The sequence below is a fragment of the Dromaius novaehollandiae genome, chromosome 10, assembly GCF_036370855.1.
Source record: "Dromaius novaehollandiae isolate bDroNov1 chromosome 10, bDroNov1.hap1, whole genome shotgun sequence".
In the NCBI taxonomy this organism is placed as follows: domain Eukaryota; kingdom Metazoa; phylum Chordata; class Aves; order Casuariiformes; family Dromaiidae; genus Dromaius; species Dromaius novaehollandiae.
This window is the reverse complement of record NC_088107.1, coordinates 21122160-21374241: the sequence shown is the minus strand read 5'-3', so window position 1 is coordinate 21374241 and position 252082 is coordinate 21122160. Positions and strand designations below refer to the sequence as shown.

The window sequence follows — 252082 nt, the reverse complement described above, 5'->3', positions numbered from 1 at the left end:
AAAGCGACGCGGGCGACCGTTTCCCCGTGAGAGAAAGCCCACCTCAGGCAGGGCCGCGCTTCCCTTGAGCCAGGCGCCGGGGAGGGGCCGCCTTCCCGCGGACTGAACGCGCCTCTAAACTAATCGTAACTTGCATCTCCTTACTCCATTTTTCAGTTTCTGAATCAGAGTGGGAACTTTTCATTGAAATTAAATAAACTAAACGCAAGCTAAAAAGACCTAGGATATTTACTTCTGTATGCACATTATATATATACAATGAATGATCAATACAAAAAAGACTTTTTCTCTGTATCAGGTAAGTTTTAGGAAGGAAACTTTGAAGTACACCAACTGTGAAATATAATTAGTGATTTTTCCGAAACCATCCTAACGTAAATGTACATGTTGTCACAGAAAACAGGAGCACCTGCCATTAAGCGATGCGTTATTTTACATTTAAGGTGCTGTTTGATAACATTTTTACACTTAGAGAAGAGTGCGTAAGGATGGGTTAAATGGCTTTATAGAAAGTTTGTCAGCTGCTACATAAAAAGCGCTAGATACCAGATTCCCCGGAAATAATGAACCTTATTCAGCTCGGATCATTTTTAACAACTTTGTACCTTCCTAAAATTAGCTTTATGCAAAGTAGTAATTTCATTATGTATACTGTCAGTTATCAAAATTATTTGATACCAAGTATTTTATAGACTAGAAAAATAATGCATCTATTTGTATACAGCATGAATCTTTTTAATAATCACAAGAGTACTCAAGCATTTTAATCCCCCTTTACATTTTTAATTTCTCTTCATTGCCTTATCTTCTTGCAGCCATATTTAGGTTGTACGTGTCTGTGCAAGGCATAATACAGGCAGCACACACCATCTAAAAAAAGGTTGCTTACAGAGTCATTTCTTCCAGCGCACTATTGTCACGTATTGATTAGGAGGCTCTGCAGCAAACGCGGTCATTTTATGTATTGAGAACCCATTTGTGTACTGCACGCCCTCCACAGTCAAAACATGTATTAAAGGATGCGGTGTTTGACTCCTATTTTGAAATTCTCGGTGCACATGCAGTGGTCAAACCAAGATTCTGGAGTAAAAAAAGCCTGTATTTTAGCCCAAAACATGGCACAAAAAAACGCATTATATTCCTTTGTGATACACTGGAGATTTGTTATTTTCTGACTACCCCCAAAATTACAGGGCAATGTTTTTAGTCAAACTTCCAAAGCTGTACTTTTTGCAACTGGTCTACCATTGCACTGCACCTGGTATTCCTAACTTCAGGCTGTCATGAAAAATCTGTATTTCTATTAACATATGTGCATTACACTGAATGCATTTTCCAGCCATAATGCCTTGTTAACAGCATTAAACATAGTTGCCACACAAATGTGCAGGACATAGCGAACTGGTTTTATTACATAACCATGAATTTCTTTGCAGATGGGTCCTAGCTGGGCAAAACAGATGCTGCAAGACATAAAAGCATTAAACTGTCTAGGTTACATGCCCAACATAAAATATTTATCACTATGTAGTGTCATCTGGCACACATTATGTTGTATTATCATCATTATAGAAAACAACAGTTATAAGAAAGAAACCATTTTTTCCTGCAGCTTTGAACTTGGAGCAGAGTGTGAATGCTAACAGCAGCATGCTAAGCTTAATACTTATCATTACGTGAAATCCAAAACAATTACAAGAGTAATTTCTGCTATCTTTCACTGGGTCCTTCTCAGAGGTTGACATCAGAAGGCCTCACTCAAGGATCCTCTGTGAATCTCGAGTAAATTGGCTGATGGCAGCTTTTACTGTGAAGAGTACTTTAACTTGAAAGCCAACTGCCAGATTAATCACAGATAAAAATAGCGAGCTGCTCAGTTCTATTTGTAAAATCAGAAATGCTTTGAAAAATTTCGGTGAAACCGAGTTTTCTCCTAATTAAAGCCAAGAGCTATATAACTAGTGAATGGTATTCTCAGTTCTTTCAGAAAAGTTATTTTAGCATCTTTCATATTGTAATAGAAATAACTGCAATTAAAACTTGAAAAGGAGGACATCTTTTACTACAAAAATAATGGAGACTATTAATATGTTTTAAAGCATATGCAAGACAATTTTTAAAATCGCAGCAGGGACAGTCTAGTCTGAAGCTACAGCATCTTCTCTTGTATGAATTATGAATGCATTAATTGTTTGGACTTAGATGTCTTGTTATTCACTTAACTGTATATCATCTGTATATCGTGTACTTCTGTGGTCTCTAAAACCATTGCATTTGAACAATTTGTAATCATTACTTTATTTATTCTCACAGCACAGGGAAAGAGGACTATTGTCCCTATTTCAAGATTGTTAACAGAAAGAATAAATAATTACATTGGGAATCCAGAACAAAACAGAAGTCTGAAATTTAACATATACAACTCCTTGGCTTATCATCTTAATTTGCATGCTTTTACAACTTCATGCCAAGTAAAACTATTTTGGTGAACCAAGAAGTGCATCTAAAGGAATCTTTTGTCTTTCAGTGCACAATACAGTAAGTCATATATGAAGTAGCCTTAAAAGTTAATTTGACTTTATTTGAACAGAGTATAATCATCTAGAGAACAAGCTGACTTTTTTAACAATGACAGATGCAAGAGACAACACAGATATTACTGGAGAAGCATTAGTTTCATTATATCTCTTAAACTACTTAGAATAACAAAATACATTACAGTTTATTAGGACAATTTATTTGTGAATACTTGTCCTAACAAGTTCTATCATGCACTCAAATGAGATATAAACTATCCAGTCTTTAAATTTACTAACAACTTATTATGCAAGCAGTTTCAAGTAAATACTTTTACCTAATTTGAAAAATCTGTCACCTTCCACAGCACCACATGAAGTTCTGGTGTTAAAATAACATTTAATCCACAGCAACAGCTAAATAGTTGAAATACTTATGTAACATATTATAAACTCTTCCCACTACATACACCAAAAATAAACATACAAAGAATAGGAAGATCATTTTGATTAGCAAAGACAACTCAAACATATCGCCAAAATCATTTTTCTGTTCTTACGACTTATCCCCAAGTTACTCCCAGAAAAGGCACAGGCAGTATGGTGGTGTGTTTTTTTTTTGGTTTTTTTTCTTTTTTTTTTTTTTTTTTTTACACAAAGCTAGAAACTACACAAGAGGCCTACGCAGTCAAACACTGCTCTATTCCTAGGAAAAACAGGTAAGAAACTTGAATTAGTGTAAGGATATCCCCAGAAGATTCTAGTCAATAAAAGATCTCCAGCATCTGTTTACTGTCCTAGGTTCAAATACAGCCAAGAATCAGAAATTAAATCTAGTTTAGAACATTACTGTACATCTTAGATGAGTGCCTACTGTACAGCATATTGGAAATGTTACAGTTACTTGTCTATTCCAAGGCAGTAGTGAGACTCTTCTCACAATAAGCTAGTAATGGCACTCAGTGGAGTCAGCACTTTTTGAATTAAACTGATAATTACTGTTCAGAGATTACACTTAAAATATTTCACAATATTCTTATTTTTTGTAAATAAAACATTTACATAAAAATGTTTTAAAATGTAGTGTAACTACACAGCTTTTCACTATGTTTCCATACATAACCGAGTACAGATTAGAAATATATTTAAATCATTCGCCGGTTAGGTTATTACAGTATCTGAAAAGCTCTCCTTTACCAGCAAATGATGCTGTGTTTGGCAAAGAATACTATTGGTAATTCTTTAAACAAAACCCCAAACGTATTTGTTTTCCCCTCTTTAATTGTTAGAAACAGAATTATTTAAGAAAAAAGTTTAGTAAATACATATCCTAAACTATTAATAATACTTCTACTAGTACACTAAATGGATTGCCTTGTGTGATTTATATACATTGATGAACCCAGACTTAACTGCTCTAATGGATTGCCAGAAGACAAGTATACAAAGCACTGCTGAAGTTTACCACATTTTCTTTCAAGTGATCTCTGACAAAGTTAAAAAAGTCCGTTTTGGCATTGCTGCTTTTAGGACATATTCCAAGTACTTTACATAACAACCATCATGAATCATCTAGAAATCGGCAAGGGTGCTGATATATTGCATTCATAGTATCAAAAACCAAAAGGAAATTGAGCACTTTTTTTTTTAAATATATATAAAAACAGAGCTTGAGGTATTTAACAACACTTTATAATGGAAATTAAAACTTCCTCACTGCATGTTGACTGCAACTGTTCAGGACTTGTTACATGAAATATCACTCCTATGTTACTATTTGAAAATAAAGATCTACCTTTGCACAAGGCACAAATAAAACTCAGTCTAACCTGTATTGACTACAAATTTGGTTATGTACAGTCTAAGTACAGTACAAAGACTAAAGCAATTGTCCTGCACTGAGACTTACAAAGTTAACAAGCAGGCGCTGCAGCCTGCACAGAACCCATGTCACCGCACACCACTGTCCGCCCAGAGGCTACCAAAGTGAGCATGCTGTAACTATGCAAGCTGCAGCACAGACACCTCAAGTCAGATTCTTCTTCTCAACAGTGAATCTTACAGCAATGAGATCAAAACCAGGTTTTGTTGAGACTAAGGATAATTCCTGGCCATTTGGGCAAAGCACGTTTTATCAGACAAAAGTGGCTGGGGTAATTATAATAAAATACGGTATGCATTTACTCAATTTCTTTAAGTGGTCATATGAAATCCTGTAAACACCAGATTCCTTTAGAGTAAAAAAAAAATCCTACAGTATAGACATAATCAGGCTCAGTCACAAGGAGTGTGTCCCAATCACCATTTACCACAATTTGAAGTTCAGCAGATAAAGCCTCTCTCAATTAAGAATGTCACCGAGGTGAGATTTTCAGTCTGCTTTTGCTAACTCAAAGGGAGCAAGATAAGGTTCCGTAAATTGTTTACATCACCTTAACTAATTCTAGATCCATTTTCCTCAGAACTAGAAGAGATTTTACTTCATCTCAAAATCATAGTATGAATTATTTTGCATTCAGCAGAGGGACAGGGACAAAATGAACAAAAAAATATTCAAATTTCTAGTTTATGCACAAATACTATGATTTCCCAAGTCATTAAATGTTTGATTCTCTGACAGACAACAGTTTAGAAAAGGGAATTAAATTCCTTAGGGAAATAGCAGCAACATTAAACTAAAGAATATAAAACATTCCTTTTTCCTTTCAAGATAAAATGCAAAATAGTCAACATGGCCTAAAAACATGCCAAAACATTTCATTTAACTTTTTGTATGTTGACAAGAGTACTATACAGATAGCGAAACATTTTCATGTGGCCTTTGTAAAATGTCTTTCTAACTTGTGTGAATATAGCTAGTGTGATATGACTAATTTCTTAGAAAACACATACACTCGTGAAAGGCTATGTTAAACTGAACATGTTTGTTACAGGACATGTTCAAAACACTACTGCTTTTAAGAACATCAGCTTGACATAGCCTGTTAGAGAACAAAATTGGCCAAAATTAAAACTAGGCATGCCAGCACACTTTAATTCTGCATTTGTGAAAACACCTCACAAATGATTTTCAGAACTTAGGAGCCCTTTTCACTACTTTAAAAGAAAAGCTCACACATACACATAAAATTCTAACAATTATAACACCATATTTCTTCTTTACCAACTAGCATATACCTTGTTTTAATACCTGAAAGCAACTAATTCTTTCAAAGTTGTACATATCCAGGTATTACTGAGGAAATAAAGACACCCATCACTCTTCTTCTTAATTTTATTCCATAATAAAAAATAAAGACAAAAGAAATAGAGTGTTCAAGAATTAAAGCAATTATTGTTCAGTGTAAGGAGTGGTAAACTAATTATCTGAATGATGATTAAGGACCTGGCTCATCAAGAGTACTTCTGGGTCCTCCATGGCATATTTGTAGGCTTCTACGAAACAGAAATCCGGATTATCTTTTACTGAAGCAGGTCCTATACTATCTACAGAACACTTGATTTCATATGCTATTTATCCTTTTCTTTTTGTTCTTTTTCCTTCTTTTCACGTTCAGCTTTTGCTTCTTCCTCCTCATGTTGTTTTATCAACTGTTCCACCTCCTTTTGCTTCAGAACCCTTATTACCGTCTTTCCGTTCTCTCTTGTCAGTGTTGCAATTTCAACTGAAATATATGGAACACACAGCAGCATTATGTTTTTTCCTTTTGACGGAATGACCATCAGAAGGGTAAGATTTGTTGTTACAACTGACAATGAAGCAGAAGGTTCTTGTCCTGACTCTGCTTAAATAAAAAAGCTTGACTGGCGAGCCAGATGGCAGCAGTTCTCTTCTGCAGCAGCATGCACAAGCAGCACATTAATACCTCTCCAGTGATTCTTCTACCAGGCACTTTGCCATTTCCGCTACCACACCAACGTGGCCTAACTGTGACTCCTAAGCTGTGGTCTAGCCTCTGCAGCTAACCAAGGCAGATCATCTTCAGCTAAGTCATCTGTATGCCCATTTGCAAGGTTAAGGCTGAGAGCTGCTGCATCTTCAAGAACCACTCAAGTAGCTGATTTTTACGTATCATTCTTCTAAGGACATGCCAACACTAGCTGTCACTTGGCGGTGGGGGTAGGAGCAGGGGGAACCACACAAAATCCAGTAAGCCACATGCAGTATGTATGCATTCAGCGCATTTTCTTTTTTTAAGCAAAGGACATTACCTCCTCTGATACTAAAGAAATGCTTACCTTTCTCTGCAGAGAGTTTGCTAACATCCATGGTTTTGTTTAGAACCTTAATGGCTAATGCAAGTGCAGTCTTTAAGGTCATTTCTCCTTCTTTGTAGTCTTGTTTTAGCATTGACACAGCTGCCTATGAACGTCACAGAAAATTAAAACGGTATCTTTGTGCAACCAACCAATAACTTGCTTTTCTGTCAGATAATATCAAAGCCATTAAGATGAGTAATACTAGTATTGCTATGGTTATCTATGAATCAACAATTGAGCTCAGTTAGTACAGTGCAATTTGCATATTTTTGTTCTGCTTTACTTTTTGAGAGGAAAGAACAGAACTTACAGCACTATTATTCCCAATGCATGTAGCTTTCCACCCTCCGTAATTTCCACTAGGATCACTTTGGTACAGCTGAAATCCATAATGCTTATCCCAGCCAATGTACAGCAATGAAACACCAAAAGGACGTTTTCCTGTTGAAAAGAATACTATTAGCGATCTAAATTTAGCAACAAGATTGGTCATGAGTGACAATTATTTTCTTTGATTTCATTTTTCAAATCCATTCCTGTGAACTAGGATTTAATACTGTTCTGCACTTCTGTTACTTGCGATAAGCACTACTGCAAGTACTTCTAGTGTATTTCTGAGTCACAAGGAAAAAAAAAAATCTAGCAGAGGTTTATTTCATTTAACCCTAATAGCAGCTCATTTCTAACTCTACAAATGGAATTTATCATCTCAGGATCTTAATTCAAAACTTAGTTTTTAAAGCACATGACTTTGAAAGCATGTAACTTGACAGCTTCAAAAGCCAGGTACATTAAAAGGTCGTTCCTTCACACTACAGATGCATAAAATACCAGAATGACCATTTTGTTAGAAATCTGTGTTGTAACACTTTGCTATTACCAGGAAAAAACACAATTAAGGAACACTACTTATCATCTCCTAAGATGTTGATAACACACTTCTGTGGATTCTTTTTTTAAAGAATTATGATATTGACACACTCATACCTGTAGCAGGAAGCCTTACTTGTGATTCATTTTCCTATTATGATGGATGGGCCCAAAATTTTAAAATATTTTGTATTAAACTATTTTCTGCCAGTCTTTTTGAAGGCATTCACTATATCCAAGAGCATTCAAAGCAGCCTATGCCATTGGCCTGAATCTTAGCCATCAACTTCTCAGTGACTGAAAACCATCTTCACTAGCAAAACAGAAGTTTATAACTAATCACCACTGTGACCTCATGACTTAAATTTTCCTACTGTTCTTCCAGGTATAACATGTTACCAAAGAATTTTGTTGAACTGTCCAGAGACTCGAATGTTTCAGATTATATAACAGAATAATTCTTTAGACATTTAGAATCACAGTGTCTCATTACACTTCATTACCTCCAAACTGTGTATAAGCCTGCTTGATATCACACAGTGCTGTTACCAGTTGTTCGCAAGGAATAGGCTCCTGGTATTGTAACAGATACCTAGTGTGGAAAAGAAACCATCTTCCATAACTTCTCTCATTGACTTCATAATCCCAGTAAATAACAGAAATAGAACCAATAATAGCTCCATTCAATTTCTTTTAGAATTAAAATGCAAATTCCAGAATGCGAAGTTGGTGCACGCTTAAGTTGCCAGTATACTGTGATTCTAGTAAGCAGTCTCTATCTTCAGAAGAAGCTGTACTTTTACTCCAAGAAAGCAAGGGATCTAACAGTAGCTCAGCTGACTGGCAAATAGAAACTTGCTAAAATGCATTTGAGTGTATGTTCATAGTCTTCACGACAAGAGAAACAACTACCAGTTAGGTGGGAAAGAACAAGTCCCTAGCCACTGTTGCAAGACAAATCAATTGCAAAATATATGCCAATATTATTTTGAAAGACTCAATGAAAAGCAGTCACTTAAAGTCTTCATTTTATCATTTCACTTATAAATGTAAGAAATCAGGTGCAAATTCCTATTTTAGTACAGCTAGCAAATAGTAATCTGCAAAAACAGCCATAGAGCACGATAAAGATACAAAAGAACAGCAAGAGACCCTTCTGCTTAAAAGCAAGATGTTTTGCTTAAAAAACAAGAGCATTTAAAGTAGTATTATAACAGAGAAACAGACAGTAGTCAGCTGTGAGAGACAAAAGGATGTATTTTGAACATTAAGAAGTAGTTAAGAACAGCTGCTTATAACTTTGAATTTAGAGTGACAAGACAGCTGTAAGTTTGTAAGAGTAATGAACCATCTTGTGCACAGCCAAGCATGCACTGAACAAGAGGGAAACATACAGAAGTGGACTCCACAGCCTTACATTCCATAAGGCAATCAGAAGAAGAAATGGTTATATACAAACATTTCCACAATGGAAACCTGCTTATTTTAGAATCAGTCTTTGGCAATCCTATTTCATCCCAATGCAGGTGTTAAAGGTGTTCCTATGAAGAGGCACATTTCTAAATCAAAGCATCTCATTTAACATATTAACAATAACTATATTGAAATTTCAGCAGCATAAAGCTTCTATGTAAGGCTTCAATTGATGTAAACCAGATTAAGTTACTTACTATGTCTGATAAATGTACAGAGGAAAATGATACTGTCTACTACTAGATGAATCAAAACACATGGAAACTCAGAAATAAACTGCAGCCATCTAGACTGAGATTTAGCAGTGTAAAATGCAGATCAACCATTCTTTCCTGCTCTCCATTTTCTTCAAAAACCCTCTAAATATATTTGCCTATTAACATTGTTCCAACATTTCATAACCTTTTCCCCATAAGACTAGTATATAAAAAGCCTTATTCTATTCTCATTATGCGCAATGTTATAAGAATTATAAAATAGTAAGATTCTGCAGTTCAATTTGCTAACAAATATCGTGATACTTCATTTAGCAAAAAAAACAAGTTCCCAAGTTTAAACTTCTTCAATCTAGCTGTTTTATTTCAAATAACATCTAACTCTACTAAGTGCATACTCATTTTGATTTAATACGTATAAAGAACTACATCTGACATCCCAGTCAAGTAAAATGACATGATTATCAGCAAACTTACCTCTGTGCAATCAGTCTCAGTTCATTTGTTAGAACATTGGCATCTGAAGTTATCCCAGCAACGCTACAAGCCATATCCCTGTAGTATAAGCATACAGATTAATTGGACTCCTATCAATCTCTGAGAAATAGTCATGTCTTCATGCAGTGTTTTAAGCAGAATAACTACTGCTGGGCTTTTCACATCAAAACTACTCAGCTGCCATACAAGACAGGTTCATAAGCTCTTGCCTCTAGGTTACACCAAAAACATTATGTAACCATTTCGTAAGAGCACAGGTGGACAGCAAAGTGAGCCTGTCAGTGCGTTAGTTACACGCATGGTTCTGAGAGAAGGATTATGCCAGAGACAACTGAGTTCTAGATACCAACAAGATCCTGAACATCTTCACAAGAGCCACTGGCTACACACAGAACCTATCTGGAGGCCAGCCGACACACACAGCACATCTGATTACTAAAGCAGCCATACAGTGTGTGATGGACCTTCAGTGGAAGTTGCTGATTGACACATCTCGTTCTTGTAACTCAAACTTAGTGATCTTGATTTGATGGTAAAAATAATAAGTGCTTTAGCTGAAAATGAATCAAACACCTGGCTCTTAATTTTCAGCAGAATGTCCTTGTTTCGCTAGCTTTTAATTTTACATCTCTTTTGCTGAATCTGAAGTTACTATAAAATATTCACTATTCAGAAAGGATTCAAGAAAAATAACCCAGGCTTAAGTTTTAGGAGAGGTAACAGCTGGCCTAGGCAACCATTCCAGTGCACTGTTATTCAACCTCCTTGAAAATCCAGTGCTTCCTACAGTTCTAGCTGCTTTCAAGACCAACACAGAAGAGGGAGGCTGACAGGATGAAAAGCTATTTATGTTCCACATATAGCAGGGCTGAAGCTCTACCTCTCCTATATACAAAAGGACATAACCTACAATGCTGTTTGCTCTGACATCACAAATCTAACTTCTAGAGCACTAAAAAGAGGTTAAAAACAGGGAGATGCATCACCTCTGCTACAGTTGTAGGAAGAAAGCTAAGGTGTGCTTTACCTAATTCATTTTACCTTTGGGGTGGGGGGGAAAGGGAAGACTTAGAAAAGGATGCTGAGCCAATACAGTATAGGATTTTTTGTGTATCCTTCAGTTCCCCTCCCATGGTATTTTGCAAAACTGGGAATTCCCAATTTAACAGTAATACAATAACACAGCCTAGATTATTCCACCTGGAAAATTCTCTTTTAAAGAAAAAATGTGGTGTTTCCATTTTAGGAGGAGAACTATTAAAATGAACAGTGACAAATAATCACACTTGTCAAAAACACAGAACAAAATAAATGCTGAGCACTTAAAACCCGGTTCAATGCTAAAATGTTGGAATGACAACAGTATTTTACTACCGATAACATCAGCGGATCCCGATCATCATTTCAACTTACTCATTAAGTTTGTATATTTTCTCAGAGAAAAAGACTTCATCAAGAAGCTTGTGAATGTTGCGCCTCTCTGCTGCTAGCAAAACACCATCGTTTGCTAGAATTCCCAAGCAAGTACCTGCATGTCCAATTGCTTCCATGGCATATTCAACCTGATACAAGCGACCTAGAAGAGGATTTCTATCAGTAACAAAGTAATACTGAACAGGACCAATCAAACAAAGCAACTTAAATTAGTAAGAGTTTGACAGATGCTCATTGTGCAACCCAGGATTAGTTCTTCAGTCTGTTACTGGTTGCTAGTGAATTAACTTGTTGAAAAGGAGAAAGGAATTGGGAAAGAAAATCTACAATTTTGATGAAGTAGTACACGGGGTACCGTCGATGTAGAAAAAAGCCTTCCTCCTACAGAAAACAATACTTAATCTAATAATAATCTGCAAAATTCTGCTCCAGTAGAATAAGATGAGACGGATTTTCAATAACTGAAGACAGTATTTTGTGTGCTCTGCCCTTAACAAGAGATAATGCAAATAACTAGTCATTCCTGTTCCGTTCCAAGAGCACCATTATGCTGAGCCCACAATAACAACCAAATTAATATTGTTGCTCCCTTTATCTCCATATAAACAAGCTCTTGGAGCATCACTGTTTTTCAATACTACATAAAATGCTACTGAATGGAATATTAACTCCATATCAATTAAGGGCCCAGTCAGTATTTAAGAGAACAAGTCATTACTTCACTCACCTTCTAAGAAGTACTAAACAAGTGTGTGCCCTACAGAAGTTTTATGCTATTCTCCAATTCATTCACACCTTTGACCACTGTTCACAAAATAAATATATATATACTAGAATTTTTGAGTCAAACTCCATCTGTGAAATAGGAAAGAATGGCTTGGAAGCACTCATTTCAGTGTACGCATATATATAACACGAATAAGTGTGATCGTATCAGCAGGACACTGTAAGTTTTCTAAGGTGAGCACAAAAAGCAGTAACATCACTCCACACTCAAAATATGAATGGGAAAGATTTCAAAAAAAGGGGGGAGGGGGGAGAGAGATGGGATCTGAGTATAACTGTATACTCACTACGTCATTGTTTGAATTAGTACAAACAAATTTGAAAGTCTCCACTTTGACTCTTGGCTGCCATACAGAACACGGTGCCACTCCTAGGGGGTAAGTGTGATTTATGTAACTCACACAGGGACTGAAACATGTTTTAAACAGCCAACCTTCTTGTAAATGGTTTGTTATTTAGTTTTGGGGAGTAGGCTAGAACATTCAGAGTATTTGAATGGCAAGGTTTAAAGATACCTTCCGGAGAAAATATGGTAGTTCTGGAGTCATATCTTCGAGACTGTAAAAAGCAAAAGGCCGTTAATTGTTGTCGTTCTCTGGCGAGAAAACAAGGTTTTGAACCACATACAGCAATCATTTAATGACTTCAGCTTAGGGCCTACGATGAGAAGGTAACGCTGCTGCCGCTACACATCTGGGTTTGGCCGAAAAGCGGACATACAGCGCACACCTCCACGGACGCCCTTCTGCCACCCTTCCTCCGAGCCTCCGCCCGCACCGGCCGACCAGGGCCCACCCGAAACGCCCGCCGCCTCCGCGGCCCGCCGCCTCGGGCCGCCCCGCGAAGCGCTCCCGCGGCCAGCACCGCCCCGCCACTCACCATGGTGCCCGAGGCGCGCGGCGGGACCGCAGGGGAGCGGGCCTGCAAGACACGACAGCGCACGTTACCCCCGCCGCGCGCCCAGCCCCGCCGCCCCCGCCCGCAGCCCCGCCGAGCCCGGCAGCGCCACCCGCCGCGCAGCTCCGGGCGCGGCCCGGCTCTCCCCCCCGCCGCCGCAGTGCAGAGTCATCCCCGCCCCGGCCCAGCCCGGCCTGGCGGCAGGCGAAGGCCTCGCCGCCCCCGCCGCGCGAAGCAGCGCGCCCCGCCGCCCCGGGCCCCCTCCCCACGTCCGCACTCACGGCGGGCCGGGCCGGGCCGGCGAGGGCAGGTGGGGCCCGTCGGGCGGGGAAGAGCCGGGCGCCGCCGCCGCTCCCAGACCCTCGCCGCCGAGCCGGAAATGGCCGCCGCGCCTGCGCAGTGCCGCGCGCCGGCCAGGGCGGGGCCGCGCGGCCGCTTCCCCGCGCGCCGCGGGGGGGGAGGGGCCCGCGCGCGTGCCCGCCCCTGCCGCTGCGGCAACGGCTGCCCGCGCGACGCAGGGGCGGGGCCCGGCCGCGGCAACGGCTGCCCGCGCGACGCAGGGGCGGGGCCGCGGCAACGGCTGCCCCCCGCGCCCGCAGCCCCTGAGGGAGCAGGGAAAAAAGGCACCACAGTGGTTCGAGATCGGACGTGCTGCGATGTCATCACCGTCCTGCAGTTACACAGTGAAACACCTCGGTGGTACAAGTTGCAGTACAGGCAGCGTAGTGTTTAATACATAGGTACAGTCGGGCGTTACCGAGCAGCTCCTCCTCTACTCTGCAGGCCCAGGGCTCCTATACGCCTTTGCAGTCTCAAACCACATCTTCTCCACAGCCTCCTGGCCCACCTCGAACATTTTCATCAAGTGTTTCCATCCAGTTTTTGCTGTGACCATGAGGTATTCCTCATTCTGTGGGTACAGGAGGGCCGTGTGGGCTGCTATGACAAGTGACTGCGAAAACCTGCCGCTCACCAAGAGAAAGAGAGCAGCTCTCTCCTCCTCTGTCAGTGGCAGGACGCTTTCAAACCCTGCCAGAACATGCCCTCCAACGCTCAGAGGATCCGTGCTCTCAATCATCATGTACATGATAGTTATTGCAACTTCAAATACGTAATAACCGTAACTCATGTCACTAAAATCCAGAATGCCGGACACTCTGTACTGAGGAGTCTCGAGGGAAGCAGAGCTGGAGTCTACTAAAATATTGTGGTCATTAAGATCTCCATGATTGATACCTAAACACAGAAGAAACCAAAATGGTACTGAACAATAATTAAACAGCAGAATCTTTAACTTGTTTTCAATTTCTCAGTGAAATAGCACTGAAAATGTGCGTAGAGGCTCAAATTAACACTGGAGTACAAAACCATACTAGTCTCCCTCAACATCAAGCATGGCAGTGTTGCTGTAACGACGCATGTCTTTCACAGCCTTCCTGCTTCCTAGGAACCTCAATTCCATTAACGCTGACAGGTGACCACATAGCAATTGATAAAAGGAATGTTAAAAGATCTTACTTTGTTCTGGGGGAACCTATGATATGCTACATGTTTTCCAAACCCAGAGCTTTCCACTGTCAAATCATTGTCATCATTTAATGCAAGTCGTATTCAAAAAAAATTATGATTTAACAGTTATTTGGACCTTCGTGAAAAGGAGGAGTGTGCTCCATATATTCTCATTAAGCTGATACAACAGCATGAAAATTATCAACTTAACTGTAGGCAATCTCAGCAGAAAGATCAAGAACTGAACGTGGCTCTACCAGTACTGGGCAGTGCATTCTTCCTGGCATGTTCTGCACTGTGTTTATTCAGCACAGCCTGTGCTATGGATAAAGGGAACAATTTTTTGCTTATAGTGCCTCTCCTATGGACACAAACTCCTGTAAAAAATTTCAGTGTCTCAGTTCAACATAATTTTAATAAGAATAAAATACTCACAGGCTCGAAAACTGGTTAGCTTTGGTATTACTTTCTCTTTAAATTGCTGAATAATTTGCTCCACAACTTCACGATATTTGTTCTGGCCCAAGGCATAAACATACTGGTCTAGAAGAGGGACATTTGCCAGGTTCCAAATGAATTGCCCTCGATGCAGACTTTTTGCTGATGGATGATGGAATTTCTTTGGAAAAAAAACACAAGAGAAAATAGGCCATAAATAAAATACCCCCGTCCTATGATTAAAGGCCTTGATTCAAAGCCCTCATTAACTGTAACAGGTTCCTGATGAAAAGCTGCATGACTTTGACTTATTTTCTGTCAACATGTAAAAGAATAATTTGAAAGCTGATTAAGGTGAGTCCCTTAATATCTACATCCAAACTGCTTTTTTCCCCATTTTTCAGTTACAAAGATTATCCTTAATCACTCATCACTGAAATCATTTCACATCAGTATTAACCCACAACATTTCTGCAATGTGACATGTATGTAGCGGCTTTGAGGCGTTGCCAGTGCTAGAGTCGCACCCTTGGCCGTGCCGGGGTCGTGCAGCCGGCACTACAGAAAGCTGCCGAAGCAGGAGAGACCCTGAACCTGCCAGCGAGCCTGCCACAGATACACTCTCTGCATTTAAAAGTGGCAGCTTCTGGGGTCAAGCCTTAGGATCAGGTAGTAAATCAAAAATGCTGAGGACAGAAGTACTTTATAGACATACAGGACAAAGTGTTATTTTTATGAAAAGTTACTACAGGGTCTCAAATGTCCATGCAGTACACACAGGCCCCAGACCCACATCCAGTAAGCTACATGCATCTCATTTTATTTGTCTCGACAGTAGAGCCAAATCAGCTCTGTTTGCTTTGCCTTTGTACATTCAGGTAGCCTAAATATTTTAAACAAACAAGGCCCTAAACCTCTCTTTGGACAACTACACCCTGGGAGGAAAAGCCTCTCTCTCACCGCATACCACTCTTATCCGGGAACACTCTAATGCTCATTAAGGCAGCTTTCAGGCCAGATAATACCAGTGTGTAGGGCAAATATAAGATTTTCCTACTAGAGAAGCGGTCTTCCTCCTAAAAGGAAACCCATACTTAAAATTAAGAGTCTTACTTATAGATAGCTTAAAGATGGTGAAAACTAGAACTGTGTATGAGAAAGTAAAGAACAGAATCAAGATTAAAACAAAAATCATGTGACAAGATCTCAAATGCTGCAAAAAGCACCACATTGTTGGGAAGAATGTCCTCTGGCGAGCAACCACTGCAGTTTTCCCTTTCAACCCCTGGCAAAATCAGATATTCCAGCAAGATATTAATGGGATGCCACATGTGTGAAAGGTAATAAAAAGTCAGATCTCAACATTCTCACAAGCCCTTGTCACCATAAAGCCATAAACTCATTTCCATTTAAAAGATGAGACATATTCAAGCAAAAGGAGAAACCAACCAGTAAAGCGGTGGCAGTGACTGTTCTGTGCACAGAAAGCATGGTGCATTGCTTTGCTGTCACGTGGACAAAGTAAATTAACTGGCAGAAAAAAAAGAGAGGCTGTATTTTCTGATCAGTCATTTGTAGTTCCCCTAGGTATTACTTTTGGTGTCAATATTTTAAAATTTTAACAATAACAATGGTATTTTTATTTCTTTAAAATTACAAACCTTGGTTGTTGACGTTTCATAAGCTAAGGGCATGCAGAGCCTTTCTCATAAAAATTTGCTCTCTCATCTAATACTTCCTCCTTGGCAGGACAAGTCACAGGCGTACTTTGAGACTAGCTGGTCTATATAAATGGTTTCAATCACGTTCTAAGAGCATGACCACAGTGGTTAAAAAGCAACAGTAAATTATCTTTCCCAATTGAAAAGTGCTCTTATAATTTAAGGACGTGGTTAGTAAAGCCGGCAATTCACATTTCGTAATTGTCTGAAGCCAGTAGCCAGAACATGAGAAGGAAAGGTTAATGAAAGGCAATAAATAATGCAAGAGTTCTTTTATGCGTCAAACTTAATTACTGGCTGATTTATCAGCTTTATAACCCTGTATAATTACAGAGTAAAGGAAGAACTTACTTTGCATTAAAATTACTTGACTAGAAACAGTGCAACTGAGAAGTGTCACAAGTCTCTGTTCATCAGGACAGCTGGCATTATAGAAAGGGAACTAACTGCCACTGCTGTTAAATGGTCACAGTCCTGATGAGCAGGAGAAAGGGAGTAAGTCAAAATGAGTTCAAAATAATACATGAGCCAGTTGTGCCTCTCTGACTTGTGCATTATACAACAATGCTTTACATTCTTCTATGTAAAGAAGCTTTATGTACTTCTGATTTGGGCAGCCTAGAGTTTACTCTCCTTATGCACCAGGCTTGAAACACCAAACAGATGAGCTTTGCTTATTTAAAAAAATCCTTATCTCCCTCTTCTTGATACAACATCACATTGCAGAAGGATTTCCAAGACCCTGTCACAAGCACCAATTGGTCATGCTACCTGAGGAAATGCTTTAATAGCAATCAGCTTTCACAGTTACAGCATGGAGCTTGTCACCTGGAAAATGAGTTGAACTCGGACATCTAGATTCACCAGCTTGAATTTTGCAGATCAGGAAAGCAGACTGCAAGCACAGGAAGAAATAATGAATGGGAAGTTAATTGAGAATGGACTTTGGGAGGCTGGAGCAACAGAAACTCACCTCTGAGAGAGCTTTATCCAAACTGGCAGCTAGCTTACCAACCTCATACAAAATCTGTGCATTTGTAGCAATTTTTGCCACAGGTGTACCTGGCAGGTAGGTCAGCAGTCTGACCATGAACTTTTTGTTCCCAGATCCAGTACCTAAAAAGCAGAGAGAGAGGTAGTCAGTCACTTCAATATGTGCTACCGAGTATTAGTCAATACAAGATGCAAAAAAGGTTTCTCCTACTGCAGAAAAAAGAAGTCACATGTAGCTGACAAAACAGATTTCATACAAAGATTTGATTTACCAGTGCTATACAAGGATATGCAAATCTTAACATTTGTGTAATTTCTGGCAGACTCCGAGCCCTTATGCTTGGGATGGCGTCTGCATACAACAGGTATCGCCCAGTGCCCACAGACGTCCGCTTACACGGTTTTGTAGCGGAGCGGCCTCAGGGATCCCAACTTTTGCACGGAAGTTATAGTGAAAATGAACGCAAAAGGTCAACACCATTTTTATTTTAAGCACTATTAAAGCAATTTATTCTGGCATCATAGATAGGCTAGAACTGTATTTTACACCATTCCATGGTCTAATAATTTGTAACATGATTTCGTCAATGAACTTTTTTCCTTGTGTGGGGTCAGATCCAGCTGAATCATCATTTTCTCAGATTAATTATTCTGAAGTTATTTTCTGAGTATTGTCATAATTAATGCTTACTCTTTTCAATTTGCTTGGCTTCTAGTATTTTAAGTTTGGACTACTATGGCTAGGCGTATAGGTCATATGATACATATACCTTAATGGATAAAAATAAATGAAGGGTTTCTACTTTAGATAATCACATTTTGAATCCCATTTTGGAGATTCTTTCTGTGCAATTTTGCTACAACTACAACCAGTCCAGCCAGTAAATTCCCAAGCCAAAATAGCTGGTAATGAATAAATCAAGAAAACCAGTCGATACAAATTAACTGGAAAAACAGCCAAGGTATACTTTGACCTTTTTGCGTTTTCCACCTTCCCTACCAGCTGCAGCCCGGTCTCTGCTAGAAACCGCCAGGAATGTGAGCAGTCTTGCACTGTGCTTCAAGCCTGCACCTAGGGATGCTTCCAGCAGTGCTCAGATCTCACCAGCGCTGCTGCTCTTGATCAGCAGTGATCAGGGCTGCCCAGAGTCTCTCGGGGGTTTCTTGTATTCCTTATATTTTTTCCCCAGAGAGGAAGCACAGCTCTGGTGTTCTCAGCAGGATATCTCTGCTCTCCAAAGCGGCTATTTCATCAGGGAAGCTCTATTTTAAAACCTGAAAGCGATGTGGGATGTGGGTCAGGATCTATACTTAGACTTGAGAAAGTCCCAGACTGCTGCTGCCGGGAACAGCGAACGTTGTGTGAGGAAGCCGAGCACCCGCGCGGCTGCGAGGAACCTCCTGCTCTGCTGCAGCTCGCTCTCGCTCACTCAAGTATTACAGCTTTCCGCAGCGTCAATCTACATCAGTGCCACACAGCAGAACACGGCTGGTGGCTATAACTGATTCAAACACCTTGTTGTACCACGACGAACACGTCACGTAGCAAAGCTGCTGCCAAGCTAGAGGTGATAATAGGGCAGAAAAGTTCTCGCAGTGCTCACCTGACACCAGAGACATGACGTTACCGTCTTTTGTAAGACGAGGCGTAGCTGAAGGGAAGCCTTCAGCGCTGAGAAACATCATGGCCTGGGTCTGTGTTTCAATGAGGTCGGGCTCCTGGCTGTCCTCCGAATTGGTGATTTTGAGGACGTACTCGTCGGTGCCTCCAGGCGCCCCCGCGCTCCCCGAGACGCGCACGTGGAAGTTCTGGTCGTCGTAGCTGGGCAGCGGCCGGATCCAGGACACCTTTAACCCAAATACTCTGTCCACCAGCTCAGTCGCTTCCTTTTCACCAAATGCTGGTTTGGTGAACGCTTGGCAGCCATCTCCAGATGACATTGTGTCTCTAGGAAAAAAGAAACACCCTGGAAGATCTGTTTTCTGACACTAGGAGCACGAATTCCTGCAACAAAATGCGTTCAGACGCAGGAGAGGTTTGCTGTGCTTCGTAAGTGGGGAAAAACACTTGAGCCAAACCTGATTTCACACACCTGGAGAGATGTGCTCAATCCTTCCTGAGCAAGAAGCGATCAGCTTATTAACCAGCATTATTTTATTAGTTAATAGTAGCACAACCAGGCACGTTGGTGACCAGGAATGATTTCCTAAGGGACAGACTTACCAAATTCCTATTCAAAAACTTCCAGGCCGAAACCTGCAAAAAAAGAGAAGTATTTCAGTGGGCGCTTAATGCTAAAACAGGCATAATCTTTCTGCCAGGTCACAACCTTCATAATTCCCATACTAGAAATGCTCGACAAACCTAACAACCGCGTCCCGACGCTGCGGCTCTCACCGGCTCCGGGGCTCCGGCTGCTGCACGCACCGGCAAACCTTGGACCCTCGGCAGGCAGCGCCGACCTTCGTCCTGCCCCGGACACACAGAGCGGCCGCCTTGCCCGCTTGGGAGACGGGCCCTCCTCCCCGGCGGCCGGGCAGCCCCAGCCTCGCTGCAGCGGGGGCCGCGGCCTGCCCGCCACGGTGCCGGGCCTGCGCCAGCTTTCCTGCTGCCGCTCGTGCTGCCGCCTGCGACGGGCCCGCGTCCCGACAGCGGCAGGGGCAGCCGTGAGCTGTGCCGGGGCGAGGAGCCACCACCAGCCGCAGGCCCCGCGGCGGCCCCGGCCCCCGGCAGTGCTCGCCTACGCGCCTGCCAACAGCTCGCCCGCAGCGGGAGAGAAAAGGATTTGATCCTAGAGCTAATGCTTCATATCCTCTTACAGTCTATCTTCACTTAATTTATAACGAGCAATCTAAATCTTAGCTGAAAGATATATGCAGAGGCTCATTAAAACATGTGCTATAAGTAACGGGTTAAAAAAAATTAACAAATGCACCATTTTCAGCAAAGAAGCACATGCCTGCCCTGTAAGAAAGGGAAGCAACACTCAAAAAAGTGCTCCCACTGATAGCTGTAGAAAGAGAAATAAAACTTGCATCTGATTATTAAAAAAAAAAATCCTTTTATCAGCATGCAAGATGAAAAACTCTAGAGAATGTTTTGATTGCAAGTCATTTACCTACAACAAACTTGAGGCACCTTCTCGGGACGTCCTTTGGAGCGTACCGGAGTTCACATCCAGAACGCTTGTGCAGTCCACGAGAGCGTCACCTCATTAAAACATTGCTACAACAATCCTCCCTGCTCCAAACTCTGTACTCTTCTTCTAGACCAATACAAATCTCCTTCTTGAATTCCTAACGGAAACATTAGCAAAACTCCACAGTATTTAAGGTCCCAATATCACAGAACTACAATCTGAGAAAAAGGAAGTAGAAAAGGCTTGAAGTAAAACCCAGATTTCTTTTTTAAGGTGGACCAGCTATTAAGACTCCTCAGTCAGTCCCACTATGTCAATGTTAATTGTATTGTTAAGGACATTAATTTGAAAATACTATTTTAATCCAATAGGGAAGTTACAAAAGGGAATCAGTTTCTTTAAGAAAAAAAAGACAAATTCCCTGGATGTGTTGTGGGTTTTTGTTTTGTTTTGGCCTGTTTCAGAGCAGAAGTTGCTACATAATGACTGACCAACTATTAAGAAATATTTTTACCTACCTGCGCCTTCTCCCCCTTTCCCCCAATAGACCACACAGGGAAGTTTTTCAAGCACAAGAGCACTCCAGAAAAATTTCAGGGTCTTCTCCCAGTCTGAGGCTGGCCCAAGATTTAGGTCACTGCATCAGGAGTGGCACAGTAGGAAGGCATTTTCTTGCTATGCTCGTGCCCGAGACCCACCTCAGGATACAGAAAAATCAGAATACACTAATTCTCTCACTAATTAAGCAAATTATGATGTGTTTTGCAGATCTATAACTTGTCTAGACAAGTTAGTCTTGCATTTAGTTTCCAGACAGTGGCAGCAACACTAGACCTCTGGACTCCTGGGCTTCGCCCCCCTGCACTGCACATTTGTGAAGACTGACGCACTCTGGCCTCTTACTGTTGCCTCTAGGAAAGAAAAGGCTTGAATAATTGAGCATCTCAGGGTTGAATGTCAGTCCAACAACACAGCTGCTGAAAGTGAGTCTCCAAAATGGGTCAGTGACAGATACTCCCAAATTACTCCCGAAAATCTTGTGATATTTGTAAGCTTTACATGCCACAGCTGTAACTTTGGTTCACAGCCTGCTTTAATATATGATTTGATTTAGATTATACATGAAAGTAGATATTTTCCTGAAGAAAAAAATTTAAGTTGTTCAGAAGGCATTTGATATAATTAGTTCTATGAAAATTGGTTTGCTCTCCAGACCACTAGCTGGAGGGCACCATCCATCTTTGCACAGACGGAGCTAAACTTAGCCCAGCGAGCACAGGAAACCTCCTTCCAGACCGATCAGAACTTGCTTTGGAACCCGGATGCGAGGCGCTCCTAAGGGGAAAGCCGAGCTGCTGCCTGATGATACCCTCTCCTCATTTACCCTGCCCTTTTTACACATACAATTATGGTGCCATTTTAAATTTATTCCATACAATCTGTTCAAAATAGATGGTAGCATACAGGAGCTGTGATACAATTTTCTTTATTAAAAATAATTTACAACATCAGTAACATTTTATGCACAGTTGTCAGCAATTGAACTCTTAAGATATATCTATACAATACTTATTGAACTTAAAACTTACACTGTTTTGTTGGCTTTAAACAGCAGACATTGATTTGCAGTTTCTTAAATATGATTAATATACATTGTTTCATGTCCTTATACTTAGGTGTAAAATTTATAAACATCAACACTACCCCAAACCTTTGTAGCCTGGGGGGGGGGGGGTAGGGTGGGGGAAGGAGGGGTGAAAGGAGAGAAAACATTTAGAAAAATTGGGATAGATTCTTCTCCAAATCAAACTGGAGAGAGAATACTAGGTTAAATACATCTAACACACCGAGTCACTTCTCAAAAAGGAGCACTTCCTCCTATGCTTTAAGATACTAGAAAGAGGTCTAATTGCACAACGGGTTGTGTGATCACAGCAGTCCTCCAAGTGTTTTGCGTCCTGCCACCGCTGGGAAGCAGACTTCACTCTTTTTGATCTTAAGCTAGTAGGATCCTAGCAGTGTGTTCAAAGTTACGCGTCTCTCTGCCACCACCGCGTTACTGAGCTGGGCTTGCAGCGCTCGCTGCAGCACGAGGGGAGAGGGGCAGGCACGTCACCCACGGAGCATCAGGCAAGGGTTAGCTTCATCGGCAGCTCGCTGCCGTGTGAAAAGCAAGAGATGGGGACATCAGCAGTGCTGTTTCTCTCAGCATCCGCCACCCTTCAGCCTTGGGGATCTGGCGGGTTTGAGCCAGCCTACGCAAGCCAGGGAGCTCCAGCTCACTCCCGCAGGCTTAGGGGTGGACCCGCTGCAGCGCAATAGGAGGAATCGAGCTTTAACGCAGCAGCTGCGCTTCGAGCTGTCTTTCATGGATTTTAAGGCATAGGAGTGCAGCAGAAAGTCACTATGGTAATGAAACTGTCACGCCTCTTAACGGAGCTGACTAGCTTTAATTATTGGCAATAACTTGTGGATAAGTCATGTCCTTTTAAATTGCACTTAATTTCACAATACTGGTTTACCTTGACATGGCTTGGATCACTATCTCCTTCTGAAGCAACAAATGTGTTATTGCACGAGAGAGGGGGGAGGCTGTGTTCCACTCAAGCGTTAGCAGTTACACAAAAGTTTTAAATAGCCATGTAGCAGTATTTTAATTTATCATCTGTATGAAGCATCATAATGCGTCAGCACTAAGAAATCCTATTTGCTCCCCAATAACAAACATGCATTTTCTTGAACTATGTCAAGAATATATACTTTCAAGCTGGAAAAAGTATTAGACACTTATGCTAGAAAAAAATCTGCTCATCAGTAACTCAAAAAAATAAGCAAAAGTGTACCACAGAACAGAAACTCAATCAGTTGAATATAATACTAAAAAAATGCATTAATTTATTACCCATATCAGTGTTATGAGTCACTGGAATGGCTTGTATCTTGACTAAAAGAAAAGCACAGCAAAACTAGTGAAATACAGGAACAGATTATACAGAATTTGAAACTAAGGAGGTTTCCCCCCCCCCAGTAAAGATTAAAGATAAACCACAAAGCTATGCCAATGAAATCAAATTCATATGACATTTGAACTGTCCCCCAAATTAATATTTTAGAATATACTTATGTCAGTTTTAAGAAACATCAGAAACATACTACTTAAAAGATCTGAATGGTATTCCGCTATGTTAGTTTGCAAACCAACTGCTTAGTATCTGGTGTAAGTTTAAAGCATATGTAGCAAAGACAATAGAGTCCTCTTGAAAGCTGCGATATTTAAGTTAACGCTTATCAAGAACAAAAATACTAAAGCAAAATCTTGTCAATTTATAGGTGAGTTATTGCAGTTTTCTCCTCCAAAAGAAATTAATCTCTACGTAACCGCAAGCCGTATTTTAAAATGAAGCTGTTCAAGTTATAGCAGCACAGAAATAGTGACCTGAAGCTATCAGTCAAGAGTCACTTGAACAGATTAGAAGCTATAAATGTTTAGTTAAGTTGTAAAACAGCTCTTTTCTTTCAGAAACTGTGCATCTTCCATTAATATTAAATAGGAAATAGTGTTTTTTCTTGTGAATGTGCCGACAGTTGAATTTATAGCAATTGCAATGGCATAAGAACGAGATTTGTTCAGATTTCTGGGAACTTAACAGGGGAATCTGTCACTTCTGCAGACGAGCTGTAAATAACAGCACATTAAAAAGTATTAAAAGGCAATATGGCTACCTCAGCTATTTAACATTTTACAAGTAAAGTAGATACAGGCCATATTTAAAGCAGAGGAATTAAAACAGTTCAAATATGCGTTTTTAAAGATTGTATAAGATTAAAATACTAAGGGAAGTACTTCAGTTAACAATACTACAACCAGTTCAGCAAAAGCTGATGTCATAAAAAGGACAAACTGCACCCCTTAAATTAGCTGCAAGCTTTTCAATTGAAGCACACTAGCTTGCCAAAAAGCTGGGGAGCCACACTTAATCTGCATGAAAAAGTTTATTGCAGGTTTTTTTGTTTTTTTTTTTGTTTTTTTTTTAAAAGATTCAGAGATGTTGCCCATGAAAACTTCATACTTCTAGCACACAATATCTCATAATGTGAGCAGTGTTAAATCTGCACCCAGATGGAACATATAACCCCATAATATAGGTAAGTCAGTCATGGTCTATGATACATGACACCATTGGCCTCACATGGATCCCCTTTCGTTCAGCCCACAATTTAAAGAACAATAAATTCAAAACTGAAGATCTCTTAAGCTCTGGATGCCAAAAAATGTTAGTTTGGCCTTTAACATTCCATACCATCTGCTACCCTTAAACCAACAAACAGCAGTACACAGATTTACAGGTGCAAAAACTAAGTGGAAACAACTGCAGAAAATCTTCTTACATAATAATCTTCAGCACAATCAGTTTCAAATTTCGCATAATTTATTTACAAAATGGTCTGATAAAACATCCCCTCCATACTTACAGCTCTCTGCCACAACACACATGTTGATTTTAGCAATGTTTAATAGCACCATTAGAATATTATTTAAAATCAGGAAGGATCTTGTTGCAGTTACAAGGATTCACAATCTTTTACATCCATGGACGAAGTAACTTTGAGCACACTAGGACTGTTCGCAGTTCCACAGTACAGATTCCTGGGTTCACACAAGGCATTTTCAGAATCACCAGTTATGCAAGGTACCCACAGAGTCAGTAGCTACTATAAGAATCTTCGAGCCACAAAGTTTAGACTTCCACCATATTTGTATAAAGTTATCTCCATATCATTTTCAAACAAGGCAATCGCGCTGAATACTTTTCCAGTGCTTGTCTTCAAAATAAAAGCAAAAAGAGACCAATTAAGAGTTTTACCTTCACTTTCCCTTGCTTACGGTCTGCTAGCACTATAACCACAAACTGCGTCTAAGGCAAGCAAGTTCAATCCGCTTATCTGCCACTGCAGAACAAAGACATAGCTGGGGACAGGATGACAGCTTATTTTTCTGCACACAATTTGGGTCCACTGGGAGCGTGCTATGCACCTACTGGAGGTTGAAGGACAGAACTATTTCCCTAGTATACTACTACAGGCATACAGTTCATTCAAAAAGGATGGGAAGCTGAAGCCTCTCTTGAACAGTTGCATTCTTGCTTTTAAGAGCCTGAATGAGCAGAGATTCAATTCTACCCTAACACAGTGCGTGTGTATGGGGGTGGGGGGTGCACACAGAAAATACAGTCAAGAATTGCAGGTTGCATAAAAGGCTGTGTAGCAAGAAGGCACATTAACTAAGATGTTAATATATTCTCTTGGAAGCTTCAATACCCATGACAAACTTGAGACAAGACTGAGCTTCCTTTCAAAGGCTATTAACATTTTTCTGCTTTCAACTGTCAGCACGTTCAATAGAGAAGTTTAAAAAAATATTACAAAGATACCTTTACATCCAAAGTCATTCCTGGTGACAGCTCTTGAGGGAACAATATAGAAAACTGCTCTCTGCCAGTGAGACCCAAAGTAGTAGGATTTTCCCCAGGAAGAAACTGAAGTGGAGCTATGCCAATTCCAATCAATTGACTTTTATGAACCTTCTCATAGCTTTCAGCCAGAACAGCTTTAACACCCTGCAGAAACAAGTAATTTTCATATTTCAGTACAGTAAGTTTAAAAAGTGAAACAAAAGCTTCAAACACTATATTTTATGCCCAAACTCCTCCAATTCAAGCTGAAGAATAAAACAGGTACTTTGTATGAGCCCTGTAAGTAAGCAGGGAACATCGTTTACAGAAAGCAGATAAGCCAGAGTAGGACCATACAGTATGAAACAAAAGTTTAGAAGGCAGAGGGACAAGGCTGTAATTAGCAGGCAGAAAATCCCAGATGGAATCTAGTCACTCCTATTACTCCCAAACTGTAGGAGAGTAATTGGTTGACTCTGAATATATTTTCAACAGTAGTGGAATCTGGATATATAGTCTCCAATACTAGATGCTCAACACCCTACAGAGACTAAACAGAAACCAGCGCTAGATAAATATCTAATTTCTCTCAAAGTCTGGAATTCCTGTTTGAGAGTCAAAGTTAAGTTACACATTTCTGAAACTCAGGTTTATTCTTCTGACCAGTCATTGACTTTATGAAGATTCTAGCAAAGAAACTACAGGTACATCTTTAAAAAACATAGTATTCTATTCAAAATTGAGGACAGTTTCTAAACACATTTATGCCCAAACTAAACACTGAAGTATTTCCAGAAGACAAAAAACAAACTAGCAGTACCAGTAAAAAAGGCCCTTTTGCAGCCCAGTCTCTTGAGCTACCAAGTCCATACTTCTTTCCTGCCAAAATAATTACAGGGATGCCTTCTTTCTGGTACAACTCCGCTGCTTCAAACACATCTAGCTGTGGAATAACAAAGCAAAATAGTTTGAGCAAGTTCTAAATTCATATCACAATTTTGGAGCAGCCACACAAATAAGCGTATTTTTACCGTTTGTCCTGATGGAAAGTGAATTGTTTTAGGAGCTGGTTTTCCTATAAATTTATTCAGAAGCTTGATATTTGCAAAGGTACCTCTTGTCATCACAGCATCATTACCTCTTCGAGCTCCATAAGAGTTGAATTCACGAGGCGTGAGTCTACAATGGGGACAAAAGGGAAGAAGCAGTTTTAAAGAATCTCCAATTTTAAAACAATATTTTGATTGTTAGATAATTATTGCAGTATCTCTCAAAATAACTAGATTTTCACTGCATGATGTAGAGAACTAATCTTCCAACAAATGTAATTATATTAAACCATGAAAAAAAAAAAAAACTTTAAATCATTGCTAGATCATTCATCAGCAAAGCTGCAATTTTAAATTCATTTTCTGTGACTTCTTTATAAAGTATTATCATTGAAAGGGTATGGCATTTGCAGGAGAATTATGGGATGACAGCTCTTTTGACCTCGAACAGTCTAGGAAGAGAAGCACGTTTACTAATCCTCTCACCTCTACCAGGGTATTTATTAATAAGCATTGCACCAAAGTGATAGCTTTACTCATACATCAAGCATCTGTCTTGGGAGTAGAGGCCCATGAATTCTTGCTTCCCTGTAACACTACTCACTCTGACTGAATGCAATCCTTATAAGCAGAGCCCACACCAGAGGCTGCTATTCTGTCACGCTCCACTGATACTGTAATAATACACACCCCTTTTACAGTATAACACAACAATGTAATTTCTAAAATGTTCAGAGATATGACACTGAGGAACTCAGCAGCTTGTCATGTTGTGCGTCCTCAGAACTTGAGCAGAGGTAAGAGGTACCCATTACCACTGGGGGATGCTGACTGATACAGAGGTAAGCCAGAGCACCAAATTCATATTTATAAAACACCTGTTTTTCAAGTGATACATATTTCTGGAACTTCTCATCTGTTCTGTTCATCTACCTGATTGTTCTCGAGGCCAATAACAGTGACTAACTTCATATTAACAGAAAAATCACTCATTTGCTTTGTAATTAAGTTATTTTTGCTTTGGCATATATTTGGCAGCAGACATTACTATAACATCAGAATGAGCTCTTTAAGAGGTCTCAGTTGCTTGTTGTAACCTTAGACAGAGACTTCAAGATACATTCTTACTTATATATCCCAGTAAGTTATTATTCTGTTTTAACCATGTATGCCCGTTGATGCAGACAGGCATTTATAAAGAAAAGCAACAGTGATGATCAGTTATTTGACATGCAAAACAATCCTCTGATATAATTAGAGGTATTTAACACGAGTGTTAAATACCCAAAAAAATCCTTACCCTTTGTTGGTCAGATACTTAGCAGCAGCACTGCTCCTTGCAATGCTTCCAGCAGGGGATATGTGATCTGTAGTTACAGAATCTCCCAAATAGAGCAAGACATGGGCATTTTCGATTGGGTGTGGTGAAACTGGTTCTTTGGCCTAAAAGGAAGGAGAAAGAAAACCCACACACTTCCTCCAGGATTCGTAGAGATATAAAACGTATCTGTAATATATTAAGGCATATTGCTGTACAGGCTCCACTCATTCCAGTGATACAAACTGTATGTAAAAGATTGAGAAATATTAATGCTAAGCAAATTTATTGAACAACCCATCTTTACTGGAATAGCTTTTCCTTTGCTTAAATGTAGTGTATCTTGTGTGGTGGGTAGATCCAAAATACTTACAAGTTTATCAAAAAAGGAAGGACATCTGATGTAAGTAGATTTTAAATCCCAGGGGAATAAAGTTGACTCAGGTGCTTCCAGTAAATTCCATCGTTTGTTTCCTTTCTACAAAAATAAAAAAACCCACAGAATAATTTATGATCTTTTCACATTCTGAAAGCAGACTTACCATTGATTTTCCTCTGAATTTCTATTATATGCTACAAGATACCTTACTGGTGATTTTTTTGTTGTTGTTTTTGTTTTTTAAAATAAGAGTCCCTATTTAACACAAGTGTCCATCTCAGTTAAATCCTCCTTTACAGTACTGGAAATAAATGACTATCCAATCACGTTCAACTAGAAAAATATTAGGAAGCTAAAATGAAACTGAATCTTTAAATTATTTAAAACAAAAGACCTTTCTTACCTCCATTTTTTCTTTCAATTCTTTAAACATGGATGATATTACACACTCTTCCTCCACTGTATGAAGTTCTTTTCGGGTTGGCCAAATATCTCGTAAGTAGATACTTTTGCCGTTAATGCCAACACCTGAATAAAATTTGTAAACATAATGGTAATTTGGAAGAAAAACATTTATATTGGACTTCATATATTCAAACTCCTCACAGATGGTACCAGATATGCCAAACACCTCATTAAGTGGAGTTAAGTGGATGTTGTTTCATCTGCTAGAAATACCAAATATGACGAGACTTTCTCTTCAAATATACTGTTCTTTTATGCGTAAGTGCACATGAAGAAACGTGTTCTAGGTCTGCCCTAGATGCAGAAGGCAGTAGATATTGCAAGCCAAACATGTCAGCCCACTTCTGAAACGTGAGATATAAAGAAATAATTACCTAAAGGCTCAGTCTCGAAGTCTATTCTAACAGTGCCTGCTATAGCATACGCAACTACTAACGGTGGAGAAGCAAGGTAGTTGGCACGGACACAGTCACAGAGACGCCCTTCAAAGTTCTTGGTTCCAGACAATATTCCACAGGCAACGATATCACCCTGAAAGGCAGAGCCACATATATTTTCCAAAGATTAATATTTGTTGGTACCTCAACAGGTTGGGCTATTTTTTGTTGACTAAAGTCAGATGTGCTTTTAATGTTCCACTTCAAATATTTACTCTCTTCAATTTAAAGGGTTTCCTGCTCTCTCCCACTACCCTTTCTCCTCCTCACATCTCCTTTTCACTCTTGAACAACCACTGACGTGTTGCCCTCTAGTTACTTCAGCGAACTCCTTATTTCTTACATGTTGCTTCTACCTCGCAGAAGAAAGTGCTGTAGCTATTTATACACTGCTCATTAAAAGCAGTCAAGCACATAGATCTTTAAAACCTGTTCCTCGTTTATAATACAAAATCTACTCATTTCATCCTTCATATGATTAGTTTTACATTTATCTTACAATATTTGTATGCTACAAAGACTGTTTATTACATTTATTCAACACAGCAACGAATTACTATGACCTCCATCTGATATGCAGCAGATGTGTAAAAACATCACGCGAAGTCCAAACCGAAAATACAGCATCTTCTGCACAGATTCCTGTATCTATTGATCACGTAACCGGGTAAGAATCTGCTTTAATATTATATCTAAATATTCACCAAGCCTTAGAGCTATACCTGTTTTATTGCATTCCTGATGGCTTCTGGCAAGGGAGCAGTGTTTCCAACACAGGTTGAACATCCATAACCAACCACCTCAAACCTACATTGAAAAATCCAATTAAGTAGCATATTAGATAATTAAGAACAACTTGTTAACAGAACTTTTTGAAGATTTTCTTCATTAATAATCACTAAGAAGTGTTTTATTTGGTAATTAGGCATTTTAGGAAGCTAATGACAGGGCATATCACTGACGCAAGCAGGATGTTACAAGATAAATTTTGAAATTAATCAAGATAAGTCAAATAAAATATCTCAAGATACTATAGTTTCCAAAGTAAGGCAAAGCAAAGACAGTAACATTCTTCATGGAACTGGGCACAGCTGGGCACTGTTACAGAATTATGAACTTAATCTAACTATTGTTACTGAGAACCCAAAAACATGTTACACACCCCATGAGGGCAGTAATGGCAAGAGACTAATACGGATTGTCCTGAAGAATTTATATTCAGCTTCCACTTTGAAATATATAAACATGCGCATCATGTGAAGGTTTTTACCCATGAACAGACCACTACTGAAAACCAGAGCTCAAAGGTAGTGATCTACACAATGTAAATTGTAAGCTGGAAGCAAACCTCAGTAAAAGAAAAATCAAGATAACAAGTAGTCAAAATTACAAACTAATAAGTTTAAGAAACAGACAAACTCTCATGAACAGTAACCATATTTATGAGCCTGTATAAAACCCACATATACTGGGTTTTTTTTCCCCCTTAAACAACAAATGAAGGAGTCAAAACTTACCCAAGTTTACTGAGGTATGGTAATACTCCACTTGAACTGAGGTAATGTGTAACCATTCCACTACCTGGTGATAAACTTGTTCTTATGTAGGGCTTAACCGCTAGGCCAGCTTCAACAGCTTTTTTGGCCAGAAGTCCTGTAAAAAGTAAGACAGGTTATGTTTTGGATCTCCCTTAGAAGAATATCTGTATGATGCCACCTTAGTAAATTTAAGCTTGAAATTTTACTTGTCCTCTACTTCTATTATTAATTATTAAAGCAACTACCTGTCTGAATAAAGTTACCTAACTCGTAACAGTATGAGTCAGGTCTATGTTACCATTCTTACCACACAGATGCCCGTTTTCTTTTCCATAAGAAAAGTTTATTTTCCACTTTCTAACCGACAAGTCAGTGCAGCATCATTTATTCTTATACTGATGGAAACCACAGCCTTAGAGGGAAGCTTATGTGGGCCACAGGGGACCTCTAAAGAAGAGAGCAAGGTCTGAGAGAGGATTAACTCTTCCAGGAAAATTGTATGCAGCCTGCGAAGGGCACACAGAACTAGCAGTTAAAGCTGAGAGCAGTCAATCGCAATCTGGGCTTGATTTCCAAATTCCGCTGCTGACTGTCCAGTTCAAGCTGCCATCCAGAGGTCATTTAGGACTGAGTCAAAGCTAAAGTCCATCTCCTGCAACAAGTGTGTCAATATGTGCATTCATCTGAAAGTAGTCCCAATCAGGTTACCTTTTGAAATACTACCAAATATAAATATTTTGGAACTACTGTCATTAATTCTGCCTTATGACACAAGCTCTGAGATTACATTATCAAGTTACTTTGGCACAGTACATTCTGCAGAACATGTAACAAGATTAGCGTTAAAATACATTCACAGTTAACTTTCAGCTCAAGTCAATACAGAGAACCTACAAGGCTGGAGGTAAAGGCTGTGTAAATACAGGAGCAATATTAAGATCAAGTTGGTTCTCATCAGTCACAACATACCTGCAGCAAGCATGACAGATGGGTTACAGTTGTTTGTACAGCTGATTACTGCAGCAATGACAATACAGCCATGAGATAGCTTGTACTCATTTCCTTCATACTGAACAGGCACAACGTCATTCTGTTTCTCAGCTGCAATCTGAAACCCTTTAACACCAGACTAGATGATAAAAATACATGTTAGCAGTTATTATGCTGTACAGAATATGACATCACAGCAAGACCAAGTAAGCCCTTATTTTAGGATACAATCAGCTGTTCCATTATCAAACCATAAACAGATTTAGAAAAAGCCTTCAGTTCAGGCCTCACTCCCCACAGATGCAGAATGATCTCACCCTCTCTCCTTCATAATTACATTAACAACTCTGCAATAATTGTGAACAATTGCCAGTCGGAGCATGATCAGTCCCCGCTCTTGTTTCCTACTATACATGAAAAAATAATTCCATATCAGCACACGTCTAATTTTATACAATACTTGCGTCTGAATTAGAAGCATACTCAAGATTTTAATTGGAAGAGGATTATAACTAAAAGCAGACCTGGTCCGTTAAGATTTCACATCCTCCAGCTCTTCAGCACTCAATCATCCATGATCAATTATGGTTTCTAACTCCTCCACAACTGATCATTCTGTATTATATACCTCATTAAAGCCAGAAGTGCTAAACCCAGCAGACAGACTTACACAGAATAGTGTCTATGCTGAAACTGTTTCTGCTAATATTGTTGCCAGTCCCCAACCTTAAAGGATGAAGATGTATTCCTATATAGCAAACAATAGAAACACGGGCTTCTGAGTGAAAGCATTTCCTCTATGAAGTCAAGCCAAGCTGCAAGCAATTAACTTGCTAAGACTGATGAAAGAAGAGTGAAGAAGCCAGAACACTGATCAGTTTCAAATCTCAAGTCTTTCTAGATCTCCCTTAACATACAGCAAGTTGAGGGTTTTTTTGTTTTTAATTCTAATTCTGTTTGGGAAATTAAGCAAAATTCAGCTGGTTTAAAAATTCTGAATATGATAAACCTTTCCCCAAGCTTACACTATTTACTACTCAAATTTAAGATTTTCCTCTCTAGAACATTTTTGATCTAAACTATGAAATTAAGTATTTTTGAAGTTCACGTTCATAACAAATATCTACAACTTACCAGCTACTATTCTAGGGACACTTGTCAAGCAAGACAAGAATACCTTCAGATTATCTGTTCATAAAATAATAATGAGGGCTCAGCAGGTATGCAAAGAGTAAGTAACAGTACATTCATCCATGCAAATTACAGGAAGTACCTTTTGAAGAGTACTTTAGTTGTACAAACCTTTTCATTTAAGCAGGCTTCGAAATCACTTTTCATGTTATTAACAGCCACTCTGTCTTGGGACCTCTTGGGGCCACTGACATACGGAATTATAGAACTTAGACTAATTTGCACTATCTACAAAAAAAGAAAGATACATTATGAATCACAGCCTAACTATATTTAATATGCTCTTTTGAGACATCTACACCCTGTTTTGTGTAAAAACTAGATATTGCAAGACATTAGAACTCAGGGCTTACATTTTAAGATTGCTCATTATAGAGGGCTATTGATCTCGCTCAAGTGTTTTAACATTATCTGCCATCCACATAAGACTTACCTGGACATCTGCAAGGACTAGGAAGTCAGTATTTGTTAACAGATATGAGCATTTCCTTCCACCCCCACACTATGGTTTGCAGGCATACTCTGCTTCTCAAAACCGTGAGTTAATAAATGTAAGCTTATTAAGGCAACGAAAAGTACAGTGGGATACCAAATTGTTAATCCACAGCAGTTACTTGTTAAAAGATTCAAATATATGCAAAAACAAGTCATTCCAAACATACCTGGGAATACTCAGGTTCTCCGGAAGAACTTTCATCATTTCTAAATAACTTCACAGCTTTAAGATATGCTTCCATGACCTCAAGCTTGACCTTGTCGAAACCTAAAGACGACATTTTCAAACATGAGAATAGTCATGCTAGAAAACAAACACACACACCCCTCCCCTGCCAAACTCTCAGAAGTTAGGACTGTTTCAAGCATATAAAATTATCCTTGAATATCCAGAGTCCTTGTTTTTCAAGGCAAACCATTTCCATGCCAAATACTCCAGGAGCTATTCAGGAAGGATACGTGAATTACAACATGTGACTCATGTTTTTGTTCATTTGTTTAAACAAAAAAATCAACTTAAGTTTCCTTCTTATATTAAGGAACAAAGTAAGCTGCTTCAACTCTAGCATAATTAAATTAGCAGATTTGTCCTTCAAGTTCATTAAGTTTTTCCTCTATTAAGACTCACTCAGTTAATACCGATCATGTTTAGTTGACAATAGTCAATACTACTGACTACCACTAGAAAAATCGGTTTTGCTTGCTCTGCACTGACCGGAGCAAACATGTTTGTTATCAAAAGCGTTTAACACGCATTTAAAATGACCGACGTTAGTTCCAGACTGGCTTACTAATACATATGGACTTTTTTGGAGTCTTTGTTTGTTACCTTGTGGTTTTCTGTATTTGTTCTAGTTTGATAAGAACGAATATCTTTCTACCTTAGCTTAACACGTCAGTGAATTAATCTTCTTTCAAGGAAAAAAATCACGGGGGGGGGGCAGTGGAATCAGAAACATGTTGTACTTTATTTTGCAGTTTCACTTATTTCTCATAAACACTCTAGAAGATTGGTTTTTATTTTTGTAGGGAGCTTGCAGGTGACCAAGACAACAAAAGTGGGGGTTCATTTTGTATCCAGAAGACTGCTATTGCATATACTTCTCAAAATAGGAGAATTTTCTTGCACTTCTCTTCTAGAGCTTCATATATATTTTTCAACATCCGGAGTCCTTGTTTTTGAAAGTATAAATTGGGCAAAAATAATATAATGTTAATACACTAGGAATCAGACAAACGAACCAGACTGGATGCAGACTTAAGGGCAAGTCAGCTCTTCACATGTCAGCGTCCATGTATAAAAATTATGGCCTAAGTTAAATACATGGAATACATGGAAACAAAACAAGGAATTATCCATGCTAATAAATCAGGTAAACAACTCTGACCCAAACACCACATATTAAGTGTCCCACAACATTAGCCAACAGTAAATAGGTATTGTACAATTTCTGTGGTGGGTATTACTCAGGTGCCTGAGATTCTACAAGGTAAAAACTGTAGCAAAGTAGATCCCATGATATAGCTTATTATTGTACAGTGGATTTTACACATTAGTCCCAAGTCAGCACTCTGCAGAAAAAAAATCACCATTTAAGATGCATCATTAGGTTTTACGCAAACATATATTGCACCTAAGCCACTAACATAACGAAACATTGTTTTAATTCCACCCTTACCTGTATGCTTTAAGTGCTTCAATGTCACATTATCAACAGGGAAAAAGCTCAGAATAGCACCATATTCAGGACACATATTTGCTATTGTGGTTCGGTCTGCTACAGACAGCTGGGAAACTCCACTACCAAAAAACTCAACAAATTTTCCAGCGACATCAGCTTGCCTAAGTTGCTGTTTAAAAGAACACATGACATTAACATCTGGAACGTAAAGAGGTACAATGCAAGCAGTGTTTGCTGCAACTTTAAGTCATGAAAGTTTAAGATAAAAAGCTGAAACCTTAAGGCACATGTTTGCAAAAAACAAACCCCTAAAGGTTCATGGTTCTAAAATCTAGGCTGGAAGTTGATATAAAGAACACCACTATGATAGATGCTTCTTAAAACAGCATGTCAGAAAGAACTAGAATAATATATTTTCAAAGCAATCAAAGCTCTTAAATGCTTTAACACTAGCTCTTCACCTACTGAAACAGAGATCGTTTCTGCAGCTCTGTGGCAAAACCCTGGCTTCAGAAAAGATATGCTAGAGTTATTCAAGTGTATAACCATAGCCAGGCCCAGGGTCTTACAGAAATTTTTTTTTTTTTTTTTTTTTTTTAGGAAAAAAAGTATCCAGAAGAAGTTCTGGAGCTAGAGAAAAAGCCCACATGCTGTCAGTAAGTGGGAGAAGGGAAAACACAGGACAGGAAGAGGTGTTGTGAGTTTTTTTTTTTTTTTTTTTTTTTTTTTTTTTTTTAAAGTGAAGAGACTATGAATATACCATATAGGGTAAAAACCCTTAGAGGACTTTTAAATAAAAAGGGTTTAGAGCTTATTAATATCTTTCTGTATAACTGCGATTAAAGGAATACCCCAGATACTCTCAGTATTTAGTTCAGCTCTCAAACATCCCTAGTAGAACTTGTAACAAAACTACAGAACTGGCGTTGCCTGGCAAGGCGCTGAGCTCTCACCTTCGTAATGCTGAGAACGATGTCTATGGACGTGGCGAGCGGGCTGGCTGTGCCGTTCAGTTCACACCCAACGACCTCAGGCAGCGTGAGAGTAACCGGCATCCCCAGCATCACTGCTTCTGTTTCAATCCCTCCAACACCTGAAGGAAGAATATTCGGCTGTTTGTCATCAATTTAAGTATCTGACACTTAGTATTTTGAAATCCCCATTAAAACCTAACAGAATCCTTCCTATTAAGCTTAAAGGCTACAGCAAGGAATGCAGATATTTTCTATTAAACATATGTACCCAGAAAATAAAATCAAGCAAGACTACCACTCAAGTAGTTACACTTCAAACTTAACCTGAAAATACTTTATATCTAGTATTGACTTTTCGTAAAGAAAGAAACTTTAATGTGAATTTTACACACCATGTACAAACAGTGCCCATTTAAATATGAATTGCTTTTTGGCTGTTTTCTCTTTAAATTATAAAAAGCAGTTTCTTGATGGCAAGAAGCGTTAGTTGAGGTTACATTTAGAGGAAAAAACATTCTGAAGAATAATTCAAGACAGAATTTGTTATGCTTGATAGAAATATCCTGTGGGAAGAAAGTATTTCTCAATAATTTTAACATGCCTTTCAAAGTGTTATTATCAAGTTACACTTAGTATACTTACCCCAGCCCAAGATACCCAAGCCATTTACCATGGTTGTATGAGAATCTGTGCCAACCACACTATCTGGATATAGGAAATCTTTAACTTCAAAAACAACTCTTGACAAATATTCCAAGTTAACTTGGTGTGCCATTCCAGTTTCAGGTGGAATTATAGAAATATTCTTGAAAACCTTTGAACTCCACTGTAGTTTTTCCAAAATGAGAAAAAAATAATAATTATAATAGGTTGGATTTCTTCAAAGATGTATTTTTTTTTAGAACATAACAAATATGCAACACAACAATACTTAAGTGGCTTTCATTCATTTGTGAAACAGAGCTACATGATACACTTGGAGTCTATACATTTTTGATCATTAACAAAACCATTTACTCAATTCCTCTTGAAGGCTGAATCAATAATTCATATCTACCTTTCAAAAGCAGGTCTGCACAAATGTGTTACCTTCCAATCCAAACAACTTATATTTGAGGAACAAAGACGAGTATTTAGACAACAGCAACTAAGCATACATAACAAAATTCACAATACATTTTACATCTCTGGATGAGGCTGAAGATGCAATTTAGAAAAATGTCTTGCCGAATGCAAACTCAAATGTTAGATTTGAGAAAAGTTCACATGGAAAGTGGTAACAAAATGTTTAGTTTAGCGGTTTCCCTCTTGAATAATGCAAAACCTAATTTGCATCTTACAGAAAGATCTCCTAGTCTACCTGTACACAGATACACGGTTCATTGCACTGGATTCCTGAACTGTGCTACCTCTGCGGATCAGGATCAGACACCAGTGTCGCAAGTCTCTGGCTAGCAACAAAAGAAACTGACCTTCACCACACAAGACTTGCACTAAAAACAACTCTACCAGCCCTGTCACCTAGTTTGAGAGCAGCAGTGTCTTAATGCTGGCTTCTGTTCAACACTAACTTCAGTAAGATTTGTAACAAAAGTATGGATAAACAGACCTTTTACCCAGAAACTCACTGAAAAGACCTCCTAAGTACTAACGCTTCTTAAGTATCTACTTTGTCCCCTGGTCTTTACACTGACAAGAACTGAATCAAATAGTATATATATTTTTTTTAAATTAGAGTTACAAAAGGTATTCTCTCCCCCTTAAGCAACATCCAGGTTTAGGCCCTCTGCTTGCCTAACAACATAATATCCTATTCTTAAATTTAAAGCCAAAACCCATGTTATTAGCCAATTTTCTGTTCACATAGGAAATTCAGATTTGAAAGTCTGACACTTCCAGAATGATTACATTTAATTTAAACACATGAACACTGGCAGACAAACAGAACATAATATTAAACAACCAAAAACACAATACAAAGCCCACAGGTACACAGACATACCTTAAAAAACTGAAGCCTCTCTCTATTTCTGCCAAATTCCATCTCTTGATTTTTCAATACTGTCTCAGGCCTAGGAAGATACCAAGTTTACAAACAACGCCAAAACTTGTTTCAAATTACACAAGAACAAGTTATTTTTGGTTGTTTGATGAAAGACTCATTTAAGCCTGCCATTTGCCAAGTCTGAAGTTAGTTATTGTTGTTAGAGCAAAGATAATTCCTCCCTTGCAGGAAACTTTCTCTAAACAATGGAAAAATAACTGATTTTGTCTGGGCTGTGCATGATGAACAGGTTTATTCTAGGTATAGCTCACCTAAAACAAATCATCTCAAATACACCCACTACAAAAGAACTATTCCCAGCCAGTACTACAACACAGGGAAGTTATCTTTTCAATCAGTATGCTTACAGGTTGCACACCTTGAAATTCAGTCCTTGCAAAGAACCAACATGTCCAGTATTTATAAAATATATATAAAATATATAAGTATATATAAAGTATATATAAAAAAAATCCTTCCATGTTCAATTGTAGTCCTTTAGTAGCTGAGTAGAACATTAAGACAATTGTAACTATCCTCCACTCCTGTATTTTTTCCTCCAAGCCTCATTTTTTATTCACAAGTACTCATCAGTAGTCTCTTAAAACAAATCTTTTATAAGCATTATTTATTGAAATACTGATTTTCATTATGAAGGAGTAATCCCCTGATCATTTAAAATGAATAACCTCTGCTTTGAGAGGGTGGACAAGGAAGGGGACACACTTATTTTATAATAGGAAGGGAAAAGGTCCTTCTCAGGGTCCTAGAGGTGTGTTTTTACAGAAGGACTGAGACACTACCTAGAACCTGGCAGACTATGCATAGGCTATTTCCTAGATCATCTGGAAAAGTTGGAAACTTCTGCAAAGCTCCCACATGAAGACTAAGATTTACTTTTAGCCCTAAACCAATGCTTCACTGAGGTTTACTTTGTAATTGACAGAGGATTACTCCCAAGCTTTGTTGTCCTTGTAAGGAAGTGAGGGAAATCTCCAAATTCAATTTGAAATGACAGCCATGAGTCAGACCAATGACCATCTGCACTGTGTTTACTGAAGTACTTCTTTTCAAAAAATATTTAGCGTAGACTAATTCAAATCTACTGCATCAGACATCCTTCTAGATGCTAAAACCTGTCTCCGGCATATGTGAAGACAAGTACAGAGGGATGTTTAGAAGAGTTGCATCTGAAAACTGTCACAGGTAGTGCTTAACAAGAGAAAAGGGAGCACATAATTAATAAAAATGAAACACTCATACTCAGGCACCGGCTGAAGATGAAAAGGACACAGGATAGGCGTGTTCTCAATCTGTGCAGAAAATTGTCCTGAGTTGCGACTCGAGTCTCCAGCGCTACACGGCCCCTTGCAACCTGTTTGACCCCTGCAGGGTAACTTCCGAGGCTGTGCTTTAAGTGGAGACAGCTTTGCCATTGGCTTCTGTGAATCACCACCTCCCGGATTTGGAGCATTCTGTATTGCACTGTAACATTAACAGAAGAATAATTCAGACATCAGTTTTATTTTTGCAATCCCTTTAATGGACTATTAAATATTACCTAAAAAATAAGCCATTTTATTACAATCTTGAAGCAAAGTAAACTCTCACTGGATATGCTTAATTAACTAATGTATCATGGAAATCTAAGATATTTAAATGAACTGTCCTGAGTTGTCTAAGAGATTAACATGACAAATAATTCCTTCAATTTGTTCACAATAGACTGGAGCTCTTTATAAGCAATATGGCTAGGGCTGAACTCAGGGCTTTAACTTTTAAGCTGTACGAAGAGCCTCATCCAAGTGATAAACTGGCCAAACATGTTGTTTCTTCTTCTCTAAGGCAGTGCTGTGCACGTTTTGTTCAATCCATGGAGGAATGACTACAAATGAAGCTTCCTCGAGGAAAGCAGCACAACTCTGACATTTAATTAGGCTTTTGATAAAATTCTTAAAGGCTCAGATAAATTTTATATGCTATTCAAACCACACAGACATACGATAGATAATAAAAAAAGCCTTTTTTCAAGTCCATATAACATGCTACTCTCTATTCATGCTATATTTGGTCTTCCCATGAGAAGAAAGCAAGCTTGTTGTGAAAAATGCGCGACTTCTAACCTCTTAATATTTACTAAATCATTGATTTGTCATTAAAGGCACTGCTTTCTTCTGCTTTAGTAAAAAGTAAAGATAGTTGTATGATTGCAGGATACTGCACAGGTTCAGAGGATACCTTGCCTAAATCCAAATTCAGTCCGTGAGCCTCTGATCAGCAGGAGATGGAAGCTATATAAAAGCAGCACAAACCATCCTGTAGTGAAGGTGTTCTTATCATATGCCAGCAGCTGCTGAGATGCTATAGGCTTTCCAAATGCAAAACTACAGGAACCGGATTTATCATTTAAAAGCAGCATGTTGAGACCTCTTGCCAGCAGTTGGTCTTTCTGATAATATTAGGCTAGCCTAATTGCAATTGAATCAGCTGTCCCTCCAAACACAAGAACGGACAGTTCACAGAACTGAAACAACACAGATCAATCCAACGAATTTCGACCTTCTTGCTTTTCATTCTTCTAAGCTAACAAAACTGAAATAATGTGCATATTTGGAAGGTCTATAGAAATAGAATTCATACCCATGCCTGTTTTACCACAGGCTTTTTCTCTGAACTTCTAAAATTCCTAGAGAATTCAAGCAATTTACACAATTCTGCACCATTTTGGAAGTCTCCATGGTGCGAAGCAGGGGGAAGGAGTTGCATTATTTACTTAGACAAATTAGGCAAACATTGAATCAAATGCAAGTTTTTCCTCTCCTGAAGGCTGTGTTACATGTGTCTGGCACCAGGCAACCCCAGGCTGCTTTCGCCACACCACTGCCTCTCAGAAAAGGAGAGCTAGGCTGTCAGTTTTCCAACCCCTGACACTTCCAGACTCCTACAAGTACACTGCCCTCTCCACATATCTACACAGTCTCTTTCATCGGTAGCAAAATCCAGGTCTACACCAAATCACAGCCATAAGCTATGGGCTGAAATTACAGTCTTTCCACAGGTCCGATAGGATTGCCAGCCACTTCCTCCAGAGCTCTGACAAGGCAGTTATATTTACAATAAAAATTTGCTGAACATTAACAGTAAAAACAGGGCAAGGCAAAATTAAAAACCAACTACCTTCTGCCTCATTCTCTTAAGACACACTATTTTCTGGAAACCATGCCAGATTCAGTTATTTCAGTAGTCTTTGCCCAGAACCTGTGTTGTCAGTCAGCTTGATCCATAGCCCCTGACAAGCATTCCTGCCCTCCTCCAAGAGGGGCAATTTTATCCAGAAGACCTCTTTCAGGCACACGCTCATTTACAGCGTGCAGCTCCCTTTAACGGATTGGTATACTGACTGCACGAAGAGGTTAAGAGGACCTTAGACCATCAGGTCTAGTTTCAGGTATTATTGAGCATGGGTGGTACTAAGGCTGGACTGAATTCATACTTCAGAATCAAACCCCTTGCATCAGCCAAAAACATACAGCTCAAAAATAAGGTACATCACCATTTGCTGAAATCAATCTGCAGAGAATGGTCAACAGTGAGATCAGTTGGGCAGGCAGGATTGACTTTCACAGGATCTCCTCCAGCATTTCTCACCGCTTCCCTCATGGCAGCAAAATCCACCATCGCAGGAATTCCACTAACAGGGAAAAAAAACAAATAGTACAGTACCATAAGACATTAACTTGCTAAAATAAAGCTAAATATACAAGCTTATTTTTAAATCTAAACCTAGATCTACCTATCTGAGTTCTATTTCAGAAAATAAAACCCTAATATTTTATTCTGTAAATTTTAAAGAGCTTGAAATATATTTTTTAAAAGTTAATGGAGTAGGTATTCATTCATAACAGGCCACAGCATGCTTTAAGGTAATGTACCAAGCAAAATACAGGAACACCCTGAAGAACAGAATTACGCTGCTCTTTCGTCTTGCTATGCTTCTGACATGTGACAATACTTTATTATAACACTAATTTCTAGATACTTATTACCTTTATGATACAAACTTGCTATGTGAACAAACATTTGTGCTATACATTTTAATACCTTGCAATATATCATGACTCTTACAGAACCAGTCATTTCAGAAGCACAAAGCATTTTTACAGAATTAAATACTCTTACAGTTATAAGTGTACCTAAAGTACAAAACTGAGGTGAGAATAACGCTCTCATAACTCAAATACTATATAAAATTTTCCTGATTTTGTTTGCAGAGCAGAAGTTACTGTTTTGCTATCTTAATTCCTTTTTTTACTTCTCCAGCTTCTTGATAAACATATAGTCAATGAGTCAGCAAGACATCCTAAATTTAAAATCGCAAGTTGCTGAAGGTTTGCCCTTTTAGCTATTCCATATTCAAATAAAAAAAATAATATCCTAAAAGCTTTCTTTTTAATAAATGCATTATTCACAGTTTCAATGGCAGTATGTATACTTTTGGAGCACGCAATATTTAATCTTCAGTTATCTCAAGTAGGAACTCCATATATTTCAATGAACCACCAGCCATTTGGCTACAATCAAAATGTCACCACTTCCATTTGTGTTTTGGCTCTTATCCCGTAAAACATTCCTTGTAGGCTGACACCTTCACCCTCACCAACCTGCACTAAAGCCAGGGTACTCTGTGGAGCAACTCCTATTCTTGCAGGACATGCAAGTATCACAATACTTTTACTGGATAGCAGAAGCAGTGCACAAGTCTGTATTAAGAAAAAGAGATACTTCCATATCAAAAGGCTAGGTCCTATTTATTCTCAGGCCAAAGTATCATTCATACTCCTCAGTGAGTTTACACAGATTATTTCAGAACTTTTGGCAGACACGCACACCACTTACGTAAAATCTTGAAGAACAACTCTGGCAGGACAGAAGGGCACTTCAACATTATTCTGCTTTGTTTTCCAGTCTAAAATGTTCATAGCATCTGTTTCTTTCACTAAGAAGCCATCGCAGTTACGGACGCTGGATTCAAACAACACTCGTATGGAATAAGGCAGAGTATCTAGGGCAAGGCAAAGTAACTGACTTAATTAGTGCAACACCTCCAGCCTACATACTTAAAATTTTACAGTCTCACATTTCTAAAGAGTTCTACTCCAGCAATTTTCAGAGCTTTCAGCAAACAAATCTATTTGTGTGGGTACAATTTAGTCATAAATAGCAGAGAGGAAGTGAAGGGGCAAACGGTAAACAAGTGTGAACTGGGGATGGGAAGAATCAGAGCTACAGGAGCCTGCTTGTTCAGTTGCTTCTGGTTTTGATCTTCATTATACCGTACGGAAGAGCGAGCTGCATAATGTACACACTGCAGAAGATGAGTTTTCATATGGGGTTTGAATGGAAGAAGCCAATGGCTTGACTGTGTTCTATCAAGACGGTGACATTTAGGAAGGCATGCTATGCTGGCAGGACAGAGAGGCAAGGAATCCAGAGCTGGGATTACTGACCAGATGGAATAGGTGAAATGCAGTAACAATTGGTATATTCCAAAAGTATTCTTCGCAGTGCAGATTTTACCATGCAATCACTTGAGACACTAAACCAAAAGCAATTAATAACAGAATATCTTTTTCTACTTTCATATGAACAGTGATATGAAGACCAGGAACTATTTGACTTGTGCTCTAAACTTAAAATATATTTCATAAAATATAAACAAGAGCATTTCACTAAATGCAACTTCAGTTACTTTGTTATTGATCTGGGTTAAGGTACAGACTAAAGACAGCTTTCACAGATGGGAAAATTTAGGGACGTAGAAACAACAGTGAAAAAAGAAGAAAGAGAAAGAACAAGTCATTATTGACTGAAAATAACATCAAGATTAATTCACATTCTCCCCATATATCATTCTTTTCTGCATAATTCAAGTAGGCAAATGACATTACAACAACAGTGAGAAATGTTAGCTAGATGAAGAGGTTTAAACAATTAAGCAACTTGTTTTTGCGAGGGGAAAGAAAAAAAGCAAAGAAAAAAGATTTGCTGGTTTTAACCTAGCCCACAAGTTTGTCTACACACTATTAATGCAGAATTTTCTGACTCTGTTCTCATCAGGCATTTTTGCCAGATATTATCAATTACTGTGTAGCTGGACAAGTCACTCAAAATATAGAGGTATCATTAAAAACAGGTCCAAATTTGCTGTAATGTGACAACTCACTTTATTTAACATCTAAATTACCAGAACAAAACTGTTTTGTTTTCTTGGATTAGCAATACCATGGCAGGGCACCCTTGCAGTGATGAAGGCTGACTGCACAGTGGGCTGCTTGGCAGCCATCGGGTATGGGAAGGGATTATTCCCCTCTGTTAGGGGCTCACAAGGTTGCATCTGCAATCCCGTGTGTGCAGTTTTGGCCCCCCACGATACGGAAGATCTCAAAAGGCAGGGAGCCCTTCGCTGGGCACTCTCCAGAGACGGTTATAGGGCTGCAGCACCCAACATACTGGCACGGCTGAGGGAACTGGGTGTGCTCATCCGAAGCTGAGTGGGGGAGGACGAACTCTAGTCTTCCTCAGCCTAAGAGATCTGCGGAGAAGGTGAAGCCAGACTGTTCTCAGAAGTGCGCAGAGGAAGGACAGAAGACAGCCACCAGTTGCAGCAAGGGACACCGCGGCAGGGCATAAGGAAGACGCTCACCACGCAGGCGCTTACGCACTGGAGCGGGGGCCCAGGGGCGCTGTGGAATCTCAAGGGGAAAGGCCTCACTAGCCTTGAGGGCAGCCTGGACCAGACCTCCGGAGGTCCCTTCCACCCTAAGTGATCCTGACATTTCTGAGGTCCTTCTAGCTACGATTTTCCCCATCACTGAAGATAATTTTAAACACTAGAAAACCAGATTCTCCCTAGCAAATTGGCAAATAAGTCAATTAACATTTACATTAGAATTGTGATTATCCTAAACAGGCACTTATTGTCAGAGTACAGTCAGAAGCCCCCAGATAGAGGGCAAACAGGCAAGACCCCAAATTAATGTTCTAGCAACAATGCAATGAGCAACTCCAGATGCTGGGTTTCTTACCAATGTTGTCCTACACTCCGCTTCAATTTTATTTCATATTAATATCTTGCTAATATGTGGACAATGAGGCTACAAACTTTTGTACAGAAGTTTGCTGAGACTCCTAGGCTATTCTATTTTCATAGTCCTTCTTTGAATATCTTTAGCACTTTCTGCTGCTGCCTGAAGCTTTACAGCACATCTGGACAGAAAAATACTGTATTCCATTTCAATTTCTACTACTGTCAACAAGACCCCCCCAAAGCTGCAGCAGGACTGAGTGGTTTTGTTACTGCCACTCTGCTGCTTCTTCCTGGAAATAGCCAGGAAGGATACACAGAGATTAAGCAATGGTCCGTACACCAGAAAAACTCATCCTTCTGCAGCAGCTGCAGTAGCAACAGAAGCTACGCTCCAGTGCATACAGCTATCCACTCTCTGAAGTTACTAATAAGGTGAAACTTGGATACCAAGAAGCAATAAAAAATGATAGTAAGATCTATATTTAAAGTGCCATTTAGCAGTTTTCTGTGAGTTCATTGTTTCCAAAAGAGATTACCCTGATTTGGAGCATTGCCTAGAACTCCAGTAACACCTCCCCGAATCTCCCTCTAACAAGCTACAAGAAATACTCTTTTCATCCCCCACCTCCCAAATTGAAGCTGATATTATTCAACTTCATACAGCAATAACAGATTGGAAAATCATATGCATTCAAATGCACCTATTAAGAATTCTTGCACTCATGACTGTACCCCCTTATATGTTACAGGAATAAGGGGTACATGTTCACTAATGGTACCAAGCTAATTACCAACTGGTAAGAAGTTTCATTACCATATTTGGTGCCTCCAAGCTTTGAGACATTGTAGAACTTCTTTTGCGGATAGTTTCCTAATGCTTCAATTATGGACTGGTAAGGGATTCCTGGGGGGAAAAAATAAATAAGTTATTGATACAAAAGAACAGAAGGTTCCAGCACTGATAAAGGACTCATAAGACCAGATTTTAATTTCTGATTTTACCAAAAATAATTTTCTTATAGGACTACAACTAAATCGAATACAGAAAGGTTCCTAAGTGGATTAAGGCACCTCATGATACAGATGTGTGCCTTCCATGATTTTTTAAAAGTATAATAGCAGACACATCTATTTGCACAGCTAGAAGCCTAAATACAAATTTGACCTTTACTGTTTCACTTTACCATCTACAAAACAGGACAAATGGTGCGTTACCAACCCAGATGAGGAACACAGGTTGTAATGTAGTATAAAAATAAAGCATTAAATGCCAGGATAACGACAAGCAAGCAAGAGACAAAAATAAGCCTGGTAACAGGGATTAGGAGGGGAGGGCAGTTAACTTTCTGTAAGGCAGAAGGAGTTCACAAAAAGGGGATTTTCGTGTAAACGCTAGCGGATTGAACGGACGCTGCCAATAACATCAGTAACACGAGGCCCGAAGACCACCGCGCCCGGGAAGTTACAGGACCTACGGCCGGGGCTACGAGCCGGGGCAGAGGCGGCAGCGCTCGCGCCGCCCCCGCGGGGCCCTCCGGCCCCCGCCGCGGCCCTTTGTGCGCCGCGCACCGAGCGCCGCCCCAAGCGGCGGGGCCGCTCGCCCCAGGCCGGCGCCGCGCGGGGACGGCGGCAGGGCCGCCCGCGGCCGCCAGGAATAACGGGCGGGCCGGGCCCGGCGCGGCGGCCGCCCCGGAACAAAGCGGGGCCGGGCCGGGGCCGGTAACGGGCCGCGGCCGCCCCGCTCTGCCCTTCCCCCCGCCGCGGGCGGCCCCCGGGGGCGGGGGGGGGGGGGGGGGCGCCGTCGCGCTCGGGCCGGGCCCGCTCCGCGCTCCGCCGCCCACCCCGGCTGAGGGGCGAGGCCGGGCCCAGCGCCGCGCGGTCCCGCTAGCCGGGCGGCGGCGGCCCCGGAGCGCGAGCGCCGCGGCCGGAGCCCCGCGGCGGCGGCGGGCCGCGCTGCCACTGACCTGGCCTGGCAGGGTCCATCGCCGGCGACCATATTAGCTCCACTGGGGAGGGGGAGCGGGGGGCGCGGGCGGAGCCGCCGCCACCTCTCGCGAGACCCGCGCCCGGCGCCCCGCCCCGCCCCCGCGGCCCCCGCGAGAGGCGGCGCGAGGAGCGGACGGGAAGGCGCCTGTGCTCTCGCGAGACCCGGCGGAGGGAGGGGCGCGGAAGTGAGTGAGCGGGGAGGCGGGGAGGCCCGGCCGCTCTCGCGATACTCCCGGGCCCGATGACGAGCGCGGCGGGGGCGGAGCCGCCCTTCGGGGGAGCCCTTGGGCCCCGGCGCGAGCGTGGCCGTGGGCGCCGCCTATTGGCGGGTGCCGCGGGGTGCGTTTGCCCCACGTGACGCGGGGGCGGGGCGAAGGGCCGGATGGTGGCGCCGGGCGGCCGTTGGGGCCGTTAGCGGCCGCGCTGCCGCCTCGCGCCGTGCCCGGGCACCGGTGGTAGGCTGCGTGTGCCCTGCCGCACTGCCCGGCCTGGCCCTGCGCCGGCCGGAGTCGCGGACCTGCTGTTAGGTTTTCTCCGGGAGTCCATTTTCATTCCGCGCTTTATTCGCTTTTCTTGCTTTCGAATTGTGGTTTCTTCTTTCCCTGGCTGGAAGCTGGGAAGGGCTCCCGAAAGGGTGGCTGCGAGCAGCCGGCCCCCAGCCGCCTCACGGCCCCCTTGCCCGCCTCCAGCCTGCCCTGCGCTGGCCCCTGCGTCCCGGCGTTGTGGCTGAGTGACTTGACGTACTGATGGCAGAAGCGCACCCCGAGGGAGCGAGGCCGGCAGAGAACGTGGCCACGACCCGGGCTAGGGGAGGTCGCTTGTATGAAGCACGCTCAGGGTGCCAAGAGCTGTCCATTCCTCTGAGCGGCTCCTTTGTGTGTGGCATCGCTCGTGGCTTTTGCCCTCATTGGATCGTTTCTCATTACAAAGCCCTAACAAGCAGCGAGGGCTGCAGCCAAGCGCCTTGGCGCAGCGGGCGGCTTGCTCGGCGCACGCGGCCGGTGCCATGTGCTGGCCGTGCGCTGGCCCCCGGTGCTCCCCACGGGAGCTGCCGCTGTCGGGGCCGGGAGGAGCGCTGACGGGTAGGTGGCGAGTTGGCAGACAAGTGGTGGCAGATCCAGATAAGATGCATCTCCAGGGACGTTCTGCACCGCCACTGACCCACTCGTTTTCCTTTTTGAAAGAAACCTCTAGTCTCACAGGGCCGAGTCCACGGGATACCGGCGGCAGAATGACTTCTGGTTATCTTCCACCGTTGGCTGAGGGCTAACTTTGGTGGATCAGGTACACCCAGGGAAAGGGATTTTAGGGAGTACGGACTATTGTACACGTGCTAAATCCTTTATCACCAGATGTTTATCTTTTCTGTGCCCTTCTTACACATAAGACAGATTTTTGCAAAGCAAATCCCATATTTATCTTTGTTTTTAACACAATGTTTGGCCATTTGGAGTTTGGCTTTTTGATACTAATTTACACTGAAAATTTTCTTTCCATTTACTTAGTAGCAGCTGGTCATCCCACTGTTCTGCCTACTATTTTTTTGTGATTCTTTTTGAATCTGAAAGAAACATCAAAATCATGGAGTGCTTTCAGGTGTTGTGTCACCATCTAAGAAGAGACATGTTCTTGCTGCTTGCAGCATGCTTTCTCAGTTTCCCAGCTGGAGTTCAACAGCCTGAAAGGAGTCAAACTGAAGGGGGGGCTTACCCAGAAGAAAAACAGGGATAGATATTGCTGGTTTGTAATTGGAGCTGACAGAAGCAGGCTAAATGCAAGTGTCTTAGTGAAGAAGAGAATGCAAAGGGAAGGAAGTCGTTTGTGCTACTTCTGCAAAAGGCAGTTGCTCTGCAGAGAGAATTTCTGTATTGTTCACCGTGCTTCTGCCTTCAAACACAGAAAGCTGGGAAAAGGCTGGGCTAGATAATGCCCTCAGCTGTCTGTCCCAGAACAGTGTGATCTAAAAGAGAAAACCCAATATAATGCAAGGCTGCTTTTCTAGTTGTCCCTTTCTTTTGTCTTCCTCCCTTTTCCATACGGCTAGATGAAAGACAGCAGCGGGAGCAAAGTGGGGAGCACCCACGCCGTTTCCATACGTTCCTCTATAGGAGAAGCAGGTTGGTCCAGCAGTTTGAAGTACAGGCCTTTGAATCAAATCTCTCTTAATCCTGGCTACACACAGACTTCCATGTGACTGCTGTATGTAGGGCTCTAATGCAGCAAATTTTATACAGTTCTCCTGTCTAAGGCAGTGAGAGATCTTTCAAGGAGGAGAGTAAAGCTTAATTTTTGTACTTAGCTGTAGTAGATTAAAAAAAAAACAACAAAGCAACTGAAGGGTTTTTTCTTTTCTTTTTTTTTACCCATGAGTGAATTTTGGAGATTAAGAATAAAGACTTGGGAAATGGCTGTAGAATATTTATTTAAGGAATTAAGGTCAGTCCAATCTAGCAACAGTCTAAGATGCACAAGCGAATCTACAGCGATGGATAGGAAAAGTAATGATCTGTGGATGGACTATGTCAAAGCTGTAGCTTGGGGCAGCTAATTAGAAGGAACACAAAGCAGATTTGACATTGGCGTATTCTCAGCAACAAAATGAAAAAAAGAGTTTGTAACATTTATGTTGGACAATTTGTAAGAAAAAACCAGTCAAATTTCTCCATTCCTTGTGCCACTGCAGAAAAGCCCCTGGTATTAGGTGAGCTGTGAATTAACTGAGAGCACAACTTCCTGATACACGGGCAGGTTGGGTATTTCAGTAAGAATATGACTGAACATTTTGTTTTGATACTGCATGGTTTGAGACACAGTGCAAGCTTAGCTTCTACACATCTAATTAAAGTGATTTTTAAATTGATTTTTGTAATATGTCCTCATTGCCACCGGGTAGTCTTTAAGCCTCACTTTTGACTGTATAGTGTTGGTAATCACTACACAAAATATCTAATATCAAAAAAAGTAGATTAATAAATGCCAGAGGAAAAAAAACGTGGAAGGGAATGCGTCTGGCTCTCTCAGGCTGCTAACACCAACCGCGGGGCGGCTAGCCTGCGCTGCGCGAGCCAGCCTCGCCGGGGGTGCTGAGAGGCAGGTTCCCCACCCGTGCGGAGGCTTCGCTGAGAAATGACATTCCTTAGATTTCTCATCCTCCCAGACATTAATTACCTCAGACTGATGTTTATTACTTGATTCACTGATAGCAACTCAAGTTGCCTTGATAATTTTTCCCTCAGGAGGTAAAAACTTTTGTTTTAATCTGTTCCAAGAGCTGCCACTTACACAGATGTGCACAGCCCTGAAGCCCCTCTAAGAGCCCCTCCCCAGCATTCGGCAGACTCTCAGTAAATCATACGATAACGCTGTCTTACAAATATCTGGCGATAGCACTTGAACTGCTCTGGAGTTCAGGCTGGGTGTGCGGAGAGGTTCAAGTATCACGGAAACTGCTTTGCAAAACCTCATTCGGGGGCCCAGTGCATTTTAGTTTTCCTCCAGACAAAGACAAGAGGCTCCGAGGGGTTTAAGATGATCTTGAATTGTGAGGGAAGTGCTGGCATATGGGATCCTGCCCAAACTCTGTTTGGGAGAACAGCCTTGCTCTGAGGAGTTTATTAGTACCAGAGGAAGGGGAAATTCAGTACAGCAAACATGCTTACTTGCAAATACGTCATGCAGTAAAAGAATAGCTGCTGGACTTTTAATATTCTGAAAATAGGCATCTCTTTTCAGGTTACAGGACTGTTGGTTCTGCTCTATTGTTAAGCAGCCTGAAAATTGCCCTTCCCGGCTACTCAGAGTGTACGCGACGTTTCCCCCAGAGACGTCAGGAGAAAGAAGGACCGTTTTGTGCTGCTGGCGGAGTAGCTGGGTTTTGACGTGCGAGCATGAGGTCTTCACTCCAGGAAGTACAACCAGCAACTGGGGAACCTCAAGCTACGCTGTGCAGCGCTCACGGCAGTCTGGGAAATATCAGCCTTCACAGCCATAGCCATGACATCTGTTTCGGTTCAGGCTGTGGCTGTTACTGACTGCTTCTTTTAAATGGACGGCATCTGCTGCCTTCTCTCCTGTGCGCTGCTGAAAACTGCAGAGGGAGGCACAGTTCAGCTTTCTTACCTCGGGAGCTTGGCAAGCCAAACTGCCAGCCCTAAACCTCCGGGAACGAGTGCTTTCTCTCTCAGGAAGGCAGAGCTCACCTGCCCTCTGCTCACACTTGCCAAATCGCTTCCTCTCCTCATTCACTGCAGGAGAACGTGCGATTTGGCAGTACCACTACGCACATTTCTCACATCTGGAGGGAAAAAAGCTGCGAGGGCTGAGCACTGGGCACCGCTCTTGGGCACGTCCCAGCCACGGAGAGCTCCGTGCCGGCAGACAGGAGTGGCAGCAGGGAACATGTTCCAGAGAAATTTGGGCTCTTTAGTGAAATGGCGAGAATGACTGTAGCTACACCTTTCAGCACCAGGCACTGCGATTCCCTAGCGTGCGAGGGGAGTATGGACAATATTAAAGCTCTTTTTAACTGCTGATTGCTATTAAATGCTTCTAAAATGAAAACGGCTTATGCCCACCTGGCAGTCCTCAGTCATCCACGGAAACCTCTCTCCACAGCAGGACAAGCCACTCAAGGTTTCATTTGCTGGTGAGTTGGGACCTGGCTCACAGCAAGTTGTGTTTTCAGCTCAGTCTTAATACTTCATTATCTGCACTGTGATCCAAAGGACAGAGGAAGATTTTGGGGCTGTGCTCAGCAGCTCATTAAAGTATTGCGCTGAATAAGGCTTTTAGCAAAATAAAACCCAATTCTTGAAGCTAACGACCACTGAAAACTGTATCCATCCTCCTTAGAGACCAGTAACTCGCTGAGACATGAACGCCACGTCTTCTGTCTTAGAAAATGGTCTTTGGGTCAGGACTAGTAAGAGTCCCGCAGAGCTGCATGTTCAGGAGGACCTAAGTGGCACATCATGGGAGCACGTCAGCGGTGGGAGCAGATGACTCCAGCCTTCCTGTCTAAATACTGTCAGAGATGCATTTGCTGGAGGGGGAAGCCGCCAGCCCTACCGGGAGAGACCCTCACTCTACAGCCTGAGACAGAGGGGATGCCGGAGCCAACCCGTCACCACCACGGACCCTGGCAGCGGGAGCCAGTTCTGCTGCCATCTGCCAAGGCAGTCCGTGCCGCAAGCGCGGGCTGCGCTTCCCTCGCGGGCTGCAGGCAGGGATGCAGGCGGAGAGTCTCCTCTCCGAGACTTCCGCCGCTGGAACGAGGTCTTCCCTTCACAGCTCTCGTAGCCTCCAGGAAGCCAGAGCGAGCGGCTCCTGCACATGGCAGCTGCATCCCAGGGCCGCGTGAAACGCAGGCTAGAGCACAGCAAGGGTCTCAGCGCAGGCCGTAGTCAGAGAGCAACTGAAGGAGCCGAGGCAGATGCTGAAGCCCGTCTGTGCGACTCTGCTGCTTGGCTTCCCCCTCGGGTCGCCTGCCCGAAGCTCGGCAGCAAAAGAGCAGCTGCTGCAGCCCTGCTGCGCTGGCTCCTTCAGCACAGGGTCTCTCGCATCTTTCCTTTTAAACACACATGCTCTATTGCCCACCTCCAAGTGCCGTGAGAGGCCCGACTCCGCAGCCCCGCCCGGCCCCGCGCTGCTGCTGCTGCTGAAGGTTTCTGCACCCCATGAACCACAGCAGAGGCAGAAGGAATTCATCGTCATTGCTGGAGGTGTAGTCCTCACCCTCGGAAAGGGATGACTCACCCACCCAGAGGCCTCCTGCAAGCAAAGACACCCGTCCTGCCCCCTCTGCTGAGCAGCCCCGAGGCAGAGGAGGGCTCAGCTGGCTACAGCAGAGGCCCCTTGGACCGTCCCCCTAGGAAGGCCCAGTCAGAGCCACGCTCTCCTGTGTACCCAGGCCCACACCAAGGGGACAGCAGAGCAACAGGAGCCTGACAGCTCCCACACTCACATTTCCTCTGTGCAATTTTATTTCTTTTATTAGAACCCCCCCCCGCCCACCCCATTCCCCTGAGCTCTCTTGTGCTGACAGTTGTTGCTGGAAAGGGCAGAGAGGATGCAGGGATGGGGACTGCTAGGTCTGAACCTGAACACGCAGGGCGGGAGGAGGAAGAGGAGGAAGAGCAAGCGTGTGAGCTGAGCAGAGCAGGGTGGCGAGGCTTCCAGGAGAGGGACAGCAACTGCAGGAAGTGGCGCTTGCTGGAAGCGCTCTTAAAACCAGTTGGGGAACAGCTGTGCTGATTTTAATCCAACTGGACTGAACTGCCTCCAGAAGAGCCATAAGGCCCTTTGATACCTACCGCCAAGCAATAAAACGGTAATCGCAGCTGAAAGTCTTTGTTCCCGCAGTAGTGGTATTTTTCTATTTAGCGGTAATGTACTGCTGCCTCCAACGAGAGGCCCCACTGTAGCGCGGGCCATGCCTGTGTAACGGAGGCGGCTCCAGAGAGCCGGAGAGCGGCGAGTACCGTGGCTGCGGGGGCAGCGGTCACAGCCCTTCTGCCGACCAACCGTTGCCCTGCGGGTCAGAGGCTCCCTGGCACAGACCTTTTTTTTTTTTCTTTTTGAGGAAGGATAATATTGCAGCTCTGGGGATTTTTACAACTGGGTGGTAGAAAGACTCAGAGAGCTTCCAGGGCAAATTTAAAAAGGAGCAGGCTGAGGCGTCAGCAGCTGTTGAGTGCAGGTGTAAGATACCTCAATAGAATATGAGACGATCAATCAGTGGAGGAGAGGCTGCGAAGGGCTTGAAGAGCTTTGGTAGACCATCCTAGTCAAATTAGTAGTCAGCTTCCCTCTGGGAGGTCACAGACTCTTCCATGATGTATGTATGGTCTCCTCGGATAACAGATTAACCCTATTAATCTAAGCCACCAGCTGTGTTTTCAGCACCAATCTGTAAGTACAACTGCTCTAGTGGCATGCATGTCCCTTACACTTGCAGCCTTGTTCTCAACCGACCTCAGTGGCAACTTGGTATCTTGTGGTACATGAAAAAGGCCTGCCCTGAAGGCACTCGGGCACCGGCACAAGCATGGGCCAAGATGCTCAGGGCCCGGGAGGACCACATGGTACCTGCATTAGCATCCAGGAAGCCTTTCCTCAATATGACAGAAATGAAGCAGACTTTCTGCTTCTCATCTGCTTTGGCCCATCCCTGAATCTTCTCAGTCCCCTCTACAGAGCTTCTAGTTCAATATACATTCTTTCTATCCCTTTCTGTTTAATTTTTGTCCCAAGGTTTCTTCAAAAGTGAAGAAAGTGACACAGAAGAACATTTTCTTACCTTGCTGCACTGTCGGATACTGTAGGTGTGGAGTGACAGGGTGACTGGTGTTCCATTTTAGAAATGTAGAGAGTTTAGACCTCCTTCTCTTGGATCGCTTCATTTCCAGGGATTAGGAGAATCTCTAGGCTGCCAAAGAGCTCTTACTGTAAGCAGACATCTTCCGTATCATCATACTAAAGCTCACAGCATCATCTAATATAGGAAGAGTAACTTAAAGCTAGTTTTTCCATGCCCATCGTAATACAGTTGAGTGCCAAAATTACTGGAATGTTTTCTATAACTGGCTTTTTCAGTAGAAATCCTGCCATAAACCTACAGAATTTTCCTACTAATGTTCCATCTCTCTGTCAGGGGAGGGTTGGAGCTTGACGGTTTGATGTTCCTTGCGAAAAAGGACTGTTTCTGAAAACATTCTGACCAGCTGTTTTTTGCCTAATGTGTTTGCCAAGATCTCTCATTCTGGAGCGGGCACTAGAGGTGCTGCTCAAGCTGTCTGCAAGTGAAGGAAGTGAGGCCATAACGCGCTTCTGTTACTCGGTGTGTACTATTCATGTTTTCATGATCGCAGCAATGATTTGCTGCCTCAGACTCATTTATATACTATACTTGGTGATTTTAAATAACTCTTTACCCTTCTAGCTGTTGTATATCTCTGCCTCCTACTGCAGTAATAGGCTCCATTATGCTGTTATCTTTGTTGCCATCAGTTTGTAAAGCTGAGGTGAATGCCAGGCATAGTTTATTTCCATTATCTTTATAGGCATTTTCAGGGAACCATTTGTCTTCATTATCTGCAGCTGCATCCTGAAGGATTTTGAAAAGGTACATGCAATATTTCCCTCTCTTGAGAGCTTGCTTTTTGTGCAGGGCTTCCCCACCACCGCCACCTATTTAAAAAAAGTTTCCACTCCACTGCTGGCTTGACAGTGTAAAAAGCATCTCGCAGATGGGCTGATTCTCAAAGAGGCAAGAATCTTGAAATCCAGCAAATCCTAGTCTAAACCTCACTCTTTCCCTGCTGCAGTATGAATCAGCGTACCCTGATGTAGTTTCTTTCCCACTGCAGTTTGCAGCATACTCCATTCATTTCCTCTGCAGCTCTGTCTACAGCTGGCAAACTAATCACTGCCTGAGTAATGCACCTCAAAGCATTTGTTTATGCTGAGTGATTCTACCTGGATATTGTTTCTCATCATCTGCTGGTCACGTGAATCTGTATCAGTGTTTGGTTAACAGTATTGGGAGAACAATTATTTTGTTCAAGGGAAGGAAGTGAAATCGTAAAAGAAAGAGCACACCCACCCACCCAATCTGTGCAAATTAATGCTCAGCATACCTTTAACAGGAGCAGAGATCTTTTGCAATAGCACAGGTAAGTGGGATGCAAGGTCACTGCACTGACTTGTATAATTCAGTTTCTCATTGCATAGACTTGTATAATTCAGTTTCCCCCCACTACATGGGGATCGAAGGGCTGAATTAGCTCTACATGGGTATAGACCTCTGTTCCCACAGAGTATTTAACATTTGCAAACATCTGGCTTGGACTTAGAAAGCTGTTCAGCATGAGTAATTTCAGCTTCACTCCTTTTGCCTTAGTCACTCCCTCCAACAGCCTTCCTTGCTGTGACCTAAATTGTATTCCCATATTATCATGAGCAAATGCTTTCTAATGGCATTTCAGAGGAAACTAATCTTGAACCTAAACTGAATCATGACCCGGTTCCTCACCCCTCATTACTCTGCGTGTAAGTTTATTTCTGCCTCCATCCTTGAGCAACAAATCGTTAGTGACCTGTTCTTACAGACTCACCTGCGAAAGCAGAAACTATGGAAAGAAGCCTTACAGAGCTTTTTTTTCTCAAACAAACCATAGCTGCTGCTGGCTGCAAGGACAAGAGATGTATAAATACTGTTCAAAGCTTTTCAGAATTTTAACATGCAAAATAAGTACAGGAAAATAAAAGCCTCAATTAACAACTGCAAAACCATGCCAGAAGACTGATAATGACACCCCAGCAATTACCCCATACCCCAGTTTCACTGTGCTAACCAAATTCCCAATCCATTTGGGCTGCCTGGGTGGAGTGACATACAGTCAATAACACACCATGTGGACAGCAAGAAACTGGTATTGGTGTTTTCCTTGGAATGAGGAGTCCCCTCTGCCCCCGAGCTCAGGGATCAATAATGACACGGGACAAAAGAAAAATGCCAGTAGGAAGGCCAGCTGCTCAGGGAACCCTTTTAAGCTGATGTATGTGCTATTGGATTTCTGCACGAAAACAGCAACATTGAAACAGCCCTTTGAGAATGATGTATCAGCATTAGCACTGCTAAATGTTCAGCTAACATACATCTTGCACGTTAGGCAACTTTTGCTTCGTTCATTAATTTCTCCAAACTATACTGCCCCTTCCCTTCCTGTTAAAGGTTCTGATGCATCTGCCGTTGCAAACCACAAACCCGTCCTTAGTGCTTTCCCACAGACACCACACTTGTCCTGTTCACGGCTTATTACATCCTTGCTTTCAGGAGGGGACAGTCCAATTCAAGCCTTGCTGGTACTATCGCATTTATGCAGCCACTCATTCCATAAGACGGACTGCTCCAGAGAAAGTCCTGGATATAGGGATGCGCTCCTCTACTGCCGCGTATGGAAGAGTTTGAGCGGCAACCCTGATGCTCCCGCCTCACTGCTTAAGAGTGCCTGCCCTCCGTACAACAGCAACGAAAACCACCACGCTCTTTCCAGCCCCCTCCCAGGAGACCACGGGGGTCACTCCTGCACACACGTACTTGCGTGCTCCGTGCTGCCACCGATGCTAACGCAGGGATGGAAACGGGAATGAAATCAGCTGCAGTAATTCCTGGCTGCAAGGGCCAGGGCTGATGGGGCTTCCTTCCAGGGACATCTGGTCATTAACCCGCACAGAATACAGGCTCTTAGGTCCTTTCATTCAGGACAATGGGCTGTGTGGTAGGAAATGGTAACTTCAGGCAGTGGGGGCTTAATCACACCTTTTGGGACTTTAAAAGCTGGTAGCTATTGATTGAGGCAAGGGTGGTGAAGCGAGGTCACAGCTGCCTTCATCTTTCGCATGGGGGTCCATGGAGACCACACATAGTAGCATGCTGAGTTCCCTATTGATTCCGGTGGCGTGGCAATTAAAAAAGCCCCATTTTCATCCTTTCAGCCATTTACTCTTCCCTGGATGAAGCAGAGTGGGCTCGGCCAGCTAGCATGGCTGCACAAACCAAGCTGGATGCGCTCAGTCGTAACTCCAGATTAAAGCTGAGTACAGCTTCATTTCACACACATGAGGCTTGTCCTCAGACCCCCCCAGCTGCACAGCTGGGGCAGTGGTTCCCTGCCACCACCTCCTCCTCCTCCTCCAGGCCCCGGTGGAGCAGAGAACCCAGTGAAGTAGAAGTGGTGTGGCTCTGGGGAAGGCCTCGCTGTGGAGAGGGGAGGCACTGAAGCAAGGCTGCGTGAAAGATCTCTTTTCCAGGTTGCTCTTGCCCTCCTCCCATCCCTCCAGCTTGCCACTGAAATACAGGTGTTGACAACCGGCATGCTGCCAGGCTGGGTCTGATCCTTAGCCGGGAGGATAGTACTGATCAGCTGAAGCCTGTAGGGAGCAGAGCTTGTCCCCACCCCTGGAATTATTGCCCTGGGGCACCTACAGAGACTGAAGCTTGGGAGCTCCTCAGGCAGCCTTGGTACAGCACCTAATGCCCAGCACAGGGGAGTCTGGGGCATTAAAGGGGCTTAGTCCTCCTCTACGTTCTCATGATATAAATTATGAATAACAAAGGCAAAGGCACACACTCAGCCCACAGTCAGTTCTGAGGCTAAAAAAGCATATGAACTTCCCAGCAGGGAAATGGATGTGTCTTAATACATCACTCTGTTGCCCAAATAAAATAAAAGGCAGTTTCATTTTCATAGCTACAGTTTTACAGAACAAGTCAGAAGCACAGCACTTATCATACACACAGATGATCAGACAGCTGAATGATGTATTCAGACTACAAAGATTCCCAGAAACAATAGTGGACTTTACCACATGTTATGGAGAACACATCTCTGATGCAGGCTTCATGCAGACCAACTGCCTCCTGGCTATTCTTGCAACACTAAGAATGAGAAGACAATAGTTAGTGTACTAATATAAGACAAATGTTGCCCTTAAAATCACATATACAAAGGGAACTATTGCTATTTTTATAGTCAGAAATACATTTGGCACTTTACAGATGAACCTTAAGAGAAGTCCCTTATGTCCATACCAGTAGCTGACCTCAACAGTCTTGTACCAAGATCTCCTAGCACACGAGTATGTGCACGCACACGGCTGACACATGCTAAGCCACCTTTGAGCAAGTTACCATGTTGCTTTCAAGCAAGTAGTAGTCAACATACCGATTGCAGAGCCAAGGTCTTAACTAGGTGGAGTGAAAGCACTGTGTAAGACATCCTTCAATAGAAGGAGATTCCTGCATCTGTTTTCAGAGGATAAGTACGTCCTACACAAACTTCTTCCAGTCTAGCAGCTGCAACCCCAGACCACCCACCTTCCTGCCATTTCCCACATTCCTGTGCTTATTCCCAGGCTCACCTGGAAATGCATGGCCCAACTCTGGCCTAGCAGGGACAAAGCAGGAGCAAGAGCTGCTGCCTCGCCCAAGGGCAAGTTATTTTGGGCTGCCGATTGGGACTGGCTGCATGTGCAGCATTCCCTGCCCTGTTGCTCTGCGATGTCTCACACCTGTGTAAGACATAGGTGTCCTCACATTTTATTTCCACAAATAACCCTCTAGAGCCAGCCAGCTCCTTCCATCTTCTGGGCAAGCGACACTAAGCTCTGGGCAGCAGCGACGCGATGGACACATCCACTGGGAACACAGGACACAGCTACAGAGTGAGGATGTTTCCAGGAAGACTTTATTTTAAAAAGCTCCTTTATATTTCTGTGGGTAACTATGGCGGTAAAATCCTTGCAGGGCAATAATGCAATTTAGTAGGAATCAGCTAAAAATTGCTGCCCAGATCTCAGCATTTCAGGATAACTATAAAGCTCCCAGGACTGGGTAAATGCGAGGGATTCGTGCCATTCCCAGCCAGTGAACGCCGGGATGTTTGTAGGTTCTCATCACTTCCTTGAGACTGATCTCATCTGTTTACGACCCGCTCACGTGAGCCGCTGGCTTTACCAGACGCGTGTTAGGGGCTGCCGTTGGCTTCTTCTGCGCTGCTCGACACCAAGGGCAGCTGCTCCCGCCGGCCCCGCGTCACCCGCCTGTGACGACTGCGAGCTGCCCCAGGAACTCTTTAACCGTGTCGCTATTGAACCAGCTCCAAAAGCTTATTTAATTCCTGTTGTCCTTATTGAGACATGTCTGTCCAATTCTTATCCCAGCATCTTCCTCGTCTCTAAGATAGAACTGTACTCGCGCCACCTCGCAGTTTCCTTCTCTACTTGCTTTGTGTTATGGGATGATAAAATCCGGCTAATGGGCACCCTAATTATTGCAGCATCTGAACGACAGGCTTCAGGCAAAATTATCATAATTACTTATTCAAAAATATTCATAAAATTAACATATCCTGAATGAATTCAAGCTTAATTTAACAGGCTGCTGCACTTATTACAAGCATTTAACACATGCAATTGTTTAAACTTAGTAGAGAGCAACTTACTTTTTCATAAGATATCAGGGTCGAAAGTAGATGAAGCCACAACTCGCCCTAACCGGAGGACATGTCAAACAGTTTAGGGAGCTACACAGGACGTTGCTGAAATGCAGGTAATTTAAAAGGCATACAGAGAAGCTCTTCCCGGGCTTTTAATTATGACAGGGATTTCAACTGTTCCTGAAATTCTGCTTCTCAGCCAAAATTTATGAACAAGAAAAAAAATTGATGGAAAAAGTCATAAATTCCCTCTCTCTGCTGGAACAGACTCAGGGCTTTATTCCGCGACCCTCCGCTGGTCCCGAGCAGTATTCGTCAGATTTTTTTTTCACTTTTATCTACAATACCTAATACAGAGCATTCCCCACTGACACACTTGTAACAGAGAGAGAAGTATCTGTGGCGAGAGGGGAAAGAGCTGTTAGAGTTTTGTGCGGAAATCGTGCGTGCCACAGTACCAACCCTCGCAGTGCAACCAGAACGCTGCGGGGACGCGGTGCGATGGCCCACCTCAGCGGCGCTCTCTGGCCTGCGTGCAGCAGCGTACCGTCCTCGCTGCTGTCGCTCAGGCTGCGTCAGCCGCCCGGCTCGCCTTGTGCTTACGCCACTTTCCCCACGGCTGGAGCGAGCTCTGTGCAGCCACACCATCTGTCTGCCTGTCAGTCGGATAGAAGTGAACAACTTTTGAGCAAATTTGGTCACTTTCTAATGCACCGAGAGAAAGGCAAGAAAGTGCTGTGTTCATCTTTGGCTGTGACCACGAGAGCTGTATGAGAACTAGCTATTCTGGCATGCTGGCTATTTCGCAGACACACAAACACGCAGTAAGCCTCCCTCGCCTCCCCTTTCCCTCCCCTGAAAAGCGTGATTTTGTGTCCCTGCTGCTTGGGACCCTGGCTATGGGGAGAGCAGTAAAGCTGCAACATGTCCCCCACCACGAATGCCAGAGTATAAAGAGATTCTTGGATACTTTTCCAGCAGGGATAAATCACTGAATTAATTCATCCTGCTGTTGTTTAAACAATAGCAAGACAGCAAACCATGTCCCTGGAAATGGTCCTTTTCCAGTATTTTGGCCATTCCCATAGCGGCCTTAGTTTCATGACCTGTTTTAAAGATTCTCTCTGCTGCTGCACAGAGCCAACAGCCGTAACGTTTCCGTACAACCTGTGCGAATGGACCCGTTATAGGTTCTTACTGTTCTTCACGTTCTCCACAAAGTGTTGATATCAAATTCATTAAAGGAATTAGGAAAAAAATCGCACTTGAGAGAACATGATGCCCGTCAGGTCCAGATGATTCCAATTTACTTCCCCAGAATACTTTTGATTAAAACACATTGCTGGTGACGTGTCTAAAAAGGAACTTGGACTTCAGGCTCCGTAATAACTGCAATATGTTCTCAGTCTCCAGCCTTGCCACAGACTGCATAAGCTCGGTGTTAAAAACTCCCGCAAAAGAGTTATTAGGTGCCTGCTTCAGACACAGACTTCACACCGCAGACATTGCTGATGTCCTGGCACATCCTGTGGAGGATCACATGCAAATTAATTAGATGTTTCAGACTCACTATGCATCATTATGGCACACAGGCTATTTTACATCAACTTCCACATGTGGAACATTTTAAAAATCTCCCAACTGCAGGAAGAGAAATGGAAAGAAACGGCTCCAGCAATTGCTAACCTCTTAATAACATGAGAATCTCAGCATTGACATGGACAATAAATTAGTGCTCAGAAGGTCTCTCTGAGTAACAGTCATAAAACTGCTTTCCATTAAGTTCACTTTAAATCACTAACCTTTCTCCAGAGATGCTAAGCTAAACTCTCCCCCCAGAAGTGCATGTTCTGGGTCTTCATCATAGGGCAGATTAGAAGTTAAAGACCAAAAAAAAAAAAAAATCAGAGTTTTAATTTTACTCACAGTGGGTAGAATCTGTAATTCCTTGGTCCTCAAAACTGCTGTAAATTTCCAGGATGCTGCCTGCGTCAGCGCAGCCGGCGAGAGCTGCCGCGCGGAGATTAGGGACGATCTCGAGCAGCTCGGGAGCCCACCACGCGCCGCTCTTCTGCAGCTGCAAGGGTCACCCGGGTGCTCAGTCCGCAAAGCCGGGGGGGACCTGAGAGCAGCCCGGGAAGGAAAGACAACTGCTGTCGAGCAAAGCGTTTGTGGACATCCGTGGTATTAGGCATATTCCACACAGAGGGCCGCCAATAAAATAGGGGATTTATTTTCTGATTTCAGACACATTATCACAAGATACCACAGGTATCAAGACTCTTGGTGCATTCGAAAAGGCGTTTTCAAGGGCAGGTCCCTTGGTCTCTTTAATGGGGGCAAAAAGGTCCTGCTGGTTCGTGTGCGGCTGGGACACACAGGGGAGGAAACGGCACGAATGGGACAAGCACACAGGTGTTTCCGAGGCATGGCCTGGAGGCAGCCGGCCTGTGTGCCGTGCTGCCTGCTAAACTGATCTGCAGGCTGGCAGGCGTCTCAGGGAAGGGTCTCAGGCCCCTGGAATAGAGGGAGGGAGGATCTTTGCTCTGACCCGCTAGAGCTATTCCTACATGCAGCTTCCATAACGCATGGAGGCTTCAGCCCTGTGAAAATTTGGTGTGAACTCATCGGATCTGTCATGAAATCAGTTGGCTAGCTCCACACGAACATCTTGTCAAGGTTAACCTTGAGATACAAATCTACAAGGCTTTCCAGACATTTGGACTCCAACCAGTCACTTAGGTTGTCACATCTTCTCTGCTCAAGCAACGGAATGGCCTCTCCTGGTGAGCAGCTGGCTTGTGCGGGAGACAGCAATGTCCAGCACCAGCGAGCGGCACTGCCTGCTGCAGAAACCATTTCGAGCCTCACGACCTTCCGCTCCGGTTGCAAGGCGTGACCGTACAGGAACCTCTAACGGCAAGTCGTACTCAGCTTGTACAATGCCAATTCCTCTTTGTCCACGTTGGCGGAGCCTCACTAGGAGGCCCTCAGATGGAAATGGCATGCGAGATACAGGACAAGATTCCCAGGTTCAGAACTTCCTTCTGGTTTAGCAGAGGGTGGCAAAGTCAAGTGAGTTTTGCCAAAGCAAAAGTCAAGTAAGTGTGAACTAAAATTTAAAGAATCCTGTCATTTTTTTTCTATTTCTAATCCAAACTAGCCTCATGGTCTGCAAGGCAATTTGGGGAATGTTCAAAACAAAGGGGCTAGCAGAAAGGACTATTCCTCCACCACTGATAACAGCCTTTTTTTCACTGTTCTCAGCCAGCCAGCCATCTGTAATAGCAAAGAGAAAACTAGGTTGTTCCACTTCTGACATGGCAGTATTCAGACAGCACATATTTTAACACCATTTGAAGACTCTTTGGATTCTGCAGCCCTGTGGCACTTGGAGCAACCTTTCAGCAGAAACAGATCTCTCCGCACCAAGAGCGCAAACACCGATCCCTCGAGCCAAAGCAGCCCTCGCCCTCCAGGACATGCCGCGTGCAGTGGCACAGATCTCTTCCATACAATAGTAGCTGGTGGTACATTGACGTGAATGCTGAACAACTCTGTGCAACATCACATTTCTGGCTGAGATTTTTTCCCTATTTTGGGTTTCTCACAGTGGATTATTTTGAATACAGCTTCACTGCCTGATCTGTTTACTTGTTAGGATTTCTTTTTTCCTGGAGAAAAGAAAAACAATAAATGTTTTATGAGAGCAGTATAAGAACAAAGTATGGAAAATCAAAGGAAAATCCTAAAATGAACTGTTCTTGCCCTGGGGCAGAGAACATGGCTGTAGCATCCTGGTGTTCCACTCATGGGGGAAAGTTTTGTTGTGCTCTTGTGAAATGTTACACAAGATCCAAACAGCTGCAGATATCTGTGTAACCCCTTCCTTGTCCTGCTGCAGCAGGTAGTTATCACGAGCCCTGTGTGCCGTGCACAGCACCGTCCCAAGCCTGCAGCCACATAGGGTGGGATTCAGCTGCCTAATTGCAGGCATCAATCCTGTGACGCCCTCAGGTTTTGTGCCTGGTGCAGCTGCCTCTCCAAAAGGACACAGGTCTCATGCAGAACCTGCGTTATACATTAGCCTTGTGCAGATGTCTTGGATACAGTAGTATGTCTAAAATAGCTCTAGACACCTATATTTAGGCAACTGGATATTTTACTCTCTTGTGCTGTATCAATGAAATCAGCAGGAGCTGCTCAGGCAACTGCAGGGCAAGGCCTTTAGATTTCTAAGTCTTTCAGGGAGGAAGGCTTCTCACCTTCTTAGACATTTGTACTCTGCTAGCCTTGTGTGGACAAATATTCTTAAATGTGTTTAATCGTATGTGATAGTCTGCGATAATCTCACAGGGAAGTGTTCCCTAACGCACTCACTTGCACGGTCAGAAAGTGCTCAGCGGCACAGCCAGGTCATTTGGCCATCACCACTGGCCACGAGCCGGTCCCAGAAGTCTAGCTGCCCTGGGCAGAGAGACTCGCAAGACAGCAGACTTGCAGTGCGTGCTGATGCATACGAGAGCCGACCAGCTACCCACCGGGCAGCGGTGAGCTGTATTTGTCACCTCACTATGTCACTACTGAGTGCTCCCAGGTGCTATCTCGAACACCGCACCGCGAGGGGAAGGAAGTTCCTGTGTGGCTGGAGGAGCATCAGCCAGTCTTGCTGGCTGATGCAAGAGCTGCAAAACAGGCTCTGTCCCTGGCTCTGCTGCCTGCTCCATCGCAGACCTGACCCAAAGCCCCTAGGGACACAGAGAGAGTCTTTGATTTGGATCTGGAATGCAATATCCATGAAAGTACCAGGGCCTTTTTCAGGTGCTCAGACGCTATCAAGTAGTTAACAAACCACCTACATAATCCTTAGGTGCTCCACTGTCCTGGCACTTTTGCCAATAAAAGTCCCTCCCTCCTATGTGCACCGAATGGCTGCCTGAAACTTTGAGGAACCGACCCTGCTAAGCAGCTGCTTAACACTCAGACATTGCGGCACTAAGCTTTTGTGAGCGTCAGCTACAGTAACTCTACTCTGCTTCCATCACCTTATCTGGGGAGGGCTGAATTCACAGATGTTTACACAAAAAGTGGGCAAAATTGTCTCTGTTCGCCACCCTGGAATTCCTCAACTTCCACGTTCCCAAAGGGGCCTAATTTCAGCAAAGGAAAGAAAGGCCAGGAGACAACTGAAAGGCTTCTGGCCAGTAAATTCATTCCAAATCCTTGTGTGCCTGTATTTGCAGAGGTTTTAAATCCAGGAGGACTCACAAAATGCAATTTGGCCTTTTCAGTGTTTCAAAAATGAGCCATAAAACTAACACTCTGGACCAATTCCGGTCTCTCTTCATATGAGTTTACCCATGCACCAGTGACTAGTGCAACTCCATGAAAGTCAATCAAGTGGTGAAGTTTCCACACTGAAATTACTGAAGAGAAGAACTTCTGTCATGCCAGACTGCACACAAAGCTTGGGGGAGCAGTTTCAAACCTGGAAGCAGAAAGTTCCCAGTTATGCAGAGCAGTTCATATCCCAGGAGCCTGTTTTTAATCATAAGCTCTACAACCCAGTTTCACAGCTCATGCTTTACTGCTTGAACAGCAGTTGCCAACTGGACAGAAACCTAGCTTGGTGTTTTCCAGTTGATGGGAAAGCTTTCCAAAGGATATTTGCTGGAGCAGCACAACAGCTTAGCATGATCCTTCCTAGAAATGAAACATGCACATCACTGCTTCCACTAAATGCACTCACTTGCTCTGGACAATGTGAGATTTCTAGCAGTACCTTGCTGAGTCCTCACAGACCGTACACCAGGGCTGCTTTAGACATAGGCAGAGCAGCAGTCTGCTGGAGTGGCAAAACAGCACTGCTACCCACCAGCCGTGGCTCTGCTAGCTGCCCCCTCCGCCCGTGCCAGCCACACCACCACCGTCGTACCCACGCTAGAGCCAGGAGGTGGGTAAAGCACAACCACAACGGGGCAGAGCGGCACTCTATGGTCTTGGCGGGCTCTGGCTGCTGTAGGAAGATGGCACTTGCCAGCCAAAGTCCTATGACACTAAGCTATTTTCTCTTCAACCTTCCTGTGGCAATATGCAGTTCATCTGTACTGCTGAGAAGCCTTGAGCCAGCTCTGCCTGGCACGTTTATAGAGCTTTTTGGGCACAACTGATTGCAGAAGCAGGTCCAGGTATTCCCAAAATTGAATTTGCTTGGCAAAATCTATTTTGATTTGAATCTTAAAAGAGGATAGAAAATAGAGACAGGTCACTGACACTTCCCCCATGGTTTTATTCTTGCCAGGGGCTGGTGGTGTAGCTTCAGCTGCATCCAAAACCGAGTGAACTTTTCAGCCCTTACTTCAGTGCAAGCTGACGTGCAATGTATTTTATCGGCACCAACTAGCCCAAGACCTCACGAACAGGGTAAGATGGCTTAAAGATAGTGTATGGAAGGAAAAGATTGTCCTTTTCAACTGTAACATTGTATCTATCTTGAGCGCTAACCACAGAGAAAGAAGTGCGACCTGTCAGAGCCCAGGAGCTAGAAAACACCCTACGTTTCTCTCCTGTTGTGATGCTGTAACTCACACTGTGATACATAGAAGTGCTTGCTGATTTCTCCACAGCAGTTTGAGAATCCTGCAACGAGTATTCCTCTGCATAGCTATGTGAGTAATGAAGAAAGTTTCCCATGGATATGCCAAAACCATCAAGATTTGGACCTATTTTTCCATTAGGAATATTGAGATCAGTCCAGTGAACAGGGCGAAAGTTCTGCTAACTCTGAACATCTTCAAAATCTGCTGTAACTGAGTGGCATGAAGCAGACATGATTTTTGCAAAGCTGAAACCTGGTCAGTTAAGCTTGGAGACTGCGCTTAACTAGGTAGTACTCCTAGTCTCTGTCTTTGGATATTTCAGTCTGAAGAGCAGGAGAGTTCCTGGTTCATCAGAAGAACGTCTGTTCAACGTGAATCTAATATTTGACAGTGCTATGGGCCAAACTCTAAGCCAGAATAAATGCATTAAATTTGGCACTTCTTTCATTCTTGAGCTATGACCTTGGTTTGTGAACTTACTTTGTTTTTCAAAGAATGAAATATTGAGTCACTAAAAGTGACAGTTGTAACACTGAGAGGGGGAGTGAAGCCACCAGAAGTTCTCTCTACTGCAGATGAGAAGATAGAAAAAAGCAGCTTCTTTCCTCAGCTTTATCGTTTTATGGCCAAAGCAAGTGAAGTCTGTTGGATTCTGCTGGCTCTCTCTGAGATGCCTGGGTGTGATGACAGTAAACATTAGTCATGATCACAGTGTTGTTTGTCCTGTAGGTACAGCTGGGTTTTGTACTCGGGTAATGAGTGTCTCTACAGGGAAGGTGAACCTATGCCAGTTCAAAAGAAAAACGCTTGCTCCGTTTGGCCTTTCTTCAGAGACGCAGCGGGAAAGAGTGTAAAGAGCTTTCCTTGTCTTGTCTGGCTCTGCTGAATCACAGTCCCAGCACTCACAGCACACGGGGATTGTTCCCCAATGATTAACCCAGGAGACAGGTCAAAAAGAAGGAGAGAGGCTGAGCTCTGGTTTTGAGGGAGCGGCCTGCAGCTCTGAGAAAGGTCTTGCCATTCGCTTGCTCTCCTGCACTTTGGGTTGCTCTGGGAGGTGTTCACTGACACCTTAGTGCTAGCCAGCAGCAGTGAAACTCCACCCTGACTTCAAAAGAGAGTGAAAGTGGTTCGATCCTAACCCAATCATTGCTGGGTTTTCTATTAAAGACACCCCAAAACGGTTGTGAGTTATGCCCAATAAATTTAATAATTGATGAAACCATACCAAGGGACAACTACAAAATACAAGGCAGATGTGAAAAACGATGGCATAAAAGTGAGAAGGAACATTGTCTGCGATGAAAAATAAAAGCAAAATACACTTAACAGAGGATATGGATTCAGATATAGCACGCACGGTCACATACAACACCGCATTAGTAACAGTACACACAGATACTCATTATTCTGGGGCTTTTCACAATGGCTGCCTCTTAATCCTCCACTTCATCCCAGATGACGAGCAAATTGATGTTCTTACTCTCTTACATAAATTCTTGTGCACACAACATCATCAGCACCAAAGGTCTGGAAAAGAAATAGAAATCAATCAGAAGAGATGAAAACAGCCAACAGCGAATACATTTTTTTAATGTTATTTTTACTATAGTAGCTAGTTCTATAGCAGAAATACAATTTCCTACATCCTGTGACAGATGAGAGTAAAGAAATGAGTCATTTTGGAAGAGGAATGCTTTATAGGTGACCTACTCTTCCAAGCACGATGAATTCTGTCAGAATGATAAATGGCCCAGAAATTCCCTTTTTTCTATAGTTTCTTGGCATGCATTTATAAATAAACATGAGAAAAGAATGAGAATTTGGAATGTACTGTTTTTATATTTAGAAACAGTTGTAGCACTTTGAACTGGAAATGCTGAGGACAGAATTCAGAATAGATGCCATTTTCAAAAGGTATTCTTTGATATTTGCAGGTCTAAATCAGGGTAGTTCGAATGAAGTCAGTGGAGCAACATTGAAGATCTGGTGGATGTCTACCTATAACCTGTGAATGTAATGCTGCTGTAAGATGTTGATCAGCATACTAGCAGACTCGGATCTGTTCTTCCAGAACTGTAATGTGAGTAGCGTCAATCACAGCCTTCTTTCAGGATACTTTGGCCTTAACCAGTGAATCTGTTGGCTATTGGTCTGAAATGAGGGCACATAATGAAGACTTAATCTAGTGGAGACCAAACTCATTTCACACAACTGAAAACAATGAGGTCTCACAGATGTTTGATCACTACACATCTGAGAGTCACTGACTTACTAGAGGCTATATCCCATTATTATCTTATTTCTCATACCAAATTCAGTACTTCAGAGTACATTGACTGTCCCTAGACAGTCCTAGAGCTGCTTTTATATATTATACCATTGACTAAAACAGAGTTTCAGCTATGCATCTGGAAGTCTGCTGTTTTTTTAAATCACCCTGTAGTACCGCACTGCACTTTAAAAGGCAATTCTACCATGGCAAAATTGCAGTATTGATTACCAGGACATTCAGGCAGAACTGTGGTTGTGGGAGCTGTCTGAGAAGGCCACCTAAGCTCCAGAGTGTTTGTATGTAATTTCAGGTCAGGAAGGCTAAAATCTAAGTAATCAGTTAAACATGAAGGAAATAAATAACTGTGCAAAAGTGAGGAAACCCTGACTGCAAAAAACTTCACGTGCAGCAGCCGTTCAGCTACACCAACAGACAGTTTCAAGCTCACAGCTACCTCTGTGAGCACCTCACAGTTGCGAGGTGGGATGCTTGGCTGTGCTAACTGCCAAGGTCTCACGGGAAAAAATAATTAAGACCTACTTCAGTGTGCCATGAAAATTCAGCTGGACTTTATTTGCTTTAATGCTTCTCACACTTGATTTGACCAACACTTTTTTGAAAGGACTTGGCTTTAAAACCACCTGTGGCTTACATTTTGTTGACTTTGCTGAGGAGAAAAGCTTGTTAGTATTTTGGCTGGTGAGAAATTACAAGGATAAAGGCTTTGCTTTTATGTCTATGAAGAGTTTATCTTATCAATCTTTATATAATTTTTTAAATTACACATGAAAATGTCTGAAAATTAACATTAAAGGATGCAGTTAGTTCTCTGCTGCCCACAGCACCAGCCACAAACACCCTTACTATGGCTCCTTTGAATATTCCCAAAATTATACACAGAGGCAAAATCCAGACTGTGAAGATATCAAACCCATGCAAAGCCCCATTACTAATAATCAGCTCCTGAGTACCATATAGTCACTTGGCTCTTTTCAAACAGCCAGGCATCCTTTCCTTGAAGACCCAGCTTAGGTTTATGTGGCCTCTGACCTGTTACAGGAATGAGCTGCATTTTTTAGCACTTAGATTTTATACCTTACAGGCATTCAGTTGGTTAGCCACCTAATTCCTTACTTAAGCACACAAAGAAATGGCTGCAGTTGTCATTGTATGCATGGTTTAAATGTTAATTTACAAAAGTAAGGTGTGTTCCTATCTTATTGTAGCTTACTGGCATTGTTGATAAAACGCCATTACATGTCGCTAAAAAAAAGCAGAGAGGAGCATGTTCAAACCAGGTACTTTCCTTTCTTTGTGGATATGCATGGGACCTTGCTTTTCAGGCATGTTGAACTCATTTGCGCAACCCATATTTTGAAAGTGAGAAGCCCTATTAAAACTGAGGAAACCAAATGCAAATAAAGTATTCCCCAGCCTCAGAGTTGTTTAATCAAACTTCAAAATGAACCTAACACTTCACTCTGCTAACAGAGGGCAGAGCCCGAAGCCCTTCTGTGGCTGCAAACCTACATCTGGCCAGGCTGCAAGAGTGGGCCCACACAGGGGCAACAAACATGGCCTGAGACTAGGACGAGCTTACAGTGCCTTGTAGCACAGTAAAGATCCAGATCTGCAGCATCTTCTGGAGTAGGCACTTGGTGGGAATTTTGGCTATGTAGAGAAGTCAAGAATAGACCTAAGTTCCAGCATATTATCTGATATGAGAACTAAATGATGTATCCAGGTATGGACCAGAATAAACAAGATAACATATGAAATCAACTAAATACGTTAGAACAAACTGGTATTTCCCTTGGCAGCTGGCAGCACCCCTGGAGAGTTTGTGTCACTGTCTCACACTTTCAGGTTGAAATAATATCAGTCGGATCTGTGTCACTTTGCTGAATGGTTGGAAATCCTTGCAACATCAAGGCTTTCAAGCTCTCGGTACTTCTGAACAACAGCTGCTGACTGTAAACTCATGGAATGCCATTCTCCAGTACCAGATGTATATAAATAATGACACATAAAAAAGTATGAATACACAAAGTTGTTTGGAATAGTCTTTATCAAATACAGTTATGCAGTGAAAAAATAAAAGGAAATAAACCTTCTTAAACAGAGCAAATTCCTTCATCTGAACTGAAACATCTAATGTACGGCTGGGCCAAAGCTCAGGGGAAGATCCAAATGAAATGTTTGTTATTCCTCTAGCCTTCACATTCAAATCCTTGTATTTAGGGGTAGGATGGAGCAGCTTAATATCTATGGTTCTAATTCTAGATTGGAAAGAAGTGACAGCTCCTGCTAGAAGAAGCAGACTTTCAGGTTTTCTACAATTCAAAGAAGCAGAACTTTCTAAGAAAAAGAGAGAGAACTTGGCTATTTGGTGGTGAAATCCAACCAGAGCAGCTCAAAAGAGTGCAGCACTACGAAATCTCAATTGATACCTAATGAGAAGACGCAGGATTTTCAAACACCACCTGCCCATCAGCTTGCAAAGCACCCACTCACCTTACAAAACGCTGCAAGGCAAGGCTTCTGTCTAAATCTAAAACAGGTTTTTAGGTGTACAATCACTGCAAATTACAGATCAGTTTTCTTTAGTTGGCTTGTCACAATCTGTAGCTAAAAGAGTCCAAAAACACACCGCAAACAAAGCTTTGCAAGGGAGTAATGCAGTAAGTTGACCTCTCTCAGTTCACTCAAGATCTGATGACCACTGACATCAGTAGAAATTAAACAGGAACCACAGAGCAATTATATATTATTGTACGGGTAAATCAGCTTTTTAAAGGTCTTCTTTATAAACATTTTCTGAGGAGCCTTTGTGATATGTGGAAAACACAGTATAATTAGGAAAACTGTCATTGAAACAATCACCTGGAAAAGATCACTTCTGCTAGTGTATGCAAAAATCCCGTTATCTGATCACGACTGACCAACCTACAGAGGCAGCTTACAAAAGGAAGAGAGAGTACATAAGTAAATAAATGGAGAAGAGAAGATACTGCTTAAATGAACAGCACTTTCCATTATCAGGAAAAGTTTTGCATGTATCCACTTGCGATGGCCTCCATGTGTACACATGCATCCTGTAAAACAGAAGCAACACTCCCTCCAACAGGATAAAATCAAGTATCTCTTTAAATCTTTAAACTGATGACACTTAATCCATCATGATGAATTAATCTTGTCCGGATACAGATTTTCACAATAAAGACATACCGTTTATTCCCTTCCTCCCCGTGACTCTCAGAATGGAGTCTGATCATTATTGGGGACATAGTCACAAAAGGTACAGCCCCCACTTTCAAACTTGGATACCAATAGCCAGTCGCCCAATATATGATCTTACTTTCTGTGGGACATCAATGGACAGGACTGTGCAAAAACAGGTCATTTATCAAGGTATCTAAATGTTCGATATCTGTGTTGGAGAACTGCAGCATTATACAGTTTCCTCAGAGTGAAGCAGCAAGTGAATGGCAGAAATAAGAACACTAGTCAGTAGTACCTCCCAATACTAATACTGAAATCCTGTACCCAGCAACCCTCTAAGCTGCAATTGATACTATAACAGGCTGTACACAGGATCAGATCCATCCAGGATACAAAGGCTTTGGCTTCTTTCTTTGTTTTTGTGTTTGGGAACGTGCCCCAGACCAGGCATTGCTATAGAGCAGGGACTGCAGATCTCTAAGCCCCCTAGTAAATCCCCTCGTGATAAATATTAAATTAAAGCTTTAGGACCATGCAATACATACGTATGCATGATTATAGGCTTCTGGACTTTTATCAGGGCTGCTTTTATTGAGGTCAGCAGCAAAACCTCCACTGACCTCAGTAAAAGCAGACCCTCCTTTTGATAGCTGATTTCATTTAAGATCACACTTCAGAAACTAAAGAAAAGTTAAACCTTGAAGTAGTTTAATGTTGTTCAATACAAGGCTTAGGCACATCACACATCTCAGCATTCAGCTGCAAAGTATCCTTCCAAATCTGCGTCGACCTTTCTCACCCACTATGTTTAATTTCAGAAGCCAGTAATATCATTTAAAAAATGTTCACCCACTCATCTAGGCTCCACAGTTCACCAGTTTTAATCTACTATGACATGATTTTTCTGGGGAGAGAAAGGAGGATGAAAACCATGCTTGAAACCCCACAATGTCCTGATCTTTGACCCTTGCTATAATTGATTCTGAGAACCCCTGTGTGATATGTGAACTGTGTAAAATGTGGTTTGAGGCTGTTTTTAAAGCTCCTCTTCAGTAATCACCCATTTTAAAATGTTGTGTTATAGATTAGACTAAAATCTATAGAGGCACGAGCAGCTATGAAAGCAGCAATGCAGATAAAGACAGATCATAAATGTTTCTCATTTGAAAAGCCAACATTTGGAAGCAGCATCCTTTAACTTTGTAAGAGCAGACCTTTTGTTCTTTTGACTTACAGGAATGATTGACAGCTCATTAATGTCCCTGACAAAAACACACAGCAACAGCAAAAACATTACAGATCATAAAAGAAAGTTAAAGAAGGAAAAAGCATTATAATAGCCTGAATCCCAGATCTTAATTTTCAGACATGTAAATAAAATATATATTTTGGGGGATCAAGACTGATCTTGATTGCACGAGTGCTAATCCAGAGTAACTCCTGAGTGTGGTGTGGTAAATAAGGATATTCTGTCTCTGTCATTACAATTTTAAAGTATAATACAGTATAGTCTGAAGATACATTCAAGACAAAAACAAAGTGAACTCTGATGGTGATCTATCCTTTTTGCCTCCTTTGCTTGCATATTTCATGTAATTTTTGTATCTAGATTATTCAGTACTTCTAAAACTGCAGCACAGAAATCCCAGCAAGGGCATCAAGTGAGATTAGAATAAACAGCACCAAATAAAGGAGTTGCAATATTCTAGTGTGTTAGCAGCACCTTTTTTAGACAGTGGAGCTTGATCTTGCTGCCCTGATTCAGGTGAAAGAAAATCATTTTAGTGGCAGAATTTATGGTAATGTAACAAGTGACCTGTAACTCTTTCTAACAGCACTGGATACCTATATCTGCCATAGCATGAGCCAAATATTATTCACGCTACTGATAAGAGTAATCTCATTCACCATGCTAAAAGGACCTAACGAGAACTAAGAGACAGACTAACTGGTACCTGCAGATAAAGAAAACCTTTGCTAACTGAATAATTTGTTCCCAGCATCTGTGTACCAGAGGACATGATGTGACATGAAAGACCATCTTATTGCTCCAAGGGAATATCTTTGAATAACATAAGGAACTTCTTCTGCCAGGATGCAAAAAAGATTGATAATTATACTGTAATATGGTTTCTATTTTAGCTCTGTGGCAGTCATGACAATTCAACACTGATTTCCTTTTTTAATGTGTGATAATAAATGCATTTTATTTAACATGCTGTGTTAGAGAGAAAAATACATCCTTCTACTAGGGGAATGTCATAATCTAATAGACCCCCTAAGCAATGCGACACATTAGGTCAAAATTACATGGCAAAGCTCCAAGATCTATGCAGCCAGTATTAGCAGAGCAAAACTCATTCCTCACCCCCCGCCTGTTGCCCCAAACCTATTTCCCATTCCTGCCTCAGTCTAGGACAATTTAGATTCCTTCTTGCAACTTTTTCCACACGGTATATGAGTTTTTTTGATTTGTTCTGCAAATGCATGGTAATAGCTAGGAAGGAGACTCAAGATGTCTTGAAAGATTTCTTGGATGGTGAAACAGGAGCAGAGAGTTTGAGAAGAAACATCAGACTTATAGACTCGATAAGCTGCTATATCGCAGGCTCTACCCCATGAAAGACATTTTCCCAACTGCAGAGATCCAAAAGTTCACAGGAATGTGGTTTCCTCCTGCATATTTAAGGAGTCTTGCCAGAATGGAAAAAGGGCAAGCTCCCCAAAGAACCTCAGGAAGGGTTTAAGAAGAGAAAATATTCTTAAGTAAGTAGGGAGGTTTGAGCGGTTTGATAATGGGAATTGCTACATTTAAACTGATATGTGGAGGAAAAATGCATGAGAGTGAATTTCAGCTCATAAAGAAACCTAACCAAGTTGGGAAGATCGAAGGAGAAAGACAGGAGAAGACAAAGAAAGATCCCTTCTTCTCACTATGATCCTAGTCTTGCAGAAGTAAGATATAAATGGGGTTTGCAGACTCAAGTCCAAGGAATATTTCCAAGCATAAGAAAAAATAATCTAATTAGGATCTTTCTTCACTGGAGGGATGAAAAATCCCAAAACAACTGAGAGGCAAGAGATCAAAAGAGATCTCAAAGTCTTCCCACTAATTGCTCCTATTCCTACCCTTGCCCCATGTCATAGTTGAGGGATACGCACCAGTCAACCCCTTTGGGGTAGTTCAGCTTGTAAAGCCCGAATAACGGCCTGGAGGGAATATCCTGAGGTTCTAAAAGTATGGGCTAGACACAAGAAAATGTAGCTTTGCTTACCCTCTTCTGTCTTCTCCCAAACAGCAGGACCCTTCCCGGCCTCCCAGAAGAGTTAATTTTGGGCCATCTCAACTTCTCCAAAGAAACTAGAGACCTCACATTCACCATCATTACCCCTAGAAAGGCCTCCTCATTAACTAAACTTCAGGCTTTCAGAGGATTTTGAACATGTTGACCCAAGTGTTTAAAAGAGTTGGACGTTCAATCCCATCAAATATCATGAGGATCTTGAAAATCTCTGTCTTGAGGACAAAGTAATGTCCTAATATCTAATAAAGCAAAAGAGGCCATTATGCTTCAGAAAAGGGGTAAAAGGATAGAACTGAGTATCATATTAAATAGTGAAATAAAGAGAGAGCAGTTAATATCAGAATAGTTAATACATCACTACATACAGTTTATATATATATATATGTACACACAGTTGTATATATCAGTTAATATACAGAATGATCTGGATCACTTGGAAGCAAACACTACATTTTGATACAGGCCATGGTAAAAGTCATACATTGCAAAGAACAAACATAGTCCCAACTTGCAGGAGAGGGGAAGGGGATCTGTCTAGAGAATCAGAAACCAGGAAAATTACTTGCGATCATAGTCAGCTGAACATGAGGTCCCAGAGCAAGGATTGACACAGTCATCGTGAATAAAACAGAAGAATTTCCAATAAGAGTAAGAAGATCAAGTCACCACTGCATCAGGTGCTACTGTGGTTGCTAGCGAAATAGCGTGTGCAGTTCTGGTGTCCATTGTTCAAAAAGGAAATGGATAAATTGGAGCAGGTTCATAGAAGCACTGGAAGAATGACTCAAGCAAATCTTGCTTTATACTGAAGGACTCGAGGTTTTCCAATAGTTTAGCTAAACAAACAGAAAGTTCTTCTAAGAGGTGGCTTGATCAGTGATGTTAAGAGAGGTATTTGCAATAATGAAATTTAGGCATCTTATTTAAGTCCTCATATACACAATATGCCATGGCTGGAAGTTTGTTCTAGACAGATACAGATTAGAAGTAAGGTTTTGTCATTTTAATGACAAGGGACACTAACCAGTGAAACAACTTATCAAAAGTTAGGATCAAGTTTCTATGACTGGAAATATTTTAACCAGAAGGAGGTTTCTAATTTTCTAATAACTTTTCTAATTTATACCCTAATTTGAAAAATAATTAATTCAGAAAAGCCCAATAGACTGTATTATGCAAAGAATCAGAGACTGTATTATACAAAACATCAGACTAGATGGCTTTATAATCTTTGAATCTCTCTGGTTTCTTAACCAATCTCATTCTTCTTCCCCAGCTGGGTAAGTTCATGTTGCTGATTGCAGGAGACAACTGTATTATGATTACCTCTCCTGCTTTGCCTGGAAGAGTTCACTTTGTTCAGCAGCTGCCTCACTAGTTTTTTTGCTTAAATAATAAACTACAAAAATATATTGTTAGAGAGCTGGGAAAATGATATTGGAGAATGAATTGTGTTCACTCCATTATATATAAAAATATAAAGCAGAGATCAAAGTACTTTGCTCCTAAACTATTTGGATAATACAAAGAATTTCAGTGGTGGAGCCAAAAGAAATTATCAAGAATTTGAATATTCATTCTATAGAAACCAGTGTGATTTCATTAACAGCACGCACCTCCTCCTAAGAGAGGGCTGAACTGTTCCAAGATGTCTGGAATAGCATTAACACTTTAAAAGCTTTTTGTTTATACTGGTTAGGTTAGGTGTGGGTCTTTTTTGTTTCAGATGTGATCTTAAAAACATAGCTCCAACTGCTTTAGAGAAACATTGAAGAGGCTGTTTGTTTTTTAAAGTGCAAGGGTTTAGTTAGTCCGATAGCTTGAAATAAAAACTCCCTGCTTTGATGTTTTCTTACCCCTCACTCCAGCAGCACGTCTCCTAAGCCCAAACTGATGAGGCATAACAGTCCAGTCAACTGAATTATCCAGAACTCCCTAGTAGGAGCATGCACAATGCAACGATTCTGGACTCGAGCTGAACTGTTTCTTGTTACCCAGGCAAATTGTGCCCACACCCAGTTGTGAGTAATTGTTTCATTACTGTAAATGAGCGAGTGAGGAAAGACTGAGTGAAAAGAACTCAACTCTAACACAAATAAGTACAGTATAAATAAATAAACTGCGTGTGATTTATGGCATAGATGGGGAGGCAGTTGCAGTGGTGTGGTACAAAACGGCTGAAGTAACCCTGCTGCTTTGTGGAGGGTCACACAGGAATGGGGGGATGCTGGCCAACAGCAAATGGGCAAATCAGTGGATTTCTCACAAACTCGTGAAAGCAGTTCTGAACTCGGTTCAGAGATGACCAGGAACCTGGGGAAGGTGGCAGAGGTGGGTGCGAATTATGTGTTCTTCATGAACAGAATGAGATTTGAGCATGCTAACATGCCACATTCCTCCTGCTGTACACCATGGGATTGTGTATAAGAAGCAATACATTATGCACAGGCCTAAAAAAAGAAGGTTCTCCAGAAATGAGGTCAAATGCTTTGATCTCAGTTTCACCAGAGAAAATCTGCAATAAATCAAATAATGAATTCTTTGGTATTATTATGGATTTACAGAGCAGAAGTGGCCCATGTGTGACTACTATTCTACCAACAGAAGTACAGAGAAAGCTATAGCATCAATGAAATGCAAGTAAGAACCTGCAAATATCTTCATTCATTCTTCAAAAACATTTAAAAAAATGAAAAAAATGTGATGTGTGAATTCTACTGTAAAGGATTATGAAAATGGTGGTTTTCCAGACAGATTTAAGTAAGGAAAAATAGTAATAATCATATTACATAGCAACAAAAAACTATAAATACGTTGTTTGACTTGGGCAGAATCACTCACCAAAATCAGCTCATCATTAGCTAATTCTCGAGTCCAGTATGTTTTAGGGCCATCCCCCTCAATGAGAGTTTGTTTGCAGTAGATCTTGTTTTCATTCTCCCAAGTGGCCAAACTCTGCAGGCAAGAAAACCATTAGGAATAACATTAATTATATTCCCTGGCAGCATGAGGCAGAGAGACAACAATGAGCAGCAGTGAGAATAATTGCTGCAGTAAAGGAGCAACACATAGACAGGTAAAGTGAAGAGGCATCAGTGGAAAGTGGTGAGATCAAAATTAAGGTGTCAGTGGGTGTTTTGGAGATATTTATATATTAATGAAGTAATTGTAAATATGTCTTTTCAATTTAAATCTGCATTTGTTTCCAAATTAAAAAGCCATTCTGTTTTCAGAAAATGCTTAATGTTCGAAAGTATCATTTAGAAACGTGTAATGAAGTGGTGTCAACATTCCCAGGCATCTCTGTACACATGTGGTTTGATCTGACATGTTATTTATCACTGCAGAGTCCCCTCAGTGTAAAAGCATCAAGAATCGTATGTATCATTTTGTGGTCATAAATAATACAGTACTTGCCACTTCTAACCTTTCATTCTACATGGCACTGTGCCAAGTTAACTGTATGTTAAACACATATTGTCCTAACAAACCAGAACAAATCAAAACTAAATTAAAGAAACTTTGTTAGAATTCTAGTGTTTGTGATACTTCTTTTTTAAGGTGGGTTTGGAGATTGAAATAGCCAAAGGCATTTTTCAAAGCATTTGAATAATGACTATAAAACTACTGAAAAATGAAAAATCATAGGATTTTGCTCAGCTTTCTCAAGCAGGCAAGCCGTGGCTTTCTGTTGCTTTTCATTCTAGCATTGAACTATTGTTCTACAATGCAAGAGAACAGCTGTGCAGAAGGGTCCCCTGTAATGAATGTGCAAGTAATCGCTTTACAACTAGCACATGGGGACATTCATTAGTCTGTCATTATGTATGTGTGTGTGTGTGTATGTCTGTACGTGCATGTATGTTTATGTTTGCATAAACTCAAGTTAACACCTCCCAGACTTTCCAAAGGAAAAACTTTTCCTTGATTTAAAAGTAGCTGCTCCTCTTATAAATGATTTTTTTTCAAAACAATAGTTTTTAAAAGCCAACAAACCATCTCAAACGGCAGTCGTAGAAGCTCTGCCTTTCTCTGCAACTACACGGAACCCCTCTTTGTCTGTGTGAACAATAGATCAAGTTAGCTGGCAGAAAAAACCCCTCCACCTCATAAAGTGTATCAAAATCTACCATCGGTCAGCTATTTTGCCAGGTATTGCAAATTACATTCTGAAGTACTCTTTTATTATCTGTCGGTTTCTGCTCTGTAGCCACATCTCGGTTTTATACACGCAGCAGTACAACTCATTCTCAGACTGGCCTATAAATAATTTCACAGCACATGGAAAAAATTTACCACTTCACAAAACACATTTCGTTCAGATTTTTCCAACTTTCAAAGCCTACAGCCGTAATTATCTTTTCCATCTGCAGCAATAAATCCTTTTCTAGAAAAAGTCACATTTATTGTATATGTATTATGCACGAAGACATTAAAATACTACTTTTGCCGAGCAATATAAATTAACAAAGCCAGCAACATTTCCTGAACAAACTGTTAAATAGATGGTAACTCATGCTAGAAGAAGTGGATGTTCTGAATGTTCACTCTTTCCCAGAATCTGCCCCCTTTCTTCATCAATTTTAATTCAGAGCAATTGCACTGAAGACAGTGAGTTCACCCCGAATTTTTTGTGATGCAAATAGTGCCAGGAACAGGTTCGAGAACTAGCAGAGATTATATTCTGGAGAATAGGTTATTTCACCATCATAGGATCCTTTTAAAACTGTATTCTTTATTTGGGACTACCCTCTGACACGCTTTACTCCTATGTCAAATAACCTTATAAATGTCAGCAAGCGTGCTCTTCGAGGAAAGCTCGAGCAAAGGGTAACAAATCCAGGGTAACAAATCCAGGCCTTTGTTAACTCTTTTCACCTACGGCAGGGGCCCAGCTCTCCAGTACCCTGGATCACATGTATCCACACCAGTGAGAAGTGGGTGTAGGATGCTGCTGCCGTAGAGCAGCAATACACCCCCACCGCTGCCATCTACAATTCCTGGGGGTGCGTGTGTGTGTGCGTGTGTGCGTAGAGGAGCAGGCGGCTCACACGCAGAAACAACCCCGAAACACTCCAGTGACTGACTCCCTAATGCACTTCTGCACAAGGAGCTGGCGCAAGACCGCCTGCAAAGGCCGCTGGCTGAAAGTCCATCTTACACTGTTGCAGACATATCTGAACAGCGAAGATGCACCTTTGAAAGGGAGTCAAGAGGATTTCAGCCCAAAACTACCAACAGCCTGTGATCCTACTTGTGAACTCGGCTGATTCCTTTTAGGACAAAAGTTATGTCAATTTGTGCTCTAAATCCTGACTCCTGAGGTCTCTCTCGCTCCACCGTTCCCCACGCTGCTGTCAGGGGCAGAGGCTGGGGAGGGTCTCCCCTGCGGCTGAGGTCTCACAGGGGAGAGGGAGGCAAAGCAAGCGGGACACAACCCTGCCCACCAAGGAGCGGGCAAGCAGACGCTCGAGCTGTGCTTTCAGACCTGCTGCGCTCTGCTGCCTTCAGATTTCAGTTTTACCCTGTCCTGCAAGGGGGGGAACGGCAGATGAGGGATAAGGCGAGCTGCAGCCCCCAAGAAGCGTTTCTGGGAGGCAGCGGGCGGAGGGTGGCGATGGGAGAGCGGCAGCACAAGCGTTTGCCCCACGTAAGAAGAGCCGGGAAGGTGGCCGGAGGGGCAGAGCCGCTCCCACGGCTCCCAGCGCACCCACGGACGTGCACCCACGGACTTGCACCCACGGACGCGCACGGAGCTCTCCTCCTACCCTGCACTTTCGCCCGTCCACCGTCTCCTCCTCGAAGCTCTCGCCGATTTTGAAGTTGATCTCGGTGGTGCGGACTGTGGTGGAAGTCTTGATGTAGAACTGGTCCCCGTCCTGGCGGATCTCCACGTGGGGCTTGGAGGCGGCGGCCACCGCCACCTTCCTCAGCATGGCATTGACACCTGCGCGACACGGCGGCGGGCAGGGCGTGAGCCCGCCGGCCGCGCCGGGGCTCCGCGGCCGGGCCGCGCGGGTCTCCCCCACCCCACCCCACCCCACCCCGCCGGGGCGCCGCGCCGCCGCTCAGGGCCCCCGCTGCCGCCCCTCCGCGGGGCTGCCCCTCCGCGGGGCTGCCCTTCCGCGGGGCTGCCCTTCCGCGGGGCTGCCCTTCCGCGGGGCTGCTCCTCCGCGGGGCTGCGCGGCCGCGGGGCTGCCCTTCCGCGGGGCTGCTCCTCCGCGGGGCTGCGCGGCCGCGGGGCTGCCCTTCCGCGGGGCTGCCCTTCCGCGGGGCTGCCCCTCCGCGGGGCTGCGCGGCCGCGCTCGCCGCGCCTTACCCAGCGCCTTGAGGAGCTCGTCGAAGTTCTCGCTGCTGCGCATCTTCCAAGTGCCGGCGAAGTTGGGCATGGCGGGGCGGGGACGCGGCGCTGCTGCTCGCTCTGCGGCTCGGGCACCTTGTGAGCGGGGCGGACCGCGGCGGCGAGAGCGGTCACACCCCCGCGCCCACCCCCTCCCGCGGGACCCGGCCCCCGCCGCCGGGCAGCCGCCGCCCCCGCTCCCGCCGCCCCTCGGCCCGCCGCCGCGGGGGCGGGCTGGCCGCGGCGGGAGGCGCCGGCCCCGGCGGGGGGGCCGCAGCAGCCCCGGGGCTCCCGGCGCGGCGCCCTCCCGGCGGGCCCCCGCACAGCGCCGCCGCGCCTGCCCCGCGCGGGCGCCCGCACCCCGCGGGCCGCAGCGGGGGCTGCAGTGTCGCTGCCCCCGGCCCCAGGCTGCCGCTCTGGGAGGGGGCACGGGGGGAGCCCCGGCGCTCGCCGCTCTCCCAGCGCCCTGCGGTGCTTTCGCCAGCCAGAGGACAGAGCCGCAGGCCTGGCAGGTCCTCCTGCCGCATGGCCGGCAGCGTGCCCACCGCACGCGCAAGCCTTCGCAGGGGAGCACATCAGGCTGTTCCCCACTTACTCAGCTCGACCCCAGCGCGCTAGGGATTTGAGCACCTATCTGTGCCTCTCACAGTCTCTACACCGCTTCCATGTCTCTGCTTTGAACCTCTCAATTTCAGGTCAAAGATGCTGCAGGTTGAAGCTCATGTATGTATCCACACGACTAAGTGGCACAGGATTTGACTGGTAAGGGCACATGGAGCTTTCCTGCTGCTGTTGTGCATAAGGAAATACTCAAAACGTACAGAGGTCTGTGACTTCCCACTCAGAACAGAGCCAGACGCATTTTAATTGCAGGAAACCCTTTGCTGAGCCAGCTTCACGGCACATTCACAGCCGCTCTTCACTTGTTAGACTCACTCTGTACAACGAACAAGCTGGTTACTTGAGGTCTGTATAAAATGCGTTCACTCCTGGAAAAAGAGCGGATCTCGGAGTTATTTCAGGTGTATGTCAGGCAGCATCCTCCAGCTCCTCTTTGGTGCAATTTGCTGTCATCTCTCATGCCAGGAAGAGTTTTACCCAAGTAAGAACTGTAGAGCAAGTATTTGTCTATTGATGGTCACTCTTTCTTTTTCTTTTTCTTTTTCTTTTTTTATTTTTTTGCTTTTGCCTTCTGTTCAGAAGGACGTCCTGGAGACCTGGTATAGTTCTTAGTCTGAAATATTTTGATGGAAAGTGTGTTTTTTCCAGGAAATGAAATTTTCAGTGGGGAATATCTGTTTTCAATAATATAGTTCCTCTAGAAAAAAAACTGAGCATGAAACATTCTTCAGTTTTTAGATAACGACAAAAAATTAACTCCAATCTAAAATATGTTGTTTAAAGACCTCCAGTCACCTCAGAGAAACTGGGCTGACCACCACCACCACCACCCGCAGGCACACAGATCATTTCCCTGTTGCAGGCTGGTTCAAATCCTACGAATCAAAGGCTGCTGGCCCCACAAACCAGTCCCAAGTCTGCCTATCACCATGAAACAGTGAAGAAAAACCCCATTCCCTTCCGCAGTCGCAGCTCCCCAGTTGGAGCACGGAAAACACGTGGTCGTGATCCAGGCTTCCTTCTAGATTCCCACTGAACACATGTACCTGGGCCCAGTGGACGTGACAGCGTTTGCCCTTCGCAGCACAAAGGCTGCCTCAGAGGGTATGTGCAGCATAAAACAGATAGGAGCCACCAATCTCTATCAGAGTCAATAAACTGGCCCAGAAGATTTTAAGAGGAGAGGCTTTAAAGGATCATTTTGGCTCCACAAGTGTCCTTTCATTTGCTGCTCTGCTGATAGGAGCGAGAAGTATTCCAACAGCGGCGAGCTGTGAGAGCGCTCCCGAGACGCAGGGCTTGTTTCCTAGGCGGTGTCCTGGGGCCACCGACCTACTTCACGAAGACCAGGAAAGAGCCGTCATAATGCCCTTCGCACAGAAAGTCCAGCAGGCCAGAAGGGACAAACGTCTCGGAGGGATAACGGCTCTCTTCTGCAATGGCAGTACCTTGAGCTATTCATCCTGGATACGTATATATCAAATTACAGTTTTATTTAGATGATAATCTTGCCCAAAGGCTGCAAGGTACTCCTCCGCTTATACAGAACAGTTCATAAAACTAAAAGCCGGATACGCTCTTTGGTGTCTAATTGGCTTTGCCTGGCAACGTGTACATATTCACACCGCATTTATACACAGAGGCAGTTTCCTTCAAGCGTTGCATATCGTGGGCTCACCGGCCCCTTAGAATTAGACCTCGAAGTTCAACTGCACAAGGAATTGTCCAGCTCTGAGACCGAGGAGACCCTGCTTATAGCCCAGGGCTGGAGATGGGCAGATGTGTTTCTAGGGAAAATGTCCTTCTTCTTACCAAAAATTCTTCTTATACACATAGTACTCCAGCTGAACACCAACAGCCATTTCCCTTTAAGTGACATTTTTGTTTTTATCTTTCGTATATGCTTTTTCCCTTTCCTTTTAAATCATTTATGTTTTCTCTTTCTGTCTCAAACAATATTCCCTCATGTTCCTCTGGCTTTAACAATTAATTTAAAAGTCAGCTTGAGTTTAACTCCAATCTCATAAGGAACCTAGGTTCACTGCAACAAAAGTTTAAACGCAAAGGGTCTCTCACATTCCAAAGCCCTTCAGACAGTTAAAGTTCAGTGAGAAAAATGGTCTTTTTCCTTCTCCATTTCCTGTCTTATGAAAATATTGTGGACTGTAATCCCACTGCATTGTGAAATACAAGCCCCCACTTTGACTGATAAGGCAACGAGGTGAGATATAACTTAAACTGTAACAAATTTCACATGGCTTATGTACTAGTTACACCAATTAGTTATGCATATAATAACAATAATAATAAGGCTCTAAAAGTCTATGAGAACTGAGTTGCTATTTTACAAGCCCTGATCATATCGATTAGCTCTATGCTGCTAGATTAACTTGTACACTGTACTTAATTACTTAACTTGCACTTTTCAGAGAAAAGGGAAGAAAATATGGAAGGAAATTTAAAGAAAGGTAAGGGAAAGAAAAAGAAGACAGAGGTGGGATATAAGAGCCATAAAAATATAGCACCGCTCTAATAAAAACTATTAAAAGGGGACAGAATGTGAATCAGGATCAGTTTACTTCATGTCTTGAATCACTCAAATGATGGACAGAATAATACCACTGTGACAGATATGGCTCGAGTCTCTCCTGTTATAAAGTGAGGGTAGCTCCACTGAGATCAGAAAGCTATATTGATTTATACTAGCTGAGAATATTGCCCATGGACTTTAACCCTCTGCAGAGATCCTTATCTTAGCACGGCAGCCATAGGGGATGTTTATCAGGTTATACTGAAATAACCCAGACTAAAAGGCAGTTTTACTTTGCCTTCAGTCTCCTTCTGTATATAATTTCCCCGTTACTGTTATGGAAAACAGTTTGATTTCCAAAACATCCCCTTCAGCAGTTTTTTCCCCTTGGCATTTATTTTATTTACCTGAATCCCCTAAGGCTGATCTTTCCCTGCAGATGGACCTAATCAATCTTTCCAACAGTGCCCCTAAGACAAAAGAAAGTAATATATGTACAGATGGGACCAAGGTACTCCATCATCCATCCAAATAAGTGACCAGTAATGTGACCAAAACTATCCCCTTGAGGCTTCTGACTGACCACTGTAAAGTCACACAAGGCTCAGTATAAACAATAAATTTTATTTGCTAGGGTGGTATCTCCCCCCCCTCCCCCCAAAAAAAAGATTGGTTTAAGGGAGAATATAATAAATTATTTCTGACATGAATAAATTATACATCTGGAAGGCAAATTGCCATCGTAAATTTATCTGCCAAATTAATTTACAATGGGCCTCTAGCATGACAATAGGTGAAATGTAATATGCATGTATGCAGAATAAAAAGCATTTCTGCAGTGTTGTGTTGTATCTTCTACTGCATTCTCATTAAAATGTCACCGCATCATTAGTTCTGTGTTTAGCTTCAGCTGAAAGGAATACCTGCTATTCTCAAGCTAAAATGCTGGAGTGATTTCCAATCCCAAGCTATTCTTTTCATTTTTGTAAGATCTAACTCATGTGAAAGTAAATGAATCCTTGCATTGTTAGGGGTGAACACTAAAGTGTCTGCCAATTCTATATAGTATAAGAAAACTGTACTTAAAAAGGAAAAATAAATATTATCATCTTAATTCCTTCCCTATAATATTCCCTTTCAAAGAGAATTAATTGATCCGTGTTATCTCCCAAAGCCAGGCTTTCGGCTTGCCACCTGCTCTTTCTCTCTTCGTTTCTGAACTGCTACAGGAATAAAACAAAATAAAATTGTAAATGTTTTCTTAACTAAAGTATAATTTGCTGCCCTTACTGTGAAAACAAAGGGAGTTTGACTCTCTTTTCACTTGGGCATTAATTCTGCAGACTGCTGAGCAATTTGATCCTGATCCATCAATGCGCAGTAGCAATGCTAGTAACGTAATAACTATCAACTGCATTTTCGAGGTGCTCATGGGTGTGTGTTTTCCTGGGTCAGTACCAGAATAAACCAACAAATATCACTGGAGAGGAAAATCAAGATCACTCAGTCTCAGACTAATATTCTGTAGGAGTCTGTCTGTAATATAAATTAGTTTAGATCACTGCTTTGGAAAATCACTTATAAATTGTCAAATTCTTGTGGAGAAGGGTCATCCTGAATGACCAACATCCAATATAAATTTTTACTAGTTGGGCCTTTTCGCCTACATTCACAGAAAACCACTGGTATCCTGGAATTTGAGCACTGTCTGAGAGTGTTAGGAACATAAGGGGTATTACCTTCTGTCCAAACTGCCTAGCTGTCACCAGCTGCCTTGAACAGGAGACCTCAGTTCCTGTCTCCCAAAAGCCGGATTCCAGCTGCAAAGGAGCTATCAATCCCCAAGCCCCTTCGGTTCAGATAAAATAACATGGCAGAAAGTAATAGTTTTGAGGGAGCAATAACAATCTGCTGAGTTTAAAATACAGTCTTGTATGAACAGGAAAAAATCTATTCACATGATTAAACAGCTTTTATGTTGTGCTGGGTAAAATAATGTGCTTCAGAAAGAAAAATAAAGGCATTTATTGAACCCAGTTCAGAACCCATGACAGTTTAGGACTGATATCACTGGCTACAACCAGGTGCAGGTGTTGTGCAAGCTTTCTAAGCTAGCTCTCTCTGTCTGCAAGCTACGGCTGAGAAATTTTGTTCCCTTGAAGAGCTGATGCAGCATTTGTTTTGTGCCCATCATCCAGGACAGATTTTGAATAGCCTTTCTTTTTTGCACAGGTGTGCACCTGAGACCTCAGGTCCAGCGAGAGCAAAAGAGTCTATCTGGTAACTTGTCCTTTATATCAAGGAAGCTGACTTTTGAGTCTGTCATCAGATTAAACCAGATGTCTGTTCTTTTTTTTCTCCTATTTGAGAATGGCCTGGGAATGAAAGTCACCCTCTCTGAAGAGTCCTGCTTGCCCAGGCCCAGGTACGGGAGTGTTCCAAAGCCTGGCTCTGCCTCCTGGGCTCCCACGGTTGCCTCACAGTGGTCTACATAAATCCCTAGGAAATAAAATCAAACCATCTCCAAGCTAAGTAAGTTTATGCAAGTATGCCCAACAGGCAGGAACCAAGTTACTGTTCCCTTATCAAAAGCTTTTAAATAAATATCTAAGATGATGTTTTAAATAGAAGCTTTTGAATGTGCACTTGAGTGAGGCAAGAGGTAGAGATGTTGACAAAGTAGCTCTCAAAATTCAACGTTTCCTTTGAACTATGTCTGGTAATTTCCCTGTGTGGGCACAAAGAGTAACCGAACAATGCTAGAGAAGTGAGAGCGGTGCTCTGCGTGTTACACAGCCTCGATTTGATGCTTCAGGTTGTGACATTGCTGAAGTTTGTTGTGAAAATTAGAACACTCCCCATAATCACTAATGCAGACAAGTTATTTCTTTTTCATGAAGAGGTTATCAATACATCAGAGATCAGTGATTTTCACAAAGGCTTTCAGGAATGCTGCACTGCTCATTTGCTTGAACAAAAGGCATTAATAAAGCTGTAGCTGTCAATATAAAAGTAATCAAACTGTGTCAGCTCCTCTCTGAAGATGATGACCTAGGTCTATTAAGATTTACTTACTCAGGCAGATGGATGAAGCTGATGCATGGATTACCTTAGTTACTGGAGACTCTTAAAGGATTTTGGTCTCCAGGGACAGAGGACCATGTTATTTTTTCCAAATGTCCAAAAGAAGAATGAGTGAATTCAAAGGAATATATTCTCATTTAGGTCTGACTGAACTCCCAACAGAGCCATGTCCTGAAGCTATAGAGGCCACACCATTTGCACAATCCTAGCCTTTACTCTGGTGCCCTGACCTTTGTGTATATGCTAAATGCAAAAGCTTCCCACTACATCTGGCAGACAAGGAGAAGATGAAGAAAATTCATTTTCCCTTTCCTGAAAAAACAGAGTATTTAGCATTCCATGTAAATTAGAACCAGGAAATTGGAATCCCATCTGTTAATTCAATTTGGAATTCCAAGAGAGTTTTGAGAGGTTTTTCATAGGTCTGTTTCAAAGCAGTAATAAGACTAAAGGTTTGGAGCTAGTCCTTACCAGTATAAATTACTGTAATTCTACCAGTTCCAATGAAGAAATACCAGTTTGTTCTGTCAGAGGATCAGGTCCAGACATATGCAAGTTGTAGGTGTTCTGACTCTCATCCATCCTTCTCCTATCTTTGTTTTGTCTTGCTAAGCTTTGCTCAGAAAATGACCTTGCGAACAACTACTCCTTCCACTGTTAACCCTCTGACCTTCTAAACTAACATCCTTTGCTCTTTCTCATTCAGAAGGTTTCTGGGTCTTATTAACTAAACAGTCCAAGTGACCATTCCCAACTGAAACCAGAGTCTCTGACAAGGAGCTTATTGTTTTTCAGGCTTCCTCCCTACTACTAGATCTGCAGATTTCAGACTGAAAAAGAATAATGCAGACATTCTTTGTCTAAACATTATCTGGAAAGCATCAAGATAACTTGAGCCACTTCCTCATCATTTAAGATTTGAGGGGTCACCTCTAGGGATCTAAGTGATTATGGTCACAGTTTCCAAACTTGGATGCTGAAAATTGTAGCAAACCGTAAGATGAGTTACCTAAATAAAAGAATGTCAGTCTTCAGGATTAATAATCATCTAAGCTTCCACTGATGTTAATGGAAAGAGAGGGTGCTCAGCACCTGTATGGACATGCCTTGCTATGCACTTAGATGATGAGCTGAAAGCAGTCCCATTTGCACAGTATGAGCAAAATTTTGAATAGGAAAAGGCTGTATTTGGGCTTCTAAATTTATAGCTTAGAATCTGCATGATTTTCAGAAGTGCTTATGAGCAGCTCTAAGTACCTATTTCTGAAAATTCTTTCCTTCATCTTCAGGCAAGATGCAACAAGTTTGACGTTCTGAATGGTTGTACAGGATGAGGAATCTTTGTATAATACACCGTGGAAGAGCAGAAATTCTGGCCAAAAATGGGGGCATGCTGCTAGTCCCTTAGGAACAGCACACACATTTTAACATTCATGCAACCCTTTAGTGCAAAGGAGGCACCTTCCACAGAATTAGTCTCATTTTTCTCAAGTCTCTTCCTCAAGAGAGCCCATTCAAAATCTAACAATCTCCAGTTTGTATGTCTCAAAATTTCTTTGAACTTCTCTTATTTTAAGGATAATGGTAGTTCGCCAGCGTAGTAAGGAGGCTGTAGTCTCTCCCATCAGCACCACCTAGTGCAGAGCATGTTTCACATCACTGCACCCACGTGCAGCTCTTCCATCTGCGTCATAGATGCATTCGTGCTTGGGCAGCCCCCTATATGCATCTTACAGCAGTAAAGTTAAGAGGTGAAATATGAGGGAAAGGCATGTTATGTCAAGGGGAGCAAAATGGAGCCCCTATGTCAGAGACATGACCTCAGATGATCACAGCTGCAAATGAGGAAATTGTAGTAGATTGAGTAATTCTGATTTTGCCTAAGGAGTTTTGACAGAAAGTCATTAGACTGAATGTATCTTCCTTTCTGGAGCAAGAGGGGTTCTGCCCATACTGCCATTGACTTTGGACTCCTATGCTTTGTTTTGTTTCTGAAGTCCCATAGTCCAAATTTATCGCTGCTAGAGCAGTAGTAATGAAAAAGAAAAAACTTAGCTTGACCAGCTGAGAGAGAAAGTTTATTAATGGATGCTGCTTTCCTGAACAGAGACATATTTCACCATCAGAAGCAAGATGACTGGGAAGGCTTTCTAAGATTTAAAGCAAGAGGGAAAGGTTTGTAAATATCAAGGCCACTTGACCATATTCAGGAGTTTATTGTGCTCGCGAAATCTGAACTCTCTGCCTTGCAAGAATAAAGCAACTGTGGTTCAGAAATTCCTTTTCAAAGACTCTGTGGCCAGTTTATTGCCACCGTGCAGCAGAAGGTAAAACTGTGCGATCAGTGATCTCCCAGGAGGAAAGGTTCTGGAAGAAATATGTCTGATGACTTGATATACTAAGGACTTGAGAAGACTGTGGCTTAGGCATCAGTGTCTAGCTATTTGACTATGGGATACCAGACGCCGCTGCATCCAGACACGGGAGCTACCCCTGTAAGTGAGACAGTGAGAGGCAGGAACATTGACCAAGAGAGGGAGCCAAGAACTGTGTGGGATTCAGCACATCGGTTCCGTCATGAGGCACTGGTGCTCTCGAAGCAAGAGGCACAAGGCCAGATACTGACACCAGCTACAAATATTTTTGTCCACCGTTATTCATGTGAGAGCTTTGCTGGTGCAAAAGAACACCTCGCTGCTTGTGGTTTTAAGGTATCACAGTTCCAGAAACAATATTTGCCTTTGGGAAATGGATTAAGCATAACTGCCTAACAATGAAACATTTACTTTAACTCATTACAACAACTGCAGATACTAAAAATATGAGATCCACCATGCCTTTTAGGGCAGACAGCATAAAAGCTCCTCTTGGCTTGCTGCTGCAAACTCAGACCTGCGTTCTACTGATTTATTTCTTGCTTCAGAAAGATACTGCCTGTAGCTGTGATTAGACAGAATACACTTTCACAATAATCCCTAATGCACTTCCCATGTTTTTACTCTAATGACTGTGACAGCCTGGTTTGCCACTGGCTAAAGGTTTCAAAATCTGTTTTATCTGACAGTTCTGAAGGGCCTGGTTTACCGTATTCACATGCCCTAAACAGCATGTCACACACTATATAGAGCGTAATACAGAGCAAAGTGCTAGTCACCGGTGGGACTAGTTGGGAGAAACTCCATAAATATATGTCACATCTTACTGGCTTCAGCCATTCTCTCACACATCCAAAACAACTCCCATGGCCAGTGCAGCCGGCACACATTTCAGACAGAGTTCCTGACCTTGCAAAAGGCTGGGACAGGGCAAAAAAGACCGTGAACTATCTGAGCAGTCACACCGTACATCCCAGCTGGGGGAACCAGTCGGCATAGCCAGCTCTCAGATGCTATTCCTTCCTATGGACACTCTGGCATTAACTGTACCCAACAGGAGAGCAGGGGTCTACCATGTTAAACATAAAACAGACTCACAGCAATGAGGGAAAGGGAGACAGGAGTGGAAAGGTTAAGTGACACTCAAAAGACAAACAGACAGCTGACTGCCTCTGTGAAGCTAATGCTGGACCAGCACCGGGCAAATGCTTTCTGAAGGCAGTGACAGTGCTTAGCAAGAATCAGAAGTCCTCAGTACCCTGCAGGATCTGCAACTTTATTTTTGGCTCAGACCTAGCTTTTCCCAATACACTCATTAGCAAGCTGGGAATAAAGATCTGCACTGTGGTCCCATTTCTGAATGTGTATCCAAGTGGAATGTAAGCAGTGTGTGTGGCCAGCTGGAGCTCACGTGGCCCTAACTAAGTGTACGACAGCCCTGACTATCGTATCCAGAAGACTGCTTACCGCTGTTTGCCGCGGCCCAGCAGCAGCACATCAACACACTGGTTTCAGAATAGATTAAAACCTTTCATCTCCTGGCCTTGGGCATTGACAGCAACAGAAAGGAGGAGGTCATTTATCCATGATATCACTGCCTGCTTTGGAGTTACTCTGCTCGATTGACTCTTCGCAGTCCCTAGACACCATGTGGTGGTGCAGCAGATGAGAATGTTAGGATAAGCACTGTGCAGGGATGGGAGTACTGCAAACATTTATTTCACAAAACAATGAGGCATACAAACCAACACATTGGAACGGTTTTTAAATTCTTGGCATTTCCCCCACTGTAGTTGCTTCATTCTTGGGAAAGAAAGAAATAATCAATATTTGGAATTTTATCACTATAAAGAAAAAAAACACTCTTCCTAGCCTACAACATGAAGAGAAAGATACTATAGGAGTCTGCTGTTTTACTGCCACCCTGTTCATGTCTCAGGCCAGGAGAAGTGATTTTTGTCTATATTCTTTTGATAAAATATTGCTTTTCCTTTTATACCTTTACCAAAGCTACCAGATAGGAAAAAAAAATTCTAAACAGAAAAAGAGAAATGTTTGCAAAGCCACAGACCTGCAGGAGGACTCAGGGACAGGTGCACCTACCTCTGTTTTAAACTAATTGCTTTAAATTAATTTGGTTTTCTACCAGCTGTATCTTACCAAGGTGCATATTTACATGACAGTATTTGTTAAAGAAAGAAGGGTTACACTCTTAAATGAGATGCCAGACTTGGAATTTAATAAAAAATAGGAATTTGGAAATCAAGTCTACAAAATCCTTGTGATAGCCCTATCTTTACAGAAAGCATATTGACAGAATGAGCCTCTGTGTCAGGCGAGAAGAGAAAATAAAAAAGAGACTGCCGCCCTTTGAGAGGAACCCCAGCAGCGCAGAGCACTGCGCGGGCAATGTGGCAGAAACAAAGACTTCCACTGCAGATGCTAATGGGTTCTGCTGCTCCAGGAAATTGGTATTTCTTTGTCACTTGGGCCAGTTCTGTGAAGATTAGCTCCTAGCAGAACAGACATACCACTGTAGTGATATCTAATAACTTTCCCGTCAAAAACCACAAAAGAATGCTTCTCACACGTATATACATGCTTTTGCATGCAGCGCTTCCTCACTGTTTTTCCCTAATAAAGAGAACTGTGCAGTCCTACAGCTGGAATAATAATACTTTATCTATGAGACTGTGATTTCAGTGTTAAGCAAGCTTTTATGAAAACCAGTGTTTTATCTGGAACATTGTGAAAATTGATCAATTTGACATCATTTTCATTAAATGAATGTCACTATCATATACAAAAAATATTTTTCCACCAGCTTAGAAAAGTACCCTTTAGTGAATGAACTCTTAATGCAATTGAAAATGGGGGACTATACTAAAAGAGAAAGAATAAAAACAAGCAGCTGATTAGTTAATTGTACCACTTTCAGAGTTTAAGAAGTCTTTTTACATCATGGATTCTACAAACACCATTTTTTCACCTTATCCCCTCTTCAAAACACACTTTACTTATTTCCAAGTTTTGATTTATTATCTACTCCCAATTAGTGCTAACTTCCTAATTCAGCGCAGTACAGGCAGAAACGGAGCTTTACCCACTGTACAGTTAAAGAGCAATCACACAAAGGAGCACCATTCTTCCTCACGCATGGACTCACAACAGTGAATTTCAACCTCCCTCCTAGGAGAGCCTACATCCTGGTCTCGAAAGGAGTCCTTCTCTTCAGTGAAGCTGTTAACTCCAGTCATCTCTCAATGACTGTATGATTCTCTGTGGCCACCAAAGCTACTTCTAATTTATTTAATGACACTTAATTAAGTGCTCATTAATGCTCATTCTTATAGAGTTTTATCATTACCAAGAATGACTACTCTTGGCTGCCAAGAGGGTAGCCCTGGGCACAGGGAGATCAAAGATTAATAAATCAGCTTATTGGTCCAGCAATACTATTTACAGTTCTACCTATATCTGTCTCTGAAAGCCTTCTAAAAAGCTAATGGTGCAAAACTGCAGTTCTCACTATATCTGAGCTATTATTTAATTATGTTAGTTACCCATAATTTTCTTACTCCAGTTATTACAAACCAGGAGCTGATGGATGTTACAGCAGTCAAAGCATTTATCCACTGGCATCTATTTCCTTTGTTTGTAATGCATGTTAACATGTTAATACATCTGTTCTTGCTACTTTACTGTTTCAGAGGAGACTGATTTTGAAACTAGTCCAATGATTTTATCTGGAGATTATTTTTTGTATAATAATAACTCAGAACAGATTTTCCTACCCTTACTCAGAGGAGTTGTATGTAATCTCTCAGGGACGCCCACTGAAACCAAATAGGCTACTCCAAGAGTAATATACTACTGCATACGGAAAAGAGAAGCAAACTGCAGCCCAGAATTGCTATTGTTCTTATTGCAGCACCTATTACACCAAGTGACAGATGGTAAGAGGGCCTGAGCTCTTAGCTGTGAGTGGTCTTGAGAGTGAAGACAAGTAGCTTACGTTTAACGTGATAAAGAGAGGAGAACAAGTGAGACTGTGCAGACGAGCCTGGAGAATGGTTACAGCAGCAGCGTTCTGGAGGGAGCAATCTGAGCCTTCGAGGCTGAGTATTTTAAGGATATTGTGACAGCAGAGACTCATGACCTAGGATGAAAGTTTTAGTCCTGTGGCTATCATACCTTAGAGATGTTATGGCGAGAGAACCTACAGTCTCTAGAGACAGGTGTTGTGTAATAATGTAGAAAAGGGGCAAGTCAAAAGCGAAGCTCAGGTCTGAGAAAGGGACCCGAGTGGTTCACTGAACAATGGGGTTTTCCTCAGCGACCGGGAAAGAATACCAAGAAATGTACATATGGCAGAAGGAAGGGGGACAGGGTATAGGGAAGAGAGTAAGTTCTTTTTAGGTAGGTTGAACTTCAGCCAACTGTGAGGCCTTCATGAAGGAAGGCAGACCTAGGAGATACTAGAGCACAGTGACTCCAAATGAAATCACATGAGGAAATGACATTACTCAGAAATAAGGTAAGATGAGTGAGAATGAGAGGAGAAGGATTTACCACAACAAGTATATTTTAATAATTATAAGCTGTTACTCTTTTTATAAGGTCCAGGTAGAACTGAACAACAACTATATCTATATGCAGAATGCATTTTCTCTGAAACAACAGGGAGTCAGAAACACCAAAGTGACATTTGCTGCTACCACACACAAAGAGATGGAGAGTCTTTTCTCTGGTTCTCAGCAGAGGAATATGCAGCTGTCTGCTAGGACAGAGTCCTTGGGTTAGTGCCGAATCCTCAAGTTTGTTCTTTCTTCTGTAGCTCAGCTATGTGTTTACAGCCTCATTTTCTGCAATGCTTATTCTTGTGGTGTAGATATTTTATACTCCACATGAATTAATTATCACACATAAAGCAATAGGGACCTCTTACAGCATGCAACTGGATGCGAATATTGCATTTCTGTGCTTCTGATATTTGTGTTTTTAATTATAACAATTTTGCAAGGAAAGAGGCATCTAAACCCACAAGTATTATGCCTACAGCATTCAATTATCAAGGCTCATGTGTTTCTATTTGAATGAGCTGCAAAGATATTAACACTCTAAACATCTTAATCCTGAGACAAACATGTCTCTGATCATAAGTCATTATGCGGTGTCCATGCCAGAATATGGGACAAAGATTTTGTTTTCATCAGAGACGGGGACTATATCAACTCCAGAAAGAAAGGTTATAACTGTTTTAGCAAGGATTTGGGCATGATGTCAAAAAGATTTGTTGTCTTGACTGGACTGCCTTGAAACAGGACCATCTAGCAAATCCTAGGATTTTCCACCTTGTTTTTAGGCAGTTACCTAAAAGGGTGCTGGTGGAGACGCCAGAAAGAGGGGCGGTCAGGATCCCCAGCCGCAGTGCATGGAGCAGCATCAGTTCATGAAAAGCAAGCTGCAGCAGTGTAATGGGTAGCAGGCAGCACACACACTGCCTCTCCCCTCCATCCCTCCTCTCCCGTTGAACACGCTGAAGCTCTGGTTCCCTGGGGTCCCGTGTCTGCCCACACTGCTCAGCCTGTCTCCCCTTGCCTCAGCAAAGGGGTCGGTGTGAACTGCACCAGCTAGACCTGACCACAGAGAAGCAGCTAAAAGAAAGGGGCAGTAGCCTGGGGCTGTTATATCTTCTTCTTTCACAGTGTGGCAGTTTGAGAAAGTTTAGATCAGCCTGCAAGGAAGGTAGTTTCCACGCTCACTCAGTGTGTATCTCAGATTTCCCTGCCCATCTTCCCCTGTGCTTGTGGACTGCCTCCCAGATCTGCTCTACCAAACAAAACATAGCCCAATTAGGTTTTCGGCAGTTTGCTGAAAAGTCGGTCACTGAAGCACTTGGAAGGATCTGAGACTATGTTTTCCAAGAGATTTCATTCCTTCAAGGGCAGAGCCTCTTTCTGCTGCTTCGCACCTCCCTCGTGGAAACAGCACACACTTGGGGAACTGTCACATTTGATTTTGTTACCATGGCCTAATGCAGTGCAACTTGAAAGTGACCCAATTCATATTAAAAAAAAAATCTGCAACAACAAAAACAGTCTGGGCAGACACCAATGCAGAGATGGCGAAGCAAAGATTTCCTTTACTCAACAAGATGAGATTTTCTTTAAGGAGCTAAGCACTGTCAAATCCTCACAGTCAAGTTCACTCTGTTAACAATAGGATATTATCCATTTGCTCTGGGAGGAATCTAGGTCTCAAACGCAAGATATTGCTCACTGAAGACAATCCAAAACCTTTTGCTTTTAATCAATCCTTCTAAGGCAAAACCATCCACTGGCACCCATGACTTAAGATCTGCATCATTTTAAATTAGCACCTTATCATCAGTTGCTATAATATATTTCAATTAACAATGTAATGAATCCAGAAACTCCACATCTCTGGAAAAGGAGTGATTCTTGCTATCAGGGACAATTCAGAGAAACTTTCTGTGATTTACATAGGAGTCTTTGGTAGAACTGCAGCACAGGAGAGGTGGGTACACATGCGACATGCGCTGCCCTGAGGAAAAATAGCCAGCCAGATTCATCACTCTTCCGCTTACAGCATCGGGAGGAAGATGACTACAGTCTGGCTCTCCAGGACTGGAAGCTCCAAAATCTGTCAGATTGCAGCTCACATTGCTAAGCTCCCTGTAGCTTTTGTGCATTACTCTCCCAGCAAACGCTTTCTCTTGGGCATTACTCTGTTCCTCAGAAGCTGAAACCTGGCACAGGAAGCAGTGTATGGAAACAAGAGGAGACTGGCCCTTGATTCTTACACTAGAAATCTGTCAATTGTTTTCCTTCGCATTGTAAATTATTCCAATTCTAAACACGTGTTGGAAAAGCTGCTTTTCAAAATCTAAAACTGCTGCAGAGGATCATGTGCCAACATTCAGACCACCGGCTATGAAGCCGAATTTCCCATTCTCTCTTCTGATGTTTGATAGAGCACCTTGTATACTGAAAAGTGACATTTGCCACAGTGGGCCCCCAAAGCCCTAGCATCTTCTGCCAAAATGCATGGAGACTCCACTAGGAGCATCCCCAATTCAGGAACCAAAAAATCTGGCCTAGGTAAAACATCAGACTTTGAAGCAATCTCCTTAAAACTGATTCTTCAGGCTTTGGACAACCACTTTCACTAAGGAGATGGGACATGGCTTTTATTACCTTCAACTCTTGCCACTAAGGCTCAGAGTGAGCAAATTACTTAAGCATCATGCTTTGAAATGCTTTTACTTCAGTGCTTACATACTTAGCGCACGCTTAAATTCTCTGCTGGATCAGGACCTGAGCACACTTGAATGTACTTCCTCCACTTGTGCAAAAAGCAAAATAAAACCCTCTACTTTTTGAGCATTCTCATAAAATCCCCATTTATAATGGCAGCCCAAACAGGACCACTTCTGTCCCTGCTCTTATTCAATACTGAGCTACTGAGTCAAAACTGTAGTTCTCTGCTTTCTAAGACTGTATGCATGTGGGCAAGAACTGGACCTGTATTTGTCTGTTTGTGCTAGACTGGGGAATGCTGTGCTGGCCAACGCTCAAACATTTTTACTACCACCTTGTTTGGCGGTAAAATTTCTACAATACAGCTCTTACTGTAAACCTACCACTCATGGAGTTGTACCACTCCCATACTCTATCGCTTGGTTTTCCCCAGTTATATCCAGCAATACAACTCAAATCTGAAACATCCTAGTCATTTGTATGGTGACTGTGGCACTTCAAACATTGAGCTGCTAAATCCCTGCCAGAAACCAGCCTATGAATTAAGACCAGTAAATGAGACCTACTGCCTTACCATACTTCACTAAATTTCATGGTATATTGCAAGGGCCTTAAAGCTCCCTCTTCATTCCTGACCTCAGAAGTTTCTGGGTCAGTGGGCAATGGTTTTCATGCAGGATCAGCTCCAGCCTGATGGTTCTGACGACTTGCTCTTTGGTCTCCTCAGGTGTCATTACAGAAATGGTGTGCATGATTTCCCTCCATCAGCAAGCATCAAGAGCTGTAGCTAACTAGGTGACAAATGCAAATACAGCTCAGTACAGCTGCATAAACTCATCATTCTCTCTTCCAGATAAATGCAGAAGGCACAGACTCCTGTGCAGTGCACAGGCTGCTTCACTAACACTTGTCAAACGCGTGATGAGCACATTTAGGGGCTCCTCACCGCTAGTCACCTCTAAGTCTACTCTTCAAATAGCAGATGCAATGGGGCCAAGATACCACAGGGGAAATTGCACAATTAGCATTTTCCACCCATCATTCTCTGCAAGAAAGCTTTTCCTCAGGAAATTCCACCAGTTTTGGTAACTTCCAAGTCTCATTTGGGAGGAATACTAACATTTTAGAGGGCATTTCCAAGCTATCAGACTTCAAGAATCTCTTCTCTAAAGTTCAGGGTTCCTGGCGTCATCTCACAAATTAATTCAAATGTTACAATTCCTAAAGGATAGGTTTTCCTACCAGGGAAAACTCAGAAAACTGAAGCTTGCCTTGGGATCCGAGAGTTCAAATTTCAGCGCAGTGCTTTGTACTGTTGGCAACGATCCCCCAGTCAAGAGGTCGATCTGAAGTTCACTGAAAAAGGAGAGTTTTACCTCTGCTTTTTTTTGGTTCTGTATCTCACCTAGAAAGCTTGGGACCTGGATGATGATCACCTCATGTGCAATATCTATGATTTCTTCACAGCATGCTTCTGCTTATCTCACCAACACATCACTAACCACAGGCGGTCCAAAACAGGCAAACAATCACCTCATTAGAAGTCAGGAATTCTTTTCACTGTATGAAACACACATCACTGGTATAATGTCAAATGTGACTGAAACAGTCATGATGGGAAATCACAACAGCAGGGGAAAGTGTACGGCATGTAATATGAGGTATTTGTGGAAGTGATTCAGTAGAGTACTTGAACACATGCTCAGGACCTAGTAAAATCAGTGAGACATGAGCATATGCTTTTGCTGTGCAGGAACAGTACACTGAATCACCACCGTAAAATGGGCTTCCACAGCTAGCAAATGACACAAGATTTAATAAACTTATTATATGGTTTGATTCAAGCATCTCATTCAGAGGTAACTGAATGTAATGCTTGATGATGTGCCATGCTTAGTCCTCCTCCCTCTGACTTCCACGGGAGCCAGAACATGCAGAGCAGTGGTATTTATCCTCCAGCATAGCTCCCCCGTGTAAGATTAATACTGTCAATTTGATTCACAAGGATTTGTGAGCCAGACAAGCAAGCTGCAGAAGAATAAGCCCCTCTCACAAGGAGACAAGGACACGAAAGAGGTTGCCCAGCAAAGTCATCAAAGCAAATAGCATGAATGAGACAGTGTTGATGGAGACAGAAGTGGCATTGAAGGCTGCAATAACAAAGGAGGGCAGTGACATGAAGATAAGTGGCAAAGCAACTGGCTGGTTGACCCAAATGTGTGTCCATACAGTTGGCGTGCTAGCAACCCATACAAATGGATACTAGGCATTGAAGCATTCAAGTGTCTATTTATGTAAATATATTCTAGATGGTGACACAAAAATACATAAGAACAAACACTTACTAAATACAACTGGAGGCTTCTGATAGGGTCTGAGCTAATTATCACAAACTTTCTTTGCACCTACTGCCAATGAATGAAGGGTACTAATGGAGTTTCCTCACTGTTTAATCTCAAAAGCTGGAGTTGCACCCTGTAAAAGTTGATCCTGTAAAAGTTGTACAAAAAAGCCCCTTAGAGTTACAAAGATGCCATACTATCAGGTCAGTTTCTGGTCACCTACTCTAGCAAAAAGTAGGCTAAGAGCCAATTTAAGCAGCTAACCAGGTTGTCACTTTACAAAGAGAATCCCTAAGTAGCATAAAACTAGTAACACGCTTACACTGGGGCAAATAACATTTCCAGAAACTGGAACCATTTTGCCTTCATTCCACCATTAGTGAATTGTAAGCAGCTTGGTCAGGCAGAGAGTGTCCCACAGTAGCTGGAGGAAACTCCTTCTCTTCTCCCTGGCCCCCAGCCCAGTGTCCTGTTCAAACATCTGTCTGCAGAGATCAGAAAAAAGGTGTTTTCTCTTGTTTTCCTTGCCACTGTCCCTCATAACTTCACATGACCCAGATGCAAGCAGAAGAACCAGCATGCTGGGTTAAAAAAAAGCATAAGATCCCTGATGCCTTCGTACTCTACCATGGTGAGAATTGTAACTTACTTTACACTGCTGTGGACTGCAGACATTCATTGACACTTGTGAATTAACTAGCTACTTGGCGGATGTTTGGCATAGAAAAGCCTACCAATATGTATGTGTTAGAGCATGCACACATGAAAATCTGCAGAATCAGACACAGATACCAAACTAAAAAGGACACAGTCAGGCCTGAAATAGTTGCTTAGAATATGTGATTGTTATTTGGTTGCTCAGAACTAAACAGTCTACTATTAACTGACTGCCAAAGGTGTTTTCCTAGAACTCAGATATTACAGGACTTCAGTTTTGGTGTGTAAGGTCATAAACTAGGTCCTCACCGATTGTCATATATATCTGAAACCACAACAGCAAAGGACATATATGAATTCTGGTAAAACATGTGAGATTCATCACACTGGAGAGAAAAGTTTTACTGCTAGTTTTGATGTATGAGTTGAAACTTTGTGCCTTCTAAAAGCAAGTCCCAACCACATGCATGACATTTTAAAGTGCCTTATTCCAATCCCAACAAATGAGCACCAGATGTTTTCTTTATCGTACTTGCATTTTATACAGTCATTCAACATTCTAGGCTCATAAGAAAGTCTAGGAAACTCTCTCTGACCCACCTCTCTCCACGTAAAAAAGAGAAACCACAAGAGAAAACAAAATCAACAATAAAAAATAATAATTCTGATTAAATGAAGCAAGTAATTGAGGGAAGAGAAGAACTGAAATCTTTTTCAAGGAGAAAGAGAAGACAGGGTGAGAACAATGCCTGGGTTCAGTTATCACCAAGCACAGACCACTTGTTGGAAAGTATCCCACAAAGAACAACAACGTTCTTTGCTTTGTTTTGATTCCTTCCAAAGCAATTGTGCTCTAAAAGGTTCCCCTTGGTCTATAAATGCCATAAACAGAAGATTAAAAGGTCTGTAACTATGCCTGACCATTTTGGCTTCTCTGCAGGCTACGGTGGGGACAAGGTTGCTTCCACAGAGGAGGGAGTCTAGTTTTTAGGATTTATTTGTTTAATTAAGTGTTTTATTTTCTTCTTTTCTTTGGAGAAGAGGCTGTTCATTCACTCCGATCTCACTGCCCACTTCATCCACTCTGATGAAAAGGGCTCTTCAGGCCAAACTCTCCTCTGACCAGTACCCCACAAAGACACCTTGGAGTGGGCCTGCAGAGTGCCAAAGAAAGCTTTATTCCTGAAAGTGCTAAGTATTATTTTCATTCCCATTAGGCTCAGTCTCTGGCAGTTTTGATTTTCTTTTCCATTTCTGTCTGTCCCAAGAATTTTTCGCTGCTTGTTAATTGAATACATAGAAGGACTTGCTTCCTGCCTAGAGAAGCAATTCAATATTTAAGTGTAAGCTTAAAGCAATGCCAATGCTTACGCACCCCACTGAATGAGAGCATAGCCCAAAAGGATGAGAAACAGGTTCCATCCCTTGACCTGCCACTGACTAAATTGGTCACCTTTCCTCCTTAAGCTTCAGATTTCACCCATCTGTGAAAAGGGATGATGATCCTTCCTTAACTCACAGGGCAAGTAGGTGTCATTAGTATTTGGACTTGGTTTCAGATTCTTGAAGAACAGCTTTTCTACTATATCGTTTTCCTGTTTCAGGCAGCACTTGGACTAAAGATGTGAGAACAGTTTCAATTCTATATCCTATGAAGTCTGTGATGGCTGGGTGTGGTGCCATCACCTGGAATATGCACTGCTTTTAGCCTTTAGAGTGGATGTTGTGAAAAATAAGACAAGAGATTGGTTCAAAGCAAAAGCCTGGGTTTGAACCTCTGTGAACTTCAGGAAAGTTTATACTTGACTCTACATCCAAACTTATCTGCTTGAGAGCATCAAAGACAAACCTTCCAGTGTAAGAGCCTCTGAAACTGAATGGAAAAGGAAGAAAGGGAAAGACTGCAAATGAAAAAGATGTAACAAAGAAATAAGTGAGCAGAGAAAAACAAACAGGAACAAAGAGAAGCAGAAAGCTTATCAAATCTGCATGTGAGCAACTGGACTCATTTCAGAAGTGGAACTGTAGAGGCTGTACTAGGCTCTGGTTTTCTGAGGCTCTTGCTTTTGTCTCTACTACAAACATGATACAAATACGATACAGTGCTCATGGCTGCCTTATACATGCCTAAACACTTTCAAAGAAAACACACGTGTTCTCCGTACAACTCTCTTACAGGAACTTGATGAATGGGACAGATACCCCTGAAATGAATGAGAAAACAGCGTAACTGTCATTCCAATTCATTCCCAGGATCACAGTCCCTTAACAGCTTCCTAGGGGCACTAGGAAATGCACCAGGCAGTTGCATCAGGCTGCTTCAGCAGAGGATCTTTCCTGACACAACTGTTCAGAGTCTCCGACCAGAGAAGGACTCACAATGAGTAATGTTTCACTGTGAAGGCCGAGCCTTTGCTGCTAGAGAGAGGTGGAGATTATCTTGATGCTGCTGCCCCACAACGGCAGATGGTATAAATCCGCACGCTGACGCCAGGCTCTGTGTTCAGTAACCCTTTGTTGTTGCAGCACCTGCACATGCTACAGTTTCTGTGACGGATCCTATATAGACCCCAAAGACGAAAAATCAAACCTGAAATTGATAGAGCAGCCCTGGAAGGGACCTGTCACTGAATCCAGTTCAGTCTCTGCAGTTACAGGCATGTCATAGTCCCTTTCCTTAACTGACCATGTTGTTCCATCTTGATGACCGCAGGATCATGTGTACATGTCTTCTCTGTACACATACCCACTTCTACACACACCTCACACAAATTCAAATTACATTGTCATGTTCCTCAAACCCAGCTAATAGATTATTATTTAATACGGAGGAGAGAAAGGAGCTGACATGTGTGACAACATTTGAATACTGTCATGTTCACTTAACTGAAGCTCCTAATTATTTAGCCTTACTGTTTTATGGAGGCCTCAGGTGTCTTCAAGGCCTTAATAAATCAAGGCTTTTGCTTCTGCTTTGCATTTGCTTCTGAGACAGGCTGAGCAGGTGTTGAATTGTGAATGCTGATCCTGAATTGTGATTGCAAAGGCTGGGTACAATGGCGCTTATCCTATTATTCTGTTCTTTGCTCTCTATTTGCCCTCTGCAACTGAGCTCTTGGCTGGGGATTGCCTTTTGTGATGTCTGTATGGCACAGCAAAGAAAAGTCTTGACCTAGATCACTTCTGTATGCTACCACAATATCAGTGTCATTGCAATACTTTCAAATACATCAGGTTTTTCCCTTGTAACATCATTTTAAAAACTGACATTGAAACACATGTACATTCATAAAGTATTATTCTGATTGGAGTTGAAATATCCATGTAGATACAAAGAATGTAGTGCTCCAGAACAAGGACAGACACACAGAAACATGCTCTCAATACCCATTCCAAGGAGACAGTTTATCTACAAAGCAGAGACATGGCATGCTTTGCTCCAGAGTATCCCCCTTGATGCACCAAAGCAGCATCTAATCAGCTTGCACTCTAAAAAACACAGATTTGTGTCACCAAAGATGTAGGAAATAACCCATGTCTCACCCTGCACGTACAGGAGAACAGTAACAATTATCTTCCATGAAGAGCTCAGGTGACCTGTGTGCAAAGTAAATACCAGTGCATGGGAGAACTTTGCATGATGTGAAAACTCTGGAAGGATTAGAAACAGTTGTGACTGTCCAAGATTATATTACAATTCTGTATACACAATTGCAAAACCCAGTCCTGGTGATTTGAAAGTAGTATATTTTAAATGGAGATTAAGAGAAATTATTCATAGGAGAATCCTGCTACAAAATAGAAATACAGTAATTTCTCTGAGTTTCGTAATAATGCTTACCCTTCATCACTGGGCAGAAAATGAGCATTTCTGAAATTCAGTATATTAAAGCAGTATGCCTTAAAAGCCTCTCAAAGCTCAATCAAAATAATCACAGAACTACGGATTCTGTAATTACATGCCAGAGTTTTACCCAGATTTACATTCTTTACTGCAGCATTGTGTTAAGACACATTCAGAATTCCTGGGTTTTTGTTACTTTGCTTACTCAGACAAACTCTATTGATTTCAATGAGCTTTGTGTACACATAAAGGCTGATGAAAAGCTGTGAAAGGCCACTGATCTTCAATTTAAATTAATTTAGCAAATCTGATTTGTTTTCCTGAGCTTCAGTTCTGAAAAATTTTCCAGTTCTAACTCAAGCAGAGGCAGTGAATGCAACTTGGGAAAACTAAGCTTCCTAGAAAAACAAGTCATACCTTTTTTTTAAACAGATGATTAGTAGGGTTTTGCTTCCTTTCACTGCAGTGAAGTTAAAGAAGCCTTCGGCGCTCTGGCTGGAGAAATGGGCAGTAACTCTCAGCCTCCACTGCAACTCCAGGGTCCTTGAGAGTTGGCTGTTTACAGAGAGCGACCCAACGGCCTGGGGTGAGAAGTGGCCTCAGCGCTCAGTCCTCCCTGCCTGGTTGCCATCCCTTGCCGCACCTTTGACAAGAGGCAGCCGGCTGCGGTGTGAGGTCAGTGACTGGAATACCTTCCTGAGTCCTTCGGGCTTTCTGCAGTCTAAATTATTTCTGCCCTCATGACATCAAAGGCTATTATCATCATGGATGCTAATAGAAGGATGCTAACTGCTTTTGGACAACTGCAACTGCAGTCACTGGCCCTTGGCCCCAAGGAGATCACTAAGATGAAGGTCTGGGAACAGATACAACTGGAAAGCAGCAGCTGAACGGGGCGTCTCCAGCAGCCCGGCTCGCCCTGGTGGGCCGTGCAGAGACGGCAGGCCCCGGCAGGCCCGGCCGTGAGCGCCTGGCCCTCGGGCGGCCGGGCGGGAGCGGGGTGCACCAGGCAGCCCGGGCCCGCGGCCAGAGGGCCTGCCGCCGCCACAGCGGCCTGCGAGGGCGACGGGGGGCGGCGGGAGGGAGGGAGCCAGCCCGGGGCCTTAACCCGGCTGCCTTCGCCCGTCTCCACCGGAGGAGCCGGCGTCGCTGGCGGCCCGCGGATGCCGGTGCCCGCGCTGCCGCCGCGGCCGTTAGGACCGTTATGGCCGTTAGGACGGAGGGAGCCGCCTTCGCCACACGGCGGCGGTAGGGAGCGCTGCGCCGGCGGCGCTCTCTCTATGGTTGCGGCGGAGGGACGGGCTGGGAGCGAGGCGCTCTTGCGGTGCTCTCGGTGGTAGAAGCCGTCATCACAGCGCGACGGCGGCGAGGCGGAAGGCGCCGCGGGCGGTACGGGCGGGCGGGCGGCGGCGGGCCGCGGGCTTTGCGGGCAGCTCTCGCAGAGCGAGCGGGGCGGGAGGGGGCTTTTTTCCTCCAGGCCTCCTTTCTGAGCCTGCCGGGCTTTCTCCTTCCAGGGCGTTCCCGTGAAGGCAGCTCCCGTACCGACATGACCACGCAGGTAATTGAAAACGTGGCGCTGATTAAGCCAGACACCAGTTCGATGAATTTTAGGCTACTCATGCATAATACTAATTATTTTTTCTTTCCAGTACGGTATTCTCTTCAAGCAAGAGCAAGGTGAGAAGACACATGTTGTAAATAATCCTGGCTTCCTTGGATGGTGTGAAATTGATAATGACAGATATATTTGTGACGCCTCCTGGGTTATGTTTCTGTTAAGTGTCAATCTGAATAACTTCAGAGTATGCGTGCTGGTTTTCAGTAACAACCTTGGTGAAGAGGTTGAAATGAAATAGGTGACAAGGCTCCCAGAGCACGGGTAGGCCCGAAGAGCAAGGGGTCTATTGCCAACATTGCAATCTGCAATGTTAACATTACCAAAACCCAAGTGACCTTTTTGGAGATTAGATTCTCACATATACCTAATTTTTTTTTCCTGGGAAAAGTCAGGTTCAGTCTTCTGTTTCATTATGCTAGGTACTGTGACAAGGGTAACATGTTCTTGCTGTTGCATGTGCTATGGACTTAGGTGAAAAAGCTGTATGTTTTTCTGACTGGTAAGTCCAGCTGCGGATGCTCTAAAGCTTGCTTCCTTAAAAGTGTATAACTATAGATACAGTGCAGATGTTTGCACTAGCGATTTTAAGATGGTAAAATGACACAAATAAGTAACTTCCTAGTATAATTTAAATTTTGTGCTCTTAATCTTCTCTTTTTCTGGGGAAAAGGGTATGTTTTTATTTTTTAATGAAGTACTTCAAGATGTGATGGAGCTTTCTGTTGGGAGTAAATGTCATAAAAACCTGAGCTCTAAAAGTGTTTAAAGTCTGTTGTGCAGGATGATTCTGGTGTCCTCATCAGCTGCGTCATTGTATTTGCAGACTTACAGTTTAATCTCAGCTCTTTTAGTAGGCCTGAGGGCCACTGAACTACTTATAAGACACAGCTACTTAACAAGACAGCATATGAAGTAGCAGTATAGAACAGCTGTAAGAGAGAGAATAAGGTGATAGTATGAGTAAAAGATTAGTCAATATGAGTGATAGCTGTAGGTTAGCCTATGTTTAGGCTGGCTTTATTTAGGGTATGAAGAAATAAAATGATCAGAAGACGCCTAAGACTGCAAGACAGAATTGAGCTGGGACCTGCCATAGGCAAAGTTACAACTAAGCTGGCTTTCTGAAACTGGGCAGTGAAGATGTATTACGATTGTTTATTACCTTGTTGGTTAGGTTAAAATACTTGTGTAAGACTGTTAATAAAAAAGCGTTCTGCATTGGAATGGTGTTTCTATGGCATTTCTATGTTCATTTGAGGTTTCCATTTGCAGAATGTTGCTACTGTATGTGCTTAGCAATTCTAGTCACAGCCCCTATATGTCTTTGCTTTAGGCCTATAGCTCTGTCTTGTCAAGATATCATTGTTCTATCTGCTTTGACTATTACATAGGTCTTCTACCTATAGCAGGAATTAAAAACTGGTAGTTGTCTCCCATCAGAGGAAACTACTTAACTCTTAACTTCAGTGCTTACGCTCTCTTTTAGCTCATGATGATGCCATCTGGTCAGTTGCCTGGGGAAAGAATAAAAAAGATGGTTCTGAAACGGTGATCTCTGGTTCTTTGGATGATCTAGTGAAGGTCTGGAAGTGGTAAGTGCAGTGTTCAGTATTGAACAGATAAACCAGTTTTAACCCTTGGAAATAGTCAGTATTGGAGACAGAGCAGTCTTGAATTTCCATGGACCACAAGGACATTAGTAGTTGTGTATTGGGAAAGGGGTAGCGTGACACACAGAACCATTCTCTTAAGCAAACTTGTTTTCGCTAGTGCGTGCTTGCTGTTGGAGTGGCCGCATTCTGATGTGCTTTAATTTTCAAGGAGCACAAACACTTTTGAAAATACATATCAAGTCTTGTATGTCTTTTGCCAGAGAACGGTACAACTTGATTTGTTTCTAAGTCAAAGAATTAGAAATGCAACTTCTTACGAGACTCACGTTGAGGCTGTGTGTACTGTAAAAGGAATAGTGAGAACAGTGTGAAACAGGAAATGTGACTTTAGCCAAAAGGAGAGAAGAAAAAAAAAGATCCTCATACAAGTAACACTGAGGTGTGCTGTTGCAGAGAAATTGTTCCTTCTCTTTACGGAAGCAGTATTAAACACGTACTTCACTTTAAGTACATGACTAGCTCTGGTGTGATATTATAGAAATGTTAGTCACTGTATTTCATGCTGTGCTGGCAAATTAAGTCTGTTATGTGAGTATCCATTACTGCTGTGTAATGGAGATTTCAGTGGGACTATTCCCAAACTTAAAATGAAGCACATGATTTATGGAAATATGGTAAACAATTGATTTGTGTTTCATTTCCTTAAGTATACAGACAGTTTGTGTATAGCTGTCTTCACTTGTCATGGCTAGTTAGATTCCCCTCTTGCTGAGCAAAATGGAGAATTGCAGGTTATCGTGTTTGTTTTGTCTGAGTTTGCAGGTAATTTAAGTACCCCCAGCTATTCCTAACTAGGCTTTTATTTCCCTTCATCAAAAGGAATGATGAAAAGTTGGATCTACAATGGACTTTAGAGGGTCACCAGCTGGGTGTGGTGTCTGTGGATATCAGCCATACGGGTTCCATTGCAGCATCCAGCTCCCTAGATGCTCATATTCGCCTTTGGGATTTAGAAACTGGCAAACAGATCAAATCAATAGATGCTGGTCCTGGTAAGATACCAGTGTTAAGCTGTCTCTGTGTAACAAGTACACCTTAATTATATACTATACTGTATTTACTATTGCGGGTAAGCGCATGAGATGACTAGGACTTTTTTTAATATTATAATCTTTATCCCGAGTTTGCAATTTTAATGTTGGTGACTTTATCCACTAAAGATAAAGTAGTATCAGCCACTTTTACATCTATTTGTTTGTACTATTTGCACGTTCTTAGATACACTTAGATTTACATTTTCCTAGATACATAAAGCAGATTTGAAACCAGCTTGCTATTACAGATGTATTGATATAATGATATTTTTAAAAATGACTCGAGCACATGCTTAGATTTACAAAGAAAGTCTGAGCTCACTAATTCTTTCTAACTGTATTTGCACTGAACTGGAGCCATGTATGCGATACCATTTATGCAGTACATCCAAGCATGAGGGAGCAAGTCAAAGTAAAGCTGAAGTCTAGATCAACATTGCATCTTCCAAGCTGGAATTCAGGGCCTAAAATCTTTCTCAAAACACTTTATTGGTCCACTGACAATCCTCAGTTTTAAGAACAGTCTTGCAGTCTTCTAGATAATTAATGCTAAGCATATAGAAAAATCTGTAAATTCCATAGTGCTAGATAAATCCATTACACTATTCTAAAAAGGTTTTTTCTGTAATTAAATTGCAAGGAATGTTGATCCATGTTGCAACCCTGTGTCTGCATGTTCTTCCTGCATCTTTTGTGCTTTGCTAGCTGTTAGTGTTGCCATAAATATCTGAACAGATACATACAGAACTGCCGTTACTGGCTGAGAACTAGTGAAAATATTCAACTAACTGAGTTTTTCTTTTTAATATAGTTGATGCTTGGTCTCTCGCTTTTTCACCTGATTCACAGTACCTTGCAACAGGAAGTCATGTGGGAAAAGTAAATATTTTTGGCGTTGAAACTGGAAAAAAAGAATATTCTCTGGACACTAGAGGAAAGTTCATCCTTAGCATTGCATATGTAAGAAGCGCAACTGATGATCTCTTATGTGGAATTGCTATTGTCATAATATGTTGTAAATCAGTTTTTTTTCTTCCCATCCATCACTTTGTTTCTACATGCTTTGACAGTTGCACATTCAAATTGCATGACATTCCCCAGTGAATATTTGGAAAATATACTTTGATCTTGCTTATTCATGTATTGTGAATAAGCAAACCTAAATGTACAAGATTTTTGGAGCCCAAGTATCTTACATAGATCATATTTCTGACAAGTTGCCAAGAAAGTGTGTGCGTGTGTGTTTGTGTGGGGTGGTACCTAGCATAAATCAGAAATTCAGACAGTTGCTAAATGTGTATTTTGTGTGTTTTATTACAGAGTCCAGATGGAAAATATTTAGCCAGTGGAGCAATAGATGGCATTATAAATATTTTTGATATTGCAACTGGAAAACTTCTGCATACGCTAGAAGGTAATGGTTTGCATATTTGCAATGCTCAACTTCTGACTTCGTTCCTGAACAAAATTAAAGTGCATAAGTCAGAATAAGATGTAACAGCCATGGCATAAATGAGTTGATGTTTCTGTCCACTAGACAATATTCAGTTATTTACTTAGTATGCTCTAATACTCAAAATATTAGAGGCAAACTGTAAACTCAGGCTTGTATCATGAATGCCTACCTTAAAAGATATAGCCAGTAATGCTGCACTAAATCCTTAAATTGCAATTCCCTCTTGCATTGTAGTGCAGTACAAGTGAATGAAGCTAAGCTGAATCTGTGCTGCCACATCTTATTTTTCTTTTCACTGTGGTATCAGATTTATAGGAACTTATTCCTGTTATTAGAAAAGAACTGAACATTTTATGTCGTAAAAGACTTGCATTTTTCTAATGGATAAGTATGCTTTTAATGTTTATGCAGTTTCTCTCCAGTCCTGTAATGTAATTACAAGACCCCTGCAACTTAAAAAGTTATGAAATCATACTACAAAATATAATGTTGATCATATTGGAAAGCACTATGATATCAGAAAATTGTCATGTATTTCCCTACATGAGTTCCAATTAGGACACACGGCTGAAAAAATAGGATACTCTTGTACTGCAGTCAACACGCCTTAACATCAGAAGTTCCAGGTTACTGTACGCTTGGGTTGTATGTTGTGTGAAGAAGCCTGTAGAGGCACAGAGAGAAAGACTCTTTCACTAGATTGCTTTCTTTCAACAGGGAATGCAATTTTGATGCAACTTTTTAGCACTGTCATTAGTAGTAGAAATGGCTGCATTCTAAGCCATATATAATTTTGATTTTCAGGTCATGCAATGCCTATTCGTTCACTGACGTTTTCTCCAGATTCTCAGTTACTTGTAACTGCTTCAGATGACGGCTATATCAAAATCTATGATGTGTAAGTTGTCATTTTGGAAGACGTGCTGACAGGAAAACTAACTATTCAAAGAGGCTGTTACTGTAACAAACATTGAAACTGCTCTCTGTAATTCCCTTCAGCTTTCGTAGTTCTAGCTAATAAATCATCTTAGTTTAAATGATAAAACTTGAAATCCTATAGATTTTCTTTTTTAAAGTGTGTATGTGCTTTAACAGCCTTAACTTGAAAACTGATGACTTTCCTCATAATTGGCTCTGTAGGCAACAGGCTAATTATTTCGTGTACCTGCCTGAGTGTTTGTGTTTACCCATCTTAAACATCTGTTACGTACCCAAGAAGTGTTTTTGTTCACAACCTGTTTCTCTTGCACTGTGCCGAAACTCAGATGACCAAGGGGGAAAAAAGCACTGCTTCAGTGATCTTCACTGCCTTAAACCTGCATTACTGTCCCTTCTTCATGAAAGTCTTCAGGTCAAACTGCTTTGCGCATCTGTGTATCTCTTTAGTCACCTCTTTTTATGTTAACTATTTGAAGCAGAAAGATAGAATCTACTGCAAAAACACCAGTCAGCTTGGATGAACAAAGGTCCAGAAGTCACCTTCTGTGACCTTCCAGCCATTCTTGACTGCACTAACCACAGTTTATTTCTGTTACTTTTTCCCTGGGATTCACAAACCAAATGTTAATGTTAGAACTCTGTTTTCTAAACTTTTCCACAGACAACATGCAAACTTGGCTGGCACACTAAGTGGTCATGGATCCTGGGTATTAAATGTAGCATTTTGTCCTGATGATACCCATTTTGTTTCCAGGTACTGAGGATTTTAACTTCTTTGTTTACATATACTTAAAAAAGAAATTTAATTTCCTATTTATAATGGGAGGTGGATAAGGAAATGTGTACAAATTGTGATGGAATCTGTAACAGAATAGCATATATTACACTATGCTGAAAGACAAAAGCCAACCTGTGATGTGATACAATTTGTAGTGAATAGTATTTTATAGCGTAAGTCATCCCACTGCAGTGTAGTTCCTACAAGTGGAGGACATCTTAACCTAAGAGGAGGGTAATTTTGATTCTAAGTATCTGAAAAAGTGCTGTTAATTTAACAAATACAACCTAATGTAGTAGTATATGTGAATCTAGAAAAACTTTACCGTTGTTAACTCCTAAAATAGCACAGGCAGTTGGGGGACCTACTGTATGTAACAAGAGAACTCACATCAGAGAATTTTTTGGCTAAAACTGGAGTCCTCATTTATTTTCATGTTGCAGATATTGAAATAGTAAGTGTATTTTAAGTGTAACTGGAACCTAGTTAAAGATGTACTCCTTTGCTGCTTCATGCCTATATTTGATTGGTGAAAGAGGGTTTCCTGTGTGCTGTATGGGATCTTTAACCTCTGAACTGTAGTTAATCTATTAATTTAGATATTGATCAATAATATTTTTTTCAGTTCATCTGATAAAAGTGTAAAAGTTTGGGATGCTGGAACAAGAACCTGTGTTCACACTTTCTTTGACCATCAAGATCAGGTATATCACCAACTTAAAATTATCATGTCTGCTGTTGCATTACCTGTATCACTATTAGCATGAAAACTTAAGTTGTTCAGCTGTGCACATTTGTGCTTAAAATCCATGCTATAGCTTTGGGGTTGGACTTCAGCTTGCTACAATAACATCCTAGAATTTGTTAGTAATTATTAGGCACTTAATATTGAATTAATATTCCAAGAGTGCATGCTGATTTCTTCCAAGTAATCCATTTCCACAGGTCCAAACAAGCGCTGATCCTGAGTGGCCAAAGGGATTCTTACTAGCCAGTATTCCTAATTTTTGTCTATAGTCTTGTTTACTCTTGTCACGTGGAGAGTGTGTGCATGTGTAAGGGAGAAAAATATATTTTTTTAAAGGATTGAGCTATTTAAAAAGATACTTGAAAGTCTCTTTCAAACTTGGGACATTTTATTCTTTAAATGTCTGCACTACCCTATTTTATTTTTGCTGAATGGTAGCAACCTTTGAGGAAAGAGAAAATTGGTTACCTCCCCTGTTAATTGTTTTCCAAATTTTAGGTGTTAAATAGTCTTGTCCTCTTTTTTTTTTAATGGACTGAAGGGAAAGACTTAGCAAATTATTTCAGATTTTATTCAGGTTCTTCCCTGGTTTTTGTGTGCTGGTAACCTTCTTCTCAGTTATCTATAGCTATGGGGGTTTTGATGCTGAAGTATCAAGCAGAATTGGATTTCCAGTGTTGTTTTAGGAGTTGTCTGTAGTCTTATGAATTTGTGGAAGGTAGAGGTGTGTCACCCGTTGTAAGGCTGGTCTTTAAGAGTACTAATGCAAAACAGTCCGTGAGATTCCCCCAAACACGCTCTTATAAATATAGCTGTTTTGCAATCTCATGTTAATACAGCCTTTATTCCTCTTGATTGTCCTGGTGATGGGGGTCATTTAAGGGTTTATATAACTGTCATATATTTAAGTCACAGGACTGATCTGAACTTTATCAGAGCCATCTACGTATCAGTGCAAAACCTAATTAGCCCAAGGATGACCACAGGCATCCTTCAGTCTGTCGTGATATGCCTTTTTTCAGTCTACAAGAAAACTGTTTTTCCTCTTTCACTTTCCTAAAAGCATTGTGAGACACTGTTTTTCAGAAATGAAGACAGGGTGGGTAAGAGTGAAAATGGTTGATATATGCAAACCTGGGCAAGTACATTTCAGATAATGCAATCTAAGAATACTTGAGCAATGCTATTGTCCATAGAAGTCAAATGCACAAACTTGTCTGGCAACTAGATGGCAGTTTTACTGTGGTTCATCAGTCTCATCTGCTGTTGAAGCAGGAGCCTTTAATCTGGAACCAACTGTAATAGTGTAACTTCAAGTAATCTTCCCTCTTCTGCTTGTTGCTGTTAATAAATATGACTTACTGCTTTTTCTTCTCAATATCTCTCCTCCATAACCTTTTGCCTATTCTATTTGCAGGTTTGGGGAGTGAAATACAATGGAAGCGGTTCCAAAATTGTATCTGTTGGAGATGACCAAGAAATCCATATTTATGACTGTCCAGTTTAAGCAGCCTTAGACCTTTGTTAAATTCTGTGGCAGTTCTTAGAAATATTAGTCCTTCTATGTTATTGTTTATAAATGTTATTTTTTAATATGATAAAAGCATTTTAGTAATGCTGATTGAACTCTGAACTGAAAAATCAGATATGTTTATATGTACTCTTGGTTTTGTTCAGCATGAGAAAGCTTTTTCTAAATAAAAGTATGGATGCAAGAAACTTGTGTTTAAACTTTGTAAAAATCTATTTTTGGAAATATGTACTCATGGGTGAAGTAACTGTCCAGTTAAGTCTACCACTGGTATTACATAAATAGATGTGAGTTGGAAATTGTTGAGCAAGTCTAACAAGTTTGTTTAGGAAAAGTGACTGAGGCTATCTCTATGCACTGGAAGTGATAGCCCTCACTCATCCTGATGGCAGGGATAGGGTCATTTAAGTTGAACACCTGTTCTAGCAATTGTATAGTAAAATATAGCTTATTAATCATGCTTTAATTTAATGGTGGCTAGCTGGCTTCAGTTGGGGGGGGGTCAGGGGGAAACTGTTTCCAACTATGACTTAAGAGAAAAAAAAGGAAAAAGACTTCAGTATAATCATTCTACTACAGTGTGGCATGATAATGTAGCAGTGGACATGCTACAATGTGTTGTTGTATTATAAAGGCCTGAATATACAACACCAAGAGGGACAGAAGAAGAGTTTCTAGCAAAAGGACAAATAGAGTTTGAGTTTGTGAAAGCTCAAGATTTTACTTGAGGTATTACTGTGTATGTAATTTAAGAGTAATGAAGTAGTGTTTTGTGGTGGATATACAAATAAGAAGGATACTGTCTGACCCAGGTTACAGAGAACTGAACTGTTGAACAGGTACACTACACTGTTCAGGTCCTGATGAAGGAATGCTATTCTAGTACAATGGAAGAGGGGAGTAGGAATAGTGTAATTAAGCAAATAATGGAGCATCACAAACTTCTTTCTCTGAAGAACAAAATAGCAAAGACAGGCTTTTCACATTCAATGTGAAAAACAGTGGTGAAGTCTAAAGGTAAAGGAACTAGGCAACTTATGCCAGCTAAATGTGGTTCTAGAGTAGATAAGAAAGCATGATAAAGTGTGAAGAATGCAGTTTATTAGAAGTAATTTCTGCTATCTTTTATTCTATGAAATTAATTTTCCAGTATGAAACTATTTACATAAGACATTCCACTTAGCCTTTTTGAATATTGCAAGTCTTATAAATAGCATAGGTGAAATAGAGAACCTTTACAGCAAAGGAAGATGTATACCAACTCAGTTGGTTCTCAGCTGTGTAACATTTGCTTATATATAAAGACTACAAGAACACAATATAAATTAGTTACAAAAAAAAGTGATACTGACAGCGCAGCAACTCAATTTGCTGAACACAAAACCCACAAGCAGTGGCTATTACAGCCATGCAGTTTTCATTGTGAAAATTTACATTTTAGATGACATACATTCCACCTTGCTTTAAGATGTTTGACACTGTACCCCTGTTCTTGGACCCTCCTCATCTTCTTCATATGCTTCTCCCCCACTGTTACGGTAGGTTTGCTCACTTGGATCAAAGTCTTCCAGGTCTACCTGGTCCATCTCATCTGTAATCATTACATCTTCTCGTGGAGGAAGCAGAGCCTCCAATAGACACAGTTTCTCCCTCGGAAGCCAGTAATGCTCTGGGAACTGGACCTACAATGATTTTTTTCCAAAATGAATAGGTACTCTTTATCATAAAAGATTTCCCTTGCTAGAGAAGGGCAAACAATCAACTTACCAAAAACTGTATAATTAGATTGCCTTTGTCCATTGGAGATTTGTAGATAGGCATCCCTTCATTGTGGATGCACTTCAAGTCACCATGTTTTATCACTTCACCTAGACAGAGGGAAGAACTTTAGGTAGTCTTGTGACAGATGTTTCGTAACACAAGATTTTCAATAGCAGCATTCCTACAGCATCTAAGGGATACTCCTAAGCAACCAGAAGAAATCAGAGATTGGGGGAAAACCCTAGAAACATGCTATAAAGACAGAATTAAGACTATACAAAAGTCATCCCATTTAGGATTTAAGCTTCCTCTATTGTAAAAGAGCTAGTCTCTCTTGACACAGCCTTCCGTCTGAATTAATGATCTAGTATAGCTCAAGTTTGTCATCTTGAGTTTTTCCCCTCCCCCGGTCACTCCATCAACTGAGGTAGGTTTATTAAGACCCACATAAAGCTCTATACATGTGAAGCTCACATATAGCTTAAGCTATAATTCTGCATGTAAAGTGTTTCAGAAGCAGTGACAAGACAAAGAGTCAAGTGAATTAACTGACCTTAAGTACAGTTTGAATTTTTTACATTAACTGGTTAAAAAAAAGCATCCAGGCACAGTGAAACAACAGGCAAGCAGTCTGTATAGCATCAGAACTCAGAAGACCTACCTGGTCTAGATGTTACTACAAGGACTCTGTTATCAAGTGTTTCAATGGTCTTTTTGAAGCCACATAAAGCCTCTGAAAGTTGAATTCTCATTTTTGTAATTAAGTCATGCCCTCGCCTCTGAAAGACACTGTGATCCTTCTGATCAAGCACAATTATAACATCACCAGGCTCCAGATCAGGCTCCTGATCACCTTCCCCATGAAATACTATCTTCTGACCATCTTTCATGCCTGGGAAGAAAAAAGAAATCTTACTTTTTATAGAATTACTGGACTACAAATATAGACACATAAGTATACAGTTCTTACCTTTATCAATATGAACTTCTATAATCTTTTTCTCTCTTACAACCTTACAGCCATTGCAGTTGTCACACCTGTCCTTTGGATTTATTCTTTCACCTTGGCCTTTGCATTCTGGACACACAGTTTGGATTTGTTGTACCATACCAGGTCCAATCTGCTGAACTATAACTTGCATTCCTCTTCCTTTACACAAAGGGCACTTTTCTATAGCCCCTTTCTTTCCACCATAACCTTCAACAAAAAGTTAAATCTGATCTCAGTCTCAGGGGAGAAAAGCAAAACAAAAGCATTTATTGAACAATAGTCAGGCTAGAACTCATTGGAAAGCCACAGTTCTTAGCTTCAAAGGAACCTTTAGGGTGGCTTTTACAGAAATTGTTGTACACTTCCAATGTAATTGTGATTTATTTTCCACCACAAAACATGCCCCACAATTTAGAAAGTTTCTACAGGCAAAAAAGTTTTTATTTATGCACCGTATTGTATTTGCTTCCCCCACCCTCACCTAGTGCATCTTTGTTTTCAAGGAACTATCAGCATACTGACTTTACTTCTTCAAAAGCCAGTCGTTCCACTAACACTTTGGAAAGAATGTGCTCGCTAAAAATTTAAAAAGTACTAAGACACAAGATCTCATTAAAATTTACTGCAACAAGACTTGTCATTAGAGAACCTTAACAGTTGTAAAGTAAGTTGCATAACACAAGCAAGACTTCTGCCCACAGCAATTCAAGAAGAAGGCTGTAACAAAACAGCAGTTACTAAACCTACAAATTAAGATACTGTTAATTAAGGTGCCCTTAATTATCATTCCCAGGGAGTGCAAATCTACTACTAGAATAGCTTTGCACTATGATGTTAAGAAGATATAGCCTTATTCTTGCATAAGTACTGTCATAAAGCAGCCCAAAGGATAACTAGATACCCTGACAGACATTCAGAAAGCCACACTGTTTCCTCCCTCCACTATATACATATATATATTTATGGGGTGAAGAGCATAAGACCACTGCTTATTTTACCTTCGCATTTGGAACAAATTACATTCTTTTGCAGTGCCAGTTTCCTTGTAATACCATTATATAAGTCTTCAAGAGATACACCTAACTGGTGCACAACATTCTTGCCTTAAAGAAAAAAAGAGAAATTAATTCTAGTTCAGCTATTATGAGCACTAACGTTTATTTAAAAGTTTCTACACTTGTTCATACATGCACAGTCTCACTGAAGAAATGTAAAGTTCATTCCAAACTTTGAGCAGAGCTCAGCCCCTTAAAAGCATGTGCAGTTCCATCAGCTTCCACAGAGCTACACCCACTAATGTCAGAACATAAAGTTTAGCTGTAATTAAGGCAAAGCATCATTAAAGCCACCTGAGCCCTCCTGGCCCTAATTTTATAAGCTTAACTGGAAATAGCAAGATATAAGGACACTACCAGCTTCAGTTCCAGTCAATGTATAAGTTGCTATTATGCCTACCTATGTATTTCCATGCCACTCTGTAGCATGACTTCAGAAGATTTTACAGCAATTTACCACTTGCTCTTTTAACAAATATGGAGGATGGAAAAAGAAATCACATGTGCTTTTGACAGCACTTTGCACTTAGTTTCACTTTTTTACATGGTAACATCTCCCAAGTGTTTTCATGAGATAATGTTACTTAAGTTGATGGTGTCCTTTGAAGCAAGTTGCCCAAAGCATATGAGCAAGTGAGGCACAGATCTGGAAAGAAAGAAACTTAAAACATGGCTAGTTCAACCGCTCTAGCCATCTCTTGACCAATAGCCTTCCCCCTCCCCTCCAGATTACCCATACCCATTTTAACAAAAAACAAAAGAGCTGATCATAAAGACTGCTACAGCTATATCACGTTATCTATTTTATTAGAATCTTATTACTATAACAACTACAATCATAGCTTACTTGATCTATTGTTGCAACTAATATCCACACTATGTGCACTTAGCAGAACAGCAGTACCATAGCACATGCGTTTTATGCTTAAGTGCATGGTTAGAGTTTCTAGAACTTGTTTAGAACTGTGTACCTCTTCTCTCTCTATTCATTCGGCCTCCACCACCAAAGAACATGTCAAAGATGTCCATGGGTGAAGAGAAGCTGCCGCCACTCAGGCCTCCTTCTTTAATAGCCTGCTCCCCACCCTGGTCATAGAGGTCCCTTTTCTTTGGGTCCGACAGAACTTCATATGCCTGGGATATGAGTTTAAACTAAAAAGAAAAAAGAAGCTCTGAACAACTATGACCAAGAGGAAAAATAACCCTCTTATATGCAATTGGATCTTCAGATTGAGCTGCTACAAGATGTTCTTGTAGTATTTGTACTTTTTCCAAGAGGAAGCTCCCTAAACATATATGTAACAGACTAATAGCATACTTTTGTCCAGGAAGACCACCCCTTCTCTCCCTCCACCCCTACCCACACATTTTAAGTGAACCAAGTTCAGAGTCACATCTAACTTACAAGCATGTGCAAACTATAGCTCTTTGATCATTGTGTTAGTTACAGCCACTACACAGCTCTAACAAGTCCCTCCAGGAAGGGATACAATACTACCCCTGAAGTCTTGGGGGTCCCCAGCTGCCCACTGGCCACAGCAGTACTAGTCACTCTAGGGCTACACAGGATCCTTCACGGCAGCTCAGCTGCTATATCCAGCTAGAACTAGAAGGAGATTTAACCTTAAGTGGCCAGACACTAGTGTTGACTACTCATTGCAAATGGAGTATTAAAACACAAGTTAAAAATATCAGCTTTATCCAAAAATTTACAGAATTTTTTTTTAATAGCTATCAAGGATTTCCTCCTATTACTAAAATGAGTAATTCCATTTTGAATGTGAATTGCTTAACTGGGAAAACTGACAAATAAGCCAAAAACAAAAGCTGCAAAAGTTACTTTACACTATTTTACTATCTAACTAGCTTACATTCTGTAAATTAGTGTACCAGAAACACAAATGCTGAGTTTCTGTTCCTATATTAAGGTATTTTCAGAGAAGTTACTTGGTAAAGGAGCCCCTCATTTAAGTTTGATTAGTTTTCTCTAGCTCTCTAATTATGGTGCTCCTTTATCCTCTTGGGCAACATGTGGAGACAAGTGGCTCTTCTAATCATGCAGAAGATGTTTTTCACTGTGAACAGTTTACCTACATACTGTCCAGTGGTTCCCTCTGGACTGTTACCTTGTACAGCTGCATTACCAATTTCCCTAAAAGCTTCATCCTGTTCAGGAGCACAACTCCACCCACTGCAACCCCAACACACACAACAGCACAGGCAGCTGGTTCCAGCATTGACCTTCACAGCATCCGATACAGCACAAGGGCCATCAGGACACTGGTAATCATTTCATCTTTGCCCGTTTTAACAAGCATCACTACTAAGAATGAACATCCATTAGGACTGTAAGCAATGAAGAGGCAAGTTGAAGCTGTGTTTAAAAAAATAAAGGAACTAACGCATCCACTTCTCCTTTAGGCCATCATGCCCTCCTGCCACAGCTGAGCCACCAGGCCAACCGCCAAGCTCAGATGGTTATTACAGACTTTAAAGAGCTGGAATCTTCGCTTAATGACACTATGTTGCAATAAGAGCGTCCCATCCACCCTTTAGACAGAAGGCAAAATTAAAAGACAAATGAAGTAAGATAGAAGTAAGCGCTTTTGTAGGCGAGCACAGCCCAGGTGTGTACAACGCGCCCCCCCCCCCCCCGCCCCGGGAGCGGCCGCCCATCTGGAGGCCCGGGGCCCGCTCAGCGCCGGCAGGTGCCGCCGCCCGGGCCGGGCCCTGCCCGCCGCCTACCCGCTCGCCCTCGCTGGGGTTCTTGTCGGGGTGGTACTTCAGCGCCAGCTTGCGGTAGGCGCGCTTGATCTCCTCCGAGGAGGCGCTGGGCTTCACCTGCAGGATGTCGTAGTACTCGGTCTCCTTCACCATGGTGCCTGCGGGAGGACCGCACCGCGTTACCGGCCGCCGCGGCGCAAGCCCCGGCTCGACCCCCCCCCCCCCGCCCGCCCCCAAGGGCCGGGGCGGCCTCTGCCCTCCCCCCAACGGTCGGGGGCGGCCTCTGCCCCCGCCCCACAACGGGCAGGGGCGGCCCGCTACCCCCTTACCGGCGCCGCCGCCCGCTCCCGCAGCGCTGCTCCCTTGGAAATGGGCCTCGCCCCGCCTCTTCCACGGCTTTTATACCGGCTCCGGCCGAATCTTCTGGAATGACGCTGCCCTACGTCACCGCTCTGGAACGGTCTAGAATTCCCGCGCGTGACGTCACCGCCCGGTAAGCGGCGGGAGGGGGCGGTGCCTCCCCGCGCGGCCGCGGCGCTTCAGGAAGGCGGCGACTGCGGCGAGCGGCGGCCGCCGCGGCGCTGACGTTGGAGGCGCCCCCCCTTCCCCCCCCCCCCCGCCTTCCCTCAGCGGCGGCGGCGGGAGCTGCCACCCGCCGGGGCGGCGTCCCCGGGCCTGCCCCTGTCAGGTGTCGCGGCTTGTCGTCACTGACGGCTCAGTTTTAGGTACGTAGGTAGGTTTTCAGGCAGAATTTCCGCCCTTCTCTCCCGTGAAAGTCATTTCTTTGCACGTGGCTTTGCGGGAGTCTCCTGGGCCCCCTCACACAAGCTGTCTGAGCAGCCGCTTCTCCCTGCGCCTGGGGACCCGCCGTAGCTGTTACTTCGCATTTCTGATGCAGGCGTCCTCAGCGTTTTGGGCGCTTTTAACTTAACTCAGCCTGTGGTGTGACCTCCACTTCGTGTTTGTTCGTTACTCGGTCTTCCCTTGAGCTGCTCGGAAGCCTGGGTTAGTTTTCATCTCTCTCCAGGCAACCGGAGACCTGCGTTAATTATTCACTACCCAGATGAAAGGAGGATATAACTGCTGCTGGTGTGGGAGTCGAGCAAAGGCTCGTTTTAGTGGAGAAAGACAAAGAATCAATGCACACTATCACAGCTGAAAAATGCAGCGTACAAAAGATGTATGGAGTAAGAACAGATTTTGTTCGAATCTACGATTAATAGAAATGCTTGCAAGCTTTTTGATTTCGGTGGAAGAAAGGACATCCTGTGATTTTTGCAACCCAAAGGTTGCAGTGTCCTGTCAGTCACAGCAGAACTCGAAAGTTAAAATAACCATGAAAAAACTTTTCATTTCCAGTGTGGACTATGAATGTGAAATTCTTACAGTTTAAATATCTAGAGACATAATGTAACTTTTTACTGTATTTCAAATAAGTACTATCAAAAGCCCTAATTCATGCAATCTGGTCTTTTGTACTCTGTCTGTCCTTTATGTACTCCTGCTTATATTATGATTGTAGACTTACTAAAGAAAGCAGATCCACAGAAAAATCAAAATATCAATGAAAGGAACACTTCAAATCACATAAAAACAGTGTTGGTAATTACATTTTTTTGCAAGCCTAACTATCAGCAGCAAAATATATAAATATGTATTTTGCAATTACAAAGTTACATTGACAAGTAAGTGTAGAAATTGTTTTGTAAAGTAATGCCAGAATGTAACTTGTTAATTTGTAGATTCAGAAGTATATACTTTTTTGAGGAAATATCAGTTTATTCTAGTGATGATCTTCACCTCAAAAACAAATAAGCTATAATACTACAGTCCTAGAGATAATATTCCTATTTAAGAATAAATGATAAATCTGCTAATAGCTTTACGGCAGCTGAATGTTTTAGCAGGTAAGAGAGTTTGTAAGTGCAATGAAATTCACTGAGAGCTGAATTTCAAAGGTCAATTTAAAATTATTGTAAAGAGCCAACATATCATTTCTGTGAGTAGAGACCCTCGTATAAGTATACATACATATTGGTAAGTATAAACTTAGAGTTGTGGGTGGTTTCTTACTAGCAACAGCTGTCGGTAAGTACTCTGCCAAAAAATTCCCTGGTACGTGTCTTTGCTGGAGAGGATTGGGTCTCTTGCTTTGTTTACTTCCCTTTCATTTTATCGGAGTGAGCTATCAGGTTGTATTCACCTACAACTTTGTCTTTGGTATCAGGTATTTATTTTCTCAGTCTTGGGTTCCGGCTGGAACATCCAACTCCTTACTTATTTAAAGAATTAGTGTAAAAAAAAAAGTGTTAAGGTAATAGTGTTTTGGATTAGAGTAAATACAGGAGTTACCAGTCCATCGGTCTCATTTTCATCATCATCTGCACCTCCTGCATCCTTCTAGTCTGAGAGCTACCGCCATGCTGACACCTGAGGGGAACAGGACACTTCTCTAGCTCCCCAAAGCAAAATGTCTCCTATTTACCAGTGCTGTACAACAGAGAGGATTCCTCAATAGCTGATTTAACTACGTGCAAATTCTCAGTTAGTGATAAATGTAATACTTTCCTTAAATGTGCAGACATACTATTCAGCAATTACAGCACTGGTTGCTTGCTTTATCTACTTGGCTAACCCAGCGATAGGCTGTGTACATGCCCAATTTGTGTTTCTTTTGCTCCGCACCTTGCCTCCTAAAGCCTGTGGTTGTTCCTAATCTGCAGTTGCTTACCTGTTTCCCAGATGACCAGCTGATCTTTACTCTTCTTTCTCTCCTGCTGCCTCGTAATATTCTCAATCACCTCCTCACTTTTTACTCACCAGGTACCGAATTTGCATGTAGGTGTAAACATGAAAACAAGCGGAGAAGTTCTGTTCTTTGCAAGTAGGCAGGGCCGGGCCGGGCTGGGAGTGGGGAATCCTTAGCTCCTACCGCCTGTTTCATTTAACCACCAGAGGACTCTGCCTTCGGCTCTGACATGGGTGTTCTCACTGCTAGCGCAGAACAAACACTGCCTCCCACCTGGCCTGTGCCACATACAGCATCTTTGTGTGCCGCAGCCCATACGTGTGTATCTTTTAATCCTTGCTGCCTGATATGCTCTTAAATAAATCTCCTTGCCTGTATTTTCTTCTTTGATCTGACCATATACCATCTCTCATAAATTATGGCTTCTAAACTGCAAGGCTGTTGCTGCAAGCAGCAGCTCAGAGACCCAGAGGCAGGAGTACAGTCTGCTGAATTGCTGCTACAGCTTCTTGCAGCACCCCTGGGTTTTTTTGGAAAGAAGTTCAAAATCGAGGATGCTTTTGTTGTTGGCACTCAGATCCAAGGAGCTCTGGGCAAAATTTTCCGTTTTTTCTTTTCTGATTTGATAGAATTGATCTGGTTTTTTTCTATATATTGTTGTGAAACAATTCCCTGGAAAGCAGAGTTCACTTTCTTGAAAGCAAAATGAAATTCCTGTTGCTGTGGCATGACCAATGAGAGAAAACATTTTTAAAGAGAGTTTGCTACTGAAAATTTGCTTGAAATGTTAATACATGCAGCTGGTTATGCTTGTGGATAGGAAAGTGAGTTTTGTTGCATAAACTGTGTTCCTCCTGACAAATATATGTGAAGTAGTCTTTCTTTTTTAGCCTGGATTTGTTGATTGAGTAAGGACAGAGATTCTCTTTGGTTCTGTAAGTACAGGGTGACACAGCTGGGGTAAAAGTTACACTTTTTCAATCTGAATTCCTTCATAAAGAGTGTGTGCATGTGAGTTTAAATAGGCGTAGCTTGGCTGGGGCTTTTCCTTTTGGAATGTGCTCTCATCATCTGCTGCTTGGCCCAAGTTAGCATAAATTTGTTGATCTTTAAGATATGTTTTGAGACTCACTTGCTTAGTAAGATTTAATGGAGGCACAACCAAAATGATCTTTGAAGAAATATTTTGGCTTGTCATTAGTTGATTTTATTGTTTAGAATTTCGCTTGAACTCTGAAACCTACTCTAGTTCAAGGATAAATGCTGAGTTAGTAATATTTTTATTTTAGTTTAAATATTTTAGAGACCAAAATTTAGTATTTAATTTTATAAGAAACTTAAAAAAAAAAGGAAGTATTTTGTGTAAAAGTTATATGTAATCACAGTAAATGCAATTAATTCAGGAACATAGCAGATAGAGAGTTGGTATTAGTAGCAAGCTGAAGAACTGCCAGGCTCTAAGAGGACTGATTTGAAATACCTAAAAAAGTGGTGACGTTTTTATGAAGAAGTGTCATAAAGTCTTTGAAGTAAAAGCTGTAAAGGTAGTAGACCTTTTGCTTGGTTTTTTTAGGCTGGCTGCTGGAAGTCCGGAATAACAGTAGGACAGACAGTTTAACATCACCCTTATGACAGAAAACACTGTTTTACACTAATATGTTTGTTACCAGTTAAAGGATTTAAAAATATGGGCCAGTGCCTGAGTTATTGGATACAGTTTTGTTTTGTGATGCAAATCAACAACCTGCCTGTGAGTTTCATGGCAAAGCATAAACACTCTTGCCTTACAGGTGCAGAAATGAGGGAGCGCACAGCTTTGTGTAGTTTCATGTTGCCACAGCAGCAATGTGATTTAAACCCCAGATGTCCTGGCCTGAACATGCAGGGGTGCCATACGCTCCGCCCACGCTGAGACCGATCTCTGCATTGCAGTTCAGTTGGTTACTGGCCATAGTAACAACATGGCTTTGTTTAGGCATCTGTAATATTTCTGTCTGGGATCTTGTGACAGTGCAAGTTTGCAGTGACAGTGTCTTTAACACAAAGCGTCAGTCACTAATTCCTCAAAGGTACCAATCATAATTGTACAGCAAAGGACATAAACAGTACATGGGCTTTATTCATCTCTTAAAATTACTGTCCTAGATTTGTGAGTTTGTCACAGCCCAGAAATCTTCACTTGTAACTGGAAAGAGCAGCCTGTCCCACTGCAAAAATTCAGTCCCTGTCTAATGCAGTCCCATGCGAGTTGCATACAGATAGATATAGGCGTGAAAGAAAGTGACTGTGCTAGTGGCATCATGTAAACTGCAACTTGTAAAATCATTTGAAGGTGCAGATTGTTCCTTACTGAACGCTGCATGTTAGCCTCACTTGCTAGGATTTATTATTTAAAACTCAAAGAGTAGCTAGAAGTGTTGCACCAAAGCTGTGCGGGCAAATTCAGTGCAGAACTTTGTTTATTACAGTATCACATTCATTCATATCTTTCTTATTTCAATGTGTATTGTATAGAATCAAGCAATTGAATATGGTGCAATATACTCTGGAATACAATACAAATCTTTATAGAAAATTAGACTAAACTGGTGTTTACTAATCTTACATGAATCTATTCACTATGGCTGTGTTTATAGCAGTAAAACAGTCTAGAGCATGTTCTCTGGCCCTAAGGCCAAGTGGCATGGTACAGCTTGTATCCCTCTCTTCCCCCTTCAAACAGGGTAGTGATTAACTTAGTCTCCCGGGGCAGCCCCTGGCCTGGGTTATCCCCCGTAGCCCCGGGCATTGTGCAGGGAAATGCTAGTTGGCACAGACCAAAGCTGCTCCAGGGAAAGTGCTCGCAGTGGGTGGCCTGAGCCAGTGCTTGAGACACTCCCTGGATCTGTTTCATTTGCTAGTATAGGAGTAGCCTAAGTGGCCAAATTAGGTTTTCTTACGTGCCCAGAAGTTTTAGTCATCTGTAGAAACTCAATATATGATCGGCCAGGTTTGGTGAGCAGAAGTTAATGAAGTGCTGGTAGTTGGGACACTGGCAAAGTGAGTGCTTGGCCGTTACAGTACTGGGTTGCATAGGTATCACTGACTTGAAGGCATTTCCTAATGTAATTAATCTGCATTTTCTTTAAGAAAATAACTGCTTAATGCTCTCTTTTGAAACTAGAGTTAAGAAAGCAGAATAGCTTCAACTTCTGTGAACTAATTCGCTAAAAATCTTGGCAAAAGGGAAGATTTGCATCTTAAAGCATTGTAAACTCATTAAAATTCTTCTCATGGATAATTAAAGAAAACTGAATTAAAAAGAAAGTTTAACAGTAAGCAGCTCATGGGCACTGCGACATTTCAAGCATGTTAAAATCGGAGAGAAGTAGCTTTTGTAGCAGTAGTCTCCTCCTCTTGTATTATGTCTTTTTTTTTTTTTGAACAAATAACCACTTATTGTTGGTTTCTTCAGTTGCCTAAGTCGCTTATTTATGCCTGACCCGCACAGCTCTTCAGCATATTCGTGACCAGCTTTAGAGGGTTTGTCAGCATGCCTAACAGTGAAGAGATCCTCACGAAAAAATTACAAGATGAAAATGCAATGAACATTACAGAAAGCTATGAAACCAGGTAAAGTAGCTTAAGTATTTATATTAACAAACTAATTTACCAATTTTTCACAACTTAAGTTCTTCTTCTACCACCACTCAGTTCCACAAGAACCTTATCTGTCTGATCATAACTTTACTATCTAATACAGCATAAGAAGTGCACTTTATTGAGCCTAGAATGAAAGAAAACTGTAACAAAGAGTCTGAATTGATTCATTTTATTCTAACTTCTAGTATAGCTGTAATCCTAATAGCATTGTTCCGTATGGACTGTGTTGTTTGCATCCTACTTGCATGTATCTAACTGCATGGTGTTCATTTTATAGCACAGAGATTCATAGTCCCAGAAATGGGTTCTGCGGAAGTTTGTGCATAGCAGTTTTGATAACAGAGGTATGTTTAGCTCCTATGGTTTAGCTGCTTACAGCTTAGCAAATATGTGGAATTCTAGCTGAAAATCTCCAGCTGAAAACACTGGTAAGCTACTAGACTCTTCTACTTCAGTAAATTCAATGATTAATGGCTTTTCAAGCATGCAGTGAGATTGCAAGCACTCTCAAACATCTGAAAATAACAAAGTTCAGGTAGTCCAGAAAAAGAGAGTCGCATTTTTGTATCATCCATTCATGTGTCTCCGGTGCTAAAAGCAATATTTAAGACTCCAAAGTTCAGTATCAGTTGCTCTGCATGTATTACCTGTCATAGAATCCACTTTGAATGTGGACTTTCAAAATTATCCTAGCTGCAGCTACAGAATTGGATCTCTCTTCCTTGGTCAGTTTTAAAGAATAAGCCTTAGCTGATGATTTGCTTAGTCAAGTGTCTTAGTCAAGTGGTTGAGCATCTTCTTCCCATCAAAGGCAACAAAATTTAAACAAGCACTTGACCATCTTTTACAGCAGAGGGTGGGAAAGAAAGGTAAATGCCTTCCTCAGACTTCTAACACAGGTCTCTTTTCTAGAATGATTTCAGGGAAAAAAAAACCCTTAATTTTAGAAGAGTTTATCTTAGAGGAGTTTTGTTACCTTTCCAAGGGTAAGATAAACCTTACTGGCTGCTCTCTCTGTCTTAGGCAGCACAGAAGGGAAAAAAACTTCCTTTCTCCTGTTACTCCATCACTGGAATGGTTTCTTCTGTTGCAGAAAGCTCTCCTCTCTTTCTAGAGTCTTTGGAAAGATGTATTTTAAGACTAGAAGAGCAAATCTCATGGGAAGCACTTTAGTTTGCCAATATTGTTGAGTACTAATTATCCATCCACACAGATTGAATTACCAAAGCAGGTAGACACTTACTTTTCTGTTAAATTAAATCTAACTTCATATTTGTTTAGGTAACGACTTGCATGTTGTGTCACTTGGAAGTTTTGCTTGACTCTCAGGTAAACAGTTGGTTGGGTCCATTTTCATCATTATGGTTTCTACTCTGGACTTTGTTACCGTGGAGAAGCTCGCACTGTCCTTAGGAGCTAACTATAGATTAACATTTTATGGAAAAGAAAAGTTTTAAAAATCTTCAGAAGTCTTTGGTTGGAATTTTGCTTCTGGAGTCTTTAAGTAGCTAAAACTACAATTGTCATTTTTGTTTCATTTGCCACAAAATAATAAAATGTGGTTTGTAACTTTGATCAGTATAGATATATATGTATATTGACTCATGAAAGTTATGATTTTGGTAAATTAGTGATCATGCCTTTATTTTAGTCAATGCATTGTTCTACTTAAGACGTACTTGAGCAGAAAAAGGTTTCCAGGTTTTCATTATAAAAAAAATTGCTGAAAGAGAATTTTAAAAAAGATAGTTGTTTGCAATGACATTAAGCTACTGCTGTAGTTGAAGCTTCCTGTATTTTGTTTTTATAAGGTGTTTAGCATATGCTTTGTTTCTGGTTTTCTATTGGAAGGATATGACAAAGACTTGAACTTCAAATACTGTTGATGCATTCAAAGCCTTTGGAATAAATGCTTCTTTGTTATTATTTTTGAGTCAATTTGTATTTGTTTTCCTGTCAAACACTTGTCCACCTGGAGTGGTTTGAGGTTAGGTAGCAAATTTTATATATTTACTTTGTATGCTGGAAGCAGGGTTTCAGGTGGAACGACAAAGAACATAAGATTCTAGCAAAATGGACAGAGGAAAAAAGATCTTTTATAAGATTGAAATTGAATCAGTGTGACCTCAGAAATGAGGAAGAGAGGAAATAATGAGTTCTGTATGACCTAACTTTATTGCATTTCCTACAAATAGGCATATAGAGGCGGTTACTAGAATATTTCAGCTTCAGGGCTGGATTTTTGCTGTGTAGGTCAGAACAGAGCAAGAAAATCTGTACCAAGGTCAGCGAAGGGTTGTTAGTACACTCCAACTGCTGAATAGAGCCTTTTTGCCTAAAAACGCGGATATATTGTTCATTTCTTCCCATTCACCCACATAATTCTCAGCTCTCTGTAAAACTTATTTGCTCACCAAACAAAATGGCCTAATTCTTGAAGGTATTTAATCATAACAAAAGGAAAGGGAAAGAAAAAGATTGGGGTTTTACTCTTTGCAAATAAAGATAGGCTTTACTGGAAGTAGTGTGCCAACAATAACATATACTGAAATAGGTCTCAGCTGTTAACTTTAGTACTTTGTTCTTTATTAAGCTTTTGCGTTACTTCTAAGTATGTATGTTTGTATGGGGAAAAGTTACGTTAGTAATTTGAGAAACTGGTTTAGTGTACTCTCTGAAAGCAAATTGCTTGTCAGATCAGCTGACTCTTTTTGTGAGAGTAGGCACATATCTCGGCTGATGTGTGGCCCCCTTTTTAAGTCTCGTAAGGACATGAAAACTAATTAAAGACTGAATCTAACCTGTTCTTTCAGGACAATGAACAGGGAAATTTTAAATAGAACCAATAAGGAATATGTTATAATATTGCCCCAAATTAAAAAGGGGAGTAATTAGTAAATAAGGAGACTGGTTAGAGTAGACAGAAATGCCCCTGTAAAGTACGAAGTACTAAGAGGTGAGGACCTCTTTGGGACTCTCTTTACCTTGCCAGTAGGAGGTAAGAAGAAGAAAGCAGGAAAGTAGGAAGAATTTTGCACATAATACAGAATTAGGATTTTAATGGCGTGTCTCATTATCTTCTTTTTTTCCTTATATAGTGGAAAAGGAGAAAGCATCATTAAAATGTCCTATGTAACAATTCCCAGCTTCTCACAGTCTGGAGATGTCATGTTTGCTACTGATCTATTTCGTGAGCTATTTGGTCACAGGTTTCTATTTAGCTGATGAGCTGTCGAAGCTTTAGTACTATGATGTTCTTATGTTGATTTAAGTCAGAGTGACTTCACTGTCTAGAATTCTAGGACAGAGTTGTGATTCTAAATTTATTCTGTTGCCCTCTCTCTTCATCCTCTCCCCAGACTTCTCTTCTAAAATACCAGGTTCAGTACTTGCAAGATGCATGGGGAATTGGGAAAGAAGAATTACTCAGGAATGGGATCCAGATGATGAAGTTTAGTTTCCAAAGTTTCTGGGCAGAGTGTCAAGATCATTAAAGTTTTCAGAGGTGCCCATAGGTAATTTAACCCCCCTCTTTTTGCTGCCAAAAGAATTGTCAAATGATTACTTAAGGATTCCATCGTGTTTCAAAATGCCACGGTGAGCTGTTGAAAATGCTTACCACCCAATGAAAAGTACTTTGGAATGTGCAGATGTAGACCCAAATCGTACTACCAAAAGCAACCGCAATGTGGATTAACATTGGTGGAATGTATATTGCTAAGGTGTCCTGGAGAATATGTAACAAAAGCTTAGGGAAAAAAACCAGCGTTGCCATTGATAGAAGACAGAAATAATTATTTATGACACTGGCTTCCTCATTCTTTGTGACCAAAGATACACATTGATTGGAAGAAGGATTTTTTTTCACCTGCTTTATTATTGAGTATTTAAATAAGCAAACAAGCAAGTCTTATGAGTTAAGAGGTAAAATTCATCAAGTTGTCCTCAGAAGAAGCAAGCAATGAAGAATGAAAATAAAATTAAGAAGTTCTGCCTTGACAAAAAACTGCATGTTTTCCAGTTTAGCCTCATTTTTGTGAGTTAAGTAAGATTCATATTTAATCATTGGGAAAGCCTAAGGTGACAGAAATATTTGTTTGACAAAGAAGTACTTGTGTGAATATGGGTTTGCACAAGTTGCTTGCTAAGATAAATACATGCATATTACAAAATATTTCTTTGGGCAAGGCAACCAGAGAGAGAATTTAATTATAAGGTGGAGACTCTGTTACAAGAAATATGTAGTAACATGCTTACTGCCATTTGAAAGTAGCCCAGTGGGTGAGCTTGTAAATGAGATGTAGAGAAACAGTTGAGTAGATGAAGGCGCTACGCTGCTTTGGATCACAGTGTGGGCAAAATACAAGTGAGCCTTCCTAGGAGCCACTGAGTCTGCAAGCAGTGCTACAAGAGCGTTCCCAGGAGGAGCTGCACGGATCACTTTTGGAAAAAAGCATGTAAGTGACAGAGGAATTGTGTGCACTCAGAAGACACTGTAACTGAGAGATCCCTCATTATTGGCTTATGTTTTTTGTCTTAGCCAATCTGCAGAATAGTTTAGTTTGACAGAAAGAACAAAAATCCTGCAATAGCTTATAATAAGGCTTGAGAAGATAAGCAGGCAGAAACTGCAATATTATGGTTGAACATCTAGCCTCAACTCTGCACCTTAAACATACTGATGATTTGTTTAAAATTAAGCATTACATTAATCTTTATTTCTTTTATAACATATGAATGCAGTGTCTTTGACAGAGAACATTTCCCATAAGCTAAAACAGAATAAAATTAATTTCTGCACACAGAGCCTGTATAGTAAAACATTACCCAGGAATGAGGTGAGAGTCAAGACGGTGTGCTGTGGGAAAAGACGCTGTGTTAGAAATACTGGAAAGGGGAGGAGGAGATGGTAGCTTCACCCTGAATCCAAAGAGGGTGGATTTGGAAGCTACAGCAGTGGACACTGGATGAATGCATAGTCTGAATTACTGACAGTTTAGCTGTAGGAAACTTTATTCAAACCTTTTTTTTGTGAGCAGGTGTGAATGTGATTTTCAGATTTTGGTACTTTGACTTGGTGTACGTATTTAAAGGATTGTAACTAAATATCCTGAAATTTAAACAAATAGTTGTAGTGAATAACATATTAACAATATACATATATAGTCATCATTTGATAAACTGCATGTATTTTTTGCAAGTTAGAAAGCTGTTTAATTTTTTACCTTCTAATATTCACTATAGAGGGCCTGCTGGTAGAAATTAAACATTTACAAAACTACAGAAGTTGCAAGATAGTGACAGAGAACAGGAGAATGGGAAGAACAAGAGGTTTCTGTTCATTTGTCACTATATATGATGAGTTTAGCAATTTCCCCTTAAATATCATGATAATATGACTGTTGCATAATAGTTTTCGTATTCCCTTGGTGCAAATTTTAATCTTATGAAGCACTCTGCAGAATTAAGGCCAAATATATTGAACCCTACAACAGAGAGCACATAGTCTTTAAGTTTGAGAGATAAAATTTTAACTTAATTATACGTGACAATCATCTATGTATTCTATTCTATGTATTATTGAAAAGAGAATTTCTGCCAAGTATTTTTGATCTCCGTAGAAATAATCAGTTTATTAACTTAATAATACTGACTCTGTAGATTCTTTTTGGTTTTATTCTTAGTATTTTCACAAGATTTACTAAGAGGAGAGATTTTAGAAGACAACAAAAGATCTGACTGTCTCTGACCTGCGATATGAGATATACTCAGAAATTCCAGTTACCGAAAAAGGAAATCTAGAGCGTATGGAAGTTAAAGGCCATTTCCAGAGCCCCTTGAAATTAAAAATTTCTGAAAATTACTATCACAATAAGTAGTGCCATTAATCAGGCACTCGGTATCATTATGGTAACAGAAGAAACAGAATTTTTCTAATGTTTAAAATTCAGAAAATGAGTACTGCCATTTCATAATGATAAAAGTGGAGAGATTTAGCTCTTATATAAAGCTTCTGTTGTTTCTGTAAGAAGTGGTACTATATTCCTTTGAGTTCATCAAATACACTCAGCTTAAGACTTTTTTTTTTAATTGTTGTGCCAGCAGACTCAGATCGCTTGCTTTTCCTTTAGTGAATCATCACTAGCAGTAAGGACTCCAAAGCAGTCTATCAGTTACATCAGCTGTATTATTTTACCATTGTAACATCAGTCGCTTATGCATTCCTTGCGCTGGGTCACAGAGATAAAGCTAGCTAGAGCTGTAACAGTCTTGGAGAGTAGACAAAGAAGGCAGAGAAACCTGCCCCTTGTTAACCTGCTATGGAGATTGTTCAAATTCTTGCTTTTTAAGTTAGCCTGACATGTGAGAACAGCTACAGTGTGAAATAACATCTCAATGGCACAGAGTAGTGGTGGTAGCTGCGAGTGAGTTGTGCTAGTTTAGGATTTACCCCAGACCTCCAGATAAACTGGTCAGCTTGAGTATGGTCTGCCCCTGTCTCGGGTGAATTGTGTGCGTCTGTCTGTCATTCAGGCAGCAAATGAGGTCTGACTTGATAGAATGGTACCTTGAACTTAAATCCCAAATTATGTCAGGATATATTGTGGCATTCAAAAAACATTTCTGTTAAAGGAGCTTTACAGAAGTACATGCGATTTAGTTATAACTGGGCAGCACTGTGTAGTTGGTTCCAACGGGCTTGCTAAAGAGACTCCCGCTTTCAAATCCTTTGTGTGATCTTTGTAGAGTTTTTTCTGTATTATCTTTGGGATTTTTTTTTAAGCAAAAATCAGATGCAGAAAATCCACTTTTAAATTGGTAGTGGGATTTGGGAATGTGCTGTCCCTATACTAATAACAATAACAATAAAGAAATTCTGCAGAACCTTAGCCTCAATAATAACTTGGGCAGTCAAAGTCCAAATTTCCAGAGCATTTTGGTTTTGATGGTGCACCTCACCATCAAACCATGTTTTTGCGGTGTATTTTCTCCTTGGTGCAGTATACTCAGTAAGCCCTTGAGTTGAGCAGTCCCACAGAACTCTGCTCTGTTCAGATTTACTTGAACAATTACAGGTAATATAATCTTCCATGGCTCTTTACCTAGTTTCTTAAAAGTATAATTCCGTACAAAAGCTAAAAGGAACAAATGGCATTAAAAACTTCTTATTTCACTCAGCAGTGATGGTTCTGAATACACACAGGAAATTCTTGAGGGAAGGAGAATATTTCTTAATTGCACTTTCAGAGCAAAAAAACCTCTCAAATTGACTATTTAGTCCCTAGAGGCAGGTAACATTAGTTTGCATGTGGTGTTACTAACTTTAACACTCCTGAAGATCTTAGATGCATAGAGCTCCTCATACAACATTTGCGTGTTGAAGCGTTACTGGAGCGAGTCCATGAGTTTAAACTTGTTAATTTTTTGTACTATATAGATATTGTTAAGGGAACATAATGCAAAGCCAAGCAGTATGTTATACCAGACAGGTCAAAATTAAGCAAACTAAAGAAATTTTAATCAGGGAAAAATTGTTAATGATGATTATTATAAGTTTTGAGTCACCTTAAAGGAGGCTTTTCTGATACACTACTAACCAGATTTGTGTTCTTCTGAAAACTTTTTTGGTATTTGTTTTCTGCAAGAGTAACCTTCAGTTATGTTTTGACTAAGACTTTATTTTGTTTGTTCTACAAAATAATAAAAATTTAAAAGCTGTAGTATTCAACAGATATTTAAAGGAAAAGGTTGCACTGGAGGTACATATTTCTAAACATCTAACAATTTTTCTTTCAAATATGAAATATTTCAATAACTATGAGAACTATTAAGTGTTTTGAGATTACAGTCAAACACATATTTTATAATGGGTTTAATTGTTTTGTTTTATTTTTATTCCCAAATGTATCTTCCTGGTCTGTCATTCTCACTGGGCAGTCCCACTTCATGAAGTCACTGTTTTCCCGTATATCAAACACAGATTTACCTTTCAAAATAGTTTTATAGTCTAATCCCTCTCTACTTAAGTTACTCAGTTTCTCATCAACATCCGCTTCCACCCTGCCAGTGACTGTTTTCATAGCTTAACTCTGCTTATCCGACAAGCCCTTTCACGTTTGGTCCCATAATGCCATTATGGGACATAATGGTGAGTGAGGAAAAAAACTCACAGTCCTTCTGTTTTCTCGTTTTCCTTCTGCTGCTTTCACAACCTGTACCTCTGCGCTGGGACATTGAGGACTGCAGCATGGTGGTAGCAAGGGAGGGAGTGAACTGGGATGGTCACTTCTGATGGGTGAAGAGAGCTTAACATGTCCTTCACAGTTTTCCCTGATATGCTGCTTCCTTGTCCACATTTTATGTCTCATCCTGCGGATTTTAAGTTCTTCAGCGCATACCTTGTCATGTGCTAAACTGTCGTATAAGCAATCTAGCTTGGTTAAAGTTTTCTTAGAGTATGATTTCATTGTGAATGACAAATAATAATTTCCAGGCATGTCCCACATGTAGCTACTCAACAGAATGGTGTTGTAAGTACAAGATACAAAATAATGTCTGATGTAGGCAGCAAACAATAGGACCAACTGCTGACTCTGGGCTATATGAAAAACTGCTTTTGAAGTTGCTTATTATTTATATAGCAGCTGGGAGAGTCATCATATGGATTTTTTTTCCCTATATTTTGGGTTAATTTATCACACTGTAGAAGGGAAAGACTTCTTCAGTTTCCCTCAATATTCTTCTGTTGTACCTATTCAGAGGGAATGAAGATGATCCAAACTTATTCTTGGCCTGTGAAGACTGTTTCCCACCCCTTGATCTATTAAATGAAGTCAGCTAAATTTAAAAAAGCTGCATGCTGAAGCCTGTAATGGAAGGAAGAAAGTTTCTTTCCATATGTTCAGGCTACTGGTATTAATATATTAAAAATTTTAATTATGCTGTTTGCTGTATCATATGATATTTTTAATAAGTAAGGATTTTCATACATAGCATTATGTATTTTAGCAAACTAGTGATTGCTCTAAATTAAAGCAGTCTGGTTGCTTTATGCAGCCAGTCATTTGCAAATGCTCAGTGATGGTTTTGATTTCTTGCTCATATAATCCTTTGCAGTCTGTTACCTTACAGACTTTCTGTTTTGAGTTTGTATTATCTGTGCGTTAAACTTTGCCTGCTTAATTTCACCAAGAAAGGTTAACTTCATCCATGGGATGATGAAAATCTGTTGGTTTTGCAAAGTATGTGAGAAGTATCATCTCATTATTATTTGGAACTAAATCTCCTTCCTTTCTTATCCTTAAAAAAGACCAACCTCTGGCCTTCAACACATATCAACTGTGCAAGTTTGCAGGTACCGTGGTATTAATACACTGTCAAGATAGTCTAGGTTAAGACTGATCATTTGTTCTTTTCACTTGTACAGTTCATGGCCTCTTTGTTGAGACTCAAAATTAGTGTCTCCCTCTATTGTATTCCATTATGCTGAATCCAGAGTCCACTGAATAAAATAAGAATGTGTTCCTTGCTGACTGAAGGCATTTTGCTGTCTAGCCTGGTTGTATTGGAGCTTGCAAATGAGAGGCAAAATACTTTTTATTCCTCTAAGCTGTCTGTTTTTCTCCTTTTTACATTTCTTGGTACTTGCCAGCTGTGTTCTCGGTTTTTTTGGGGTATCTTGTATGTTGATTGCAGTGGATCCTACTCGCATTGCTTGAAAACTTTTTAATAGGTGTATTTTCTTTCAGAACATTTACAGATGCACAGACTGTCTCCAAAGATTTACTGGTTCATTTTGAGAAGACCCAAGATGAAGGCAAAGAGTCAACAGGTAAGCATATGAAAGGATCTTTGAACATTCAAGCTGTTTTTAGAATTTGTTAGTGTAATCTTTGTGTATATTCTTGCAAGTTTGGAGTGACAGTTTTTAAGGACTGGGATGAGAAGGGGTAGTCAAAAATAAAATTTAATTGAAGTTTATCAGGGCAACTGAAAACTTTTCAGGAGCTTTTTGTAAACTTGCATGAATTCAGTAGTCTCTCCCAGCTTTTATCTGTATTTGAGAAGATTCCTAGATAAAAGTGAAAAATAGCCTGATCCCCTAAAAATCTTACTGAGTCTGGTGTTGTGTTTGACATCACAGCCTGCTCATCAGCTGTCAGCTATCGAGGATTCAGCATACTGTGTAATAACTGGATGCTGTAAAGGAATATCTGCACTTTGGTCAGTTCTGTGTTACATTGTAGTATATGCATACAACTGTAATTTTAAACCAACAAGGGCAATGGTAAATTAACCTAGCTGTGCTACCGTGCAGCTTAAAGCAGGTTTACTGGCAGAACATTCACAGCTGCTTTGGAAGGTTTGCAGCCCTGAGGGAGCTCCCTGTTGCCTTGGTGAGACTGCTACTGGTATCTAAATTTGCTTTTTAAACAAGGTATATTTGTACTATGAGACAATTGGAGCAGTGACAGCAAGTAGATCTTGTAAGATGACAAAATGACAAAGCTCTATAGGACTCCCGTATGCACACTTTATACATAAACGTATGTGTACACACACACACACACACACACACACACACACACACACACACACACACGTAAGAAATTCTTTGATGCACAATAGGTTTATTACTTTCCAAGGAGTGAACTGCTGGCCAGTTGCTTTTTGTTTTTCAGTAAAGCAGGAGATTAATCTGAATGGCCGAAGGTGATAACTAACTCTGTTTTCAAATTCTCAGGGTATTTTATTGAACTATTTGAGACACACACTACATATATAGATTATTACTCAGGCTGTGATTCCTCAGAGTGCTTGCGTGTGTGCACAAGAGTGTGCCTGTGAAGGCTCTGACCTATTTTTCTAAGAGAATTTATCTGGGACACTGGTTACTGCCATCAGCTATCCACCTTGCTTCTCTCCCAGAGGTTGCTGCTGGCTGCAGTTTACAATACTGTGCTGGGCTGTTAACCACGGTGCTCGGGAAGGAATGCACATGCCTTTCAGACACTCCTGCAATGGTGGTCACAGCCCCTGGAAGAAAGGTGGGGGGGACAACAGAGGGTAGAAGCCATTCCAGTGGTTCCCTCATAATTTTCCTGCAAACACAAGTCACACCCCGTTCATTTTAATTAAGCAGTCCCTTTGTTTGAGTTAGGTACATTTCTAAGTTGGTGAATCAGGATCTTACAAATTAAGTTAGCCTTGGTCTTTTATTTGACTCTTGGAATCTGTGTGCTACTTGTTATCCATTCAAATGAGAAGCAGTGTTTGACTTGGAAACATCACACAGCTATAGAGATGCTAAGTGCAGAGTGAGGACTGAATGTCAAAGACTCTCAGGGTATTTATGGAAATGGCCTGGTGATTGGATAGGAAGTCTTTTGAGGGAGGGGAGTTCGATATCTGGTTGTCTGCTTTGTATACCAAGAGAAAAGAAGGAGATTCTGATGTTTTCTAGTTGTGGAGAACTGTCTTTCTCATTTTATAACTGGTATATTTTATTTATTTTCTCATTTTATAACTGGTATTTTCTCATTTTATAACTGGCAACCTCAGGAGTAAATATGTCCAAAGAGAACTTCAGATTGTTTGGAATTTTTTCCTCCGTTATTTTCCACAATTTGCAGAATCCCATTCCTGTGGAACCAGGCCAGATTTTGGGTTTCCTAGTGCATATATAAATCCAGAGTAACCTTACTGTTGGCAGCAAGCATTATATTGGCTTAAAGCCAGCATAAGTTAAATGAGAACTCATGTATGCTGGTTTTATACTAATGGACTCACAAAATAATACAGCTCGGAAAAGACCTCTGGAGGTCAACTAGTCCAGCTTCCTGCTTATAGCCGGGCTGTCTTCAAAGTTAAATCAGGTTGCTCATGGCCTTGTTCAGCTGAGTTTTGAAAACCTCCAGGGATGGAGATTCCCCAGCTTCTCAGTCCCTGTCCCCGTGCTTAGCCACTCTCATTGTGATTTTTTTTTCCTTTGTCTGGTAGGAGTTTTCCTTACTGCAGCTTGTGCCTATTGTCCCTCGTCTTTTCACTGTGTGCCTCTGAGAAGACTCCAGCTCTGTCTTCTCTGTAGGCCCCCTTCAGTCTGTGGCAGCCTGCAGTTAGACTTCCCCCCACCCTTCGTCTTCCCTACTCCAGGTTGAGCAGACCTAACTCCTTCAGCTGCTCCTCATACATGGTGTGCTACAGTCCCCTGACCATCTGGATGTCCCTCATCTGGGCTTACTGCAGTTTTGTTAGGATCTCTCTTACACTAGGGCTTTGAAAACTGTAACACTGCTCTGGGTGTGGCCTCATGAATGCAGAGTAGGAGGAAATAATCACTTCCCATGATCTGCTGGCTATGACCTTGTACCCCAGTATATGGTCAGCCTGTATATCCACAAGGACTTACTGCTGTCTCACGTTCAACTTGTTCTGCACCAAGACCCCTGGGCCTTTTTCTGCTGAGGCAGCCAGTATCCAGTGTGCACTGTTGCATGGGGTTTTTCTACTCCAGGTGCAGGACTTCCCATGCACCCTTGTTGAGCTTTGAGGCTTATGTCAGCCCATTCCTCTGGTTTGCTGAGGTCTATCTGAATGACCGCCCTGCCCTCCAGTGTGTTGACCAGTTCCCCCAGTTTGGTGTCATCTTTGAAGCTGGCGAGGGTGCATTCAATTGTCCGAGTGGTTAATGAAGTTGTTGAACAGTATTGTTCCCAGGACCAACCCCTGAAGAATGTCACTGTAACTAGCTGCTAGCTAGACTTGGAAATGTTGATCACTATTCTTTGAGACTAATTATTCAGCCAGGTTTTCATCCACCTTGTAGTCCAACCATCTGGTCCTAGCCTCCTTAGGTTGCCTTCAAGTATGCTATGGGAGACCTTGTTGAGGACTGCTGTCCCTTCTCCCAGTGCTTTCCCCTCATCAACAGAGCCAGTCATCCCATCATGGAAGGTAATCTAGTTGTCAGATGTGATTTTCCCTTGGTAAATCCATGCTGGCTGGTCCTAGTCACCTTCTTGTAGCTAGAAATGGTTTCTAGGAGGATTCGCTTCATAACCTTCCCCTGGATGGAGGTGAGTCTGATTGGCCTGTAATTCCTGGATCCTCTTTTTTCCCCTTTTTGAGGATGAGGGTGACATTTGCCTTTGTCCAGGCCCTGGGGACCTGCCAAGATTGCCATGCCCTTTCAAAGATGATGGAGAGCAGTCTTGCAATGACATTGGGCTGGTCTTTCAGTGTACTCTCAGATATATCCTATTGGGCCCGTGGACTGGTTTGTCCTGTTTGCTGAAGTGGTCTCTAATTTGGTTTTCCTCTGCTGTAGGTAGTACTTCTCTGCTGCCTTGCTATTTACTGGCAAGACTTGCTATCAGGCTTCCTGGGTACTGAGTTTTGGCTTTCCTGTTTCTATGCCGGCATGCCTGGGCAATGTTCCTGGAGCAATGTTTCCTCCTGAGTAGCTTGTTCCTGATTACACCTTCCACACCTCCATTTCTGTGCATCATAATCAATTTTAGCAGTGTCACTATTGTTATGAAGCTTGTTTTAAACTTAAACTTAATTGTGTGTTCTGCTGCACCACTCCCTCCATGTCAGTTTGTAGAGACATTCTTTGGAGGATTTCTGGTTTCTGTAATTCACACTAGTAGTAGTTCACTGCATCTGTGGAACTGTGTAATTTATTGCCATTCATATATGTTCCTTTTTCTTCTGCTGGAAAAGATACAACAAGTTTCCATGTACTGAAATCTTTCTGTGTTTTTTGGCTAATTAAAAAAAATCAACTATTCATGAAATCTTTCCTGTTTGGGAGTTTAAAAGCTACAGGAAACTTTTTAGTGTGGAAAACTGATAATATAGCAGAACCCTCCCCTCAACTGAGGCAAGGAAAGCAACAAGGAAAGCTGGTTTCTCTCTTTTTTTTTCGCTATGTATGTATTCTGGCTGATGTGTTCAGGTTCATGTGAAACTCAGAAGCTTTGTAATTCTTGGTTTAGTCTGTTGATCTGCACAGGGGAACATTTGACACCAACATCAAGCTTTCAGACTCAAGCCTGTGTGCACTCAACTCCAGCTTTCAGGAATAAGAAGTTTAGCGTTTAATGCCAAAGACATCTTGAAGGAAAAAAAAAAAAAGGTCAGTGTAAGAGGAGGAATGATGTATTTGTATTGTCATCAGAAGGAGATGGCGTCACAGCTGTGGAATCCAGGATGATGACTGTCCGTAAGAAACACCTCCAGCAAAGAGCTGAATACCTTTCTTGTCATTAGATCAAAGCAGTGTTTTGCAGGAACTGGCATATAATCAAGGTACTGTTTTGTGAGTTACAGCTGAATCAGTTTCAGGCAGAAGTTAAATTACTGTTTTAGTTGCTGCTTCTCAGGGCACATCTGTAGAGTATCACTTGGAGCTGCTCGGGTCACCCAGCAGGGCCATCTGTAGCCTGCCTGTTTGTTTACCCATCCGGAAGGTGACCTTGGTGCCTTTGCATTTTGTTTGGCTCTCAGAGTCCTTCCTCCATAAACATCAGACTTCATTTCCATTCCCAAATCCATTCTGGCAGTCACCGGAATGCTTGCAAGGGAAGTAGTGAGCAGAGAGAAGGTTTCATTCATGGATTAGCCTTAAGGACTATCGGATTAGTGTTTTTCTTTTCGTTGTTTGTTTTCTAACCAGTATGCAGTCTCCCTCATACATCCCAAAGGTCCAGCAGTTTCAGCCAAAACTGGTTATTCAAGTGAAAAAATATACAGACTTGCTGTTTGTTTCTCTATTTAAAACAGCTTTTTGGTATCTAGGCTGAGAGAAAAAGCCTGTATCATGTCACAACCATTCAGTTATGCACTGTGGAAAGGAAAAACAAACAATTGGTTTATAAAAATACAAAAAGTGCAATGTGTTTATGTTGTATATTATTCCAAATTTGGTAGAAAATATTTGAATAACAAATCAGTATTCAGTTGTGAATGGCTCACAAGTTTAGAGTTAAATTGTGAAAGATGCATTCTTTCAAAATGTTTTTTAACTGGTAAGCAAAGTCTTTAACTTTTTTTTTTTCTTTATGAAAAGTTCCTTGTTGAAAATTTGCACTTTACTTGCAAAAAATGCCTGCCTGAAGTACAAAATGTTTTGATTAGATGTGCTAGAGCAGTTCCTCAGAGAAACTGCAGTACAGTCTTCCTCTTATGCACTGTATGTATGAGACTACTCTGACCTGCCTGTTCCTTCAGCAGCAAAGGCAGCGAATCATGGACGATTTAGTCCAGTTGTGGAATTTCTCCTCAGAGAAGAATGTCAGGGAAAAAAAACACTTAAAGAGGCCCAGTGTCAAGGTCAGAGAATATCTATCTGAATAAAATCTCTTCTCTTTTTATTTTGTCTGACAAAATAATTTTCTTTGGGAGTAAACGTTTTCTCACCAGCTCTGACATTCAGTGAATTCACATGAGTGACATGAGCCAAGGTCACATATTAGTGAATGAAAAAGCATTTTGGGTGCAAAGTGTAGTGGAGGTGAGAGGAAGGGAACAAATGCTCCTTTTGATTACTTGCATTTAGGGAACTTTCGGTTGGGTTCTGCTTAGTACTTTAAGCTGGAATGATCTTTATTTTGATTTCCACTTGGGTTTCAGTTGGTGCTGAGTTCATTTCCAGCTGGCACATTGCAGTTTAACTTCCAGGTGCCAGCCAGACAGGGCACCTGTTTCGCTTTTCCCAAAATGCATAATCATTTCATTCAGTATTTAAGCGTACATTCTTTCCCACGCTCTTTCTGTGTCACAAAGTCCCTCTGCTAGTTGACAGCAGAAAGTGCTATTCATGTTATGCTGTTTTTACCAGTTCTCTGAGAAAGAATAGTTAGATCAGTTAGAATTTTTTGGCTTATTTTCTAGATTTTAGAACTATTTTCAGATTTAATTTCTGCATGCAAATACGTGCAAGTACAGACACTGAATGGGTGTTCAAATTTGTATTCCTTTTCCATATATCTGGTGTAGTATTAAGGTGACTCACTGAGTCTCCGAGAGACTGATTCTATTCTTAGTCTTTCTGATATAAATCAAAGATATTTTGCTGAAATCAGAAAAAAAAATGCATAAGTAAAAAGCGAAATGAGGCCAAGTTTTAAAGTACTCTTTTGGTTTATGTGTATAGGTATTTTAATGGTGTGACATTTTGGCTCTTCTGTCTGGAGACTCTCTATTTTACTATGCATTGTATGTCTGCAGTGAAAAGAAAGATCGTAATTATGCAACTTTTGTAATGTGATTCTAGGAATATTGCTAATATTTTCATTTCTCTTGAAGAGGTACTTTCGCTATCTTTGATCAAGGATGTTTTTTAGTTCTGTATGGTGTGATTTTGTTTTCAGCAGAGCACTCACTGACCTGTACCTACCCACACCTGCAGTGCCTCCCATCTTTGTTCCTTTAGAAGCCAGAACATCATGTAGAGTTCTGCACATGGGCTTTGGTATGTCCCTGCAGAAAATAAGCGTTTGGATCATCACTGCCTTTCACCTCTGACGGGGCATCTCTCTCATCCTTTCTACACAAGGGTTGGTGCTCAGTGCAGAAACACCTGCTTTGCCCTCCCTGCTTTTAAAATGTTTGTTTGTGGGGTGCCACTGCTTATTCTTTGATAAAGTCCCTCTGTCCATTGCCTAGAATCCTCTGTAACTACTTGTTTTCTAAGCTGTCTGGACTTACGGTGCCATTCGACCACTGACCTCAAAACATGCATTAAACTTTGATAGAGTTCCACCTCTTTGTTTTGAACATCATTATATCTAATCTACAAGTGAGAAAATGAAGGGACATGGAGATTAAGCAGCTTTAGTTTTATTTACTGCCGTCATTACTTTCTGCTGGTCAGGATGGTCGAGAGAACAAATACCCTGCTGTGAGTCAGGAACGTGAACGGAACGTAATGTGAGTCAGGAACAGCAATCCGGGGCCATGCTATTGATACACGTCACACCTTGGACAGCTCGGTTCACTTTCTGCACCAATGTCTTTATCTCCTTGCCTGGAAAGGGGTATCAGAAAGCTGAATTAGCTATTTTTTAAAATACTTTGCTAATGCTAGGGTTTAGCATGCCAGTTTCCCCAAATATTCTTAGAGGGCTCAGTGAAATTTTTAAAAGTAGTCAGTTTCACAGAATATTTAGCAGCAAGCCAGACTGCATTTGGTATTTTTCTGTATGGCAGCTGTGCTTTGTCAGCAGATTAAGACTGGGCTTTTCTGTGCAATTAAATAATGAGACTCTTTTTTTACTCCAAGAGGAAGTTCTCTATACACAATTTTGTGAGCTTGCAATAGTTTGCTGTGGCTCTGGTTACCTGTGCAGATTGCAAGCCTGACTTGAGGGAGGCTGCAAGGGTGTTCTCGAGAGCTCACGTGGATCCAGGTATGATCGATGTGTTCATATACTGCCAGAAGTACGCAGAGAGGTAGTTTCCAGGCCCTGCAGGAAGCAACCAGAGGAATAGCCATTGGGAGGGATGTGAAGCATGCTGTACTTCCAAACACTCCAGAGTTGCTTTGTCCAACCACTGTTACAAACAGCCAGTATAGATGCTAGCAGAGTGTTCTTCATAGTTCTTGCTTTCTAAAAGGTGAGTAAAAGATAACAATAGTGCTTATAAACTTGTATCAAAAATTTCAAAAAACCGTATTTTCCATTGCTCTTAATTCTGATGAACCTAAGTAGTTTGGTCTGAAATTTTCCACCAGCTCTGTGTAGAATGTACATATTTTTGTATTTATGTTAAAAAATACTTCTCAATTTATGAAAACAAATCTAGGGGAAAATGTGTTGTTCTTAAAATGTTCCTGTACTATTTTGTTCAGACATATAGGAAGCAGCTGTTTTGCAGTAGAGTCATCAGTGGGCTTTTGTCTTTCTTGTGAAAATTCACCTAGATTTTGCCAACTTACTAACCCCTAAATTCTCTCAGTAGTGTATTTGTATGGAGCCTGCTGCTTGCTGGGCTTGCAAGAGCCAAGTAAGATCTTTCAGACAGGCATTTGTTGTGGATGCCAGGGACGGCTACAGTCCTTGGCACCAATGGTGAGAGCAAAGTGACATTAGTTGGTGCTCCCTGGTTGTGACCAGTCAAAGAAGAGGAGGAAAAATACAAAAAAGCAGATGGTGGAAAGATAATTGGGGTGAGGAAGGCAGGAGCAGAAGAAGGCAAAAGACGACCTGGAAACAGGGCAAGGCAGGAGCCGGCAGAGTGGATGTGTACTAGAGCAGGAGGGCAGATGACCAAGGAAAAGAACCGTGGGAAGCAGGGAGGGACGGGGCCAGGAGCCGGCAGAATCGCTGTGGGGGCGGGGGGGAGGTAGGGTTACGACAAGCAAAAGGAGCTTGAATACTGAACAGGGACAGAGGTTTCCGATTGACACACAGCTTTCTGCTTCTCCAGCTGTTCCCTTGACGCAAGGGACGGAGGATTGTGCTGGGCTGAGCGTGGGCAAACTGTGATTCTTCAGAAGTTGGTGATGTGCCTGTAACACACACAAGATCAGAATAATTCTGTGTGGTGACACTCCAATTCTTACACGTTGTTTTGAATAGAAGATGCCTCTTTTTATACGGAATTTTTGATAAAGTAATAAAATTGGAAAGTGCTTCACTGAAAAGATGGGAAGCACCAGAAGTATGCTTAGTTCTGCAGTCTTCATTCAGCCCGCTTGTCTTTTGGTGCAGTCACACAGTAGTTTTTCACTGATAGAAAGTCTTGATAATGCTTTGCTTTCCAGAGTCTCTGTGGACTTCCTTCGCTGATGGCGGAGTCAGACTGAGAATAGATAATTCATGTCCACAGACTCCAGTAACAGTTCATCAGATGTTCAAAGAGAGCCTAGAAAAATATGGGTCTCTTAATGCTTTGGCCAGCAAAAAGAATGGCAAGTGGGAGAAGATTACTTTTTCAGAGTATTATTGCCTGTCCCGGAAAGCAGCCAAAAGCTTCTTAAAGGTAGGTACAGAAAACAGAACAAATTTCCTTTTCTCCCTTTCTGCCTCCTCAAAAAGCAAATATAAGAGTCTTTTTCTACTAACTGTTGATTTTTCACTTCTTAAGATGAGCAGCAGTAACATCCTCCATCCTTGCTAGCAAGAATAGCAGTTCTGCAGTCTGGTATCTAACAGCTTTGACTTGGTTTTAGAAAATGATGTGGTACTGGCGTGTTTCCTCTCTAAGGGAGGTAGATCTAAGGTCTTTGACAATTCAACCAGCCTTTGTACTGCTGAGTTATATAGTGATTTTTTTTTTTAATGATTGATCAAACTGATAAGAGGGAGCATAGGTATTTTCACTTATTAATATATTTCACTAATGAATATCTATAGTTTAATAAATGTTTATGCTATATTTGTGTTTTTCCACAATCTAAGTAGCAAGTTCCCGGATAGCAGGTAGCATTGATACCTCTGCTTAGTAGAAAGTGTAGCACAAGCAGCAGGTGATGGAAATGTTTGTACATGGTGAGTCTAGCATTCAGAGTTGCAGCGTTGTGATTCCTTGAATTATTTTTCTTTTGGAGTGTGTGCCACAGGATGTATGACCTCTACATTTTATGCTTCTTAGATGTTATTCAGAAAGAAACAATGGTTTAGAAAGTGTTTTTTAAGAAAGATTGTGTTCCTGTTGCTTGTGGACAAGAGGGAGAGCACAAGAGAGTGTTCCTCTCTTTGAAGACTGATAAGACAGGGCAGCATCTTAGACCTTTAGCTCTTTTATGTGGGAAACCATGCATTTATTGTTTTTGAGGATAAAGATCATCCAGAGGAGCGGAAGAGCTCCTTCAGTGCCCCAGCTTCTTCTAATTTGCACTGGCCTAGCGAGTAAGCTGAGCATTTTGGTCAAAGAGAGAGTATTGCTCTCAAAGGAACTTGAGTGCAGATACAGAGCTGCCATGTGACTCTGTCTCACTCAAGCATGGGTACAAAGTTCAGCATATGGCCTTAAGATTAAGAAAGGAAAAATAAGGAATTGGGCAAGATAAAGGCGATTTTGAAAACATTCTAAACACAGGATAAGATTAATACTCATTAATACTCCTGTTCATGTTGAAAAGTTCTGTTTTTTCCAGGCATTTTTGGACAGCAGAGCTCAAGCAGGCAGGAGGAAGTAGTGGAAAGTTTAGGTCAATGTAATTTCTGACAGAAACCCTGGTTTTATTATGGACACTTACAAACAGCTGTGGGGAAAACGTTTTGTCAATACCAGAATAATAAATACATCAAAATTGTCTAGGGGGTGTGTGTGTGTGTGTGTGTCTCTTGTGCTACTTACTCTCTAACATGCCTGTATTTTATAACCTTATGCTTATTATTTTTAAGCTTGGTCTTGAACGATTCCACAGTGTAGGAATCCTTGGATTTAATTCTCCAGAATGGTTCATTTCAGCTGTTGGAGCTGTTTTTGCTGGGTAAGCTTTCTAATTTGTTTTTTTATGGGAGTTTTGGGGTTTCTTCCTCTTTTGGTAGGTCTGGAAGTGCAGCGAATTAGTATTTGGTGTTACCTCCTGGAAGTTGTGCCGTAGCTGATTAGCATGTTCAGTGACCTACCGGAGTCTCATAGCTTTCGGTATATTCAAAATACTCCAGACACTCACAGATAGAGCCTCTTTGCTACAGGCCTAATTGTGACAGTCTCACAGAAGCTGCTGTACAGTATGTTCTCACTGGAAGATGTAGGAAACAGACAAGAGCCTCCCAATTTTATGTCAGTGATATCTGTCTACAGCAAGATATGTCGAAGTGGACGAAGTGACAGACAAAGCACTAACCAGCCTGATTCCTTCTGTTCTGTATGTGTTTGCATGATTTGCATATCCCTTTTAGGTTGTTCCTAAATGTTTCAAATTGTTATCTCTGTGCAGTTTCATCAACATCAGAAAAAGGACATAAGTGTTTTTTACCACTTCTTTAGGTAACCCTACTGTAGTCTCAAGTGGGTTAAAATCCTCCATCCTTGCCTACAGCATCTTCTAGTAAATAAAACTCAGTGATTATTTTCTAGCATGAATATATTAGATAGTCAGATATATCAGAATACTTGGAACTGTGTACTTCCACATCTTCATACTCTTTCAGCTTTCATCTCATCTCTAATTAATTATCTTATTTTTGAATACTAAGTGTATGTATGTGTGGGTCTATAATTATGATTGTACACATGCACGCACACACACGCACACACGTATATATAAAATTAAAAAATTTTTTTGATACAGGGGAATTGTCACAGGAATATATACAACCAACTCTCCAGAGGCCTGCCACTACATTGCTCATGACAGCAAAACCAATATCATGGTTGTGGAAAATCAGAAACAACTGGACAAGATAATGCAGGTGTGAGGTGGCTGAATGGTTATGTAAAAGTCATTATTTCCCCTTATCTGCTGTGTTGGTTGCAAATATTGTATTTGTTACCTGTGTCATGGAACTCTTCATGGCAGTTTTCTTGTGCAGAAATCTGGCATCTGATGTTTGAGTTACTTGGCAACTTGCAGCTCTTTTCTCTGTAGCGTGTAAGGGTCATAGCTAAGCAGTTCTGATCCTCCCCAGCAGAGCACTCACTGGCTGATTCTCTGTGAGCTTACCTCAAAAAAACCCCCCAAAGCCCTCCAAAAACACATTTTGAGCCTATGCAACTCCTAATTCTGTTTGGATAAGCAATCTGTAAGCCTGCAGCCATATATTTTTATTTATCCTTAAAATGTGCAGACGGGTTCCTTTCCTTTAAGAATGCAGAATTTTTTTTAGCAGCTTAACAGCAGCTTTTGCTGAGGCCTTGTCACTTCTGAGGCTTCCTCTGTATACAGTAACTATAGCAGCTACGGCCAGCTTGGAGCCTGACCTAGACCATTCCTTGATGTGTTTCATGATGCCTTATGAGAAGGGAAGCTGAGGAGCCATTTTTGTCCAGATGTATTTCCTATGCTTTTGTCTGAAAACAGACTTTCTAGAGAGGACTGTGTAGCCTCTTTTTTTTTTTTTTTTTTTACCTCTCAATTTTTTTTCCTGATTGAGCCAGTTGATTTTGAGTCTAGGGGAGAATATTTGAGGGTGGAGGGAAACAGGAGGTTTCTTGTGACTGTCAACCCAATTTTTGGCAGATTTTGATAGTCACGCATACTTTAATGGAAAAAAAATCTAAGAGATGAATAATAAATTATAAATTTTTTTAAAAAATCCAACAGATCTGGAATCATTTGCCACACTTGAAAGCTGTTGTGCTGTATAGGGACTCTATGGCAGAGAGACGTCCCAATTTGTATACGGTATGTGAATGTTAGAACAGAGTTATAATTCATAGGGTATTATTTATTTGATGAGCTTCTACATTTTGTAAAATCTGTGGAATATCTGCTTTTCATGCATTATACATTGCTGCCTTCCAGCAAACACATTCAAAAACTTCATCACTGTTTTCCATTTAATTTACCTGTATTTAATGTTTGACACTTGATATTTAAAATTAGAGCTACCTTCCTTAACTGGTTTTTGTTTCCTATCTTATTGTTCCTTTTACTTGACTGGATTAACATAGCACTTACAGGCTTCAGGTGGGAATGTGTACTTTCAAACTATTTAAAATATGAGTTATCCACTGTCCAGTACCAAGCATTTCTAGTGACAGGCAACAGATAAAGAAAAATAACTACCGATGCACAAAGAACAGCACGTTTTGTTAGCATATGCAGGATCTTTCGTACCGCAAGGTATTAACAAAATAGAATATGGGACAAATTCAGGATCAGAAATTTCTGAGTGGTATAAGTCTAACCTTTAATTTAAAAATTAGGACTTTAGGCACAACAGATTTTCAGAACAAATATTTTTCCAGTTTCTTTTTAAAGTATTATTGAAGATAGTTATGTAACATGAATACCAAAATCACCATTTTAAGTCACGTACAGATTATCAGTGGGACTTCCAGGCTGAATAAGTGTCAACTGAGGAAAAAAAAAGTATTAATGAAGAGTGAACAGTGTAGAAATATTTTAAAAATTTTCAGCTTTGATCATCTGATGTGTTACTAGGTACACAAGTAGAAAAATTTCAGCACTTGTTTTAAGCATGTTTTCTCTTGGAATTTCATAAATAGTACACTGTTTGTAGTAAACAGTTACTGTCACAATACTGTACCTGTTGATGAATAGTATGCTTTACATCTCAATACAGTAAAACAAAAATTGTAATAGCAAGAGGACCTTACTATACATAGTTCTTAGTAAAAGGTGTAAGTGCTAGCAATTAATTCTAGATCAACATTCAGTCACTGAAACCTACACACCTGAGAACTTTGGAAGAGAGGAGTGACGCAAGGTATATATTTTATTCTCTGTTACTGAAATACATGTTTGGAAACACCCCTGTTTGAGTGACAGATCAGACTCCTTTTTTTCATGGAGAAGGGAAGTTGTGGGAATGCTGATAGTTGCCATAGTTTATATTGTCTAAAGGAAAAATCAGAGATCAAGTCACCAAAGGCAGTGATGATTGTTCATCAGCTTTGATGTGAAACAAACCGCCTGAAATGCAGGGCATACGATAAGAGTTTTGTGTTGCAAGTTGACAGCTGAGATGTGATTGAATGGTAATGAGAAATTGCTGCAGCAGGGACAGAGCCCTAGTTCTCTGCCCAGTGCATGTTTCCAGCAGGCAAATGCAAAATCAGTAGCGTGTGTGACAGCTTGTACCTTTCACACTCTGTGGAATGGAAACATTATCTGTTGCAGGTATTGTTCAAGTAAACAAAGCCTAGGCAACAGATGCACAGTGATTAATGATTCTGCTATGAGAAGAGAGTGGGGTTAGGAATACAGGAGGAACTGGTAAGTCATACAGAAACAGTTGCATCCCGTGCACCTCCAGACTTTCCAGCAGCTGGTGAAATTGATGCAGCTGCATTCTGTGGGAAGGGGTAGGATGTGACAAATCCTTTACCTGCTGTGGAGATATGCTCTTCCTAAAAATGTGATTTGGTAGAAGAAAGTGTAAACCTGATGATCAATGATTAAAAGAATCTTAGGACAGCCTTGCCCCAAATAAGGGAGCCTAGTGCCACAGAGGCTAAATACATTGGCAATAACAAGAACAGGTCTGAAGGAAAGAATGAATTCCCCCCAGCCACAGGCTGTCCTTTTACCTTTGCTGTCCTTTGCATCACGGACCTTTACTACTCCATGGTCTTAGATATATCTCCAAAAATGGTGGAAATGGTGGTGCTGCCTCTTGTTACTGCTCTTAGATAGCACAGTTCTGTAGCACAGTATGAATCATGTGATTTCAGTTGGGATACTGACTCTATGGCTATTTTCTTTCATTAAAAAACATATATATATATATATACACCTTACCTTCAATTAACAGTGAAATCAATGGGATTTAATGGCACATTTAGCACCATACTAGGTGCATGCAATAGATGAATCTGAGAGCAACTGTTAAAACATAGTGGATCAAAGTCAGCATTCTTCTGGGGCCAAATTGTGCTGCACAAAAGGCTGGCATCATAAAAGGTTTAGCTCATTCCAGAGCGAGGCAAATTCAAATAGAAGTTGTGACCAGCATCATACATACTGTTTGCTATTAAACAGCAGAGAATTTGGGCCATTGTTCACAAATCTAAATGATAATGCTTTTGCACAGAAGCTTTCATCCAAACACTTTAAATATATAGTGGATAAGAAATATGGAGTGTCACAAGCATATTCCTTTTTATTTAAAAAAAATACAGTTCTAGACTCCTCTAACTAAGGATCAAAATCATTCTAACAGTGTGAGATAGGAATAGAATTTTAGCCTGTGTAACTTGTCCGTAGTATCCACCTTGGATAAGGACTGGTATTACAGTTCCCTTCATAGACACCAGAAAGACTCATGGCAGCATAATTTTACATATTCTATTTGCAATTCACACAGAGTGACCTGCACATAAAATTCTGCGTTGGGTGTACTATATTCCTTACACAGGCAAGATGTTGTTGACCTGAATGGGCAACTTATCTTGGAAAACTGTTCAGAGCAAGGGCCTGCTTAGCTTTTCTGCCGTTTTCTAGACCAATAGGGTACTGTATCTTTCCCACTTGTAAGGAATCATCTGATCTCTTGTATTTTCTGTTACATGTTCCAGATGGAAGAATTTCTGGAGTTGGGAGATGACATAACTGATGCTACTTTGGATGACATTATTAACTCCCAAAAGCCAAATCAATGCTGTGTGCTAATATACACATCTGGAACAACTGGGAAGCCAAAAGGAGCCATGCTGAGTCATGACAATGTATGTACTTGACATTCTGCCATTAGAATAAAAATAGCAAAGCATAAGGATATTCATTCCTGTGTTTTGAAAAGACTGATACATCCTAGAGCCCTAAAATGCTTTGTGGTACACTATTCATGTTGCAAAAACAAAAGAAATATTCAAAATGCAGTCCACTATTTCTGATAATGCGAAACTGCATTCCAAGTAGCACTTCACAAGGTTGAATATCATTTATGTTATGAATGTGTTTTTTGATTCACTGGCTTGCTTGTGAGATGTAATACATAAATTCTGCAAATTGCGGTAGGTTGCTTCATTAGGTCATCTTAAAAACAAACAAACAAAAGATAAAAATCATGTGCATCAGCCAGCTACTATCAAAACAGCCTGATACTGACAGCTCTTGCAAGTTTTACTAAAACTGTCTGTTTTACTTTAGCATTATTATATTCCCAGGCTTTGTTTTCTACCTCTGTCACCAAAGGATAATAAAACTTATGTGCATCTCATAGTCCTGACATTCACAATAGCCCAAGCTGTGTTGCTGTGAACAGAAAACTTCCCATTGATAGAGAAAGGTGAAGTCAGTTGGAAAGTCCATGGGAGTTTCCGTGGAGGTCTGCTAACAAAAGTAGTTTATTTTTAAGTGGCTGAGCAGGAGTGGGAAGTGATACGGAGCCTTTCTGAACGTTTAGACAGTCTGTGAAAGGGCTGGCCTTAGGTTGCGGTCTCTTCTCTTAGAAGAATGCAGGAAGTATTACTGACGTGCACACTGTGATGAGCAATTTACCCAAATGCAGGGCTGAGTACAGTGGTATCTGGAAGCGGGACATAGTGGACTTGCTGGACAGAAGGACTGATCTGACATTGCAAATCCTATACTCTTCCGTCTCAAAGGAGTCTGGTGTCATTTCCATGTTAGCTGCCAAACTATTCCTGGCTACTGATTACAAACAGGCTATTTTTATGTTGAGCAACAGTGGAAAACATGCCCTGCCTGTAACTGTGCTTCTGCCTTCTTTAGTCAAAAGACGTTTCCCTCTGTCCATGTGCAAAACCAGTGCTGAATCAGTCATAGATGCACCCACTCTGATTTGCTGTGAACCTGCCTGTGTGCTGCAAGGTTTTGGAGGCTAAGCAATCAATACAGCCACATTTCAAAGACATCCCGCTCTGCCTGCTGTGTTTCATTCTCCCATAGGTGCTTCTCCAGTACTGCCATCTAAACTTGGAGTGGCCTTTCCTGAAAGCGGACTGCTCCTTAAAATCCTCCTCTGAAAATCTGTTTCCTTAGACTAAACATACTCTCCTGTTAACCTTCTAAATTATTACAAAGAAAAGGAGCTGGTAGGAAGCATGACATACTCTGATAGCAGGCATTACACATTATTTGTATCTCCTCCTTGCATCTTGAATAATAGCCTTTCTGTGTTCTGCCCTACTCAGTTTAGATTATAGAATCCTCCAAAAAAAACCCATGTTTCCTTTTTCTCTGTGCACATAGATTTTTTTTCTCATACGATCGCATATCTATCTGAGTCCTCCATATGTTTGTTATATTCTGATAATGAAGATGTACATATTTAGCATCCTTCAACAGCATTTTCTGGAATAAAGTGAGAAATATGTAGCAAGAAAAGGGGATTACAGAACTGTACCTCAAAGGAAACATCATCCGATTCCACTAAAGAGTCAAACCACAAATCTTTAGCATTATTCACATGTGGAGTTCCTCTCATGGAGGGGAGAGCTCCAGTTGCTACTCATGAATCACCATCATGAATCTCCCAGAGGTTTTCAGAAAAGCAGGATATGGCTGCTGATCATCATTAGTTCTCAGTCATATGATGGTCAGTATACAAAAATGAGCTTGTTGCTGATGCTAAACTCTCCTGTGAGCTTGCTTTTTTTTTTAAAGTAAATATACAGACATAGTGCTGGTGAGAAGTGTCAGCTTGATAGAAATCATGCACAGTAGGAATGCTGCAAAATAAGATGGTGATCAGTCTTTTCCTTGTCCATCTAGCCCATGACTGCTCTGCTAGATTAAGTGTTGCCTTTGTTAGCGTGTCAGTTTTATGGGGCACTAGGGAGTGGGGAGTTTGTAGTGTTCACAGGCCAGTCAGGCAGAGGAAATGCAGGACTGCATTTCCTTGTATTATCTGCAAATCTCTGTGGCTGCTAGATTAGTTCATCTTGCTTTTGAGTAAGTGGCACTGGAGAAATGGCAGCCTGGAGTGTTGTCAATGCTTGTGATGTCTTCATCAATTTCCGTGAGCACAGCTCTTCATACTTGTCATAGCAGGTCTGGACACTTAGTTTGTGTGAAAAGGGAAAAGTATCTAACCTATTTTATTCTTTATTTAAATAGATAACTTGGACGTCAGCACATTGCAGCAGAGCAGGAGATATGCAACCTGCAGAGGTCCAACAGGAGTCTATAGTCAGTTATCTCCCACTCAGCCACATAGCTGCACAGATATATGACCTGTGGACAGGAATCAAGTGGGGAGAGCAAGTTTACTTTGCTGAGCCGGATGCTTTAAAGGTATCTGTCACACATTGCACCTAATTAAGCTTGCACTTTTTTCCTCTTAGAAAATGTCCTAAGGATAGATTATAATCTTTAAAGAGGTACAGAAGATGAAGGTTGAAAATCTTTTATTGTAAGAATTAGGGAAAACTAAATCCCATTACCTACATGCTCCACTTCTCTAGATTCCATTTGCGTCTGGTTTTGGAACTATACTTAGAAAGTTGGTCCTTCTCTACAGTCATGGTCTCTAAACTGCTATTAAAAGAATACCAACCTGAAGCTGGTATCTTACCTGCCTCCTCATAAAGCTGAAAAATGACTTTCACAACAGTGCCCAAGTGGTCTCAGTTCTACTATTTTCTATAATTAAACAGCTAACTTCAAATTTGTATTCACTATTCTGAATGTAGGTGTAAAATATATCGTCCAGATCCAGATCCGCCTCTATTAAGGCAGAAAAGAATGCCTCTAGTGCATAAGAAATATAAGCAGGTTTGGAGACAGGGAGGTAGAAGGAACTAAACCAGCCGTGTTTTTTTCTTTTCATATGCATACACCCCGCAATGTGTCAGAGCTAGCACTTTAGTGCATCTGTCTGATTGAAATAGGTACCTGGTTCAGCATGTTTAGTGATGTTCTACATACAAGTATTGCAAGATGCAAACTACATCAAACCTCTAACACCAGCATGGACCTTTTGCAATGTTTTGATATGATTTGATATGATCTTAACAGGGCAGCTTGATCAACACACTAAAAGAAGTTCAGCCAACATCTCATATGGGAGTTCCCCGAGTATGGGAGAAAATCATGGAGAAATTAAAGGATGCTTCTGCTCAGTCAGGATTTATGAAGAAGAAAATGCTTTCATGGGCTATGTCAGTTAGCTTAGAGAGAAACTTAAACTGCTCAAGAAGGTTTGTATTATAATGAACGAGATCTTCATCATGCCGAAAGTAGCTATCTGTTTGTAATAAGCTCTCTAACATTAGAGAAAGACTCTCTGATATAAATGGGTAAAAATCGGCCTGGCAACACAGCAAATACAATGGAAGAGGGAGGGTGTAGTTATCAAACACATTTAGGCTGATCTTAAACCCAGGTGACTGTTAAAGGTCCCCTTCCACCCTCCTTGTGATCATATCTCAACTAATACCCCCTTACTGCTGCCCTCTGCACCCCCCCGCCTCCCCGCACACATGCAGTGTCTTGCGTGAATTGAACTGCTTAGTTTTAGCTGGGAGAGTTCCTCCATCCAGTATCCGGTGCACCATGTGGCCGTGCAAGTGCAAGTCACTGGTATGAGGACAGGGCATGAATTTGGAGGAGATGTAGGAAGGAGGGAAATTTTTTTTTTGGTGGGGGGGGGGGCAGCCCAGGCACAGCCTGGTTCACAGTAATTTGAAGTCTGCACCATTGGAGAAAGAACATCTTGTCTTCACACAGAAACCCATTGACCCCGCCCCCAGATTTTCTGCACTCTATATATTTTATCTCTGTTCTGAATAACAAGGTGTTTTTTTCCATAAGTATGTCAGATGTGTAATTAAGATGACCTGAATATTGTGCAAATTCAAATACTAGCTGAATTCAGAATTCATTCCTGGTAAAGAGTTCTTGAAGAGTTCTCCTTGAAGTGTGAAATTGCTTACAGAAAATGGGATTTCAGAAGATATCATGCACTGGTATTGGTTTGTTTGTCTGACCTTTCAGCTTCTCAGAGTGGTCTTGCAAATCTCAGACTTTAGTGGTATTTGTTCTCAAAGAGGCACATTTAACTAATAAAGAATCAAGGATATAAAAGCCGTGTCTTGCAGAATATACTTTTATAGATTCTTTCTGAATTTTCAACATTCAAACAGCTCAAGTGTTTGGAGTTCATTAGCAATTGTGGAAAGACTTTGAATAAATGAGCAGAAGATAAATATGTTACCTGTTCCTGTCAGCACCCGAAAACAAATGGCAAATATATCTCTAAAGGAAATTTCCATCTGATTTTTGTTTTGGAAATTTTATATGTTACTCTGACTTACCCTCTCTTCCTTTTGTGTGTTTCGTACTCGGCAGTGATTTAAAGCTGTTTTGGACAAGGTTAGCAGACTACTTGGTGCTTGCAAAAATCCGCAATGCGCTGGGTTTTTCTTGCTGTCAGAAGCACTTTTGTGGTGCTGCTCCTCTCAATACGGAAACATTGAATTTCTTCTTGGGTCTGAACATCACCTTGTATGAGGCCTATGGGATGAGTGAGACCACAGGCCCGCACTGCCTGTCTGGGCCATATATTTACAGGCAGCACAGGTAAGCACAGGCAGAACATTTTTTACATAGGATATTTCATATCTACAGAGAAGAATATTTACTGAGTTCAGTAGAGATCTTTTCACTTACTTTATTTTCTCTCAGTGCTTTGCCCACTCTTTTGTGACTTTGGGAGTCAAAATAACCTTCAGATCAGAAACTGAACACATTGCCCCCATAGCATGCCAAGTCAAGGTAAGGGCACTCAGAGAGGTCTACGGTGCTATGTGCAGACCACTCTCACTAAATCTGACACATATTCGAGCGTTTGGACCAGGATAGCAGAACTTTCAAATGTGAGACCTCAAACAAATACAAAAGTATTTTTATGTCTCAAGATAAAAAGCCCAGGAAGCACAGAGCAAGATAGACAGCCAGAAAGTGCCCAGAGATTCTAACGTATCTGCCTTAGTAAGGTAATAAATATTCTGCAGCTTTCAAACAGTTACAGCAGGGTGTTATTTACAGTCACTTATATTTTGGTAGGTTCAGAGATTTGGTATTTTAGACTTCTTATCAGTGTTGTTTGATATTTCTGTACTCCTTGTGTTTTTTCCCCCTGTTCCCTTATAGCTGTGGTAAACCAGTACCTGGCTGCAAAGTAAAATTGGTGAATGAAGATACAGAAGGCAATGGAGAAATCTGTTTCTGGGGAAGGACTGTTTTCATGGGTTATTTAAATATGGAAGACAAAACAAAAGAAGCCTTTGATGAAGATGGGTGGCTGCATTCTGGAGATTTAGGAAAACTAGACAAGGATGGCTTCCTCTATGTCACTGGAAGAATTAAAGGTATTAACCAATCTTGCTCTATGTTTATGGTAACTATTCAGCACTGCTTAGTCATGTGTCAGATGTGGTCCATCTAATTAAGTGCCTTTCCTCTAATGCCAGCAGCATTTAACTAATGGGAAACTAGAATAAACTTTCCTATGAGGTAACCATGGCATGACCTGTTCTCAGGAAGAGTTTCCCTCTAGTCTCTAATAGGTGGAATTGGTTTAATTCCTACAGTGAGGCTTTTCATCTCCCCTCTGGATCTTTATTAATTATTAATAATAATTAGTAGTATAAAATAATAATGCAGGATTAACATGTCTTCTGAAATTTTCATGATCCATAAAGCTGTCCAGTATCCCTGTGAATCTTACTAAATTGTCTTAATTACACATTAAAATGTTTAGACAATAATGAGAGACAGTCCTTCCTTTATAGAAAAGTTGTTCCTATAGGTCAGAGCTAGGTTTCTCTGATGCCTTTAGGTGATGTTTTTGCAGAGACTAGTACTGAAATTTGAGAGCAGAAGGGAGAGTTAAAGCTAGAGCAATAAAGCTAGGTATTATTACAGTATGTAGCTCAAATTTTGGAGGCCTGTAGCCAGCAGTGTCCCCAGGGGTCAGCACTGAGTCCAGTATTGTTCAACTTACTCATCAGTGACCGGGACGAAGGGACAGAGTGCCCCTCAGCAAGTTTGCTGAGGACACAAACCTGGGAGGAGTGGCCGATACCCCAGAGGGCTGTGCTGCCATTCAGAGGGACCTCGACAGGCTGGAGAGATGGGCACAGAGGAACCTCGTGAAGTTCAAGAAAGGCAAGTGCAGGGTCCTGCACCTAGGGAGGAATAACCCCCTGCACCAGTACAGGCTGGGGGCTGACCTGCTGGGAAGCAGCTCTGCGGAGAAGGACCTGGGGGTCGTGGTGGACTGCAGGCTGACCATGAGCCGGCAACGTGCCCTTGTGGCCAAGAAGGCCAGTGGTGTCCTGGGCTGCATTAGGAAGAGCGTTGCCAGCAGGTCGAGGGAGGTGATCCCCCTCCTCTACTCAGCCCTGGTGAGGACACATCTGGAGTGCTGTGTGCAGTACTGGGCTCCCAGTACAAGAGAGACAGGGAGCTACTGGAGCGAGTCCAGTGAAGGGCTACTAAGATGATTAAGGGCCTGGAGCATCTCTCATATGAGGAAAGGCTGAGAGAGCTGGGACTGTTCAGCCTGGAGAAGAGGAGACTGAGGTGGGGGGGATCTTATCAATGTGTATAAGTATCTGCAGGGAGGGTGTGGAGAGGATGGGGCCAGACTCTTTTCAGTGGTGCCCAGCGATAGGACGAGAGGCAGCAGGCACAACCTGAAACACAGGCAGTTCCATCTGAACATGAAGAAGAACTTCTTTACTGTGAGGGTGACAGAGCACTGGAACAGGTTGCCCAGAGAGGTTGTGGGATCTCCATCCTTGGAGATATTCAGAAGCCATCTGGACACGATCCTGTGCAACGTGCTCTAGGTGACCCTGCTTGAGCAGGTGGGTTGGACTAGATGATCTCCAGAGGTCCCTTCCAACCTCAACCATTCTGTGATTCTGAAAGTTTCACCCAAATAAGACTGGTCACTAGCTTACTTGGAAGCTCTTTTTCAAGGTATGTATTCAGAGAGTGAGATTTCTTGCAGCTGAGATGTTACTCAAGAAGATTTAAAAACTGAGTAACTATTGTCTTAGAATATATGATGAATCACTAGGGAGAGAACACGGATGAGTGAATTTGTCATAGGATAGCATAGCATTCTGTCAGGCATCAGGACTTCAGCAGATGCTATTAAAAGCCTGCATCAAATACATCTGTCTTGGTTTTAATTCTCACTCTTGTCTGATTCATTTTTCTTTAGCGTGGTGGTTGGCAACTCCTAGTCTCAATCTGTCATAGCATTTGTGTTGTACTCACATCTTCACTCATTGCTGAACTAATAAGAATTACTCTAAATTACAGGATAGATAGACCGTCTGGGATAAAATAATGATCAGTCCGGTTTCATTCAAGTTTTAAATACAAGTCCAAATAAGGTAAAGTCTAATAGAAGATGGTAAAAAAGCTCTTCTAGTGACTGAAACAGGACTTCTTTCTTTGGTTCTTCATCTTACGAGTTCTAGGGCTCATTGTATTAAGCATGAAGCAGTAGAAGTTGCTCTTTGGTAGCTGAGATTCAGAAAAGCTGCAAAGCATGAAGGTGTGGCTAGAGAAATCCCTGCAGGGAATATTTGTAGAGGTATGGAAAAAGTCATTAACGGAGTACACAGGTCTTGGTCAGCTGGGAAAAAAATGGCATTTCAGACAATGAGAAACAAAGTGTGGTAGAGCTTGGTAGAAGACCTGGCTGGATTAAGACAAAAAGAGGGAAACTAAAGGGAAAAACAGACCTCTTAAAAGTTTGGACACACACCTGACTTTGCTGTGTATCTGCGGTTTGACATGTCTCATTCTAGAAACACAACCCATGCTTCCTCAGTGTGTGCAGGGTATTGACCAGGGAGAGAACCAGCTTACAGATGTGAGATCAATGCCTATTTCATACCAGAGTTGAGTACAGGCAGGTTGTTGTATCTCTTCATAGCTGCAGTGGAGCAGCAAGGCCCAAACATGCGTGCTGTATTCCCTTGATTGCCTCTGATTTCTTTGAGTTCATCACTGAAAGGGGATCAAGTACCAACCTGATCCTTGATGTATGAAGTTGGCTACATCATTACAAAAAGGACTGGAATACCATTTTGTCTGCATTGTCTGTTGAAGCATGTTACTTCCTGAAATGCTGCAAAGACCACTATTTGCAGATGGTGAGAAGTTGCTAGTTTAATGAAAGGAAACAGTTGAAATTTACTTAGAGGGTAATATTAAAACATGCAATAATTTCAATGAATTTATGTATTATACTTCACAATGTATGCATTCAAATAGAATTGCACATTCCTTTATTGACAGAATAAGGTATCACTACCCTTGTTTAAAAACCTCAAAAATATTAAGAATCCAGTTTGCCATTATACTCTGCTCATGTCAAAAATAGGGCAGGAGCCACTCCCCTTTGCTTTGCAAACTTCCTTTCTTAGATGGTGATTTCTCCCTCCTCACACTCCTCCCTTCTTTCCATGCTGCCTGTGTGCAGCCTTCCTGCAGTAGTGACTTGTGTCTGTCTGACCCCTCTTGGTGGCTTCGGGAATTAATCACGGCAACCACCAACTCGCTTTTAGGTGAGTTAGCGACACCAAAGTGGAGAGTGAATCCTATGCTGATTTGGAGGAGCTCACCACTCTCAGAAAACATCCAGATTATGTAACAGTGCCTGGAGACATAGCTGAACTGCTACTTGACTATGTAAAAATTATCTGGAGGTTGTTATAATGGAATTTATGTTGTGTACACATGGGAGTGCACATACTCAAGAAATATTAGTGTTGTTATTATTAGGAGAGTCATTTTAATAACTTAATGGGCTTTGTTCCCTCTGAAAGCTACCAGTTTCTGCACGTGAGAATAAGAAAAGTGGATCCATCCAGGCATTAATCTGTTCTTCAGAATTTATTTGAATTCAATTAATAGCCTTTTTCTATGCCTAGATTTGATTATTACAGCTGGAGGTGAAAACGTGCCTCCAATTCCAATTGAAGATGCTGTCAAGAAAGAACTTCCAATTGTTAGTAATGCCATGGTGATTGGAGATAAAAAGAAGTTTTTGTCAATGTTGCTGACCCTAAAGGTACACCATTTTTAATGTTGATTTCAGCAGAATTATACACCTGCAGCTAACAAAATCAGAAGGGTTTTGAACTGTTAGTAAAAAGACTGAAAAGTAGATAGGAGGACATTAGTTAGAGAAAAAAACTGTATAGAAGGTACAGCCCAAGGTCATCTAACCTTCAAATGTTTAGAAATGCTGCTAAACATCTCACATTTAGTGCTGTTTCTCCTATGCATGTAACAAGACCTACTTTTTATTTAAATGTGAATTTTTATTAAGAATGTGGGCACAATGAGACATCTCTGTGAGAGAGCACAAGAGAAGTTGTTATCACTACAGACAGGAGAAGCCAATAAATGTTTCTGTATCTACTGGGGTGAAAAAGAAAGATCATTTACACAGAATAGGTTTTCCAACAGAAATGTTTTTCTACTATTTTTTCTTTTTTATATAGCACTGGAAGGATGGCTGTAGAATAAGACAATTAATAGCTTTGCTATGGTGTGCATTTCAACTGAAAAATCATTTTTTCTGAAACATTTGCACTTACAGCAGTGAAAATAAGAGCTGTGTTTACCTACACAGTGAAAAACCTTTCAGTTTTTCCCAAGTTTAAAGTTGTTTACCTCTATAACTAATACCTCCCTATCTACAAGTGCAATTGAAATGTCGATTTGAAAAGTCTTAACTTTAAAAATGCTTCTATCTCAAACTGTTTACATTACACCACAGTAATGCAATTGAATACTGTGCTAAATGCGTTCCTATAACTATGGAATAATTTGGGAATACGGTAGAAATTCAAGGTCTATAAAAACTTTATAGCCTAATTCATTGACAAGTTTTGAATGTGTTCATGCCACCTGCACATAGACCAAAATACTTGCATTAGGTAGCCAAGTGGAAAGGAAACAAAGCGCTGTCATGTGTAGATGTTTCTGCTTTTCAAGGTTCACAGTATGTTTAGCTGCTGATGCTGAGCCTTCTTGATGCTTACTAGTTAGGGAAGACCTGATCAGGGAAACTTTTAACACTGTGTGAGAATGACCGTTTGATTAGTCAGTTCATTTCATATTTTAGTGTGTCCTGGATCCAGATACATCTGATCCTACTGACATCCTTACCGAGCAAGCTAGAGACTTCTGCCAGAAGACTGGCAGCAAAGCCACTACGGTATCAGAGATTGTAGCTACAAGAGACCGGGCTATCTACCAGGCCATTCAGGAGGGAATCAACAAAGTCAACATGAATGCTACTAATAAAGTTCATTGTATTCAAAAATGGATAGTGCTGCCAAGAGATTTTTCCATTTCTGGAGGAGAACTAGGTAAGATTTGGTGATTTATATTGAGGTATACACAGTGCTGATCTAAACCACATTGTGAGTACCGCCACTAGCATGAAAGGAAAAAGTTACGCAGTGTGTGTTACTGACTACAGAAACAGATTTCTCCTTATGTATGAAAGTAAAAATCTGTGCTCATCTACATGAACGCAAGCTATAGTTAAATTTCAGATTGCATTGAGCATTTAAATAACCAGTTCTAGTTAACTGTTTATGCATTAAAGTTTTAATAACTTCCAGCAATAATACTGAAAAATGATCATTAAAAAACAGTAGTGAAACAGAAAGCCTGGTAGAAGAGCCCCAAGCAAAAGCACATTACTTTATCAGGTCCTTTGAATAAACTGGGAATTGTTTAAAATCTTTCAAAAAAGTCATCCTTTTAATTATTTTTAATGACAAAATGCAAGTAGTCAATCACCACCCTGTTTTAGCTGCAGCTGCCTGTCACCTGCTCACATTTATGTGGAAGCAACCTTTTGTCTCACACTTGCTTCTCACCTTTAGCAGATACTTAAACACTTACAGAGTAACAGACATACTGTACTAAAGAGCCTGTTGGGAAGAACATCATGAACCACAGCACAAAATGAGTAGGAAATTTTGTTCTGATTTCTGCTATTGTGACTAACTTCTTTTAAGGTCCGACAATGAAGTTAAAACGGCTCACCGTGCTTGAGAAATACAGAGATGAAGTAGATTCCTTCTATGAAGAGTAAGAAGCATTTTTTCCAACCATTAAATAAGATCTATGAGCTAAAGAAAGTATTTCCTAATCAACAGCATTAAGGAAGATTTGTGCTTCTGTTTTGGTTTTGCAGTCTATCGAATGGTGTACTTGAGAACTGCTGTGTTAATTTAGTTATTCCCCTGATACTCACCTGATAGTTTATACTTCTTACAGAAGTATCTGTTCAGCCTGCCCATTTTCTAATACTAATTTTCCTTTAGGTCCTAAATGAGTAAGGTTAAAAACATCTTAATGTGTTGTGTAAAGTGGGTATAACTAATTCATTCATCTAGACAGAAATAGAAGGAAAATTATTATACTGTGATTTTTGTTGTTCTGCAAAAGGCTGCCTATAGCCCATGTTATATTTTGGTAGATCAGTAGTTAACAGTATTGTTTAGTAAAAATGCTATTGCGCAGTGATAAAGTTGATTATTGAAAGATCCGCAGGCCTGTTTCCCCCACCCCCAAAGTATATTTTTGTTCTCTTAACACCAAATTTCAGAGCCTAAAAACACTCCTCTTTCTTCTTTCTGCTTTTACAGTGGCTAGACTTCAGAGACTTTGTGAAAGCAGCAGCTCCATGTTGAAATACACATTACTATTTCCCTTAAAAACATATAAATCAAGAAAGGGGGGGGAATAGCACCCTAAGACTGAAAGATACAAAGTAGCAAATACAGATCTTACATAAAGTGTATTTAGAACAGAAACGTCTTTAAAATTGTCTTTACAGCACTTATTTTTAATGTGTTTGAAAGCACGCAAGTTTGTCACTGTGTTGCAACTCTTCTTTTATGTTTCAATATTCACATTGTACTAAATCTGACAAATATAAGCTGCATTTCCTCTTCCCTTTATCAAAAATTCTGATTGATTATTCATGTGACATTATGTGAAGGGCATACTTGATAAAAAGCTGTCTAAAAAGCTTGCTGTTATTAAGTGATGTTTGGCAGAGAGTTGGAATGGCTAACACAAGCAGTCTACAACCACTATTTTTGACTTCCCCCCTCCCCCCAAAACCCCTCACCCAGTACTTTCCATGAAAGTTCCAACATGCAGCATTATACAACTTATAAACTTAAAGCTTGTTGCAGTCAGCTCAGAGCATCAGACAAGACAGCAGCCTAGGACTATAAAAACCAAACCAAGCAATAGGACTTTGAAAAGTCTTTATTTTTTTCCATTTTGTGCATAACGATAACTCAGAAGGAATAATCTAAAGGAAACAAGGAAGCAGCAGCAACAGTGTATGCATTCAAATTACGCTAAAATTCTGTTTGAGACAACTGTATCTTTTGTATCCCACAGAAGGAAATGTTACCTATTAACCAAGCACAGAGTGCGTGCGCACACACGCACACACACGCACACACACGCACACACACGCACACACACGCACACACACAAAAACCGTATTTCCCTTCCCCAACACATGTTGTTAGACTCTATACAAGGTTGGGATGCTTATGTTATGGAGTGAAATTAATTGGAGGGATTTTACTTCTGCAGCAACCCGCCTAAACAGTCTTAATAGAAAGTAACTAAGTGGAATAATACCTATTAATAGAATTAAGCTTTAAGAAGCCAATTCTGGCAGTAGTGATAATCCTGTCCTATAGCCAGGAATTTTAAAATGTGCCTTTTCTTGTGCGATGTACTAACGGAAGCATATCTTAAGACATCCAGGTAAGAATGACTCATTTTTGTATCACCCATAGGTGATAAAAAAGGGAGGGAAAAAGTTGCTTTTGCGCTCATTAAGCTTCAGTGGCAGAAGAAAGTCTCAGATTCCCTGGAACAGGGATGAAAAGTATTTCTGGAACCCAGGCACCAGAGCCAAACCTTTGATCTCTCTTAATCCCTTTAGGATTAGTCCATTATGTTCAAAGTTTCTAGACTAAATTTACAATACAGTAAGACACATTGAACAGACTATGCATAAAAGCAAAGTACAATACGAAAAGCATTTTAGTTGAAGTCTGAATGCTGAATGAAATATTTTGTATAAATTTGCAAAGTTAATACTTCCCCCCTCACACTATATAGCAGAAATAAATTTGTATAATTTATTCTTCATTAGGAGAACTCTGTTGTAAATTAAAGTATGTTTCAGAGAGGAAAACTTAAAAGAATTATTTGGATAGTTAGCTTTGAAAGATAATTTTACTTTAACATTATTTCTCATCTAGAGCTGGTTTCTGGTTTTGTTTTTTTAAACACATTAAGTCTCTAGAATTTTGCATTTCTTTATTTATGCCCTTGGAGGACAAAGTTGTTTTTCATGGATCACCAGAGCACCTAAAAGTATTTCTTCATTGCTTTTAACACAAAATTGCTATTTAAGTTATTTTATACCCGTTTCTTTTTATAAAGATCATTTTGTGCTATTGTTAGGCTGAAAACCTATCTTTTACATTTCAGTGAGACCAATAAAGTAGGTTTTAAGCATTAAGGTGCCTTTACAATTCACCAATTCTGTTATTATATTTACACAATTTTTCTTCCTGGAAAGTAAAAACCCTTTAATTGAAATGGAAAATGGAAGACAGTTACAATGACAAGAAAATAATTCACCTGGATGTAAAAAAGTTCACCAGATTAAAAAAAATAAATAAGACAAAGCACTTAGAAAAGTCCACTAAAAGCAGGCACAAGCATCATTTGTAGCCTTTTGGGCCATATTTATTAATGGAGAGGCCCTAACTAAAAAGTTTACTCTCTGAAGAGATAGGCAAACTATATGCATATGGATGTCAGGTTACATATACCGTACTTTGTATGATACGTCCTTTAGGAGTTATTACAAGTGGTATGAGCAAAGTTTAGTCTGTGTCCTGTACTCTGCGGCAGATCTCCTCTGTGAATTCTGAACACTTCGCATTACCTCCCAAGTCTTTTGTCAAGACCTGAAGGAAGAAGAAACATTATTAAAGTGTTTAATGTGGCTATTCTTGCCTCTAAACAATTTTATCTTTTGTATGTAGTATGTGGATACTAAATATGGATAAAAAGGACCACATCAAGTTTGAAATTCTCTGCATCCCTTACAGCTTTCATCAATAAGAACTATGAAAATTACAGTATGTAGAGAAAGTGACTATAAACATCAAGCACTATGTTATCACAGAGTGTTAACATTCCGGCATCATTTTATCTTAACTCCAAATTATGAAGAAAGCAAACTTAGCCAGAGCTTCTAAAGTCTCTTGGCCATACAGAAGTGTACTTAAGTGAAAGTAAATTTTTATAAAAGGTTTGTCCTTTGGCGATCAAATTCATATATGAAGGTTCAATGCAAAGGCAAATAACAGAGAAAGTGTCATTACATGAAGCTTTTGTTCTTTGTTTTTAAAAGGGAATCCAGACAGAAAAAGCACACAGGTCTTGAAATGCTGCATGTTAACACTTCTCTAAGTTTGCTTAGTTTAGTCAAGAGATGAAAAACACAGAGTTAAAGAAACCTGTTGATCAAATACAATTCTAGTGCAATGAGGCTAGTAAAATAAATAAAAAAAAAGTTTGGTAACAAGATTTCTTGTCCAACCTAGCAAGATTAAAGCAGTCTAAGAGGTAAATTTAAATCATTAGTTTTCCCCTTACGAGATGGACAGAGACACACACACACACACACACACACACACTTCTTACATGGCATAGGGGAGGAAGGAAGGAGGGATAAAGGTTACTATTTTAAGATGTTGTTTCAACTACATTTTGCTTTTTTCCATTTAAAAACGTTCTCTTCAATGTGAGCATATAATCATAACATTTTAAACAACTAGTAAGTAAGTAGCCAAGTCACAAAACTTGCACTATGTTATCTTCCATAGAATTACTGACCTGCAGATGCAGGATTTCATTTCCAGAGCAGTAAATGGACACTTTACACAAGCACCTCTTTAATCACTTGTAAGTTTAGATTTTTTTTTAAACTAGCTGCTACATACAGTATGATAGCTGCAAACAGACCACTTACAAAATGATGACACCTTTTCATTTAAGCGTGTTTGTTACTTGTAATTAAAAAGCAGCTTCTTATGCTCCTGCCCCAGATAACTGCACCAACATGGCTAACTGCTGATCCTCTTTAACAGCAGTGTTCAGGATCTTTTCAACTATGTTTTGAGAAGGTGGAGGTCAAAGTGGATAAGTGAACTGATAACATTAGGACTACAAATTCAATTCAGGCTTCAGGCACAAGCCAAAAAAAAAAAATCAATTTGGGTTTCTAATCTGGAGACACTTACTGCCCAAGGGAGGTCACATACAATCTTGAGGGGAAAAATAAATACTAGATACAGTTTTGCCCTTAAATTCTTTTGTAGTCCCCAAAGAAGCCAAAGCAGTTAGCAGGGAAAAAGAAAATAATTGACCTGAAAAATAGGAGCAGAAATATTATATTCAAGACTGAGATGCTATAGAAGAGATGGGTGATTAAGCCTGTGAAAGGCAAGTAAGTGTCCTTTCACTTCAAGGTCCAGATTCAAATATATAAACTTTGTACACCTTATAAACTTCACAAGTGAAATACTACTATTATCTAAACGTCCAATTCACTTCCTGAACAGGAGAGATCCAGTTCTAGCTTTTAGATTTAACAAAAGCCATGGATATGTGAGACAAGGGTAACTGAGACACAAGGAATGCTACAGAACATCCCTATTACTGAGCTGGGCACATCTGATACCACCACAGGTAATATAATTGCTATTATCAGAGAGAACACAATCTCATTCCTCTGCTCCTGTGGCACTGCCCATGATTCAGGCCAGCACAGCTGGGCATCTGCTGTCTCGCTTTGATGTTCTAAGTTAATTTTTGCTGTGATAGAATGATTCTAATTCGTTGCATGTATTTGTACACCCTTATATTACCTTTCCATCTTTAATTGTATCAAAGCAAGCTGTTTCAATTTTTGTGGCATGTTTGTGCAGTCCCATATGACGCAACATCATTACGGCACTCAGAAGAAGAGCAGTTGGATTTGCCAAGTCTTTTCCAGCAATGTCTGGAGCAGTTCCATGAACCTATAAATAAAAGTGAGCCTATCTATTATGAAGTCAATGTGTTGACTGAAATACCTTAAGCAATTCAATGCATTTAAGCCACTTCTCATGCACAAAGCATATTAAAATAGGATTTACTTTGCTATTACAGTTAATGGAAAGGACACAGAAAAGAGCAGAACAATTCAGTGCAAAGGTATTAGAAAGGGGAACTAGTTCATTTTAATGTGCCTCAGTAGAAATAGGAATTGGATACCTAATTTCTCCCAATTGTGGCTCTCAAATTCTATTTCACAGAGGGTGTTTGTTTTATGAAAAAAAGGGGAAAAACAAAGAGTCAGTAAAAGCACATGAAAAACCTACATGTAATACATAATTTAATTACTCTCTCTGGGTAAAGTTTCAGCATCCTCACAGTAAAAAAAAACGTTTTACAGAGAACTTAGTTAAATGACAGTCATGTTATGTGTGGTGGACAAGTTTTAAGTTCTCAAGTTGGGACAAAATAGTAATTACTACTTTACCTCACATAAGAAGACTTACCGATTCAAAAATTGCAACTCCGTTAGCACCAATATTTCCACTTGGCGTTACTCCAAGACCCCCAATCAATCCAGCGCATAAGTCACTGCAGAAAAAAAAATCCACATGCAATTGCCTCTCAACAAGGTATTAAAATATTTGTGTGTAGTTTATTACGTGCATTTTATTGCAACAATAACTTAAAGAGCTTATTTTATCTACCAATCTACCGGTCTAAGACCTTACCAGTCTAAGGATAATACTGGGCAGAGAACAGATACTGTAAGCCACTTGTACTCCATTGGAACATTTGAAAGTTGTTAGTAGAACTACCCGCAGAAAAGACAGCTTAATAAAGAAAAATTAAAAGGAAATTCCAAATTCTAGAATAAAGGTGACCAAACCAAGACAGATAAGCACAACAAAAGGTACTGAAAACATACGATACTTTTAGAAGTCTCAAAAGCTAGCAAAAATTCTAACATACAGTTCTCTGTAACTATCCAAAAGCCTTACTTCCCCTGAAGACACAACAGAACTAATTTTCACATGTAACATCCTTCTAAAAATGTGCCAGAGTTTTGCTCAGGGAGGTAAATTATGAGTAGTTTTAAAATTTATTATATGTTACTTAAGGAGTATGTTCCAAGTGATCCCAGAATAGTTATCCCCCTCTCTTTACTGAACAAACTAGGAGTCACAAGTCTGACAGAAGTGGGGTTTCCTCCCAAACTAACAAGGGGAAGGACAAACCCACTATGCCAACAGTCATTATACAGTACTCTCGAAGCTGAACACACTAATAAACAAGAATCTTAAAACACTGATGTTTTAGCATACCATTTTATTGCCTACACGTTAGTTGATGTCTGACTAATAAGCAGAAAAGTTTGGAAACATTTTAAGTTTAAGCTAAAATAATTAGCTATATTCATGTAGAGTCTGGGAGAGATTTTATAAATCATCATTTAGCTTTTAATCTAATTCTGATTCAGTCTATTTTCTCAATCTTTCCTTTTTCATACCAAGAGAAGCAACGTGTTAAAGAAGAAAAAATAAAATATAGAAAACAAGGCCTGGTAGGATATTAAGAGGCCATACGCTTGATTTTTCGGTCACTATGCAGAATCATTTAACTGTATGGCTTACTTTAAACACAATGATCCTACAGTCATCTTATACAATCTGTTTTAGTGCCTAAGATTAGAAAGTATAATAATAATGTATAAGTGTTCTTTATTACAATTTAAGCCAAAACTTATGCATGCATTTGGAGACATTTCCCTTCCCCCCCCCAACACCAAGACATCTGAATAACATTCATAGTCTCCATCATCAGAAGCTTTCTCCTTTAATAAGAAGCACATTCTCATCATATAGTTCCCCTCAATAATATATTAATAATTAAAGTGTAATCATGCCATGTTTTCTTCCTATTTAGATTCCAATTTATAAAGATTTAAACTCTGGATGCAGAAAACAGTCACTCATCTACCTAGCATATAACCTGAACAACAGTCTGGAAACTTAACAGTATTTTACATGCTGGGTTAGTTAAAACAGAATTCTCCATACCTGAGGATGTCACCGTACAAGTTTGGCATAACAAGCACATCAAATTGTGATGGATCCTGAACCATCTAGAAAGAAGTATACTTTTATTAAGATTAAGAATTTAAGCTAAAAAATAACTGCAATTAAAACTGGTAAATACTCACATTCAGACACACAGTATCCAGATACATTTCATTAAATTTAATATCTTTACAGTTTTCTGCTGCCTCCCGGCATTTTCTCAAAAAAAGCCCATCAGACATTCTCCTGCAATTTAATAAGCAAGAGAATATTACAGTTACTGAGAATAAGCAATACTGAAGATAAAAATGACTGCACGCAACAGACGATTAAATAAAAATACTAAAGCACAGAATTTAATTAGCGACCCCTTAATTAGTAATCCCTTCTGTTAAATATAAATAATATTTTTAATATATTACAGTCAGAGAAGTTACATCTTTTAAATTCCCTTAAATGCCCTTAAATTCCTTTAAATAATAGGACACTAGTCGCTGGGAATATAATTGTCTCATAACTACTGTGTATCAGCAGCACTGGAAATGCTTTCTGCATATGGTCCACAGGTTCGTATTTAGTAAGGCTCCCTCCTTTAACCCACTTCCTAGAAGACCTATGACAGTTACGGCCTTGAAACAAAGGACTGTTTTAAGCTTGCAGAAGACTACTTGACATACTGCCCCCCTTTTAAATTCCCACCTAAAATGTAAAAACGAAAACGTTTTTAGATCAATAGTTTAACATATGCATACAGTAATTCTCAAAATAACATATTCACTTACTAAAGGCTTACTGAGTTTGTACAGGTGGTGTCATGTAATACTACATGATGTGGTTCAGTTCACTACGAAGTGCTTTGGAAGATACTAGCTAATTTCATGCTCAGTTTTTAATTAATCTTCCTAGTTTAAGATTATTTTGAGTTAGGGAGGAAAGTCATAGGAGTCCAATACACTTAGTAATAAAAACAGGAGTATATAGTTATTACAGGCCTATAGATACTGTATTCCCCATTTTACTTATGAGGTCTCCCACTAGCACAAACCGAAGTTATACATTTGAGGAAGATTAATGAAGTTATTTATCATTAAAAACATATTACTGTTTTTTGTTTTCTCAAAACAAGTGTCAACATACATAATATTTGCCTTGTGCACAGCAGTAACATGACTTCTCTGATTATTTCTGGCATACTCGAAAGCAAATTCCGCAATACGCTTGCTTGCTTCTTCTGTGATTAGCTTGATACTTTGCACAACACCATCAACAATCTGAAAGACAGTATTTGCAGTGCTAGTAAGAGTGTAAGCTTAATTTTAAAATCAATAGTATGAATGTTTGGGACAACAAAATATCAAAATTCTGAGTTGGGTAGTCTCCACAAGGCATTTCACAATAAAATAACTTTTTTATTGCTAGAGGGCTTAATCAAAAAACCCTCTTAGTGCTAGGCAACTTAAATAGGCAAAGTTATCATTAATGGAGCATAGAAACTCTGCCAGAAACACAACATTTCCAGTAACCTACCACATGCTCAATTCCACTGTATTCGCCTTCTGTGTTCTCTCGAATTGTGACAATGTTTACGTCTGTGTATGGGGTTTTGTAGCCTTCAATTGAGACACAGGGGCGGACATTCGCATAAAGGTCAAAGGTTTTACGCAGAAGCAGATTCATTGATGGGTGCCCTGCAGCAATTGGGGTTTTTAAAGGCCCTAAAAGCAAAACAAAACCAACCAAACAAGAAATAAAAAACCAAAAATGAGTGAGAAGATAAGCCCCTCTGTAAATTTAGAGTCCAAACTACAGATATAATTCTGTGGTACTCTTGCAGAAGAGCTCCAAATTTTTGTTTAACTGTTAAGCTGAAATGCCACAGGAATTCTTTGTGCCATCATGACTACTACACACTAATATTAAGCAGCTTTTTAAAGGCCTAATCATGATCCACATGGAATAGAAGCTTTTACAAAAGGTTTCACTGGAAACTAGTAAAAGATCTGAAGTAAGATACTACTCATTGGGAATATAATTATCTCATAACTACTGTGTATCAGCAGCACTGGAAATGCTTTCTGCATATGGTCCACAGGTTAATATTTAGTAAGGCTCCCTTCTTTAACATACTTCCTGGAAGACCTATGACAGTTATGGCATTGAAGTGAAGGACTGTTTTAAGCTTGCGTAAGACTATTTGACACACTGGCCCCTACAATTAGCCATTTTATTGTGCTACAGATGAAGGACTTTGGCTTTTAAATCAGACCCACAATACAAACGATAGTATTTAATATCTTTGTATTAACCCTTAAAATACCTTTTAATCCCATTTTATTTTTATCCATGGATTCTTTGGCATCTGGAGGTATCATCCACTTTCCTCCTGGTCCTTGGATAGCTGTAACGTTCCTCTCTTCCCACTGAATAGGAGCCTAAACACATTTGTCCTATGTTAACTTCAATATCATGACTTTTGCTTCCCGTTTTTCCTCCCCTACACAAAAAGGCGCTTAAGGGATTTTACTCAAGCCTTCCTAAACATTTTTTCCTCTGGTAAGTAACACTAAGCATGAGATATTTGAACTTGAAAAGAAACCAAACTTTAAAAATGTTATTAAATAATTGAAAATAGAATAGTACAAGCAATATACCAGCATAAACTTGAATACCACAAGATGCCTCCCTAGGTATCACGTACACAGAAATCATTAGAACTGCATATACATGCTACTTCCTTCTACCTGTTAGAGCTGTCTAGTTCATTGTCATTTGAAAACTGAGTTCATTCAAAATTGATCATCCAAACAACCTATAAGACGGTACATAACACAGATATATCTGTTATCTGAGAGTCTGCAAGTGTCCCACAGTGCTTCCTGAATTTGCATTCACCACGAGAATCTTCTATTTGGAGACAGGCTGCCACCTGTGCCTTCATCAGGAAGGATCATACAGGAAAAGATACAAGGGCTTTTATAAGCAAACAGAATCAGACCAAGCATAACATACTAGATGAGCCCCCTTAAAATGAACACATTTGATTAAGTTTTGCAAGTGTGCACCTGGCACACAAACTTAGGTTTTACTCCTCCATGCCATTCATCTGCACAGCCAAACTATTATAAGGCTTTATGTATAATTAAAGAGAACTTCACCTTTTCCAAATCTAAGCTGGACAGTTGTAATTGATAGGGAACATGTTTTGGTACCACTACTAATATGGGACAATTTAACAAATTTCTTTCCTGAAAAGCTTTATTTTCTTCCCAGGAAACCTGACAAGTTCTGATGAAGTTCCTCACATAGGTATCGAAACAGTCCTTGGATATACCCAGTTTGCGTATCACAGAAGTGAACATGTTTGACAGTACAACAGACTAATTGCAGATAAGTTTCTAAGAATAAGCTAGTCCTTCCACACATGCTTTGATCTGCATTGAGAAATCACAAAGGCTAAAAGAACATCTTTCTATCAGCTGCTCAAGATTACTGCATGAACAACATGATTTTATATGATATATTGAGTTCATATTTCCAAAAATTAAACAAAGCATTTGCTCTCTCTATTCCTCTGCAGCTAAGTTTTGAGCCCTGCCTTGATAATGCACTGCTATCTTCTATTCTGAAGCTTCGGACTCTTTCTGTTGCCAAGTAGAAGTCTTAATAGCTTAAACATGACTTAATATTTTGGAAGGTAAGGGAAAAACACTGTTAATGTACCTAGTTATGGCTTGTTGTTGTAACTAAACTTACTCACAGTAAGAAAAACATGCACTTACTTTGGCAGCATCAAAGATCTTCATGACAGCAGCAGAAATCTCAGGTCCTATGCCATCTCCTGGGATTAAAGTTACTGTTTGCACCTAGGTTTAAAAAAAAATGCAGTAGTACAACTAATGAATGCTGTGTCAAATGCAGAAATCATTTTCATGTGCTGCAGGAACCAAGCAACTGCTAGAATAAAAAAATAAAGTTCCAGTTGCCAAAAAACACTGTACAGAATAGCAGTAATGGACAGAAGCGAGAATGACTAGCCTACTTTCAAAGGGAGGCTGCAAAGGTTTTAAGAGAATTTTTAAAAAATCTGCCTAGTATGAACTCATATTCCCAAAACACAAGTTTGACCTGAAAGTCAGGTTCCTGCGCAGTACTCCTTGAAATAACATGCTTACCTCTTGGAAACTGGAGAGGAGATAGCATTATCTAGCTATGGATCTGTTATCCATGTATCTCCAGTATTATCAACAAGCTCCAATGATACTGACCCATGTTAGAAAAGGTTAAGTTATGAAAATCTACATTCATCTTAAAGTTTCAGGCTTATCTAAACTTCTCAAGGGACTTCCTAAAAATCTCAGACCCATTTTTAACAATGTCAAGTAATTCTTTCCCCATAATGTCTGCAGAATTTCCCAGTCTTTTATCATCCTCAAGCAGATAAAACAGACTGCACAGCTCAGGCTCATTCGGTAAGAGGGGAAGCAAGTCCTCCACTTTGGTTTAGAAAAACATGATGACTACTATGTTAATCCTATGCACCCCTCTCTCTTTTTGTTTTGCTTAAAGATTTCCAGCATTTCTGTAGGAGCTCTTTATTACCTACAAAAAAGGCAGCTCAGATACAGCATTATTTGCGAAGCCCAATTAGAATTAACAAAGTGTTTCCAAACTTCTCCATGCAAAATATTCAGAATTTCAATGGATATTCTGTGACTCATTTTTTAACTAATTAGAGCCAGAGTTTCACTGTGCAAAACAAAAGACGTGGAGCTTCACATAAAAGAACTGAACTGAAAGCTCAACAGCAATGTTAAGTACATAACTAACTGAATGCCTTCAAGATTAGTTTTGTGCTGTCTTATACTCCAGTTGCTTCACAGCACAGCAGGACTACACATGAGCCAGAGGAGACTGCACCTGAAACATTAATGTGGCACAAAGAGAATGTGAGGTGCCTCACCTTCTACATCCTTCTGTACTATGTAAGCCATGATCTACAGTTCAGCCTCTCTTCTCCACTAACTATTCTACCAGCTTCCAATTAAAAGCCACCGTTTCTCCTCAAACTTAAGTCTCGCATAAGGGAGCATGCAGTGGTGGTGAGCCCTGCATCTGCCTGAGAAGTTTTCAAGGCCATCTTCACTGAGAACAGGTCTGTGGGCACTTTAAGCACACACATAAAGGCAATAAAACATCTACAAGAAAATACACAGTCATCAACTAAAACAGGTTAAAGAGGGCCTTGAAAAGGCAAACCTTTTTATGCAAGGTATACTAAAAGCAGCAGTATTTAAAGTAAATCTAGTGCTTAGAGGAAAGTCTGCAAAAGAAAAAAAAATTAGAAGCTTCTCAACAATTCTTCTAATTTGCCCATTTCCAAAGGAGTTTCAGAGGAAGTGTCTTATGTCCAGATTTTGTGAAAAGTTTTCATGCCACTTCTATAGTTTGCTAGAGCCTGTCTTAACTTATCACTTTTTCCGTAATATGCAATTCTGAAAGACAGTAATTAACCAATATGAATCCAGCATGGCATTAAGAGCATATATGCTCACTTACTTAGGCCTTAAGAGCATATGTGCTCACTTACTTAGGCCTTGTTTTTGAGAATGTAAAAATAATACGGTGATCTTAAAGTAAAATTCTGAGGTCCTTTCTTGAGAAACTTCTTAAAAGAAAGAAATGGTACTATTATACTCACAGCACTACCAAAACTTCTGGTCACCTGTTTTTGGTTTTTGAAAGCACCTAGCAACCGAGAAACCTGTAAGAACATAAAACAAAAAAGATACTATTTTATTACACAAATGGATATTTTAAAAGGTATCAATATTTCAGCAATTCTACATTTTAAAAATCAGTTTCATTTTGATTTTTATACCCGTTTAGATGAAATTTAGAGCAGAGTAACTAATGCTTTGCAAAGTTGCTCAATAACATGCTGTACTCTAATATATCATGTCGGTATTCTTAGCATGAGGTAAACCCAGGGCAGCCACAGTCTGAAGTGCACCATAATTTCTTATCTTGCCTGGGGATAAGGGGAAATTATCTCATAGTAATCTAAGTCCTTAGGTACAACACTTTTAAAATAAGCTTGCAGTAACTCTGGCTAGATGGATAATGTGCTGAGACTTAAGGTTCATAAGAAGCAAAATGAGAAATCAAACATGAAAATTTCATTAATAGCGGCGTGGACAGCATGTTTACACATTTTAGGTAATCTTTTAAAGACTACTTTGCATTAGCATGACTTCTATTTCATTGAAATTGATGAGAATTTTGTTCTTAAACCTTTTACATCTGTGTGTTTTGTGCTTTAACCTTCTGTGTGCCTGACAATTTATAAAGAGTGGTTGAAGTGCACATGGAAGACAAAAGAAAAGTCACCATAACAATGAAAATCACTATCTACACAGTTTAGGCAAAGAATTACACTTTCTAACATCTGAATATTCAGAACTGACATAAAGCTTCAAAACAGAGAAGATTCCTCAGCTGGAGTTCTTACCTAACAGAGCACCAAGGACAAGACCCCCAACCATATCACCATAGGTAACCGACTACAGAAAAATCGCAGCCTCCCAGTGTTGTCCTCTTCTTTAGAAACTGTCATGCCTCTGTGATTAAAGAGTCAGATGATCTTCCAACCATAATCAGACTCTACTTCAATTCTGCCATCCTCATCTTATCATCTGTATGCAGCTATCCTGGCTAGATCCATAATTTGACAGTTTGTGATCTCCTGTCCAATTTGACAGGTATGCTAAATATAGCTGAATGGCAGAAGGGACAAACTATCTGGGCACCAACAGAAACAATTAGAAGTAAAATAATTCTGACGTATATTGTAATGAATACTGTGGAAAAAAGTAATTTAAGCTAGAATTCATTTTGGCCTGTAACTCAACATGGGATGTACAAGGTCACAGGAACAGGCGAGTAATGGTTATCGCAGCAAGCCGTGTATTTGACTTGCAGGCAGCAGCAGGAGCAATAAATGGACTGGACTGCAGAAGCCTAAGTGCCCCCATAGCAAGGTTCCCACTTTGGGAATGGGGATTCGGATTCCTGAGTAGCCCTGGGAAGAGAAGGGGAGAGAGCAGGCCAAGAGCGTTTCCTGCCAGAAATCGTGGACTTGGGTCACGGAGAAGTGGACTGAACAGCAATGGTCCACTCTGACCTTGGCGGTACGCATCGCGATCACCTCCCGACAGGCCTGCCGCCGATCGGTCAGCTACGCGCGGAGGGGCCTGCTCGGTGACCTAGCCCGCAGCGGGCTGTTAGGGAAAGATGCAAAAGAAATCCTGTTTGCTCAGGGCAAAAGGGCCTCCTCCAGGCACCCCCGGCAGCAACTGCTGCTTTCCAAAGCACTTCGGGGCCAGCGCAGCCCAAAGCGCCTGCAGGGCGGCAGAGCGCCGTCAGGCGAAAACGCGCTCTCCCTCGTTTCCCGCCGAGCAGCCGCTGACAGCCGACACCGCGCCTGCCCTTCCGCCGTGACCTTCGCGACCATTTTCCCCGGGGCGCCGCCGAGGCGCACGCTGCCGCCCCCAAGCCCGGCCGCCGCCGCCCCCAAGCCCGGCCGCCGCCGCCGCCTCGCGGCTCGGGAAGGGCGCCACGACCTCCGCAGCGCCGCCGGGACCGCCGCCGGGAACGACGGGCCCGGGCGCCCGCGGCCGTTAGAGCTAACGGCCGCCGCCAAGGTCAGGCGCGCGCCCGGGCCCCGAGGCGGCGGCGGGAGGGGGACTGTCCCCCCTCGCTTACCGTAGGCATCCACGCGGCCGCAGCCATGATGCTCGCAGCCACTGCGACGCGGGGAAACCCGAGAGCCCCCGCGCCCGCCTCGCGACCGGAACCGGCGTCCGCCCCGCCGCACGCCCCGCCCCCGCGGCCCCTTAGGCCCCGCCCCCGCGGCCCCTTAGGCCCCGCCCCGCGGCCCCTTAGGCCCCGCCCCGCGGCTATTTGGGCCCCGCCCCAGGGCGAGCCGGCTGCTGCGGCAGCGTGCGCGCGCCGCGGGGAGCGGGGGAGCTCGCGCGCCGCCCCTCCCCCCACCGACCGTTAGCGCCGGCCGCGCGCGCTCCGGCTCCGGCGCCGGGGGGACGGGCAGCCTCCGTGCCCGTGCCCCGATAAGGGCGAGCCTCCCCGGGCGGCCCCGCGGGTGTGCGTGAGGGGCTGGGCTGGGCGGGGCCGGCACGGTGCCGCCGGGAGGACGGAGGCCAGGCGGGAGCCCTGAGCGCGGTGTCCGAGGAGGTGTTTGCCGTGACATCCACGTAACGGCAACCGAAGGCGGTTTCGCAGGCAGCCTCCAGTTTGGAGGCATTTGGTATTTTCGTAAAAGCTCAGCTTCTGGGACAGGCACGTTCGCGCCAGAAGTCAGCTTTCATTTAAAAAAAAGTGTCAGGCATTTGTTGCAGCAGAGAAAAACGTGCACGTTGAAGAGGCAAAACCAAAGCTACTGACGCTGCGCATTTTAAAATCCGTGTCCCCCTCCAGGGGCGAGGGCTCATCTCACTGTTCTTAAAAGGGTGGCAGTAGCGTGTGTCCAGGCAGGCTGTCGTGCTGGGCCCGAGGTGCCGCCTGTGCTGCGGGAGGAGACGGCCGGCCCCGCGAAGGCACACGAGGGTTGAGCCACCTGCCTTAAAATCCCAACTAAAGCGGTCAAAGTGCTTTTTCTTCCGTGTGCTTATGGATGGGATGATAGCGTGGGATGGCTTTGAGAGTAAAGCACAGAGTTAGAGCTAAGGCAGTTTGAGCTCTGCCATCCTGACTTAAATGATTTTTTTCTGCCTGTACAATGATGATAATTCTCTCATCTTCTGTGCCATCTATTTAGATGGCGATGCAGGGACTGTCTCAAGATATGTTGGGCTCTGTGTCTAAATATGTTGCCATTGCTTTCAGTTTTCTTCTCAACTTATGGCAACTGCTTTGTTCTCAAAACTACTAATTGTAGGAATAAATGAGAATCTCAGCTTTGATTTAAAACAAAGGCCAAATTTCTGGACTCAATGTTTGCAAAAAGTGATATAAAATATGACTGTAATATATCCTGAAAGTTTAAAACACAAAAGAGTTTAAATAGACACCTCTTATTTATTACACTTTTTAGTATCATAAAATTTTGGGTTCTGGCTCAGTATAATTTTATACCTAGATTTGGTAACAGTGTTATCAGAATACTTAACAGCCTTTTTGCTTGCCTTCCTCTGTCCTATATGTGCTTGAAAACTCAGCATTAAGGTTCAGTCTTCGGCTTTCTCATGTCCTCAAAGTGTGAATGAATAGAAGCTTTAGGGATTGGTTTCCTCCTTCAACAATATAGAGCTGTAGTCTCTGCAGCCCCTGTTTTCTGGGGGTTACTTGCTCAGTTTTGTCTTGACTGGGTGCCATACAGTACCTGCAAATTTTTGTACTGTTATTGTGTGTCTGTTTTATTTTATTTTTTGATAATGCTTTGAATTGATAAGCTTTGCCTGTCAGATCTGCAACGGCAAATGTGCAGAATTCTCTTGATACTGATTCTCTTCTGGTAACAACTGCAGCCCTTCTATGTCAAACCTGCTCTTTTTGTTAAAGTGCAACTTTATGAAGAGCTAATCTGAGAGGAGAACATCTGGATGTGAGAGAAGTCATTGGAATATTTGATGTTGTGGACATAAAAACTTGTAGGATTTTTTTTCCCAGTTAAAAGGATAACTGGATTGTGCCTGAATAGGAAAACTCAGGAAAGTTGCTGTGAAGTTGGCCAGCTACAGTACATACACAACTTGCTAATAAGACCCCGTCTAGATGCTCTCCTCAGAGGTAAAGCGACCTCTGTTCGCAGTAGCTTGATCTTCCTTTGAAAAGAAATGAGAGCTTTCATACTTGGGCCATGGCCAAACTCTCACTGCAGAAATTACAGCAGCAATTTAAGGTAGTACTACTCATCTGTTGGAGGTTATTAAATTATACCTCTACTAATATATTAGAGCAAAGTTACCAGGTTTAGCAACCACTGCTAGCAACAGTTTAAAGCAGGAGGCTTTGCACTGAAGGCAATCAGGAGTGCTAGTGTTCTCTCCCACTGCCTGAGCTGTGGTTGTGGAAGCAAGTCACTGCAGCTGTGGTTGGATTGCAGGCTTATAGGAGAATTAAGCTATTGCACCTGACAGCAATCTTGTTATAAAATATTAAATCTGGTGTATGTGGTTGATAGTATATTTTCTGTTCCATGAATAAAACTCTTAAAACAGGCTTAACTATGTAATGATTTAGTTTATAACAGCCTGTAAATAGATAATTGTATATATATTGCCCTCCTCTGTAAACCTGAATTTATTTGTGGCTTTGATTGCAAGATACATGCTATGTGTTGTTAAATAGCTTAAAATCAGTCCATTTGGCAAACAATTTAGAGAAATTAACATGCAATAAAGTGTGATGAAAGACTGGTATTGATAGCATTAAGGTCATAACCTTGCTGTGTACATAAAATGTATTGATTTCTTGCAGTAACTTGTATTAGAGATAAATATTGCTTAACACCAAACTGGCAAATTAAACTGATCTTTGATACATACAAACAGAGATAGAGGAAGTTTCTGCCTTATACCACTGTTCTTAAATTTTACCCAGTTAGTACAGCAAGATAGCAATATAAGTATTTAGACAGCAAAGTATAGCAACGAAATATAGGCGCCACAAAGGCATGCTTGAGCTAGCTATTACAATAGCTAGCTATTGTAGTGGAGCCCTCAGCAACCACTGTTTGAATCTTTAAAAAAAATATACATTCTTAGTTTTATTTAATAATTGAAAATATTCTTCAGCATATGGAAAGAAAAATCAAAGAAAGTTAATTTTCTGTCCATACACTCACTGTGTGCCATTCCCTAGGAAGGTGAAGACTTTCTTCAAAAGGAAGAATTTCAATCGGCTCTTTTAGCCGTGGCTGTTTTCCTACGTAAGTTCTTCTGCACTAGAATGAAAGGAAAGCATTTTGAATATGTAGAAGAATAGTGGTGTGGCAGAGTGGAAAGCTAGGTACAAAGGGATAAACAGGAATTGAAACCTTTGTGTCAGTTGTATAGCATGGCAACATCCAGGTGTGACTAAGTAGACAAAATGAAGAATAACAAACCCTTCTGTGCACCATCGGTGCATTATTTTTCCTGAAGTTATTGGTGATTTAAAGTGATGTTAATGAAAGAGGAGACTCGGACCTTGGTTCTCTCTGCAACTGATAGTAGCAGAATTATTATTTATTTCCTTAGAGTAAGACAGTTAATTCTTATTACACCAACGCATGCCAAGTTTCAGTCTCAGGTAATCTGTGTAGTTGAACTGGGAATGGAGAGTTCAATAGAAAGTTACGTGACCACACCTAGAATTTCTTATTAATGATAAAGAGGTTCCTGTGCTAAGTGACAGAAAACTCCCTCTGAGGAAAGCCTGATCAGCCTGAGTTTATTTCAGCCAGCATTAACATACCTAGAACAGGATATATGATTAACAAGACTTCCATAACTGCCTCTGAAAGAATTTAGAAATTTCCTTTTTCTTTGAGGCTTGATCTAAGACAGAGAGGAAAATGGGCTATTATGTAGCTGTCCTCTGTGCTGTTTTGCAGCCTTTTCTAATACATGGATTTCGTACTTGAGTTCTTTCTGTAAATCTGTCAGTCAGTGAATGCCATGCTTCCTGGGCTGGGAACAAGTAACATACACTGAGTGCTGGAGTCAGGTATATGCTTTCAGATAACAAAGTCAGAATTTGAGACATTTCCCTTTGAAAAGCTTTTGAAATTTCTTTGGTAACTTTGAGCCTATTTCTGGTCCTCCTGGAGTTGAGGGCAAACATTCAAGAAGATAAGGCCCTTTTTTTTTTTTTTTTTTTTTTTTTTTTTTTTTTTTTTTTTTTTTTTTTTTTTTTTTTTTTTTTTTTTTTTAGTCCAAAACCAGGGAACATGTCCCAGTTTCTCTGCCTTGTCTCTGACTTCCCCAGAACATTTGTCTATGTATTAGCATTGTTCCTACAAAAGAGGATTCAGAACTATGAGCAGCCTCAATAGTTTCTTTTTAGGGGGTTTTAACTATCTTAGCTGCAGTTGCTTGCCATAGTAAGATTTTAAGCATCAGCCAGGAATATGAAAGCAGGTAAGAAATTAGATGTCACTCTTTTTCACTGTAATAATACTGTCAAGTATACAGAATCACAAGATTAAAAGATATGGAGCCCGATCTATCCCTGGTGTCAATCCACTTATGTATAATGGCATTAAAGGTAATTTGGCCATTTATATTTAACCCAATTTGCATAGACAGGCAACTTAAATTAAGTGGCTCTGCAAGGAGTGCTATTTCATACAAATGATTTGACTATGGACTGGTCTGGACTGATGGAAATCAGTTGCTAGATTTGTATTTAAGTAGTACCAGATCATGGATATGAAATGTGCTTAATTTTAAGCATAACTGCTAAAGCTAGTGAAACTCTTTCAGAGTTGAGGACATGCAAGAACTTTCAGAACTGTGAGTGCTCTTAATCTTAAAAGGGCCATTATGGACTTTCTGATTCAAAAAGTGCTGTAAAAGAACACCTCTAATACATTTTTAAGAATCCACCGAGATTTTGATTTGCACCATTTAAGCATCTTCAAAACTGTTATCTGCTTACAAATACATAAATTTGTAATTTGTAAAGTCAAATTATGAACACAGCTTATTCACCAAACCCCCTCAAGTCTGTGGCTTAATTATTTATTTTATATATATATATATATATATATATATATATATATATATATATATAAATCAGGCATCATTACAAATATGTTTTTGTACTGTAGTTTGTAACAGCTTCCACCAATAGTGATATTCTTTAATAATTTTAATAAGGTCCTTAAATAGTTGACATCATGCTAACTCAGGTTACTGTCCTGTTATCCCTTATATTCCAAAAAGGGTCTGATAATGTAATAGATAAAAGGCAGCCTGGTGAAGTTCTTCAGGAACAGTTCAGTGGGTGGCACTGTTTTCTTAGTTCTAGAGTATTTTGTTGTAATTAAAATGGATACTATGAAAAAAATCTGAAAAGTAGCACTTTGTCTCTTTATTTAGGTATAAAAACAAAGTCTTAGCTATTAAGATTCTCATTGATCTTTTAGTAATGCTAAACTCTACTAGATCTTGTGTCCAGCTGAATTCTGCCCTGTATTATTTTATTTCAGTTGGGTTTCTTCATTACTCCTTCGGCTTTAACTAAACACAGGACTTGTTGTTGTTGTTGTTTTTGAGGTTTTTTTTAAGCTGCTTCTTAAGCACCAGTAATGCTGCTAGCAGTATAAAAGCTGCCAAAAAAAGGAATTCTTGATGTAGCTTTATTTCTTAAGTGAAGAGAGTAAACTATATTCGTACCAGTAAGTAAGTATTCTTCTATTTCATAGAGCACTATATGAGGTTTGCAAAACGTTATTAAAGATTGATAAGCAAATATATCATAGTAAACAGTAGAAAAGACAGTTACCTTAGCAAGCTTCTTTTCCCTAATTTTAATTCTTAGCTCTCTTCCTATAAACTATTATAGGACTGTATTGGCTTACTTTAGTTTCTGTTTATTCTGAAAACACTGTTTTTGGACAAAGCCAGTTTTATCAGTTTGCATGCCATTTTTTTCCCTTTAGAAGTTGATTATAATCCTCTGAATGGGACAAAGTGGAAAAGGTAACTTTCAGTATCTGACAGGCATAATTTATTTGTTAATGAATCTTCCCTAGCCCTTGTTTTCTACTTCTAAATAATGGACGCTCCTTTGGCTGATTCTTCAGGCAGTGTTTTTTAGGTTATGGGATCATAATGATGTTTAGTGCTTTCATCCATAGATCTCAAAGACCTCTAGAAATAGGTGTGTGTAGTTTCTCTTTTTTTTGGGGGGGAGAAATATGAGGAACAGAGATTACAATTAAATAAAAGGTCCAGATTTCCAAAAGAATCCACAAAGTTTGAATGACATAATTGTTGGATGCCTGTGTTGAGACAGCCAGGTGACTATGCCCTGATTTTCAATTCTGTCCACAGTCATTAAGTGCCTTAAGAAAAAACTGATTTTTTTAGTGTGGTTTTTTTCCTGTTTTCCTTGTGGAGAATCTTTTGGAGCATAAAAAGAATCTAATGTCACTGTACCTTGGGGGGGGGGGGGGAAACACTACTGGCTGGAAAAACAGAGGTCAGTTTGGCCACATAACAGACAGTGGATTCAGCTCTGATATTTGAGTAGATACTTGTTTCTCTCTTGATCTGATGGCAGGTCATTTAGAGTTTACCTTATCCTTATTACTCTAGCTTCTTCTTATTTTGAAATAGTGTAAATATGTTCTATTAGTATTATCTATTCATTTCACTGTCAAATTTCTGATACTCGCTTATCACTAATAAGCCCTGGTGAATGCATTCTCAAACTATTTATTCTGTAAATGAGGTAGTACACGGTGTTTTTGCAGCACAAGGTAGTACTGATTTGCAGTTCATCTGATCTGTATTTCTAAATGTTACAATCTAAATAAAATGTCTCTTAGAACATTGCATGGTTCAGCACTTCATAGCATATTTTTACTACATATCAAACATTTACTTTCAGAGCTACTGTTAAATGTTTGTTCTTTGTTATGTGTCAAGGCAAATTCAGCTCATATTATCAAATGCTATTCCAGGTTAGGATGATTAGAAGCTGTAGGGGGAAGCAGAAGATAATTCTCTGTGTGTTTTTTATTAAATATTCCAACTTAATGAGGGAATAATGACCCCTGGCAGATCTGTAGGTAAAGTAGGGATTTTATTAAATACTTATAAGCCCTCTCTCCTTGCTATGTCAGTGGGAAGTGAACAATCAAAAGCAACTTACTCATAACAGGTCTTTCCTCCTTGTTCCCATCCTTGCTCCCCCAGCCTTCTTCCTACTGTTGCTGTAAGAGCTCTTCCTTCTGCAGGTACTGGGTAATATGGTTTTGTGTCTGAGTTCATTTGTCCTGTCTGCCTGCAGCGTGCGCGCGCGCTCTCTCGTGCCCTCATTTTTGGGGTTTTTGTTGTTCTTCTTTCCTTTCCTGGAAATACAAAAATGCGGTGGTACTACTTTAAAATCCACTGCGAGCCCTCTAGTGGTACTTTCTGTACCTTTGCTTTAGGCTGTGCTAACATTTTTTCTTTCCAGCTCTGCTTGTCTGAGTTGAAATCGGTCAGATTATCTTGCATTTAAACTACTCAATTTAATCTTCCTGTGTGGGTGTGGTGGGTTTTTTCTTTTCTTTTTTTTTTTTTTGAAATGTGAGAAGGGATAGTTGCATTCACTGGTAGATCTGAGGGCACGATACTGATATCTGTGATATCAGTGAACTGATATCCTAGAGAGCTGGGGCTGGATGTAGCCACAGTGTAGATGTGAGCAGTCACTGTGGAGCCCCTGCAGCACCACGTAATGCTGTGGGGATGCTCTGGCCACTTTCTGCCTCCATCCAGCTGTATTTAATCTTGACATGTGCTACAGGCCAGGTCCAAGGACGGACTGGATATACTTTTATCTGTGGGGGGACCGACTGCGGGAGCAATAACTCTGCCAGCCCGCTCTTCTAATTTCCAGATTCGTGTGTGTGTGTGTGATCGTGTGTGTGTGTGTGTGATCGTGTGTGTGTGTGTGTGATCGTGTGTGTGATCGTGTGTGTGTGTGATCGTGTGTGTGTGTGCGCGTGTGTGTCTGCGGGAATACGGCTGCGCTGGTGAGCGCCGGCTGGTGACGCAAAGCTGCTCAGAAACGTGAAGGTGCCCAGAGGGAGTGTCCTGAAGTCGCAGCGTGACCAAGCGAGTGAGACACTGAGGCAGTAGAGAGCTGGTTTCTTCTGGTGCTGGCTACTCCTTTTTACATTGTAGAAGCTCTGCATGCCTCTTAGAGAAACAAAGGAAAGAGGGCAGCACTGTTTCTGGGCGACACCGCCTTGTGACTTTCACGCTTTCCTTCCTGGCGCGCCCGAGTCCAGCCTTTGCAAAGGTTCCCCAGTGCTGCTTCCCTCCTCACTGGGCAGGTGCAGTCCAGAGCAGTTCAATGCAGTCTTTGGGATTTTTTCGGCACGTTCACGGAGTATACATGCTCTAAATGCCTGCAGTACAGAGGAATCCAGCAACTGCCAATGGGATGCATTTGCATAGAGGAAGAATTCCTCATTTAAGATGGGTAATAAGCAAACGATATTTACTGATGAACAGCTAGATGCCTACCAGGTAAGGTATCTTAGTTTGCATTATGGAGGAAAGGAGCAATCTAAGCATGTTCATGGTTTTTTGTTTAGTTTTGTTTTTTCAAATATAAACAAAACCTTCTGTGGTAACTTCCGCATATATATTTTACTGTCACTTCCGAACAGTTGTAATTGTATTATAAGACTAGATTGTTGAATACATTCAGTCTAATTCTTTGTGTACAAAGAAAGGAGTCAAATCCTTGATGTGTGGGCTGGGAAACAGGTTAAAGTCTGTGACCAGCTTGACAAATACGATTTTTTGGCAGGATCTTTCTACTGAGCACTTTGTGAAGGAGAAAGTGTATTAATAACCTCATTTTTCTGTCCCTGATGCCTTTGCCATCAATGGAAAAAAAGGACATGTCTAGTTTCACATGTCCTAAGGATGAGTCAGAGAAATGTTTCGTGTAATTCCAAAATTGGTACCTTCATGCTTGCACCCACTCTTGGGTAATAGTTTCTTTCTTACCTCAACAGAAGAAATAAGCATTTTAGGTGCAGGGCAAGCTTATCTGTACTTCTTTGTTTCCTTCACAGCACATCAATTGAATTTTCCATAACCCTCAAAATTAATATTTTCAAGTTTTCATTAGTGTTTTAGCACACTGCAGATCTTACTGAAATGTTTTGCAGGGTGCTATCTGCACCATGAGCATCTTGAACAAGTTTCTGAAAATGTGGCGAGACTATATCAGAGAAGAAAGCTAACGAAGGAGGAAGTCGAATAGCTGTTATGAGGCTGCAGTACTCTGTTCTTTTGCATAAAGTGATAAACATAGAATTAACAGTACAGGAAATCAACATTTAGTTTATCTCATGATAACCAAGAAGCAGATCCAGTGCACATGGAAGTAAATAACTTTGTTTACCTTCATGAGCTTTGAGTCAAGCCCTTGAAGTAGAAAATACAATTTTAAATACAAATTTTCCTTGGAGTTATTGCTAACCTGGACTTTTCACAGGCATAGACATTTAGCCATATAGAATTAGGCTAGGTATGTGGGCTTAAAATGTTATCCCATGGTGAAAACAAGGCAGAAATTAAGTGTTCTTATTAAATTCCTACTTCTGTTAATATCAGGGATATATGCATTCTTGTTCTTGTGATCATTGTAGGAAATATGAAGATGGAGTTTCTTTAATTTTCATTCTGCCACTCATTTCACCCTAGCCAGCAGTCTGCCACTGTAATATATTTTGTAGTCTAAGTTTCAAAAAAGCTATATTTACATCCCTGCTGGGTAGGCAAGAGGGAAATCAAAGATCTGTAAAACACCAAATGTCTGTCTTCCTACTACCAATAAAAGTGAACAGAGAACAGAGACCCAACTGCAGTGAAACAAAACAAAATCCAAATGTAATTAATGTTATCTTCTTGACATAAACTGGCAAATGCAAGAGCTGAAATGTCATCCCTAATTCATTACTCTTCTTCTAGAAATTGCCTTCCCCTAATGGCTTTTGCAGCCCCTGCCTTTCATAATGCTGGGTAATTGATCTCAAAGCCTTGCAGGAGTTAGGCCTAGTGGATTGAGTCAGGCCAGGGGATTTCTCTGTTACAGGAGGACATGCAGTTCATTAGTATAGCTGGAATTTTCAAATGCTAGATAACTTCTGATGAGCGGTAACGTCTGTAATGTATGATAAGTTCAATGAAATTACATGTTTCAGGACAATAACTAACCTCCAGAATTTGTCAGGAAGGAACATTAGCATCATGCTGTAAACAGCCAGATAAGGTCTGTATTTTGATGACGACTTATCTCTGATCCAATAGCTACTGTATACCTCTTGGATCTTTTAAACACAGAAATGCTGGGATTACCACTGTAGCCAGCCACTGGCATCCACAGAGGGCTCGTGCCTCTCCGCGGCCTTCAGGGGGAAGCATCTCCCCCTTCCCTCTTGTTGCAGTAGCGCACAGCGCTCCGTGACTTTGAATCTTATCTGTCAGTCTTATCTGCTGTTTTCTCACTTGTGGAATTCTTTCACAACAGAAAAGGGAAACATGGGATAACAGACGCATAATTTTTGAAATACAACTTTTTCATTTTTTGAAAGAGGAGTTGGGGTTTTCAGAGGTGCCTAGGAAAGCTGTGTTGCCAGGTCCTCTGAACTCTGGACCTGTAAATCAAAGTAAAATACAGTGTACGGGGGACCACTTTGTAACCGTCTGTTGCACACATCAATACCTCCATATGCAGACAGGTACATATGTGGTTTTTTATTGCTTTTAAAAATAGAGCTTTGCTTCATCCATTTTTTTTCTCCATATGAGAGCTAGGCAACTTCTAGTGAATCTGTATGTCTGCAAGTTGGTACTGTATTCCTTACAATAGTGCCCGGGGTTATTGAGTGTGTAGTATCAGTATGGCACAGGCAAAAAAGTCAATTTAATCTTGTTTATAAACTAGCCTTTTTTTGGCTCCCCACAGCTTTTATTACAGCTATTGTTAGAAAGCTGTTCAAAAACTCACTCCCTTGGTGGTTGTACTTCTTCTAATTTCTTTAAGTATATTTATGGCCACTGTATACTTGCTTGTAATTTTTGCTGTTGTTGCCTTTTAACACAAACTGCTCTGGCCTTACAGTGCCTGAATGCTACTTTAGCAGAGAAGTCTCTATTCTTTATAGAAGATGTTTCAAGAGTTTGTTACAAAGGGGACACTTGGGACAGGTAAATAGACGATGGAAAAGTGAGAAGTCGATGTGCTTAAAATATGGTAAAACCCTGTGTAAATAGCTTGAGTTTTCCAGAGTAAGGATTCAGCTGCAGAAAAATTATCTACAAGAGGAGCTAATATACATTCATCTCTGATCATTGATACAGTATTAATGAAATAAAATACTCTTACTTGGTTTGTCTAAACTTTTCTGGAATGTCCGTGCGTAAACTTTTTTTATACACAACTGTCATATTGAAGAGTTGTTCTTCTCACTGAACGTTTGTGTTTAAATGAAATATTTATAAATTTGGCTATCCACAGGATGACCTCATCATTCTTTAATATATGAGCGTTTTAAAGAGTTTTTTTAAGACTGGTGATGGGTAGCTAGTTGAAACTGTTTGTAAAAGAGACGTAATAAGACTGGATGATGATAAACCTCTCAGGTTTTTTTATTTGGAATAGGTAGAAGCAAACTAACTAAAGAGACTGTAAAGCTGCAAATCACCTTACACCTTGTCTTATCATCTGACAACTGTTAAGGTAGTGTTCTAGTTATCAGTTCTTTAAATTCTCGCAAGTTTAGTGAAATGTTTTGGAAATTTAAAGGAGGTAGGCTTTTGCAAAAATTGGTTTCCTCACTAGTTTTCACTCCATTTAAAAGGTGAACCTTGTAAGAAAATTAATTCTATCATGGATTTCTCTTGCACATGTCCTTGGAGTACTTGACTGGGTTTTTTGGTTTGTTTTTTAAACATAAAATGCAAAATCTGTAAGGTCCGGCTAGGGAAATAGTAAATATTAATCTGCAAGAAAGATGTATTTCATTACAGTCAAAGAATATTTTAAAAGCAAGCTTTTAAAAGTTGTCTGCAAGTTTTGGATGCCAAGTTCCGTAATGAGAAAAGAAAATGAACCAGGAATTTTAGTTTGTTGGATAATGCTGTGTAAAGCTACTTGGAGCAGTAAAGAATAAAGACATACAGTAAAGCAATAGAAGGACCATATATTGTCCTCAGTGCACTGCACTTCTCAGTGAGAAACATCTTTATATTGCTTAGGAAGTGCACAGAAGCTGTGCTGGTGGTATGGGCAAACTACCTTACCATACAAGCAATCTCACTGCTTTCACTGGGGTTACTTGGATAGGTGGTCTGAATTTGATTCTCATTTCATTCTAATTTTTTTTTCCTTTGTGGACATACAACTCGGAGTTTGGGGCACAAATATTTTACATCAGATACTAGTGTTTGCATTGCATGCCTATTCTTTCTGTAATTGTTTATTACTGGGATTATTTACTGTAAATTGGTACAGCCCTGAACAAACTGGTGTTTACCCTAGCTGTCTTCTGGTAATATTATGATAAATAGTAATAGCAATATGAAATAATGACTGATTTTTCTATTACAGAGCTAACTTTTTTCTTTTTATTAAAATCCTAGTCAAAGTGAAGTTAAAATAAATTCCTGGAGAGACATGCAAAACCAGATGAAATAAGTTACATTATGATCTGTCAAGAAATGTCATTTATGGAGTGAAACTAGGTCATTAAGCTATCTTTTGATTAAAAAAAAATTACTTAATCAGAATCTTTGGCAAGAGTATAAAAAATGTATTCATCACAGGTCCTCCAGGATCTTTTATAAAAAGTACTTTTCAGTTTGACAGAGCAATGCTGTTAATGTTCAAGCTTTAAGTAGCATAATAATGGAACAAGGCTTTGTGAGATGATCCTGTAGTCTTATTCTGGCTTCACGTTACCATTTGATATATATATATTGAGCAAAATTAGATTCATCAGCAGTTTGCTTCTTCCTCGGTCCTTGTTAAAGTCGTAGCTGTTTTCATTTCATATCCCAATATAAATATAAACTGTTTCTTATACCTGCAGATTTTGTCTACTGAAACTCAGTGGAGATTTTAGTGGTTCTGGGTGTAGTTCTAAAATATATATGCCTACAAATAAAGTCTGAATGCTAAAATCTCCATTGATATTCTTAGTGTCTGATACAACTGGCATTTTTTTAACATAAGTCTGTGTAACAGTATTAAGGCAGATATTCATTCTGACAGGATATTTTTTTAGTTTGAATCTGGATTCAGCACAGCACTGTGCAGTTACACACCTTAGCCTCCCTGATTTCGCGTTGACACATATATTTACAGTGATGAAAATACATAAATATCTTGCTGATTCAGAGCTGCGTTAGCTTAAGTCTTGCGCAGCAGCTCTATACCAATCTTATTTGTATGGCAACTTCGTACTTTAGTACAGTATTTGATATTCACTTGAATCCAAGAAAAAGTATTGCATTTGTAAAATGTTACCAGGTGAGCATAAAATTAATAATAGATCTTACATATTAAAACTTCCACATCTGTGCAGTACCTCTTAACTTGGGCAGTTTTTGATTGCTTCATGGGACAATGTTTTTATGATGTTTTGATTAAATATTTTTATACACATTGTGTACCTTTTGGCACTATGCAAAAGATCATTTGTGATTTCACAAGTGAAACCTCTGAAATAATTTCTTCCAATGTTAATAACATTTAAAATGTTGCAGTATTCAGTACTTCTCATTTTTTAGAAGCTGCTCAGCAAGGTAGCTATAAGGGTCTAGTCTGTCTTGCACTGAGGGCAGTGTCAGAATTCCTGTTAGTCATAGGTTTACTTTATCTGTGCCTTGCTGTTTCTTGTTTGAGGCTGTTTCTCTAATTTGGAATGATTTCTTATTGCTAGGACTGTTTTGCATTATTTCCTTATTTATAAAACTTTCTGATGAAGCTGTTGCAGGTTCAGAACAAACCTGCCCTTATGAAAGGGGCTACACCATATAAAAAGCAGAATTCTACATCTATTGTCTTAGGAATAATATGCATTTAATGGATATAATAAGTATTATTTTGCAATGGCTTTGAGCACTTGATGCTTTAGTGTAATTGCCATTTTCTTGTTCTATTATCTGGCCTCCAGTTTTTCTTCTCTTGCTTTCTGTATAGACATATTTCCTTTATCTACCTGAAGTTAGTTTTATTTGAGAACTGTGCTTTATGCATGACAATATTTGCCCCTGAAACTGGTAAGTGACAATGGTTCATTCAGTGGCCTCTGCTGCCATTCATAAACTGCATGCTGCACTCTAGTATTGGCAGTGGATCCCACAGAACAGATTACAGGGTGATCCGAGTCTGGAATCATCCCTCGTGTTACGCTATGTATGTACACTTAACGTTTCTGTAAATGTTCTGTAAACTGTACATTCTCAGCACAGTTATCTCTATTCCTATTTTTTCATTCAAATCCCTATGGAACTAAACATCAAGCAGAACCCATCTAGGAGGTTTCAGCAAAGTCTTACGGACTAGTGGAAGAGGTAATAGACTGGGATGTTTCAGACGGTTACTCTTTTGTCCCAACCCTGCATTCACTTCATATAGCAGCTCAAAGAACAAGGCTGTTACCACCTCTGGTTTTACAAAACACTTCTAATAGCCTGTACATTGTGCTGTTTTATAAAGTGCCTTTGAAGAGCAGAGACCATTAACCCTGCTTTACCAGCAATGTTGGGTGACATGCAGAAAGTCATACAAACCCCCAAGAGCAAAACCTTGCAGGGAACCTAACAGCACCAGTTGTCTAACTTTCTTCTCTTCACTACAGAATAGTTTCAAGAAGAACCACCAGTTAAGCTCCCTAAATGCCAAATTTGAGAATCAAGCCCATTATACAAGTTCATGATCTCACTGAAATCAATGGGAAACTTTTTATTTGCTTTATTATATTCACTGTCTTTGGTAGAGATAAGGAAGATGCTTGCAGCCTTGTCTAAGTGACATCTTACCTCCAAAAGGCAGCAATATCCTTTTTAGCAGACCTCTAACAAACCCGATTATTAAGGGAACAAGGACAGAGTGAGATAGCTGATCTTAGAAAAAGAGCATGTGTATTTTCTCAGAGGCTGGAGTAGGTGACCTTCCAAGGCAAGGCCTTGATTCTAAATAGCCTAAAATCCACAGGGGGGTCTGCAATTAGCATAGTTTTTTCAGGACATTGTATGGCATTAGAAATCAAAAGCCACAATTCTCAGGGTAAATTTTTGCCAGAAATCTTGAATTGGTACAAGTTTTGAGAACTCTGGCAAGAAACATTTGTTGAATATTTAGCCTCTGCTTTTCTGGGAGGATTCCTAGCAGCTTTGATAACCAAGCAGAATAGACAGGTTGCTTTTTAAGTTTGTAGTAAACTCATATATCCTTCTGTTAAACTTGAATTTCTGGCTTGAAGGAAGATCAATGGCATCATACGCATAAACTGCAGATGCTTTCAGGGCCCATTTCAACTTTCCCAATGAAAGAGCTAATCTAACATGTTAGTTTACTATTTATTGTCCATCATTTTGCATTTTCTGTTTGAATGAAGTTGCTAGAAGAAAATTGGATGATTCACCTCTGAGTTTCTCTGGCCAAAAGTCTTTTAATTAAATCGGAATTAAATTGCTAGAGTTCCAGCAACTACAAAATGTAATTATGTTATTTAGACCTTTGTTCCATGGTGACTTTAATCCAACTTATGGCTGTGCTTCCAACAAAAAGAGCAGTCCTGTACCTCTTTCCTGCCATCGGTAGACACTTGCTTTAGCTTCCTCCCTTTTAGCAGCGCTAGCATTGCTGAGGCAATATACTAAGCCACAAAAAGGAGCTGGTCCAAGCTGAAAATGAATCCTTTTCTGTTAGGTTAGTTTTCAGCCGGAGTTCTCTGATGCAGCCATACTGCTCGTCTGCATGAAGTCAGCATAAGGGAAGAGGCAGAAATAAGAAGCCAGGGCAAGAAAGAGATGACTGGACTTCTTTCGGAGGTAGCACGGAGTCGTGGCTTTTACATTTGCCATTCAAGATCTAACAGGCTTCTTACTGGCAAAGCATTTCTTAGGTGGTGCGTATGGTCTTGCCTTTGGTCAAGAGGAGAGGCTGTGTCAGTGTTACGTGATTTGTGGTGCTCTGACCACGGGTAGCTTTAAGAGCTCTGCAAATGGTCTGTGAAACTACTGTCAATTTTTTGACACCCCTCCTCCCTTACGTACCGCTCCAAGCAATTGGCAGGCATAGCTGAAATACTGCAGTCAGTAACAACGTTCAGAAAGGATTCACAAGCTTTCTAGTTAAGTAACAGTGTCTGCTGTTTTCTCAAGCCTATGTACTTGCAGGATGATTGCTACCGAGAGCATCACAGTTATTTGTGAGTGCCCCTGCCTTCGTTAGTAAACGAAGCATCCTTAGGTGACAGTTTGACCGTAAGTGTTGGACGTGCTGGAATTAATGAAGACTTAACCAACTGGCTCCTGTTTCACTCTGTGCAGTTCCAGACAATGTGACATCAGTGTCGGCAGCTCCCCAGGTCCCTTCCTACTGTGCCTTGTAACACTACGCTGCTACACAATACGCTAGGGGAAAAGCTGCTTCTCCTACCACTCTATGTGGAGGAGAGCGAGCAAACTCAATAATTGATACAATGCAGGTTTGATAGTGTACTTGGATACCTGAGACACGCTGCTGGACTGCTTCAGCCAGCTGTGATCGTTTGCTTTCCCCTCCCTGGAAGAAGCGGGCATTCAGCCAGAAGGATTCTCAGCCTAGGAATGAAATGCTTTTTCACTAGTTGGCTGGAGAGCAGGACTGGGGGAGTCATACTAGCTTTGTGTGCTACAAGTATCACTCAGGTTGGATGTTGTTATCTTGCCACTAGCTGATTTAGAAAGTATGATACCTTTTAAATATACTTACATTAAAGGATAAAAACGATAGGCTTAATTCTTAGGCTGATGCCTTGCCTCATTATCTAGGCCTGTGAGAGAAGTGGATAATCAGCAAGGATTTTGTGTTTTGGCCACAATGCCGTCCTTTGTTCCCTATAGATACCCTCATCAGCCACGAGCTGTGTGACAAGATGATGCATAGTCTCTGAATTTATGGCCTGAACTCTGTTCTAAACTGATCACCCAATATTAGATTGCCACCAGAGTGTTTCTAGTTGTGGAGGTAGAATCTGGGTAGAATTTGCGCTTAATATATGTTAGATAAGATAGTGTTGATCAAGGGGTATTTCCATTAATGGAGTGTGACTTATGATTCCTCACAACAGTACACCTTGTTTTGTGAGTGAGGCAGAAATATGCAAAGTGCGAAGTATTCCACTGCCCATATTATTATTCTTTTGTGAAGTGCTGTTTTCCTAGCAAAATCCAGATTATCAAAAGCGTGAGTTCAAACAGTATAAATGCAGTCAAACCACAGAGCCATTCAGAATGCAAGTGAATGTTTACAAGTTTTTCTTTCACATTCATCTACTTCTACTTTGCATTGCAGTAAATTATTTCAAATTCTATGATATAACAGCAAAAGCTGAATAATTCACATACTATTTGGAGCAGGAGCTATACTTTTATCCAGGTTTGTACAGGTCCTAATGCATGAGAGTTCGCAGCATAGACCAAAGTGACCATAGTGCGAAGTAGTTGTTAGTATAGAGGGTTAATGACTAACAAGTAACTGCTTAGGTATTATTATTAAACCAATTGTATCTGTTTATAAGGAGAATATTCCAAGTTAGAAGATAGCTTTCTACATCTATTCATTTTTTTATAGCTTTCTAGATCCATTTGTTTAAGGTTTTGGCCTATAACTAACTTCCAGTTTTAGTTTCTTTTCTGTTCTGGTCATCCCACAGTGGAAAAGTATTACAGCAAACTGGATTTTTTTTTCTCCCAGACTTTCACCCTACCAATATATTTTTTCCTGATAATCCTGTCCTTAGGAGACTTCACATGTCAATTATTTTCTAGCATATATTTTTTTCTGAGCCAAAACTAGACAATACATAAATAGTAACTTTAAAGTTTTTCTGCCAGATCTGAGTTTGGACTTATGTATCCTTCCAAAAGGTTAAAAAGTAATTTCTCGTAGTTATTTTTAACATTTCTACAGTATAGTAATACATTTTCTTTTTTAACAGGATTGCACATTCTTCACTCGGAAAGAAATCCTTCGGTAAGTAAATTACAATAACTTTTCCTTCATGATTTGTGTGGAAGGGATATAAATCCTACTTCTGACTTCCTTGAGGAAACCAAATAAAGCCAGTTATTTTGCATGAATGAACGAGTGTAAGAATGGACTCAAGATGCATGTAACTGTGAAGAGGTGTCATTTTGTGTTCACTGTACCCTACAAAAAGTCGTACAGCTCAAATAAAAATTAATAGTCATTATATGTCCTGTCAGCGCTGTAAGACTGTTGGTTCTGCTTAAAGCACAGACTTTGACAATAGCAGAATTTGTCATCACAATGGGTTGAGAAAGACAAATGTGGGTCCAAAATAATGGAGAGTTTGTAATGTGGGGTGTCAGAAGTGATTCAGTAATATTTCTGTACCTTTATCAGTCTCAACAGTTGGATACTGGATAAAAGATGTCCCTGTGAAAATTCAGTAATATATCCACCAAATCTCAGATATGTAGATTATATAGATGGAAAAGATACTGCTATAATTCAGTCTAACTTCTCTTAGTCTTTTAAAGAACAGCAAATACTTTACTTCATTTCACAAGACTACGTAGATATTCAGCTTATGAAATAAACTAGTTGGGACCAGATAAACTGAAGAAACTGCTTTCTAAAAATGCTTTTAAACTCAAAAATTGAAAAAAAAACCCCAAACTTTATAAATAATGTATTTGTATGTTGCTATGAGGGAAGTAATTATGAATTAAGGATTTTATATTAGAAGTTTGGATTGCTTTTGCCCCTTAGGTTGAGAACTCCACCTAACGCAGAATTTGGTTCCTTCCGGAGAAGGCGATTTGTCAAGTATGATTCTATGTTATCTTCCTCTTAGGAGTCATTTCTCTCTCATACGGGGTAATCTCCAGGGAAATATTAGGATCAGTAGCCTGAAAAAATCATTGATTTCACTACAAGGAGTGAAAATACATTTACAGGAGGACACTACAGAATACATTTAGAGAAAAACTTGTGGACAAATGAGAAGTCCAGAACACGTGCAGTACAGGCCCAATTTAAAAACTGTGGTGTGAAGTAATTCTGAGATGACTAATTTTATGGCAAGAACGTAACACTGGTGTGGGGTAGAAGGGACTCAGAATTGTAAAAGGCTGATAAAGAAAGGAAGTAAGGGATCAAACTTCTCCCCAGAAATTGTAATTAGTAAACTGCCAAATCTGAATAAGCCGCCTTTTCTTATCAGGATAACACCATTTCAAAACCATAAGTTTGAACAATCATGTGCAACTGATAAAATGCAGTAAGTGTGTTTTGAAAAATACACTGCAGCTTTCAAGAAAAGATGTTCTAAGTCAGGAAATGTTACTGTGTGATAAGCAGACAGGAATTTACAGTGCTGCAAAAGCTGGCTATGAACTGAGGAGTAAGCAACTTATGCTCTCTTTTTCTGGGTAGCAGTGGATAAAAAATACTTGTAGAGAATGAGTTTCTAATGGCCAGCTCTTAGAAGCAAATAAAAACTGCTTGAAATGATGTTCTACAGAAATGTCATTAATTTTTTATGTGCATCCTGGAAGATTCACAGAATGCTTAGTGCTGTTCGTGATGCATCAAATTATTCTTCAGTTTTTCTTGATGCATGATGCTGATTTAAAACTTGCATTGAAATTTGATATCAGGGCATTGAGGATAATAATGTTTGAGAACATTCTAAAAATTGCAGAGAAAAAATGATCTGAATTTGCAAATGTTTTTGCCCCACTGTAAGAATAATTAATCCATTTTGTGTTGCATGTATCAATTTGGACTTGCAATGAACTTCTTTCTTCCAGTTTTTTTCTTTGCGAATGTTTATTCTGTCATTGTGCTTAGCATAGCTTAGAATGACTAAGTGTCATTCAAATGGCCTAAATTAAACTTACCTGTTCAAGCATAGTTTATAAGATGCACAGTAAATAGACGAAATCAAACCCAACACCTGAATCAAATACTCTTTTACTTTTTTCTTTTAAGAAACGTTCATTTCCAAATCTATGTTTAAATGTTGTGTGTGACACTCTCCCTTGTAGTGCTATAGGAGAAAATGATCACAGTCATTAAGCTCTTTTTAATGTTGCATCCAGAGTTTTATGTTTTACAGAATCAAATTTTACACATTAAAACAATGTACAAAACAGCATGTTCAAATGTGGGATATGCATGAATATCTTTGCAATCCTCCCTTTTTGGATATCTTGAGAGATGCTCAGTATAATTTTTAGGAAAGTTAGACACACTGAATGTCAGTAGCAGTCACCAGCACCTTCTGTTTGGCATTTGTAAAAATAATCCTCTATCCCCAGCTGTCACAAATTTGGCACTCAAATGGTGGTGAACTGGATTTGGATTTTGGGTATTTGGATACCAGTTTTGAAAATTCAGGCTTTTACCCATTGGTGGACTTTGCTGATGGGCCAAAGGATAATCTAATTGAATTATTTAAGACACTGTCTTTTCTAACTTTTTTTGTGTTTGTTTTGTCATGGCTCAATAATTTCTTTGTGTTAATGGGATTTATCAGCCTCTGATTTATACTGAATAACACTGTTACAGAGGATAAATATTTTGAGAAGAACGATCAGTTCCATGTAAATTCTCCACAAACATTTACAGAGGTGCTTAATTTTGGGGCAGATGAGTGGACCCTGCCATATGAGTAATATTTGTGTTTAACATTTAAACTGCAACTGCATGCAACCTTAAGGGTGCTTGTAAGTTAATGGGATACTGTAGAACCACCCACTGGTATGACAAGTAAGATTAGTACTAACGAGTGCTATCTTAAGTTTCAAGAATCTTCAAGTCAGTTTGTATTGATTACAATGAAAATAGGTAATGGTCTTTAAAATTATTTTATACTATAACATTCAATAAGAGTAATATTTATGTGATTGTTCCAATGGCATAAACAGCTTTGTGTAGTAAAATATTCAATCTGCTTGAGACAGTGATGAGGTTAAAATTCAGCTTTATCAAGGATAATTAACTCGGCAGAAATCAGTGGTCTGTGTTATTTCTTTTTCTGCTACTAATTTGAAAAATTGCAATGAGGAAGAATTGCATTCAGCTTCTCACACTAAAAAAAGATATGGTGATCTAATAAAACATTAGTAATACGTATGCACAGGCAGTGGGAAACGCCGGATGCTAAGAAAAAGTTATAAGCAGCTGCCTATAAAACAGCAATCTGGGACTGATTTTTGATGTGTCCTATACCTGAAAACTGAGATTTTATTGAACATAGGACCTTTGGTAATGGTAGCAATATGTAACAATTTATTTCAGTAAATAAGAGCCTTGTTTACATCCTTTGTTCTCTTAAGACTGTTGGCAGCACAAAGGAATGCCTGAGTAGGAGTGGATTTCTTTTTCCTTTTCATTTCTTTCCTTTTGATCTTTTTCCTGCTTGATTTAGATTGCATAGTACTGCAAGTTCCACACAGCTGGGCAGAGCACTACGCGTGTCTCTGTCAGAACTGTGTAATTTGAAACTGCATTTGCAGACAGATGATTTGCAGTCTTTTCCCCTACGCGGCAAGTCTGATACAGAGTAGAGGAGGTCACAGTAGTTCATAGGACTTGCTGAGAAAAGAAACATCATTGAATTGTGGAGTAGATTCTTCTGCCCCTCAAGAAGAAGATGTTTTTCTGTCTAGGAAAGTTTGACGTGGGGGCTTGGGCGGGATGGTGGCCGTAGAATTGAAGTTCTTGGTGTTCTTTTTTACACTGTCACTTGCCTGTGTAAGCAGCTGAGTTCCTTAGATGAATTACCACTGTAATTTCCCGTCCTTGTAAGTGGAACTGTCGTATGCTTTGAATTCTGTAACTGAAACATTGCACAGGTATCCGGTAGTACTCATTATTAAGGTATTTATTACCTTCATACATTAGCCTTGAAACTTCTCAAGCTTCTGAACTGAAATAGCCAATTTTTAGGTCCCTGCTACAGGTGGCCGTAGATACAAAAGACACGCTTCAGGTTTGGATCATGGGATACATTTCCCAGAATCTCTGGTGACCGAAAATCCAAGTAACCCCATGCATGTTATTCTACGAGGAGGATATTCTGAACCTCACTTTTCACTCTGTGTAAACACTTTCAAATTCTGCAGTCTCTTTGCAGCTGGAACTGTGGAGTGCAAAGGAGCTGATAGGAAGTTTGTTGGCTTTCTTATTGCATCATACACTTCCCTCTCCAGCCACACTGTAGTTTCTGAAAACACAAGGAATAATCCAGTTCAAAAGAGTAGTGCTTAGTCCAGTGGAGAGGCTCAGATTAGTTGCTTTTGAGTATTGATGCAGAGGTGAGGAGGAAGAGTTGGCTTGTTCAACAGTTCTTTCTTGTGCAGTTCCAGCATTACTTTCTTGGCAGAGGACTGAATAGAATGCATTAACACCTTAAAAAAATATATTGTGGTAAAGTCACTGGATTTACAGTGAGATACATGTTTAATCCTTCATTATGTCCTAGTCTGCTTGTGTTACCTTCACCTAATATGTCTGTGCCTTTGAGGATAAATTCTTCGTGTTGTCTGTTTAGATCTGCCTGATATGGATAATCTGAACCATTTGTACATATGGAGAGCTAATAAACTGACCTTAGTTGTAACATTTAGGTTCTACTGTAGTGAAAACACTTTTGAATACTTTTTTAGGCTCATAGTGTCTGTGAGAGGTATCCCTGTCACTTGGTAGACCTGGTCGTTTAAGTAGACCAGTTGAATAACAGTGAGGTGTTGAATGTGGCAAATTGTAGTTAGATAAAGCAACCCTGATCAATTTTAGTGAGTGCTGTTTCTCTAAAAAGTACTGAAATGTAAATAAATTTTGTCTTGGTTTGCTTTTCTCTCTTTAGTAACATATAAAAAACATGAGTGATGCAAATGATACAACACAAAATAGTGATAATTTACTGTCAAATACAAGTGGAGCTTCTTCCCGTAAGAAATATTTAATGCACCTCAGCTTGAGTAGTGTGGAGGCCTATAATGAATCTTGTATATCAAAAGTGAAGTTGTAAGGAAACAATCCATTTCCTGAGAGGAAAACAAAGCATGCACTTACAGCTAATTGCATGCTTTATGTCAAGCTGAAAAAAGCTTTCCTGCTTATGGCTTGTCTATGGAAGATAAGGGAGTCCTTGCTTGAATGACTTTGTGCACAATCTGTACCAAAAAGAGCCGAGAACAAACCTATATACGGGAAACAGTGCAATCTCAGAGTATAACTTGTGAAAAACAGATATGCCTGGGGGAAGTGATGAGGTTAGTGGGTGGCTTAAAAAAAAAACCAAAAAACTATTTGACAAGTATAGTATACAAAGCTAAATATTAATGTTTGATTCAGAGTGTGTAGAAGAACAAAATCAAGGTAGTAGCTCTGTCAAGGCCTAAAATCATGGGAGAAGGAATAGTCCCTTGGAATTGCTGTATTTCCTCTTTTGTCTTGTCCTCAGAGTGATGTTTCTGCTTTTTGAGAACCTCTCTATATAATCAGTTTATGACATGGCATATAGTAATACAATTTTTTATATAGACTCTCTTTGAGTACAGGTTATTACTTAAGGGATAGAGTAGAATCAATAGGTATTTTTGCGTATCTGAGGAGAAATTTTGCTAGATGGGAATAAAATGGGCTATGACCCCCTTATTAGCACTTGCTGATTTAGCATGCAGAGGAAAGACTGCACCAGTACTGTTGTGCAATACCTGTATCGAGGTTGTGACCCAGCTCCTGCCTGTTACTACTGTATGACCCAGGCACCTCACTCTGTGTGCATGCACCTGAGTTTTGCTGTTTGTGAAACGACCTTAATACTTAACCGCTTCCCAGGCAGGCTGCGAGCTACACTTCATTCTGCATTGCAAAATGCTTTTGGATCTCTGGGTGTTGTTTGAATAGGAACGCTTCATGTGATATTCATAGGAGGTGCAGGTTGTTTAGGCTGACCTAAATTCCTTGTGCAGCTGTATAGTTCAGTGAGATGATCCGGCCAAGGAGTAACCTTGACAAAAAGTAATCAGTTTGTGGCTGAAGTCAGCCTCCCTGGCTGGCTAACTGCCCATTCGCAGGAGTGCTAGTGCCACCGCAAGGGAACAGGCACAGTTGTGTAGATGGGGATGAAGAAGGGAATATGGCAGCCCCAATCTGGGTCAGTTTAAGCTGATGTTAAACAACATGAGATTGCAATTAGGTGAAATGGGCTACGTGATTTTATCTGTCTCTACAGAAAAGGAGCCTGTCAAAGAGCTCAAAAAACAAAAGTCTTTTTTGCTGATTTAATGGGCTGAATCAGCTCTCTCAAGGATTAGATGAGTGTGAGAGCTGGCACAAGAGTAAGAGTGAGACAGTGCAGGTGTAAATGAGGGAAGAAGAGCAAAAATTTCCATTTCAGGACCGCTGGGCTGTTACATTGGCTCAGTCTAGCTGCATGCAAGGCTTTGGCTTTTCATAGTCAGTTTACAGGCTGCCATCAAAAGGGTTGTGAATTCATGCTCCTGATTGATAAGCTGGGAGTGGAAGGTGGTATGTTTAAAGAAATCTAAATTTGTAAAAGCAAATTTCCTCCTTTGAGTGACTGCTCTTGTGGACAAGAAAGAAGAAACAGCTATTACATAACTTTTATTTTAGTAAAACTTTTGGTATGTTTCCATATGTGTTTTTTTGTCCTTTCCTGTCTCTGTTGTATATCTAACTTGGCTAAAGTACCAGTGAATATTCTAAACAAAATTTCTTAAGATCTGTAAGAAACGTCAAGCTTAAGAAGGCTGCAGGCACTCTGGAGATCAATATTAGCTTTTAAAATGATGCTTGATATATTAGAGAAATCAGCAACAGGAAATTGTCATGTTCAAGCATTAAGAACTGTATTTAGAAAGGAAAAACACTTGCAATAGCAGAATGCAAAGTAACTGGCAGCAGTGCTTAAGAAACTGGAGGAGGGATAAGTTGATCTAAACAAACTGAATATAAGTAAAAGAAATATGACAATGTTGCAAAAAAAAGGGAAACTGAGTTCTAGGATGTGTTAACCTAACCATTGTATATAAAACGGCAGAACTCCGTTCTGGTTAGCATTGTTAGGATATCAGCAAGAATAGACTGTCCAGTTTTGAGCATCACCAGTCAAAAAAGATTTGTCATACTGGAAAAGGTCCAATAGAGAGAAACAAGAAAAAACAGCTTAGAAAACATGATCTATGAAGAAAGGTTGGAAAAACACTTTATTCTTAGCAATGAATCTATTTGCATAACATGCCTCTGCTGCGATTGTAGATGGGAACAAATGGTTAAGTTGTCCCCTATAAGGCAATATTTTTCTTACTCTGTTTTATAAATCTAATTTTCTAGCAGGCAAGCTTTTACTCCTGTAATAATGCGTGTCTGCTAGCCAGCTCATCTGTTTCTATTTCTCCCTCTAGGCTAGTACAATTTGGCAAATACCCAAACATTCGAGCACAGGTGTTCTTGGATGTCTGTCCTAGACAAAAATCACAAAATCTGTACATTGAAGCTGTATAGTTTGGGACTGACTTAACCTAGCTAGATAGCTATCAGAGGAATATGGTACTAAATTACAGAGCTGGGCACCATCCTGGCAGTCAACAAACCTTTGAACCATCTGGTAGAGAGAAGTTTTTAGTTCTGTTGCATTTCTCCTCTGCCTGCTCCTTGGCATACCTTTGCGGAGGTGAAAGGTGAGATGCAGAGGAGCAGTTCTGGCTGAAACCTGCCTGGGAGTTAAGTTTGGGAGATAAGCGGGAGTTCCCTCCAAGTGTCTGGAAACCCTCCCTTATAAGGGAGCAAATACAGCAAACTGCCTGAGACGTGCAGCTCCCCTTGGAGCAAGCGGCCGTGCAGATGCGGGGAGAGGTTAAACACAGCTCCTCTTTTCCTAATGCATCCTGTCTTTCAATCAGTTTTTTTTGGGGGGGGGGGGGGGGTGTCACATGCAGAAAGGGGAAGTTCCCATATCGCTGGCTGTGGAGGGGCAGGTCTCTAACATGAGAATAAAATTTGATGGAACTCTTACTGCCCTGGGAATCTTCCTGAATTTTGTGCAGAAGCTACATACAGGAAGAATGGATAAACTGAAGCTGCTATTGATTGTTCTTGTTAACTGTTTCTATTCTTGTTGTTAATAATGTTTGTATATCCTCTATGAATGAAAAGAGCAGCTTCTAGATAGATTTTTATCATCATTTCCTTGAATGGTAAAGCTCAGGTGAGGACAAAAATCTTTCTCTGCTGATCTGTATGGAATTGCCAGTAGATAACCAGCCTGTTAGCAGGTTTTTAATGATACTTCAAGGAAGGAAAATACTGTGGACTGCTTCTATCCATGCCTACTGTGTTTTATGTAGTTCTATGGATAGCAGTGTTACATACGTTAGTAGGTAAAGCCTTCCTAAGCAAGACTAGAACTTTTAGAGTAAATTTATCACTGTAAATTACCCCCAAAAAAACATTTCTTATGCAGAGTTTGTTTTAAATTATACTGCAAGTGGTTTTGGAGAATATTTATTTAGTGTTGGCTGGAATTAGTTTATACTGCTTCATTGTGTAATGCGGAGATGAAACAGTACTTGATGTATCAAATAAATGTTAGCAGAATGCTCATCTGTTCACATTTTGCCTTCCTCATATGCTGCGTTTTTATAAATGATTTCTGTGTGCATTTAGTTGTTTGTATTTTATGCACATAGTGAAAAGATTTTCAACTAGAAAATGAATGAAGAGGCAAACCAATAACTGAAATGTAACACAATTCCTAAACTCTTGAAACAGCTTCAGCATGCATTTCTCACTATTCTTTCCTCTTTATCCTTTTGTTAGATAACAGTTTAGTGAGTTTTAGTCCAAATTCCTTTCTCATATTCCTAGCTACTACCTTCAGACATGGCCCCATGTTTCCTATCACTTTTTTTCCAGCTGCATGTGGTAGACCCCTTTCTCTAACAGACTCCTCTAAACTCTTGCAGCCTTTAGAGGCAATAATTCGCTGAGGAATTGCTGCAGCACAGAAATTTATGCTGTAGTTATCACATGCAGCACTTAACTGTCACCGCAAAAAGCAGTTAGTGAATGTATGGCATAAATCTGAGACCCTGAAAGGAGTCTTTCCTTTATCAGTTGCCAAGAGTCTTGAAAACCCCTCTGTCCTCAGCTTCTCAGCTCCCGGTCAAAGAACCTCATTCCCTTTGAGCTGTGGCGACTTTTTTGTGTGGCAGACTTATGGCTGTAAGTCTATCTGGACCTGTTCCCTGGCTCTCCGATCACATTTGTCCACTTGTAATGCTAGCACTATGGGACAGGAGAGTATGTGCATCTCAACAGTTTGCTTCTCAGGGCCTACAGCCTCTGTAGCCTCAGTTGTAGATCAGTTTCTGTCTGTGTCTTTGCATCAGCACCATGCATTCTTCCCTACAATCTATGCAATCCCATGTTGAATTCAGTCACTTCTTTTGCTTGCAGCCACCTTTATCTCTGGGGAGCCAGAAAGGCTGATTGCTCCGATCTCTCTGCTCCCAGGCCTATGGACACTGCAGTGCTGCTGCTGGTCTCTGAAGTCTGGAATTCTTCTCTGCGTATTGCCCCAAGTACTTCTCTGCCTGTTCTGTTTAACGCCTGCATCCAGACAAAAACGTGGTTTTGGTTGTAGGGAATACGAGAAAATGAGAGCAGCAACCCAGTGCTTCTCTGGACCTGCTACTGGCATAATTTATTGCTTTCTGTACAGTCAGTCTCGGGTCAGGTCATGCCATGACTGTTAGGAACCTGTGGGACTGTCCATCAGTGCTCCCTGCCTGCCTTCGTTGTTCTAGCTAAACCATTTTGCTTTTTACTTTTTGTGAATATGCACAGCAATCTAGAATGTAGTCTTTGGGATCATCTTGACGGTGATGTTAAAGTCAAATATATTTTGAATGCATTTCTTTTATTTAGGAATAAACTGGCTATGTATTCTTGAATAAAAATGTTTCCTCTTCACACCATAAATCGATTGACTGGAACTGTGAAGGCAGGGCTGCAGCTGCTGAGACATATAATGTGTTAGGTTCTAAAGGACACTTTAAAGCCTCTACTTATTTCTAATCAATGAGCCATTACCAGCTTTTATCTTTTGTTTTCAGCACTCCTTTAGTGCACAGTTCTTATTACAAAGGCAGCCCAGCCAGCTGTAATGTGTTGTCACTGCATTTAATGGTGGTGATTTAGGTATATCAAGCTTCTCAGTGTCTTAACACACCCACTGGTGACCTTGGAAAATCTGACCTTCTCCCAAAGCTCAATAGCAAGTTTAAAAAAAAAATCACTGCAGTGGTGTAAACTTGGAAATCTTTTTTTTGTCATTTTTGTGAAGTCTTTTTAGACCTACACAGGTATAGCTGAAGGCTCTGAGTTTGGGGAGGTCCCAATCAAGCCATGTCCAGCAAATACTGTTGTGATTCCAGGTTACCACATCCTTGGGAAGTAGGGACAGACTCTAACCCGCCTACTTCACCATTTGTGAGTCTGTCTACTCACAAACGATAAAATGAAGGTTAGCATAAACAAAAAGTAGGCTGTGGAGGTAACACTTGTTTTTTTCTGAAGATAGCATTTTGTTTCAGCATTGGTGCATGAGCAGCTGAGTTCATTTAACAGCTTCAGCCACCTACAGTGGCAAGTCTTGTTCTGCCCGTATTTAATTGTTTTACTCATTTGTTAATTGATTTAATTGATTAATCAGTAGTAGTATACCCCTATTTCTTTGCACAAGTAGTACTGCTGCTGCAATTACACAAGTTGGCTCAAGGAGCTGACTGAAAACTGTATTTCCAACCAGATGAGTTCTCTGGACCTCACTGCACAGTCTGGTGCGTGTTAGTGCTCATGAAAGGGAGGTGGGTGGGTGGGTGGGTTTGAAATTTCTGCAAGGGCAGAATTCCAGCAGTTTAGATTTAGACTGGATTAAACAGATATGGAATCACACCCTCAGTCCTTGAATATAGTCCATAAAGCTCAAATATGTACCAAAATCTGTGGGATCAGGACATCATCTTGTCCTGATCTTGTCCCTTTTCTATAGGTCAGAAGGCACCAGTAAATGCTGCCACCTTTTCCTCTCCTTCCTCCATGCAGAATAAATGTGACATCCAAGCAAGGAAGAGAGGAGTTCAGGAATGGGAAAATGTATTTGCATACATTGAGGAGAATTTTTTGATGATGCAGATATCACTGCAGGATCTATAGACACTTCTGCAAAGTGAGGCTCACTGCAGGCACTCAGCTCATGAACATATATATAGTGCCATGGTGATGGCAGCCTTTCCGAAACTATATGCATTTAGGCAGCACTGCAAAACCTCACATTGCCTCCCTGATAAGACATAAATGTTTCTGTGACCGGGGCAGATAGCCAAAGGAGCTTTAGGTTATTTTCAGATATGCTTCCTGTTGAGGGGCATGTATCTTAAGGATACAAAGCCTTTCCTCTCCCGGTCATAACTCTTTCTGATGTGTTCACGTCATCATCTGAAGTGCTTTCTGCTTCTCTAAGATCAGAGGGAATTTGAGAATCTTTACCGCAGAGGTTTGTTGATATATTCACAGTTGGTAATTAATGTTACTGAGATGTGTCAAAACCATCAGTGATCCATGTGGTGACAATCAGGGCAGCTTTGGGGATAAGACTACTTAAACTGGCTCACAGTGCTGGTCGTAGTAGCTGTTCCAAGTATGACCATGATATGACAAATTGGTGGAGGGAAAATATTGCATAAAGGCAGGAGGATTATGGTTCTAAAATACAGTAAGCGGTCATTTTGGGAAATAACCCTTATGTCTCCATTGTGTTATAGAATGACTCATCAGAAAGGCATGCCGTTCCCTTGTCCAAAGTAAGTATGCATCCAGTGTAAAGTAGTTTGCTCAAGTAAACAGAAGTTTTGTTACAACCCATGCAAAAGTTGTATTTCACTGTGATAAGCAGCATAGTCAGAATTCTGTAAGAGGCTGAGGCAGCTCTGTAACTTTTTGGCCAGTTTTCCAAAAAGTCCAGTCACCCCAGAGGCTTGCAATCCAATACTTAGTTTATCATAAAATAGTGCACAGTTTCCCTAAAGAACTTTCCAGCAGTTCTCAGTGGAAAAAGGTTTTACTGTTGTTCTTTGGTTTGGTTTTGTTCTCTTTGTTTGCTTTTACAAAAGGTGATTAGAGCTCACACAACATATTGTATGTTGGTTTTGGAAACTAAGCTTGAGAAATGCTGTGTTTATGGCCTTTTTCATTGTGATACTACCTAATAGTGCCACCTAAGGCCATCAGAAATACTGTAGTAGGATCCTTACATGTATAAGCTTGTGAAAGGCTATTTTATTGCTGCAATTTAGTTTGCAAGAGTTGGATCACAGCCACTTCCTACAAGCTCATTTGGATGCTTTAGTGTGAAATCCATTCAGGTGGAAAGCTCTCGCACCCGTAGATCTTTGAGTGATTTGGTGAATTACTAGAGTTCTTCAACCTACGTTTAATAAACGGAGATAAGTGTCAAGTGCCAGGACAACTATTTGTTAGGGTTGTGCTGATCTAGGTTAAACGTAACAAAAAAAAGAAAAAGAAAAAGAACACTCTTCATATTGATCCAGTGCATCAGATGTCCTTACTAACAGTGCATTGGTACAGCTAAAATGGTGATGCTCTTTGGAGGAAGGCAAGTGGCTGGAGATAAAAGGAAGAGGAGGTTCTGTTAGCATTACTGCTGACCCCCCCCCCCTTTTTTTTTTAAGAAACTATGTCTTGGGATATTTGTGGACTGATGTTCATAAAAACAGGTCAAAAGTAAACTAGAGCTCGCTCCTGTTGGAGTGAACCATTGAAAATTACAGCTTGGTCTGTAACAATATGCCAAAAAGCAGAGTAGAGTGGGACAGGCAACATCTTAAAGAACAAGAGTGAATTTTTGAGATTGATGTCAGCAGGGGCTTAGTGAGGCCTTGGTTCTGCTCACAATCCAGACTTGGTACTAACTGCCTTGTGTCAGAACTGAGCAGCCCTTTCGCAATCATTTCTACACCGCCTCAGTTGTTTCTGTCTTGAGAAACTGAGCAGTCTCAACCTCATCAAGGCTACGTACTACACAAGTGATGCACTTCTGGTACACAGTAGCAGTATTTTGTCTAAACTGTTTGCTCAGGTGTGATTTAAAGCTTGAATTAAAATAGATGAGGCTATTATTTTGGCTACTACTGAAAATCTTTAATTCATGCACTGTCCTGGTTGTAATATTAATCAGGAAAAGCAATTATTTTGAACTTGACCTGTCGACAGAATGGGAGCAGGTGATTTGTTTATTTGGGTCCTTCTCTACATAGTAATCAGTCAGTCCAAAGTATCTCAGAGTTTGAAGAATAAGTATTTATCTATCTATAAATATATATATAAAAGCTGGAAATCTCACCACCTATAAGGGGGCTGTGCTGCAAACCCTCGCATGCTTAAGAGTTAGTGCCAGGATAAACTCTACAGAAAACCATAAAAATGAATAAGTAAATACATTTTAGTAAAGGCATCCTACTACAGAGATGAGAAGCCAGATGAGAGCAGCTAGAGATGGAAGGGACATAACTCAAAACTCTGGATTTCCATTACATTTCTAAGGTTTGAAGCTCCCTAGCATTTTATGTGGATCTCAGTCTGAAGTCAGAAGACCCGTGCTCATCCTGGGTAAACTCAGTGAAGGTAGGGTCACACTTTCTGAATCTCAGGCCCCTTCATTAGTAGTTGTGTATCAGGGATAACTACGTTGCTGTATTTGAATACTTTCTTCCACTTATTCCTTTCTATTTTTCTAATTCCTTGGTCTTTTCATGGGGTAGTGGGAGGAGAACAAGGCATCTGAGCAGTCCAGTCAAATCTGCTGCTATTTTCTTACACACTCGTTTGCCAATCATCTGCATTCCAGCTGATTCCAGCATCCTGTTGAGCCTGGGCCAGTGTTTTAGAAGGCTAGCTGTGTTGTTGGTGCTTGTTGACGCCTTTCTGCTCCTCTTCAGAGATAAAAGAAAGACTTAACTTTAAATGGACTGGCTGAGAAGCATGTTTACAGCTTTCTGTAAAAATGAATGTCTTGTCTGTAAGCGTTTCCAAATAAAACACAGACGTACAAATTTACAGATGTATGAATGTGCACAGATAGGAACATATCTGTTGGTCGTGGTAAAGAGGCATGCAGGGGTTGCTTTTTTGCTTCGGTGGTTCTTTCTCCCCCACAAGAGCATGCGTTTCCCTTCTGATTCTAAAAATTAAGTGAGTTCCAGCAGCAGATGTGGTGTTCAGCTCTATGTTTCTGGCCATAACTTTTGCAGAAAGGAAATAGAAATGAGTTTTGTTTATGATCTGTGGTAACAAACAAAAGGAATGTGTTTTCTGTGTCCTCTGGCAGTATTTTGTAGCCAAATCATTTGAATAGCCTACTGAGGAGTGGTTTGAATATTGTATTAGAGACGCCTTCTAAAATTAGTGTACATACATTGTATGGAGGTGTAAATGTGCTAGGGTAGTATCATTTTTCTCCAAAGAATTGTGACATCTTAATGCCTGAAGTAGTGAGAAAAGCACAATAAGAAGCAGAATACATCAGTCTTGGATGATTGTACTTCCCAAGGTGCCACTAGCTGTCCACACTGTATTCATTATCATTACAGTTAATGTAGGTGCCTTGTCCACAGTAAAAGAAGAGTGCTCTTGTTGGCCTTGCACTAAAAGACACAAATTAGGTTTTGTGTTAGATCTTAGAACGGCCTTTCATGTCCCACAGAAGTAACTGCTCTGCTAAATGATCTGCAGTGGATGGTCCCTTCCCATTGAAAATCAGATGCTGCTTTGACCTGCTGGGGAATTTGGATTGATTTCAGTAGAAACAGATTGTTTTTATTTTTGTGGACAAGGTAGTGACTTCCATCAGGAAGAAAAATGGGGTGGTTAGGCACTAATACTGCGTGTCAGAAAGAGACTGAACCTCTGTGTTGAGAAAAGGAATGGCTAATAAGAACTGAGGCTGTCCCCTGTCCTAGATCTCTCTTCTTCTAAGCGTTGTCATTGAAATAAAATTGTTACTTCACAGAAAAGGGCGTCTGGGATGCAGCATTGCAGCCTGTCATGTGCCTTGCAAGGGTATTCCTTGTGATAGAATATTTACACTGTAGATTTTGTTTCAGAACTTGTTAATTTGGTAAGCATCATAAGCTGTAGTATTTCTGTCAAAATAGTACTGAGGACCAAATCACCGTGAGTCATAGTGATGACAAAATGCCTCTTTGTGTACCCATAATGAGTACTCTCGTCTTAGTCATCTTAGTATCTGGTCTCTATTGTAGTGCTGTGTTATTGCCAGTACTAAAGTAACTCAAATTTAAGAAGATGTGGCTGTTTCTCTTTATTTCTATTGGCGAATTATTTTTTTTATTAAGAGACAGATCACGCTGTAATGAAAAATCTTGCATCGCAATATTATGTACAGTATTCCTTTAAGGTATAATGATTGCACTCCAGTAAAAAGCATCTTCCATCAACGTTTTTAGACTTTTGTCATGTTTGTTCCCAGTATAAATTGTAATAACCTTCATCTCTTTTTCTCCTTTTCAAGTAAGTGTCTTGCTCAATGATTTTTGTTGAAAATTAAGAGAAATTACATAGTTTGCATTTTATAGGCTAAACAAATATAACAGGCTAATAAAATATGAAACATAGATCATTTTGTTCCGATTCTTTCAATGCTTTCTGGAAGACATTGAACTCCTTTAAGATGCCCGAGGAGTTGCATCAGTGTTTGTGTTCGTAGTCCTGCCAGAGGAGACAGAGCAAAGATAAGAAATGTTTAATACTAGAGAAGGTAAAGAGAGGAAAACCTTGGCAGTATAAGTAATCAGGCAGTGGCAGCTAGTGTGCTTTGAAATGTCGCCCACGATGACCACGGCACGCCAATGATGAATCTTTGTTCTCGCGTGGACTAGAGTGCTGTTCCTCTGTTCTAGCTTACACTTCCTCAGACGAATATTTGATTTGGAAGGTTTGCTTTCCTTCCAATGCCTTTAAGCTGTTTTTCCGTTGTATTTGGGGGAATCATGCAATTACTGTTAAATTAGTTGCTGGAGTGGGAAATGGCTGTTGCATCTTGAATTACACAGTATTTATGAAATGTCAGGGTGAGCTGTGGTCAGCAGCTGAAATGTGCTTAGGTCAGTGGATATTTAATTTCCTGTATGGCACAGTATTTTGCTGTGCAGTGTAAAGGCATTATTTTCCTAAGATTCAGACAAACCACGTTCCTTTATGTTCCATTATACGTGTTCTTTGTGACACATCGTAGTCATAACCAAAGAGGAGCTTAGGAAGACGATTACTTTCTCTTTGTTCTTGACATTTCCTCACCCGTGTTAATCTGAAATAGCTCAGTTGCTTGTGGAGGCTGAGGGCTTGCCAGAGCTAAAGCTGGCGAGATGCAGGGCTTGGAGAGGTGTTACTTCTGAATTACTGTTTTGTTTGTATTGTGCTGTTCAGAACATGTTAATCTCCTTATTTTTAATAGTCTATGTAGTGAACAGACAGGGTTTGTTTTGTTCAAATGAAAACAGATCACAAGGTGAATAATATAGCTTATTAATATATCGAAGTAGTATGCGGGACCCAATGGGAGACCCGAAAGCCCTGCATCAGTACATAAAACAGGATAAAATTACACTTTCTGCCCTACGCAGTTTATGAAGAAGGTGCAAGGCAACAGGTGGGCACAGATGGTGATAGTTATATTTTGCAGTGCATGACTTTTTTTTAAGTTTCCCTACAAACAACAACTAGCTGACCTCTTTCAAGCATATGGTATTTCATAGAGGAGTGGCAGGTTATACGTCTGTACTAAATATATTGAGATATTCAGTACATTTTGGAAGCCCTCCTGCCTGATGTTGTTTGTAGTGTTTGTAACGTTAGCAGTAGCTTTTTGGCTAATCACTGATCACCATTAATAAAAGCGAAATTGTTCCTCGTTCTCACAGTATAAAATTAGCCTCTATTTATTTTGTTAGGCAAGTTAAAGAAAGAAAAGCTTAGTTAAAGCAGAAATAAATACTGGCAATACATTATTTTTGTGACCATAAATTATAACCACAGATTTACTCCTGGTCATCTTTCTGAATTCTTCTCCTGTGAAGTGGCACCGTGAGGAACATTAATCCTTTAACCTTTGGTACTGGAGATCACCCTCTGGCCCTGCCGGATGCAGCGCAATCTCTTGCAGCTAGGGTTTCATTTTGAGAGAGGGTTTTTTCATGGCTTACTGCCCGCATGGTTCATAGAAAGTAAATTGCAACTTCAAATAGTTAACTAAAGCCATGTGGCAAATGGCACAATATCTTGGTTAAATCACAAGATGGCTGACAGTGCCCTTGCTAATGGATATTATTAAGTATATTATGTAACATAGTATATGAAGTATATAATGGATATTATTAAGTATATATTAAGTAACAGAAAGTGTGCTAAAGACAGCTTCTGAACAGTGGTCAGGAAATCTTACCCTAATCCTGGTATTCATTAGCAGCAAGACCTTCGGTGATTTTGCTGGTTTTTTTCATCTGTGTTAATGATCATGATGCACAAGATGGCAGCTTGTTGGCGTTCACTGTCTTTGGAGTTTAATCAACTATATCTCTAAAAATTCTTCTCAATTTTTATCTAGAGTATACTACATCCTGTATAGTGATTTAACTTATTTTTTGTAACAGTTTTCCCAAATAGACTTACAGGGGGAGCCTTGGACACCAGTTGCAGGTGGAAGCCTCAAGCGTTTTGGTGTGGATATTTGTATATGCAAATTTGTCATCACTTGAAAGCAAAATAGTAACCTAAAAATTTATGAAAAACACAGTCTCAGGAAAGAACACAGTGCCCATTGTGTGTCTTTTGGAATATTTCTAGGGTTGTAATGGATATAAGGAAGGGAAGGAGAAAGGTGGCATATGGAAGCAGTGGTAAAAATGGAGCGTAACGGGTACCTCATGCTGGCCAGAGCTGACTTTAGAAAATTAGTTCAAACAGCTTGTCGGATATAATATGTTGGCACTTAAGGACTGAGTAAAACTGTTGTACAGGAGCAGCACCCCCCTCTAAGAACGTGCGAGCTGCCCTCTCAGAGCGATGCCCACCGTTGCATCTAGCGTTTTGTCAAGGATCTGAGTGAAGAGGTGCTGTTCTTTTTGTTGGGAAGTTGGTGGCTCTAAGAGAATTTATTAGACACTGTCTTTTAAATACTTGGTTTAGAATATCTCCACGTTCCCTGGATGGTGTGTTAGATTAAAGCATGCATGCTGGCTAAACCTTTTTTTGCTGTATCGAGGACATGGTTGTACAAGACTAGCAGCAAGTGAACCTGACTTTATTTTTCCACTACATATGTAAGAAAACTATTGGTGTATTTTTGTATCTGCCTGTTTATTTTTTTACAGGCTGTCTGATCTTTGGGCTGGGAATTGAAGGTAATATTTAACATACTAGGATTCTTGTTGCTAATGAAATATAGATGAATATTACTAATGTTGGCATATAGCATTCCTATGAGAACAAGATTTTCTTCAAATAACCTTTGCCAAATACTAGGATGTAAGTCATCCCTTCAATATTTTTGTGTTCTGTTATTTGACCGAGTCTTTAATACTAGATACTTGGCCACTAGAGATGAAATATCAATAGAATCAGTAAAATCAGCAAATCACGAGAATTAACCTCTCTATGCATGAATTGCATCTAGACAGGTAACGCTTTACTTCGCAGACAGTTTCTGTCCGTAGGTTGCTTGAGAGCAGTCCAGTTAGCGTGGTTGCTCAAAATTTGGGATCCGTAGGTGAGTTTGATTGGATACCCATTTCACTGGGAATGTTTCTGTTCCTAATTTGAGTGAGCATCCTGGTGAGAATAAATGTGCTGACAGTTTTTAAATTTGCTTCCTACTCGATTTGATTTGTTTTTTACGTATGCCTGTTTTCTCTTGGCTTTTGGGCTATGGTTTTGCCTAGACATAAACAAGAATATTTGGAGGCAGTGGATAAAGGGGTGGTGGTGGGGAATTAACACTTGCTAATTCGTTAAACATAGCTCAGGTCATGCAGGAGACTGAGCCAACTTCTATAATTTGCTAGTGTTCAACTTCCAAACATCTGTGTGTTTCATTGTCTCTCTCCTCCTCCATCTCCCTTACCCAAGCTATGATATAATACTGTTAGCATAATAAGCAAGATTTAGAGAGTGAAACTAGGTTTATGGATGTCTGATTTGCATCTCTAGGGAAAAACACTTGTTTATTTCTTTTAAAACATACTGGCTTTACTAATAAGCTGAGTCAGGAATGAAGAGGGGGGAAAAAAAAAAGCTATGTGAAATGGAACTGGAGTGGAAATGGTCTGGGTGCTGGTGGCAGCCAGTGCTAGAATTTTAAGTCTAAATCTTCAACGTTAGTGAGGGACAGATGGGAAAAAAGGTGGTTTGTTTTTTTTTTTATTCAGCAGTGAGGTCTCTCTGGGATGCTTTGTCCATAGCATCACAATCACATATCATTTGACTTTTAAATTCTTTACCTTTGTCTGGCCTGTTAAACAACTTCATTCTTGTGTTGTGTAGACCAACAGTTTGCACTGAGGTTTGATCCCTGGATTATATGCACAGTGTTAGTACATCGGTCCAGTCCTACCTCTTGCATACATGTACCAATATGGTATTAAATATTATGTGCAAATACTGTGAACATATTCATGGAACATACTCATGTTGTGCACCCAAAGTTATGCATGAATGTTAGTAGCAGTTATGCTAGAAACTGCATCAAAGCCTTCTTTCTTCAGAAAGATGGGAATTTGGGCTCTGACTTGTGGACTAAAAACAGTGATTAGATCTGCAAGACAAGTTTGATTATTTTATGAATGGCATTAGTTATCTAAAGGGGCTGTTTTTTCTGCTTGTTTACAGGTTGCATGGCCGGTACCATGAAATGGCACCAAACGTTGTGCCCATGGACTATACAAAGGACCCAGATGTTAAACTACCTATGCAGCTTATAATAAACATGCCTGAGCTAAAGGTATTGCTTCTGACTGCTTGTAATCTGTATCTTGCTAAACTCTGTAGCTTGCCTCTCAGAGGTTTTGCCAAGTGAGTTTGGTACCATGGAGCAAAATGGCATGCTAAGGTCTCCCCTTTTCCATTACTGTTCAAGGGCAAAACCAGCCACAGAAACAGGAAAATATTTAGGTGGATATCTCCCTTGCAGAGAGAGATGGGATCAGAAGCTAAAGAAAATGTGCAGAAAATTGAATTGAATTTAACATGCTTTCCACTCTGTATATATAAATCCTTTTGAAGACAGTAGAATCTGTGTTTGAACAGCTGGTACTAAAAGAACGAGGAGTTCTGTGAACTCTTACTTGAAATCTATTTCAAATTTCTTTTACTTTACATTGACCTAAAAAAAATTTCTAAAGTACTGCCTATATTTGTATTTTTTCCAAACACTGGGGCAATGTCATGTATTGAACAAGAAGCACCTTTCACTTTCTTCAGAAGTATTTGACCATCATTTTACATAAATGGAAGCATAAGAGATTTTCACACCACAAGGATTTAATTAAACAGAGGATCTTTGAAGAAATTTTCAGCATTCAGTCATCCCTGTGGTTTACCAGATGCCTACAATACAGCTTAGAAATTTGGGTTTCTGAAGAAAGCGAGAAATTCATTTAGGGTTTTTCTACACTAAGCACGGGATTCTCTAGCAAAATCCTAGTATATCATTATTTCTAAAGATAAGCTGGCCCTGTAGTAGTTATGTAGTAGCTTTCAGGTTTAATTCCAAAAATATACATAAGAGAATAAATTTTAAAATTTTATAAACAAAAAAATGCAAGGAAAACTTAAGACATCATTAATTCTATTGTAAATACCATTGTCATCAACATAGCACTTCTATATTAAATTATTAAAGCTTTTAATAGCTAAGCATTTTGGTAGAGCTGTTTTGCTAGTCATCTTCCTCAATAATATTGCATAGTGTAAGAATATAGTTAGTGTATACCTCACTACTGTTTAAATAGTCACAGAATTGAAACCTGTGATATACGTTGTGCCTAGAATTTACAAAACTGGTTCTTTCATCAGTTGATTGAAAGCTGTTCAGCCTCTTATGTCCTAGAGCTGCATAACCCAACCCTAACTAGAATCGAGCTCCAGGGTGTTTTTCTATTAGCTGTATGTACGTTTAAAGTCTGTGTCCTTGATGACTGGGATATCGGTGGAATTCCCCTCCTCTGCAGCTTACAAAGTTGACCTTCCTAGCTCACCTCTAATAATAAAAGGAATGGCATGTAATAAATCATGTACATACCATAGTTCAAAAAAAAATTATTGTCTTATCCCATTACGTTACACTGTGTGAAGTAGGAGCAGAATATGGAAGAAGTGTAAATCAAAGTATATTACCTATATATTCATTTTTAATATGAGAAGCATTCCAGAAACAATTATTTTTCAGCAATATTATATGAAAAGCATTGAAATGTCTTTGAAAGAGCCTATGTAGATTATGTGCCAGCGTAATTAATTGAGGGGGGAAAAAAGTGCATCCAGAGGGGTATTTGTAGCATTTTAAAACAGGTGGTATAAAGATCCCCTGAAATGTTCTTTTCATTTAATTGTGATTTGCATAAAATGTTGTATTATGTTAGCCATTCAACCATTATATGAATATTTCCTAGAAATTTTACATAACACAAATGACTACATACATTTTTCTTATTATACAAATGAAGAAATTAGACGAGGAAAAATTATCAATACTTTTCAAAGACACCATGTATTTTGGATTGAGTCCAATTTGGAGATTGCAACCAAGATACTCAAACTTAGTAATCTAAAATTAGATTGTTTAAGACATAATTAGACATCTAAGTCAGTAGCCTGAGAAAAGTTCTTAGCTCAAGCAAGCCCAATCAGCTCCCTAGGCTGAGTGCTCAAGTATGATGTTAAGTTACTCAATGGAGCTAAAAGTTGGGAATTGGAAAGCTTGCTCTAGACCTTCTTTTTGCTACCTGCCAGATCATGAGATAGGACGACTGATACAAACGGGTGAGTAGAGAACAATTACGCACTGCTTCTCATAAGGGCAGGAGGTACTGAATGAAATTATCAGACAGACCGTTGACATAATACATGAATGTACTGTGGAACTTACTGCCACAAGATTTGCTGGAGGAGACAGCATTAATGTCTTCAAAATGGTTTAAGTACTCTTACAGAGTAGAATTTCACAGATTGCTATTAAGTTTTATGATCCGGATGTAACCTCTAACTTGGGAAGTCCATAAACTATTCATTATGCTAATCTCAGAGCATATACTAAGGGAAGGATCACTGTGTATAGCTTTTTTTCTTCTTTCTTTTTCTTCTCTACCTATCTGCCACTGGTCGCAGTTAGTTAGGTTAGTGAGCTGGGTGGACTGATAATTATGGCAGTTCCCATGTTGTGTATATATATATATTTTTTTTTTTTTTGAAGCAATCCCTAGACTGGTTGAATTTGTTTTTGATACCCTAGTGAGATATTTCTGAAATGATTTAATTAGAAGACCTGCTCATAGCAGTTCCTGTGAGTCAGTCATTTGATGCTTAGCAGCTAGTACAGAACAAAGAATTGCCTTCATCTTGAAACAGGGATATTTACTTGACTTAATGAAGTGCTGTGACGTTAGATGAGCACCTGTATATAAAAATGCAAATTAGTGTTGTGTGGGATACAGTATAACAAAAGTTACTATTGGTCTTATCTGCATGAATATATAGTAAATGAAACTAATAAGTTCTTTTAGCTGGGAGGATAAAATAGAATGTACTTCACATATAGAGTCTAAGTACAATGTGGGAGTGTCTTAAAGGATCCTGATTGTGTTCAACCATTGCTATTTTTGCATATGCCGAGATACTGAATTTTAATCTTTGTGATAAAATACATCATTGTTCAGGGCGTTTGATTTACTGTTCTCCGTCCGTTGCTGTAGGTAGTTTTATATCTCTCAAATGTGTTATGCCTGCACCTCATTCGTTGCTATAGCGTCTTAAGTGCTTGTACTGGCACTTCTGGTGTGGAGAATCAGTACTCCTTAAGTTTTAAGTTATTATCAAATCAGAATCTCCAGGATATTGGTAATGAGATATGAAGTTTTATGGCTTGGTTATCTTGCCTCTAAGGAGTTCACCTGCCAGGCAGCTGATGGTTGCTTTGCGAGGAATTAAAGTCAGGCTGATTTCAGACTTCAATTCAGAGAAAAGAGAGGGAGAACATAATTGCACGCATTCTTTTTGGCCTCACTCGGGCTGGATCAGATACTTAAGGACTAGCTCATTCTATGAGATCCTTAGAGAACTATTATGGTTACCAGACAGCATGATACTTGTCATCCCTAAACTGAGGGTATAACAGAAGTTTTGTATTGAACAATGATTAGATTTTGAGATACAAGAGCATATCTCACTACCTTTGAGAACTTGCGTAGTAAGTAATAGGCATCTTAATAGAGTTCTGTAGCATCTTTAAAGTGGATGAGAACCATTGTTCGTGTACCACACAACGGTTTTGAGGCTTTCTGCCCCCACTTTTGAGGATGTCTTCAGGAAAATAGAACTTGATTTTATGAAAATAGCATGACAAAATTCAGTGTCAAAATTTGCAATAATTTCCTCTCGACTTTCATGAGGTTGTGAAAAACCTTTGAAATATTGCTCTCAAACCACACGCTTCAAGAATTGATGTTCTAACAGTTCATAGAGAGTGTCTTCAACAGCTACTGAGCTTGTTTCCAGTAAAATATCAGTTAAAGCTGGAGACTAAATCCTCCCCTCCTCCCCAAGTCCTTTCAAAAAATTGACACCAAAAGATTTGAAAACATCACCTAGGATCTCAGTCATAAACCTGAACCAATCTCAGCCATGGAGCATTTTGCTGTTTCCTGTACAGCTAGAATAAAAACATAGTCCTTTCCCCAAGAGTTTATATTTTAAGAAATCACAGTACTAACCTTAACTCATACACTGAGGAAAAAATGTCCTTAGCCTTTGCAACTTGCTGAGACCCCACCAGATAAATCATTATTTTATTTCTTCAGTAAATTTTCATCAAGGTGAAGACAAAGCTAATATTTGAGTCTCAAAATAGAAACAAGCAAACTAAATGTCTATTGAATTCTAATAAAATTAGTGATAACTTCAGTGCACCTGGCTTTTTTCATATACACATTACATTTCTAGTTACTGGCAATGTTGAGCTCAATACCACTGCAAATTCTGACAAATGGATAGATTCAATAATGCACTTTTCTAAATTAGATTCTGCTACTATAAAGAAAGATCTTTACCCTACACATTAATGCCTTCAGCCAGGGTAAATTTAAATGCAATTTCTGTGTTTCAGAGAAAGTTTTCTGATGGCCACTAATTTTAGTTGGTAATGAATCATTCAGTAATTCATTACTCTTGAAAATTGAAAGTTCAGACCAGAAATAAATAAAGAAGGGGCTGGTATTTAAGTCCACTATCACACTGGAGTTAACAGAGCTAGCTTACCCCATCTGTTTCATTGCAGTCTCTGCTCTCTAATTTTGAGTGTCTTGGTTACCCAGGCAAAGCTCTAGTATCTCAGTGGTAGGGGGATTTTGTGGGTGGGTGGGTTTTTTGCTTTAAAAAAAAAAAAGTGATCTCACTTATTATCACTCCCAGCTCCACGTAGCTGGACGTGGGAATGTAACCTGATGACAGTGATCACGTATGATCTTTAGAAGCGGGCGGGTGGCCATCTTCTTCACGATGCATACATCCCTAATTGTCAGGTTCTTTAGGCAGGTGTATGCCCTGTCTCCGGTTGTTGTAGTGTAGCAGTCTTTGTGTTGGGAGTAGGGCATAAAAGGACTTTCTAAAGGGGAAACATTTTTGTTTCATTCACTTTACAGTCTGTTGCTTTCTTTTTTGGCTCATGCAGTAACTTCATTGATCCTCACAGGCCTCGTCATTAGCTGCAGTGGGAAGTAAGGTAGTTCATAAATCCCCACGCTAGTGAAACAAGGACCAGCAGGCGCAGGAGTCGGTCGGGAGACAGAAAGGACGCACAGGGAACAGCGAATTGACCACAGATTTCAGAACCAATGATAGCACCCTGTTTTGGTGAATTTAAACATGAATGTATATAAGTCAGTTCAAAATAAAAACCCATACTACAATTTTATGTAGATGGAATTTTAGAAGTCATTTTAATATTTTGGTGTACTGGTGCCAAATCTTGGTCTGTCCTCACTTTCAAAGGTTTCCATGTAATGGACCATGACAGTTGAGAGGGCAAGTTGATCATCTTCCTGCAGCTAATCTACTCCTGCAACTCATCCCAACTTCCTTGTCTCTAAATCCTTCTAGCTGTTCCTAGTTAGGATGGGATGCTTGACCCCTTTCAGTCTACTCTTCTGACTTCCCTGAAACTCCTGCATTAATTGTCTCTCTCAGTCAACCATATACCCTCAAAGTGTAGCAAGTGAGGGCTGTTATTTCCCCACTGAACTCCAAATCTGTACCTGCCTGACGGTCTTTACCAGTATTACCTGCAGGTTGCCACTGCAGTTAGTGAATCAGTTTTTCTTAAGATGCCTTGTATTCCCATGATACGGTATTATGTTCTGTATGTTTAGCAATTCCATATGCAACCAATGCTTTATTCGGCTATTGTGCCCATAGTGCGGCCCTCGGTAAAGAGCCAAGCTCACTGCTGTACTGACTTGCATTTCCACTTTCTGATCAGATGCAATTGTTTAAAGTACATTTCATAGGCTCTTACAGCTGAAAGGGACCTCAAATGGTCATCCAGTCCATCCACCTGCATTAAGCCTGGATCATCTGTCTACAGTAGTTACCAAAATTGAAATTCAGTGTTGTTACATTTCTCATTAGAAATGTTAAAAGAGCTTTAATAAGCATACATAGATAGACATGGTCGTCTTTGAAGATGCAGAAATATCAATATAGCTATATCTCAGCCTTGGTTTATGGAGGGCTCCCTTATTTAGCACCACATAGCCACTGCAGAGAAGTTTTGATGAGATGGTTAGAATCAACTAAATACCAATAAAATTTATTTTACTGATAAAAATACTTTTGAAACGTGCTTTTATCTACTCCAAGGCCAATGCAGGTCATTCGTTGTTGCTTTTCTTCTCTTCCAAAGTGCCAGGTGCTTATATGGAGATCCGTATGGAGGTCTGGTAATGAACATTCCAGTCATTTCTATTTGAATGTTTGTCTAATAAGGGTCTATTTCTACTTCTTGGAAACAACTCCTTAAATGTGAGGAAGATTTGTTTCTGAGCAGTTCTGACCATGTCTTGAGTTAAAAAAAAAAAAGAAAAAAAGGGGGGGGATCCTGACTTTCAGTGGTCTTCAAAGCAGACCGCTTTGTGCATTTGAATACCTCCATTAATGTCAGTGGGGGCTTACCTGCAAATACAAAAGGGAAAAACAATCACCAAATTTCTGTGGAATGAGAGTTCTTGTTACTGCTTTACTTGTAATCTCTTATTTCCAAAGTGCAGTCAGCTCATAGTAATAGGATACAGTGCTCTAAATTAATTGAGCATGCTTCAAGATGACTACAAAATGGACAGGGCAAAAGGAGAACAGTACTTTACTAGAATCAGTGATGGAAGCTAGAGAATAGGGGGAAAATAACATGATATGGCAAGATTTAACTGCAATGTCAAGAAAAGTGCTTGTATTTACATATTTTAAGTGAACTAATGGGTGTGATTTTATTGTATTGTGTTCTAGATCTGCATGTCAGAATATATGCCATAGCACATTCAAAAATGCATAGAAAGGCAATTATCTGAGTGGAAAAAGTGATGGTTAAAAAGATTCATGGCACATTTAAGAAGGACTGGTTATCTCAAGCCACTGCAGCAGCCTGCAAAACAGCAGGATTTTCAGCTGTAACAATTCTTTAATTTTTGTCTTCCCTCTCATTTTTATTGTGAGAGAACAGAAAAAGGCTTTTTAGAAGACAAATGTAGGTGTCCAGTTTTAAAAGGATTCTTTTTTAAACAATTAATGCTTAAAGGGAAACAGTCTAGGGAGGAACAGGATCATTTTCCTCTTTAATCCCTTCCCCCATGACTTTGCCTTTAAATATGATGGAACCCTAATCTGTGCTCTTTAGAGTAGAGGTAATGAAATTACAGAAAGGATGTGAAAAGTATCTGTGAAGGTAAGATAATACTTTCCATTGTGGAAACCACAGTTATACTGCCTGAAGACACATAATATGAGAAGGTTAAAGGGAAGAAATCAATATGAGGAAAGATTTTATTTTTCACTTAGGTTTTAGAGATCCATTTGGCAAAGAGTTACTTAAGTATGCTTAGGTCCATTTAATTCATTGTTGACCTAACTGTATTTTCAAGGCCTCTGGCATGTCAAATAGATGACTTGTCTTATGCAAGTGCAATATGCTTATTCAGTGAGTGAGCTCATGACTTGCACTTGTAGTGCAGAAAGTCTTCAGTTTGATATTCCCTGCCGATAGGGGTATTTACATCTCTGCAGTCCCTGTTTGTTACATAGTGCTACCTCTAACATGTCAGTGTACAACTGTTACCATAAGACTTAGTTCTGATGACGTTTATTCAGAGGAAAGCAATTTAGCATTTTAGAAATCAGAAAGGAAAAGTGTTTCTGACATTTTAGCATTCCCTAAACTACGATAAAGTTTTATTACAAGTTTAACAGGCACACACGTTCTTTATGTGCCTTGAGGAAAAAGTGGGCCTTTTTCATACGTTTCAGCCCAGCTAAATCCTGCTTTGACTTGGTGATAAACTCACAAATTGAAGCAATGGAATCAATTATTTTCCACTGAGTGAGTCTCTGTACTCATACCACAAGCATATGCCCAAGCACGCAAGTCAGATGCTTTTAGCCTTAGCATTACCCATAGATGCACTTCTGCTATCCCTGCTCCATGTATCATGCACATGATGCGAGGGATCATTGCATATCCCTTTACAATGACTTTCTTTCAGCCATCTGGTTAAAGCTGGAGTGTTGTGGTTCATGTTGTGACTCTTGACTGCTGTGAGCCTGCTGCTGCTTTGAGGACTGCCATCTTTTCATTTCAGGAAACCCGTTTTTCTTTACTACATTTAATTTTGTTTTTCTTTGACCTGTTTTTGTCTCCACCTACACGGTGAGTCAAGCTCACGTATTAACCTCAAAGCCTAGGAGGTCATTAATGCCCTACCCATTGATACGTTTAGGCATGTTCACTATTGTGGAATTACTGTAATCACCAAATCCTGCAGTGGAATTTGGATTCGGTATTGACTACCCTAATGGGTCGTCATTTGAGCCACTGACTGTGTGCTCTCTACTTCACCCATCCATTAAAACGGCCTTAATGCTAGCTGGTATCTCAGCCAGAAGAGTTGGAGAGAGATAGGCATTAAAGTAAATCCGCATTAAGACAGACTTTTCCTGGGACACATTTGTACTATAACCTCTGGTTAAGGTTACTTTTTGAATCTTGTATGTCTCAGGAAATTACGCTTCCAACATCTGTTTCTCAAATCTCGCTAATTCTCAAAACGCTGACGCGCACACTTGCAAGGTTTGTCATTATCCGGATATTTGCCTTTTGGCAGACTTGAGCTAATTCCTACCTTGGAAGTAGTCCTGCAGTGCAAACCGCAAGGCCCAAAGGCATCTCATTAGATAGTTGATGTATCCTGAGTGCGATGATATCATTAAATAGAAACCTTCTTGTAGAATCAGGTGCACTCTTTGGGAGTATGGAGGGCCTATATAGCTCTGAGAAAAAGTGTCTCAAAGCTCCAGTTTGCAAGGCTATGGGGGTCTGTTTTTACACTGGTCGGGCAGCATGACTTGCCAAATGTACGTAGGTGTGGGACAGCCTTGATAATTCAGTTTTCCAGGCTTCGCACCCAAGTGTCTGACCCCTCCAGCGTAGTTGCATCCTGGAACTCGACACTGCAGGGAGCCATCTATAACGTGAACCTACATGTGACCAGTTACCTGGAGCTGAAGGGAGATCTGCTTTCCGGGAACTGCATGCTCGCGGAAACGGTGACCGTGTGGACAGTCACACTCCGCGTTCCTCTTAGAGTAATTGTGCTGTTGTGTGTTACGCTTGTCCTTTAATAGGGATCCCTAAAAGTTAAAAGGGGCTGTAATATGTAACCGCCCTGTAGAGGAGGCAGTAGGGGCATACTTGTGTGGGCGCTACTAAGACTTAAAGTCTCCTGTCTGACCACTTAGCATATGGCCAACGGGCATATGCGCAACATCTTGCAAAGATCATCAAATTACTAGGGAATTAACCTTTCTTTTTTGCTGGAATTTAGCTCAAGGTCTTTAGAGAAACTTAGATCACAAAATCTGGATCTGTCCCGAATTTAAGTTCTACCGGGCTATATCCTCAAACACAGGAGGTCAGTTGAGTTCTGCTATTTAACATGAGCCAGAAATCTTAGCCATGAGATTTTTATTTAAAATACCATTAAAATGTCTCAGTTCAAGTTTGCTCATATTCATTTTCCATTTCACTTATAACTTTGAAGTTTTCAGTAGTTTAGAACTATATCAAAGTTTTTATTATTTGAGGTTAGAGCAAAATACATCTTAAATGTTATTTCCATGTGGGCGACAAATTCCATTATGCTTCCAAGTTCCCCCTGTGATTTCAGTTGGACATCTTTATCTTCAGCTCTTGTAAGCTGCTGCACGCCCTTAAACAGTTGTTGAATTTCACTTCAGAAGCAGCTGCATATTAGTGGTAAGTGGCCTAAATCTTATAAGATACTTTATGTTCCTTTAAGATGAAGGATACTATATAAATATAAATATATAAAGTCTGTTCATGTTACTCTGCTTTGTACATGCTGCTTGTACTTGTTAGCCTCCAGGAGTATACAGGAGATACTGTGTTCTACAGATACATATGTGTGCTATGTATCAGTTATCAAGAAAATTCAAATAAACAGAAAAATAACATTTTCTAGCCATTTACCTCTCAAATACAGCTGTTTTAGGAAATTTTGTTTTAAATTTTATGGGTGGCATTAAAAATACCTGTTACTTAGTTTATTAAATTTTCAGTAAAGAATTGAACTGAAATGGATATATGATTGAAATCCAAGTTTTCACAGCATTACTTTGTTTAAAGCCAAATCAGTCACTGTTTGCGTATTAAAAATAACCAGGATGACGTGCAGCTACCAAAGCTGATTTCAGTTATGGGAGTTCAACATCTTAGTCTGTGTTCTTGGCTTCAGATGAGGTTTGTAGACTAGGTTTGGTGAGGTACTACTCGCTGTCTGAATGATGTTTGTGTGTTTTATTTATGCTCAGTAGAATAGGATTGATTTTGTTAGGTTGATAGGCGCAGCCTCAAGTTCATCGTTATTACATATATCTATGGGAAAGAAATTATTACTACAGGAATGTTTGTCTTGGACTCCAAAGATTTTCTCATGCTTGTCAGCTGTGCATTCATGGTTTTGGAATATTGTCTCACTCAGAGTGGCCTTGGAATGGGATTGTGTCCTTCACAAATGGCCATGGTTTAGTGTGCATGCCTTATGCTCTTATGATCTTTATTAGGTTGTTTTTTATGACTTTTTAGCTGTCTGCTTTCTTGGTATCATGTCTTTGTGTGGCAAGAGAAATTTTTCTGCTTCTACGAATGTTCTAACAAGGAACAGTAGAAAGAACTGCAGTTGGAGTAATAACAGATTAATCGATAGTGGGTTTGAGATCAAATCACCTTGTTCAGCTTCTCCTCATATGTTTAAAACCAGACATAAGCATCATGTATAATAATTTTTGCTTAAGCAAAGGATTATGCTGTGATGAATCAGCAAATTAAGAGACTTTTGCCGTGAGTGTGGCGTTTTCCATGTTTGCCATGCAGTGGAAGCCAGAGAAGGCAGTCAGCATAGCAACCTTACTAGTAATTTGGATACCAAGGTTTAATTGTCATTTAATGAAATGATGCTTCTCTTGTTTACATGGGTCAAAACTATCTATTGGCAAACAGAGCCCAATGTTTCACAAGTGACTAGAGAAGGAACCTCTGAAGCTGGAGTCAATCTTACAGCTCTCCTTGTGGTAGGGAGATGCTACAAAATGGTGTTACGGTTGATACCTTCAGAGGAATTGTTTGGCACACAACAGCGGGGTGTGTGTAGGACAGGATGTATTTCATCAGACAGTACAGAAGAACATCTAATCCTCCTGTGTCAGTCTGACAACCTGTCAGGGACCATTTATGTACAAATGATCTTCACATTCTTGGTAACTTTAACCTAACATTAATGGAACAGATGTTCCACACAGCAGAAATGAGGCAACCACCAGTTTAGAGGGAATAATAATAACGGAGCTGAGAAAAACTGGTCTAGTAGTGGCACTGTACTGCAGCATGTTCTACTCACTTCATGGCAGAGCATGCAAATTTAATATTTCTGATGCATTAGGGGGAAGCGGGAAGCTGCCTTCAAAAGGCTGTCTTCAAAGAGCCATCCAGGGAATTAAATACTCCTAATTATGATCAGGGAGTTGGCAGTTTTACTGATTTTTTTTCCAAATACTTAAAAAATTAAATTTTTCTTAAATTCTGTTTTTCACAGGAGAATCCCTTTAAGGAAAGGATTGTTGAATCTTTCTCAGAAGATGGAGAAGGGAGCCTCAGCTTCAATGATTTTGTGGACATGTTCTCTGTGCTCAGTGAAATGGCTCCCAGAGAGCTTAAAGCAATCTATGCCTTCAAGATCTATGGTAAAGTATTGGGATGCAGAAGCAAAATGGCTCTATTGATTTATGTTAACTTCAGTATAAGAGGAAGTTTTGTTACATGGTCAGCTGTGTTTTTAAAGAAAATCAAATAAGAGCCCTTCTTACTTTAAGAACTGAACTCTTCCTTCTTGTCCAGTCCACAAGATACCGGTTTAATTTTAAGCCTGATTTATGCTATGAAGAATGTGATCAAAGCGCTTTCATGTTAAACATAGTTTTTGAGGTTGCTTCTGCAAATACAGACAAAAGGACAAACTGAACGATATGTATTCATAGCAAGTCCACAGTACAGTTAGAGATGCAGTTCATGTATTCTGAGCAGATATCCTGTTTTATTCTTTGTTTTTTTTTCTTCCCCTTGCAACCTAAACAATCTGGGAGTTTTAGCTTCATGGGAAAGAAAAACTCAATCTGGCAAAGCACTAAGTGCTTTCAGTTTCTTTTTGATTTCTTATTACAAAGGAAGGAGTTTGCTAATACTTTATCTAAAAAAGTATGTTATCTCGTGATTTCCATATTTCTTAGGTTTTTTATTGAGCTGTTCCTATCTTGTGGAATTTAAACAAATATTAAAATATTAATAATAAATATTATAATTTGCTAGAATAGTTCAATGCTAAGTGATTCTAGAGAATGCGTATGTTGACCAAGCATTTTGAACTTGAGAGAAAATGCTCTATCTTTGGTTAAAATTAGAAATTCTCTGAAGTTAGCTGTAAGTTTGCTTGCATCCTGCTGTGGAAAAGGAAATACTGTATAAAGTGTGGACAATGTTACTATTTTCCCTAAGATTTCAGGGAATATGGCCAAAAGTTAATGGGGCTTGTTAACCACTCTTTTGTACACCTTTTTGTTAGAAGTAAATGCATCAGAGTTATTGGTGATCTTTTCATTGATTGTTTTACTGTTTAGATTTTAACACAGATAACTTCATTTGTAAATCAGACCTGGAAAAAACCCTCAATAAGCTGACCCGAGAAGAGCTAACAGCAGAAGAAATCACACTAGTTTGTGAGAAAGTGATAGAAGAAGCTGATATGGATGGTGATGGGAAACTAGGATTTGCAGATTTTGAAAACATGATTTCCAAAGCACCAGACTTTCTCAGGTATTAAATTATCCTAAAAAGATTCTCTTTTTGCATATTTTTGGGTACCGCTTTAGGTTATCCACTATGTAGTGTAATGTAAGAAACACCTGACCTAAGTATGTGAAGTATTTATCCCAGAGAACAGAGGATGATTTCTTACCCCAACTCAGTTTACTTTTCTGGAGTGTATTCCAGTTATCTCCTAATTTGAAGACTAAGAGCTCAATGACTTTTAATCAACTCCGCAGCGTGTATGATTTCTTTAGGAAAATATTTCCATCTACTAGAAGCTCTAAATTATATTGTTTTCAAGCCTTTAGCGAGCATCTGTGCTGTCTGACAAGGGACTTGTCCTATGCATCGGGACTTTTTTTTTTTTTTTTCAAGATTTCAGATGTTAAGTGTCATGGCTAGTTTAAGTTCCTTTTTTCTTCTCTTAATGGAAAATATCTAACGTAGCGAGTATAACTTTATTGGCAAGGTTACGTGGATTATCTGAGTTTGCACAAAATATTGCATATATATTACAAATATATATGTAAGCACATTGATCATTTGCCCTGAGAAGGTGAAAGCTAGAGGCCATTTCAGCAGTCCAGTTCATGCTGGCAGCAGAAAATCAATTAAAATAATTAATTACTGCAGTCTATCTCAGACTGGCAGTTAATCTGGAGTGGGGTTTTTTTTGGTAACTGATTTCTTTTGATTTTTATTGCTTAGTTTCTTCCTAATGCTGTCTAGACAAAACCCAGTTATCTTCAGTAGGATTTTTCTTGCATGTTTCATATTTAAAAGGACCTTTTGAAAATGACAAAGATTTTCATTTTTATATATTAATAAAATATTGTACAAAAACTTGTAGTTTAGACTGTTACTTCAGTAATAGAAGGATAGACCCCCTTTAAGAAATTATGCTAAACCAGCCAACAAAGTAAGATAGTCCCAGGCTGGGAGTTCACATTTGAATCCAGAATCCACTGGCAGAACAGGCTGAAGCTAAAACCTGGGTCTGATTTCTTCCCAGACATGCTGAATTCTGTAGTCTAGGTCATCTATATCTAATAGTAAATGCCTTTTGCTAACTTGAAAAAGCTGTGGGGTTTTTCCCCCAATCTTTGTTCATGTACGTGGCTGTAAAGTTGGTAGCCTTGCTGTTTGTCTAGTGATAATTGATAATAACAGACAAGTTCTAACGTCTGGGAAGATGAATAATCCAATAATTATCAGGACGGCAAGCAGATATACAGTTTGATAACAAGGTGTTTCAGGGGACATGTTGCAAATAGTAGATGCTAGTTACTATAAACTTGTATCTCTTGATTAGCTGGCTGAAACCTAAGAAGGAATTTTGATTCGAGTTTTTGCTGCAGTTAGGGCACTGGTCCTGTCTCACTTGTGTAGATTTTCTGGTGTCTGATGAGGTGTGGAAATACTTTGCAGCCTTTCTGTCAGAGGGAACACTTTAACACTCTCCTTTTTAAACAGCTGCCTGTTTGCATGAAACATGTAGAAACTTGATTATCTTTCAGTCAAATGTTGTTGTATTCTGCCAAACAATTCAGAAGTTACTGGGAAGGAGGATTAAAAAACTCAGAGTGACTGAATAAATTTTGTTTCCATAGGAAATAAGGCTTAAATTAAGGTAGAATTAAGATAGATCAAAATTTGAAATCATAATCTTAATGCTAATAGTGATTTACGGCTTTTAAGGGTCCTGCAGAACACAGAGCAGTTTGATGTTATTTATTCAATAAATGGAATCTCTGAGGAAAGACGTATTGTAACAAAATGATCCTACTAATAAAGTGTGGGGATCTGGTCCCTGTGAACCCTGGGAAACATCAGCTGAAGAGTCTCGTTGACAAAGAATCAACTCAAGAGTAGATGCTATAAAGTAAAGGTGAATGTCTTTTGTACATTGGAAGCATGTCAGGAGTTCCTTGACTAGTCAAGCATGTTAGCTGAAACCCTTTTGGAACAAGATACATATTGTCATTATGGAGAGGCTTTGCTGAGTAGGCACTCTAATTTTTCATCTACATATATTTCTAGGTTAAAAAATACTTTCTTTTTATCATTCTCCATTTAGAAGCTGCTGGGGTCAGGTAGAGTTTTCTCTAATCAAGTGAAGGCTGCACTGTGCCTACAAATCTTGTAGAGAGCTCAGATCAAATGTGAAGAACTGAGGACAGGCCTGAAGACTCAGCAGAAGCTGTAGTTGCGGAGGTTGCCTGTGCCATGACGGACTTTACTGCTGTGCTGCAGAGGCTCACAAACTGCTGACTGAGAACTCCAAGCTGAGGATGCTGTGTAATCCAATCATTTCCTGGGAAAGCTGCAGAGGGGAATATTTGCCATGGTAGCCATTGGAACAACTGCTGTTATTTTTCTTTTCCGAGCTTGTGGTGTTGTGGGAAGCTGAGGAACTAACGGGCGGAAAGATCTGAAGTGCTTGGTACTCAATAGGGCAAGAAGATGAGTAAATAGAGAGATGAAATGAAAGGTAAACAGTTTGATATAGATTAGGTAAAGAGAAAATAGGGAGGCAGGGGTCACTGACGGTGCTGATTGCTCCAGGAAATAGGCTACAAATATTAGAAGTCTGACCATCCAGTTACTTGGCTTAACCCCATATACTCTGAGGCCTGTCTGTGTCATGGTAAACTCACGTTATCGAAACATCTCCTTAATGTCCAAGGCAATGATGTGTATATTTAAGGCAGACTTTTTCCATCTCTGGCTTCAGGGAAAATGATGGCTTCTCACTCTTTTCTGGGTCTTGATTAGTTGGCTCACAGGCTTTGACTCTGAAGTCCTCAGGCTTAAGAGCTCCACATGATAAATAGTCTAAAGAAGAGTTTTCTTCCACCTTCTGGCTAAAACACTGGTTTAGAGCCTCTGACTGTTCAACCCAGCATCATGTTTTTCAACCTTTAAAGCTATATTTTAAAATTAGGGAAAATGTCAAAAGTCTGAGAGCTGAGAAAAGAGTATGTGCTTTCTCTCACTTGATTTTTCTTTCAACCAGAATTAATAGCTGCAGGAAAGGAACATAAGGTCACGAGACTACTTTTATCCAAACCAGCCTGTATGGAAGACTTGATACATCTCTCCCATTGCTTTTTACTGTTCCTTTTCTCTGTAAAAGTATTTGTTAAGGGTATTCTTAATCACATTTTTGCTATATGCACTGCATCATAGGCTATCCTCTCATGGTCTGAGCCACTCACTCTAATTTTTGAAATACTATGCAAATATTGCATTTTCAAAGGAGGCAGAAGGAATGGGATCCATTGAATCTTCATGCCACAACAGACACACCAAGGACGGACTGGTCACTGAAGCTAAACCAGTGCTTTCTGGTAGTTCTTTCAGAATCAAAGCTAGTGCTTGCTAGTATGTGACAGTATGGACGAGTTTTCAATTCCTCTAGCTGGTCTCTCACTACATTGCTTTTGATCATTTACAAGTCAGATGTGAGCAGCACAGTGTCTTCTACAGAGGCTTTGCTGTTGCTCTTCCCCCGACAGAGTACACCTGACTAGGTTGGAGAGTAGATACAACCAGTACTCCAGCCTTTAGCTAATTTCCCGGTACAGCTGAATTGCTGGTGGCTAGGAAACTTAGGACCCTGTCTTGTTTGTGGGGCAGGACAATTGCATATGGTCCTTTGCTCAAACTGACTTCTAAAGTTATAACCAAGTCCTAAAATTTTTTACAAATTACCATTAGAAATCATTGTATTAAAGTTGCATCTACAAATGCAAAGTGGCTTGTATATGTAATGCTAAAGTACAAGAGAGAGAGCAATTTCACTTAAGTATTGCCTCCATTTTCCTAACATAAAATCCGGTTGCTTATTGATTGGTTTCAGAAAATCATAGTGTTCTCAGACCCGTTAATTATTCATTTAATGAAACAATGTTTCCTTTTACCCTGAATTTATCTCCAGCTCCATTTACAGCCACTGGTTCTCTTACCTCTTCTATGTCTTTAGCTGTAATGGTCTCTTAAGTGATAACCACGGGCTGGCTACAGCTGTATTCAAGATAGGCAGTGCAGTTTTACTGTGAAATATAATACAGAACATGCAAACCACAGGAAGTATCCTAACAGTGCATCAGCAACCCTATATGCCAGTGATAAACTTATGCCTGAACTATCTTAACACTGTAAAGAGATATGAAAGTGTGTTTTCATAGGAATAAAATTGTCCTTTTGGAAATCTTCAGCAAATGCATAGAAGAAATTCCAACCCCTTAATGTCCAGATACAGCTATAATTTCATTTTGGTTTTGTGTATATCCACTTTTTGTACCCAACTGGATGCATTCCAGATTTTAATTTCAAGGATGCCGAAGTTTTCAGGTGTTTGGCAGGTCTGAAGGGTAGACACTAGGGAACAAAAGCAGCGGATGCTTTTGAGAATGGTTGCCAACGGGCAATCAGCATGCTGGGCAGCTGTAGCTTTCCGAGAATTTGTCTTGAAACTGTGGGCAATTAACATTTCTGAATATCTTATTCTATAACACCACATTGGCACCTAGTATCTGATCCTTTTGAAAATGCTGACTAATTTACAGACCTCAGCTGACTTTTGTTGGCCATAAAGGTTTTCTCATCGTGTTCTTTAGCCTTCCGCTCCACCAAAAGCCACTTCTACTCATAAGAGTAGGTAGGAAGCTTAGGATACAAGGCACTTTGGTTTTGTCCCTGGCTCTGCCATTGCTTCAGCAGGTGATCTCTGCTAAGACATACAGCATTTTGCCTTCCTTTTGCTGTAACATGGGAACAGTGCTTACCTGACTTCCGACAAACACTGAGAACTTTTATAATAGGAACTATATAACTATAAAATCTCATTATCATTAAAATAAAGTATAAATTTACTAAGGAGGCATATCTTCTTTACCTTGTTTATGGAAAGACTTTGAAGGACACATTGCTATAGCAATGCTGTAACAATATCTATTCCTTTTTTGAAGCACTTGCTACATAAGCTCAATATGGACTTTTTTAAGCTATCATACTCTCATGCACACTTAATACATACAGATGGCATTAATTTTGGCATCATGATCCAGGCTTTAACCTCATATGAGCTGAAGTTTGTCTACTGCACGTTGAATGATTTTTTTTTCCTTATCTCATCATTTGTTTCTCAATATTTCATTTAATGACCCTGTGAAGGTTTGATCTTCTACAGACAGCCTTTGCAAGCTTTGTACTGCTGTCAAACAAATGAAGATGCAGTAAAGTCTGCTCCTTGATTTGCACTGCTGCTGTTGAGGTTTTTGGTTTTTTGTTTTTTTTTTTAAAGACTAACAGAAAATTCTGCTAATCATTGACCAGGGCTGAAGATACACACATTGCTGTTATCCCAGAAGATTTAGTAAGCTGTAAATGATAGTGACAGTTGCTAGCTCAGAAAATTTGATCTCATTAGGTTTATTTCACTCAAAATTCTTATCATTAGGAAGGTGCTTGTAGTTTAATGGAAGTATTAGCACTCTGAACTGGCCCCAGTTAAGTGTTCTGTTCTACAAGACTGGTTACGTTTTCCACGGGAAATTGTTCTGTAAATCATCCTGGAAGTTTAAGTTTATTTGAAGGCCTGACAGTGAAGCATACTATAACAATTTGAAATGGCATTTGAGAAGAACATGCCATTAGTAACACCTGGCAGCTGCCAAAACGAGGTGGAGAAACAACTGATTAAACAAAAAGCCGTCATCGCTGGAGGCACGCTGTTTCCAAAACCTTCATGGGCCTTCACCCGCAGAGCAACTGACATCCTGATTAAAGTCCTACCTGAAACTGAAGTCACAGAAGATATGTCATAGGAAACGTGTCCCAGAAGACCTGTCCCAAAATGCAGATTATCTAGTTCCTAAGGACTAAAATTAAACCTAGCAAAAAATTAGCAAGAGATACTGAGCGAAAAAAAGCTGTGGCAGGGAATCATTTTTTGTCAGTATTTTCTACAGCATGTTTCAGCTTAATCTCCAAAGGACAAAAGATGCTACTTGATAGAAATGCAAAAAAATTCCCTGAAGATTTTCTACTTTCTGTAGAAAACTTACTCATAAATCCAGTTTTCCAGTGAAGTGAATCTGGATAGATTTTCTTTTTTCTTTTCTTTTTTTTTTTAAACTGGATCATGGCTAAAATGTGTTCACGTGCAATGCTGTGGATTTTCTTTCTTTGTTCCTAGATATTATTGGTATATAGGTCTTATATTTTAAAGTAGTTAGGTTAATGTGGGGTTTCTAGACATTTCTTGAGTTGTAAACAAAGTTATAATTCTTTTTTCTAAAACCTCAGTGTTGGTAAGCTCTTTGTATCACCATATGCTTTGTTTCACAAAACTCAGGCTAGTGTGCCAGATCGGTATACATCATATCTTTCTGTGTCAGCCAGATTGAATGAATTCGTAGATATTAAGTCCCTGGTTACCACTGCAAACATGCAGTTTGATCTGCTCCATATACATACTGCAGGGCTTCCTTCAGTGAATTCCTGATTCAAATTGAATACTTGTGATTAAGCTGGAGCATATTTTTTGGAAAACAAAATCTCATTTGAGTATGAATTTTTGTAGTTGCATTGAAATCAAATAAGACAAAATATGGTGCATCAGAATACCATCTTCACCAATCAAACTTGAAATTGCATTAAAAATAGCATGCTAATTGTTTTCCGCTACTCTATATTGATGAACATTATTCACATCATATTCCTTCAATTCTTTGTCATTTGAATCCTAAATTAATTGTTCCAATGTCATGCCCATAATTGATACTGGACTAACAAACACACAAACAGCTCTTATAATTGCCCTTTTAAATATCGTCACAGCATTAGATTGATTCTATATCTATTTTCCTAAGGTGTGAAGGGCTCCTTTGATATCACTTTCAAACTCCTGGGTACAAGCAGTCAGTCTATTTTAAAAAACCCCTATTTTTAGAGTTTTCCTTAAACTGTTCCCAATCATGAGTCATATTTCTGTTTCAGTTCTTTCTCTAGTAGATGTCAACTTTGTGAACGTGCCTTTTAAAGTTATTGCTTGTTTGTGTGCACATGCACATCCATACATAAGTCCCTACAGAATAGTTTGGACTTTATTTATAGTCTTTGCATATTAGAAAAGTAATCAAGTCACGATTGCTTCTACCCAAGTCCTATAATCATTTTTTGCTGAATTTCAGAATTTCTGTTTCAAATATCTTCAGTTGGTAAGAGTTTATGTGAAGCAGTGTTTTTAGTGCAGAAGTCATCATTGGTGTTGGCTTTTGTGTGCTGTGACTTGTCATAATTTATATTTGCGCTATGGAAAGTCAGCTTTTTCATGCTGTGTCCCTTATGAAACAGTATTTCTATGCTTGCAATATATACTCTTTCTGAAAATAATCTGTCATTTTTGGAAGGCTGGATGTCTCTTCAAGGAGAGATGAGATTATCCTGCAAGTGTTGACAGCTTTCTACGGATATATCTCATCCTCCTTTTGATTCCATTCAATCATTTCGTGGTGCAGAAACATTTCTTACAATTTTCACTCAAAGATCTTGCAATAAACAAACTCCTCTAATCACGTATGGATTTATTAAAGAGTAAATGGGTTGTTGCCCCGCTTCTTCCAGTGTTAATACTGCCCAGCATAGGATGCGTTCTACTCTTCGGCGGTACAGAATAGTTATCTGCCTCCGCGCACACAGTGTTGCCTGAAGCTGTGGCCCAGAAACTCTTCAGCCCCTCACATGCTCCCAGCCTTTAAAGTTTGCTTCCAGCGTAAGCGTCAAAATTACACTTTTTGCATACAAGGATATACGTAGTGAGTACCTTCTGATTTCATTCAGGAAAGAAATCGTTGCATATGATTTATACGTTCCGTTGCTAATTGTCATGATGTTGAACTGAGATTATTACCTATAGAGAGAGACATTTCAACTCTTTAACTTATCTTCTTTCATTCTGCTAAGATGCTCAGGAGTTCTTCTGAAAACTGGCAGCAGTAATAAGTCATACTGTTTACCTGCACCATAGCGCAAACAGAAGAAGGACAAACAGTTAGGGTCTCTTAGTATTTAGTGAGAGAAACAACAAGTTTATGTGCCTCATTTGACCTGCTCAGGAACCCAAAATGTTGTTCCATAGCAAAAGTGCAATTGGGAAACATTTGGCTCTGCTGTATACCCAATAAATAAGCTAGTTTCACTTGATCTGTTCCAGCACTGATCTTGGCCTCCTGAGCCAACGTTTTCAGAGAGTGCGAATTTGCCTAAAACGTTTTTGGGAGAAGATTTGCTCTGCAGATCACTAGTAACTAAAATGCATTATCCAACCGTGGATTTTAACTGTCTTGGAGAATGTGAGACCTGAGGTCATTCAGAATTTCAAGTGTCAGTGGTGTATCTACATTCTACTTGCTGTGATACAAACTAAAAAAGGAGTAACTATTCTTCTTGCTTATGTTGCATTAAGGAAGGATTCAAGGTGCAATATTTGTATCTATTCCTGGTGTCTAGGTTTAGCTCAGTATAAAGACTGGAGCTGTTTACCAGTTTGTGATCTGAATTAGTCAGGCTAGATCTTTGCTCGAGACCCTCTCTCCTGTGCTAAATTGTATTTTTTCGTATGATGTTGTCAATATCTCATTATCATGTGGAATAAATTCTTTTATATGAAAGAAATATTAGTGGTCTTGGAATAACTCTGAATTTGTGCACTTATACCAGTGATCAGGATTTGTTTTTATACATGAAAAGATTGTTTTAGACACAATTTTTTCTTGTTGACGGACTAATGAAATCTTCCTTTTTGCGAGGAAGCATTCTGAGTTAACCAGCCTTGCTGCCCATGTATGTGTATGGATATACATCTCAATGTGCAATCAGAATTGAAGTCTTTATAATTATAATTTTTAATTCACAGTCCAATAGTTTGCACCTAGGGATTGTGCATTGGAGGAACACTTGGAACTCAAATTTGAAAAAGTTTAAAGACACTCTGAAAAATGAAGTCGTGAAAACACTGATCCTAAATCACTACTTTTTTTGTGGAAGTGTGGATATGATACTTCAGTGCTAAAAGACCAGAAGGTCACCTTAGCTATGTTTTTAAGGTGGTTTCACCATCCTGGGTCTGCTCACCATTATTACAAGAGGCAAGGAAACGATAAGACTATTGGTAAATGGATCCTTTTCTTCTTGCAACACCAACATCTTTGACTGAATGGTTACTGTAAGATCTTCGATAAAAACTGTTCCAATAAAGTCACATTTCCAGCATATTGGCTTTTGGTAATATTCTGAAAGCTTTTTTTTAAATCCTAGTGCACTTCTTTCAAAGTAGCTTCACTATTTTTCAAAAATTGGCATTTGAAGCATCGCTTGAACAGGGGAATTTTCCATGGAGGAAAGCAGAGAAAAGCCTTATTCGATTATTCTGTCACAATTACTATAGTTGTTGGTCTACGTGAAGTCTTAGTTTCGGAGTACACTCACTGGTTCTGTTCATGCTCTGCCTGTGTCTGACCAGAGGAGCCCTACTGCCAGAAACCTGGACGTGGGGCTGGAGCAAGTGCTGGCCTTCATCACTGCAGTTTTCTTGAAGTTTTACCAAGTAAATATTGTATTATCAGTGTTCAGAAGAAACGTGAGACTATCCCAGTCACAACGAAGCAGTGATCTATCAAAATGGTAGTAAGTTCCAAATGAAACAATAAATCCCTGAACTCTGCCGTCAAACTCTCCATGTTGAGTACAGGCCTGAGGATTAATTTTTGTGTCCTTTTCAATGGGACCTGCCTGTGCCTTCATATTAGGAATCCTTGCATTTGCAGTAGTTCACGGTCTTCTGAAGGTAATTTCACGTGAAGGTAACTTTATGTGAAGAATTGCCTTTCTGATGCACTCTGAAACTAGAGCAAGGAACTCTCTACTGCAGGATTTTTGCAGGTCAAATGGCATGGCTGGATTTCAAAAGTAATTGAGTAGTTTTATTGTCAAATTATCAATAATTTATTAATATCTTTACCAAAAATCTACTATGATAAGTTAAAAATGTCTTCCTTTCTGACAGATCATAAGCTTTCTAATAAAGCCACAATTTTAAGGATTAGATCTGCTTCTTTGTTAAGTAAAAACTTTCAAAATGAGAAATATATTTTAAAAACAGCCACTGTTCATCCTCTATCATTCTGATATCGATTCATTCTTTGATACTTGAACTTACTAATTCATTCTGCGGGAAGGTTGATCATACTTCCTGCAGTAAATTTTAACAGATTTAGAAATGCATGTCATCTTGAAATGCTTCAGTATAAGTGAAAATATGCTTCAGGTTTTTTCACCCTTTTCTGAAACAATCTTACTGGGATAAAGGACAATATAGAACAGAATTTCAGATTCATTACTCAGTACCTTCCTTTATGCACTGTAAGGAAAATATTCTGCATAGTGATGAATGTGTTCATATCTCTTAATCTTTCTTTTTTCCTTTACAGTACTTTCCACATAAGAATCTGAAGACGTTTCTGTGAGCCAGTGTTATCAGAAATGACTTGCCAGTCCGGCCTTTCTGAATCTCAGGCACTTTGGGGGCTGTTGTCCTCTATTATGGCTTCTTAGAACTGAGCAAGCAGTACTGAAATAATTTTGGTCCACCAAGAGTCAGAAGCATCATTTGATCTGCGAGACATTTGGAACAGTGATGTTTTTATCTCTGCTGCTGGCCAAGCACTCTGGCAAAGATGGTTGGTTCTTCGGTTGTGGGTTTTTTTTTTTAACAGGCAGAATCAGAATATTATTAAAGGTATTTCCACATAGTTTTTATATTTATGAATATTTAATACTGCTCTTAAAAGCAAAAAAAACCCAAAAAACAAAAAAAAACAACAAAAAAAAGAAGGTTGAAAGAAAGGGTTAGCTTTGGTGACCTTTTCCAACAGATTTTGAAAGGAAGCAAGGGCCTTAAATAATGAGATGCCTCTATCACTGTGTTGTGCAGCTGGGGATCTTGCGTGGAAATAATCTTAGGTGAAAGAACTGCAGTCAAGATCAAGTTCCCAGTGTTGAAGACAACCACATCCCAGATTTGCCTTTTAGTCACTGAAATGGCAGTTGCTGGGTTTGGTGCTTACCTTCAACCAATATTTTATGGACTGTCATGTCCTTATAAAACTTGAAGTATTTGCCTTTTGTATATGATTTGCATACATGATTCATTTCTTCCCAAGAAACTTTAAACTGTTTCCTTACTCTCAAAGGAGGTCTTGCCTTTTTCTCGTATTCTGGGCTGATAATGTTGTATGGAAGAATATGATCGTCTGTAACCCATGAAGAAATTCAAGAAGCACAGCACTACTACTAAGGACATAAAAAGACCTTTTCTTTCTAAACCAGCTATGCAATCTTTCCCATAAAATGCATGAATGCAGCTCTGTATTTTTCTTCCCTCTCCAGCTGGAAATCAGCTATGTCTTTTTGTTTTTAATTCCAGTATTGATGAGGTACTGGGGCCTGAAGACAATCATACATGTATTACTGTTCTAACAGTCAATAGAAGGGCTCTGTCACTTACATGGCTTCTGTATCAAAGTCATCTCAATTAAAACTTTTGACGGATTTTATCTTGCTCTGAGAATTTTTGTGCTAAGCCTGTGTTAATTTCCTTTCTAGTCATTATTCCAGTTACTATAATGTTAAATCTTTCAAAGGCTGAAATGTGTTATCCTTACTGAAATACTCGATAAAGCAGAGAAATGATTTTTTTACCGTTTCTGTAAGGGTGATGGTGTTTATTTACTCTGGAACCTGTAAAGTATGGTAAGCTTGCAGTATAGCTTGCTGTTCAGATCTACAGAGGGTGCATCAAGAAGTATTTGTCTAGGAGTACAGTTTTACATGAAGAGAGTCAGTGGAAATTTTGTATATTCAAGGGATAAAGGACTGGCTCTTCCCTGAGATAACATAATGAAAATGAAACTTGTATGTTGGAAATAACATTTGTTTTTTAAATTTTTTGTAATTCCCAAAGTGATCTTATTTTTTGTCAGTAATATGTTTACAGTATTTTAATTCTTCCTCTCACTGGTTTCGGTTTGGTTAAAGGAATTAGCGCCTGTATTTTCTTCGATTTATTTCCCCAAGTTAAAGCTAACATAAATCAATCGTGATACCAGTTTTGAATGAGTGGGAAGAGATTCAAGCCTCAATTGTTTTCATTTCAAACAGGTTAAGTCAGATCTATTGGTTAATTCAAGCAGTTTGGAAGACAGGCATTAAGAGAGAATGTGTTAAAAATGCTTTCTATTCATTGAAATGTCAACCTGGTAGTTTTTTATTTCTTTCAAGGCACAAATTCAGTCTTGAAACCCTACTGAGAAATGTTTTCCTGTCGCTGTTAATGTCTTGTAAAATACCAGGTTGCAAGATTCTGTATCAGATCATTCCAACAAAAAGGGTCTGGTGCTGATCTCACAGGTCGGTTCCCTTCACCAGTGCCGTTCTTCTGTGTTTTAAAGTTTGTGTGGGCTGAAATTCTGCCTGCCCGCCCTGGCACTGTGTGCCGCTGCACAGCTAGGTCGTCGCCCCCTCTTCGAGGAAGACCTCCGCTGCCTCGGAAGGGGTCCCGGGTGTTTCCTTAGGTCCCCCCGACCTCCTCCTGCTGTCACAGAAACAGCGAAGAGGCTCTTTGGCTTGCGGTCTGATGATTAATCCTGGAGTCCAGCAATGCGAGCTGAGATACAGGAAGAGAGATCAGGAGCATCCTGGGAAGGCGTATTCCTGTCCACAATTACAGGAGATCTCTCGCAGCATACTGCAAGTGCAAATGTATGCAGTTATCCTAACTCTATTTCTTGGACCCTTGTTCATCTCCTCTAATGAAAACCTTAGCAGTGTAGTATGTTGTTGGAGTTTGGGAGAGATGCATACTCTAAATGCATCTAGCACAAATTAATCCTGCTTAGTAGTATGTAAGTTATTATACCATATGAGGGCAAAAGTTAAGGAGCAGATTTCCAAATAAGCTTTATATTTGCAGTTTCTTTATTGTCTGTAGTTGGATTTCTTACCACTGAAAGTTCTGTTACGGCAAGTGTTCAGTGAATTGAGTGCAGTATGATGTCTTCCAAATTTAAATAATATTATCAGGTAAAATAACAGCCAGCTGTCTGTTTCTGCTGTAAGATTATTGGCAGGATCTTGTTAATTCACTAATGTTTGTTTAACGTTGTTCAGGCTTACTTACTGGAAGGGAACTCTCAGGCAGTTTAGAAGCTGAAACAGTAGAAGAGATTTAGATTTAAAAACCCTTCAGCTTTGGCCTTAAATGCAAGAGTATAGACATTTATTATTGCAAAAAAAATCTTAAATGTCATCAAACTTTTCTATATCTGCCATCAAAAAGGGACAGAGAAAGAGGAAAATTATTATATAAAGCTTCTAGTAAGATAGCTAAGTGAGTGTGTGCGATCTCTAGCTTATAGAAACTGAAAGTATTTTAGAGGCAAAAAGGGCCTGGTACAAGTGAATAAAGTGTCAAAAAGCAAGTAATAACTAAGCTGTTTATTAACACATTTTCATTTAACATTGGTTTACGGAACTACCATAACACAGGATTGACAATAACAGCCTGCAGGCCAAAATCCCATCTTCGTTACTTCCATGTTTATCTTCAGCGACTCTGCTGCCTGCAGGGGAATGGACTGGGGTAGCCGCAACGGGACCCGCTGCGGGGAGGGCAGGTCTGCTGCTGCTGCTGCCCTCGTCTCTTCTGTAGTCGTAACACGCCCACTGGTCCGCGTTAGCTGGTGAGCACGCGCTCCTCTGCGTCAGCAGACAAGCCGCGGCCGTTTCTAGCAGCCACGCAGAAACAGACCTTTCCCCGGGGTAGTTTTTGTCTCCTCCGTGCACGTTTGGCACCACCGACGCGGTGGCACCGCAGCATCCTTGCCTGGCCCGGCTTCGCCTGCCCCGGCAGCGTGTCGTGCGGCACAAGGCGTGCGATGCCGCGCGCGCGGGATGGAAGCGCTTGCTTAGATACTGATTAAAAAGAGCAGGTAATTATACAGAAAGTTTCCTGCTTGATCAAATTAATGAAATTAAACCTTACAATGGGCAAAACTAAATGCTTTCGAAACAAATGCATGAAAAAGCGATGATTTTATGGAATAGTTTGTTTACATGAGAATTTTTTTCTTAATACACATGCTAGCTGAGTTGTGACCTGGTAAATGAGGATTTTTCTGCTTTATATTTCAAATTCTCTCTCATATGCAGATATTTTGTTTTTTCATAGATGTTTTTCTTGTGTTATATTGTTCATCTCAGTAATATCTGATAGTAAATTATATATAGTAAATAATCTATATCAGATAGAATTAAAAGCACATTAATTAATAAAAGGAAAAAAATCAACCTGCTATTCTATCAGATATTTACTCTCTGCTCGATTTTGCTGTCTTTCAATGTCATTAAATGTTCTTCTGATATTTTTTGTCACATCTTCTCTGGAATTACGGTGGCCACAACTGTTCCAGATAATGGCAAACTTGACTTATGCAATGTTTTATTTCTTTTCTATCTTATTCTTTATGAATTGTGCTATCTTGTTTGCCTTAGAACACTGACACATGCTAAGCTGAAGTCTTGTAGATGATCCATGTTATCCACGTCTTTCTGTTGCATTGGTATGAGAAAGCACAAGTATGGATTAATTCAGCTTTTATTTTTTTAGGTATGCATTATCTGATGCATTGAAGATTATCTACCATAATGTTTTCTATTAACTGGTTTTCTGTTTGATTGCTCTGAAACATCTCAGTCTATGATGACCCATCTATTTCCTCTTCAATGAGGCTTAAGCACGTGCTTAATGTTCAATATGTGTCGAATGCACTATGCTGAATAGAAATGTTTCACTGAATTAAGGTCAAACTGATGGAAGGCCTCATATGTGACATTATCTCTCTCTTTAGTAAGATGAGTCTGTTCCAGTATTTGATGGTTTTTTACTGGCTACTACAAACATCCAAGAAAAATTTAAAAATAATGTATTTTAAAAGTTAAGGAAATAGGGGTTTTGCTGCAGAAAATAAGAAAAACTGATATTCTAGAGATCTGAGTAGATTCAGATTATATTCTGAAACCACAGAATGTAGAGTAAGCTAGAGAGAGAATTTTTGGTACCGATACAAATGTAGAATGGGAAATATTATACTTGTCAGCACCAGAGAACAATAATAAGTCAATCTGGGTTGAAATAAAAGCAGGATTAGAAAGAGCTTATAATATTATTGCACAATACACCTCAGCTGGGACAGGCAGTGGAATGAAATTTGATGAGGAAGGCATTAAAATATAATAAAATTATGATTGTTCATGTCCTTAGAAAGATGTTTGTTTGAGACAGAAGTGAAGGGCATAGTGGACAGATGTTCTACTTTTTTCTCTGTATCATTTTGCAGTTATGGGTGTCTTGCAGAGATGTTAATGACACAGAGCGACTATCAAATTCCCTTGGGGGGAAAAGGAAGAGACTGTTCTTGGTGAAATGAAGAGAGATTTGCATTACACAGGATTTGCCTTTGCTTAGCTGCAAGTTCTGCAATTCTTTTCTCTGAAAGAACTTAACGCAGTCTGAGCTCCAAATGAAATTGCATACTGCTCTTTTCTTTAGACTCTCTCTCATGCAAGACCAATGACAAACTATATCAGCTGCAAGTGCTTCGCTAAGTTACAGTATAGATTACTCTTTTTCCACCTGTTTTCTCAGTTAAGATTTGCTCAGGTCCAAATACTTCCTTCAACATGAGTCCATTCTTCTTGTTATATCTATTTTGCACGTAGTTGCAGTATTGCATGAGCTGAAACACTGTTTACCCAAAACAATTAAGATAAAATCCAGTTTTACAATCCAGCTGTAGCCACTAAGGAATTAGATATTTCATATATGCATATTTTTGACATGTAAATGTGTTCGGATTGAACTGGCCTCTCTTTTGATGAAAGTTGTATGTGGGGTTTGCATTGCTCCATCATGTAATACATGTCTAGGTGTTGTATCTTCGGAGCTTTGATTGTTTCCAGGTGCAACTTTACAAATTGCAAGAATCTTAATGGAGGGTTTCGCAGGCTTGCCTAACTCACTGTTTAGGTATGCTTTAGGTCTGGAGTAATGGTACAGTAACATCATATTTATTCTAATCTTAGGCGGAGGCATATGTGCAAGATCCTCCAGTCTGCAGCTGGAAGAGAGGAATCGCAGTAGATCTATGAGATGAGCCTCAAGATCCTGGTCATTAGAAAATGGAAGGAGGGACAGATTCTGCAATGCTTACTGAAATGAGTAGCCTTTAGCTTATGCAAGTAGTTAATGATGGATCTATTAACTCCCAGGTAGGCTTATTTAAGGCAGGAATGTGTCGCCAGTCTGTTTTTCTTTGTCTGCTATTACATCCGTCAGATACGTGTATTTACTTGACAGGAAACGGTTCTCAGTTCAGTCCAAAAAAGTATTCTGCCCAATTCCTACTGTGGAAGGCAGATGCAGCTTTTTAATAAAGCTCTCGGCCTCAGGGTTTACAGACTACTCCTGACATCACCCTGGAGGCAATATTGCTGGTAAACTAATACTGATCATTATTAATCCTTTTTTAGTAATCTAATTGGGTCATTTCAGTGGCACTTAAAAGTAAATTGATTTTCACCAGATTTTTTTTCCTTTAAAAGGAAATGATCTTCTGTTTAGGACACTGTTCGACTTTGACATTATGGCCTGGTAGGCTATGAGAAGAAAAAGAATATTGGGATTTTAGTTAAAATGGATGCTGCAACTAATTTTAGTAGGACTTTGTGCAGATACAAGATTCTGCATACAAAAAACAATTGCAGACTCAGAGAATGCTCTCAATAGGAATCTTTTGAAACTGAAAGACTGTGTTTGCTCTACCTGAACAAATGGGTTAATAAATGCATGTATTCTCAGTAACAAATTGAATTCCGGGAAATTCAATAAGGATCTTCAGGTATTTAAAAGTTTTGTTCTGTTTTGTGGTGATTTTAGTGACTATTTTTCTTTCAATGATAAGAACAGAAATTATAAGGAAACAGAGATAAATTCCCTATTGTGAACTCACTCTTCCCCAAAATGACAGTGTTATTAGCTTCACAGGTCACACTTATTGCACTGTTTTAAACTTTGGCTTTCTGCAGAATTTGCTAGTAGAAGTTCCTAATGAGATGGCTAAGTCATACAAGGCTCATTTTCAGTATTTTTCCATTTCCAGTTATCTCCTATACCTGAAAGAATGGGATACAAAGAGGGAATCATTGGAGTCTGAAGAACTTATTTCATATTTTGAGGTCTTTTCCTTCTTCCAAGAAATTCAGAAAATTAAATACTGGGTTATTAATGCAAAAGATCCAGCCTGAATTGCTTAGAGTTACTTGTTTTTCTCCCTCTGATAGTTCTGTAGTAGCCAGATATCCTTGAGAGCCTGATCTCAAGAACAGGGAGACTCCCACTCGGTTCAGTAGGCGGGCTTTGGATCAGGTCCTTCAATAATTTGCTTTGTTCAACCATATGGAATGCATAAACAACAAAGCCTGCAAATAATAAATTACTCTGTTTCTGAAGAACTATTAATAAGCGGGCACTATCAGAGATGGAAAACAGATTTGCTGCAAGTATTTTTATTGTCTCATTCCTTATGAGATAATATGCAAAATGAAAGAAAATAGTCCAGATTCATACAGCAGATGAGTTAGGGGGAGTATTTGATAATAGTGGCCAGGAGAAGCAAAGGAAATCTATGTAACAAAGTCTGTGTAATAAGCAACATTCTCCATGTCTGAGAAATTTTAATGAATTTGAAGTCTGTTGAAGTTCGTAAGTCAGGTTATAGTCGGGTAGTACAAAAGTGAATGTTCTGTGACGCAGCTTTCGTTCCTGGGGACAGGGATTTTCAGGTTCAGCTGGAGTCTAACTGGCACTGCGCAGTTTCAGTCCAGTTTCCTTTGACACACAAGGCACCTTGGGAAAAAAAGTGAAAGCGAATCTTCCGAGCAACAAGCCCTTTGCTGTAAAATAAAAACTGGAAAGAGAAAAATTTCTGAACAGCTTGTGAAACTAAAATTTCAGAGTTCTGCAGTGTTCTGCAGGACCACTGTGCTAGCTATTTCCAAGTTAATGCAGTCATCTTTTCTACGACCAGTTCAGGCTTAATTGTGTTCACTTCTGGACAAGAAATTAACTTTTGTTATGAAATTTTCCTCTAATTCTCTCTGTAACTGTGATTTCAAGTGTATTATTTTAATAGCTCGTCAAGCAAATTTTTGGATCATTGTCTTTTTCAAAACCTCTGGACTGCAGGCCTTCCTGCTGACCTGCATTCACATACCCAGCTAATAACCAGGCAGGAATCATGGAGCACAGAGAGGAACATTTTCTCTTACACCGCGAATTGGCTCCAGTGACCAGTGAACACCAGGCAGAAGGGCACTTAGGGGTAGTAAAGAATGGATACATCTGTGCATCCTTGGTGCACAGTCTTCATCTAGTCCCTTCATCACAAATGAAGAGGATTCATTCCACAATAAAGGTATATATTTTTTCTGCATCCTAACTTTCCTCTCTAAGTGTTCAGTTAGTTAAATCATGCCAGGTTAAATTGCTATACTGAGGCAGCCACCAGACTATCTAATTCTTTGAGCTGAAGATCTAGTACCATACTACTTGTGCTAAACAGCACCGCTATCTCTGGTATGTCGTGTTGATTTCAGTGAGTTTATTAAGACACAAATGACAGCAAGGAGGAAACAGAATTTTGCCCTGAGACTGTGGAAAATTGCAATAGACTATGAATCCATAGCTGTTTCAGTTCATCTTTGTCTTACACACGTTTTGCTTGAGTTTTCTGGCTTTATAAAACCTCAAATATTCTTTATTTAGATCAGTAAAGAACAGAGATGCCTGAGTTTCACTGTACTGTCGTTTCCTGTAAAGCTGTACACTGAACTCAGCCAACATTCGCTCTCATTTGCTTACTTGAGATGAGTACATTTTGTACACGCGGAGGCTGCAGGCTTGCCGCTACGTCCCTCTGCCCTAGACGTTCTGAGCAAGCAAGCATTTGATAAAACAAATTCTGGTAAAACCAGAGTAAATATTTTAAGTGATATCTTCATACTTCAGCTAAGCCTTCACTAGGAATAAACTTGGAATTTCTTATATCCATTTGAAAATGTCAGTGTCTCATACGAAGGTTCACTCATGAATCTCTCTCATGTATCTATAGTCAGAGGACTGATGCAGTTCAGTAAGTTTGGCTTTATGTCTTTCAGGTTTGCTAGGAAATTTGGGGCTTATTCTGATTGCACAGCTGTAGACATTAAGACTGCTGTATTCAGTGGGTTTTCATTGAAAGCACAGCTGTGTTAGAGAAGCAGACCAATTATTGAGGTATTTATGGTATATTCTCATTATTGCTTATTTTCTGCTTATTTTGCTTATTTTCATCAGAGAGCTGGTAGACCACATGATATTTCTGCCATTCTTCTGCTGTGTTAACCTTAAGAACTACAGTGCAGAGAAGAGGTAGGGTGAGCAGGGAAAATTAAGCCTATTACTTGAGAAGAGGCTAAGAAATCTTGACTTCCTTGGCTAAGTAAAATGAAAGTGAGAGGGTTATGCATCCTGTGATAAAATCCAGGACTTGACTGACTGGCCTGAGTTTTAAAATCTACAAAACTACTACCTTTCCCTCTCCTATTTACCTTACTTCAGATATAAAGCACTTGGAATTTTTGAATTGGCAGCTAATCTACTGATATTGAATCTAATCATTTACAAATACATGTGACTCTTCCTGAGTTTTAGGCCTTTGATTCTTACTAATCTCCATTTTATTTCCTGCTGCAAAGGGGAAAATGATTAAGTGTACACAGAAGAAAGAGTCAAGGACACTTCCCTGATCATCTTACTGACAGATTTATTCTGCCCCTGAGTAGGACCTTCAGTCATCTCTGTGACTGCCGAGGCAGCCAATTTCTAAAATCCTTTTCAGCTTAGAAAGTCATCATAGGGACAGGAGGAAAAGACAATTGTGGTGATAATTTTTAATCAAGATTTTCAGATGATTTCTTTGTCTTGAGTGGGATTTGCTTTCTATCTCATGCGGTCCTTTTAATATTTCTTTTAATTGCAATATGGTGGTGATATTGCTGGCTGTGTGCTTCTTGTTTTTCTTCTTGAATTCATGGACTAATTTAGACCCCTGTCTAGTTCAGTTTGATGGTTTTTGTTGGCTCACAATAAAATTCTAGGGTTTTTTTGCTGTTATCAGCTTTGATTTATAACCACCTGTGATGTGTAGCAGTGATTTATGATTTGACTGTTTTGGATCTTTCAGCTGGAAGCTTAAAGAGTATATAAAAAGTATTGTTTAAAAACACAGAAAAAAATGTGGTGAAGTGTTAATAACCACTAAGAAAGAGAATGGGTTTTGCCTGATGTGTCTTCAAACGAGCATTGTCAGTAAAAGTAAATGGCAGAGAATGGAAACAGATTGAAGCATTTTTGGAATATTCCCACTGCTTTGGGATCAAGAGTGCTGGAGAAGCATCTTCATTGTGTTTCTGTCTTCAATCCAATTGAATTGCAAAAGTGCACAGTAGTATTGTCTTTTTTAACAAAGCTTTTCCAGAATTCACAAGTAAATATAAAATATTTTGGTCAAAATTTTTGATAGATTGTTATGAAATATGAGCCCAAATTACTAAAACAGCATCTTTTTTTATTTGCATGAGGCTTCAGAGGTCTTTGTTATCAAGGTTTGTATGTTTGTCTATTACAGAACAAGGAACAAGATGTACAGTCCAAAGGACACAGGAGAGTGCCTAGGCACTATGAGGAGGAGGAGTCTTTTCTTCATTACAGAGAAGTAGCTCTTTAAGTACTGTCATTTTGTCTGCTGTAAGGAGAGGTTAATCTGGTCTTATTTTTCAAGTTGAGGATAGCTTGTATATTGTGCGTTAGGATTTCAATGCAAGGTGACTGAAAGAGAACAGGGAATGTGTGGCAGAGTACTTCTAGCTATAATGTGCTAACTTTGTGAAGTTAGGTCACTGGCAAAAGTTGGCAAGCTCATAGAATTGTTCTAACCTGTGCTTCCAGCGTCCATACATTATCACTAAAGACAGTGAAGTTTACTGACACCTACACAGGACTCTTTTCTACAGGTCA

At 40.4% G+C, this 252082-nt stretch overlaps 9 protein-coding genes across 21 annotated transcripts; 3 read left to right on the top strand and 6 right to left on the bottom strand.

Annotated features, from left to right (window-relative positions):
- Positions 1–2560: 2560 nt before the first annotated feature.
- On the bottom strand, positions 2561–13382 carry PSMA4 (proteasome 20S subunit alpha 4). Its single transcript, XM_064517548.1, has 9 exons — positions 13231–13382; positions 12932–12973; positions 12568–12610; positions 11246–11408; positions 9812–9889; positions 8150–8238; positions 7087–7217; positions 6756–6879; positions 2561–6181 (listed from the first exon to the last, which is right to left on the bottom strand). Exons 2-9 carry the CDS (start codon positions 12932–12934, stop codon positions 6027–6029), a joined length of 786 nt encoding a protein of 261 aa, XP_064373618.1. The 5' UTR covers positions 12935–12973; positions 13231–13382; the 3' UTR covers positions 2561–6026.
- Positions 13383–13584: 202 nt separating this feature from the next.
- Positions 13585–20998, bottom strand: HYKK (hydroxylysine kinase). Of its 4 annotated transcripts, none has more exons than XM_064517546.1 (6): positions 20730–20998; positions 19835–19867; positions 19215–19558; positions 17591–17733; positions 14894–15077; positions 13585–14185 (listed from the first exon to the last, which is right to left on the bottom strand). In XM_064517546.1, exons 3-6 carry the CDS (start codon positions 19549–19551, stop codon positions 13722–13724), a joined length of 1128 nt encoding a protein of 375 aa, XP_064373616.1. In that variant the 5' UTR covers positions 19552–19558; positions 19835–19867; positions 20730–20998; the 3' UTR covers positions 13585–13721. The 4 variants fall into 4 exon arrangements, with proteins under 4 accessions (XP_064373616.1, XP_064373617.1, XP_064373615.1 ...); XM_064517547.1 differs by having other exon boundaries at positions 20734–20998; XM_064517545.1 differs by lacking the exon at positions 20730–20998 and adding an exon at positions 19976–20341.
- A 1222-nt stretch (positions 20999–22220) lies between these two features.
- IREB2 (iron responsive element binding protein 2) lies at positions 22221–47967 on the bottom strand. Its single transcript, XM_064517544.1, has 22 exons — positions 47817–47967; positions 46667–46756; positions 43662–43827; positions 42319–42456; positions 40029–40250; positions 38724–38793; positions 37364–37547; positions 36701–36840; positions 35745–35916; positions 34233–34333; positions 33682–33798; positions 32359–32518; positions 31369–31504; positions 30574–30658; positions 29789–29945; positions 29353–29477; positions 28944–29048; positions 28553–28695; positions 27235–27382; positions 27024–27146; positions 26183–26368; positions 22221–25574 (listed from the first exon to the last, which is right to left on the bottom strand). The coding sequence occupies exons 1-22, from the start codon at positions 47833–47835 to the stop codon at positions 25464–25466; spliced, it is 2898 nt and encodes a 965-aa protein (XP_064373614.1). The 5' UTR covers positions 47836–47967; the 3' UTR covers positions 22221–25463.
- A 20652-nt stretch (positions 47968–68619) lies between these two features.
- CRABP1 (cellular retinoic acid binding protein 1) lies at positions 68620–82714 on the bottom strand. Its single transcript, XM_064517543.1, has 4 exons — positions 82557–82714; positions 82006–82184; positions 79079–79192; positions 68620–68965 (listed from the first exon to the last, which is right to left on the bottom strand). Exons 1-4 carry the CDS (start codon positions 82624–82626, stop codon positions 68915–68917), a joined length of 414 nt encoding a protein of 137 aa, XP_064373613.1. The 5' UTR covers positions 82627–82714; the 3' UTR covers positions 68620–68914.
- Positions 82715–106461: 23747 nt separating this feature from the next.
- SKIC8 (SKI8 subunit of superkiller complex) lies at positions 106462–115278 on the top strand. Of its 2 annotated transcripts, none has more exons than XM_026110207.2 (11): positions 106462–106561; positions 106828–106871; positions 106963–106990; positions 108418–108523; positions 109424–109596; positions 110450–110598; positions 110959–111052; positions 111899–111992; positions 112695–112787; positions 113437–113515; positions 114977–115278. In XM_026110207.2, exons 1-11 carry the CDS (start codon positions 106477–106479, stop codon positions 115064–115066), a joined length of 1035 nt encoding a protein of 344 aa, XP_025965992.1. In that variant the 5' UTR covers positions 106462–106476; the 3' UTR covers positions 115067–115278. The 2 variants fall into 2 exon arrangements, with proteins under 2 accessions (XP_025965992.1, XP_025965993.1); XM_026110208.2 differs by lacking the exon at positions 106462–106561 and adding an exon at positions 106602–106702.
- Positions 115279–116169: 891 nt separating this feature from the next.
- Positions 116170–122097, bottom strand: DNAJA4 (DnaJ heat shock protein family (Hsp40) member A4). 2 transcript variants are annotated; one of them, XM_064517539.1, is made up of 8 exons: positions 121951–122097; positions 121643–121779; positions 119869–120049; positions 118841–118945; positions 117822–118049; positions 117513–117743; positions 116858–116958; positions 116170–116772 (listed from the first exon to the last, which is right to left on the bottom strand). In XM_064517539.1, the coding sequence occupies exons 2-8, from the start codon at positions 121772–121774 to the stop codon at positions 116554–116556; spliced, it is 1197 nt and encodes a 398-aa protein (XP_064373609.1). In that variant the 5' UTR covers positions 121775–121779; positions 121951–122097; the 3' UTR covers positions 116170–116553. The 2 variants fall into 2 exon arrangements, with proteins under 2 accessions (XP_064373609.1, XP_064373610.1); XM_064517540.1 differs by lacking the exons at positions 121643–121779; positions 121951–122097 and adding an exon at positions 121024–121414.
- A 132-nt stretch (positions 122098–122229) lies between these two features.
- Positions 122230–175610, top strand: ACSBG1 (acyl-CoA synthetase bubblegum family member 1). 4 transcript variants are annotated; one of them, XM_064517536.1, is made up of 16 exons: positions 122230–122346; positions 127861–127982; positions 137762–137844; positions 146785–147002; positions 148370–148458; positions 149266–149386; positions 150238–150318; positions 153177–153326; positions 155683–155859; positions 156583–156764; positions 157915–158145; positions 158719–158936; positions 162525–162664; positions 163727–163973; positions 164634–164706; positions 175101–175610. In XM_064517536.1, exons 2-16 carry the CDS (start codon positions 127903–127905, stop codon positions 175117–175119), a joined length of 2109 nt encoding a protein of 702 aa, XP_064373606.1. In that variant the 5' UTR covers positions 122230–122346; positions 127861–127902; the 3' UTR covers positions 175120–175610. The 4 variants fall into 4 exon arrangements, with proteins under 4 accessions (XP_064373606.1, XP_064373608.1, XP_064373605.1 ...); XM_064517535.1 differs by lacking the exon at positions 122230–122346 and adding an exon at positions 127298–127409; XM_064517538.1 differs by lacking the exon at positions 127861–127982 and having other exon boundaries at positions 122250–122346.
- IDH3A (isocitrate dehydrogenase (NAD(+)) 3 catalytic subunit alpha) lies at positions 165880–179730 on the bottom strand. 2 transcript variants are annotated; one of them, XM_064517541.1, is made up of 11 exons: positions 179592–179730; positions 177529–177591; positions 175610–175693; positions 174148–174262; positions 173358–173545; positions 172968–173101; positions 171974–172076; positions 171831–171895; positions 170277–170361; positions 169602–169754; positions 165880–167633 (listed from the first exon to the last, which is right to left on the bottom strand). In XM_064517541.1, the coding sequence occupies exons 1-11, from the start codon at positions 179616–179618 to the stop codon at positions 167550–167552; spliced, it is 1101 nt and encodes a 366-aa protein (XP_064373611.1). In that variant the 5' UTR covers positions 179619–179730; the 3' UTR covers positions 165880–167549. The 2 variants fall into 2 exon arrangements, with proteins under 2 accessions (XP_064373611.1, XP_064373612.1); XM_064517542.1 differs by having other exon boundaries at positions 177553–177591.
- Positions 179731–187576: 7846 nt separating this feature from the next.
- CIB2 (calcium and integrin binding family member 2) lies at positions 187577–242621 on the top strand. Of its 4 annotated transcripts, none has more exons than XM_026110186.2 (7): positions 187577–188074; positions 197776–197810; positions 209666–209704; positions 217821–217932; positions 229577–229724; positions 230688–230850; positions 241341–242621. In XM_026110186.2, the coding sequence occupies exons 1-7, from the start codon at positions 188024–188026 to the stop codon at positions 241360–241362; spliced, it is 570 nt and encodes a 189-aa protein (XP_025965971.1). In that variant the 5' UTR covers positions 187577–188023; the 3' UTR covers positions 241363–242621. The 4 variants fall into 4 exon arrangements, with proteins under 4 accessions (XP_025965971.1, XP_025965970.1, XP_025965972.1 ...); XM_026110185.2 differs by having other exon boundaries at positions 187582–188074; positions 230655–230850; XM_064517534.1 differs by lacking the exon at positions 187577–188074 and adding an exon at positions 191077–191303 and having other exon boundaries at positions 230655–230850.
- Positions 242622–252082: the final 9461 nt, after the last annotated feature.

What these genes read in the sequence shown, in the direction of transcription:
- SKIC8 (XM_026110207.2), top strand. Translation starts at nt 106,477, where the DNA reads ATGCCGGTGCCCGCGCTGCCGCCGCGGCCGTTAGGACCGTTATGGCCG. An exon ending in TCTCTTCAAGCAAGAGCAAG is followed by an intron (nt 106,991 to 108,417) that starts GTGAGAAGACAC and finishes GCTCTCTTTTAG; the next exon opens with CTCATGATGATGCCATCTGG. An exon ending in CTAGTGAAGGTCTGGAAGTG is followed by an intron (nt 108,524 to 109,423) that starts GTAAGTGCAGTG and finishes CTTCATCAAAAG; the next exon opens with GAATGATGAAAAGTTGGATC.
- CIB2 (XM_026110185.2), top strand. Translation starts at nt 188,024, where the DNA reads ATGGGTAATAAGCAAACGATATTTACTGATGAACAGCTAGATGCCTAC. An exon ending in AACAGCTAGATGCCTACCAG is followed by an intron (nt 188,075 to 197,775) that starts GTAAGGTATCTT and finishes CTTTTTTAACAG; the next exon opens with GATTGCACATTCTTCACTCG. An exon ending in AAAGCACCAGACTTTCTCAG is followed by an intron (nt 230,851 to 241,340) that starts GTATTAAATTAT and finishes TTTCCTTTACAG; the next exon opens with TACTTTCCACATAAGAATCT.
- HYKK (XM_064517546.1), bottom strand. Translation starts at nt 19,551, where the DNA reads ATGTCATCTGGAGATGGCTGCCAAGCGTTCACCAAACCAGCATTTGGT. An exon ending in CGTCATGTCTCTGGTGTCAG is followed by an intron (nt 17,734 to 19,214) that starts GTGAGCACTGCG and finishes TCTGCTTTTTAG; the next exon opens with GTACTGGATCTGGGAACAAA. An exon ending in TGGATAAAGCTCTCTCAGAG is followed by an intron (nt 15,078 to 17,590) that starts GTGAGTTTCTGT and finishes TTTTTTCCAAAG; the next exon opens with AAATTCCATCATCCATCAGC.
- CRABP1 (XM_064517543.1), bottom strand. Translation starts at nt 82,626, where the DNA reads ATGCCCAACTTCGCCGGCACTTGGAAGATGCGCAGCAGCGAGAACTTC. An exon ending in TGGACGGGCGAAAGTGCAGG is followed by an intron (nt 79,193 to 82,005) that starts GTAGGAGGAGAG and finishes TCTTGCCTGCAG; the next exon opens with AGTTTGGCCACTTGGGAGAA. An exon ending in CTAATGATGAGCTGATTTTG is followed by an intron (nt 68,966 to 79,078) that starts GTGAGTGATTCT and finishes TTTCTTTTCCAG; the next exon opens with ACCTTTGGTGCTGATGATGT.
- DNAJA4 (XM_064517539.1), bottom strand. Translation starts at nt 121,774, where the DNA reads ATGGTGAAGGAGACCGAGTACTACGACATCCTGCAGGTGAAGCCCAGC. An exon ending in AATGAATAGAGAGAGAAGAG is followed by an intron (nt 118,946 to 119,868) that starts GTACACAGTTCT and finishes TTTTTCTTTAAG; the next exon opens with GCAAGAATGTTGTGCACCAG. An exon ending in AGAAGTTCATATTGATAAAG is followed by an intron (nt 117,744 to 117,821) that starts GTAAGAACTGTA and finishes TTTTCTTCCCAG; the next exon opens with GCATGAAAGATGGTCAGAAG.
- IDH3A (XM_064517541.1), bottom strand. Translation starts at nt 179,618, where the DNA reads ATGGCTGCGGCCGCGTGGATGCCTACG. An exon ending in TGGATACTGTGTGTCTGAAT is followed by an intron (nt 171,896 to 171,973) that starts GTGAGTATTTAC and finishes ACTTCTTTCTAG; the next exon opens with ATGGTTCAGGATCCATCACA. An exon ending in TTGTACGGTGACATCCTCAG is followed by an intron (nt 170,362 to 171,830) that starts GTATGGAGAATT and finishes TTTTTTCTGCAG; the next exon opens with TGACTTATGCGCTGGATTGA.
- PSMA4 (XM_064517548.1), bottom strand. An exon ending in TACCATATTTTCTCCGGAAG is followed by an intron (nt 11,409 to 12,567) that starts GTATCTTTAAAC and finishes ATCCTCTTCTAG; the next exon opens with GTCGCTTGTATCAGGTTGAA. An exon ending in GGCTTATACACAGTTTGGAG is followed by an intron (nt 7,218 to 8,149) that starts GTAATGAAGTGT and finishes TCTTTTCAACAG; the next exon opens with GAAAACGTCCTTTTGGTGTT.
- ACSBG1 (XM_064517536.1), top strand. Translation starts at nt 127,903, where the DNA reads ATGCCTAACAGTGAAGAGATCCTCACGAAAAAATTACAAGATGAAAAT. An exon ending in AACTGGACAAGATAATGCAG is followed by an intron (nt 149,387 to 150,237) that starts GTGTGAGGTGGC and finishes AAAATCCAACAG; the next exon opens with ATCTGGAATCATTTGCCACA. An exon ending in CAATGTTGCTGACCCTAAAG is followed by an intron (nt 162,665 to 163,726) that starts GTACACCATTTT and finishes TTCATATTTTAG; the next exon opens with TGTGTCCTGGATCCAGATAC.
- IREB2 (XM_064517544.1), bottom strand. An exon ending in CTTCGAGACTGAGCCTTTAG is followed by an intron (nt 29,478 to 29,788) that starts GTAATTATTTCT and finishes AATTTTATTCAG; the next exon opens with GTGTTGGCATTAACGGCAAA. An exon ending in AAGTATCTGACCAACAAAGG is followed by an intron (nt 27,383 to 28,552) that starts GTAAGGATTTTT and finishes TCCCCATTGTAG; the next exon opens with ACTCACGCCTCGTGAATTCA.